At 48.0% G+C, this 285,123-nt stretch overlaps 3 protein-coding genes and 1 pseudogene across 5 annotated transcripts; 2 read left to right on the forward strand and 2 right to left on the reverse strand.

Moving 5' to 3' along the window:
- Positions 1-1,582: 1,582 nt before the first annotated feature.
- On the reverse strand, positions 1,583-8,077 carry RPS24 (ribosomal protein S24). 3 transcript variants are annotated; one of them, XM_065894144.1, is made up of 7 exons: positions 8,036-8,075; positions 6,436-6,501; positions 6,137-6,346; positions 4,480-4,590; positions 4,351-4,353; positions 2,031-2,052; positions 1,583-1,668 (listed from the first exon to the last, which is right to left on the reverse strand). In XM_065894144.1, exons 1-6 carry the CDS (start codon positions 8,036-8,038, stop codon positions 2,050-2,052), a joined length of 396 nt encoding a protein of 131 aa, XP_065750216.1. In that variant the 5' UTR covers positions 8,039-8,075; the 3' UTR covers positions 1,583-1,668; positions 2,031-2,049. The 3 variants fall into 3 exon arrangements, with proteins under 3 accessions (XP_065750216.1, XP_065750217.1, XP_065750215.1); XM_065894145.1 differs by lacking the exon at positions 4,351-4,353 and having other exon boundaries at positions 8,036-8,077; XM_065894143.1 differs by lacking the exons at positions 2,031-2,052; positions 4,351-4,353 and having other exon boundaries at positions 8,036-8,074.
- Positions 8,078-9,911: 1,834 nt separating this feature from the next.
- Positions 9,912-58,309, forward strand: POLR3A (RNA polymerase III subunit A). Its single transcript, XM_065893757.1, has 31 exons — positions 9,912-10,060; positions 13,051-13,186; positions 13,454-13,591; positions 14,349-14,520; positions 14,654-14,808; positions 18,655-18,894; positions 19,209-19,371; positions 19,548-19,684; positions 20,811-20,914; positions 21,732-21,873; positions 24,342-24,482; positions 25,320-25,389; positions 25,789-25,916; positions 26,112-26,250; positions 27,814-27,978; positions 30,687-30,859; positions 38,591-38,702; positions 39,941-40,059; positions 41,604-41,741; positions 43,561-43,731; positions 44,650-44,763; positions 49,406-49,492; positions 49,579-49,661; positions 50,571-50,741; positions 51,857-51,950; positions 52,145-52,237; positions 52,883-53,047; positions 53,551-53,715; positions 53,892-54,023; positions 55,636-55,768; positions 57,645-58,309. Exons 1-31 carry the CDS (start codon positions 10,017-10,019, stop codon positions 57,791-57,793), a joined length of 4,173 nt encoding a protein of 1,390 aa, XP_065749829.1. The 5' UTR covers positions 9,912-10,016; the 3' UTR covers positions 57,794-58,309.
- Positions 58,310-94,668: 36,359 nt separating this feature from the next.
- On the forward strand, positions 94,669-213,210 carry DLG5 (discs large MAGUK scaffold protein 5). Its single transcript, XM_065894206.1, has 32 exons — positions 94,669-94,972; positions 140,177-140,245; positions 152,575-152,737; positions 154,539-154,682; positions 155,322-155,505; positions 173,903-174,162; positions 175,389-175,701; positions 179,534-179,718; positions 181,382-181,507; positions 183,886-184,018; positions 184,245-184,372; positions 185,369-185,544; positions 185,895-185,998; positions 187,656-187,748; positions 189,124-190,143; positions 191,006-191,129; positions 191,469-191,613; positions 192,918-193,030; positions 193,682-193,771; positions 194,015-194,165; positions 197,110-197,272; positions 197,448-197,581; positions 198,276-198,422; positions 199,815-199,998; positions 200,588-200,736; positions 201,643-201,813; positions 202,723-202,919; positions 208,873-209,016; positions 209,279-209,406; positions 210,688-210,797; positions 211,507-211,616; positions 213,107-213,210. The coding sequence occupies exons 1-32, from the start codon at positions 94,669-94,671 to the stop codon at positions 213,208-213,210; spliced, it is 5,766 nt and encodes a 1,921-aa protein (XP_065750278.1).
- A 19,476-nt stretch (positions 213,211-232,686) lies between these two features.
- On the reverse strand, positions 232,687-263,281 carry LOC136136043 (E3 ubiquitin-protein ligase RBBP6-like; annotated as a pseudogene).
- Positions 263,282-285,123: the final 21,842 nt, after the last annotated feature.

Raw genomic sequence — 285,123 nt, forward strand, 5'->3', positions numbered from 1 at the left:
CATGGCCGCTGAGCCTGCGCGTCCGGAGCCAGTGCTCCGCAACGGGGAGAGGCCACAACAGTGAGAGGCCCGCGTACTGGTAAAAAAAAAAAAAAAAAAAAAATGCCACTCACCTCAAATCCCTTAGGGATTCCACACCACCCATTAGCCATTTTGGTGGAAACAGAAGTGTGCAGACCTAAATCCCCCACTCCTCCAAACTCTTCCTATACAAGTAGACCATCTAATCTTATTTCTTGGTCCTATTAAGGGAACACAAAGCAGATTCCCTAGCAAGGGAACCCACAAGGCCATGGTTTCCACAAACCCAAGTATGCAGCCTCAGCAGAGCCACAAACGGAACTACACCCACCCCGCCCTCTGCACCCTGGGCCAGCAGGTTCAGGCCCCTCACTTACCTGGTCACATCCCTGCCCTCCCAGGCTATAGCTCCTTCTTCAAGTCAAGGCCTCTCACCATGCTCTCTGCAAGATATCCAACCACTCCTTTCTACAACCCTCACATGCCTTCTGCTATCATGATTCTTGCTTTTTCCTGGTTCCCCTTTCAACCCAACCAGCCAAGCAGTCCTCTACTGCTTCCTGAGTTTTCTCTGAAGCTTTCCATCCACTGACACAGTTCTCAATAGCATTTATAAGCCTGACTCCTACATGGACCCACTTAAGGTAGAAACCAATCACACACCAACCTCAGGGAAGAATGACATCCAAAACCCACGAGCCATTAATGCCTCTTCTGTCCCCTAACACCCAAGCTCTCCTACTCATGTTTCTTATCCTCTCAAATGGCACCCCAACCCCCCAGCAACCTTCAAACAACCCCCTCCTCAAATCCCCCAACCCCACACAACTGACCAATAACCCACATTTCAGGTTCTCAACCTTGACGCCTAAAAAAGCCAGTGTGAGAATAAGCACCTGGCAAAGCAGCAGCAGCACTAGATAACCCTCCATGCCTCGTAAACCCACGCAGTCAGACTCACCAAGCAATCACACACTACACACACACTCACCACTCCAGAGCCTGTTTCAAATTCCCACCCACAACAAACCACTCATTTATCACCTAAGCACAAGCCCGCAACCCACAAATAGCAATTTTGACAGACCCTGTTTACTTCAGGATAAATGATGAGAATGTAATGTAGTAACTTAACTTCTATCAAGGCCAGCAAATTTTTTTCCGTAACAAAGACTAAGTGGGGTTCTAGTAAAACCAAAAAGGAATTCAGGTTTCAAGAGTCTCTTTCAGGGACTGACCAACTATAATACCAAGTATTAACATGGGCACCAGACTGGCCCCACATGCTCCCACGCCGCCAGTACTCTATGCCCTGACATCTAATACCAAGTATTAACATGAGCACACCAGACTGGCCCCACATGCTCCCACGCCGCCAGTTCTCTACGCCCTGACATCTCTGTGCCATTAAAGGGAAGGACAAGCACCACCCCAACAGAGCAAGTTTTCACTGAATGCTTAATGGAACATGTGAACTTGGGCAGCACTCTAAATCTGTTAAACAGCAAACCAATTTTACAGCACTCCCAGTAAACTTCAAATATATTCCAAACGACCAGATATGTAAAAAGTCTTAGTTTATTAACTCTCTCATGAAAAATCTGCACAATCACCACAGACACAGTCACTGCAGAGTCTTTATTCCTTCTGTGAATTAAAGAAAAAGAAAAATTTAGTTAGCAACTGCCTTTAAAAATTAAAGTTCAAAGTCTTCAACAAACCCCAAAATTAATGACACTCATGCAGAACGAACATTAGTAACCTAGACCATATTAAGTTTGTGTGATCTTAAAACAATGTAAGCATCAAGATATAAAACTCACAAACATTCAAGTTAGGGATGAGACAAAAAACAAGTTTTGACAACAAAACCATGTCACTGCTAGTTTTTAAGGGGCACAACTCTTGAGAGCATTTGTAAATATACTTCTAAATCATTTCACATGCTCTATTTTTAATGACTGTCAACCAAGGAGTCTAGCAATCTAAACGAAAAGCTTGAATTATACCTGTTGTCCAATCTCCAGCTCACTGAATCAGTGGCAGGGAAGGGGGAAAGGAGGGAAGAGGGAAAAGAAACATTTCATTAATAGTCCCTTTTCAAACTCCTAAATAATCTGCATGCAATCAGATACCTTAATGACTATTTTGTTCTTTGCAGTTGTATAAAGAGCACTCCCTAGACACACTCACTGATTTTATTCCACCCAATATTGAGAACAGCCTGCCTGATTACTATGGTTCGTAGGCTGCCACTGCCTACTTACACATGAAGGCGCCCCTGCTTTGCTCAGCAACACCGTGCTGGGCACGCTAGCACCAACAACAGACCTGAGAATCATCGCAGACTGAAGTCTAATTTAACCACAAGGGGAGAGCTCTAAATGATCAAGCAAGTCTTTTAAAACCTGTCTCAGTTCAGTACTTTAAAAGCCACCATTCACAATCAACACAAGTAGTGCGAATTAGTATTTAAAAAGGCAGAACTCAGCTGATGTAAAAAAAATTCAATTGCTCTTCAAACATGAGACTATTCCGTAATTTAAAACAACTCTATTATACCCGAAAGGTGCAACTCCAACGTCTGGATTCCAACATATAAGTTCAAAGGACATTACTATGCCTTTTTTTATTTGAGCCAAAGAATACACGTGCTCATTTATGCATTCCTTTTCCAGCCGCTTTTCAGAGCAGTGCTAGTGAAATGCACTAGTGCAACCTGAAGCAGGAATAGTGATAGCTCAGGTCCCCACAGGGCTAAACTCTGCACGTCACCGCTGAGCACTAACACACGTGACTCAAAGGCTGAATGAAGAAAACAGTGTGTAAAAAATTCTTCAGATCTAGATCAGAACACAAATATTGACTGTTTTTCAACTTCTGGAACTTCTGTCAACAAGTATACTAAGCCTCACAAAGAGGGAGCAGTTATTCTAACTAAGCAGCAAGCAGTTCCTCTGGCAGTCCATTACAACTCCATGGCACCCGGAAGTCAATGGGATTACAGCCCAGAGCAGGCACACCACGTTTACTGCCTGGTCTGGCGGGGAGTCACGGTGAGAGGAAGCATGTCGGTGAGAGGAAGCATGTCAAGCGGTGACCACCACTGTTTCAAAAACTTACTAGTCCCAACCCACTCTCAGCCCACTTTACATGTTACCGGTTTAGGCTGCTCAGATGAGCAGAAGTATTTAAGTACCTGTGGGAAAAGCGTATTTATCAAAGGCTTTGATGTGAATATTCAATTATCTTGGAAATTTTCCAATTAAAAAAAAGGGCATCAGGTGGAAAGCTGGAGATCAACTAATAAAAAGCAATGGGACAGTAAAGGAGACAGTAAAAGGCAGCTTTCGGTGTGTGCTCCCGGGACAGAGGCTTTGCCAGATTTTCCGGACCAGTTTATCACCAAAGCTGCCAGAGAATCGACCAATCTCCAGAGTCCCCAAGGGAAAGACTGCTCATGACTGGATGAGTGAATCCTTCCCAAGCCCTGTGTTAAGTAAAGCCATTTCCTGGGTATGTGGTACTCTGGAACACAGCATTTCCCAAGTGCCAGTTAAAAGCGGCTACCTTCCTCCACTGGGGCACTTCACAACTTAACATGCATTTTTGAGTTTCCAAAATAAACATCATTTGAAGTTTTTCTCCTTTGCCCATAATATACTATTTTAAACCGTAGCAGTGGTGTTATAATAGACTATACTACGAAACTCTCTTCCGAAAGCCAACATGCAAAGCATCAAAGCAAACTTAGTGAAGGTGATGCATCCCCACACCGTGCTCACAATCTCAGTACCTGCTAGACACTTCATTTCTGATGAACAAGAATTCCAAGAAAGTAGAGGAAAAAGGCAAAAAAAAAAAAAAAAGTTCACAGAACACTTGATTATTTGTTAATTTAACAACCCAACACCTTAATTCCATTCAACTACTTACAATTAGCTAGCAAAGCTGGTAAAAAGCTCATCATTAAAATCACTTAAGTCCTGACTAACTGGAGAGGAAAGCAATGGAGAACTGTGCTACCTCTCCAGCATGCCAGGAAAACATGGGCCACATTGATTGAGCTGCTTCTTCAATCAGTTGTCAATTTTAAGAAAATAAGTCTTGGGAAACTAGATCCGCTCCCCCTTTAACAATCTTTGTAATTAGCAGTAAAATGCAAACTTTCCTGATAGGACTTGCAAGGCACCCACCAGGATCACTCTACCGATCACTGAACCGATGTGGCCCCATGTTGTGCTAATCTGTGAGCTAACAAGGGGTGGGCAAAGCTACTCTACTGAGGTGTTAAGATACTACATTACGTGGCTTCTCAAAACAGGTTACCTTCTGTAATCCAGAAGAAGTCGGAAAAGAAGAAACATTAAGAAAGGTTATTAAGAAAACAATACCCCACCTTTCTACAAACTAAAAACCTGGAATTGACATTTCTGTATTTCCCTTGATAAACTATACCTTTTTGCCAGCACCAACATTGGCCTTTGCAGTCCCCCTGACTTTCTTCATTCTGTTCTTGCGTTCCTTTCGCTGTTTTCTCGAGGTCTTTTTCTTCTCATACAGGCCATGCTGAAAAAGAAAGGAATATATATACGTATACACGTAGGTGACTTGCAAACATCAACATCGTTACATACTAATCCGGTAGGGAAAGTTGACCAGGCTGGAGCTCAAGAAATACAGCTTCAGAAGTCAAAACTCTTCAAGTACATTTAACAATACTTGTTTGTGCTAGAACAGAAACAGTCATTAAACTGAGATAGCATGAACAGAAAACAACACAGGAAAAGTGTGCACTCAACGCTCCGTGCATGGTGTTATGGTTCGGAGCCTACAGTTCGCTAGGTCTCCACATTTTCAGGGTCTCTTCCATTTCAACTCCCTGTTTCCTACTCATAGCTGACAGAAGAATCTTTCCCAAGAACTCTACACCCCCCCACGGAGACAGCATCCAGCTACTCATCTTCACTCTGCCCACTTCTGCATTTGCTCTTCCTACTGCCTACAGAAATGCTCCCCTATCTTTACAAGGAACTCGGCTTCACTTCACCTCAGCCAGGTCTCCCAGACCACCCAATTAAGAGTGCAGGGCTTCCCTGGTGGCGCAGTGTTTGAGAGTCCGCCTGCCGATGCAGGGGACACAGGCTCATGCCCCGGTCCAGGAAGCTCCCACATGCCGCGGAGCGGCTGGGCCCGTGAGCCATGGCCGCTGAGCCTGCACGTCCGGAGCCTGTGCTCCACAACAGGAGAGGCCACAACAGTGAGAGGCCCGTGTACCGCAAAAAAAAAAAAAAAAAAGAGGGCAGCATCTATCTACCACATACCTATTCAGTGGAAAGATTTTACCTAATAGCAAGGAGGAAAAAAAGTTAAAAGGGGGCAGACACAAAAACTATTTCAAAGTAACAATTCATTTGCTCATTCACAATTTAGTATATAAGCTAGGGAGTTTGCCCAGTCTACTGCTGTACAGTTGAGCCCTGAACAACTGCACAAATATGGGTGCCAACCCTCAACACAGCTGAATATCTGATTATACCTTATAGCTGGCCCTCCACATCCACACTTCCCTTCGCATCTGTGCAGTCAACCAACCTCGGATCACTGTAATACAGATTTTACTACTGAAAAAAATCTGCGCGTAAGTGGACCTTCATAATTCTAACCCGTGTTGTTCAACGGTCAACTGTAGGTCATTGTGTAGTGCTTGGTACTCAGGAAGTGATCCGAAAGCTTTCATGGCTCCTGACAACCTATGAAGTTAAGCCCAAACTCAGATGTTTGGGAATAAAGATTTCACTTAATTTGGGGCCAACCTACCTTTCTAAACTCATCCCCCTACCTACTTCCAGTTCCTACCTCTAGGAGCACTGCTTTACCTGCTCTTCTAGACCCAGCTCAAATGTCACCTCCTCAAATCCTGCAGACCCCATTCTGAACTCCTGTTCAGAACTACCTGTGCATTTATCAAAGAACCTTTTCTCTCAACCCCTTAAGAGTTCTTTAGTATGTTGTCCCCCTGCAGACTGCTTGCTTTTGCTCACTCCACTGCACGCACAACACAACGTTACTGAAAAAATGTCTTTAGCAGCTGTTGAACAGATAGGACACCTACTCTTGCAAGCCTGTGTTTGGGCTCATTCTTCTTTGCGTAATCCAAGGAATCGTAAATCATGCCAAAGCCAGTTGTCTTGCCACCACCAAAATGGGTTCGGAATCCGAACACAAAGATGACATCTGGTGTGGTCTTGTACATTTTGGCTAGTTTTTCCCGAATTTCTGTCTTAGGTACTGTTGCCTTCCCAGGATGAAGGACATCGATGACCTAAAAAGATTACCAAGTTTAGTGTTTATTATAATGAAATACATCTTCGAAACTGAATAACAACCAACCTTTGACGTACCCTTCCTTACCATTTGTTTCCGCTGAAGTAGTCGGTTGGTCATGAACTTCCTTGTGCGGATAGTTACTGTGTCGTTCTGAAAACATAACAACACTCATTAACAAAACTATTCAACCTTTTCTTGACCCGCTGTGATTTTCCAAGAGCTAGAATTGCAATGTCCAAATCAGTAGACCCTGTGGCTATCCATCTGTGGATAATTAAAAGTAAACAACATTTAAAACGCAATTCCTCAGCTGCAGTAACCACATTTCAAATATTCAGGAGTCACATGGGTTAGTGGCAAAAAAGCTTCAATAAAAGAAAAAAAAATGCACAAATTCCCATCTCCTCCTAAGCCACTTAGCACAGTGCCTAACTCACAGGTCACCCCATCACAAAAACAGCATCAAGAAAACACTCAACAGCCACATTCTGAATCTGTCAGGATTTTAAGTCTGGAAACACCTTACTTCTCTTCATTACAGAAATCACTCTGCAGCAAGGTTTCTCAAACCTCTGGTATTTTGGTTCAGCTACTTCTGTGCTGTGGGGACTGTCCAGTGCATTCCAGACCGTGGAGCAGCATCTTTAACCTCTAACCACTTGATGCCGGTAGCACCTGCGCTTCCCAGTTGTGACCAAGAATGTATCCAGATTTTGTCAACTGTCCCCTCACAGGCAAAAAATCACCCCCAGTTAAAGCCTACTTCTCTGGAGTAAAGCTGTGACTCTATAAATGTTATGGTCACGGCACCCTGTTTATTGCATCCTGCACAGATGTGACAAGCATTGCACCACCTCCTTGTAAACTACCCTTCTTGAATGACCAACGCTACACCTCACAAAAAAAACTGTACCCCCTTCTGAATGGCCCCGTTGCTCTTTTACACTATGAGTGACTACCAAGGAATGTGGGCATTCAACGTGCTTACACTGACTATAATAATTCACCAAAAAAAGAGCTCTCATAGTAGATTGACTAATTTTCGACTGCAGTATGAAAAACCACACCACACTAAGTTCACTTCAACAATATTCAATTCTTGAAAGTAAGGGTCAAGGGAAAAACAGCTCGCAGATAGAATGGGGTTAAAAACAGGTGAACCTTCTAATGAGCTAATCATGACATGGCAAGCCTTAAAGTGGCTCCTCTTCCCGGGGCCTGTTTCCCCCCCTGTGAAACAAGAGGATCCATTCAGCTGACAATATTCTAGCTTACACGTGGGAACGGTTTCAGTCGTCGCAACACGCCCGGGCACTGCCGACACCCTCTTCTCCTCCTGGGCTGCCTTCACCGGCGAACCGCCTACCCCAAATTAAGCGTTCAAGTGCGATGTGTCTCTCCTCACCCTACCCCACCCCACCCTCTAGACTCCACGAAGCCGACAAACGCAGCAGCCGCTCCCGCAGTCCCCATTCCGAGGACTCCGAAGCCCGGCATTTCTGGGTCGACAGCACAGCCCGGACTCCCCGCCGGCGGCTCCCCGGCCCTCGGCAACCGACCTCCGTCAGACACGGCCAGGGAAGAGCAATCGGGCTTCGGGCGGCCGTAGTGCTAACGGCGGGACCAGGGGACGGAGGATTGCCCAGATACACATTGGATGATCCCTGGATCCGCAAAGACTCACCATAATGGCGGCTGATCTTCAAGCAGCCAGGAAGGAAAAGAGAACTATCTTCCGCCGGCCAATCATATCAACGCTCACGGAAGGACCCCGGGAGACGCCGGCGTGGGGGCGTGGCCAGACCGCGAGGCTGACCGCGCTAATGCCTGATTGAAAGTGTATAAGACCTGGTTTCTTCGCTCTTTCGCCACACCCCCGGAACGTGAACGGCCAATCCGGGGGGGGGAACAGTTTGGGCCGACCAGGTTTACGCAAGCACGTGTTCCACTTCAATTCATTATCTTGAACCGTCTCTACTTAAAATTCCGGTAAACCGGTTTAAAGTTAATTCCCCTCCAACCGCGTTAGAGGTTGGTGAAGCTCGAAGGCGTCCTTGGAGGTCCTCTCGACGAGCCTCCTCATTTTACTGCTAGGGAAACTACAGAAACCCGGACTCAAACTTTTATTTCAAGTACGCAAAACTGACCGTTTTAATTTATTGCTATTTAATTAATTGATTTTTTTTGAGCTTAGAGAATCTGATTTTCTAATTAAAAATAAAACATTCTTTAATTTGTCTTTTTCTGAAAAATCTTAATCCCCACAAAAGTGAGCTTTTAATAAGTATCTGCTTGATGGAGAAATTTGTTAGTTTACAGTGAGACATACGTGTAACAATAAAGAACATAAGCATGCAGGTTCAGAGACCGACAAATCAGGTTGCAGGCTTTTGAGAGCGCTGCTATGTGTCTGTTACTTTCTGAGTACTTTTACCCTTATTTTGCCATTTAACCTTCCCACCAACTCTAAGAATTAGGGTACATATTACTTATCCCTTTTATAGATGGGGAAACTATGACAGCACGAGGTTAAGGAACTTTCCCAAGGTCGCTCAACTTTAAGCAGTAGTGCCTAAACACCCATGGATACTGTGGTTCCAGAATCTTTGTTTTTAACTTCTAGATAATGAAAATCACTCACCAAATCTTCAAAGATATATTAACTGCTGAAATAGAAAAATCTGGTTTGCTTTGCTTTCTGTCTGTGACATATGTTTTACTAGTGGGGATCCATAAAGTCTGAAGACAGCATCCCTTAAAATTCAAAAGTGTTGAACCACTTTATTGGTTTCTGTTTAGAGTTTCTCACAAATAGTAAAGAAGTAAGTTTCAGGTTCTGTAGCCCTGAGTCCTATGGTGGAATGGTTTTCTCTCTAGTATCATGCGCTAAGATGTCACACTAGGATCACCTCCCACAGGGTGTGAGGTGTGAGATAAGAAATTTATTTCCTCAGTACATGAATAATCGCTTCCTATTCTCCCTTCATCTTGTTTCCCTAGCTCAGCATGGCTCACTTTTCACACTAAACTCACAGATTTTCATCTTCTGTTTTTGTAATCAATAATATAAGTTTAATTCTTCTTCTTTTTCAAAATAACTTTGTGAACTGGAGGTGCATGCATGGCCGTGTTTTCTGCCCTGTTTACTTCCTTTCTAGATAATCTAGATGAAGTCCTCTGTTCCTTGGGCAGGTTCATTTTAGCCTCCACCTTTCCTTAAATAATTAGAGGCTCTTAATTAAGATGGTATTGATGTTGGTAAGACGATTTTCCATTGTATGCAATTTTTGGCTCTCTGGTTTTCTAAAAGTTTTGAGGCAGGGGGTTGTAGTTTCTTTGCAGGTGTCAGGTGACAAGAAGAAATGGACCGGAAACGGGACTTTGAAAATACCATGAAGGTTTCGGTACAGTTTCAAGGAGGTGCCGCCAGATGGCAGTGTAGAGAGAAGGCGAAAAGCGGCGTGTTCGGAGCCTCTCTTAACAGACAGAAGCGCCGGCGAGTAGCGGAAGCGGAGATGGGCACGTGGGGCGAGCTACGGTGGCCGAAAAAATGCCGGGGAGGTGTTAGCAACCAGTCAAGAATTAGTCCCGGGCGGGTGCTGTGAGCATCGTATTTCTAATCTAGCTCAAAGAGTCTCGAGGAGGGAGCCCCGGCAGCCGTCACCATGGTGAAGGAGCAGTTCCGGGAGACGGATGTGGCCAAGAAAATGTAAGATGGAGCAAAACTCCCCGAAGAGCAGAGAAATTAGGGGCAGAGGGGTCCGAGGTCAGGGAAGGGTCAGAGGTGAGGTCGGTTGGAAGGGAAGGGCCAGGAATCAGTGGGAGGTGTGGGCACAGCTCAGGAGTATCAGGTTAGATTAATGGATATTGATCGGGCAGAGGGTTTTCACGACCTGGGGAACCCAGGCCAGGGGTGGTTCCTTGGGCGGAGAAGGGGGAATGTGGTGGGAACCTGGGGGATGTGGTGGGAACTTTGGCGATCCGTGCACCATGGGCCGAAGGTCGAGTTCTCCTGAGGTGAGACGATGATCCCTTTCAGCGAATCTTTGGTCATTGAATGGGAGCAACCTGGGGCGGGGACTCATTTTGCTGCAGAGCACATGACACGGAGGTAGTGTTTGCTGACCAAAAGAATGGAGTTGGCAGCTAGAAAGCTGTATCACAGGCAGATGGATAGCAGTCTCAGAAATGAGGTTATTCTGGACCTTCTTCAGAGCTAATTTAGTAGGCCACAACCTCTCCTTAGACCTTCCAGTAGAGAAACAAATCAATCATTCTTGCAGATGCTTAGTGAGGAAGGTACTGTGTTCTGGCCCCGATGATAGACATGAAGATATGACATGAGTAAGACCTTACCGCCTTGTCTAGCTGGAGAAGGTAGACAAGTCAGCGTTGGATAGGACAAGTGCGAGGACAAGGGTAGGCATAGGGGGTTCTGACAGCACAGGTGGGCAAGGAGTTCAGGCAGAACAGCCTTCTTCCAGGAGCTTACAGGAGGGAGAAAGTTAGTGATGAGAAGGAAGCAGATTTGAAGCTTTGTTTCAGAGCCATCTTGCAGGCAGTGAGGAGTCTTTTTTTTTCTCTTTAATTGAAGTATAGTTGATTTACAATGTTGTGTTAGTTTCAGGTGTACAGCACAATGATTCAATTATATATATATATTCTCTTTTAGATTCTTTTCCCTTATTGGCTATTACAAAATGTTGAGTATAGTTCCCTGTTATACAGGGAATATACTGCCAATATATATACTGTTATAGTTCCCTGTTATACAGGGAATATACTGCCAATATATAGCAGTTCCCTGCTATACAGTAGGTTCTTGTTGGTTATCTATATGGTTATCTATTTTATATATAGAATGTGTATACTTTAATCTCAAACTCCTAATTTATCCCTTCCCTCCCCCCTTTCCCTTTGGGAACCATAAGTTTGTTTTCCATGTCTGTGGGTCTATTTCTGTTTTGTTTTTTAAATATATTTATTTATTTATTTATTTTTGGCTGCATTGGGTCTTTGTTGCTGCACGAGGACTTTCCCTAGTTGCGTCCAGCAGGGGCTACTCTGTTGCGGTACACGGGCTTCTCATGTTGCGGAGCACGGGCTCAAGGTGCACAAGCTTCAGTAGTTTTAGCACGCGGGCTCAGTAGTTGTGGCTCACGGGCTCTAGGCGCGCGGGCTTCAGTAGTTGTGGCTCGCGGGCTCTGGAGCACAGGCTCAGTAGTTGTGGCGCACGGGCTTAGTTGCTCCGCGGCATGTGGGATCTTCCCGGGCCAGGGCTCAAACCTGTGTCCCCTGCATTGGCAGGCGGATTCTTAACCAATCCCCACCAGGAAAGTCCTATTTCTATTTGGTAAATAAGTTTATTTGTATCTTTTTCTTCCCCCACATATAAGCAGTATCATGTGATATTTGTCTTTCTCTGTCTGGCTTACTTCACTTAGGATAATCTCTAGATCCATCCGTGTTGCTGCAAATGGTATTATTTCTTTCTTTTTTATGGCTAGTATTTCACTGTGGGTGTGTTTGTGTGTGTGTATATATATATATATATATATCTGTATATATCTGTATATATCTACAGCACATCTTTATCTTTCATCTGTTTCATCTGTTGATGGACATTTAGGTTGCTTCTATGTCTTGGCTATTGTAAATAGTGCTGCAATGAACATTGGGGTGCATGTAGCTTTTCAAATTATAGTTTTCTCCGGATATATGCCCAGGAGTGGGATGGCAGGATCATATGTAGCTCTATTTTTACTTTTTAAAGGAACTTCCATACTGTTCTCTATAGTGGCTGTACCAATTTACATTCCCACCAACAGTGTAGGAGGGTTCCTTTTTCTCCACACCCTCTCCGGCATTTATTATTTGTAGACTTTTTGATGATGGCCATTCTCTCAGTTTGAGGGGTGTGAAATTGACAGGATTGGTAGGGATGGGTAAGGGAGAAATGCGATTGACACACAGAATTTCTTGGTTGGGCAATCTTACAGCTGACTCCCTCTTATTCAGAATTCAGCGGAAATGTCAATTTTCCAGACTTTCTGGCCACACGACATGGTCTCCTCAGACTCTCCTCTACCACTTCACGTCATTTTCCTTCCCTGCATCTATTCAGTTTTGTGTATCTATTTGTTTATTCTCTGTCTTGCCCTCCCTGAAATTGAGCCCCATGTTGGCAGGGAATTCCCTGTCTTATCTAATCTGTATCCTCAGCCCCTGAGGATGGTGCCTGGCACATCATACGTAAACCCCCAGTTTTTTTTGGAAAATGAACAAGGAACAGATTTGGGAGAGAAAGTTCCAGGCTTTGTTTTAGATGTGCTGAGTTTGAGGTGCCTGTTAACTGTCCAGAAGAAGTATCTGTATGGTCTCCAGCTGAGCGGAGATAGCTGGCCTGCAGATAGAGATTAGACAGACACTACTCAGAAAGAATGTGTAGAATGAAAAAAGTTTGAGGGTTGTAACCCTAGGTGGGGAGAGATGCCAATATTCAACAGAAGGCAGTAAAAGAGACCACAAAACAAACTTAAGAGGGAACGAGTCAGCAGGATGAAGTGACATTTAATAATGAGAGAGCAGAGCCTATAGGGATTTGGAAGGGTAAGGTTGCTTATGGTGGGTCATATGCATAAATGCTATTTTTGGTAAGTGGTTTTGATGTAACTGTTCCCCTATCCCTTTCCATTCCAGAAGCCACATCTGTTTTGGAATGAAGTCAGCTGAGGAGATGCGCCAGCAGGCTCACATCCAGGTTGTGAGTAAGAACCTGTATAGCCAGGACAACAACCATGCCCCACTGCTATATGGGGTGCTTGATCACAGGATGGTAAGACCCCTGCCCTTCCTGGTTCCATGTGTTTTGACTTGCTGATGAAACTGGTGACTTACCAAAGAGGAAGAAGCAAGGGCTTCCTTCCACCTCCCCCATTCCCCTGCGCCTCTCAGGGACTCCAGCCTCCTTTGGTCAGGCGGATGTGAATACCCTGCAGTTTCCCAGGTGATTCTGACTCTGAGTCCCCTGGTCACCTGTGAGGACTGGTCCCACTTTCCTGTCCACTGGTCTCCATTGATTATGGTGTGCTTTTATCCACAGGGTACGAGTGAGAAGGACCGTCCTTGTGAAACCTGTGGGAAGAACTTGGCTGACTGTCTGGGCCACTATGGGTACATTGACTTGGAATTGCCATGTTTTCATGTGGGGTACTTCCGAGCAGTCATAGGCATCTTACAGGTAAGCATGTATGTGTTCATCTCCAAGGTATAAACCTGGGAGTTATTGATCTAGGGACATTAGAGTGAGCTTGGGAATGATGAGTGGTGGGAGATACATGTAGAGAACATTTTTATACTAAAAACAATATTTCGTCTTGTAATAAGTTAAATTGCTTAAAAATTCTTTTTCCTTGGTTTTCCTTGAGTAGGTGGTAGATAGGCATTGTAAAAAATATTAGTAATTCAAGCAGTACAGAACAGCACAAAAAAGAAAAAATAGGGCTTCCCTGGTGGCGCAGTGGTTGAGAGTCCGCCTGCCGATGAAGGGGACACGGGTTCGTGCCCCGGTCTGGGAAGATCCCACATGCCGCGGAGCGGCTGGGCCCGTGAGCCATGGCCGCTGAGCCTGCGCGTCCGGAGCCTGTCCTCCGCAACGGGAGAGGCCACAACAGTGAGAGGCCCGCGTAACGCATAAAAAAAAAAAAAAAAAAAGAAAAAATAGTTAACAAAAACGCCACCAGCTGGCTCTGACTATGGCCAGCATTCTGGTGAACATGGGCTGCCTTTGCGTGTCTTCATGTAGATCTGTACATTGTAGCTAAGTGTCCTGGGCAAGGGGGGGGGGTGGCTTTTTTAAAAAAGAAGAGACTTAGAAAAAAATCTATTACTGGCCAAAGCTCAGGAGATCATATCAAAAAAGTTTGTTTTAAAGGAATTGAAAGAAAAGACTGTCATCCTCTCTTATCCTTTTACCTGTTTTGTTTAATTTTAAAAAGATGATCTGTAAAACCTGCTGCCACATCATGCTGTCCCAGGAGGAGAAGAAGCAGTTTCTGGATTATCTGAAGAGGCCCGGCCTGACTTACCTCCAGAAGCGAGGGCTGAAGAAGAAAATCTCTGATAAATGCCGGAAGAAGAACACGTGCCATCATTGTGGCGCCTTTAATGGTGAGTGGATGCACCTCTCATCTTTCATTGTGGTGGCAGTTTCTGTAACTGCATTTCCTAGACCGCAGCCTCAGACCAGCCTAACCAAGAACCTGATTTTTCCAACCGTCGTAAAATAAATTAACTCTTACAGGTACTGTAAAGAAATGTGGGTTACTGAAGATAATCCATGAGAAATACAAGACCAACAAGAAAGTGGTGGATCCTATCGTGTCAAATTTCCTTCAGTCCTTCGAAACCGCCATCGAGCATAACAAAGAAGTAGAGCCTCTACTGGGGAGGGCACAGGTGAGCCTTGGGCGGCAGCGTCACCCAAGATAACGGTGAGCGGTGGAGGGAGAATCCTAGCCAAGGCCATCGGAGCATAGCCTGTGCTGTAGGAAGGACGAACAGCTGAGTCTGCCTTCCAGAGGGCATCCCACTCTTGGGGAATGTGGAGCCATTGAGATTTGAGCAGAGAAGGGACGTGAATTAATAACGAAATTTTAGACGAGCCTGACTGCTCATCAAAAGACACCATTACAAAAATGAAAAAGCAGGTCACACAGTGGGAGCAAATAGTCACACTTCATTTGTCTGTTAAAGGACTCTCATGTCCAGAATATAGGACACATCCGGAACCTGTGCTCCACAGTGAGAGAGGCCACAACAGTGAGAGGCCCGCGTACTGCAGAATATAGGACACAGTTCTTATAAATCAGTAAGGGGGGGAACCCGAATTTTTTTTTTTAATTTAATTTTATTTATTTATTTTTGGCTGCACCACACAGCCTACAGGATCTTAGTTCCCTGACCAGGGATTGAACCCGTTCCTCCTGCAGTGGAAGGGCGGAGTCTTAACCACTGGACCGCCAGGGAAGTCCCAGAAAACCCCGATTTTTGAAAGCAGAAGCAAGACTTGAATTGGCACTTCACAAGAGGTTATATTCAAATGGCCAATCAGTAGATGAAAAGTTCAATGTTGTCACTCATCAGGGAAATACTAGTTAAAACTACACACACACACATACCCTTTCAGCAAAATTAAAATGTAAAACAACTGAAAACCGAGTGCTGGCGAGGATCTGAAGCAGCTGGCTCTCCTACGTTGATGGTGGCCGTGTGAAATGTTTCCACCACTCCAAACAACAGTTTGGCAACTCCTTATAAAATAAGACCCACACTCACCCTGTGATCCAGCAGCTTTACTCTTAGGTGTATACCCAAGAGACATGAGTACATATGTCCACAGAAATATTTGTACAAGTATGTTCATTACAGCTTTATTAATAAAAGCCAGAATTCGAAACAGCCCGGATGCCTGTCAACAGGAGAATGTAGAAATTGTCCCAGATCTACACAATGGGATAATATCCCGAAATGAAAGAAATGAGCTGACACACACAGCCTGGCTGAGTCTCAGGATCCTGCTGAGAGGAGGCAGCTTTATACAAGAGCGTACAAAGCGTATGATTCCATTTAGATCAAGTCTAAGAACAGGCAAGACTGATCTGGGGTAAGGGCTTAGTACTGACTGGGAAAGGGGATATGAGGGTATTTTCTGGAGGGAGGGACATATTCTTTATTTGATTTGAATGGTGGTATATGTGTACCAGTGTATACATGTAAAGATTTATCAATCTCTTTAAGATTTGTGCAATTTTCTGTATTTAAATTATGCCTTGATTTGGGGGGTGGGGATGCAAAAAGAAAACAGATCCTGAACCTGGGTAGTGATAGTGGAGCCAGGGGCAGAGTCATCGTATGCAGTCAGAATGGACAGGAATTGATGAACAGCCACTGTAGCGCTGGGTGTGAGAGAGTGGTCAGAGGCGAGCGGGTGCCCAAGCGCAAGCATCTGGAAACATGGTAGTTCTTCTGGAAATGGGGGAGGGCATCAGCAGTGCATTCCAGTGGAGATGTCTTCAAGGCAGTTAGAACTAAGCTCCTGCAGAGGAAGTGAAGGTGCAGGCTGAGAAAGTGGATCTTGTCCTTCTACTGTCATGATTGTAGATGAATTCTACCTTCCAGGCTGATGGCTGTGTAGAAAGCAGTCAGAAGCCTGGCTGGCAGCCTTGTCAGTGAGCCTGAGGGGTGCCCCAGCTCTCTGGGGTGTGGCCTTACTTGCAGCCTCCCCTGCTGCTCCGAGATCAACCTGCCTGACATCCACTACCACTTTCCCCTGCCAGCTCTCTGCCTGGACCCCTGTGGCCACTGTCCTTACTTGCTGGGGACTGCTTCTCTGCTCCACACATTCTGCAATAGAATTCTCCACTGGGGCCTGGGAGGCATCTTGTTTGGAAAAGTCTCCAAGTGACTAGGCCTAAATGGCTGGGCCCAGGAGGTGACCCCCTCCCACTTAGGAGTCACTTGTCTCACACGTCTAGATTGCCTCTCAGGGTGTCCCCCACTGCCACCATCTCCCTGTCCGCCCCAGCTCACCTGACCCAGGCGACACCTTAGACATGGTTTAGGGTGGTGGTTAAGAGCTTTGGCTTTGGGGTCAGACAGACCTGAGATTAGAGCCCAGCTCTGCCGCTTATTTATTCTGTGACCTTAGACATGCGACCCAACCTGGACTTGACAAAAACTCCGGACTCCATCCCCAGAAGACTAACATATATCCATTCCCAATTTTAATACAAATCCAGGGGGTGGTGGACCTGCAGATAAGAGTCTCTCCCTAGATGGCATCATCCCTGCAGACTGAGTGTTAGGCTGCCCTGGCTGATGTCCTTCTAGCCGTGTCATCTCGCCACCACCCGAGGCAGCCACGCTGCATTGCTAGAGAACTCAAGCTGTTAGGGTATTCCGCCGTGTACAAAGCTGAGCCCTGCTCTACCGTCCATCAGTCCCTGACTTCTGCTTCCTGGCATGTAACGATAAGTCAGCCGCCTCTTCCACGTGCCTCTTGGGATGCAGTTGTTCTGTCACTCTCAGGTAGCTGCTCTTGCTGAGAACTGGTTTCCAGGCTCCTGCCTTCCTTGCCCTCCTGGACAGCCTCCAGCTCCATGACGTTCTCATCTAGGACTGACTGTGGTACTGCAGGTGACATCTGGCCTTCATGCCGTTCTAGAATTCTATTAGTTTTATACTTCCTCCCTGATTTCTTCTGGTGGCAGCGAGGTGCCCATCACTGGGAGGCAGGGGTGCTGAGGAGGGCCATTCTTCTCTGGACAGGGACCCAGACTGGAAAACCTCTGGAGGGATTCCTAGAAGAACCCAGCTGCACTGCCATCTCCTCCAGGGCGGGACCACAGAAACTTTTCATTGGCAGTGTTCTAAGAGCAGTGGCTGGCCGTTCAAACGTTTCTTTCTTAACTTTGTTCCCCTTCTCATTAAGTTATCGCATAGCAAATGCTGCTTATAACATACAGTCTCAGTCAAAACCTTTGATCCCAAGAAAATTTAATAACCAGCAACAACACAATCTGACCATTCTCAGCTGTGATGTTTGAATATCTGATAATTTACATAGTTCTTATGAGTAAGTTGTTAGAGCCTAGCACTTCTATTAAGTGAAGTTAATACAAAGACAATATAAGTTCACTACAGAAAGTTTAAATGTAAAAAAAGAAGCAAAAAGATGATAATTCCACTCATCTAAAGACAGCCCTGTTCACACCTTGGTAAATTCTTCCATTTCCTCTTTTCTGTATAGATGTACATTTTCCCCCAGATTAGACCACATCATAGACATACTTATCTCATTTACCAATATTTTGTGAACACCTTTCATGGCAGTAGCCACATTTCCGTAGCTTCTTTTTTGTTTTTAATAGCTTCATAGTTTTCCATGTATGGATGTACCATGATTTTATTGACTCAGTCACCTGTCAGGCTGTTTCCAGCTTTTCACCATTAAGAACAGCTTTAGTGAACATCCTTGTAGCTGAATCTTTCTGTTAATTTCTAAAATCATACCCTTTGGAATAATTACGAGGAGTGGAATTTTTGGCTTAAATTATTGGAATAAAAGGCATGAACATTTTTAGGGCCCTTGCAACGTAGCATGTTATCAGAAGTCTCTGTCATCATTTGTGCATATTATCATTTAAGTGGCAGATAGGTTAGAGGACATGCAGAAGTAAACCTTTGCCTAAGCTGTGGAAAACTAACATGTATCTCCATTCCTTCCTTCCCTCCTTTCCATAGGAAAACTTGAATCCCTTAGTAGTTCTGAATTTATTTAAACGAATCCCAGCTGAAGATGTCCCTCTACTTCTGATGAATCCAGAAGCTGGAAAGCCCTCCGATTTGATTCTCACACGACTTTTAGTGCCTCCTCTGTGTATTAGACCCTCTGTCGTGAGTGATTTGAAGTCTGGCACCAATGAAGATGATCTGACGATGAAATTGACAGAAATCATTTTCCTAAATGATGTCATTAAAAAGGTCAGTGGGGCTTCCCTGGTGGCGCAGTGGTTGAGAGTCCGCCTGCCGATGCAGGGGACGCAGGTTTGTGCCCCGGTCCGGGAGGATCCCACATGCCGGGAGCGGCTGGGGCCCGTGGGCCATGGCCGCTGGGCCTGCACGTCCGGAGCCTGTGCTCCGCAATGGCAGAGGCCGCAACAGTGAGAGGCCCGCGTACCGCCAAAAAAAAAAAAAAAAAAAGGTCAGTGCTTCCCATTAGCATGAAAACAGAATTGTCTGATGGAGAAAGTCAAATGGACCAGGCTTGTTTCTGTTTATCCTCTGCTTATTCTTAGCATCGGATATCAGGAGCTAAGACCCAGATGATCATGGAAGACTGGGATTTCCTGCAGCTGCAGTGCGCCCTCTACATTAACAGTGAGCTCTCAGGCATTCCCCTCAACATGGCGCCCAAGAAATGGACCAGAGGGTTCGTCCAGCGCCTGAAGGGAAAACAGGGTACGTGTCCAAAGATGTGTGCGGGAGACGGTCTACTGCCTTTGTTTCATTTTGGGGAACGTATGTCCCGCTTATCTAGTTGGAGGTCACGGACTCTCCTTGGGCTTTCTGGTCACATTGCCCCCAACAGCACACGTTGTACCTTGGAGGCCTGTGATATATTTTTATTTATTTAGGTCGATTTAGAGGCAATCTCTCAGGAAAAAGAGTGGATTTTTCTGGCAGAACAGTCATCTCACCTGACCCCAACCTCCGAATTGATGAGGTAGCTGTGCCAGTTCACGTGGCCAAAATTCTAACTTTTCCTGAGAAGGTAAGTACATTGAGTTGCTCAATATTTTGTCTGAATCCAGTCTTTTGTGTCATGTTCTGAGATTCCAAACAACAGACAGTGGAAAATCCCCAGTAACCCACCCGGCCCACAGTTTGGCATGTGTGTTTATCTTTCCAGTTTGCTTCATACATACGTCACCATGTGTAATATCTACAACACGTACAGCCACAGTTGTGTCTGCCTTTATGTATATATACTCAGATATACATTGAACAGGCAAGTCTGCAACTTTTTTTTTTCCAAATAATATCATCTTTAACATCCGTCTTAGTTCATATCTCAGGTGTTAAAGTAACTTATGATAAACACAACACCAGTTAATTTTCTTGGGATAGTTATTATTTTTAGAACATTAGAATCAGTGAATCAAAGACTTTGAATATTTTAAGGCTATTGATGCATAACCAGAAAGGCTGTACTGCTTTACACTCAGTTCATATTCATCATGAGTGTAAACTGGTATTTACTTAGTAATAAATACTTAGTATTTATTTTTTAACCGAGGTGTAGATAATCGAAAGGCCTGGTAACAGGAGGATATTGCCCTTGGCTTTGCCCTTGAGAGTCATAATTAGCCCAAACCACAGAGGCCTCTGGTTAAGCTTGTGTAGAAAGTGTCCTCGGTAGAGTTACTAATGATCCAGAGTTTCCTTCTCTGAAGTGGTGTCCCATGAGACTGTTGTCCAAGAGGCTACAGGACATGGCCGTACAGACCAGGGCCTATGGTGCTGGTGTCACAACTTTTAAACCTTAGAAGCCCATGGAATATCATTGCAGATGAAGCTGCACCTGTTTTTAGGATTACAGAATGCTGGAAGGTCCCTATAGATCATTCCAGTCCACTCTTTGAACCACTAGGGAAACCAAAGGCCGGTAAAGGCCTTGGCCCTTTCACCCAGCAAGTGAGTGACCAAGTTCAGACTTGAACCTGGTGCCATCCCGTTGTTGTCCTTACACTCAAGACCCTGGCAGCGGGGTGCCTGCAGGTGCCTCTCTTTCTCCTAGGACAAGATAAGGAAAGTAAAGACTGAGATCCAGTTCAGTATAGTGTGCTAGCTTCTAGAATTAACAGTGTCTCATTCTGCTTTATATTGTGGTCCACCAGGTGAACAAGGCAAACATCAACTTTTTGAGGAAGCTGGTTCGAAATGGCCCTGAAGTTCACCCAGGAGCCAATTTCATTCAGCAGAGACACATGCAAATGAAAAGGTAATGCTTTCCCAATCTGGTTGGGTGTAACTGTCTTCTCATGACCAAGCTTACTGTCACCATACTTAGCACAGAATGCACTCCAAAGTGCAATTGTTGTGATATTGTAGTACGTGGAAAATATCTATTTAAACTGCAGTGAGCCTAGGTACATTGCTCGTTTGCTCTGCTTGGCTTGTTGAATGTACGTACAGTGTTCATTTATTCCATAGCATTTAATGTTATTGGATCTAGAAAGACAGAATGCATTGGGATATGAAAGCAGATCATTGTCTATGTCACCTGGGCGCCCTGGGGTTACCTCAGTGCGCTCATGACCCAGGAGACATGCATTTTGCCCGTTCTGGCTTTTCACAGCGAGATGAGCTGATCACCAGTGCCTTTTTATCTCATGAGTTCAAACATATCACCAGGGCCGTGTAGGAGAAGCTGGTTTATTACTCTATTTCTGTGATTCCAAGACATGCTTTTATCATATCTTAACGTTTCTAAAATTAAGATAGATCTTACAAGCAGTTTGTTGTAGTTTAGGGAATTCCCTGTGGGTCCAGTGATTAGGGCTCAGCGCTTTCACTACTGGGGGCCAGGGTTTGATCCCTGGTCAGGGAACTAAGATCCCACGAGCCATGCGGCTCAGCCAAAAAATAAAATAAAATAAAATTTTATTGTTGTTGTTGTAGTTTAATTAATGGCATATGGAGGCACCTTAAATACAATGAAATGTGATCATTTTAGAGACTGAATCCTGATATGAAGAGGGAGAAACTTGCTGAGGAAACTTTGTTCTCACAGATTATGTCTATTATTGTATGTTAAGGTTTTTGAAATATGGAAACAGAGAAAAGATGGCTCAGGAGCTCAAGTATGGGGACATTGTGGAGAGACACCTCATAGATGGAGACGTGGTTCTGTTCAATCGGCAGCCTTCACTGCACAAATTGAGCATTATGGCACATCTGGTGAGCATGAGACTGGTTTTTATTTCTGTTGGGTGGAACTTTGCTGTGTGTGCCATGCTAAATTCCAGACTTCTAAAATTTAAATTGCCAGTAATCTCAAATTTTCATAACTTTTGGTTTTCCTCTTCTCTCGTTTTTTAGTTTGAGTGAAACTCTTAAATTTCAAACTTCCCTTCAATGTTTTTAATAGTTGTAACATACTGTTCATACAACAGTAAAACAGGAACTAATTGAAAATTAGTGTGAAAGTGACTACCGTGATTTCACTTGCAAACAACATATATACATATATGTGTGTGCACAAAGTTATGTAAAATAGATATGGCAGAAAATTGACTTGATTTAAAATAGCATATTAACTAAGGAACTAAAATGCTTACAGGATTTCTCTTTGCAGTAGTCCTCCAACTAAGACCTTGAACCATATTTTTTGGGGTGGTTTACTTTTTGCAACAGCAGCAGTTCCTTTTATGGAGATTTAAAATGGAAACAAGATGCAACTTTAATTTGTTAAATATTCATAAATTCTCCTGTCTGCAAAGCCATTAAATCCCTGAGCATTTGCAAACAGTGTTTAAACAGGCTCCTAAGGTAGTGTTTTTCTAGATTCCTTTTTTTAGTAGTTTGTGAAAACATTACATCAATCTTTTTGCTCAGTGGTGGAAATACCAAAGATGCAGTTTATGATTATGGAATTATGATTATTGAGATCTAGGAGGCAAACAGAAGCCTTCCGTTTCTGGAAACTTTTGCTTGGCTTTGGGGCATTTTAACATAGAAATATTTTTGTTTGAAAATTTTCAAATATATACAAAAATAGAAAGAGTACTGTGATGAACTCACAGTCCCATCCTCTATAGTCAGTAATTTTCAAGATTTCGCCACACTAGTTTTCTCTCTCTTTTTTCTTTGTGAACCCAGATGCCATGTCTTTTTTCCATGTGTATTCAGTTTACTTCTGCAAGACACATGTATTTATAGTGCCAGTGTGACACCTCACAAAATGAAGTCATTCCTTGGTGTTGTCTAGTACCCTGTCCATATTCAGATTTCCCCAAGTGTCTCAAAATCTTTGTGCAACTAGTTTGTTCAAATCAAGATGCAAAGTCTATACATTACGTTTAGTTGATACATGTCTGAAGCCTCTATTGATCTGGTAATGTCCCACCTCCTTCTTTTAATTTCAGTGTCATTGTTGAAAAAAAACAGGTCATTTGTCCTGAAGAATGTCACGTGTTCTCTGTTTGTCTGCCTTTGTGTGGTGTAAGGGTTCCTTCATGCTTCATTTTATTTCTGTAAACTGGAAATTAGCTCTCAAAGGATGATCAGATTCAGGTTCAACTTTTTGGCCAAAATAACTTATAGATGGTGCTGGCTACTTCCTCTTGCCATATTTCAGGAGGCACATGTTATCTGGCTGGCCCACTTTAGTTATGCTGAGGTTAGGGATTCAGATGCTTCAGCCTGGTGCCTCTCTTGAAATGTCCCTTATTAGCCTTTTCTCTAATGATCTCTTCCATTTATGGTCATTGCCTACATTATTTCATTGGGTCACAAAATGGTGATTTTCTAATTTAACATTCCTTTCACATTTAATACCTACCACTCTTGTAATTAATAATTTTTCCTTGTTAATTAGGGCTATTTACTTACCCAAAAAATAGAATTCATAAAGGAAAGGCAGAATAAGCGTCTAATTCTTTTTCCTTTTTCGTCAGTTTAGGGCATAAAACTTCGGTGCTCAGTTTCTTCCAACTAGGTTGGTTTGGGGGTTTTGTTTGTTTTGGCTTTCCTTTTTTTCAGTGTCATCATGAGTTTTTATTTAGTCAGTGTGTTTTGTTCGATTTCTGCCATTAACCTTTTAATAGCAAATTGTGACATCATTGGCCAGTGGGAACCCCTTTCTCATGGCTTCTGTGTTTATGTTTGCCTCATAGTATTAAAGCAAATTCATTGTGTTGTTTTGATCTAATAAAGCTACTTGAATGAGACCACAAGTGACATGTTACTTGCCAGAACATACTAGAAATTTACTTCCTTAATGTAAAATGTCCAGTTCTCCAGGAAACCATTTTTTTATGTTGAAACTAAGAAGATTTTATTTTATTTTTTAATTTTATTTGAATTTTATTTTATTTATTTTTTTATACAGTAGGTTCTTATTAGTTATCCATTTTATACATATTAGTGTATACATGTCAATCCCAATCTCCCAGTTCATCACACAACCACCACCCACCCCCGCCACTTTCCCCCCTTGGTGTCCATACAGTGTCCATAAGTCAGAAAGAGAAAAACAAATATCGTATATTAACGCATCTATGTGGAACCTAGAAAAATGGTACAGATGAACCGGTTTGCAGGGCAGAAATAGAGACACAGATGTAGAGAACAAACGTATGGGCACCAAGAAGGTTTTAGATAAATGACTTAAGTCCTTCTCCTGGTTTGTTTTTTGTATTCCACAGGCCAGGGTCAAACCCCACCGCACCTTCAGATTTAATGAGTGTGTCTGTACACCCTACAACGCAGATTTTGATGGTGATGAAATGAACCTTCATCTTCCTCAAACAGAGGAAGCTAAAGCAGAAGCCCTTGTTCTCATGGGGGTATGTACGGTGGTACAGCCCAGCTTCTGAGGAAAAGCGCCTTAAAAGGAGGGAAAGGGGAACCTGTCCTGTTTGCAAACACCCCGCAGTATATAAGGGAGTTAGTTTCTCTGATAGGTGGGGAGTTGAGCAGAGTGGGTGTCTTCTGACCTGTAATGTGGGTTCCTAGGAGAGTAGATACACATGAGCGCCAGTTATGAAAGGGTAAGACAAGGGTATAGCAGAAACTTGACTGTTGGCTCTCATGGTCAGTTACACCTCAGTTAAAAGATTTGAGCAAACGCACTTTGATGCACAGAACCTTCTCTAAATTGGTTAATAATGCACTGAACAAGTAGCACCCATTTTTGCCACTGTGGGCACTCATTACATTTTAATTAAAATCCAGTTGTTCAGACTTAATGTCTGACGCAAGAGAAATTCGACAGTTCTGCCATCTTTGTAGAGTGTGGAATTGACTGACTTCAGACATAACACAGTGCTACTCATCATTCATTCACACAAGTAAATTTCCTTTGGAGGAGAGCATTTGTTAATTACAATAACATCTTATACCCGAAGTGTTCTTTATAGAAACTCAGAACTACTTCATGCAGTATTTGAGTGCGGGAACCTCTGAGGTCAGTCTCGCTGGTAATTTTTCTCTCCCCTTGACAGATTAAGGGATGGAAGTTAGTGACAAAGCTGCGGTTAAGGACCCTAGCTTCCAGTGCTCAGCCTCTTCTTCCTGCTACTCTTCATTTTTTCACAACAGTTCAGAGTCTTTGTGGTGCAGGTCTTTGGGGCTGCATCATGCATCCAAGGATGGCTAACTTACTGGGTTCCTTTTTCCTTCAGACTAAAGCAAATCTTGTAACCCCAAGGAATGGAGAACCACTAATTGCTGCTATTCAGGATTTTCTGACAGGTGGGTTGGTGGAGTTCACTTGAAAGGAGACTTTGGAACACGAGGATTCTCATTCACCGTGTTCACGTGTCCACTTGAAAAGCTGTTTAATTGCCTGTGTTTAATTCTGTTGTTTGTTTACTAAGTGTGATTGTGAACCTACTTGAGATGTTTTGCATTAGTTGGTTATTTAGTGAACTCCTGCCATACACAGGACATTTTTATTTTCTAAGTGCTGGGGCCGTGGCGGCCAGTAAAACAAAGTCGCTTTCCCTGTGGAGGTTGGATTCTAGTTGGAGGAGAAAGCCAAGAAGCAGCTGTGTTTTACTTTTACCTCACTCTTTTAGTAATAGTCCACGTTTATTTTAAAATTGAAACCTTATGGTTTTTCTCACAATTTCATTGCTTTTCTTTCCTCAGGTGCCTATCTCCTCACTCTTAAGGACACTTTCTTTGACCGAGCCAAGGCTTGCCAGATCATTGCTTCAATACTGGTGGGCAAGGATGAGAAAATTAAAGTTCGCCTCCCACCCCCTACAATATTAAAGGTTTGTGCAGGAGCTGTGTGTGTACGCACACAGGGGTGTGTGTGTGTGTGGCTGTATGGACGCACCAGTGGCCTTAGTGTACGCATGCTGCTGCCCAGTTGGTGTGTGACCACTGTACCATCTTGCCTCATTTGCATGAAGGGTGGTTGAGACCAGGCTCAGCCCTCCGATGCTCTGGCTTCTTTCCTCCTTCAGCCTGTCACCCTGTGGACGGGAAAGCAGATCTTCAGCGTCATCCTCAGACCCAGCGATGACAATCCAGTGAGGGCCAACCTCCGAACCAAGGGCAAGCAGTACTGTGGCAAAGGAGAAGACCTCTGCGTCAATGATTCCTGTGAGTTAAAGCAATGGGGTGGGGCCGGGGGTCAAGAAAGCAAGTGGCCAACAGTTACCTTCGCTTAGCCTGCAAATCCCAAGTTTCTCTATAGCCTTAGGCAGGAACTTTGTTCTTCAGGGAAATGCAGGTGGTGTTTCTCTAAAAGGTAGAGATCGTGTAGACACATGACCAACCCAAGGATTAGAATGTTCTTCTCGTTTTTTGTCTCAGTTGAGACTCTTTTCTACCAATTAATGCAAATTCTTTTCTCTTCCTTTTTTTGTTGTGTTTTTTTTGCCGTACAAAGATCTCAGTATTTAAGGCATTTAATTTACTATTTTATATCCAAAATCATGTTCATTGCCTAAAAGTGTGACTAAAAAGTATAACTGAAGAGGCTAATTTTTTTAACCTGCCTCACCTGGTCAATGGATGTTTTGATAACATGAAGATCAGGTGTAACAGTGAGAGGATTTATTTATTTACTTACTTATTTATTTTTTAATATCTTTATTGGAGTATAATTGCTTTACAATGTGTTAGTTTCTACTGTACAACAAAGTGAATCAGCTGAATGTATACATGTATCCCCATAGCTCCTCCCTCTTGAGCCTCCCTCCCGCCCTCCCTATCCCATCCCTCTAGGTGGTCACAAAGCACTGAGCTGACCTCCCTGTGCTATGCGGCTGCTTCCCATTAGCTATCCATTTCACGTTGGGTAGTGTATATATGTCCATGCTACTCTCACAGTGAGAGGATTTAAATGCGAGCCATCTGAGTCCCCTAGACTGATTCAGCCCAAAGTGTGGTCCACACACCAATGCCATTCAGGCAGCATTTACTTTCTGGGTCCCAGGCTGCTAACAGGCAGTTCCCCAGCAGGCTGCTTTGAGTAGCACTGATTTAGAATGGGTTTTGCTAGCAAGGCCTAGTGACGAGAAGTGGATCTGCAGAGCTCTGTGCTAAAGAACTGAACCGCAGAGTCTCTGAAGGTCAAGGGTTTTCTGCTGTCTCACGATGAAGAATAAATGTTTTGAAGGGCACTGATTTTTTTCCCCAGGTTTATAACCATTCTTCTGAAAATATACTCTCTGGTCTTTAACGTATTTTGGCTTCTTGTTTTAGATTATGTTTTGTCTGTTTCTAGATACAAATTTCATTTTGTTGTTTAGGCTTTTCATGATGGTGCCACTGTTAGTCTTCAGTGTCTTAGGTAAATACCAAAGTGCTTTATAAACAGCACTTCGTTGTACATGATTGAGTTGATGCTCAAAACATCCCCATGACATCAAGATGGCAAGAGCTTGATACTGTCATCCACAGTTCACAGATAAGGACAATGAGTGTCAACGCGTACCTTTCAGAGTTAGGACTATAGGGTAACTAACTAGACCTTTCATGCTTTTCAGAAGTTCCCAGATTTCTCTTTTTTTCCCTCAAAAAAAAATTTCTTTAAGAGCCTATCTATTTGTTCTGCTTTAACTTTTAATGCGAGGACACATTTTCTCAACTGCCTCAAATTCCTTTTGGAATGAGGCAAAGTAATAATCGTGTCAGTCCATGATCGTTGTTTCCTTGCAGACGTCACTATCCAGAACAGCGAACTGATGACTGGCAGCATGGACAAAGGAACGCTGGGATCAGGATCCAAGAACAATATTTTTTACATTTTGCTGCGAGACTGGGGGCAGAATGAAGCTGCCGATGCGATGTCACGGCTCGCCAGGCTGGCCCCTGTCTACCTGTGTGAGTATCTCAGCATCCTCGTTTTATTGCTAGACGTTATTGGTGTTTCGGGGGTTTCTTTTACTGTTTCATACCCCTGCCCCACACACATACACACACACAAAGAAAAGGATACTTATTCCAGGCTAAACTATTTATGCTTTGCTTAATGAAATTAACTTGATACTGACTAGTTTGGTTGCAGATTTGAATTTGCTTTTCAGTTCTCTTCTCAAAAGCTACAGTAGCTCCCTAACGCCCATCAGATAGGATTGTTACATAAAGGGCCCTTCTTGGGCTGCTTCCAAGGTACCTGTGCAAGACTATCACCCTCTGGGTCTTCCACGGTTCAGCCCTACAGGGTTACTCAGTATTTCTCTACGATCCTTGCACTATCCTATTACCTTTGCTTGCTTATGCTTTGAACATACCACAGGCCAGGAGATTTTTTGCATGCCCCAAAACATCTTTAGTCTACTCTTATACTTGACTCTTTGGCTGGGTATAGAATTCTAGACTGAAGATTATTTTCCCTGAGAATTTTGAAGGGATTGCTCTACTCTGTTCTAGCTTTAAGGGTTGCTGTGAAGTGTATTTCCGTTCTTATTCCCAAATTTTTGTATTTGAATTGTCTTTTTTTTTTTAACTGAAGCAATAGTGGATTTACAACGTTGTGCCAGTCTCTGCTGTACAGCACAGTGACTCAGTTCTACACATACATCTATTTTTTTAACATTCTTTTTCATTATGCTTTATCACAGGATATTAAATATAGTTCCCTGTGCTAGACACATTAGGACCTTGTTGTTTATCCTGAATTGTCTTTTTATTCTGGAAGCTTTGAGACTCTTTGTTTCTGACATTCTGAAAGTTCACAATGACACAACCTTGCGATGGGTCTGTTATCACTCATTGCGCTGAGCACTGTATAAGCTCTCTTAATCTGCAACTTGTGTCCTTCAGTTCTGGATATTTTCTTGTACTTTTTCTGATCATTTTCTCCCTTTGACTTTCTCTGTTCTTTCTTTTTTGAATTTCTGTTCATTGTCTACTAGAGTTTTTGGACTGATTCTCTGATTTTCCCTGTTGTCCATTTCTTTGTTTCTGGATTCAATTTTATTTTAACAACTGTATTGATTTTTAAAAGTTTTTTCACTATCATATATTTAATTTCCAACCCAACCGTTGTTCTTATTTGCCAGTAGTTCTTTTTTTTTTTTTTTTTTTGGCTGCATTGGGTCTTCATTGCTGCCCATGGACTTTCTCTACTTGTGGCGAGCAGGGGCTACTCTTCGTTGCGGTGAACGGGCTTCTCATTGCAGTGGCTTCTCTTGTAGTGGAGCACGGGCTCTAGGCTCATGGGCTTCAGTAGTTGTGGCACGAGGGCTTAGTAGTTGTGACTCACAGGCTCTAGAGCACAGGCTCAGTAGTTGTGGCGCACAGGCTTAGTTGCTCTGCAGCGTGTGGGATCTTCCCGGACCAGGGCTTGAACCTGTGTCCCCTGCATTGGCAGGTGGATTCTTAACCACTGCGCCACCAGGGAAGTCCCTTGCTGGTAGTTCTTTTCTTTTTCTTTCCTTCTTTTAATTTTTTTTTTTTTTTTTTAAGACTTCCTATTCTTGATCCCCAAATACACCTTCTCTATCACTCCATCTCCCACAGGCGTAAGGATCTGGGGCCTGTTTCTTGTAGGCAGACCTCAGAGACATTGCAGGTTCAGTTCCAGACCACCACGATAAAGCAAATACCACAATGAAGCAAGTCACATGAACTGTTTGGTTTCCCAGTGGTTACAAAAGTTGTTTACGCTATACTATAGTCTGTTAAGTGTACAATAGTATTGTATCTTAAAAAACAATGTACCTACCTTAATTACAGATGCTTTATTGCTAAAAAATGCTAATCATTTGAGCCTTCAGTCAGTCATAGTAGTCATCGTACAGATCACCATAAAAAATGTAATAATAATGAAAAGTTTGAAATATTATGAGCACTACCGAAATTTGACACAGAGACACAAAGTAAGCAGATGCTGTTGGAAAAATTGTGCTTTTAGACTTGTTCAGCACAAGGTCGCCACAAACCTTCAATTTTTTAAAAACCACAATACCTGTGAAGCACGATAAAGCAAGGTATGCCTGTGCAGACTTTCCACTGGGTTTCCCTGTTTGCAGCACCTATGTTACCTCCCACAGAGCCTGAGGATTTTGTTTCTGAGACTTTCCAGACTCGTGGCCCTCCTTTCTGCAGCCACTTCTACACATCCCCTTCCCCACCCTACTAAGCCAGTAACCTCTCCTAGGCAGATATTAGGATTAGGATTACTGTACAGTTCCATCAAAGGTGGAGTTTACATTTGTTTCTCAGTCTCTGTATTTCGGAATAATAATTTCTGAAAGAGAGAATCGGGGCAGAAAGGTCTCCGCGACGCTGAGAACCAGCAGTCAGGTGGCCCGCTTTCCATAGCTGGCTCTCTCAGGCGCTCTTTACTATTTAGGGGCTGTCTGCTTTACCGTGTAGTTCGTTGGGACATCCCTGTAGGTTGTGAGGTCTCAGAGGAGTTAGTGAGTCTTAGTCATTGTTGCCTAACTCCCTAGAGACTGATGCAGGAACATTTTGTTTAATTGGGTTGTAACAAGTTCTCTGAAGGAATAAACTTGTTTCTGTGCAGCAGGTTGACTAACATCCGTGGCTCTCTCTTCCCGCTCTCCTGGGCAACTATTCTGCAGCTAACCGTGGATTCTCAATTGGGATTGGTGACGTCACACCTGGCCAAGGCCTGCTGAAGGCCAAGTATGAGTTGCTGAATGCTGGCTACAAAAAATGTGATGAGTACATTGAAGCCCTGAACACAGGCAAGCTGCAGCAGCAGCCTGGCTGCACTGCTGAGGAGACCCTGGAGGTGAGTCTGGCTCTTCTGGTCAGTTTAGCCACTTCATCACTGGGTGGCGCTGTAGGCCCTGAAGAGAAGGAGCAGAGGTGAGTGGGAAGGAAAGGCAGTGGCTTTAGCCCATCTCCATGCTGTGCAGCTTGTGTGTGTTCTAAAGCGGGGAGGGCCTCCCGTTAGATCCGTCGCATCTCTTCCAGCTTTCATATTCTAGGTGGTGGAAACACGGCCGCCTGTTCATTTGGCCACATGGTGCTGCTCTTGCTCCAGCATCGCACTTGGGCCCCTTCTGTACCTGATACTTCAGTGCTTCTGCCCTTCCTGTTTCCAGCATCCTATGGCTAGAGACTGACACCACAGCTCCTTGAATGGATGGTCTTTGAAAGAGACATGGATAATTCCTGTCTGAGGGTCACATACCAGTGTGCTGCCCTCTCACATTTGGAGCGAGGTTAGCTGAGAACTGGACCAGCACATGTTACAGTCACAGTTGCCTGAGAGTCCTGCATATTCTCTGAAGCAGCCTGGCTCAGCAGTCTGCCTGCACCAGGGTTTTGCCTGGCTCTCTTCTGCCTCCCCAGTAGCCTGGGGCTCAGAGCTTTAACTCATCTAAGCAGAGAAGAAAGGTTTTTTGAACAGTAAGAAATTTTCTGATGAAATGAACTTTTTAAAGCAGACAGAAAGCAGCGTTGTGTGAGGTGTTCACAGTTAACTCATTCTTTTTGTTTTTTTTTTTAATTTTTATTAGAGTATAGTTGATTAACAGTGTTGTGTCAGTTTCAGGTGTACAGCAAAGTGAATCAGTTATATATATATAAATATCTCCACCCTTCTTCAGATTATTCTCCTATGTAGGCCACTACAGAGTATTGAGTAGTTCCCTGTGCTATACAGTTGATCCTTATTAGTTATCTATTTTATACATATATTTAGCTCATTCTTTTTTTTTCTTTTAAATTCATTTTATTAGTTATCTGTTTTATAAAAATTAGTGTATACATGTCAATCCCAATCTCCCAATTCATCCCACCTCCACCGCTCCCCACACTGCTTTCCCCCCTTGGTGTCCATACGTTTGTTCTCTGCATCTGTGTCTCTTATTTCTGTCTTGCAAACTGGTTCATCTGTACCATCTTTCTAGATTCCACATATATGCATTAACATACGATATTTTTCTCTTTCTGACTTACTTCACACTGTATTACAGTCTCTGGGTCCATCCATGTCTCTACAAAAGACCCAATTTCATTCCTTTTAATGGCTGAGTAATATTCCATTATATATATATGTACCACATTTTTTTTAACATCTTTATTAGAGTATAATTGCTTTACAGTGGTGTGTTAGTTTCTGCTTTATAACAAATTGAATCAGCTGTATGTATACATATATCCCCATATCCCCTCCCTGTTTCATCTCTCTCCCACCCTCCCTAACCCACCCCTCTAGGTGGTCACAAAGCCCCAAGCTGATCTCCCTGTGCTATGCGGCTGCTTCCCACTAGCTATTGGTTTTACATTTGGTAGTGTATATATATACATGCCACTCTCTCACTTTGTCCTAGCTCACCCTTCCCCCTCCCCATGTCCTCAAGTCCATTCTCGACTAGGTCTGCATCTTTATTCCCGTCCTGCCCCTAGGTTTTTCATGACCATTTTTTTTTTTAGATTCCATATATATGTGTTAGCATACGATATTTGTTTTTCTCTTTCTGACTTACTTCACTCTGTATGACAGTCTCTAGGTCCAGCCACGTCTCTACAAATGACCAAATTTCTTTCCTTTTTATGGCTGAGTAATATTCCATTGTATATATGTACCACATCTTCTTTATCCATTCATCTGTCAGTGGACATTTAGGTTGCTTCCATGACCTGGCTAAGTAGTGCTGCAGTGAACATTGGGGTGCATGTGTCTTTTTTTTTTTTTTTTTTTTTTTTTTTTTTTTTTTTTTTTATGCATGTGTCTTTTTGAATTATCGTTTTCTCAGGGTATATGCCCAGTAGTGGGATTGCTGGGTCATATGGTAATTCTATTTTTAGTTTTTTGAGGAACCTCCATACTGTTCTCCATAGTGGCTGTATCAATTTACAATCCCATCAACAGTGCAAGAGGGTTCCCTTTTCTCTACACCCTCTCCAGCATTTGTTGTTTGTAGATTTTTTGATGATGGCCATTCTGACTAGTGTGAGGTGATACCTCATTGTAGTTTTGATTTGCATTCCTCTAATAATTAGTGATGTTGAGCAGCTTTTCATGTGCCTCTTGGCCATCTGTATGTCTTCTTCGGAGAAATGTCTATTTAGGTCTTCTGCCCATTTTTTGATTGGGTTGTTTGTTTTCTTAATATTGAGCTGCATGAGCTGCTCATATATTTTGGAGATTAATCCTTTGTCACCTGCTTTGTTTGCAAATATTTTCTTCCATTCTGAGGGTTGTCTTTTAGTCTTGTTTATGGTTTCCTTCGCTGTACAGAAGCTTTTAAGTTTCATTAGGTCCCATTTGTTTGTTTTTGTTTTTATTTCCATTACTCTAGGGGGTGGGTCAAAAAAGATCTTGCTGTGATTTATGTCATAGAGTGTTCTTCTTACGTGTTCCTCTAAGAGTTTTATAGTGTCTGCTCTTACATTTAGGTCTTTAATCCATTCTGAGTTTATTTTTGTGTATGATGTTAGAGAGTGTTCCTTTTTTTAAAAAAATTTATTTATTTATTTATTTTTGGCTGCATTGGGTCCTTGTTGCTGTGCGCACGCTTTCTTGAGTTGCATCGAGCAGGGGCTACTCTTCGTTGTGGTGCATGGGCTTCTCATTGCAATGGCTTCTCTTGTTGTGGAGCACGGTCTCTAGGCACACGGGCTTCAGTAGTTGCAGCAAAGTAGTTGTGGCTCGCGGGCTCTAGAGCACAGGCTCGGTAGTTGTGGCGCACGGGCTTAGTTGCTCTGCGGCATGTGGGATCTTCCCAGACCATATATTAACCCCATGTCTCCTGCATTGGCAGGCAGATTCTTTTTTTGTTTGTTGGTTGGTTTTTTTGTGGTATGCGGGCCTCTCACTGTTGTGGCCTCTACCGTTGCGGAGCACAGGCTCCGGACACGCAGGCTCAGCGGCCATGGCTCACGGGCCCAGCCGCTCCGCGGCATGTGGGATCCTCCCGGACCGGGGCACAAACCCACGTGCCCTACATCGGCAGGCGGACTCTCAACCACTGTGCCACCAGGGGAGCCCCTGGCAGGCAGATTCTTAACCACTGTGCCACCAGAGAAGTCCTAGGGAGTGTTCTAATTTCATTCTTTTACATGTAGCTGTCCAGTTTTCCCAGCACCACTTATTGAAGAGGCTGTCTTTTCTCTATTGTATATCCTTGCCTCCTTTGTCATAGATTGGTTGACCATAGGTGCATGGGTTTATCTCTAGGCTTTCTATCCTGTTTCATTGATCTGTATTTCTGTTTTTTGCCAGTACCATATCGTCTTGATTACTGTAACTTTGTAGTATAGTCTGAAGTCAGAGAGTCGGATTCTTCCAGCTCTGTTTTTTTCCCTCAAGACTGCTTTGGCTATTCGGGGTCTTTTGTGTCTCCATACAAATTTTAAGATTTTTTGTTCTAGTTCTGTAAAATGCCATTGGTAATTTGATAGGGATTGCATTGACTCTGTGGATTGCTTTGGGTAGTACAGTGATTTTCACAATATTGATTCTTCCAATCCAAGAACATGGTATATCTTTCCATCTTTTTGTGTCATCTTTGATTTCTTTCATCAGTGTCTTATAGTTTTCTGAGTACAGGTCTTTTACCTCCTTAGGTAGGTTTATTCCTAGGTATTTTATTCTTTTTGTTGCAATGGTGAATGTGATTGTTTCCTTAATTTCCCTTTTTGATCTTTTGTTGTTAGTGTATAGGAATGCAAGGGATTTCTGTGCATTAATTTTGTATCCTACTTTACCAAATTCATTGATTAGCTCTAGCCATTTTCCCGTGACATCTTTAGGATTCTGTATGTATAGTATCATGTCATCTGCAACCAGTGACAGTTTTATTTCTTCTTTTCCAATTTGTATTCCTTTTATTTCTTTTTCTACTCTGATTACCGTGGCTAGGACTTCCAAAACTATGTTGAAAAATAGTGGCGAAAGTGGACATCCTTCTCTTGTTCCTGATCTTAGAGGAAATGCTTTCAGTTTTTCGCCATTGAGAATGATGTCTGCTGTGGGTTTGTCACACATGGCCTTTATTATGTTAAGGTAGGTTCCCTCTATGCCCTGGAGAGTTTTTATCATAAATGGGTGTTGAATTTTGTCAAAAGCTTTTTCTGCATCTATTGATATGATCATATGGTTTTTATCCTTCAACTTGCTAATATGGTGTATCACATTGATTGTTTTGCGTATATTGAAGAATCCTTGCATCCCTGGGGTAAATCCCACCTGATCGTGGTGTATGATCCTTTTAATATGTTTTTGGGTACTGTTTGCTAGTATTTTGTTGAGGATTTTTGCATCTATATTCATCAGTGATATTGGTCTGTAATTTTCTTTTTTTGTAGTATCTTTGTCTGGTTTTGGTATCAGCGTGATGGTGGCCTCATAGAATGAGTTTGGGAGTGTTCCTTCCTCTGCAATTCTTTGGAAGAGTTTGAGAAGGATGGGTGTTAGCTCTTCTCTAAATGTTTGATAGAATTCACCTGTGAAGCCGTCTGGTCCTGGACTTTTGCTTGTTGGAAGATTTTTAATCACAGTTTCAATTTCATTACTTGTGATTGGTCTGTTCATATTTTCGATTTCTTCCTGGTTCAGTCTTGGAAGGTTATACCTTTCTAAGAATTTGTCCGTTTCTTCCAGGTTGTCCATTTTATTGGCATAGAGTTGCTTGTAGTGGTCTCTTAGGATGCTTTGTATTTCAGCGGTGTCTGTTGTAACTTCTCCTTTTTCATTTCTAATTTTATTGATTTGAGTCCTCCCCCTCTTTTTCTTGATGAGTCTGGCTAAAGGTTTATCAATTTTGTTTATCTTCTCAAAGAACCAGCTTTTAGTTTTACTGATCTTTGCTATTGTTTTCTTTGTTTCTATGTCATTTATTTCTGCTCCGATCTTTATGATTCTTTTCCTTCTGCTAACTTTGGGTTTTGTTTGTTCTTCTTTCTCTATTTCCTTCAGGTGTAAGGTTAGATTGTTTTTTTGAGATTCTTGTTTCTTGAGGTAGGCTTGTATTGCTATAAACTTCCCTCTTAGAACCGCTTTTGCTGCATCCCATAGGTTTTGGGTTGTCGTGTTTTCCTTGTCATTTGTCTCTGAGTGTTTTTTTAATTCCTCTTTGATTTTTTTCAGTGATCTCTTGGTCATTTAGTAGCGTATTGTTTAGCCTCATGTGTTTGTGTTTTTTATGTTTTTGTCCCTGTAATTTATTTCTAATCTCATAGCGTTGTGGTCAGAAAAGATGCTTGATATGATTTCAATTTTCTTAAACTTGCCGAGGCTTGATTTGTGACCCAAGATGTGATCTATCCTGGAGAATGTTCTGTGTGCACTTGAGAAGAAAGTGTATTCTGCTGTTTTCAGAGGGAATGTCCTATAAATATCAATTAAATCTGTCTGGTTTCTTGTATCATTTAAAGCTTGTGTTTCCTTAGTTTTCTGTCCATTGGTGCAAGTAAGGTGTTAAAGTCCCCCACTATTACGGTGTTACTGTCAATTTCCTCTTTTATAGCTGTTAGCATTTGCCTTATGTATTGAGGTGCTCCTCTGTTGGGTGCGTATATATTTATAATTGTTATGTCTTCTTTTTTGATTGATCCCTTGATCATTATGTAGTGTCCTTCCTTGTCTCTTGTAACATTCTTCATTTTAAAGTCTATTTTATCTGATATGAGTATTGCTACTCCAGCTTTCTTTTGATTTCCATTTGCATGGAATATCTTTTTCCATCCCCTCACTTTCAGTGAGTTTTTGTGTCCATTCAGTGAGCCTGTGTCTTTTGGTTGGAGCATTTAATCCATTCACATTTAAGGTAATTATCAATATGTATGTTCCTGTTACTGTTTTCTTAATTGTTTTGGGTTTGTTTTTGTAGGTCCTTTTCTTCTCTTGTGTTTCCCACTTAGAGAAGTTCCTTTAGCATTTGTTGTAGAGCTGGTTGGTGGTGCTGAATTCTCTTAGCTTTTGCTTGTCTGTAAAGCTTTTGATTTCTCAGTTGAATCTGAATGAGATCTTTGCCGGGTAGAATAATCTTGGTTGTAGGTTCTTCCCTTTCATCACTTTAAGTATATCGTGCCGCTCCCTTCCGGCTTGTAGAGTTTCTGCTGAGAAATCAGCTGTTAACCTTATGGGAGTTCCCTTGTATATTTGTCATTTTTCCCTTGTTGCTTTCAATAATTTTTCTTTGTCTTTAATTTTTGTCAGTTTGATTCCTATGTGTCTCAGCATGTTTCTGCTTGGGTTTATCCTGCCTAGGACTCGCTGCGCTTCCTGGACTTGGATGGCTATTTCCTTTCCCATGTTAGGGAATTTTTCAACTGTAATCTCTTCAAATATTTTCTTGGGTCCTTTCTTTCTCTCTTCTCCTTATGGGACCCCTATAATGTGAATGTTGGTGCATTTAATGTTGTCCCAGAGGTCTCTTAGGCTGTCTTCATTTCTTTTCATTCTTTACTCTGCTCCTCGGCAATTATTTCTACCATTTTGTCTTTCATTTCATTTATTCATTCTTCTGCCTCAGTTATTCTGCTATTGATTCCTTCTAGTTTATTTTTCATTTCAGTTATTGTATTGTTTATCTCTGTTTGTTTGTTCTTTAATTCTTCTAGGTCTTTGTTAAACATTTCTTGCATCTTTTCGATCTTTGCCTCCATTCTTTTTCCGAAGTCCTGGATCATCTTCACTATCATTCTGAATTCTTTTTCTGATAGGTTGTCTATCTCCACTTCATTTAGTTGTTTTTCTGGGCTTTTATCTTGTTCCTTCATTTGGTACATAGTCCTCTGCCTTTTCATTTTGTCTGTCTTTCTGTGAAAGTCATTTTTGTTCCACAGGCTGCAGGATTGTAGTTCTTGCTTCTGCTGTCTGCCCTCTGGTGGATGGCATTTAGCTCATTCTTAATCTCACTAACTCTTAAAGAAAAACAGAGAGAGAGAGAAATGGGTGTTTCTCACATAGAAAATTACTTGAGGCCTCAGCTGTACTCATTTTTAATGGAAGCATGACTCCTAACTGCTTCAGCATTGTAAGTTGTGAGTTGAGAGATGACAATCTGGGTGAGCTCATGGAGTAGAATATTCCTATAGAGTCACCCCACAACATACTTAACTGGTGGTAATTCAGGTGTGTTCTTAGCAGAGACAAATTTTACAAATAGCACAAGCAATTCTCTTTTACTACATATTACATAATTTGTTATAAAGTATAAGATACTATACTTGTTTAGACACAGTATACACATGCATGAGTATGTACAGTAACTTATATATGGATACATTGCCGTATAGGGTACTGTACCCAAAGCCAAGCAAGCACATTGTACTTTATTGGACGTTTAAAGAATTTCCCAAGGATTGTTTTTTCCTTACACACCGATTATGGCAGCCTGTGGAAGATGTCAGTCTGTAGAGACAGGGCATCTTGGTCTTCTAAGGCTCTGAAACCTTTTATCTGCTGGAAATCTGACATCTTGCTGAAATTCTTCACATTTCCTTAAACGTCTCATTGAACTTCGGTAATCACAGAGCCACCACGCATCTCCCTTTCTCCTGCCAGGCTTTGATCCTGAAGGAGCTGTCCGTGATCCGCGACCACGCGGGCAGCGCCTGCCTCCGGGAGCTGGATAAGAGCAACAGCCCCCTCACCATGGCTCTGTGTGGCTCTAAAGGTGAGTGCCCCCCTCCGGCCGCTGCTGTCACTGCGCTGCATGTGGGCTGGCTGGTTGTGTTCTAGGAAATGCAAGTCAGAACTTCAGGCCTGGCAATTCCCTGACGGTCCAGTGGTTAGGACTCTAGGCTTTCACTGCCAGGGCCCGGGTTCAATCCCTGGTCAGGGAACTAAGATCCCACAAGCTGCGCTTCAAAAAAAACAAACTTCAGGCCTTTTGTTTATAAAGGCCTGAAGTTTTTTAAATAATACATAGAGAAAGAGACTTAATTATTTGCATTTTTAGAAGTCCAACTCCTTTGGAGAAACATTGGTCATGTGTGTGGGTTTCTGAGTTTGAGGGTGCTTTGAGTAAACTTGACGTTATTTTTTTAAAAAAAGAAAGAAAAGCTGCGGATTTTTAAAATAATATGTTTGGGGCTTCCCTGGTGGCGCAGTGGTTGAGAGTCCGCCTGCCGATGCAGGGGACACGGGTTCGTGCCCCGGTCTGGGAGGATCCCACGTGCCGCGGAGCGGCTGGGCCCGTGAGCCATGGCTGCTGAGCCTGCGCGTCCGGAGCCTGTGCTCCACAACGTGAGAGGCCACAGCAGTGAGAGGCCCACATACCGCAAAAACAAAAACAAAAAAAAAAAAAAAAAAAAAAAAAAAAAATAATATGTTTGATGACAATTAAAAACACTTAAGTGTCATAGTTAGCCATAACCTGAAAGCTTTAGGTTTCATGATACTGCACTCAAATTCAGAACCTCCTGCTTTTCCTGTTTCTGTAAATTTTTGACAGAATAAAGTCCAGTCTCTTTCACCTTGCTGCCTTTCACCCCATATTCTCCTACTCCCTGCTCCTGGTACATACCCCACACTCCTATCCTGTGTCTTTGCTTCCCACTCTCCCACCCACTTTGGAATTCCTCCCCCACGTCTTCTATGTCTAAGTCATAATGTCCTCCAGGTGTCCAGCTGGTTGCCGCTGCCTTCTGGAAAACTCCCCTGGAAGTCTTTCCTCCAGCCCCAAAGTGCTCATTTGCCCCTGAGCAGCTCTAGCCCTGCTCGGCTTTTCTTGTGTTACTGATAGCTCTACCCTGTGTTGCTCTAGTTCTGACTTTTACTGTCCCTAGACTATGAACTTGTTGAGGATAGGGGGCTGTGCCACGTATTCCTGTTTTATCCCACAGATCTGCTTGCGCTTCATTTAATGTCATTTTGGTAAATGAATGTTACATTCCTGACCTGCTTCCCCAGGTTCCTTCATTAACATATCACAGATGATTGCCTGTGTGGGACAGCAAGCCATCAGTGGCTCTCGAGTGCCAGATGGCTTTGAAAACAGGTCCTTGCCTCACTTTGAAAAACACTCAAAGGTAAGCAGTAGCGGATGAGGCAGAACTTTGAAGGACAACCTTCAGCAGTGCAGAAGAGAGTCACAGAAGCTCTGGAGCTGCCAACCAAGGGGCCCCTGGAGCTGGTGTATAAGGGTTGCGGCCCCTCGGGGTTATTCCCTCTGCAACCCAAACTTGAGTCCTGTAGAAGGAGCCTTGTTAAGCTCAGAGCTGTATAACTTGAGTTTGGACCAAGAGGGTGGATTTCAGATTCCCATCCAACTTACCTTAAGTGTTCAAAATGTGTAGTTATCATACATGTGCATTCAACCTGTATGCTCACTTGGGGGGCACTTACATAAAAGTATAAGGATTTTTAAACAGTGAACACGTAAAACGACCAGGAAATTCCAGGTTTTCCTCTCTGGAATTCTTAAACTCTGCTTGTAAATGACTTCTGGGTTCCATTGGCCCTCGTGGTCTAGACACTAGCGTCAGCAGAGCACAACTTAGAGCAGATTTGGTCACTTAGTAAATTCTGGATGGAGTCAGCTGTTATTCGCACTGAAGCAGAGATGCCCCAGCTGTACCTTCCCCAGTGGAACTGTAGGATTTCTGTCCAGCCCCTCCTGGGGAGATAGGACTACTGTACTGAGAATGGACAGATACTCTCTGTATCAGGCGGCCTCAGGAACAACTCAGGTTCTCTGCCCAAGATCAGAAGTCACTAGGGGTCAGGCAACCAGCTGGTCACTGGAGTGGTACCTGACTATGCTCATCTGGCTCATAGTCAAAGCCTGACCAATTAGGAAGAAATACCAGGGATATCCAGTGCTAGCCTTGGGAGTAGATGGTACCTGCCTAGAAATGCCAGCTGCCCCTTAAATGAAATAGGGAAGCAGGAGGTTAGCCTGTTCATCTGAGTTGTCCTCCAAGGAACACAGACCTATCCAGATCAAAGGCCATTTGGTATTTCATATGGTGTTTTATATGTGTGTGTTTCTTTTACAGGTTTTTTTTGAGAGACATTTCATTTGTCGTAATATTCACCCATTTAAAGTGTAGAGTCCAACAGCTTAGTACGTTCACAGAGTCGTGTGATGATCATCACAGTCTAACTTTAGAATATTTTCAGCAGCCCCACAATGAATCCCCGTAAACATTAGCAGCACACGGTTATGTTTTGGAGGTGGACAGGTCTGGCCCACAGGAAGGGTGTCTTGGGAGGAGTTGTTTTCCAGGGGAGGCGCAAGCTGTCACAGTCAGCAGGTTGCCCTCTGAGCCGAGGTTGGTAACTGCCTCCCTGGTCTAGGGGTAGCAGCCCAAGCTTTGGTTTCTCTCTCACGAGCCACCTGGCTGCCAGTGGCACCAGCACCAACCCTGGCTGGGGCCTCACCCTCCTTGTCTCTGGTAAGGATGGTCTGGGCTAAATTGTTTCTCCTTTAGGAAAGGACGTAAAACATGAGAGTGCATTGGCTGCGTATCTGTAACCTGAAGTTGAGGCATTTTCTGATTTGAATGGGCTTTGGAATTGTGGACCTTGAACTTTTTTGTTCGATTTTTCTTTTTTTCCTTCGTCTCTTTAGCTCCCAGCTGCCAAAGGCTTTGTGGCTAACAGCTTTTATTCAGGTTTGACACCAACCGAGTTTTTCTTCCACACGATGGCTGGCCGGGAAGGTCTGGTTGACACAGCCGTGAAGACAGCTGAAACAGGATACATGCAGGTAACCTGAAGAAATGTAGGCCATTAGCAGTGAATCAGGATGGGGTCTGCAGATCTTGACTGCCGAGTGCTTGCTTATTCTGTACCTGAGCTCTAATTTATCCAGTCTTGGTATTTAAAAGGAAAAATTGAGAGATGTATGGTACCCTAGAAATAAACAACATACAAAGGTAGTATGTTCCAGATCACACAATGTCCTTCGAATGATGAAGGCCAGGCCGGAACCACATGTACCAAAGCATTGCTGGAGGAGAGCTTGGACCCAAGTGCATCCCGGGGCACGTCATCGAACCTCACTGAGCCTCTGATTCCTAATACACGGAGGTGGGGTGACAGTACCTACCTGGTGATTACAAATTGAGAGGGCTCTCCTTCTCACTGTGCAACTATTTATATAACCCATTATTAATATCACTCCAAGGGACTCCAAGAACCTATTCCAGTGCCCGCAGGAGGCTTGGACACACTTGGAGGGCTGGCTTTTTCTCCATTGTATGTACAGGTGGAAGATAGTAGTCTCCGGGGACAGGGCTGAGCTAGACACTCCTCTATGCCTGTGCTTCTCAGACTGCCGCAGAAGTACCCCTGATGGCAGAGGAGTGAAAACACATCCTACCTTGTTCTTCCATAAGACCACAAGGAAAGGATTTCTCTCCAGTGTCTAATTCTCATTTCTACTCTGTACTCCATAACCTGTGTTTGTTTGTTTTTAATTTTTTGATGTATTTATCTACTTACAACACATGATGAGGTTAACAATCCAAGTTGCTAGGCCATGAACTGCTGTGGCTTTGTGTCCCTTTTCTCCCTACCGTGGATTGAGAAGCACGGCCCTTTGCATACTGGGAAACCAGGACTGATAAACCAGAGATGCGAATGAGTGAGCCAGAGCACACAAGGCTGATGAGGGCGAAATGGACCCGAGTCGGTACACACCTATTTCCATAACCTCGTCTGGACCTCCTGTAGCATCACTGATAACTGCTTCCCTTTTAATCATCTTTTGATGGGAAATTGCCCTTTAGCTTTGGAGTGTGCTGCTTTTGTCAGAAACCTAACAGCTTGTGAAATGCTTTTACCACTCTTGCCCGAATGTCTGTTGACTTTATTTTTTGTCTTTACCTTTTTTGAAGTGGAGAGTATGGCTTTCCCAGAGCAATGTGTTAGCCTAGAACAAATTAGTTGTGGCATGAGGGATTTTTGTTTTGAAGTTGCCTGGAGCAAGATCTCTCTCTTTTTAGCTCCCTGAGCCTCCATCACATTGCTGGCTGGAGTGTTCTGCTGGTGGGAGGTTCTTCTCCCTAAGCAGACTTGAGAAATCACTGCTGCCTGCTGGTTCAAAAGCAATGCCATTCCTGTTCTCTCTTCTTCCCCCTCTGTCCCAGAAGGTGGCCTGCACCTGATCCTCTGTAATTCATATTGAAGTCTACAGGGGTCCTGGATTAAGTTGTGTTTAGAAATGCAAAGCAATTGCATTAATTTATACCTTAGGGAGACGGAGAGGGAAGGGAAGCAACCTAGGAAAACAGTGTTTGCAGAGTCCTTCGGGAGTGATGGGGTTTAAATTGCATGTATTCTAAAACACTGAAGTCCTGGAGGCTGGAGCATATTCTAAATCCCACTGCACAGGCTAATGAGGCCCTTGTGGGCCTGTTCTTGCAGTCAGGGGACTCTTCTTAAGGGATTTCTAATAAAATGTTTTTATGTGATTAAAGCGCTGGTAACCTTGAAACTCAGAGTTGCAAATCTCAACCTCTCTATGCGTGACTAGTCTTCTCAAAGCAGCTGAGCTTTTGTCTCCTCTCCTCCTTTTACTTTAGAGGAGGCTCGTAAAGTCCCTTGAAGATCTTTGCTCACAGTATGATTTGACAGTCCGAAGCTCTACGGGCGATATCATCCAGTTCATTTACGGGGGAGATGGCTTAGATCCTGCAGCCATGGAGGGAAAAGATGAACCCTTGGAGTTTAAAAGAGTTCTGGACAACATCAAAGTAAGATTTAGCATCATATCTGTCAGTGTTTTCAAGGCCAGTTCTTTAGAATGGAGGTGCCCTTTGGCATAGCACACAGTTAATGCTGTCATATCTACCCAACCACTGAGTTAATATTTTTCTTTTTGTGTTCCTTTGCATAATTTCCCCCAAGTATTAAAGGAAAAATAGTTTCTCAATTTCAAAGTCTAGTTATTGGTAGTAATCAAATGCCAATAGAAGAGGGCTTTGTCTTCTTGTCTGTATCTAGTAAAGTGTAATAGAGATGGTGTTAAAGCCATGGGTGTGGAGAAGCAGGCACATTTCACACACTTTAACTGGGGGTATAATTTAGAACAATCTTTTTGAGAGATAGCTGGACAACACTGATCTGAATTTAAATGTGGGTGCCTTTGGCCAACATTTAAATTCCACTTATAGGAATTTGCCCTACAAAAATGATCTAAATGTGCCAAGAATGTTCTTCCAGAATTGTTTATAGCAGACACAGACCATCAGTGGAGGACAGGTCAAAAAATAATACAGACTACTCCGTCCATTAGGGTGATGTGCAACCATTAAAATTTTAGGGGAAACCCCATGAGCTTGGAGGTGGGGGAATATTTTCACTCTTGAAATTTTGGGCTCTTTTTAAAAAACAACAATTTGTGATTTTAGTGCAAATCTGGGGTGGGGTGAAGGTTGGGGAGAAATGGCATGAAACCCACTGAATAGCCCACAAGCCTTTGTATAAGATGGAGTATCAGTTTATCCCGTTTCCACCTTCATATTAAAGGTAGAGTCTACAGTTTGTTTTGAAAGAAAAAAAACATCACAGGTTGCTAAAAGCTCACTCTGAGTGAGGTTGTTTTGTCTCTTGTAAATCCCTTCCTCCACTACTGACCCCCACGTCACTCTTATTTCCTTTTGATACTCAAGGCCGTCTTTCCGTGCCAGAGCGAGCCTGCTCTCAGTAAGAATGAGCTGCTCCTGACCGCTGAGTCCATCACGAAGAAGAATGAGTTTCTCTGCTGCCAGGACAGCTTCCTGCAGGTGAGCTCCGTGGGGCCATGCACCCGGCTCTGCTGTCACCAAGGAATTGTTCGCCAAGTGCCAGCAGTGCAGTTTATAAGCTGGGAGCGTGTTTATTTAAGAGTGTTTCTTGTTAAAAAATTTAAGACTGGCCCAGGCAGAGTCTCAGCAGTCAACATAAAGAATTTATCTCATGTCTTTGTAAGTTTGTCTTTTGCGCAAGTGTTTCCCTGGTAGAAGAAAAACGCTTTAGTTAGAGAACTGATTTTTTTTGACCCTGTCCCTGTCAGCCCCCTGCAACCCGCTTTTTCATCCTGTGGCCGCCTCCTTCCTCGGCTGTTCTGAATCTCAGCCATTTGCAATAATAGTAGCGTTGTTTCAATACCATTTATTGTGTCTCATACAATAAATGATGTCATAGCATTTACTTAATACCATTATCAGTTTAAATTGTTTTTTTTTTTCTTACTGTAATGGGTTAGAAATGCACAGAGTCAGCCTCTTCCGTTTTCTTCCAGGGACCTGTTCCCTTGACATCCTCTTAAGGTTTTTTCGGTTCATTTTTATTTCACTGACCTGCGCCTTCCTGTTTATAATCATGGTTATGATCAAAAGCAGCGTGGCCAAAACAAAAAGCAAAAGGATACAGGAATCAATACCTGGTTCCCTTTGTGTACTGATTGGTGATTCAAATATAGCACAAATGTGTCCCTTGAAGGATATCAAAAATAAAAATAGTAAAAAACGTAAATAAGAATGTTTTAGTTAAAAGCGCTTCACTCCGTTCTTTAACAGGACAAGATGTGAAAAGGTGAAAAAGAGACTCTTCCAAATCTTAATATATTTAAAATTAAGAGTCTGGCTAGGCTGAGTGCCTTTGTTTTGGTTTTGTTTCTTCACAGCTTTTCTTTTTTTTTTTTTTTCTTAAGTAACAAATGAGAAGTGTGATTTGATTTTTCTTCACAATTATATTTACTTTTTTATGTTTCTTTTTCTCCTTGAAGACCTTAACTGAGACAGGCTATGAGAAATATGACGAGGTAACGTGCTTACGTGCTGTGGCTGCCGAGCGCGGAGGAGTAGTTCTGCTGCACCCCAGCTGTCCGCCAGGCCCGGGGACCGCAGACTTCTGTCCCGGTTCTGTCCGCCAGGCCCGGGGACCGCAGATTTCTGTCCCGGTTCTGTCCGCCAGGCCCGGGGACCGCAGATTTCTGTCCCGGTTCTGGCAAACAGGGCTTCCCTGTTCATCACCTTGGACTGGTCCTTTCTTGTCTTAGACGTGGTTTGACGGTAACCCCCTGACCAGCAGCACTTGTGGGTTCAGTGAGCACTTGTTCAGCCGTCCCCTTGTGCTGTACGCCCCACAGATCACAGGGACACAGAGGTGATTGAACATGTCCTCGCCCTCCGGTGGCTCACAATCCGGGCTCAGATTTGCCAAGAGGGTCCGAAATCCACTGGCCAGAGCAGATTTTTCTGAGCTGCTGAAATGTTGTCTGGCCATGGCCCGTGTCAGAGCCGAGGAGACAGAGGCAGCTCCTGGGTGGTGCTGAGCCCTGGCCCTGCCAGAGGCCGACAGCTGTGCTCACAGCCGCACTGTGGACTGAGTGTGAGAGGTAGCTGCTGGTCAGTTGTGTGATTAACTGCCTGCCAGCTGCCGTGTTCTGAGTTCCCTTAGTATGCATGGGTTGGTCCAGCTGAATTCTTAGTAGCTTATTTCAGTTTTCATTTCCAAAAAGTGAGCTTTTCTCCTTTTAACCTAACTTCCAGAATATCTGCCCTAACTCTTGTGTAAGGGAAGTCATTCCTTTCAGCAAAGCCACCAGAAGCATGTCCACATGGGTGGCAGCTGAAAACTGTCCTTTCCAGCACCTGAGCTGGGGAATGGTTTGAGGTGTGTGCTCTTAACTGCTCACGTGTGCGGAGTTTCTCAGATGAAAACCCCCTTGTCTGCTTGGCCCTGGGCTCTGGCATTCGAACGGCAACATCTGGTTAGCCTGTGCCTTGAACACCTGGCAATCGAATGGCAACATCTGGTTCAAGAGGGCTTTCAGAAGTTCGCCCTAAAGGACACAACGTAGGCTCAGGGAGGACATCACGCATTTAAAGGAGGTTCTTAATACTGAATAATACAGGGGAAAAATTAAGTGGAAGTGGGTATTATCGCTTTTGAAGATTCACAGTTTTAGGCAGAGCCACACCAGGAGAGATTGTCCCACTGCTCTCTCCAGCTCTAATTTCCACCTGTGGTTTGTAATAACTAACTGTATCTGAAAACGTGGCCTCAAACCTGTAATTAATAAGTAAGCCTGGAGAGTTTCTCTTTAAAGAGTCTCTTGAGAATTTTCAAGTTCTTGTAAATTAGTAAAAGTCCTTTCTTAAATAAAAGTCTTTTCTGCCTAGAATGATGGCTGAGCGGCATGGTAACCCTCCACGTATTTCCACGCTTTGTCAATGAGGAGAGTTGACCAACAAGGACAGTCATGGGCAACCTGTGTTCATGAGCAAGGGGCAGCCAAGATGTGGTGGATTCCACCCACGTAGCCCCCTGATCACCTGGGCTCCTAGCAGACAGACTGAAATGCCCAGTGGGCAAAGATGACATTGCAGAAAACCCCTGCCCTGAGAGCAGACTGTGGAGAAGGCATTTGACTTTGCAGAGGGGCCTCTTGTCTTGACCAAGCCCCTGACCTTATTCAGCCCGAGTGGCCTCTGCTCTAGAGCAATGCGGCCAGTGCCCTGCCGCCCCACAGGGAGAGCTTGCCAGGCTGGGCAGCAGCTGACTAAGAAGAGCTTGTGGACATGGACCATGTGGACCTCAGAAGTTTTAGTGGTTTGCTTTCAGAAAAGATAGTAACTAGAAATTGCTCGTTGGTCTAGGGAAGGCTAAAGAGATTTATTTTTGCAGTGTTAGGATAAAACCTGGCTAGTTAAGTGTTAAGCTCTGTGTAGGTGCCTTATGGCAGCAGTCCCCAACCTTTTCAGCACCAGGGAGCAGTTTCGTGGAAGACAGTTTTTCCATGGACGGGGGTGGGGAGGTTCAGGCAGTAATGCGAGCCATGGGGAGCAGCAGATGAAGCTTCGCTCGCCTGCCCGCCCGCCGCTCACCTCCTGCTGTGCGGCCCGGTTCCTAACAGGCCGGGGACTGGTAGCGGTACGTGGCCCAAGGGTTGGGGACCCCTGCATTAGAGGATTTTGTTTTTGCAAAAGTGGGCTTCTGTTCAGTCTGCTTTTTGAAACATTTGTTTCAGACAAAACTTGTGATGTTTTCAACTATGTGATATAGATTGAGCAGACTCTGGGCAGGCGTGCTGGTCTTCCTGGGGCCCCTCAGCCGGCCTCGGAATCAAGAATCAAGACCTCGTGAGGCTTTGCAGCCACTACAGCATGCATCCAGTCCTCAGGCCCGCCTACTGGTCCCTCTGGGTGTGTGGATCCGCCCTCAGCCTGCCGCGCGGAGCAGCTGGATGCCTGTAGTTGGCCAGAGTGCCCTCACAATTTGTCCAAAACCATTGAGGGGAATTATATTCCCTGGAGGGCTGCTGAGGGGAAGTGCAGTGTGTCCACCCTTTCCCATATTCTCAAAAATGCCCCTGGATCAAAGCAGAGCGGCTGGTGAGCAGCCTCAGAAGGACACTGCTACTGCACGGGGTGTGCCATTAGCTCACCTGAGAAGTGCTCTAAGAGTCAGTCCCACGGTGCTGACCCCCTGGCAGCAGGACATGGATGGGTGTGGTCCATTAAAGCGTACCACACCCTCCGTGAGAACTCCCCGAGAGGAGATGCTAGCTGATCCTGGTTCTAGGAGTGACCTTGAGGCTGGGTTTATGTCACAGGCACACTATAAATTGTAAAGCAGATGGGTTTTCCCTTAGAGCAGTTTCCAGAAAACTTAGGCCTGTCGTCTCTAGCCGTGCCCTATGGATCCTCCACGTGATGTACTTTTCACCTTTTTCTTGCTCCATTTTGTCATCGCGTCCGGGGGTGTAGAGTGCTGTTCTTAAATACAATGGGAACAGCAGATATGCCGATGTTTCATTTCCAGCTTTGAGAGTGGTTTCCTGGAGACTTACAAAGTTCTGACTGTGTGGGGGAAGGGAGCGTGATGGGGGACCAGTGCAGAGCTGGGGGTCAGAGACAAAGCTGGGACTTGGGAGTGTTTCCTTTGAAATGAAGGCAAGTGTTTGAAATGTACATAGTGTCTACAAAACCATACTTCGTAGTGTTTAAATTGACCAGAACAACTGCAGAAGAAACCTCAAAAAGTTATCAGTCTAGAGACTAAAAGTGCAAGTGGTTCAATTGTACTCACTCTGGGCTGTGTGAATGTGGGCAGCAGGGTGTGCCAGGGGAGAGAAGAGAAGGCGGCAAGTGGGAAGGGCTCTCCTGCCTTCACTCTATACATGTGAAGCATCATCAGAGTAAAAAGGCCTTAGAAACACTAAACCAATGAACGATGTGTCTGGGGCGTGGATGGTGTGTCGTGTTCCTTGGAAAAACATTTTGTAATAGAACCTGTGTCCATTTCGTACCCTTTACAGTGTCACGTTTAGCTGCCACTAAAATAGGACGGACTCGTCACGTTACTGAAGTTTACAAAACGAATCATGTAATCCAAATTGCTGAGAAATATGTATCTGATGTTTGTTGTGTAATCTTTCAGGAGATAAAAAAATTCGTTAAGGAGGTTTCTGAGAAGATCAAGAAAACCCGAGATAAATATGGCATCAACGATAACGGCACAACAGAGGTAACGGCCCTCCCAGATCTGTCAGGACATGGAGGTATTTTCCATTGCTGCCAGCCCTGACTCATACTTGGCTTTTTTCCTTCCAGCCCCGGGTGCTGTACCAGTTGGACCGGATCACCCCCACCCAAATAGAAAAGTTTCTGGAGACGTGTAGGGACAAGTACATGAGGTAAGGATGCTAACTGTCTTAGACTGCCAGGCGGTCACGTGGGTCTCTTGTATGCTTCCTGTTTCCCCAGGAAACAAAATCCTGCGCCCACACCGCTTACTAGTCAGTGGGTAGACAGGCTGGGTGCTCCAAGATGTGGAAATAACGGCAAAGAAATTTCCGACTGCCCTCTCCCCACAGAGAAATGACTGCCCTCTCCCCACAGAGAAACTACCGATATGCTTGGCAATTGCCCGCTGCTCTGTCCACCTTCAGTACCATTTGTCAGCAGAGCTCTTAGATCATCTCCAGTCATCCCGCGCTGACCACCGGTAGCCACACAGTATTCACTGTCATCATCGGACCCCTCCGAGCATCACATCCCCTCATCTGCACCTGTAACTGATTTGTGCCAGGTTCTTCCTCTATCACAAGCCTAGCCTGGGTCCTTGCCAATTCCTTCCTGGCCCTGATGGCATCTGTATTTTTTCTGTTGAAAGGAGATAATCGGAAGCCTCCCCAGCAGTTTTTGGTTTTGTCTTTTTTAGCCCCTTTTTTTTTACCCCCCTTGCATCGTGAGGCTTGCAGGATCTTACTTCCAGTTCCCCAACCAGGGATTGAACCTGGGCCCACCCGGGACCTGGCAGTGAAAGTTTGGAGTCCTAACCACTGGACTGCCAGGGAATTCCCTGGTTTTGTCTTTTTAATTGAAGTGTAGTTGATCTACAGCACTGTGCAAGTTCCAGGTGCACAACATAGCGATTCGATATTTCTATATTTTGCAAAAGGATCACCACGATAAGCCTAGTTACCATCTGCCACCATACAAAGATGTTACATCATTATTGTCTGTATTTCCCACGCTGTACATTTCATCCCCGTCTCCTTAGCAATTTTACTGGACTCTTCATCCCTACCTTGTCCTTTCAGGGCACAGATGGAGCCAGGTTCTGCCGTGGGCGCACTCTGTGCCCAGAGCATTGGCGAGCCGGGCACCCAGATGACCCTGAAGACTTTCCACTTCGCAGGCGTGGCCTCCATGAACATCACCCTGGGTGTGCCCCGCATCAAAGAGATCATCAATGCTTCCAAGGCCATCAGGTGCCCGCATCCGTGTCCCTCTTGTTCTCACACTCATCTGTCGTGATCCTTGAGAAACAGTGTTTCTCTTGGGGGGGGTGTGTGTGTGTGTGTGTGTGAGTGAGAGAGAGAGAGAGAGAGAGAAAGAGAGATGCTAGCGGGCAGTTTCTCAAACTCCGGAGTGAGGCGTGCTTGTGTTAATCATATCTTGCCTTTTATAAAACCCAAACTGGAAAAAAATAAGTCCAAACGGGATAGAGTCAGAATTGATGCAATGGTTCTTTATGGCCACAAGTCACATGAAAGAGAGAAACCTAAAAAAAAAATGCCTGGAAAACTTGGAACGATGTGTCAGTGTAGATTTCATCCTTTTGATGTCATTATTCCCAGCCTCACTAGGCCTGATTAACGTGTCTACCACTTGAGCTATGGTCATATTCTGTGACACACTCCCTGTCCGCCCACACCCCCGCCCTGGTGATTTCATGATAGGATTTGTGGGTGATGTGAGACTAGGAAGGATAGAAATACCTTATAGTGCGTTCAGTGACAAAATCACCTTTCACCTCTGATCCAAGTCTAACGAAATGACAATATAACATTAAATGAAAGAAAGCTGTACTAGGTTCTAGAACAGCACCTGTAGACGTCCAGGGTGGTAGGAGTTCTGCCTGCCTCCTCTAGGTTGGTCAGATCTCCCAGGAATGTGCGTTCGGGGGATGCCGTCCAGGACAGCGAGGATGGAAGCTCCTAGCTGGTGGTTGGAGGAGGTGGAGGTGTCCTGAAGAGGAGATTGTAGGGGTGGCAGTGGAAGTGGAGGAAGCTGCAGTACACGAAGGGTCAGTTTACTCAGGGAACAGAACTGAAATAACTACTCATTAGGACCAAAGAGGAAAAGGTAGGTTCGCTTGGCCAGGAAGAATGTTCTGAAAGTCACTCAGTGACTGATCGATTGGGCTGCCTCATGAGCACGTGTATGTGGAGCCCTCAGTGGCGTGCCTGACTCCAGTAAACGCTCAGTAAATTGCGGTTGCTGTTAACATTACAACCGCAAGTGGTACCCGGGCTTAACAGAGCGGTATTCTTCAAACAGCCTCATTCCTTGTGCTGTCATCATTTGCCCTTACTTCCCATAGCACTCCAATCATCACAGCACAGCTGGACAAGGACGACGATGCAGATTACGCTCGCCTCGTGAAAGGGAGAATTGAGAAAACCCTCTTGGGAGAGGTAAGAAGAAATCCCTCTTAATAATAAGAAAACTAAACCAGCAGCGTCGCCAGTAAGCGTAAGAACCACTTGTAGTGGATTTACTAGTCAGTGTGTCCACACTGCTCTGTATCCTTAAAAACATAGAGTGAGCCTTGTATGCTCTGAGGGAAGGGGAAGTGACTGATGGACATTCTGATCTTTTGACACCACAGATTTCAGAGTATATTGAAGAAGTGTTTCTTCCTGACGATTGCTTTATTCTCGTCAAGCTCTCCCTGGAACGGATCAGACTTCTGAGGCTGGAAGTGAGTCACGTAATTAAATGCGTGGAGGAAGTCATCCTCTTTTAGCCCCAAGATAGGCGCTGATAAACTAGGTCAAGAGCTATGCAAGGCACAGGAAACCCTGCAGAGGCTTTCACTCAGTGTCTGTTCTGTGAGTCTGTTGTACCTTCATGTTTTCTCTCTACGCCTGACCCCAGCACAGACGTTGCCACCCAGGGACACACAGGAAATTAGTGGAGGTTTTGTGCAGGCCGTAATACCCATTTGCTGTGATAATAGCATTACAGCATCTGGAAGGACTGTAGTGCCAGCTGTGTCTTACTCACCTGTGGGCTCCCAGCACAGTACCTTGCTGGCTCAGGAGATGTTTTTGGATGAGTGGATTGACCTGGCTTAATTATCGTTGGTGTTTATGTACAGGTAGCAATGGCAAAAAAAGGGTTGGGGGGGTGGGGATCTACTCTTTAATGAATAAGGCAGAGGTATACATTACGGTACATAAATACACAGTATATCTCCAGTATTAAAATATCATGGTGTGGAGAGAGATGGGGTAAAAATGACTGAAAAGGCTTAGAGGGGCAACGATGTAAAAAGACCAAGAAGCACTGGAACCGCAGCCTCCAAACCCTGCTAGTAATGTCCTGGGCGTGCGGTCCCTCGCAGGTGAACGCTGAGACGGTGAGGTATTCCATCTGCATGTCCAAGCTCCGCGTGAAGCCTGGCGACGTGGCCGTGCATGGTGAGGCTGTGGTGTGTGTCACCCCCCGAGAGAACAGCAAGAGCTCCATGTATTACGTGCTGCAGTTTCTGAAAGAGGATCTCCCCAAGGTGAGACACAGGTCACCTCTCCAGGACCGCATCTGACCTAATACCTGGAGATGCATAAAGGGAGGAACCGCGCTTACCTCTAACCTGAAGAGTCAGGTGTCAGGAAGCCACAAGGGCGTTGTCACTGCTGAGACTGAGGGTGGCGCCCTGTTTCTTCGTTTCTTTGCTACACCCCTAAGGAGTCAGGCAGGTTCCGGTTTCCTTCTTAGCACTGCCTCACCAGCTCTGCCTGTTCGGTTTCTCTTTGTTCTTTCATAAAACTGGTGGTGGAAGGGGGCATGGTCCCCTGAGCTTCTGCTTCCCCCCAACCACTAGAGCAGCACTCAGGCACTCCCAAGTTTGGCATGTTGCTGACAATCACCACTGAAAATGAGGTGATCAAGGTCACAAACCCAGGCCATGACGTTCCCAGTTCTCACAGCCACTGTGGTTTCCCAGGCTCCTGGGTGGGTGGGGGCCGCAGGCACTGCGGGGTCTGGAGCCTTATCTGTCTGTGCGTCCAGGTGGTGGTGCAGGGCATCCCGGAGGTGTCCCGAGCTGTCATCCACATCGACGAGCAGAGCGGAAAGGAGAAGTACAAGCTCCTGGTGGAGGGTGATAACCTGCGGGCAGTCATGGCCACCCACGGTGTGAAGGGCACCCGAACTACCTCTAACAACACATATGAGGTACTGCTTACGGCCAGGGGCACCTTGCAGTCGTCCCGTCTCCCTCCTGGCACGCTCCTCCGACCCTGCCGTTTGCTCTTGGTCTGCACTCCCATCTCTGGGGAAGGGCACGGGGTGCCGGGAGCTGCAGGGTAGAGGAGGGCATGGCTGCCTCTGCTCATCCTAGCCCTCCGCAGGTGGAGAAAACCCTGGGCATCGAAGCTGCCCGGACGACTATCATCAACGAAATCCAGTACACGATGGTCAACCATGGCATGAGCATCGACCGGCGGCATGTAATGCTGCTCTCCGACCTCATGACCTACAAGGTTCGTGGGGGCCTGGCAGCCAGGCGTCGCAAACCCAGTTTCAGGAGCACAAAGCTTGTAGGACACATAGCGTGCCCAACTGTGATGACCACCGTTACCCCAAGACCGAAGTACAGTGGTCAGGTCTGGGTGAACTGGTAAAATTCCAGCGTGAAAATTTCAACCTCATGGCAAGAGGCAGAGCATGGTTTTTGTCCTTTTTAGAAATTTTATCCTAAAAGAAAACTAGCCATTGCCAAAAGCCCAAGGATTCCATGGCAAACTGAGGTTTATTCCCTGTTAAACCCATTCATCACACTTCTTCTGTAGCCATTTCCAGGTTAAAGAACAAGTTAACATAACCTGAGGGGGGAGCTAAGGTTGGTATTTTTGGCCATGCTGGGTCGTCGTTGCTGAGCGCAGCTTTCTCTAGTTGCGGCGAGTGCGGGCTACTCTTCATTGTGGTGTGCGGGCTTCTCATTGCGATGGCTTCTCTTGTTGGGGAGCACGGGCTCTAGGCGTGCAGGCTTCAGTAGTTGTGGCACGTGGGCTCAGTAGTTGTGGCTCACGGGCTTAGTTGCTCCGCGGCATGTGGGATCTTCCCGGACCAGGGCTTGAACCCATGTCCCCTACATTGGCAAGCGGATTCTTAACCACTGCACCACCAGGGAGGTCCCGAGCATGTCATTTCTGTTCTGACTTTTTTCTAACATTATAAATGTTTTCCATGTTGTTACAGTTTTATAAATACACTTTTTTAATGATGGCATAAATACCTTTAAATGAAAGCACCTAAATTTACATAACTCTTTTTCTACCTTGAGGCTTTTAAATTATTTGAGTTTTGAGTTCTTTGAACCATAAGAAACATCTTCAGAAGTACTCTAACTTTTTTTTTTTTTTTTTTTTTTTTTTTTGCGGTACACTGTTGTGGCCTCTCCTGTTGCGGAGCACAGGCTCTGGACGTGCAGGCTCAGCGACCATGGCTCACGGGCCTAGCCGCTCTGTGGCATGTGGGATCTTCCCGGACCAGGGCACTAACCTGTGTCCCCTGCATTGGCAGGCGAACTCTCAACCACTGCGCCACCAGGGAAGCGCAGAAGTACTCTAACTTTTAAAAGTTAGATTTTTAATTTTACTTTTCAGGGATTTTTTTTTTTTTTTGACCATGCCATGCAGCTTGCAGGATCTTAGTTCCCCAACCAGGGAATGAACCCAGACCCTCAGCAGTGAAAGCGCAGAGTCCTAACCACTGGACCGCCAGGGAATTCCCTACTTTTCAGTTCTTTTATTAATTAATTTTTATTGGAGTATAGTTGATTTACAGTGTTGTGTTAGTTTCTGCTGTACAGCAAAGTGAGTCAGTTATACACACACATATATCCACTCTTTACTTCTCAGTTCTTAATTCTTTGCTCCAGTGGCACCCGGCTGTGAGTGTAGGGATCTGTGTTGTCAGTGGCTGATGGCCTCAGAGGGACACAGGTGGGACACACAGCTGTTAGGATCCTGTTTAAACCTGAGATTGTGACTTGCGGCTCTGCTGATTTTTGCGGCTTCTGTTGAGGGAAGGCGGGGCGTGCGTTTTGTGAGTGGCACGAGTACCACTCTGGCTCTCTCTCCCGCGGTGCAGGGTGAAGTCCTGGGCATTACTAGGTTTGGCCTGGCCAAGATGAAGGAGAGCGTGCTGATGCTGGCCTCCTTTGAGAAGACAGCCGACCACCTCTTTGACGCCGCCTACTTCGGGCAGAAGGACTCCGTGTGTGGTAGGTTTGGTGTTCGTAGCAGCCTCCCCAGAGGCCTTTGTTGATGCAGCTTAGACCGTGGCCGGGGCTTCTCAGGAGGTGGAGAAACTGAGCAGGCAGAGCTTTTACTTAAGAATAAAGTCACAGATCATGGAGTTGGAACTGACCTATCTTTTATCTCCAAAGCCTGACTGTGGCAGCCTGCATCCCTCACATTTTTAGAAGACTTCTCTGTCAGTACAGGGAAAAGGTCGCCGCTGGGCATGTAGGGATTTTCTAGTCCTCAGAATTACAGTCGGCCACTCCGATCCTGCGCCAGGCACCCGCTGTCCTGACTTCCTGAGCGAGGCAGCCAGCACGCCTGTGCCGGGTACCTTGTATGGCGTCTCGGCACATCATTGAGGCGCAGGTATCGAACCCTTTCTCGGTGAGAAGACCGAGAGAACTGACGCGCTTGTGGTGAGCGTCTTGCCCTGCGCTAGCCTCCTCTCCCACCACACAGCGCCTCTCTGACGGGCCTGGGGGAGAGAGAGCCCGAGGGGCGGCTGTCACAGCAGACCCCTGCCCACCCACAGTGCCCACTTTGCTCTAGCCTTTCTCCTGCCGCAGCAAGACCCTGTGGCCTGAGGTGGGAGTTTGTGAGGGCCTGGGGCTCCAACAGTGACGCCAGGCCTGGCCTTCGTCCCCGCCGCCAGAGCTCTGCTTCCTAGTGGCCATTTCCCCTCTCACCTCCTTGTGTGGATTGGCCACCCAAGAGGATGGTCAGGTGGGGCCCCAGTCGGTATATGCCTATTGTTTGCTCCTGAGATTAACTCTTTCTTTCCCAAGGGTCACAGGTTGCAAATAGAGAGAAAGAGAAATTACATAATTCTTTAAGATAATGAAAGGTAAAAAGAAAGAAAAGGGAGCAGAGATTGGGGCCGGAGAAGGGCAAGGCCAAGGTAAAAATAAGAGCGAGTCCGCTTGACAGCAGGGCTAAGACCCAGCTCCCCAGCTCTACCACCAGGACGCTGGGCCTGGTCTTTGCTGCTGCCCTGCTGTGGCCCCGCCCACCGCCCCTTCTCCACCACTGACCCCTCTGGGCACCTAGTGTGGTCACCCTACCCCAACTTTGAAATCTCCTGGTCCTTTAAATGTTGTAACTCAGTGTCAGCCCTTACTACGTGTTGGTTTTTAGTTTGGTTGTTTACCTCTCTGGTGCCCTGATGGCACAAAGCCCAGAACATACCGGGTACACACTTGCTTATTGTAAAACCAGAAGCCTGACGCAGAGCCCAACATTTAGATCTTAAAAATCTGAAAAGGAGCGTGGAGAGCCTGCACTGTCACCTAACTCCTGTCACTCTGCGAGGGCCCTGCCTTCTGAGTGTCTCTTATTCAGGCTGTGGCCCCCGAGGTTGGGGTTCTGTTAAGCCGCCCTGACCCCTGGGCACAGGGAACAAGTCTCTGCTGCTGTCTCCAGAGGGATTGGCATCTGCTTACTATGATCCCATTTGCTTGTCTCCTGGGCCCTAAGTTAAGGAAGTGCTGGGTGGCAAACTTGGGCTTTCCTGAGTGTCATTCAGTATATCCTTGCTGTCTGAGTGTAGCGCTCATGAAGGTGAGGCCCACACGGTGCCTTTGGCTCAGATGGAGAGACCTCTGAGCCAGCAGTGGGGCTGTGAGCGGGCACTGCCCTTCGCTGGAATTGCCCCAACCAAGCGTCCAGGAGCGCCATGCCATGCCTTCAGCGTCTATAGATGAGGCGTGAAGCGAGCAGCCTGGATTCAATCCGTCGATGTGTAGTGGGTCTGGGACTCCAAGCCCAGTTTCTGACTCCCAAGTCAGTAGTCTCTCTGTCCTGAAAACCTACCCGTGTGTCGAGAAGCCCTCTAACATCCTTTCTGGTTGGTTTCAGGGGTGTCTGAATGCATCATCATGGGGATCCCCATGAACATTGGCACCGGGCTCTTCAAGCTGCTCCACAAGGCTGACAGGGACCCAAGCCCTCCCAGGAGGCCCCTGATCTTCGACACAAACGAATTCCACATCCCCCTTGTCACATAGTCCAGGGAAGAGGGGATCGTTCCTGACCTCGGCTCCTTGTCGTCTGGGAAGGGGCTGGAGGCCAGCAGCTGACTCGTGAGCTTTGTGCTCCCCAGGACCGAGGCCCTGCCATCCCCACCGTGCTGGCAGTCAGAGAAGCCCCGGCATCCTAGGAGCAACTCACCCAGTGACCCAGACCACAGCACAGTGCTTGCTGGGGAGAACCGGGATTTGTCTGTTTGTTTGAAACCTAATTGATCTAGGGACAGCTCAGCACCTCCTGCCCACTCCACCTCCCTGGACTTGAGGATCCCCCAGTCCAGAATCTTTGCTTGTTCCCACCTCACCTGTCCCTCTGTCCACTCAGAGAGGTGTCCCACCCCGACCGGGAGCCAGGTCTAAGCCCCAGGGCCAGGACACATTCTCAGTTCTTCCGTTCCCCAGTCATGCTGCAATCTCCAAGTGTGACATACTAATGTAAATATTGTTACTATTATTTATTTGTCCACTTTGAAGAATTTGGAGTTTTTATTGTTATTTTGGTTTTCCTTTTGAAACCAAGAAGCTATAGAAACCAAGAAAGCCAGCTTTGAAGCGTCACTGGAAAAACTGGTTAAGCAAATGGGACCGTGTAGGATTTGTAACTGAGCTGAAACTGTCATGAGGCCACGCTGCTCTGAAACATCTTTTGCAGACCTCCCAGCTACCCTCTTTTTGTCTACTTCCGACCCCCACAGTTGGGGCTCAACCTCATGACAAGAGGCAAACCCATCCTTCATGGCCTGGAGACGCCTCGCTGGAGTGCGGGGCCTGCTGAGGTGGGTGCTGTTGTGTACACAGAGATGAAGAGTGAGGCTGGTCCAGACCCACACACCACCTGGGCAGCATCCACACCCTCCTGCGGAATCTGCATGTGTGCCCTCCCACCTGCGGCCGAAGAGCACGCAGCTCAGTTGCAGAGCTGGGTGCCTAGAAAGTGTCCCAGGGGAGTGGCGGGAGAGGGTCCTCCCAGAGGGTGCAAGCAGACACCAGCTCTCGGGGCTGACATAGTCACCCAGACGGGAAGGGCGAAGGCCTGCACAGGGGTGGGTGCAAGCTAGGGTTGGGGACTCAGCCCAGGTGGCACAGCAGGCTCCTCAAAGAGGAGATCTGTGACAATAGAAAGCACACGTCAGGCTATGAGGAGAGAACCACCAGGGCATCCTGGGAAAACCTATGTTTAACTGCCTGCTTGGGCTTCTGCCAGTGACTGCACCATCACTGGTGGGTTTTACGAGGCTTATGAGGGGGTTTTGTGCAACATAGGAAAGAAATGTGTGTAGCTTGTCTTCAGAGAGCACAGGGTTTTGCTTCTTCTGGAGACGGTGGTTCTTTGTGCTGAATTTGCTCCTGGGGATTGGCCCAGGGCCACGGAGAAGGAACTGCGGCAGCTGCAGATCTCCTCCCTCTGGAGAACGCTGCATGGATCCTGTCCTCCTTCCTTCCCTGCCCAGAGCCAAGTTTTATCGCTCTGGCTCTTCCTTCCCTCCCATGAGGCCTTGGAAAACCAAGGCTGCTTGGTTGGAAGTGAGATGATAGTGAAAAGTGGGGCTTTGACCCAGCTTTCTGGCTCCGTGCACTTGAGAAGGAAGGTCTGCTTCTGAAATGACAGCCTGTTCATCTCCGTGTATCAAGCCACTGGAAGAAACAGCAGCACAAACCAAAGAGATGGGCATCTGTTGAGCAAGAAGATGGTTTGGATGATTAAAGAGATGGATGTGGTAAAAGAAAAAGTAGGGGAGAGTCAAAGAATTCAAGCAGTATAATGTACCTACCTTCTTTGGTCGTTCCCTAGTCGACTCCCCGGGTTCTGAGTTAACGCCACTAAGGCACTTGGCGTAACCCTTGGTTCTTGGGTCTGTGTGTGGGATGAGTGCTTTCCCTCCCATACTGACGTGATTTTGAGTTAGGAATTCCTGACCTGAGTGACTTTTCGGCAATGCTCAGGCTTAAATTCTGTTAAAATTAGTTTGACCCCCACGCCCATGAGCTTAACCTACAGACTTCTCTTAGGGTGCCAGTGATGTGGAAAAAGGCCATTTTTCATATTCAGCCCCCCACACACACATCTCTGAACTAAGGTGGCCTGGTTGAAGACGAAGTGTTGAGTCTATTAACACACTCAGGGTTGCGCCATGAAGCCTCACCACGGACTCTGCTTCTCTCACCCAACCTGCCAAGAGCCACAGAGCCACATGACTGGCTTCCTGAAAACTCACCTGGGAAGTAAGCCACAGGCCTGATCAGATCCAGGACTGCTGGAATCCACGCAAGGGCCAGGGAGGGTAGAATTGGGTGGCGGGAGGGAACACCGATGCCCACCTTGCTCTGTTTGACACGTACGTGAAGTGGGGGGGAGGGACCATGGCATCCATGTGCTGCTGTGAGTAATAAAGGCGGTACTGGGACTTCCCTGGCCGTCCAGTGGTTAGGACTGCGCTTTCCATTGCAGGGGGCAAGGGTTCCATCCCTGGTCGGGGAACTAAGATCCCGCATGCCACCCGTTGTGGGTGGCCAAAAAAAATTTTTTTAATAAAAAAATAAAGGCAGCACCACCAGGAGCCGCCTCCTGCCTTGGCGAGCACTCCCTGACTCCCTGCATGAGACCTGTAATTGCAGTGGCTGCAGGCCCGGGGTCAGGTTCAGGCCAGCACGGGGTTCTGGGAAGGGGCACACCCCCAGTGAGGAGTGAGATACCCTTGTGGTGCTGCCAGCCCTGCTGGGCCCATAGGCAACGCTGACCAGTAAACCCTACTCCAGGTTCCCCACCATGCATCCCAGGGGTGGGAGTTAAAATTGTCCCTAATGTGACCATCTGCCCTGCCCTGGCCTCGGGCTTTGTGCAGGCACCGAACTCAAACACCAGATAGCAGTGTGTTCTTGAGAGTGAGCTCAGTAGAAGGTTAGGGTTTTATTCTGGCCTGTTTGGAAGAAATAAGAAAAACACATTTAAATTCCATCTCATCCATTAACAGACACATGTTTCTGACTGGTGATCTGTCCAGTTCTTGACCCTTTTTCCATCCTACGTAACGGGGGATCGAAATAGCGATTGACTCAGTTACAGTCCCCACCCCCTACCCCCCCCCCCCCATTCTCCCTGCTTTGTTCAGGCCTTTGGGGGCGGAAGAGACATTCTGGAGTCTCAGAGTCTGTGTCAGAGTTAAATAAATTACAGTGCTGTGTTTCTATTTCAGGGTTTATCCATTTGTATTCACATTGATTCATGTCTGATTGAATCTGACACTATGGAATGATTATTTTTCTTGAATTTTTGTTGTCTCTTGGCAGAACTCTCTTTTTCTACCAAAACTCAAAAGGAGAAAACTTGTTATACAAAAAAGTGTTAGCAGTTCATCCCTGTGGGTTGTGAAACAGGGTGACTGGGATACATGTGAGCTGTAACTCCCAAGATAATTAATGTTCCCGCCACAAGCCAGCCTCTAGAGGTAAGCAGTGAGCACCCAGCGCCCCCCGCCTGCAGTGTAGCTAATTCAAACCCAGTGGGACGCAGCAAAGTGTCCCCCACACCCGTGGCCTGAAGATGCCACCTGGCCAGGATCAGGTGTCTAGCTTAACTGTTCTTTCATTCATTCGACTAGTAAAGGCCTGCTATGTCCAGAGTCTTGTCATAGGTACAGCAGTAGACAAAACAGGTAAATCTGATACTAATGCGTCTAAAAAGAATTCAGCAGAAGGGGGTGGAGCAAACTTGATAAAAATGTGTCCAGCACAGGGTAGGGTTAAAGCTGCAAAATTCCATATGACCTAGCAACCCCACTACTGGGCATATATCTAGGGAAAACCGTAGTTCAAAATGATACATGCTCCCCAATGTCCATTGCAGCACTATTTACAATAGCCAGGACATGGAAACAACCTAAATGTCCATCAAGAGATGAATGGATAAAGAAAATGGGGTGCCTATACACAATGGAATATTACTCAGCCATAAAAATGAACGCAATTGTGCAATTTGCAGAGACGTGGATGGACCTAGAGACTGTCACACAGAGTGAAGTAAGAAAAATCTCGTATATTAATGCATATATATGCGAAATCTAGAAAAATGGTAAAGATCTTATTTGCAAAGCAGAAACAGATGTAGAGAAGGGGGTGTGGGATGAATTGGGAGATTGGGATTGACATATATACACTTGATAACTACGTATAAAATAGATAACTAATGAGAATCTACTGTATAACACAGGGAACTCTACTCGATGCTCTGTGGTGACCTAAATGGGAAGGAAATCCAAAAAAGAGGATATAGATATAGATATAGATACAGATATAGATATATGGCTGATTCACTTTGCTGTACAGCAGAAACTGACACAGCAGTGTAAAGTGACTATACTCCAATTTAAAAAAAAAATTTTTTTTTTAATGCAGAATTGAGGGCCTGGCTCCTTTGGGCAGGCTCAGTACATCAGGCCTCACCAGGGCGGAGAATGGTCCCTCTGAGCCAGCCCAGCCCTCAGGTTCCAACCCTTTCATATCGGCCCTCCATGCCCCATCTGGCCTTCCCTTGGGCCTGGTTTTTGGAGGGTGTGCCCTGAGCAGAGGATGTGAGCCTGTAGTTACTGGGAAAGGATGCAGCTATCCTTATCCCACCCCCAACATAGAGTTAATAAGTGGATATTATGCTTTTGTTCTGTGCCAGGTGGTGTCCTGAGCCCTCAGAGAAGGCCCCTGCATGCATGGGTTTTACCATCTGATCAGGTTGTCAGGGTCGTCTTGTGGTTAAGAGCCTGGGTTCAGACTGTCGGAATTCAAATCAAAATTTCCCCTTTTTATCTGGTGGCCTTGGGCTAATGACTTAACCTCTTTGCCTCATTCATTTATAAGATAGAAATGCCATTTATTGGTACCTAACTGATAGGGTCACTGTGAGTTTCAACATGATTATGCATATAAGGTCTTAGTACAGTACCTGGCACAGAATACATGCTCACTAAGTACGTTTGCAATTATGGTGACTATCACTATTTTTACTGAAAAATATGATTTGCGAATTCACAAGTAAAACCCAGTCCTCTGACCCTTTTTAATTCACTCAGACGGAGCTGTCTTTTGCGGCCTGGGAAATAGGGTCTCCCTAGACATAACTCCTGCCTCACTCTCTGCTCAGTCAGACCCCAGGAAGTATTTCACACGAGGGACAGAGAAGGCGAGGGAAGGGGACAGACGTTTGGCCGTCATGTGGCTGAGGGCTTGAACATTTGCATTTAGGCCATGAAGTAAATGTGATCTCATTTGAAGGGTCGTGGGTGGTAAGACCAGAATAACTCAGACTTTTTATACAGAGATGTGGATATTGACATTTATTTACATAGGTGTATTGTATAACAGGGTGTCCCTCTCTTTAAAAGAGAGGTTGCCATTGAAAAATCATCAGCAAGGAATATATTAAGAAATCGGTAATAATGGCCACCTCTGGGGATAGAAACCGGAAGACTGAAGGGTAGAGGCATGAGGGACTTACTTTCCACTCCTTTCTAATGTTGTACTTAGGTACTTAGGTATTGCCTTTTTTATTATTTTTTTTAATCAATATCTGATGGTAAAGGAATCAAGTCATCTCAGAGCAGACTTTGTTCTGGAAAGTGATGAGTGTCCTGTCCTGAAAATAGCTGAGTGATCCCTTCCAGTGATATAAACATAAATCAAGTAGGCACCAGATATTCAGGGAGGAGGACATTGTTATCAGGATAAGTTGACAGAAAAAGTCTAAGTTAACACAGCCTTGGGACTTCTCTGGCGGTCTGGTGGTTAAGACTCTGCATTTCCACTGCAGGGGGTCGGGTTCCATCCCTAGTCAGGGAACTGAGATCCCACATGCTGTGAGGTGCGGCCAAAAAACAAAAAAAAGTTAACACTGCCTTAAATACCTAGGATTTTCTTTTCTGACATAAAAAGACCAGAGAGGGCGTTCCAGGATTGATAAAGCAGTTTCACAAAGCTGTGGGGGACCCAGGCCCCTCCCAACCTCCCCTTCCCAAGCCCTAGGATACGGCCCAGCCCTCATTCCTCATGGTCCAAGGTGGCTGCTTGAGCACCAGGCGTTAGAGCCAGAAGAAAAGGGGAAAGAAGCGTAGCACTTCCCTTGAAGGAAAGTTCCCAGAAGTTAACTTGGCATTTCTGTTTACATCCCCTCAGCTGGAACTAGACAAACCGAGTTCCCAAGGAGGCTGGAAGATGGTCTTTGGGTTCTGGGTGGCCATGTAGGGGCTTCTGTTAGCAAAAAGCATGGAGAGGAGCAGAAGTGGGCAACAATTGTGTCTGCCTGTGGAGTATCAGGACTTTTTTGTTTTTGTTTTTGTTTTTTACTTGACAAAAGTTGGGAAATTTCCCTAAACCCCTCAGAACTGGAATGTTGCTGGGGGGTGCAACCATGGAACCTCTTCCTCTTCAAAAGGGACTGAGACACCCCACCCCCACCCCCCCTGCGCCGACCCTTCACTCTCCCCTTTCTTTTCCCTTTCTTGCAAATTTTATGCCTGAGTTTTTGTTGTTTAATAATCTGACATTTAAGGGACTTCCCTGGTGGTCCCGTAGCTAAGACTGCACTCCCAATGCAGGGGGCCTAGGTTCGATTCTTGGTCAGGGAACTAGTCCCACGTGCCGCAACTAAGAGTTCACATGCCGCAACTAAAGATCCTGCACGTGGCAACAAAAATCCCATGTGCTGCAACTAACTGGGGCAACCAAATAAATAAATATTAAAAAAAAAAAATCTGACATTTAAATTAGATCACATTCCTTAGCAGACTGTTCAAAATGTCTCTAGACTGATGGAAAATGTAACGGTCAAGCGTTCATTCAATAAATAACACTGTTTATTGCTCACCTACTATGCCCTGGCTCCAGTACCAGGTGCAGGGTATTGAGTGGTAAACACTTCCATGACTCCTTTCCTTACGGAATTAATGTAGTCACATCACTATCCAGCAGAAATATAATAGAAACCACATATGTAAGTTAAAATTTTCTAGTATGCACATTTTTTTAATTGTGAACTTAATTTTAATAATCTACATAATTCAACATATCCACAATATTTCAACATGCAATCGATATACAAATTATGAATGGGGCTTCCCTGGCACAGTGGTTGAGAGTCCGCCTGCCGATGCAGGGAACGTGGGTTCGGGCCCCGGTCCGGGAGGATCCCACATGCCGCAGAGCAGCTGGGCCCGTGAGCCATGGCCGCTGAGCCTGTGCGTCCGGAACCTGTGCTCCGCAGCGGGAGAGGCCACAGCAGTGAGAGGCCTGCGTACCGCAAAAAAATGAATGAGGTATTTTACACTCTTCATACTAAGTTTTCAAAATCCAGTGTATGTTTTACTCTTAACAGCACATCTCAAGTTTCAAGTTCTCAGAGCCCATATGTGGTTAGGGGATACTGTATTCAGATTGAAAAGCAGTCTGGATGAGACAGTAAACAAATGGACAATTACAAACCGCGCTAAGAATCGAGACAGCTGCAGTGATGGCGAAGGAAGAGGAGGCCTCTGTGAGCAGTGACAAAGCGGATTCCTGAAGGATGAGCAGAGCAAGGCTATGAGCGTTTCCATGCAGAGGGGCCAGTGCGCAGGAAGGCCTATGGAAGGAGGGAGCCTGGCCCCCCAAGGGCCGCCAGTGGGAGACCAGCCACTTCATCTCCAGGAGCTCTGACCTGGGGTCTGAGCCGAGGCCAGGCCCCAGAGAGTGCCCACGGCCTCCTGTCCCTCCTGAAGCTGCCCACTCAGCTCCTCTACTCACTGTCCGAAGAACTTGCAGTGAATACTTCTTGAGGCTTAAACTGGCCTGAAATCATCTTCTGTTGCCTCTGAACCTGGCCCCAAACCCAAGGCCTATTTTTTTTTTTTTTTTTGCCTCACCACACAGCTTATGGGATCTTAGTTCCCCGACCAGGAATTGAACCCGTGCCCTCAGCAGTGAAAGCAGAGTCCTATTGACTGGACCGCCAGGGAATTGTTCCCAAGGCCTATTTAAAGGTGGATAATCTACACTCAGAGAAGTCAGAGAGAGGCTAGTGTAGAAAGACTCATCTCACCGCCTCCTTAGGAAGCTTGTTGGCACAGAGTAACACTTGGTATGCACTCTGTACACTGTGTGCCTTGGACCTGTGCTTCCAAACTCCTCCATTTCCTTGAGGAGGGGAAGCCAGGAGTGAGAAGAATCACGCCACTGCGCCCTTCCGTCTGCACCACCGCTGAAGAACGAGCCGTCACATACCACTTGAGGTTGACATTGGAAATAAAATAAACCGGACTCCCCAGATAGACTCCACCAGTCTCCCAGGTGCTCAAGACAAGTGGTTTTTTCATCTTTCTGTAAAACAGTACTCAGGGTAGGTATGAATTTGCAGGTTTGCCGATAAATCCATTGGTCCAGCAGAAATACTCCTGGACTCTCCAAGACTCAAGCTGTAGTCCTCACTCTGCCTGCCATTAGCAGCACTGCCTTAGGCACGCTGCTTCCTCCTTTTGGTCTCAGTTTCCCAGTCTGTAAAATGGACATTAAACCCTCAGCCATGCCTGTCTGCTTTAATGCATCTTCTGAGGCATCCAGGAAACTGGAAGACTAAACTGTTAGCTGTGCTGCCAGAACACATGGAAGGAGCCGGTCACAACTGATGGAGCCTCCAGTCTTCACCACTTCTTCTCAAACCTCATTCTTAGTCCCTTGGGAGAATTGTCCCAAGACCGCTGTCCCAAGAGCTGGACCCCAGGAGCCCCATCCCTTGTGGCGGTGCATGCCACCGCTTATCCTGGCACTCCCTAGCCCCTTTCCCTAACCCTGCGCTTAAACCACCGTTTAGCCTACAGAGTTAATTATTTTGCTAATTATATCTCCCCCAGTAGAATGTAAGCTCCAGAAGGACAGGTATTTTTGTTTGTTTTATTCGCTGCTATAACCCCAATGCTTAGCACAGTACCTGGCATGTAGTAGGTGCTTTAAAAATACTGTGGTTTTTTGTTGTTCTTTCCGTGCCGCTCAGCATGTGGGATCTTAGTTCCCCAACCAGGGCTAGAACCTGTGCCCCCAGTAGTGGAACTGCAGAGTCCTAACCACTGGACCACCAGGGAATTCCCTAAAAATATTCTTTGAATAAATGGGGTGGATTCAATCTGAAATTCCCTTTCAGTAGAGTCAGGGAGTGAGGGCCTTGGAGCCCAGCAGGCGTGGACTTGTATCCCTGCTCTGTCACTTTCCAGCTTCCTCGCAGCTGCTCCTCGTCCTGAGCCCCCAGTCCCGTTAAGCATCTCCTGCTTGCTGCAGGATCTATTCAGGGACTGCAGGAGCCTGACTGCTGCTTGTCCTTGCACCACTTCCCAAAGGCTCAAGTCCACCTTTGCCGAGGGAAGCCCCCTCGTAGCGCTAGAACCAAGGGCGAGGGGCCCGGACCACCGCCTCCTCCCCTCCTCCCATTTCTGCCTGCAGGCCTGGGCCCCAAGCCTGGCCCCAAACATAAGAGCCGGAGCCAAATGCTTCTAGCATATACCACCGTGGGTGATTTATTTAAGGGTCTCCAAATAATCACTTAAGTGTCACCATGGCAACCAGAAGAGTTGCCATGGAGATTGGAGCAGGAAACGTCCCCATGGAGACCCCTGGGAGACTCTCTAGGAAATCATTACCAGGTGGATGGGGCTTGGGAAAGGGGAGCTGGACAAATAAGGGAGCCCCACAGTTCTGTGTGCTGGCAGGAGAAGGGTGGGGGGGGTGAAGGGCCAGGGTGGGAAAGACCAGCTTAAAAAGGCAAGTTAATGATCTCCACCGACTCTAAGGGACCCGTGTGGTAAATAACTTCTATTGTATGCGCAGAATATATCTGAAAGAAAAGACAGGAAACTAGTAAAAGTGGTGGCTCCCGAGAAGGGGGTGGAGGAGAGAGATTTTTCACTGTATGCTCTTTTGTATATTATTTGAATTTCTTTTATTATAGGTATGTAGATATTAAATATTCCAAAATTAGGGACTTCCCTGGTGGCGCACTGGTTAAGATCCGCCTGCCAATGCAGGAGACATGGGTTCAAGCCCTCGTCCTGGAAAATCCCACATGCCGCAGAGGAATTAAGCCCGTGCACCACAACTACTGAGCCTGCACTCTAGAGCCCACGAGCCACAATTACTGAGCCCGTGCGCCTAGAGCCCATGCTCCACAACAAAAAGAAGCCACCGCAGTGAGAAGCCCGTGCTTCACAATGAAGAGTAGCCCCCGCTCGCCGCAACTAGAGAGAAAGCCTGCACGCAGCAACAAAGACCCAACACAGCCAAAAATAAATTAATTAATTAACAAAAAATAATGATAAAAGTTTGGTAATGATGTATAATAAAGTTAATCTCAAAAAAAATAAAAGTTCTCATCACAAGAAAAAAAATTGTAATGATGTAAGGTGATGGATGTTATCGAAACTTACTTTAAAAAAAAATTCCAAAATTAAATAAGTTATTTACAGAGCATTTACTATGTTAAATATTTTATATCCTCAAAACAACTCCATAAAGTAGGTACTATCCCCATTACATAGATGGGGAAACTGTGGTTCAGAAAGTGGCCCACAGTCACACAGATCAGTGGGAATCAAACCCAGGGCTCTCCAGCACCCCTAAGCAAGTCTGGATTCTCTGATCTGCCACTGACAGGCTGAGCACCTTTAGGTAACTGTCACCCCTCTGGACCTCACTTTCCTCACCTATAAAATAGCTTGGCACTTTGGACTGGATGAAGGCAAACGTGCTGCTACCTCTGGTATCCTGTGACCATAGCTCTTTAGAAGGATTTCTAAGTGCTCTTATCACAGCCTGTCTCTTCCTTTTCCTCTCCCTCACCCCACTCTCTAATCCCACCCACAACAGTGGATCTTCAGGGTTTTGAAGGAAACACATAAAGAACTCAGAATGTCAAGCCAGAAGGACTTGGGTTTTTTTTTTATTTTTTAAAATGTATTTACTTTTTTTGGCTGTGCTACACAGTGTGGGGGATCTTAGTTCCCCGACCAGGGACTGAACCCACACCCGCTACAGTGGAAGTGCGGTGTCTTAACCACTGGACCACCAGGGAAATCCCCAGAAGGACTTTTTTTTTTTTTTTTTACATCTTTATTGGAGTATAATTGCTTTACATTGGTGTCCCAGAAGGACTTTTGAAGAACCTCTAGATCCTGTCTTAGCAAAGGAGGAGGGTGTGACTCAAGAGAAGGAAGGCGAGCCACCAGGAAAATGCAAACCCAAACTGTGAAATCCCTCCGCACAGCCATTAAGATGACTACAGTCAAAAAGACGAAGGGTAACAAGTGTTTGTGAAGCTGAGAAATTGGAACCTTCATACACTGCTGGTGGGGAAATTGGAAACTTCATACACAGCTGTGTCTTAGCTTGAGCTGCTACAAGAAAAACCCACAGGCTGTATGGCTTAGGCAACAGACATTCATTTCTCACAGTTCTGGACACTGAGAAGTCCTAGATCAAGGTGCTAGCATATTCAGTTCCTCATAAGGGTCGTCATGCTGATTTGCAGACAACCAACCACCTTCTTGCCGAGTCCTCACATGGTGGAGAGAGGAAGCTCTGGTGTCTATTCCTCTTCTTAAAAGGACACTAATCCCATCATGGGGGCACCACCCTCATGATCTCATCTAAACCTAATTATGTCCCAAAGGCCCCACCTTCTAATATGTTAAGGCTTCGACATATGAATTGTGGGGGGCAGGCAAACATTCAGTCCATAACAAGCCACTTTGGAAAACAAGTCTGGTAGTTGCTCAAAAGGTTAAACATAGGTTTACCACATGACCCAGCAATTCCACACCTAGGTATATCCCCAAGAGAATTCAAAAATATTTTAACACAAAAACTTGTACATGAATGTTCATGGCAGCATTATCCGTAATAGACAAAAAGTGGAAAGAACCCAGATGTCCATCAGTGGATGAACAGATAAACAAAATGTGACATACTCATAGTGGAGTATTATTCTGCCACAAAAAAGAATGAAGTACTGACACATGGTACAATGTGGATGATCCTCAAAAACATTACACTACGTGAAAGAAGCCTCTCACAAAGGATCACACGTGACCACATATTAAATGATTCTATTTATATGAAATGTCCAGAATAGGGAAATCTATAAAGACAGAAAGTAAATCAGTGGTTGCCTAGGGCTGAGGGGATAGGAAGGTTGGATGGTGACTGCTAATGGGTATGAGGTTTCTTTTTGGGGTGATGAAAATATTCTAAAATCGATTGTGGTTATAGATGCACAAGTCTGAGTATTCTAAAAGTCACTTCATTGTATACTTTAAATGAGTAAATTGTAAGGTGTGTGAATAATATCTCAATAAAGCTGTTTTAAAGAAGAGAGTGAGATGGACTTCCCTGGCAGTCCAGTGGTTAGGACTCGGCGCTTTCACTGCTATGGCCCCGGGTTCAATCCCTGGTCGGGGAGCTAAGATCCGGCAAGCTGCGTGGCACAGCTAAATAATAAATTAATTAAATAAAAGAGAGTGAGAAGGAAATTACTACCCCAAGGTCACACAGCCTTAGTGGCCACTCTAGGATCTGCCTCCTGGCCAGCGTCCTCTCACCCCTTCTGCTCTGTATAAGAGGGGCCAGCAGGGCTGCTTCTGGAATGAGCAGGTGCAAAGTACTGGGGGCTTCATACTGTGCCCTCCTACCCTTGCCCGCCAGCCACAGCAGCATTCTTTTTTTTTTATTAAAATATAATTGACTTACAATGTATTCGTTTCAGGTGTACAACCTAATGATTCTATATTTTTATACATTATGAAATGATCACAATAAGTCTAATTACCATCTGTCAGCATCAGAGTAGCAGTCTTTAATAAATTGGACAGCCTCAAGATTTCATTTGGAGAAAGAGTTCCACAGCCAAAAGGAAAAAAAGTAAAATTTCACAACCATCAATGAGAGAAGGTATTAAGGAGGGAAGGCAAAGTGATTAAGACCCTGGGCATCAGCCTTGTAGGAACCATCTCTTCTTATTCTGATGCTTTGACATCTTGGGGCCTATGCTGACCCTGAAGAGACTGTGCTTCTCAGGAGCAGCCAATTCCGACAGATAGTAAAGGGCTCTCCAGTGAGTACACCTTCTATGTGCAAACTAGTCAATCCAGAGCCCATACACCAACCATCCTCTTTATCAAGACCTTACAAACTCTCACACTCTAGCTGATTATTTCCCTGTCCTAATCATCCCAGAGCCAGGTATCAGACAACTAGGGGTGGCCCTATGCCCCAGAGCCCACTGAAATTATTCAAACTAGTCAGTCCTATGCCTGTATATTTGTCTCACCTGTGTTTCCTGCAGAAACCACAATAAAGGCTCTTGCCCATGTTCCCTCCCCCATCCTGCCTCCTGACTGACTGACCCTGGTGCTGCCTGGCGTGACCCTGCATGGTGTGGCCCCTCCTCTTAGGAACTGTGAGTAACATACTATCTTTTCTTTCTTTTTTTTTTTAATTGAGGTTTAACTGACATATAACATTATATTAGTTTCAGGTGTACAACATAATGATTCAATACTTGTATACAGTCTGCCCTCTGTATCCAAGGGTTCAGCAACCATGGATTCAACCAACCATGGATCAAAAATATTCACACACAAAAAAATTCCAGAAAGGTCCAAAGAACAGGACTTGAATTTGCTGCACCAGCAATTATTTACATTGCATTTACATTGTATTTACGACTATTTACATGACATTTACATTGTATTAGGTATTATAAGTAATCTACAGATGATTTAAAGTATACGGGAGGGGCTTCCCTGGTGGTCCAGTGGTTAAGAATCCGCCTGCCAATGCAGGGGACACAGGTTCGAGCCTCAGTCCTGGAAGATCCCACATGCCGAGGAGCAACTAAGCCCGTGCACCACAACTCCTGAGCCTGTGCTCTAGAGCCCGCGAGCCACAACTACTGAGCCACGTGCCACAACTACTGAAGCCTGCCTGCCTAGAGCCCACGCTCGGCAACAAGGGAAGCCACCGCAATGAGAAGTCTGTGCATGGCAACGGAGAGCAGCCCCCGCTCACCACAGCTAGAGAAAGCCCGTGCACAGCAACGAAAACGCAACGCAGCCAAAAAAATAAATAAATAAATAAAATTTTTAAATAAATAAACAAATAATAAAGTATACAGGAGGATATGGGTAGGTTATATGCAAATGCTATGCCATTTTATATAAGGGGCTTGAGCATCCGTGGATTTAGGTATCCTCAGGGGTCCTGGAACCAATCCCCAGGAAATATTGAGGGATGACTGTGTATGCAAAATGATCACCACAATAAGTCTGGTTAACATCTGTCACCATACATAGTTACCAAAAAAAAATGTTTTTCTCGTGATGAGGACTATTAAGGTCTACTCCCTTAGCAACTTTTTTTTTTTTTGGCCACGCTGCGCAGCTTGTGAGATCTTAATTCCCTGACCAGGGATCAAACCCGAACCCCCGGCAATGGAATCGTGGAGTCCTAACCACTGGACCGCCGGGGAATTCCCTCTTAGCAACTTTTAAGTATGCAATGCAGTATTATGAAGAATAGTCACCATGCTGTACATGTACTATCTTTTCAATGACAGTCGTCTCCTGATCTGCTGGCCTCATCATACCTAAATAAAGTCTACATTTTAAAGCCAGCCTCATTCTGCTCTAAGCTTGCCTTGGCTCCCTATGACCTCAGGCAAACTCCTTCACCTCCATGCCTCACTTTCCTCATCCATAAACCCAGCTTACCCAGTTACCCACTGTACCTGCCTCAGGGCCCCCATATATAATTGTGTTGTATATATAATTGGCTGTGGTTCGCACAAGGGGGCCATGCCGAAGACCCAAGTGGACACTTGCATCTAGACCCTGCTCTGCTTGCCGAGCTATGGATCTGCCAGGAAGAATGAGCATCTAGACCTAATTTGTAAAAAGGCCCAAATGGGTCAGCAGTGGTCCTTCTCCACCTTGCAGGACTGCCGTCAGTACTAAAAGAGGTAAGAGCTGTGAAGCACCTAGCACCTAGTACAGCACCTAGCACTCCAAAAATAGTGTCACTGTGGTCTCTGGAAGGCAGGAGGGGGCTCCTAGGTACTGTGACAACATCAAGGAAGGCGTCCATTCTTTTTTCTTTTAGGGGTTGAGGGCTGTAGGTGTACCTCAAGTTGACTTTATTTAAGTCTCAAAGGAAGATGACCTGAGTTGACACCCAGGCTATGAATTAACGGATATTTGTATGATCACATTCATAGCAGCTTTATTCACAATAGCCAAAAGGTGGAAGGAACCCAAGTGCCCACTGATGGATGAATGGATAAAGATGTGGTGTATCTATACAATGGAATACTGCTCATCCATAAAAAGAATGAAATCTTGCCATTTGCAGCAACATAGATGGACCCAGAGGGTATTATGCTAAGTGAAATAATTCAAAGAAAGACAAATACTGTATGATTTCACTTACACGTGGAATCTAAAAACAGGGACTCCCTTGGTGGTCCAGTGGTTAAGACTCGGTGCTCCCAATGCAGGGGGCCCAAGTTTGATCCCTGGTCAGGGAACTAGTTCCCGAATGCCACAACTAAAGATCCGGCATGCTGCAATGAAGATCCCATGTGCTGCAACTAAGACCAGGTGCAGCACAATAAATAAATAAATATTAAAGAAATAAAAACAGAAACAAATGTAACAAAACAGAAATGGAGTCATAGATACAGAAAACAAATAGGTGGTTGCCAGAGGAGAGGGGGGTTGGGGGAGGAGAGAAAAAGGTGAGGGAAATGAAGAGGGACAAATTTCCAGTTACACAATAAATGAGTCACGGGTATGAAGTGTACAGTGTAGGGAATACAGTCGATAACAATGTTATAACTTTGTATAGTGACAGAGGACAACTAGACATCATGGTGATCATTTTGAAATGCATGGAAATATGGAATCGCTATGTTGTATACCAAGAACTAACATAGTGTTGTAGGTCAATTATGCTTCAAAAACAAACAAACAGGGCTTCCCTGGTGGCGCAGTGGTTGAGAGTCCGCCTGCTGATGCAGGGGACGCGGGTTCGTGCCCCGGTCCGGGAAGATCCCACCTGCCGCGGAGCGGCTGGGCCCGTGAGCCATGGCCGCTGAGCCTGCGCGTCCGGAGCCTGTGCTCCACAACGGGAGAGACCACAACAGTGAGAGGCCCGCGTACCGCAAAAAACAAACAAACAACAAACTCATAGAGAAAGAGATAAGACTTGTGGTTATCAGAGGCAGAGGGTGGGGGAAAGAGAATTGGATGAAGGTGGTCAAAAGTTACAAACTTCCAGTTATAAGATAAATAAGTACTAAGGATGTCATGTACAACATGATAAAGATAATTAACACTGCTGTATGTTATGTATGAAAGTTGTTAAGAGTAAATCCTGAGTTCTCATTACAAGGAAAATAATTTCTATTTCTTTAATTTTGTGTCTATATGAGATGATGGACGTTTACTAAACTTACGGAGGAAATCATTTCATCATGTGTGAACCATTTCATCAGGTCAAATCATTATTCTGTACACCTTAAACTTATACAGTGTTGTGTGTCCATTAAATCAATAAAGCTGGAGAAAAAAGAGAGAGAAAGGAAATTCTGACATACGCCTCAACAGGGATGAACATTGAGAACATTATGCTAAGTGAAATAAGCCAGTTGCAATAAGACAAATACTGTATGATTTCTGCTTATAGGATGTACCTAGAGCAGTCAAATTCATAGAGACAGAAAGTACAATTACGGTAGTCAGGGCTTGAGGGGAGGGGGAAATGAGGAATTATTGTCTAATGGATGCAGAGTTTCAGTTTTGCAAGATGAAAGAGTTCTGGAGATCGACTGCACAACAACGCCAATGTATGGAATGCCACTGAACTGTACCCTTAAAGGTGGCTAAAATGGTAAATTTATGTTATGTATATTTTTTCACAATTTTTTTTAAGGCACAGCCAAGTTGTACTTCCCAACAAATCCATGCACATGGTAGTGATTACTGTTCCCCATCTTGTCCTATAGCAAAACTGCTCAAGGCAGTGGGAAGTGATCTTTAAAGTGTTTCTCCACTGGTGAGGTCACGACCCTTGTTTAGACTCCCTTGGGACTGGTGGGCTAGCACTGTCTGTGACGTGGGTGGGACACTTTGCTCCCCTGCCCACAGCCACTATAACACTTTTATTTTTGTTTTTCTGTTTTGTTTTGGGTTTTTTTTTAAGATTTAATTTTGTTTATTTTTGGCTGTATTGGGTCTTCGTTGCTGCACGTGGGCTTTCTCTAGTTGCAGCGAGCAGGGGCTACTCCACATTGCAGTGCACGGTCTTCCCATTGCGGTGGCTTCTCTTGTCTCGGAGCACAGGCTCTAGGTGCGCGGGCTTCAGTAGTTGTGGCACCTGGCTTAGTTGCTCCGCGGCATGTGGGATCTTGCCGGACCAGGGATCAAACCCATGTCCCCTGCATTGGCAGGTGGATTCTTATCCACTGCACCACCAGGGAAGTCCCTATTACACTTTAATTACCCCCCCACACACACACCCTTGTATGTAGGTGCATTTGCTAATAGGACAGGAGAAAATATCTATTTTAATTCGGAGTTCTTTGTCTTCTCCTGAGGCTCAACGTTTTGTTGACCATTTGTTTTCACTTTTCACAAGTTGCCTGTTCTTAACACATGAGATTAACCAGGAGAGCAGGTGGGACCACTTTGTTTCCTAGTCCCATTGGCGTTTCAAACTTCATTGCCCTTGTTTTGATAACTTGCTTTGCCTTAAACCTGAATAAATCAGGTTTATTCATCAGAGTTCCTGGTAACAAGAAATAGAAACCAAATCCTGCTAATGATGTGGAAAAGTTTTGTTTTGTTTTGTTTTTGGAAACATATCAGGCAGCTCACAGAATCATCACGAAGGCTGGAAACCCACAATGAGAAAATTGTGGCAAAGCCCAAGGGCGAATGGCAGCAGAGAGCCAGTTGGGTCTGATTAGGATCCGAGGCGCTGTGCCAGTGGGTCTGGTGCTTCCTTAGTCCCTGCTGCCAAAATAAGGAGGGCATGCAGGAGCATGCAGTTGGTCATGACAGCCACCAGGGACCAGGGGACAGGGATAGTGAGGGTCTGTAAGTCCTGTCCTCAGGAATGGGAGGCAAGGAGAAGCCTTCACTCAATGGAGGAAGGGGGGATTTAGATGCTGGGCTGTCCAAAAGGTGATGCCCACCAAGTACTTAACAGGGTACAAAGCATCTTCATGTCCATAAAAATAATGGTCAGTGGTCACCATTTTCTTGAGCTTTGCTATGTAGGGAGCACCCTGCTGAACCTGTTAAATGCTATGTCTGTTAACTCTTACAATGGTCGTCTGAGGTTGGTATCACTCTCGCTGTTTCATAAATGAAAAAAACCAAGTTCTAGGAAAAAACAGAAAAAAGAGAAAATGGAGTGGAGGAAATGATCAAATAAATACTTGAAGAAAGCTTTCCAAAACTGAGGGACATGCACTTCCAAATTAAAAGGGCCCATTGAGCACCTGACATAATGGATGAAAATAAACGACCCATATTAAGACAAATCATTATAATTCAGAACATGGAAGACAAAGAGATCTCACCAAAGGGAGAGGGATTAGGTCAGGAATTAAAATGGCTTGAATGTCTCAACAGAAGCAGTGGAAGTAAGACACTTAAGCAATGCTTTTAAAATTCTGCAGGAATATTACCCACAACTTGGGACTTCCCTGGCGATCCATTGGTTGAAACTCTGTGCTTCTACTGCAGGGGGCACAGGTTTGATCCCTGGTCGGGGAACTAGGATCCCACATGCTGAGTGGCAAGGCCAAAAGAAAAAAAAAAAGAAAGAAAATTACCCACAACTTAAAATTTTATATCCAACGAAACTATCAAGTAAGTTTGAAAGTTAAAAAAAAAAGTTTATGTCACTTAAATGATCTTTGATCAAAAAAATTTTTTTCATGTACTTTAGAGGCTACTGGAGGATGTGTTTCACCAAAATAAGTTTGTAAACCAAGCAAAAGGCTGAAAACAGGAAAGAGGAATCTGACTCAGGAGAGCAGTGTAGAGAATCCCCCAGGATGTTGGTGAAGGGAGATTGCCAGATTAAAAACAATACAACAGGCCTAGAGGGCACCCAGCCTAAATCCAATTAGGTCAGGAAGCTCCAGGAGAGATTGCTTCAAGAAAATGAAATTGGAAGAACATCATCGAAAGGTATTGAGGGGAGATTTCAACAACTGGAAGAGTTTGGCATTGAGTACGAAGAATACTAAGTGAATTGGGGTGAGGGGGCATGGTTATTAACTCCAGGGAAAATAAAAACTTATGCATGAAAAGAAGAAATCATAGTACATCCCGTAGCTTATAGTGTAAACACATGGGAATAGTGTTTACCTGGAGGTAATAATGTAAACACTGACTGCTGCTCTAACCAAATTATTATATCGTTATATTGGGAGGATGGGGGCCAGGAGGGTGAGTGGGTTGTTGGAGTGGGGAAGACGATAATAAATAGTCCCTGAAACTGAAAAATCGTGAAGTAGTAATAAAACAATATTATCTAGGAAATTATGGCAGATGCTCAAAGAATGAGCCATAAAAATTGAAGGGGGAGGGCTTCCCTGGTGGCGCAGTGGTTGAGAGTCCGCCTGCCGATGCAGGGGACACGGGTTCGTGCCCCGGTACGGGAAGATCCCACATGCCGCGGAGCAGCTGGGCCCGTGAGCCATGGCCGCTGAGCCTGCGCGTCCGGAGGCTGTGCTCCACAACGGGAGAGGCCACAACAGTGAGAGGCCCGCGTACCGTGAAAAAAAAAATAAATAAAATTGAAAGGGGAGAGCTCTGATGAGGGAGAGATTTTCATAAATTTTGCACCACTATTTGACTCTTTGAGCTATGTGAATGAATAACTTTAATAAAACTTAAAACTGTGCCCTGATTTCTATCTTAGGATGTACAAGCTGAGGCAGGCAGACACAGGAAGCAATGGTAAAGAGATACAGACGAAGAATCCGGGATCCTAAAAGAAAACTTTAGCTGTAGACAGGGAAGGAAAGAGTACATACAGGTAAAAGGAACAGCAGTACTTCCAGAAACAAGCAGGCTCTGGCTAATATTGTGACCTCTGCAGACTCATCCAGCAAACTGGCACACAGAAGGTGACCTTTGAACTTGACCTTCCAGGAGGCAGCCTTGTTCTCCAGGGCAGGTAGCACGGGATGGAGGTCCCTGGAACGCAAAGCAGCCATGTCCCCACCCTTCCCTCTGCTCCTCTTCATCCTCTCCTCCTTCCTCCACCAGCCCCTGCTCAGGCCCCTCAGGAATCCTGCCTGGAGGTGACAACTTTGTGCTCAGACTTGCAGAGATCAAACTGGCTGAAGGGATTAGGGTGCTCCTCAGAGCCAGCAGACAAACCTGGCTTTGCTTTTGCGTCCCACTCCCGCCCCCCACATCCTCTGTCCCCAGTCATGGTCATGTTTGCAGTATCTAGGCAGACAGCTCAGCTGACCCACCTGTGCAGCTTCCCCAGACATTCCTCACCCAGACAGTGGTGCCAGGAGTGAACCTGCAGAGAAAGGGAAGGTATTAGGGGAGAATTAAGGTGAGGAAGTGACTCCGTCCAGCATAAGCCTGCAGGCATCCGGAGAGCTCTCTCAAGGCACTGTGGCCGCTTGCTTCAGCCTTCAAGTCGGCCTGGGAGTGTTGCTGAAATGTGACTCTCCCTGCCCCACTGAGCACTGAGGGTGGGAGGGGAAAGTTGGCTGCGCTCCTGTTCCCTTCCTCCACCCCCAGAGCAGGGGAGGGGGTGGGGTGGGGATGGGCTTGGGGGTCCTTGGATTTTGCATGCTGCATGCCCGCGAGTTTCTTTCTCCTGGATCTGTTTGCTTTATGCAGAGTGGAGCCAGGTTGGAGAGGTGACCCTACGGAGGGGCTGCACCTCCCCCGCCCTCAAGGAGCTGCCCACCAAGGGGACCAAGGGTGGGCCTTTGGGGCTTGGTAGGCAGGAACCATCTCCTTGTGGCTCAGAGGAGAGCCCCAGGGAGTGTTCTGTAGAGAGTGCACGTGTCTTGAAGTCAATTCAAATTCAGGTTCTTGACCTTCGTCAAGACACTGGTATACTAGAGACTGTTTCCTCATCAAACAAACCCTGGTAGCCAAGACGACCCCATTAGTTTGTGGTGAAGTCACTCATTCATTCACTCCACAAACACTCTGATATGCCAGAATCTGTGCTCATTTAGCAAGAATTTAAAAAATAAACCACCTCACACCCATTAGAATGGCTCCCGTTTAAAAGAAATGTCAATTGACCCTTGAACAACGTGGGTTTGAACCGTGCGGGTCCACTTATATGCAAAAATTTTCAATGGTAAATACTACAGTTACTACACGGTCCATGGTTGGTTGAATCCAAGGATGCAGAGGAACCCGGGGTATGGAGGGCTGACTATAAATTACACAAGGATTAACCCTGTGTTATTCAAGAGTCATTCTACTTCAATTAAAAATTATGAAAAGAAAAACCCAGAAAATAACACGTGTTGGCAAGGATGTGGAAATGTGGGAACCCTCGTTCACTGTTGGTGGGGATGGAAAATGATGCAGCCACTGTGGAAAACAGTATCAGCGTTCCTCAAAATATTACACAGAGAATTACCCTATGATCCAGCAATTCTGCTTCTGGGTATATGCCCCAAAGAATTGAAAGCAGGATCTCAAAGAGATATTTGTACCCCCATGTTCAAAGCAACATTATTCACAATAACCAAGAGGTGGAAACAACCCAAGTGTCCATCAACAGATGACTGGATAAACAAAAGTGGTAAATACATACAGCAGAATATTATCCAGCTGTATAAAGAAGGCAATCCTGTCACATGCTACACCATGGATGAACCATGAGGACATTACACTGAGTGAAATAAGCCAATTACAAAGGGACAAATATGGTATGATTCCACTTACATGATGTAGTGTTCCTGGAGTAGTCAAATTCACAGAGACAGAATGTAGAATGGTGGTTGCCAGGGGCTGAGGGAAGAGGGGATTGGGAAGCTGTTCCTTAATGGGTGCAGTTTCAGTTTTGCAAGATGAAAAGAGTTCTGGAGATTGATTGCACACCAATGTGAATATACTTAACACTACGGAACTGTATACTTAATAATGATTAAGATGATAATTTTTGTTATGAACGTTTTAAGCACAATTAAAATAATAATTTTATTTTTTAATTTTAGAAAAGAGACACAATTCCTCCACTAACATACTCAGATCTAGCTGGGTAGAGGGACAGGAGCACAGCCACACAACATAACACCTGGCACGTAACAGGCGCCCAGAGACAATTTGTTGAATACTTGGTAGAAAGTGCTGTAAACAAGAATGAACGTATTATAGGGAAGCACACAGGAAGGAGCATTTCATTTTGCTTGGGGTGGGGAGGGGTGGGTTACGGAGGAAAGGACATTTGAGCTGTATTCTCAAATACTAGGTTTGACCAGACCAGAGAATTCTGGTTATCACATCAGTTTTAGGACTTCGGGGAAATTCCCTTTGAGCCTCAGTTTCCTCATGTGTAAAAAGGCAAAAATACCAACACTGTAAGGGTGCAGTGAGGATTAAATGAGAGAATGTATGTCAATAGACTAACGGTAACTGGCACATAACGCACACTCATTTAATGGTAACCTTTAGTATCACTGTTTTTATTGTTCTTATCATCATTATTGCCATTATTATATTTTGGCCATGTTGGACAATGGTTGTAAGTTAACGCTAAAAAGGTAGGTCAGGGTCAGATTATGAAGAGCCAAATAATCTGACGATTATTTGGGATGAGCCAAAAGTTCGGTCATATTTTTCTATCCATTAGAAGCCTTGGAAGACTTTCGAGGCAGAGATTTTCTGGGATGTTAAAAATGGATTTGCTTGCAGTTAAGTTTACATATTTACCTTACTTACCTAGGTTGGATGTGTGGGCTTCTAGGCCACCCCATCTGGGTTTCAACGCACTGTTTACTTGTCAAGGGGCTTTAAGTACCAGTTAATTAGGAGACGTCTGGGAGAAAAGCTCTAGCCTTAAAAAATCAGGAGGAGAGGACCCAGAGAGGAGAATGGCAAAATTCTAACTAGAGAAAAAAACGTACTTTGAAACTGACCATGTGGGCATTACAGTTTCCTAAATGAACAGATAGTATAACTTGCAATGTCTAAGAAAGTGGCCTTGTTAAATATGTATTTTACTCTCCAATATTTTGTGTTGGGGCTTATGTCCGTGTGTGTATGTTTGTGTGGTGAGGGAATTAGGCAGATCTGCTTAGAAGTGCTCTTCTGAGCAAGGCCAGTCTATGGCAGAGATTGTCCTACAAATCCATTCTCTCTTCGTCCTTAATGATGGAACCCACAGCTTTCAGCTGGGCATATGGGCACCAAGAATAAAGACTATATATTTCCTAGTATCACTTGCAGTTAATTGTGTCCATGAGATTAAGTCTGGCCATTGGGAAATAAGAGGAAGTGGCTTGTGTGAATTTCTGAAAGTGTGTTCAAAGAAAAGGGGTGAAACTTTCTTTTCCTTTCCTCCTTTTTGTTGGCTAGAATCTAGATGTAATGGCTGGAACTCAAGCAGCCGTCTGGGAGTTTAAGCAGCTCAAGCCCTGTGCAGAGGAGAGTGAAAGACGATGGAAGGAACCTACACCGTGGAGCACTACACCAGCCTGGTTAGCTGACTAGGGGTCTTCATTTATGTGGGAGAGGAATGCACTTCTATCCTGTTTAACCCACTGTTATTTTGGGGTTTCTGTCACTCACAGCAAAGCATAATCGTAAGTGTCATAGTAGCCAATAAACCTTGGGTTTATTCCCTTCAGTGGCCTCTGAACCATTTTTTGCCTTCAGCGTCCCCCAAACTCTCAGCCTGATGAAGCCAGGGAAGTTCAACTGGTGTTACAGGTCTGTTTTAAAGAGACTACCCTGGCCCACTGAGTGGAATGAGCTCCAGATGGGAATGCCTACACTTAGGTGCAACCATTTCAGAAAACAGGCATCACCTGGTAACGTCAAAAATCACATACACCGTGACTCAGCAATTCCTCTTAAATATATTAAAGAGATTTGCGCATGCATGCCATAGTACTGTAGGAGTTACATACAGCAGCGTTGTTAGTATCACCAAAGACTGGACACAATCCTACTGACCATCAACACAAGAATAGCCAAGTAAATGGGGAGGGGGGGTGTTTCTACTTTTTTTTTTTTTTTTTTCCAGTACGTGGGCCTCTCACTGTGTGGCCTCTCCCGTTGCAGAGCACAGGCTCCGGACGCGCAGGCTCAGCGGCCATGGCTCACGGGCCCAGCCGCTCCACGGCGTGTGGGATCTTCCCGTACCGGGGCACGAACCCGTGTCCCCTGAATCGGCAGGCGGACTCTCAACCACTGCGCCACCAGGGAAGCCCCTGGGGGGGGGGTGTTTATACAATAGAATGGACTACATAGCAGTGAGGAGGAATGAACTACCACCGCAAGCAACAGCACAGGCAAAACTCCAAAAAATCATGTTGCACAAAAGGAGCACGCCACAGAAGAAAATGTGCAGGTGTAGAAAACTCAAAACCAGGTAACTCTAGACTATGTGTTGTCCAGTGGTATATGCATTCATGGCTCAGCTATAAAGAAAAGCAAGAAACTGGTTCACACCAGATTCAGGACAGAGGTTGGAGGAGGGGAAGAGGCGGTACGGGGGGTGATGGTGGGGAACACAGGAGGCTCCTGGGGTTCTGGCAAGGTTCTATTTCATAATTACCCTGGGGAGCTGGAGAGTGGGTGACGATGCGGGTGTTTGCTTTGGAATTATTAAAACTGTACACAATGCGTGTTCTGCTGTCTTCTGAATGCGGGAGAGACAGGAAGGGAGGAAGAGTTAAGGCTCTGTTTTGACAGTGCAGGGGAGAGAGGATGAATGCCTTTCCCCCTCTTCCTTCCCCGTCAGCAATAATGACTCATTCCACCACCATTTAGCACTTACTCCATTCTGCTTGAATTACTGTTAGCTGTTAACACGTCTGTCTCCCTCTGTCATTAATTTATTCATTCAGTTGACAATTACTGAAAGTCTCCAAAGTGTCAGCAGGAGGGAGGGGTGACAGGAGGGAGTTAACCAATAAAAATGAGCAAACCCGGCTTCTTTCCTCCCCGCAGCTTGGAGACTTTTCAGGGAGACAGACAAATCTCCAACAGCGTGGCCTCATTTGGTCCCGTGCCTTCGGGGTCTGGGTTCTGATAGAAGTGGCAGCACTGGAGCTGAGGGGGGTGACTATCTGAGGGCCAGAGGGGCCTGCCTGCAGCTCTGCAGGCTCTCTGCCCGCCCAGCACAGCAGCGAGGTGCTCAGGGAGTGTCGGCTGGGGCCGGCATGCTAGTCAGCGGGCAACACAAGTGGCGACGACTACCCCTAGGAAGGGACTTCAGAGAGTCCTGAGTCTGGGTTCACTGTTTCTCAGACTACAGATGAGATTCACCTGGGGTGGGGTTAAAAATTCAGCACTTCTGCCCTGGAGGGCCTGGCCTTGCAGGTTCTGGGTGGGGTCCCAGGAAACTGGATATCAAACTCACTTCTCTGGTGTCACATGTACTGCGTAGTGAAATGTACATTCTTCTCTCTTTTGAATGTAAGACGTGTTTCCTCATTTGGGAGGCCCTGAAGTGATTGGTGGGGTGATTAGCAGGGCAGCCTCGTCATTCCCAGAAAAGCGCTAGACCTGAGGTGGACAGGGTCTTCATTTCTGTCCTCCTGGTATTTCTCTTGGGTTAACAAATGTTTATGGAGCCAAAATTAATAAATGAGAGAGAACCCAGCATTTCTCTGAAATGTAAATGAATCTTGCTCCCAACTTTGGAACACCCCAAAGATTCTTCTGTGAGCATCTGTGTCCATCTGAAAACATTCAGAGGCAGTACAGCAAGGTGGTGCAGAGTTTACCTCCAGACCTGGGCCCTCATTGCTGCTCTCGTACTTGGTACTTGTGCGACCTTGGGCACATCATTTGACTGCTCCGTGACTCAGTTTCCCCATTTGTGGTACATACTTCAGAGGGTTGTTCTGAGGATTAATACAGTCCATACAGAATGGTAACTATTATTACTATTGTGTTTTTCTGGCTTTTGTCTTGCGGTGAGAAGGTGGGGCTAGCCTCGGGTGGAGCCAACCTCAGGAAAGAAGGAATTCATCTGGAGCCAGCTGGCCTCCCGGAATAAAACAGGCTCTTGGAGAGGCTGGGTGGGGCACCCTGAAACCTAGGAGGAAAAACTCCCTGCAGAGGGCAGAGCTGTGTGTACAGGCCACGACTAGCCTTCCCTAGTTGGGAAGCTTCTGTGGCTCCTGGTAACTCACTACTGGGTGGCTTTTTGCCCTCTTTAGGCAGCTTCAGTTTCACCATAGGTATAAGCTGACACCTGTGGGGTTCCTGAACGGGCTCACGTGCTTGCTGTTGGAGTCTGGAAGTCAGAGGGGAGAAACTGAAGACCGAGACTGGTTTCTCAGAGACCTCCAGAGGAGAGGGCTTTGGGTAAGCAGGCACTTTTCCCACCTGGGCTTCGGGTTCTTCCCTTGAGAACAGTGAAGGAACTGGACGTGTTGATGCACACACATATGCACAGAACAAGAGGTGAGTGGGTTATGTGGCTGCTGAATTGAGATGAGAGGTGACCCAGGGAGTGGGGGCCTTATCAGGAGGCTTCCCCACTATCTAAGGCAGTTTCCTCCCAAAAGATTCATGCCCCAAATTAGTATCCTATTTTTACAAGTAAGAAAACAGAGTCACAAAGCAATTCAATAATTAGGAGTTGTGGAAACACATGAAGATAACTCAAATGAGAATAAGCAAATGCTATCTACTCTGAGTTTGATGTAACAAGTGAGTCGGCCACCATTGCTTGCTTTTGGTGTGTAGAGAAGGGGTAAAATTTTATAGTGGAAAAAGGGGAAGACTTCAGGTATGCTCTGATTGGAGGCTGTTGGCATGGGGTGGATTAACTAGAAGTAGACATCCTACATGATTGGTTAGGGGGGCATATTTGGCTTGCTCCAGTTGGTCCTAAGTTGTAACTAGATGCAGAATTAGGGAAGCTGTCAGTTATTAAGTCCTGGCTGTTTGAGGCCCATTGCTACAGGGGTTGTTGTTTAGTTTCTGCAGACGGATTGGCTGGTTTTCTAAACTGGTTGCTTCAGATTGTGGGTCAGAGTTCTATTTTTATATATGGTTTGGCCATTGTCCATTTGTATATTCGGTCTCTCAGAGGTCTCCATGGCCTTGCACTTAAGCAGCTACCTGTGCCGTGACCTGTTGCCACCAGTGCAGGAACACGTTGTGTGACTATGCCTGCCTAAACAAGGCCGCCTATGGAGGGCTTTCCCACCAAGGAACAACTCATAAAACTGCACAGAGCTGGTGGTTCCCAGCTGGAAACTGAAGGCCAGTGTTCCATCCCTTCTAACATGCTGTTTCTGGCATGGGTTCATTCTCACCACCTCCAGGAGTCTTACCGGGCCATGGGTCCATTTGCATCTGATTTACATGTGTCTGCAGACAGGACAGCTGTTGATTTCTAGCTTATTCTGCAGCAGCTGGATTTCATTCCTCTGAAGGCAAGGTAGTTTTTTTAAAAATAATTTTATTGAAGTATAGTTGATTATGTTGTGTTTAATTTCCTCTGTACAGCAAAGTGATTCAGTTACATATATTCTTTTTCATGTTCTTTTCCATTATGGTTTATCACAGGATTTTTGTTTTGTTTTCTTTTTTTTTTTTTTAAATAAATTATTTTTGGCTGTATTGGGTCTTTGTTGCTGCGCGCCGGCTTTCTGTAGTTGCAGCGAGCGGGGGCTACTCTTCGTTGCAGTGAGCGGGCCTCTCATTACGGTGGCTTCTCTTGTTGCGAAGCATGGGCTCTGGGTGAACTGGCTTCAGTAGTTGTGGCTTCAGTAGTTGTGGCTCACGGGCTCGAGCGCAGGCTCAGTAGTTGTGGTGCATGGGCTTAGTTGCTCTGCGGCATGTGGAATCTTCCTGGAGCAGGGTTCGAACCCGTGTCCCCTGCATTGGCATGCGGATTCTTTTTTTTTTTAATTATTTATTATTTATTTTTGGCTGCATTGGGTCTTTGTTGCTGCGCGTGGGCTTTCCCTAGTTGTGGCGAACAGTGGCTACTCTTCTTTGCGGTGCGCAGGCTTCTCATTGTGGTGGCTTCTCGTTGCGGAGCATGGGCTCTAGGTGTGCGGGCTTCAGTAATTGTGGCACATGGGCTCAGTAGTTGTGGCTCACGGGCTCCAGAGCACACGCAGGCTCAGTATTTGTGGTGCACGGGCTTAGTCGCTCCACAGCATGTGGGATCTTCCTGGACCAGGGCTCAAACCCGTGTCCCCTGCATTGGCAGGCGGATTCCTAACCACTGCACCACTAGGGAAGTCCCTATCACAGGATATTGAATATAGTTTCCTGTTCTATACAGTAGGACCTTGTTGTTTATCCATCCTATATATAATAGTTTGCATCTGCTAATCCCAAACTCCCAACTTCCCTCCCCTTGGCAACCACAAGTCTGTTTTCTATGTCTGTGAGTCTCTTTCTGTTTCGTAGATATGTTCATCTGTATTGTATTTTAGGTTCCATACATGAGTGATGGTATTTGTCTTTCTCTTTATGACTTACTTCACTTAGTATGATAATCGCTAGGTCTACCCATGTTGCTGCAAATAGCATCACTTCATTCTTTTTTATGGCTGAGTAATATTCCATTGTATATATGTACCACATCTTCTTTATCCATTCATCTGTCAATGGACATTTAGGTTGTTTCCATGTCTTGGCTATTGTAAATAGTGCTGCTATGAATATAGGGGTGCATGTATCTTTTTGAATTATAGTTTTGTCTGAGTATATGCCCAGGAGTAGGATTGATGGATCATATGGCAACTCTATTTTTATTTTTCTGAGGAACCTCCATACTGTTTTCCATAGTGGCTGCACCAACTTACATTCCCACCAACAGTGTAGGCTACTGTGTTGGCTATTGTAAACAGTGCTGCTATGAACATAGGGGTGCATGTATTTTTTTGAATTATACTTTTGTCTGGGTATATGCCCAGGAGTGGGATTGCAGGATCATATGGAAACTCTATTTTCAGTTTTTTGAGGACCCTCTATACTGTTTTTCATAGTGGTTATACCAATTTACATGCTGGCAGGGGTGGTTTTGATGCACTGTCAAAAGCTCTTCTGAGGCTTCTCAGCCACTCTCTGACCCTAGAGGTTCTCTCTCCTGCAAGATGGCAGACACACACAGCTAGGAGGGCTAGGAGGGGCCTTAGGTCCCTCGTCTGTAACACAGAGCTGATCGTAGTACTCACTGCCCATAGGTGTAATGTAGAGGAATTGGGGACTGCAGGAGAAGCCTTCAGTATAGTGCCTGGTGTGTACTTAGCACTCAGAAAAGGGGAACAGTCATAGTTTTCTCTTTGACTGGGGTTGTAGTAACCCCAGAGACACTGGGCCTCTCAGACTACAGTCTCTGGTCTAGACCAGAAAGATGGAGGTGCTCCATTAGGGAGTTCTGAGTGTGACGCTGGGCACCAGGAGCAGATGGGCTCCTTTCTAAGGTTCTTAAATGTTTTGAATCTCTGATCTCACTCAGAATTTTGCCCTCTTCTGGTACTCTGGGCAAGCTTTATCACTAAGTATGAGCCTCTCTCAGATGTCTTATTTTAAAGTCTTAGGGCATGGGACTTCCCTGGTGGCACAGTGGTTAAGAATCCGCCTGCCAATGCAGGGGACACGGGTTCGATCCCTGGTCCAGGAAGACCCCACATGCCGCGGAACAACTAAGCCAGTGCGCCACAACTACTGAGCCTGTGCTCTAGAGCCCGCATGTCACAACTACTGAGCCCGCGTGCCACAACTACTAAAGCCCACACGCCTAGAGCCCATGCTCTGCAACAAGAGAAGCCACCACAATGAGAATCCCACGCATCGCAACGAAGAGTAGCCCCCGCTCACGGAAACTAGAGAAAGCCTGCATATAGCAACGAAGACCCAACACAGCCAAAAATAAAAATAAATAAATACATTTAGTAAAAAAAAAAAAAAAATCTTAGGGCACTTGCCTCTGAGCTATTCCTGAACTAAGAACAAAAACAGTCTGGATGAAAAACGTCTTCATTATTTGAGAAGCTACCAAGAGCCAAGCTTAAGCCGATTTTTTCTAAACAGGTGTAGCTCATTTCATTGTCATAGCGTCCTAAAGAGTTGTGTGATGGGCTTCCCTGGTGGCGCAGTGGTTGAGAGTCTGCCTTCCGATGCAGGCGACGCGGGTTCGTGCCCCGGTCCAGGAGGATCCCACATGCCCGCGGAGCGGCTGGGCCCGTGAGCCATGGCCGCTGAGCCTGTGCGTCCGGAGCCTGTGCTCTGCAGCCGGAGAGGCCACAACAGTGAGAGGCCCGCGTACAGCAAAAAAAAAAAAAAAAAAAAAAAAGAGTTGTGTGAAAAGTGGCATTTTCACAAACATTTCCATTTTCAGCATCCTGGGGCAGTTCATTCTTTTAAGGAACTCTCTAAGGAAATCCTTTTAAATGTCACATCTCGGATGTTGGGCCACTTGCAATTTCCAGGGTGCAACAGGGAAAGGATCCTAGGAAGGCTTGCTTCTCCACTCACACACATCCAAGTGTCCTCACAGACACCCACACTCGTGCTGAAACAGCCCTACTCCTGCCCACAACACCCTCACCCTTGTGCATGTGTGCACACGCAAGCTCTCGTGTGCACACACTCACTCTTGAAGGCAATCTTGTTTGCCGCCAAAGGAGCCACACACGGGGAGCAGACACCGGGATCTGTTTCTTCTCCAGGGAGCAGCTGCTGCTTAAAGCCCAGGGTCAAGACGTAAAGCCCAGGGTCAAGAGGCCCCTGGGGCCCCAGCTCACTCAGCCTGCAGAGGAGGCCCAGTTTCTAGGTATTTTCCTTTGAAAGCTTTCCCTCCAATTGCTGATGGAGAACTGGGTTCTGTTTTCCAAAGATACCATAAATGATTACTCCCAAAGCAAGTCCTGGCGGAGGAGTAGGTTTCCATCGGTTCATACAACAGGGTTTTTTGGGTGCCTATCACATGGCAGGCACTCTGGCAGGAACTGGGGGTTCAACAATGAACAGTTGATATTGTTTCTGTCCCTGAAGAGCTCATAGTCTTTGGGGATCTTTAGTCTTCTACTGCTGCCATAATAACATTTCCACAAACTTAGAGCTTTAAAACAACCTGCATTTAAGATCTCACAGCTCTGTAGTTCTGAGGTCCAGATGGCTGGACTGGTTTTCCCCACTCAGGGTCTTGCCAGGGTAAAATCAAGGTGTCGGCCATCTGGGCTCTAATCGGGAGGCTGTGGAAGAATCCAGGCTGGTTCAGATTGTTGGCAGAATCCAGTTCCTTGCTGTTGCAGGACTGCAGTCCCTTTTACTTTGCTAGCTGTTGGCTGGGGACTGCCTTTTGCTCCTTAGACCTTCTCTCTGCCCCCTTTGCATGTGGACTCCTACATCTCAGCTGGCAGTGGCATGTCAAATCCTTCTTGTGCTTGGATATCTCTCCAACTTCCCCTTCTATTGCCTCCAGGCTGAGAAAATCCTCTGCTTTGAACCGTTTGTGTGATTAGATTGGGCCCACCTGGATAATCTAGGCGGCGATCCCCATTTCAAAGTCTGTAACTCTAATCACATCTGCGCAGTCCCTTTAGCCGTGTAACATAACACATTTCATATTCAGAGCTTCTGGGGACTAGGGCATGGACATCCTTGCGAGGGTGCATTCTGTGTACCAAAGGGATAGAGAGAAGTAAACTGGCAACTGTAGGAATACACACTGATAAATGTTAATAAAGGGGAGGTAAAACGTTGCAGTGATAGCTAGGAGCAGAGGTATCTAGCCCTTTTGAGAGGAGGTCAGGAAGGCATGTCTGGCTTCCTAAAGCAGGTAGTTGAAATGTGAAGTTGAAATGTGAAGAATGGGCTCTGTATCAAAGGGTTAAGGCTTCCGGCAGGATTGTGCTTGCAGAAACTGGGAGGGGGCCATGACCTCCCTCAAGGCTACACTAAGCTGGGGAAAGTATTTCTGAGCAGAGGCATCTTCAGTTGGGTCTGGTGGGCCAAGCTTGTAGCAGGGCAGGGCAAGGCAGGAAAGGGTGGGGGTCCTGCTGCTTAGCCCCCCAGGGGTAGAGGCTTTGCCTGGAGCTCCCAGGCTGTCCCCCACGTGCAGGTGTGAACCTCTCTCACGTTGCTTCTGATGCTGGTCCTTTTTCAGATGCTCTCGTTCCCCATCTTTCCATTTTTAGCAGATATTTTTGTGAAGTAGGGCTTCAGTGCAAAACTCTTTTGTTCATTCATTCATTCATTATGTTTGCTTCTTAATTAAACAGTATCTGTTGAGCACCTACCACATGCCAGGCGTTGTGGGAAGGGAATACAGCAGAGAACAACATAGAAGGGGCCCCTGCCCTTACCTGTCGTCTGAATACAAGTGAAATAGAAGTCTTTCAGCTGGAGCCCGCACCATTCTTTCAGGAGCCTAGAAACATCTGTCGAAAACCAGTTGCTACATGCTACGGGGAGTCTTTCCTCTCAGATGGATGAGACAGTGGAAGCCAAAAGAACAGTGACACCTGCCATTGATAGAGCACTAACTCCTCTGATATTATTCTTGATGATAATATCCCTATTTTACAGACAAGGAAACAGACACAGAAAGGTTTACCCAACGTTACCCAGCTGATAAGGGGCAAAGCTGTTATTTAAATGAGGCATTCTGACTGCAGCAGTTGCTCAAGCACTACATTACGAGGTTTATATGCCTGCCACATACTGGGCATTGAGCGAGGGCTTTGTATAAATCCTGTCACTGAATCCTCCTAGTAACCCCACCAAAGGGTGATGTTTATTCCCAGTGTTGAGATGCAGAAATGGAGGCTCAGAATAGTTAAGTAACTAGCCCAGGGATACCTAGGGAGTGAGTGTCAGCATTGGGATCTGAGCTCATGTCTGTCCTGCTCCAAAGTGATTACCCTTTAAAAGGGAGGGAGTGTGGGTGGAGAAGAGGGGTGAAGAGCCACTGTGGAGAGGAAGGAGCCAGTGGGGGAGAGAGAAGATGTTCTCAGGGTGGGGTGAAGCAGAGCAGGGTGGAAGACGCTGGAGGAGGTGTGAGGGAAAGGCCTTGGGCTGGCAACAGGAGGTTTAAGGGAGGGGAAAGCAGTTTTCTAGGGGGAGTTGTTTTCAGAAGGCAGATTGCAAAGCACCAACCACGGGCTATGAGGTCCATGCGCATCTGGAGGTTCTGGTGCCAGGCACTGGTTCTTTCCTGAGGACGTGAGAGAGGGAAGGGGGCCTTTGAGAATGGGGAGATGCAGGCCTGTTTTTTGGCAAAGGGGAAGGAGGCCATGTGTGCAAAGATTCTATCCATAGGACGGAGGACTGTTCTGAAGGTGGAGAGGTGCTCTTTCTCTAAGATCAGAAGGAGGAAGGGTATATAAATCTACAGAGAAATTCTTAGGCAGTAGAAGAGTGAGGTGACAGGGTGATTTGTAAAATGGGGACACCCGTCTTTGTCCATTGTGATGAGACTGTATTAGTTTCCTGGGGCTGCCATAACAAATTACCACAAACTGGGGCAGCTTAAAATGACAGAAACCTACTAGCTCACAGTTCTGGAGGCTGGAAGTCAGAAATTAGGGTGTTGGCAGAATTGGTTCCTTCTGGGAGGCTCTGAGGGAGAGTCTCTTCCAGGCCTCTTTCCCCAGCTTCTGGAGGTTGCTGGCAGTCCTTGGCGTTTCCTGGCTTGTAGATGCATCATTCCAACTTCTGTGCCTGTCTTCACATGGTAGTCTCCCCTGTGTGTGTGTCTGTGTCCAAATTCCCCTCTTTTGTAAGAACACCAGATGTTGGATTAGGGCCCACCTAATCCAATATGACCTTGTTTTAATTTGATTGCATCTGCAAAGAACTTATTTCCAAATCAGGTCACGTTCACAGGTGCTGGGAGTCAGGGCTTGAACGTATCTTTTGGCAGGGACACAATTCAACGTAGAACAGGGCACAAAGGAGATAGTATGAGAAAAGGTGCCCTGAAGGATATAAAATGGTACAGAAACACAAGGTCATATCAAGGTCACTGGCTAAAGGGCACTTAAGGTCGAATATGTTTATAAAGTAAACAATTTCCTCCAGAATTTATGTTTTGCATAAAACCCCAGAGTTTCCAATAAAGGGTTTGCTGAAAGTAGTCATCTATCAATGTGCAGCCCCTGAGAGAAAGCACTCTTAGCAAATGGACTTCCTCACTGCTTCCCAGGAAGGCTTCCCTGGGCAAAACATCCATGCTCCCCAACACTCTTTTAGGGGTCACTGGGAGATGCCGCGTTCCTCCTGCCCTCTCCTATCTCAGGCACCATTTGGACCTAGGAGTTAGTCACAATTTGTTCTAACTACAAACCAAATTAGTCTCCAACTTCTCTTCCGTTCCACCTTCCTCCCACCCCTAGATTTCTAGTGAATCCAGTTAAGAACAGAGGTCCAAGTGCGTACTGAAGAGTGGATGCTTTTGTAGGTGATTTAGGATGTAGGGGAACAGGTGGCCAGAAGGGGGAACCATCTCTCAGGGGCAGGACTGGGAGGGACAGCAAGGGAGCCTATCTAGACCCCTGGCCCTGTGCAATAGCCAGCCTTCCCCTCCCCTAGAACCTCACTCAGCCATAGAAGCCCAGACTACCTAAGCAGGGAGATCTCTGAAAAAAGTTGAGTTCCACCATTTTGGAGTCCATTTTGGGTCATGGAGGCCTTAAAGAATTTGACTAAAGCTATGGACTTCCATCCCAGAAAAATACATACATGTCTACAGAAAAGTGCAGATAATTTCAAAAGCTTCACTGACACCCTCGAGCTTATTCATAACCCCTGGTGGAATACACTCTCCCCACCCTATTTTCCTGAGGAGAAAACTGAGAACAGCCAGGGTAATTGATTTGTTCCCACATTGTGTAGCTATTTAAAGGGAAATCCAAACTGAAGTGCAAACTGCTACTTTTGTTCTAACCACTATATATAGAGTTTGTTTCCACTAAATAAAAAAAAGACTCCTCCCCTTACAGAAGCAGACTCCAAGAAAACTGCTTTGGGGGGAGGACTGGAAGTTGTGGGGTGGGAGTGACAGCAGAAAAAGCACCTGTGGTCCCCAGTGTTTGTAACTGAGCATCATTCAATGGGACACAGACATTTGCAATGGCCTTGGGATTTCCACTCCACACTGGCGAGGTGGGGTTATTGGGAGTCATCAGCTGGGATTCCAGCTTTTAAGGACCTCCTCCTGCAGTCAGGAGGTAAGTGGTTATGTGTCCACAACGGGCTACAATGGAAGGCAGGAGGCATTCTTGGACTTGGAGCCCAACTGTAGATCCTCACTGAGGGTATCAGGGGAGCAAGCCCATTGATTTACCTTCTCCTGAGACTAGAATCTGGGATGACATCTAGGGAGGAGAGCACTTCTCTTGCCAAAAAGATGAACTGGCTCCACTGCAGACCCCACTGGCTCTCTTCCTCCGCCAGTAACACATCCCCTCCCCCTCTCCCCAACATCCAAGCCTCTTTAGACACTGGGAACCAACCCATCTAAAATGGGGGTGAGGGGAAAGATCCTGATTAATCGAGTCTCGGGATTATACAGGGACATTTTCTATATAATAGCTCCTTGGAGTGGGGAAATCTCAGATTTGGGGGAGGTCTAAATTTGGAGATGGCCAAGTTTAGGGGACGTCCTCTCTATTGTCTCCAGGCCTGATTTTGGAGTTCTCAGATTAGAAGACCCTGGATGGGGGCGGGGCAGGGTTTTGTTTGAGAGGGTCTCCAATAGCTCGGGGTCTGGCCGTGTGCCTGGCCGAGGGTGCTGGGGTGTGGGCTGCTTCCCGCGAGGCCCCTGACTCCGAATCCCCCACCGCCGGTTCCGCCTGGGCCTCGGAGACCCGGAGAGCCAGCGCGCGCGATGTCCCCGCCTCCGAGGCGGGCCCGGGGCGGGGAGGTGGGGACCCCTCCCCTTCGCCCATCCCCTCGGGGCCGGCCGCCCGGGCGCTTGAAAGGCCGGCCGGGGGGAAGGGAGGGGAGAGAGAGGAGGGCGGAGGGACAGACCGGCGGCGGCGACACCGGGGCGCGGGCAAGGCGGAGCTGGCGGCGGCCGCGGGGCCCCAGTGAGCCGAGCCGGGGCGAGGCGGCTCCCGAGCCGTCGGGGGGCCTGGCGAAGACGGGCGGGCCACTTTCCTTTCCGAGTTGTAATCGTGTTCGGGGGGCGGCGCCGGCGTTTCGGGGAGAGTTTTCTCGCGGGGCGGGCGGGGGAGCGGCGCGCGCCGAGGGGGAGGGGAGGGGGAGCATGCCCGGCTGGAGCCGGGCCTCGGGGCGCGCCCCGGCCGCCGTCCCCACCTCCGCCTCCTCCTTCTCCTCCTCCGTCTCCTCCTCCTCCTCTTCTTCCAGTCCCGCCGCCGCCGCAGCCAACATGGCTGCGCTACTGAGCCCGGGAGGCGGCCGCTGCTGAGCGCCGCTCGCCGCCCGGGCCCCCAGCCCGCCCAGGCCCCGGCCCATGGCCCCCGCGGCCTCGCGGCCCCCGGCGCTCTAGGGCTGCCGCCACCGCTCTCCGCCCCGAGGCGCCCGGGGCCCGTCGCCACCCGCCTGCCTGCCCGCCCGCCTGCGCGCCCGCCGGCCTCCGGGAGTCCGGTAGCCGTCCGGCGGGGCGGGGCGGCCGCCACCATGGAGCCCCAGCGCCGGGAGCTGCTCGCCCAGTGTCAGCAGAGCCTGGCCCAGGCCATGACAGAGGTGGAGGCGGTGCTCGGGCTGCTCGAGGCCGCAGGAGCGCTGAGCCCCGGCGAGCGGCGGCAGCTGGACGAGGAGGCGGGAGGCGCTAAGGCGGAGCTGCTGCTCAAGCTGCTCCTGGCCAAGGAGCGGGACCACTTCCAGGACCTGCGGGCGGCGCTGGAGAAGACGCAGCCTCACCTGCTGCCCATTCTCTACCTGAACGGCGTCGTCGGGCCGCCGCAGCCCGCCGAGGGCGCCGGTGAGTGTGAGACCCCCACCCGGCCTCTCGGATCCGCCTTCCACGACTTCTCTCTCCGGTTCTCCGAGGGGGAAGTCGCGAGGGCCATTCATCTACCTGGCGCCTGCCGCGAGGAGAACCTTCCTTCCTTCAGCCTGCCTGGGGAGGGCCCGATGCGCGGACCCCCACTTCACACCTCCTCCCCCAATCCCACCCTTGCTGTGAACAATGCCCCGCACTGCAGGCCTTGATCCTCCAGGTACCGCGGCAGCGGGGCCCTCCCGAGACCGCCAGGTCTAGCCGCGGGGCGATCTCGGAGGGATGTTCGTCAGTCCCTTTTCTAAGACTCTTAACCATCCACCAGTCCTTTGAGAGCCTCTGCTAGCCTTCAATCAGTGATAAGGTATAGAAGAACAGAACCTGGGCTCAGGGCCGGTACTTCTGAATTTTGGTCCCTGGCACCCCGTTTCAGGACCACTGGTGCCTTTTCACTTTTTGATTTTCTCAGCTCCCTCTGCCCAAAGCTCAGTCTGTTTGTTCGCCCAGGCTTGTGGTTGATTATGCACAATGCCTGCTAGGTTTCTTTGGAAACTGTGGGCCGGGAAAAGTTGGGGAAGTTGCATTGCACCATGGGAAAATCCTGGTAGTAGCTGCTGGGGCTCAGTTCCCTCCCTAAGGGTGCCGAACTGCCTGAGGAGGGAAGGCTGGTGACGGGTTCCCTTGGGTGTTGGTGATGGATTTGTGAGTATTCGTGTGTGTGTGTGTGTGTGTGTGGGGAGGTACTGCTGGGAGTTTGTGGCAAGTGGTAGGCTTGGTGTGGCCTGGTTGGGGAGTGTGGAAAGCCAGGCTTTTAGACAAGGAAGCTGAAGAAGAAGGCATAGGACTGAGGAAGGAAGAGCCAGCATTTATTGGGCACCTACTGTCGTGGCAGGCACTCTGCTGTATCACGTTCGTTTACCACTCTCTGCGCTATTATTCCTACTTTGCCAGAGAGAAAACTCCAGCTTGGAGTGGTTAAATTGCTCAAAGTATTGGGCACCAGGAGTTTTCAATTATGACCCATTGTTTTATTTAACCCATTTGGAACCAGGAAGCAACAAGTGCTGCTTTTCTATGTCTTGTCCGTGTTTTAAAAGTGAACAGAGAGGGCTGATGAACTGCCTTTAACAACTTGTAGGCTACAGGCTGATGAAACGTGTTTATTGGGCCGTTAAAAGCCTCACTTATTAAGGAGATGATTTTATAAGCTCTTCCTGGTAACAGCTCCATTGGATATTGGCCACCTTTTTTTGGTAGTGAAGGCAACTGGCATACAGAGAGACTAAGCTGCTGGCCACACAGCATATCATTTCATTGATGGGCCTTCTGTCTCCACTTTGGGTTTCTGACTCTTCAGCATTTCTGTTCCTCAGACCTACGCTGTCCCCCAGTTATGATCGTGTCTGAGTTGCTGGGCAGCCCAGTCCTCTCCTGGGATGATGCTAAGAGCTGTCAGATGTGGCCTTGAGGATAAGGTCAGAGGGAAATCTCTTCGGGGTAACTTTTTTTTCTTCTTAGTTGCCTTTTTGTCTACCTAGCTCTCTGTGCTTGAAGGAGGAGGTTGATCAAGGAAGCGCAGAAGTTGAGTGCAAACTTAAGTCTTCAATGGGATGTGTTTGAATCAGCGCTAGCTTTAATCTCTGGAATAGATAGATGAATTGCCATTAATTAGGTCCCTCCCTTTTCCATGCTTGGTAGAGAAGGTGGGGCCTCACAGAGCTGAAGTTCTGGAAGCTGGTCCTGACATCTAAGGAAAAGATGAAATAGGGTTTGGATTTTATCCTCAAGGGCAGGATTTCAAACCCTAGTTTTACCACAATGCAGAGCTGTGTAGGTTTCCAAGGGAAGTTAAGTTCATTTTAGTTAATACTTTAGGAAAAAAGTAGGATAGCATTTGGTCTGGCAAGATGCCATGTACAGCTTCTGGGGATGAGGGGGTGACACGGTGTGCAAGGGAACCACAGAGCGTTGGGATCTTTTAAAGGATGAATTACTGTGCAGTGGTTGCCAGCTTTTTTTCTGTTAGCCAGGGAGCCCCTTTTATGGCACAAAGCTCAGTGACTAAAAGGACTGCTCAGGTTGAAGGAATGGAAGCACCCGTTTCATCCCCGAGGAGCCGAAGTCAGGGAAACTCAGCCCTGTGTCCTGGTCTTTGCTCTCCCAGCAGGTTCCACTCCGCACACAGGTGCACACCTCTGCCTGTAAGTCAGACTTAGTGCAAGCATCTTGTGGGAGCCCCAGAGAGGAACCGGTTGGCTTCCTAAGGATCCGTAGTCTCAAGGGGAGGCCCCTTTGTCACTGTTTCTACATCGGAGGTGCTGCCATCACCCAGTTAGGGGCTTCTTTGATGGATCCCACATCCCGTGTGGGCCCCTGGTCTAGAATGCCCGTCCATGGCTGGCACTTGTGTGCTGTGGGAGTTGGTGCTGCACGCAGATGATGTCTGGCCGCTCCCCACATGGGGCCTGGAATGGGGAGGAAACTGGCCTAGGTGGTACGGGGCAGTAAGCAAACCAAGCTCATCTGTTCTGCTCAGGCTCAGTTAGAGCCCCGGACGTTTACAACTCACCGTGCTCAGGCCTGGGGTGTGAAGGTGAGTAAGAAGACACAGTTGTTTTATTCTGGGGGCAGGGGGACTTCTCTACCAGAATTGATAGTACATTGCTATTGAGCCTTTCTATCTTATTGCATACTTGAATATCTCACTTAGTTCTGTGGCACCTCGTGCCTTTTCTGCGTGACGCTGGGTTCCATTCCCGCCATCTGTGAGGTCTGAGGACAGGCCAGGAGCTGCAGGGCAGAAAGGAGCCTGGAGTCAGGTGAATTGCAGTGCTCCTGATTCCATGTTGGGGGTGGTTTTTCCTCTTACCTGGTTTGGCCCTCCCATTACAGTTTTAGGCCGTGTCCTGCATTGGGGAACTCTGGAATTTTGTAGCCTTTCCTTGTCCCAATACATGCATCTGTAGGGAAGGAGTGAGCCGCTTTGTCCCCACTGGTGGTAGAGAGAGGAGAGAACTGTTCTCCTCTGACTGGCTCAGGTCTCTCGAGTTTCTTCCATGGTAGTACCAGGATCTTGTTTGTTCACTCGGAACCCACGAGGTCCTTTGTTTTTTCTCTTTGATTCAGTTGCTGACATCTGGGTTTTCTCACTTGCAGCTCCTCAACCGCCTGCCCCTGGAGTGAGGGGCCCCTTCCTGGCGCTGAGCCTCAGCGTCCTCATCTGTGAGATGGGGCTGGGGGTGCTGCATGGCCTGTCTCAGCCACTGGGAGGCAAAATGAGATTGGGGAGGACTGAGGTGCCTGGTCCTGTTCTTGGTGCACGTGGGGCCGGGGTGCATAGGATGTAATTCCAGCCTGCAGCTTGCTGCCTAGTTGGGGGAATGGGACACTCAGGAGAGTGACATTATGAGACAGATCAATTGAGTGATACAAATACAAACAGGCTTTTTTCCTCCTTTTGAAGCTCTACTACATGCTTTCCGCAAATACTCTCATCCACCCCTAGTGGCTCTAATTACCATCTAAGTGTGGAGGGCTCCCCAAACTTTTCACAACAGGCCTCTCTCGTGGAGCAGAAGTGGCAGAACATGGTGACTGCTGGTGGCACTCTCTACTGTGTGCTCAGAGCTGAATTTCTCCTCCTCGTCCCCTCCGTGCCTCCTCTTTAGTTTCCTGGAGAGCTGGCTGACTTGGCTTCGCTACAGTTAAGAGGATGGAGACAGTAGTGTTTGCTGGAGAAGCCAAGGAAGGCTTCGAGGAGGGACTGGGGCTTGAGCTGGGTGTTGAAGGGGTACTCTGCGTGTGCAGAGGAAAAGGAGGATGTTCTGGGTGGGAGACGCAAGAACAAACTCCTAGCTATGAGAGGAGCAGTGTGTTTTCAGGTTGCAGAAATTAGACCAGCCTGAGTGAGCAGGGCATTGGCTCTGGGTGGGTGGAGATGCAGAGGTAATCTGAAGGACCATGATGGCTAGGCGGAGCAAGGGGTTTATACACCACCTGGGGCTGAACTTGTCAGAAGTTAAAGCTGGAGGAATTTTTAAAAAAGAATAACCCCAGGCGTTTCCAGTGGGATGAGTGCAGTTGGCTGCTGATTGTCAGGTGTGGATTATCTATTATTCATTAGAGGTTACCTGGGCCTTTTGTTCTCTCCCCACTCTCTTCAGGTACCAGCCACCTTTTCTTCATCCACTCTGTCCTTGATGGTCATAAGTAAAAGCTCCAGCCATTGTGGTTTTTCTTTTGGTTCTGTTAATTGTGTTGAGAAGTAAGTAGTGGAGGAACTTGAAAGTGATGGTTGAAAAGAGGTTTCTGAGAGAAAGGCAGATTTTGTTTATCCCTCTGTGTATTTGTTCAGGCACCCGTATTGCAGGTGACAGATACTTAGCTCAAACTGTATTAGTCAGAAAAGAGAAATTTATTGTATAATATTCCAAAACCTTGGGATGAATTGGAGTAACTGGCCTTGGGATGATTGATCCTGAATGCCGCGGGCTTTTCCCGTGGGCCTGGAACATGACCTCAGGCCCCTCTTGGCTTCATCTCCACAGCCCCTGACCAGAGAATAAAGGGAGCCGTATCCAGTAAACCAGGCAGAAGAATCTCACGGGAGGATTCTGATTGGCCTGACTAGGGTCACATGTCTGTGTGAGACCCAGTCACCGTGGCTGGGGCTAAAGGACTAAGACTGGCCCAGCAGTGGACCCAACCAATAGGGTCGGGTGATTGGCAGCTCGTACCAGTACCATGTGGTTCTTTAGAATGGGGAGAAGCAGTTCTCCAAAAAAAGAAGAGCAGAAAGGATGTCATGCAGGTAAAGCAGCAGGTGAATGTCCAGGATGTGGTCTCATCTTTGTGTGATGATGCAATTAGCAGATGAGGTCATTGCTGGAGGGGGGTGGTTGGAGGTTGTCAGATTTCACTAGGTTTTAGACCTTGAGCAAGGCATTTAACCTTTCTGAACTTATCTCCCTCTCTACAAAATAATGAAAACAGTAACTACTTCACTGTGCTATTTGACAATGCATGGTGGGAGAAAAGGAGCATTTATTAGTGTGGTGGGTAATGCAGCCTGGAGCCAGCCTTAGGACCAGAAGCCTGGGATCCTCCTGATCTGAGGGTTACGGGAGAGCTCCTGGTAAACTGTGCTGAACAGATGTCAGGGTTGCTTTTACTGTGGCTGTGGGTCATCAAGAGTAGAATGTAGTCTCCATGAGCCAAATTCGCTGTTGTATTCCCGATGCCTAGAATAGAGCCTGCCCCAACATGGGCGTTCAGTAAATTTCTGTTGGATGGATGAGTAGTCAGCTGTGTGGCGAATGAGTGATGTGTCCCTGCATAAGTCCAGATTCTCTTCAGAAATAAGTGCAGATTCTTAAGTGGTGACTTCACAGTGACAGAAGGCTGTGGGAGTGCAGGAAGGCTAGGGTGAGTTCCAGCGGCACTCACGGATGTCCCCACCCACAGCATGTCTGTGATGGAAGCAGGTGGTGTGACATTGGTGTCTGAAGTCTCCATGGTCACCCCTCAGGTACCAGCATTGTGGGACTGGCTGCCAGGAGCCATGCGGAGCGACCACACTGCCTGTGTAGGATTGGAGAGCCCTTCGCTTTTTGCACTTAGAATTTGAAAGTCAGCTTGGTGTCCTCGAAAGAGTTTTGGATGGGGATCTGCTCCTAACTGTACAACATCTTGACCTTGGATGAGCCTCTTAACTACCTGGGGCTTGTTTTTTTCCACGTAGAAGGCTGGAAGAAGTAAAGCTGGAAGAAGTTCAGTGTTGACTGAGGACTTCCTCAGTCCTGTAGGGTTCTCAGTACTTGCAGGGTGGCCTTAGGTCCAAGGAAGCTTGGTGATGGGGTTGGAGTAGATTTCTAAGACGTTTCTTCCAGGTCTCTACCATGATTACTATTTTTTAAAAAGAATTAACTAATTTATTTTGGGCTGCATTGGGTCTTCGTTGCTACGTGTGGGCTTTCTCTAGTTGCGGCGAGCGGGGGCTACTCTTTGTTGCGGTGCACGGGCTTCTCATTGCGGTGGCTTCTCTTGTTGCGGAGCATGGGCTCTAGGCGCACGGGCTCAGTAGTTGTGGCTCGTGGGCTCTAGAGTGCAGGCTCAGTAGTTGTGGCACACGGGTTTAGTTGCTCTGCGGCATGTGGGATCTTCCCAGAGCAGGGCTCGAACCCGTGTCCCCTGCATTGGTAGGCGGATTCTTAACCACTGCGCCACCAGGGAAGTCATGATTACTAATTTTTGATTTAGTGTTAGTGTTAAGTGATTTTCGTACTCTGGCTTTCTATTTCCTGAAAAAGAGAGCAACGTAGGAGTTGTCTTAATTTTTTGTTCCACCTCATTCCAACCACCTGTACATTCTGCAGGCCATTTCAAGGGGGTTCTTTATTAATTTCCTGTAACCTTGGGAAGATGTGAGCCACGGAAATAGTGGGCATAAAGCAAGAGGACTGAACTCCCTATCAGTCTGTGCAGTAGGGATGCCGAACATGTTCAGCAGAGAAGAATTTTAAATGGGATTGAGTTGGGGAGATATTGCATTTTTTTTCACCTTTTCCCTGGGGCAGATTGCATATCTCTGAATTGTGTGTCTGTTGATCTTTTTGAGACAGAGTTCCACGAAAGTGCTACAGAAATATTTTAAATTAAACAGATGTTTGGAGTGTTCCATGTTGGCCGTCCAGTTCTAAACCCTTGGTGGGTAATTGTGAGGTGACTGTTGACCTTGATGCTGGTTTTTTTAATACCGTGGTAAAATATACATAGCATAACATTTACCATTTGAACCATATTTTTCTATTTTTTTAGTTGTGGTAAAATATGCATAACATAAAATTACTGTTGTATTTATTTTTAAGTGGACAGTTCAGTGGTATTAAGTACATTCACATTGTTGTGCAACCGTCCCTACTATCCATCTCTAGAACTTTTTCTTTTTTTTTTGGCTACGCTGGGTCTTCGTTGCTGCCCTTGGGCTTTCTCTAGTTGCGGTGAGCAGGGGCTGCTCTTCGTTGCAGTGCGCGGGCTTCTCATTGCGGTGGCCTCTACTGTTGGGGAGCACAGAGCCCAGAGCGCATGGGCTTCAGTAGTTGTGGCTCGCAGGCTCTAGAGCTCAGGCTCGGTAGTTGTGGCGCACATGGGCTTAGCTGTTCTGTGGCATGTGGGATCTTCCCGGACCAGGGATCGAACCCGTGTCCCCTGCACTGGCAGGCGGATTCTTAACCACTGGACCACCAGGGAAGTCCCTCTAGAACTTTTTCATCTTTCAAACCTGAAACTCTACCAATTAAACAATAACTCTCCATTCTCCCCTCCCCCTAGCCCCTAGCAACCACCATTCTACTTTCTGTCTCTGTGAATTTGACTGCTCTAGGTATCGCATATAAAAATGGAGTCATATAGTATTTGTTATTTTGTGACTGGCTTGTCTTCACTCGGCATAATGTCTTTATGGTTCATCCATGTTATATAACATGTGTCAAAATTTCCTTCCTTTATTTAAAAATTTTTAATTGTAGTAAAGAACACAAAATATAAAATTCACCATCTTAACCATTTTAACTGTACAGTTTAGTAGTGCTAAGTATATTCACATTGTTGTGTAAGAGGTCTCCAGAGCTTTTTCATCTTGCAAAACCAAAACTCTGTCTCCATTAAACAATAACTCCTCATTCCTCCCTCCCCCACCTCTGGGAACCACCATTCTCCTTTCTGTTTCTATGAATTTGTTTACTTTAGATGTCCCGTATAAGTGCAATCACAGAGTAGTTGTCTTCTTGTGACTGACTTATTTCACTTAGGGTAATGTCCTCAAGGTTTATCCGTGTTGCGGCATGTGACAGGATTTCTTTCCTTTTTAAGGCTGAATAATATTCCAGTGTATGTATGTACCACATTTTGTTTATCCACTCATCCACCGGTATACTTTTGGGTTCCTTTCATCTCCTGGCTATTGTGAATAAAACTGCTATGAACATTGGTGCAGAAATATCTCTTTGAGGCCCTACTTTCAGTTCTTTTGATTATATATCCAGGAGTAGAATTATGGATCATGTGGTAATTCTGTGTTTATTTTTTGAGGAATTTCCATACTGTTTGCTTTGAGTTTTAATTAAGGAAATCCCTACTGTCCACAGCACCTTGACTCAGGGGTGAGTGGCCTGGCTGGAGTCCTAGTTCAACATTTTATTGTTTTCTTCTAAAAGTTGTATATTTTTCCCCCAGACTCATTTTGGAAAGCCTTAGCACAATTCCTTTGGACCAGAAATAAAGATTTTAGTTTCAGTAGTCATCTGTGACTCTTTTGAGGGCAGAAGTTGTTGACCATAGAATCCCAGCAGCATTCATATCTGGCAGCCAGGGGGTGTTCACACATTTTCTTCATGTTTGCAGTAGTACTAGTATCTCCATCCCCAAAGGCCTCCAAGTATGTTAGTTATTTCCGCTTTGTAGACACTTGCTCCTTACCCCATTCAGGGTTGGTTTGGTTACATAGACTTGAATCCAGGGTTAACTGGCTATCAAGATTTTCTTTAGCAAAACCTAGATCAGCATTTCCCAAGGAAATATCTTCTAAACAGTAGTTTGGTGGGATGTCAATGGTGTTATTTGTAAAAAGGTTCTCTGGTCAAGTACATTTGAGCAGTGTTGGTTTGAGCAGGTCACACAGGCTCCTTTACTGGGAGCCTCTCAAGCACCAGTAAGCCAGTGTGCTTTGGGACTTTACTGGAGGGGTTCACTATGCAGCGTTTCCCAAACTGATTTGACCACAAAACCCTTTTTCACTGAGCATCTTGCAACATTAGTGTTCTGAGAGGTGCACTCTTGGAAAACTTCAGCATTAGTGCAGGGAACTGGAACATCAATGTATACCATCCTTTTTCGAATTTTCCCCCAGCTCTTTCATTCAAGGAACCAAAACGTTAAACGTTCCCATTCTTTTGAATTCTGATACCAGCTGAAATGGGCATATGTGATTCTGGGGCTAGTAGATTTTTTTGGATATGTTGACAATTCAGATGTGTAGTGGATTCTGGGACCAGTAGATTTTTTCGGTGTGTGATCTTGCACAAGATGTTTGACCTCTCTGGGCCTCAGTTTCCCCAGTGTGGCTTAACAAGAATGAAGTCTTGTTCGTGATGGTTATTCTTTGAGATGGTTAAACCTCTTGTGGTCTTCTCTAGAGCTGGGCTTTGGTCCATAGTTGGGGTTTCCAGGGGCACCTTGGAAGGATGTATAGAGACCTGTTCAGGGGTTTGGTGACTGCGTGTCCAGGACAGGTTAGCTCTTGGGCAGACCTTTTCTGAGCCCTGGGGAGTTGTTGGGCTGGAGAGCTAGAAGATGGCCTGGAGAGTGATAAGTTATTTCTGGGAAGATAGGTGATACAGATGAATGACCTGGGTGGCCTGAGCATCATTGGTGTGTTTGGAGTCCAGGAGTAAGGACACAGAGAGCTGAGTGTCATGAACCCAGACTTGGGGACCCCCACAAGTTTAAATCTTGGCTCTTTAATCTTAGTCTATGTGACTGTAACAAGGCACTTAACCTCTCTGGGTTTTCTTTTTCGTTATCTATAAAAGGGCTAATATTCTCCTCCTAGGGCTTTGGTGAGGATCGAGGTGATTTATGTGAGGCGAGGGCAAGCTGTTGCTGCTGCTTCTGCTCTTGGGGGTAGCCTGCCCTTGAGTAGAGAGCCAATCTCCTTGCCCTTGGAATCAGGAGGTGTCACAGGGTACAGAGAGATGCTCAAGGGGGAGTCGAGAGTGGGCATGGACCAGGAAGCCCACATTCCTGAGGCTGCTCAGAACACACTTTCACAGTTTTCGGGTCCTGGAGCCTGCCATTAAGGAGGGCACTGCCATGAGCTACGAGGAGTTCCGCTCCAAAAGGACCTTGGGAAGAGTTATTTTAAAGGAAAGGAGACTTTAGAGGGGCTTGGATGCTTGTTTTCTGATGGACGTGGGCAGGTGATGAGACCTGATTCTTTCTGACCCCAGAGAGACGACTGGTAGAAGATACTGGGAGGTAGAATTGAGCTCAAGATAAGGAAGAGGCCTTCCCTGGTGGCGCAGTGGTTAAGAATCCGCCTGCCACTGCAGGGGACACGGGTTCGAGCCCTAGTCTGGGAAATTCCCACCTGCCGCGGAGCAGCTAAGCCCATGCACCACCACTACCGAGCCTGCGCTCTAGAGCCCGCGAGCCACAACTACCGAAGCCCGCGCGCCTAGAGCCCGTGCTCCGCAACAGGAGAGGCCACCGCAGTGAGAAGCCCACGCACCACGAGAGTAGCCTCCGCTCGCTGCAACTAGAGAAAGCCGCGCGCAGCAACAAAGACCCTACGCAGCCAAAAATAAATAATAAATAAATAAATATATATATTTAAAAAAAGATAAGGAAGAACCTTTCTTCCTTCCTCCCTGCCTTAATTTTATACTATATATTATAAAAAATTTAAACATATGCAGAGATGGAGAGGATAATATAATGAATACCCAGCTCTCCTAATAACTTCTGTTTTCTGTAATTTTTTTTTTTTAGTTATTTGTTTATTTTTGGCTGTGTTGGGTCTTCGTTGCTGCACGAGCTTTCTCTAGTCGTGGCAAGCGGGACCTAGTCTTCATTGCGGTGCACGGGCTTCTCATTGCCGTGGCTTCTCTTGTTGCGGAGCACGGGCTCTAGGCACACAGGCTTCAGCAGTTGTGACACGCAGGCTCAGGAGTTGTGGCTCGCGGGCTGTAGAGCGCAGGCTCAGTAGTTGTGGCGCACGGGCTTAGTTGCTCTGTGGCATGTGGGATTTTCCTGGACCACAGCTCGAACCCATGTCCCCTGCATTAGCAGGCAGATTCTTAACCACTGCACCACCAGGAAAGTCCCATTTTCTGTAATATTTTGAAACAAATCCCAGACAGCCTATCACTTCCTCCATAAATACTTGAGGAGGTATCTCTAAGAGATAAGGCCTTTAGAAAAAAAATATAACCAGAAGACCAGTTTTACACCCAACAATCTTTTTTTTTTAACATCTTTATTGGAATATAATTGCTTTACAATGTTGTGTTAGTTTCTGCTGTATAACAAAGTGAATCAGCTATACATATATCCCCATATCCCCTGCCTCTTGCCTCTCCCTCCCACCCTTCCTATCCCAACAACCAACAATATTAATAATTTCTTAATGTCATCTCATATCCAGTTGATACTCAGTTTTCCTTGTTGCAGAACTGCCTCTTTATAGATGGTTTGTTCAAATCAGGATTTTCATAAGGTCCACACGTTGCCTTTAGTTGATGCTCCTTTCTGAGTCTCTTTTAGAATCCCCAGCAGCCCCCCCTTCCCTGGGCCTTTTGTTTAAGGTAGAACTTGTTTTAATGGTCTGTGCCATCCAGCTATGGAGTGGACTGTTGTAGGTGGTGACGTCCCTTCCCCGAGAGCCCACATAGATGGTGGGTGAGCATGGGATGGTTACGTTAGAGAATGGGTTGTGGAGTCTGATCGTAAACCCCTTTAGCCTCAGTTTTCTCACAGGGCTGTTGGGAACAATTAAATGAAGTAACATGTGAAATGTAACTGTTCTTTATGAGTTAAATTTTTTAATTTTTGCCTTTTTTTTTTTTTTTTTTAAGCTGTAGGATGCTTTTCATTAACTGGACTCTTACATGAAAGCCAGATATATAAGATAGACAGGTGCTGTGGTGAACAGGTATGGAGGCCTGGAGCTTGCCCTTTTCCCCATGGACTCCTTGAGGTGCCTCCGCACAGTTCCCTCGGATTCTCCAGAGTTCTGTGGAACAGGGTTTGAAAACCAGTGTGCTTGGATGCTTTTGTTTTAAGATGCTCTCCATGAAGAGGGAGGTGAAGAGCTACCCAAAGCCTCACCTTCCTTTGCCTGAGCTGAGCTGGGTTGGTGAGTCACAGCTGGACCCAGAGGCTGCTGCCAGTGGCAGCTGTGCTTCCACCAGATACTCTTGTCTTTGTCTGCTTCCTCTGTTTACCTTTGTAGGTTTCCTTTCAGGATGAACCATGCTGTCAAAAATGACAAGTGACCACAGTGCAGCTAATAAAAAAAAACCGCTCTCTGCTACGCAAGACAAGCGATTGGGAAGGAGCAGAGTGAAATCCCATCAGATGGGGTCAGGTGGGAAGTGGTTACCTTTTCTGAAAACTTCTTCTATTTTTTTTTTTTTTTTTTAATACTATCACTGACTGGCCCTACCCCTACATTCCGTAAGAGAATTGTTAGTTGTTGTTGCATAAATAAGCCCCTTCTGATATGCAGCCTGCAGGTGGGATTTGTGGAGCTGCCTGTGTGGGAAGCCAGCAGAGATGATCGCTTGTGACTCTGAGCTGCAGCCTTGGTGGCCGTCTCAAGCCAGGGTGTGTTTTTTCTACCCACAGTGTTTTTCTAGGTATGGCCTGTCTCTCCCAGGTGGCTCTCAGGCCTCTCTCTGAGTCAGCTTCAGGTTACTTGTCTGGATGGTAACCGTCAGACTCCTTAAGATGGCCTGGGACTCCCAAACGAATATTCTTGTATATCATTTTGACCACTGCAAATCTGCTGTCCAAATGTGGTGAAAAATCTGTCCAGCCAATAGTGAGTGATGGGATAACAAACACATGGGAAGAAACTTAATTATCTTTATATTCTGATGTAAGAAGTCATACTTTAGAGAAGTATAATGACCTTTTCAATACTCAGGATAACCTCCATTCGTCTTGCTCAAGGTAACCTCACTTTCTTCTCATCTGGCCAGAATTTTCGTTTCCTGTTTATGTTTCTTAAGCAGCTTAAGATTGTCGAGTATCGCGGCTGGAAGGGATCTGAGAGACCACTTTGCCCAGACTGCTGATTTTATAAATGAGAAATAGCAGAGTCCAAAGACACAAAGGGACTCCACCGGGCTCTCATAGCATGCCTCGGTGCAGCTGGACGCAGGATCCAGGTCTCTTCCCAGGCCGGGGCTCCTTCCAAGGCATCTCGACCAGCCACAGGCTGGGCGGGGAGTCTCAGGAGCCTTGACTGGTTTTTTCTGATCCAGGCCTGGCTTTGCAGGCACCAGCCTTTCCAGCATGTAACAGGGCGTCGCAGTTCATGGAGTTGTGCTGCAGCTCTCCTTCCTGACCATTGAGAAAACATCTTTTATCAGACCATGCAGTTGTTATTTATGTTCCACAAATGGGCAGACTAGGCCAAGAGAGGTTTGTCCCCTTGCTCAGGGCCTCCAGCTGCTGAGAGGCTGGGCAGGCTTTGGAGTCTTGGTCAGTTTCTTTATAGAATCTGCATTTGTTCTGTATCCTGGGCCATCCTGTGAAGGTCCCCAGTGATATTTCTGTGTCCTGAGCCTTGGACACCCCTCCTCTTCTTTGTGACAGGGTTCATTCATTGAGCAGACATGTTCTGAGCACCTGTCACACAGGGGGTACTCTCTGAATGCAAACATAGGACGTGACATCTAAATTTAGTGCTGAGTCAGAGAATGGGTGTGATGTTGGCAGGAGGTACCTCCTTGTCTCATTCTTTTTATGACACAGCAAAAACTTCTAGGGCTGACTGTGTGGTTTCTTACTGCTTAGTCACGGGACAGAGTTCAAAAAGCAAAATGACGCCACTGAGCCTCTTGCCCCAGAGGAAAAAACCTTTAATAAAGATAAGAGGGTAAAGGCCCTGTGGACACTGAGCCGGCCACCCCCATGGCCAGCCTCGGTGGGAACTGGATCCAGGAAAAAGCAAGAGAATAACAAACCGAAAATGTGCTGGCTCTGGGTCCTTCTCCTGGAAAAAATATAGCTGAACCTGAAGCAGCTTAGAATTTCGGGCCCGTGTGTGAGAGTTTATTATATACGACCGTCTCCTCCGTAAGATGTTAGGGAAAAACCCGAATGAGCTTTTTGGCCAATCCAACATTAGGACTTCCCATGTGAAAATTCAGCAGAGGTGGTCACTGTCTTCTTGCATGAGATCACTCAGCCTTTAGGGTGGAGACCGGGCTGAGTCGGGTCCAAGTTTTATCTGTCCAACTGCCTGTCCGTCTGCCCATCCATCATCCATCCAGTGTGAACTGGTCAGGGCTCCGACCAGGCGCTGCTGAGTGCTGAGCACGCAGAGGTGAGAAAGACATTAGCCTCGCTCACGAGCGACGCCACAGTCCCGTGCTGGACGCCCCGACTTGGATTTGCTCTTTTCGATGGAAGGTATATCCTATTCTTCCTCAGAGGTTTTCGTTTCTGGTTGTGCTCCCTATTCCGGAGCTTTTAGAAATGCTGGAAAGTCATCAGCTTAGCTTATTGACCTGCTTCTCCTCACCTTCCATTTTGTGGTTTATAGCAGACGACAAGTGTATTTGCAGAAACCTGTAAGATTCTCAAAACAGTGACAAAGAAGATGGCTCCTGCCCACCAGGAGTTTATTGTCTCATTGGAAAGCCCAAGCCCGAGGGAGCAGGTGTCCAGCAGAACAGGTCATGGAGCACAGAGGGGGCCGCCTAAAGATCAGTGCGCTGTGAGCTGGGTGAGGGTGGGCGCTGGACAGGGACAAGGAGGAAGGCCGGCCTGATGAGACAGCGTGCAGAGCAGGGGCAGGAGGCTTGGGAGAAAATCCATTCTGTGAATAGTGGGTCTTCACAGGAATTTGGGGCTTCTGTTTAGGGCGTGTACTCAGCAGGCCCTGAGTAGGCACGGGGCAAGCCTGGCTGTTGCGTCCAGTCATTCTCCCTGCATCGGTTCTCTGTGAGGTTGCTTGAGCCCGAGCCTGCCTAGAGGAATAGGCGGGGTTGGCATGGGCTGGAGGGTGGTCGGTAGAATGTGGGAGAGGGCACTGTGGCCAGAGGAGGGTGGGGTAAGGGGGTGTAGACCGACTAGCCTTCTTGGAATCCCTAGAGGTGCCTCGTTGGCTTTCTGTGAGCCCTTAGATGGATTGAAAGGCCTTCTTTTTTCTCCTAAGTTTCAAGTCTGAGAATTACAGCTGGGGTGTTTAGAAATCAGAGTCCCTGAGTCCTCCAGGGAACTTGAAACCCGTTCCCATCTGCTGGCCTTCTCTTTGGGGAGGAGAAGGGAGCGGTTGAGGAGTGAGGTGGCTGAGGAGAAATAAGTGACCATTGCCCTCTAGCTGTGTCCCCGTGGCCACCTCACATAGCGTCACCAAGCCTTATCCTTCGCTCTCTGATGGGACCTGTGACGCCACTGCCTTCCGAGCTGGTGTGAAAGTAGGTGGATGGTCCCATGCACGTAGATCGCTGTGCACTGCGCAGATGGTAGGTGTTTTTATCGCACAGGATACCTGGTCTGTTATTTTTGTATTTCCTCATTTGACCTCAGCAACCCTTTGGGGGTCCTTACTCCACCTTACAGTGAGGGAGCAGGTGGGGAGGGGTCAGGTCACTCAGGAATCTGCTTAGTCGAGTGGTTAAGAGCCTGTGTCCGAGTCAAGAACTGGGTTCAAATCTTGGATCTGCTACTTACTGTGACCGTGGGCAAGTCACTCTCCGTCTCTGTGCCTTGGTTTCCTCATCTGTGAAATGAGAATAGTAGTAAGACCTTGTCTTGTAAGGGTTAAAGGAGTTGCTAGTTTTGCAGTGCTGAGAGCAGTCCCTGGCACCCAGTGAGCACTGTGGGAGCGTCGGCTGATATTTGTATTGTTATTACAATGAAGCGCCACCTTACGCTGTGCCTTCCAGGGCAGGTTGGTTGGTTTGTTCCCCGCTCTGTCCCACACTCGGTGTGGTCTACAAACCAGTGCTGGTCTGCAGACTCTTGGCTCCTGATCCGTGATGAAGTTAGCACAGAGATTGGAATCAGCGTTTAGCAATCTTTAGAGCAATTTGACCTTGCTGGGACGCATTGAACAGGTAAAGACTGCTTCAGGTGCTGTCAGATCACATGGGGTGTCACATGTGGTATGAGCTGTGCATAATAGTCCTTGGTGGTGGCACTGTGTGATTGCACATAAAGAAGTGAAGTCGGCTGAGAGCCCATCGCTGCCCATTCCTGAGCAGTCGGCTTCCTTGGGAGGCTCCTCCACTGACCACAGCAGGCGGGATCCAGGGCATTTTGCAAGGTGGTGCGTGGTGTTTGTGCTCTAGCAGTCTGTGACAGCTCCAGGGAGTGAGGTTTCCCAGTGGAGATTTTTATTAATGAGCAATTGTTTCCATCAGCGCTACTGACGCTTACCGTGGCAAATGCCTTTCTCGCTGCTCTCCTAGGAGGCATGGTTCTGGCAGGTTTGGTAAGAATCCACAGTGAACCCTCTCCTTTCCCACCTCCTAGGCTGGCAGAAACTAGAAAGCTAGATGATGTCCGTGGACAGCGGGGTGTGGGGATGTGGGAACTCACCCCTGCTGGTGCAGCCGTCCTGGAGCCTCTGGCAGGGCAGCCGCCAAGCCCTGACCCTGCAGCCCCTCTCCTGAGTGTGAATGCCCCAGGCTCCCTCACAAGTTCCCGGAGGGAGGTGAAGGTTCACTGCAGTGCTCCGTGGGTGGCATCCATCCCTGGGAGAGCTGACAGTGCAGTGGTTCCAAGTGACTGATGAGACACACACATGGCAATGGGTTGGAGCTTAAAGCATGGTGCTCCTTGAAAAAGTAAGAAGTAGAGTGAGATGGATACTGCGGCGCTATTATGTAAATTAACAATACAAAACAGTGCCCATTTTTCAAGAACACACAAGAAAAGATAGACAAAACAATGGTCGCCTAAGTGCCTGGGGGAGTAGAATTGGAAGGGAAATGGGAATAAAAGGAAATAAGTAAGAGAGGGAGGAAAGAAGCATCACTTTTCTGTGGGCTGCTGTCCTCGAGGGAAGGGGCTTTTGCCTGCTCCCGATGGCCGGCTTCTGGTGGTGTGGCGTCTGTGTGTCTTGGCTGAGCTAACAACCTCAGGTAGATTGCTCACCTGCCAAAAATGCTCTTGGTGAAGAGTTGCCCATGCCATCGCGGGGCTGTCGCAGTCACCAGCGGGGGAGGGCCCGCTGTAGTGCGTGGAACAGCTGACTCAGTAGGGATGTTTGTAATACTCATCTAGGTGATTGTCGGGGGGTGACCAGCACTCTGTTTAAACATGGCATTGGGAATACGCGTCAGCAGTGCTTGCCAAAACCCACATTGACATCTTGGCTGTAGTGGGAAGATACGGGTAGTCACCCTTTAAGTCAGTTGATTAGAAAAATAGCTCTGTTGTGTGTATTTATTGAACTTTTGATGTCTTGTGCTGCAAGAGAGATGGGGATTTTAGCTTCAGGAAGGTAGAGTCGTGCTCAGACTAAGGAGCAACTTTTTAATTGCCAGCAACCACTGCTTTAGGACAGGAAATGAGCTCCTGACGGCTGGAAGTATTCAAGCAGAACCTCGGGCGTGGCAGGGAAGGTGTTCCTTTTGTCACGTTCATGGTTGAACTAGATGCCACCTGCAATCCTTCCTCCTCCAGTTGAACTGGGCTTCATGCTTTAGGTCTGATGCCAGTAATTAAAACAAAATGATTGCTTGGTTTTAACATGTAATTCGCCATGCTTATGGTAGAGAATTTTAAAAATGCAGGCAATCAAAAGAATAAGTTGCAGGTGCTTTTACTAACGGGAGGTTACTACCATAAAGCTTTTTTTTTAAAGAGTGAACAAAGGAATCACTTTTGATGGGTGTACAGTATTGCCATATCAAGATGTGTGTCACCAGTTCCCCTCGATTGGAGATTTAGAAATGTCCCACTTTTCAGTATAAGTCATGTCGCTGTGAGGATCTGTGTACTTCTTCATCTCCTCGGGATAAATACCTGGAAGTGGGGCTACTGGGTCAAAGGGTATGGACGATTTTAAGGCTGGTGTTACAAATGGGCAGGCAGATGGCTTTGATTCTGAGTCACTCCTAGGTCTCTCCAGGTGTAGTTTTTGGATCCTTGTCTTCAGAATCCCCTGGGAAGCTTCTGAGAAGTGAAGACTCCCCACCCCCTCCCTAGGTCTCCTGAAACAGAACCTGGGTGTGGGCTGGTCTTCTCCGCAGTTTTACCAGCAGCAGCCGGAAGAGCCTTCAGCTCGGTGCCTGGTGCTTCCTCAGGGTCCGAGCCTGCCCGGGGAAGGGAAGCAGAGGAGCTTGTCTGTTCTGCCTCACTTGAGGGAGAGCTGTGATGTACTTGCGGGTCAGGGGGGCAGCAGAGTGGGGAGAGAGCTGTGTAGGGACCTACCTCTAGGTGCCGTTTTCCTTGTCTGTGAAGTGGGAGTCTCAGTGGTTGTTTTTTTTTTAATTTATTTTTTGGCGGTGTTGGGTCTTCGTTGCTGCGCCTGGGCTTTCTCTAGTTGTGGTGAGCGGGGGCTACTCTTCATTGTGGTGTGCGGGCCCCCCATTGCGGTGGCTTCCCCCGTTGCGGAGCACGGGCTTCTAGGCACGCAGGCTTCAGTAGTTGCAGCACGTGGGCTTCAGCAGTTGTGGCTCGCGGGCTGTAGAGCGCAGCCTCAGTAGTTGTGGCACATGGGCTTAGTTGCTCCGCGGCGTGTGGGATCTTCCCGGACCAGGGATTGAACCCGTGTCCTCTGCATCGGCAGGCGGATCCTTAACCACTGCGCCACCAGGGAAGTCCCGACTCAGTGGTTTTGATGAGCTGAAAGTCTTCTGTCTATGACTACGTATGTGAGTGTTTCTCTCGCTGACGTCACAAGGTGAGAAGGAACTCGCAGGGCCGGGCTGGGTCTGGGAAGGGAGCTCTGGGAAAAGTGGGTCAGGACGGAGAGCTCATCTTTCCTTCTCTTCCCCACGGCGACCCAGGGCTGATAAACTGTTGGAGCGGGGTGCTGTTGGCCGAGGCCCCCTCCAGGCCCAGGCGTCTTTCTGTCCAGGTCAGCAAGAGGCGCTGCTTCTGCCCCCGGATTGCTGCTTCCTGTGTGTAGGAGTGAGCCCTGTGTGGGGCTCCCTGCCAGTGTGGGGGCGTGGAGAAGGCCCAGATGTCCCTCCTCAGCACTGTGGCTCCCAGAAGTCACCGATGCTGCCTTTTGCCACAACTTCACCGTTTGGATGCGCTACTTCCTAATGGTGGAGTTGGTAGTCCCGATGAACTTGCTCGGGTGTACCCACCCGAGGATGAGCTCTTTGCCAGGTGTAACCTCCAGGAGGCTACTCTAGGTGGGCTGTTTACCAGTTGTCCCTGCAAAGGTCAGGGCTCTGACTGTCCTCTGTTTCCTGGTCTGTAAGTCTAGAAGGGACATCATTCGTTCACGTATTCAAGCAAACACACTGAGCTGTGGTGGTATCAAGATGAGTGATGTACGTTAGCGAGCAGACAGCAGCGCTGCTGGCTTGGGGACTGGTAAGTCATGCTCTAATGTGGGTAGAGACAAAGTGCCTGGGAAGCACGTCCAAGGAAGGGATTGGTTTTGTCTCATGGAAGGGGGAGCTGGGCTGAGGGTTGGTCTCACGGAGGAGGAAACTTGAGGGCTTTGTGGGTTGAGTAGAAGTCGTCAGGTGATGGGTAGGTAAGTTCCAGGCAGGGGGAGAGAAGCCTGAGGAAGAGCAGCGAGGCAGGAGGCGAGCGTGCTGGGTGACTGTGGGCCCTGTGGTGGCTGGATGATGGTGTGGTCAGGGAGGGACTGGAGCAGAAGAGCAGGAGAATGAAGCAGGAGCTGGGCCATGGACCTGGCCTCCAGGTCTGCTTTTGATGCTTCTGAGCCACGTGGCCTAGGCGAGGCTTAATGTTTTGGAACCTCGCCTTCCTCCCCTGTGAGATGCAGTAATACGACCAGCCTTAGAGGAGGGAGTTTTTAAGAGGTGTAATACATATAAAGTATGTAGCTGAGACCTTGGCACAGAATCGGGTACTCAACAAGCGCTGAGTACCTGATTTCCTTCTTTTCAATGCTGGGGTGAGGCTTTTTGACTTGATCCTAATAGGCCGAAGGGAGCTATGGAAGGTTGTAGAGCATGGAATTGACAAGATTATATCTGTTTGCTCAGGTGTCTGTGTGTTTTTAAGGCAACTTTGGTGATCTGGTGGGGATACTTTTGGGGGTCTGTGGTGGTGAGGCTAGAGACTTGGGCCAAGACTAGGAGGGGTGAGAAGAATCCTCCCTGTCATGGTCTGTTTCCTGCTGCATTTCTTGTGTGCTGGCTCCACTGGGCTGCTAGGATGGCCTGCCTGAGCTCTGGGCAGAGGTTTTGGGGGAGGGGCTAGGGTTTGAAATGTGTCCCCTGAGACAGCTACCCCTAAGGGAGGCTGTAGAACTGGACACTTGCCAAGCGCAAGTCTGGTCTTGAGAAAGTGGGCTGAGTGTCAGGAGAGGGACGGAGCCTGGGCCAGGACAGAGCTTGTGGAAACAGGCCTGCTACAGCAGTGTGGTAGATGGTAGGGATTGCTGATGTTTATTGGCCGCTTACAGTGTGTGCCAGGGAGCTTACATGGGTGTCTCATGGGTCATCCCAGCAACCCGAAGGTGAGGGGTTTTTATTTTCCCCATTTTACAGATGAGGGGACTGAGGCCCAGAGAGGGCAAGCTACTTGCCCAGAGTCCCAGCTGATGAGTCAGGATTTCACTTCTGGTGATTGGGATCCAGAGGGCACACCCACTGAGCTGCGGTGGGAAATGGGAGCAGCCTTTGGGGCCGCTAGATTTGTGTGGTGTTTTGGCTGACAGTTCCTGGTGGCAGATTTCAGTTGCCCACAAGGAAGAGCACTGCGCACGGAGAGCCGGTCCGCGATGGGACGGCTGCCTTAGGAGGTGGTGCGCCCGAGGCTGGGAGGGCCTGCAGGGCTACCTGTCAGGTGCTGCCGGAGCTGGAGGAGACGCGCTATGTGCCACCCGGCCCGGCCGGCCTTGAGACTTGGCTGGTGCCCAGCGCCCCACATCTTCTTCCGTCACACCCCCGGGAGCTGCGGTTTTGAACTGGGGCTGGAGGTGCGGGTGGGATTTGGATGTTCGCAGAGGCAGGCGCCGAGACAGCCCCTGGCGTGGAGGCGGGGACAAGCCCACTGCGTCTCAGAGAATGTTGCTTCTGTATCCTGGGTGACTGCAGGGGCCTCGGACATCAGCCCTGGAGGTGGGCACGTAACTGCCGTCTGGCCCACGCGTCGTCAGAGTGCGCGGCGTGGAGCAGGCCGGCGCTCACTTGCCTCGCTCATCTGCCTGGCATGCTGTGCTTGCCCAGGGCCACAGAATTCCTCTCGCCCAGAATTCCAGGCAGCCTGCCACAGCCAGTTGAGCTGTTCCTGAGCTACAAATCTCTTTGCCACATCTGGGTAGAAGGAAGATCCTAGGGTTGCTGCCTATTCCTGGCATGATGCCAGCCTGCCCGGTGACTTGGGGCCAGTGACTTCCCTTCTCAGGTCTTTGCGTTTGGTGATTCTGCCCGGCATGGCAGCTTTCTCCACGTCCTCAGCTGCTGCCTCGCCCTCCTAGGCGTGCACTGGCCTGTCAGGAGCCAGGCCTCGGTGGGGCAGGGGCCTGCGCTTCCTGGGGATCACAGGGCAAGTCCCAGCCTGAAGGGACAGACCGGGGCCAGTCTCATGACTCGTGTGCCCTCAGAAGCTGCTCCTTTGCTGGTGCCAGATGGTGTCATCCGGGGGTTGGATTAAAAGGTAACTCTGTTGGCAGGAAGAGCGGCCCTTTCCTGGCTTTAGTAAGCAGGCCGGTGGTGGGCTCTGCGCAGGTCTCCTAGCCCCCGCTCCTGGGTGCCTCTGCCTCTCCTCTCGCTCCCCTCCGGTCCTCTTTCTCCCCCTGCCGGGACAGCCCTCCTCAGATGCGCCTGCACCTCCGTCTCCCTCACTTTGTCGCCAGCCTCCCCTCTCTGGACAGGTTTCAGGATCTTAACGAGCAATTCAGCAGAGTTTGCTTTGCCTTTTCTTCCCCGTCTCTGACAACAGGTCACTCCCCGGCGTGGAAGTGTGGTGGGGCAGGGGGAGATCAGGAGACCGAGCCCAGGCCTTTGGGGAGGTCAAGTGGATGTGGGGAGTGCAGGGCCACCTTGGCCGAAGCGTGGGGGCCGGCTGTGAGCCGTGTGTCTTTTAGAACTGATGGAGGGGCCGTTCTGGTGCCTCGAGGAGACGCGAGTCCCGGGAAGAAGGTGCTGTTTTGAAGCTGGCGGGGTCATGGGTGTTTTGGGGGTTGGGGGTGGCGGTCCCACACTCCTGGACCTGCGTAGGCAATCACAGGACTTTCGAGGACCTCTGGGGAACCCCAGAGGGCTGTACTATCTGTGGGTAATGGAGATGGGGGGAGAGCCCTGCCTGAAAGTTCTACCACCATCAGCTGACCCAGAGGCAAGGGGTTCAGAATATTTTGGTAGAATATTTCTCAGACTTCGTCCCCATGTCTCCCTATCTTTGGACAGGCCCTCGTTTTGGGAATCACATACTTAAAAAAAAAAAAAAGTTCCTTCTACTGTTAAGAAATGGTACAGTAGACTTTCTCCTTTATTATTCTTTATTTGCCTAAAGTATTAGTTTATTAAGAGACAAAAAATCCTTTTAGAGTATTTTCCCCCTTGGGTAGAATTACAGCATTATATATGCCCACATACAGCATTACTCACCTATTTTTAAATCAGCAGCTAAATAGCAATCATTCAGAAAAATTATTTAGGCAGTGGGATTATGAGCCATTTTATTTTTCTTCAAGCTTTTCTGTTTTAAACAAATTTCAAATGGGACTATTTTTTTTTCTGATATTCTGTTTTGTAAATGTTCAGGTGTACAAAAAAGTTGAAAGGTTAGTACAGTAAACATTTGTGTGGTCTTCACCTAGTTTCACCACTGAGTAACAGCCTGGCATATTTGTTTTCTTTTCATTGTCACTCCATATTTAATTCACAAAATATTTTTCCTGATTCATTTGGAAAAAGTGGTGGATATTGGAATACTTCCCCCCTCAACACTGAAGCGTGCATCACCTGTGAACCAGAACATGCCCCTACATAACTCACCACCATTATCACACCCAAGAATTCACTGCTGATACAGGAACATTATCTAAGAGGCAGTGCATTTCAGTCTCCCTGATTGTCCTACATATACTTTTTTTTTTTTTTTTTTTTTTTAAACGGTACGCGGGCCTCTCACTGTTGTGGCCTCTCCCGTTGCGGAGCACAGGCTCCGGACGCGCAGGCTCAGTGGCCGTGGCTCACGGGCCTAGCTGCTCTGCAGCACGTGGGATCTTCCCGGACCGGGGCACGAACCCGCATCCCCTGCATCAGCAGGCGGACTCTCAACCACTGCGCCACCAGGGAAGCCCCTACATATACTTTTTATAGATTTTTAAATTCTAATAGACATGTGTTTGGTTGTTATGCTAATGCTCTTTAAAAAAAAAACCTTGGATTATAAGCTTGATTATCAGCGACTGTCAAACCTTTGTTAGAACACATTGTTATAATATAGACGAGTGTACACACGCTATGATTGATATCCCTTAGGCAATCTTGGAGTTCTTTTATCTTGGGAGGGGCTTGGGAGATCTGTTCTTTTCTCTTTACAGAATCTGGTCTGAACAGTTGAGAGACCTTTCCGGTGTCCCAGTGTGGAGGTCTGCATATGTGTTCTGAAGTTCTTTGGTTTATGAAATCTGACACGTCCAAGTCTGGACATTTTAAACTGTCCTGCTAAATTCTTCTAAGTACCCAGGGCTCAAATGTACCGTTGCCTGGGGTGTTGTAGGTAATTCGACATAAAACAGAAAAACCAGAGGCATCTTGTACAGAGCTCAAAACCCCCCGTGGGGTCACTGGCGTCCTTAGCTCTGGGCACCCTCAGAAGGGCTGACTGCTGCAGTGGGGCTGCTGAGGACCAAAGCCCAGCCAGCGGAGAGGAAGGAGGAGAGGTGTGAGCAGTGGGAGGCGAAGGGCAGGGGGAGGTGCCGCAGGGGCCAGTGCAGTTCTGCCCCGTGGAGCCAGGCCGCTCAGCTGGCCCTGGGGTCTGTTGGCTGAGGGCCTGCCTGTACCTCCCGTGGGAAGCAGCTCTGTATTGGGAATGAGCCCTGGAATGGAGCTGGTCAGACTGGCTTTCATCCAGCTGCAGGACTGGCTCATTACTTCCCGTCCCTGAACCCCTCGCCCACTCGTGGGGTTGGAGTGAGGAACCAAGAAGAGAGGTCTGGCGAGTGCTTTGAAATTGTAGAGCAAGCAGGTGGCCCAGCCCTCAAGGTCGTCCGTCTGGGGGGTTGGCAGGCTTCTCACCACTGGGACTGTCAGATTGGCACGAGGCAGGCTGGCTCTGGGGTGGGCAAGCTCCGGATGGGGAGGGTGAAAGGAAAGGTGATGTTCCCAAGGAGGAAGGTTGCATTGTGGGCCCACAGGGAGGGCTTCTTGGATGAGGTCAGGCTTGAGTCCTACTGGATGGGCAGGGCAGAGAACAGGCACAGCACAGGTCAGGGAGCAGAAGAGTCTGGGGCCGCTCTGGCCAGTAGGGGTTCCCTGATCCAAAGGGGATCTCCCATAACAGACCGGCAGTGAGAGGGCTGCTTCAGTTCTGCGTGTTTGGAGGAAAGTGTGACTTAGAATACTGAGTTGTTCTTCCTACCCTATCTCAAAAAAACAAAAACAAAAACTTTATCCTTTGCTGACAGTAAAGCATGTACATTCATGTGGAATATTCAGTTAATGAAGAAGAAAAAAGAAAAGCACACAAAAAATCCCAGAGGCAACCCTATTAACATTGTGCTGGGGGAAGATGGAGCTTTTCTTGTATGCCAAGTATTGTGCCAGATGTTATCTCATTTCATCCTCACAAAAACCCTGGGAGGTGGGTACTTTTATTATCGTTCTTTTATGGGTGAGGCAAGCAAGGCACAGAGAGGTTAAGGAAGGTGCCCTGAGTCACACAGAATGTGCATGAGCTCAGATTCCCAGCAGGCAGGCGGGCTCCAGAGCTCATACGGGTAACGCCTCTGGGATACTGATCGCCCTCGCAGATATCTGACGCGTCTGTATGCACACAGAGGCTAGCATTCAGCCTCTGAGTGGGTGATAGAGACCCCAGCCGCTGGGCAGTTGGTACGGATAGACATGGCGGTCCTGCACATCTTCTTCCCCACAGCTCCCTGTATGAAAGCCGCAGTCAGTGGCCTGGGGTTTAGAAACAGGTTTTGTCTACTTGCTCTGGTTACCTGCGGGATAGAGAGGTCAGCCCATCTGTGGGAGGGACCCAAGATAGCCATGTTGGGAAGAGGAGACAGTGGGGAGTGGAGGACGGGATGTCCCAGCTCAGGTCCAGGGGGGCAGGTGGGGCCTGAAACTGCCCTCCCACTCCCTCCATCTGCCGTTAACCATGTTTCCTCCAGGGAGAATCGGAAAACTAGGTAATGGTGTCTGTAGTGACTTCTAGGCCATAGGCTATGGGTATTTTTTGATTATTTCTTACTTGGTCATCTGGGCTGCCCTGGGACTTCTGTCCAAGGCATGGAACAGTCTACAGCTGATGCTTCCCTGTGGCATTCAGGGACTGGCTGTGGACTTAGCAGGTCACAGACAGGAGTTGCTGCCCAGCTAGATATGGGATTGGCGGGTGTTGCTGTCTGAGGGGCAGGCACTCCTGGAACCCCTTCTTGCCCCCGCCCTGGCCCGGGGTAGTTATCAGAGCCCTAGCGAGCACCTGGGTTTTCAGGGGGCACTGCAAGAGCTGGCACGGCCTCTCGGGACCTTGTTTTCCCATCTGTACAGCGGGGCTGATGGTGTCTGTTCTCGCTGGGGAGAATAAGTGGGCTGGTGGCTGAGGGAGATGTGGGTTATTGGGGATCTCTGTTCCACTCGTGTGTTGTATTCAGTCTCTTCTTGCTCAGATACTGGCAGGTAGGCAAGGTGAGGTTTCTTTATTCTCCAGCTGTTAAGGGCAGAAACCGAGGTTCAGAGAGGGCAGCTCACGTGGTCACGTGGCCTGCACGCCTGTGTCAGAGGCAGGGCTGAAAACAGGTCTGACCCCCAGGCCAGTATCCTAACCTGGCAGCGTACGGCATATGGGTCTTGCCATTCTCGTGTTCCTTCACGCAGTTATGCAGCACCTACTGCATTCACTCTGAGAAAGGAGCAGGAAGGTGGCGGCGACACAGGAAGCTAGGGCTCTAGACTCAGCTTTGTTTGCCCTGACTGTGTGGCTTCAGGATGTCTCTGTGGGTCGTTTGTTTGTTCAGCAGTTGTTTATTGAGTACGTATGGTTGCCAGGCCCTGTGAGAGGTGCTGGAATTACAGAGGTGAGAGAGGTAACACCATGGTCTCAGGGAGCTCACAGTGGGGTGTGGGAGGTGGCTTGTAAACAGCTAGTGCTAATGCAGTGCACAGGTGCAGTGTCCAAGTGGAGCATGGTGGGGCTCTACGAGCTCAGAGCTAGGCAGTCCTGACCCTGCTGGAGCCTCGGTCTCCTCATCTGTCAAATGGGTGTGTTGGATTACTTGATCTTTGGGCTTCCCTTGTGTCTTTTTTTTTTTTTAATTGAAGTATAGTTGATTTACAGTGTTGTTAGTTTCTGGTGTACAGCAGTGATTCGGTTATACATATATATATTTTTCATGTTCTTTTTCATTATAGGTTAATACAAGATACTGAATATAGTTCCCTGTGTTATATAGTAGCACCTTATTGTTTATCAGCCTTCTGTCTTTTACATTCTGTGATTCTTCATGAAAACAGTGTTATCTTGAGGGCTAAAACACCCCTAGCGTCAACCGAAATTTTATGTTTAAAGTGGTCCCCGGTCAGACGGAGAGGGAGGAGTCTGTTGTGTTCTATATCTGTCTTTTCACAAATGATTATTCATTCTCTGATGTGTCAGATACGTTTGTATGGCCTGGGAGTGCTTTTCTCACAAGTTGGCTTGGCTTATGGCTGTGTGCCAGTGCCAGCAGGCTTCTTATGGGTCACGGGGTAGGGGGTGGATTGAGGGCACGTGTCAGATGTGCTCCTGCAGATCTGAGCCAGTACTGAGTGTGAGTCCATTAGCTTGGCGGGGGTGGGGTGGGGTGTGTCGCTTCCCTGAGGAAGTGGCTGCCATCCCTGTTCCCTAAGGCCACGTCTGGCCTGCGGGTGAGTCCCGTGCTTGTGGGCATCACAAATACGGACTGTGAAAGCCGGGTAAAGTGGTAAAGTGGTCACCGCGGGCCCTAGCCACCCAGCCAGGCTGCAGAAAGGGGCGGGGCTGGAGCCAGGTCTGAAGGAGGGGCAGGGAGCGGGTGGGGAAGGCTGGAGAGGGCCTGTCCACAAGTCCCCCTTTCCGGGCCTCATGGGCAAGGTTGTACAGGCAGTGAGTGGCAGAGCCGGGATGACTCGTGAATCAGTGTCCTGCATCTTAAAGCTCTGCAGGGAGTGAGCTGTTCAGCAAACCCGTGTGTCATTAAGATGCTGCATTTTAAGGACTTTTTTCATGGTGTCCTGTGGAGTGCTGTGTAGTGGGGACGGGAGGGGAGTGTGGGTGTCGGGCATGATCTGGGGTGGATTGCAGCTCCGTGCTCTGTCCTGTGTGTGAGCGTGGTGGTGGTGGGGAAGGAAGGAAGGGAGAAAGGTGAGCCCCTCACATATGGACGAATCGCCCGAGGTGGCAGACAGCCCTAGACCCTCACCTCCTTTCCTCCTCCTGTGAGTCCCTGCTGTGTAACAGGCCCCACTGCGCACTGCTGCAGGGAATGCAGAGATAAATAAAAGCCTCTTCCTTGGGGAGAGTGCACAGTGAAAATGCAGGACCCCTGGCTCGTAAATCATCAACAGATTTAAGATGACAACAGCAGAGCATGAGGCCACACTCAGGGCCTCGTGACTGCGCAAGCCATGCACCTGTGATGGCCAGCCCTGGGCCCCAGTCTCACAGGTACAGCCAGGCCTGCTAGATGTTGGTTAGAACCATAAGGAGGTATAAGCAGGCTGATAGCAGAACAGGTAGTTTCCAGGTGGAGGGATCTGGGAAGGCTCCTTGGAGAGGTCCCACTTAAAGCTGGGCCTGGAGAGATGGCTAGGACCTTGGTAGAGGTGGTGGTGATGGTGGAAGTGGGAACGTGTGGGCATAGGCAGGGAGTGATGAGTACATGGCCCATTAGCCTGGCCGGAGGCCTGCATGGTGGAGAGAGCAATGGGAGGGGGGTGCAGACAGGCTGGGCCTTGCCCTTGAGGAAGACCCTTGAATGCCAGCCTCAAGGCAGGCTTTCTTCTGTAGCCAGGGATTCCTGGGAGCTTGGAGATGGTGCAGAGCTGGGCCCTGGGAAATGCTCTCGGGAGGTGGTGCTCACTGGTTTTCCAGTAGCTCGGAATGACTCTGATGTTAAGACACTTGACATTTGTTATTCACTTAATCCTCCCGAACCATTGTGGGTGAGGAAGCGAGGTACAGAGAGGTATTAGGTACCTCCTCCATAGTGGCAGGTGGCAGAGCTGGGACCCTGGAGACTCGAGGTGAGTTGGGAGGTGGAAGAAGCAGTTGAGCTGGGAGAGGTGTCCCCAGGATGGTGGCAGTAGCAAGAAGTGACTGGTGAGGGGTTGTGGAGGTAGGTCAGGTGGACATGGGCACCTGAGTGGGTCTCATAGTCAAGAGTGTCCACCAGCCGAAGACATCTGTAGTCCCGGTGGGTGGCCATCCTGCTGCAGCTCAGTGTCAGCAGTGATGGGAGCACCCCACTCTAAGAAGCTGCTTGCCTTTTCTATGGGTAAATCCAGCCACTTTGTACCTTTTGGTGTTTTGGCCGTAAACGGTCTCTGAGTTTTCCCTTTTTCTCATCATCACTGTTTGGCCATGTAAAGATGGTAGTCTGTTCCTCCAGACCTTGTACTGTTTCCTTCATGCAACTCTTGGTTCTTTCCCACCTCCCTCATTTGTTGTGGTTTTCTGCCAAATACCGTGGTTCAGGTATGGTTAGAACAGCCAAGATAGATGGAACCGACTTTCAGCGTGTCTAGTGGATGCTATTGGGTTTTGGATTTTCCTGCACTTTTAAGATGTTCATTATCTTTGGCCCCCACCCACTGGCGGTCAGTAGTGCCCCTCCCCATCGTATGTCCACTGAACCATGTTCCCAGATTTACAAACACCTCCTTGGAGGGCTGTCTTCCTGTATCCTGTGCTCTAAGACCTCATGTGACAAGTTCTAAATGCCTTGTGACCACCTTTCTTCTCCCGCCCCCCACCCCCCAGGGTCAGAGGAAACAATGCTTAGTTTCTGTCCCTCCATTTTTCTAGAGGGACAGAAACGGAGATGAATTAGCCTGCAGCTGACCCTGCCTGACCCCTTCCTGGGTCTGCAAGCCGAATCCTACACAGTCTCCCAGCCTGGTAGGTGACCTGCCAGAACTTGGTAACTCAACACTACCTTGCTAATTGTCTGCTGAGGTCAGAGCAGCCCTTGTCATCACCCATCCACCAGAACCACAGTCCGCGACTGGGCCAACTGGTTGAGCCACTGTTCTGGGCACTCATGGGAAACAAGTGGCCTTTGTGGTGAGCCAGTGGACAGAGTGGCCATCAGCATGGGGGAGGTGGCTGCACACGCAGGCTACAGGGCTGGGCGGGGCCCTGAGCTGGGAGGCCTACAACAGGCTCCAGTTTTCTTTTTGCAGTACGCGGGCCTCTCACTGTTGTGGCCTCTCCCGTTGCGGAGCACAGGCTCAGCGGCCATGGCTCTCGGGCCCAGCCGCTCCGCGGCATGTGGGATCTTCCCGGACCGGGGCACGAACCCGTGTCCCCTGCATCAGCAGGCGGACTCTCAACCACTGCGCCACCAGGGAAGCCCGGCTCCAGTTTTCTTGATGGTGCAGGGAGCGGAGTTGCAGGGACTGCTTCTCTCCCTTTCTGGTTGCTGTTAAAGGCAGTGTTTCCTGGTGTTTTTATCGTGCCTGTATCAAGAGCCTTCACTGATTCTTCTGACTGGCCTAGGCCCAGGCCCAGGAGGTCATGATCCTTGAGGGGTTGTGATCCTTCTTCTTGGCTAGGTTTTCATCCTGTCTCCTTGAGATGCAAACACAGAGGGGAAACGAGACTTTGGAAGATTGAAATATTTCAATTTTGGCAATTCTTCCTCAGTTATCTTGAGGGAATCTCTCCATCACTCCCCACCAAACACAAACCCCAAACACACATCTCAGAGGAACTTGGTCAGTATTAGGTGACTTGGTTTAATGAGGTTTAGTGCATCAAACTTGAGAGGAAGATGATTTAGTAACAGGGGCTGGAATGGTTCTTACAGATGTCCTCGCCTCAGAATTTCATCTGCTTGAAGCGCACCGATGGTGTAAAGGTGGATTTGGGCACAAGCCTGTCGTTTGAGAGTATTTAAGGAGGCTCTAGTGAATGATCTTAGAATGAAAAAGCCACTGGCTCTTTAAAGTCGTTCCAGAAGAATCAGAATCGTTAACTAAGACTGTGTCCAACAGCTTGGCCCATGAGTATTAGTAATACTTTTAACCCATTCATCTGATCCTATTCATACGGGAGTATGGGAACTGTGCTTTCACTGTTGGCATAGGGGCCCTCCACTGCAATTTCTTTTTTCTTTTGCATATTCTGTCATGTCATTTCCCTCTCCACGACCTTGTAGATCATCTGGAGGGAAACTGCTAACACTGACTGGGGCATCCACGCAGGAGCTGCAGAAGCGGGGAGCTCTCTTCCCACGTGGACCCAGCCCTGTCATTTGTCTGTGATTGACAACCAGGGGCAGAGCAAAGAGGCTCTTGCTGCATTGCACCTCCTGGTAATTCAGTTGGCTCTTCCTGCACTTTGTATTTGCTCTGTTCTCTGGTGCCCCCGACAGCCCTCCCCACCCGCCTCTCTCATCTTTGATGTTGTTGCCATGGACAAAAAGCTTGGAAAATGAAAGAACAGGTTGTAGACCCAGAATGTTTGCCCCCAAGGAAAGCGCATGTTTGCACAAAATCCTGTCTGACAGTTTCCATTTAAACTAAGAAGTTGGGGGCCCAGCAGGTCCTTGGAAATATGAAAATTGGCACTTTGTTGGGCTGCATGCTGATGGTAGCTCTGTATCTGAGCTCCATCTGTCACTGGAGATTCGCATTTTTCAGATGAAAATCGCTGGCTGGCCACAGGCGACCTCGCCGCTGCTGTAAGCGTGCGTGCTGCGTGTCGCTTCGGAGCCTGCTTGTCTGCCCCTCAAGGTCTCCTCTTTGTTTTTCTGAAATGTGATGAAACGGAACATGCCTTTAAAAATAGATATTTTCTGGAGATGGTCTGACTGGGATTATTGGCCGTGGCGGTCTTATTTCTGCCCCATGAGTCCCTTATCTCATCTTGGCTGATGGGACGCTGGCAAGGGCTGCTTGCATTTTTTTTTTTCTTTTTATTCTTAATTGTGTTTCCAAAGATATCCCTTTTGATCATTTATTTATTTGTGCACAGGCGAATGAATTCTATAGAATTCATTAACTGTTAACTTTTTAAGAATTTTTTTCCTGAGTATCAAAGCAGTACTCGTTTAAAAAAGAAAAAGAAAGAAAAGATTCCAAAAGTATTCATGGTAGAAAGTGGAGTTCCCTTAAGTATCTGCTGGAGGCCTGAGGGTGGGGAGGAAGGCGATGGTCTCATACAGTGGTCCTCCGGAGGGGCAGGGACACTCGGATCATACTGGGGCTGCTGAATGGGTGGGGGACAGGCAGAGGGAACAGGGTTTGGCTTAAAGGCAGCTCAGGGGTACTTAAAGGTCTCAGAGGGCTCAGAGGTCGGTACATCTGGTTTCAAGTCTAGCTGAATAATCTAGGGCTAGTTCCTTCATCTTTCTGAGCTTCAGGGTCCTTGTCTGTAAATTGAGACTGATAGCAGTACCTCTTTCCTGGAGTGCTGTGAATTTTAAGTAGGATAGCATATTCATTTGACGGTTTTCCACGGCTCTCACTGTGGATGATGTCTGTATTGGAAAGGGCTGTACAGAGCCTGGCACGGTAGCAACTGGATTAGTGTGGTAGGGCTGCCGTAACAAAGTACCACAGACTGGGGGGCTCAACTGACAGCCATCTATTGTCTCACAGTCCTGGAGGCTAGAAGTCCCTGATCAAGGTGTCGGCAGGGTTGGTTTCTCCTGAGACCTGTCTCTCTCCTTGGTTTGTAGATGGCTGTCTTCTCTCTGTATCCTCACAGGGTCTCTGTGTGTGTGTGTGCCTGTCTGTGTCCAAATTTGCTCTTCTTAGAAGGATTAGGGCCCACCCTACTGACCTCATATTAATTTATTAATTACCTCTTTGAAGACCCTTTCTCCAAATACAGTCACATGCTGAGATTCTGGGGGGTTGGGACTTCGACATGTGAATTTTGGAGAGGACACAGTTCAGTCCTTCACAGCAATTATCTCTATTATGCACGGTTCTGTAGTGATGAGGGGCCCTGAAGCTGGCCTTGGCACTGTCTTCAGCTTGCCACGTGACCTGGCTCGGCGTGTCTCCTCTGGACATCTGCAGAACATCAAGGCTGGGCGGTATAGGGGCCCCGTAAGCTCTGAGGAGTCTGGAGTGTAACTGAAAACGGGGATCCAGTACTTACTCTTCAAGCTTTAACTAAGCATGGGCCTTGTGCACGGCAGGTACAGTGATGCCGGTGCCGGGGTTTCCTGTGGACGGGAGGACACTGGGCGTGTGCGCTGTCAGGGCTACCTGCAGATGGCCAGTGCTCCAGGAGCTGGTGCGCTTTGCTTTCGTTTGCTACACTCTGTGGTTAGGGATGTGGATTTTCTTTTTTCTCCTTGCACAAAATAGTGAAATATCTTCTCTTGTTATGAAGATCAACTTTCTCTTCTGAGGAATGCCTGTGTGTGAAAGATAACCCACATTTGTGCATTTGAAATTCTTCTCTGATCGTCTCCCGCATTTCCCGGGGCTGACTGGGGACAATTTGAAGACAATGTGTGACCAGATTTTGCCTGAGATGGGGTGTGAGGGAGAGCTCTTGTTTCTGCATTTGAGGAAAGAGTGGCCGTGGGCCCGTTTTCTGAGCGGTGGAGTAGACGACTGGTTATGCACTCAAGCTTAAGGTAAGTGTGAGCACTGGATTTGCTGAAAGAATAGGTGTGAAACTGGAACATGGTGGACGGCTTTGTTGTGGGGGGTTTAGTGAGAAGGATGCTGGCGATGTTTCGTCTTCATTTGGTGGGGTAGGGTGGCTGGCAAAAGGAACACTCACTGCTTGAGTGTGTTGGTGCAGTGGGTCTGTTGCCCAAGGCCCTCCCCCCTGCTCTGGGTGTGACAGCATTTGATACCTGAGAGGATTTCTGCAGGTGAGTGCGTGCAGCTGTCCTTTCTGTAAAACACTGTAAAAGGCGCCTGTGGTTCCAGGAATGGACTCTTTTTCACCGGCTTCTGAAGGTCACCTTTTCAAAATCCACAAAAGCATTGTGTAAATAAGGTTGAACCTTCTGGTGATGTCACCTTATCTAAGAGGAAGGGTGCATAAAAGTGTCCCAGGGCTCTTCTTGGTTGGGAAAATTATCTGCTTGGGACTGGGCCTCTGAGAGCCTCCCCGAAGGGCCAAACTCTTCTTTACACTGTCTTTCTCAGGGCCTCAGAAGAATAGATGGGAAGAGATCATTGTCCTTTTATTTTTCGTGAGGGCCCTTCCGGTCCTGCCTGTTTAAAGAATGTTAGAGAAACCGGTTTGGGTTTTAGAGTTAGTTCTGATCGGTAATCAGTTACAGTAAGCTTGCCAAGGGCTGGGCGCTGTGAAATAGTGCTTCTGTCGGTGGGCTGGCCCTCAGGAGCCACCCAGACCAGGAGTGATGCATGCCTCCTCATCTTGCCCTCAGCACACATCGCTGGTCCATCCTGGGCTCCCTTCCTAGTGAGCACAGGTGTGGCCTCACACTCCTTAAACACAGCCGGCAGTTGTCACTAGACATAGCAGTCCATTCATGCTGAGCCTCTCTCCTTTCCTGGTCTAATCCAAGCCCTGCAATTCTGGTGGAGAAACCACAGCCAATCAATGGCCTTACTTAATTAGCAGAGCATCACTGACTTTTGCCTTCTGTGTCCTGTTGCAGCATCTGGTGTGGCAGAACAGCCCCTCTGACCACTCTCTACCCCATTGCCTTCTAGAAGACTTAATTCTCTTATTCCTCCTGTTTCCCTGAGTGGGCTTTGTGTGTCTCTTGCTGAAATTCGTATTCCTTCTCCTGTCCTCACAGGTCGCACGTCCTAGGATTTTGTCCTGTATATGCTTAGAGCAATACTTACTGCGTGGGTGCTGTTCAGGAAGTCCTAGATCTGGCCCTCCCCTTCCCCTCACCTTTTTCTTACCCCTGGGCTTCACATTGCCAGTGAGCCGCTCTGGGCTTGTCACTCACATCCTCCAGGCTCTGTGGGGTGAAGTCCCAAGTGGACTGGGTTAGCCTGAACCTTGCTCCCTAGCTCCAGACTCCAGTTTCCGACCGTCAGCAGGCCACCTGCCCAGAGATACCCTTTAGCACCTTCAGCCTGAGCCTCAGCAGTGTCTTCTAATTTCTCTTCACCAGCCTTCTTCAGTTCTGCACCTCCTTAACTGCAGTACCTCCCGCACACCCCAACCCAGCATCCTCCTCCTGTCCTCCCCACCCCTGCTGTCTCTTGTGTCACCGCTCAGCTTGCACCCCTGACCACTGGTTCAGGGGAGCCCTTGTGGGAGCATCCCAACTGTTTTCTTTACTTCCACGTCTTCCCTCTTTCCACCTTTCCTGTTCACATGCTGGAGACAGTTTCCTGAAGCTCATGCCTGCTCTCTTACTCCTGTGCTCAAAAATCCCAGGCATTTCTGAGTCCCAGGGCTGAGGAGCTGGGGCTTTACTTGATCAAAGTCGTTGTAGGATTGTGTGAAGCTCGGTGAGGTTTGGATCACTCTGAAGGCCCAAAGATTTTGGATTACTTTAATGGCGAGAGGGAGGGAGATAAAGCCCTTGCCTCTCCCCGCACTGCCCCACTGTTGGTTTTTTTTTTCCCTCCCAATTGTTTTTTGTGGTAAAATAAACATAAAATTTACCATCTTAACTTTTTTTTTTTAGTCCTGCCACATGGTTTGTGGGATCTTAGGGACCAGGGATTGAACCCGGGATCGGCAGTGAAAAAACTGAGTCCTAACCACTGGACCGCCAGGGAAGTCCCAATCTTAACCATTTTGAGTATACAGTTCAGTGGTTTTAAAAACATTCACAGTGTGCTACCATCACCACCATCCATCTCCAGAACTCTTTTCATCTTGCAAAACTGAAACTATACCCATTAAATGGTAACTCCCCATGTCCCCTCCCCACCCCAGCTTCTGGCAACCACTCTTCTACTTTCTCTCTCTAGGATTTTGTCTGCTCTAAGTACGTCATGTCAATGGAATCGAACAGTTTTTGTGTCTCTGTGACTGGCTTATTTCACTTAACATAATGTCTTCAGAATTCATCCACGTTATAGATACACTTCCAAATTTCCTACCGTTTTAAGGCTGAATAATATTGTATGTAGATATCACATTTTGCTTATCTTTTCATCTATCAATGGACAGCTGTGTTACTTACACATTTTAGATATTGTGAATGATGCTGCTAAGAACATGGGTATAGGATTATCTCTTGGAGACCCTCCTTTCAGTTTCTTGGGGTATATGCCCCGAAGTGGATGTATTGGATCATATAGTAATACTGTTTTTGATTTTTTGAGAAACTGCCATGCTAGTTTCCACAGTGGCTGTACCATTTTACATTCCCACCAGTAGTGCCCAAGGGTGCCAATTTTTCCACGTCCTCACCAACACTTAACTATTTTCTGGCTTTTTGACAGTAGCCATCCTGAGTGGTATGAGGTAGCATCTTGTGTTTTGTTTTTTTTTTAAATTTATTTATTTTATTTTTGGCTGCATTGGGTCTTCATTGCTGTGCGTGGGCTTTCTCTAGTTGTGGAGAGCAGAGGGCTACTTTTTGTTGTGGTGCACGGGCTTCTCGTTGTGGAGCACGGGCTCAGTAGTTGTGGCACATGGGCTCAGTAGTTGTGGCACAAGGGCTTAGTTGCTCTGCGGCATGTGGGGTCTTCCCGGACCAGGGCTCGAACCCATGTCCCCTGCATTGGCAGGCGGATTCTTAACCACTGCGCCACCAGGGAAGCCCCTTATTGTGGTTTTGATTTGTATTTCCCTAATGACTAGTGATACTGAGCATCTTTTCAGTTGCTTATTGGCTCTTTGTATATCTTCTCTGGAGAAGCCTCTCAAGTCATGCCTATTTGTGAATCAGTTTTTTTTCCTTGTTGAGTTTTAGGAGTTCTCTATACTGATGTTAATTTCTTATCAGATATGCAATTTGCAAATATTTTCTCTGATTCTGTGGGTTGCCTTTTTACTCTGTTGACAGTGTCTTTCCATGCACAAATTTAACAATTTTCATGAAGTCCAGTATGTCTGTTTTTTCTTTGGTTGCTGTGTCTCTGGTGTCATATCCAAGAAATCATTGCCAAATTCAATGTCGAAGCTTTGCCCTGTATTTTCTTCTAAGAGTTCTATAGTTTTATTTTTTTAATTAATTCATTCATTCATTTTGGGCTGCGTTGGGTCTCTGTTGCTGCGCGCCGGCTTTCTCTGGTTGCGGCACGCGGGCTTCTCATTGCGGTGGCTTCTCTTGTTGCGGAGCACAAGCTCTAGGCACGCAGGCTTCAGTTGTTGTGGCTCGCAGGCTCTAGAGAGCAGGCTCAGTAGCTGTGGTGCACGGGCTTAGTTGCTCTGCGGAATCTTCCCGGACCAGGGATCGAACCCGTGTCCCCTGCATTGGCAGGCGGATTCTTAACCACTGTGCCACCAGGGAAGTCCAGTTCTGTAGTTATAGCTTTTATCTTTAAGACTTTGATTCCTTTTGAGTTAATTTTTGTATGTGGTGTTAGATAAGTGTCCAAATTCATCCTTTTGCATGTGGATATCTGGTTTTCCCAGCATAATTTCTTGAAAAGACTGTTCTTTCCTCATTGGATAGTCTTAGCACCTGTCAAAAATGATTTGGCCATTATGCAAAGGTTTGTTTCTGGGCTCTCTGTTCTGTTCCTTTGGTCTTATGTCTGCCTTTAAGCCAGTACCACACTATTTTGATTAGTGCAGCTTTGTCACCAATCAGGAAGTATGAGTCCTCCAGCTTTATTCTTCTTTTCCAAGATGGTTTTGGCTATTTGGAGTTCCTTAGTATGTGGCCAGACGAGGGAGAGCCCAGGCCCATCCAGTTTCTGATCCCATGCCCTTTCACTGTACAGTCACTTTGTACCTCCCACCCCTTGGCAGGGGTCTTAGTAGGTTTAAACTCGGCACGGATATTGGGGCGGGGGAGGTAAGCGGTTCTTTGTGACCTCAGAGTCCTGGGGACACAGACTGAGTTGCCTTGGTGGTGAGTAATAGTCAAGACACCACACAGACCATGTAAGGGGGCGGTGCTGCTGCTGTTGAGGGAAGAGGGGGCAGAACAGCAGCTCATTGCTGATGAAGACAAGACCTCTCCTTTGCAGTGGCCCTCTTTGGCCTTTGTGGACTGAATGTCCCCGTCCTGTCCAGCCTGGGGTGTCACGTCCTCGCCTACTTTCCGGTCTGACCCCGGGGCCTTTGCACTTGCTGTTTTTCTACCTGGAACAGTCCTCCTCCAGCACTTTGCTTCCTCCACACTCCTTCAGGTCTCTCTTCACATGTGGCCTACCAGAGAGACCTCCCCTGGCCCTTGTAGCACAGTAGCCACCTCTCCACCCCGCCCCACTCACCCTGCATTTTACTCGGCTCTAGTGTTCTTCACAGCACTTAACTACCTGATGCATTTTGCATTTGTGTATTGGTTTATTTCTCTCCCACCTGCACTCCTCTGAGCTCCGTGAGGGCAGGGACTCTGTCTTGTTCTCTGCTGCATCCCTAGTTTGTTCACTAAGCATTTGGTGGCGGAATGGGCTTTGTGTTCCCAGGGCAGACATGCCTACCAAGGAGTGGTGTCTTGTGCAGAGCGCTGTCAACTTCATCTTTCTTGAAGGGCTGACCCATGCCCATGTTATGTGCAGGTGGCGATGAGGGTCGTGAGAGGGTTGGGGCGTGGCCTGGTGTTATCCCAGCACACAGTGAGCACTCTGGCTTGTTCTGTTTGAATCAGAGAACAAGAGACCCGGAAGAGAGGTGGGCTGGCTTGGAATTGGCCGTGGCCAGGCAGAATGGTGGAAGGGGAGGGGAGGCCTCCCTATCCTGAGTGGAAGAAAACAAAGGCATAGCAAGGCTGGATTCAGGTATTGGGCAGGGACGCTCACGGTTGAGGGTCAGATAAGAAGAACAAGAGCTAGCGTTTATGGAGCACTTGTCCATGTGCCTGGCTCGGTCCTCATTCAGTCCTCAAAGCCCATCCTTCCTATTTCATAAACCAGGAAATGAGGCGCAGAAAGTGGAAGCAACTTGCTTAAGGTCACGCAGCTGTTGGTGGCAGGCCTGAGCCCAGGTGGTGTGGCCCAGAGCCTGCACTGGTACCAACACCTGTGATGGCGGAGGGCCGCACACGCTGCTTGCTCACAGTCCGTGCAAGGAGGAGGTAGCCTTTTCTCCCTTTACTGAGTCATGGAGAGGGAGTCCAGATGGAGAGCAGGAGGGAGCCAGTCTGTCGTGACTCCTGGTGCTGGTCAGAAGTTTACTCCAGGGCACATGTGCCCACCGGGGGATGTCTGGCTGCAGGATTAATGGAAGCTTGGCTGCCTGTGCTGCTCTGTTTCCTGTCCCATCTCGGTGTGTCCTCTTTGCTGCTGTGCTTGCGTCATGAGCTCTCATGAGGGTAGCAGGGCAGTGACACTGCGGTCGGTCCCTCCTGCACTGCCATCTGTTTTGGGGGTGCCTGTCAGGTGTGGCTGTGTTCATTGACGATGAACATGTCCCCCTACATCATTGCATATTAGTAGGAGACTCTTGAAGTCTGTCCCAGTCTCCTCCCCCGCTTCTAGGGCATAAATGACGGCCGCCCAGCCTCCCTCACGTGGATCCCTACAGACCCTGCTTCGGGCCACCTCCTGGGCCTTCTAGGGCAGGTGACAACTGTCCCCCAGCCTGGCCAGGAGGCATCAGCCTCCCTGTGCATGTCAGGGGGAGGATGCTTTCCCACCCCGAGGCGGGCGTGTCAGCTGCTTGAAGCAGGACTTCCTTGATTGATGCGGCAGGCTTCGTGGCTGCTCCATTCCAGGGCCATGGAATTTCACCCCCTGCTTCCTGAAGTATGGGGGGCTTGTCAGCTTCCAGCTGTGGGTCTCAGTGTCCACAGTCTGGGGCCATGTTGTTAAAGGGGAGGAAGCTGAGGCCCTAGGGAGGGGCATGGCTGCACTGAACCGTGATTCTGTAAGAGGGCTTCCCAGCAGCCAAAGGAGCCACCCTCCCAGCACCTCCCGAGATCCTCAGAAGCCGGGGAGGTGAGCTCAGCAAATAGCACTTTTCACCCTCTTGCCTCCTTCTCGTGTCTGTGGCTCACGGAGTCGAGTGCCTCTGTACCCAGCACGGTCATGGGCGTTCGGGTGGGCAGGAGGTAGCAGCATGTGTCAGGGCCATAACGCCATGGCTCACCCCTCTTTCTTTCTTCCCACTTTTAGTCCCCAAGCCCCACTCAGCTCACAGTGTCTGTTGAGCGTCTCGGTGTGGGGAGGAGCACGGGGAGGGGGAAAGCCTATGCTGGGGGCTCCAGGTTGGGAGGCTCTGGGCAGGGGTGGCCCTGCTCTAATACTTCTCACTTGCACAGGTGGATGGGTTCTGCCTACGTCTCCTCCAGGCTGATCTGGCTTCTTGGTGCTTGTCCAAGTCCACCATCCTCCAGGGCCAGCTCCAGGCCCCTTCCTCCGTGAAGTCCCCCCAGACTGCTAGACCTTTAGAGCTGGGCAGCAGTGTTGTGTATAGGGTTCAGGAGCACAGGCTTTGGGCTAGACTGCCTGGGTTTGTATCCTGTTCGCCCCCTTAGTGGCTCTACCATGACCTTAAGCAAGTTACTTAATTTTTCTAACCCTTAGTTTCCTCCTCTGCACAACCGGCGTAATGACAACCTCAGGGTTGGTGTGGGAATTAACTGAGACAACATATGCAGAGTCTAGTACATCCTGGCACTTAGTAGGGCTCAGTGCCTATTAGCTGCTGCTATTATTATTTCTGGTATTGTTGTTGTTAGTGCCACACGGTCTAGCAGTTTGTCATCGTGGACTATGCAGCCTCGTCACTCTGGTGGACAGCTTTCTGAAAGACAGCTTTCAATTTGGGTAACCAAAGGATTGAGGACGGCAGTGTTGGAAGGTCTGGTTTGACTGTAGGAGCAGCAGCTAACACTTTGAGCACTGGCCGTGTCAGGTGCTGTGGCAAGCCCTTTTCGTATTAACTCGGTTGATCCTCCGTGGGGTTAGTACTCCTATTGTCCCATTTTGCAGATAAGCATGTGGAGGCAGGGAGAGGCTGAGTGACTTACCCGAGGGTACACAGCTGCTAAGTGGCAGAGTTGAGAGTTGAACCCAGGCAGGCTGGCAACCTGTTAGTATTCTAGTCACTGCTGCCTCGATTTGCAGGCGAGGGCCATGGGCTCAGAGAGGGGAAGGGACTTCCACAGAGTCTCACAGCAGGTCAGTAGCCTCCTGAGCCGCTGGCTTGTCTTCTTTATACGGCTCGCAGGGCTCAGCCACGTGCCAGGACCCCGATGGACACGTGTGGGTACTAGAGTGACTGGGCACCCTCAGCCGTCCGAGGGTGGTCAGCTCTGAGCTGGAGGATGGTTCCAGGGTGGGACAGGTGGCCTGGTGGTGACTGCTCGCCCCCCCTCCCCCACTGCCCAGGCAGCACCTCCCTGCTCAGTCTCTCACAGTCCCCAGGGAAGAGCGGCTTGCTTCTCCCTCCTTCCCCGGTGCTCGCGGGAGGTGCATGTCCTCCCAGCGTCCAGAGCTGTCTCAGGGCAGCGCCACGGGCTGGAGCACAGAGAGGACTCTGCGTGCTGGCTGGAGGCTGGAACAAGCCCCTTAAGCGTCGCGGTTTCATGGGGAGGAAGTGTGAGTCACTGGGGCCTTTACAAGCCCCAGGTGAATGGAGGAGTGTGTTAGGGGCCCCGCAGCCACGGGATGCGGCCTTGGAGGGCTGGGCGTTCTGTTATCGCTTGGGTGATTTTACTGGAAGTTCTTTGAAGTGGTCTCCATGACCCAGTGGGGCTGAGTCACCGAGTAAACACAATTAGCAGGGGGTGGCCTTTTGGGAACAACACAGACAATGCTTGTGGCCCAGGCCAGTCCCAGAGAGTCTGCCAGCTCTCTCCCAGGGCTTCTGCCACGACTTCCATGCACATGCCACCTGCTGGCTCGGGTCAGCCTTGGTATCTTGCTTTCAGTCCCTGCTGTGGGCTTGTTGGAAATGCAGAGTCTCAGGCCCCACCCTAATCTGCCTAGTCAGAACCTGCCCCTTGACCGGGGCCTCAGGTTATTGCTGTGGTAGAGAACCCCCTGTATCATCACTCTGCTTCACATGGCCATGAAAACCTGGGCTCCTGCTCTGCTCTCTTTTTCTTTTTCTTTTTTTTTTTTTTTTAAATATTTATTTATTTGGCTGTGCTGGGTCTTAGTTGCAGTGTGCGGGATCTTTTTGTTGAGGCATGCGGGACCTAGTTCCCTGACAGGGATCGAACCCGGGCCCCTTGCATCAGGAGTGTGGAGTCTTAACCACTGGACCACCAGGGAAGTCCCTCTGCCCTCATTTTCTGGAAACGTTTCCCAATCATATGACTTTCTCCGGGTCCTCTCTGGACCTCTGCACAGGCTTGTCTGAGTTTGTGGTGACGGTCCTGAGTGGCAGTGCCCTGCTGCCCTGTGGGGCTCGGGGGGAGGCAGTGGGAGCAGAGGAGGTCGGCCCTCGTTCACCCAGACCTCTGTGTGTGTGATGTGCGGGGTGCGCATTAGGGCCCGGGTCGGGGTGCAGGTGCCTTCAGGGGAGCTCCCACGTGGTCAAGGGTGAGGGGCTGTGCGGGGCAGGAGAGCGTGCGCAGTGAGATGGGACCTCTGTCAGGCTCCAGATTGGATTGTGAAATCCCAGGGGTAGATGACGACCGTCCCACCTCTCAGAAGCCATCGCTTTGAAAGGATACTGCGTGACTTCAGAGGAAAGCGACTCCTTTTGCTTTTTCCCGACAGTCCTGACCACACAGGCTTTTTAAGACAACAATAGCTGCAGAGACAAAGCATAACCAAGACAGCGTCGTCTTCGGGGCTTTTTCCCCCCCGAATGACGTCTAAGGCCCTGGGAACATCGTAGAAACTGGGCCTTGTCCAATTTTAACCGTTCCCTGGCACCGCTTCCCCCCTCTGGCTCCCAGGAGCCCTGCCAGCTGACTCGGGGGAGGTGATGCCCAGAGATGCCGATAGAGATGTCACACCGCCCCCGGGTCAGGCCCAGAGCCCTGTCAGGATGTGGGGGACAGGGAAGGGGACCAGCGCGTGTCAGTTGGCCAGTTGACTCCTCCCAGCCAGGGGGGAGGTGGGAGGAGAGAGAGAAGGGTGTCTGCCAAGTTTAATTAACAGTGGAAACTTGCCAACGGGGGAGGAGAGAGATGATTTGAAGGGGAGGGGCGGTTTACTGGAAGATGGGGCGCTGCTGATGCCAGTAGCGAGAAAGAGGCGAGGCGTTGTGCAGGGAGCATCCGCCAGAGTGCTGGCTGTGGTGTCGCCAGCAGGGCTTGGCTGAGCTCACATCTCAGAGGTGTGAGTAGGACAGTGTATTTGTGCCCGCTTTCAAAAACAATCCACCGACACACCAGCCGGCTAGCCTTCCTTGCCCTCACATAACAACAATGAAAAATTATTAAGAAAACGGCTGTTGAGTTTAGAACATAGGCATTGTGTTACATTCTTGTGTTCTGGAGACACCGATGGATTGGCTGAATTGCACCTGACTTTACTTCATGGATCTTTATGCAGTGCTTAATGTTCATGATACGGGAAGAGAGATGCTTTGAGAAGTCTGTGATGCTCATGGTTGAGACAAAAACGCAGAGATGTGGAAGGGGCAGCAAGATGAGTGGATTGAACTTAAATACAGGCGATATCTCACTGAACACTGCTTACTTAGTTTTTAGTAGGATCAAGGACTTTCAGGGCTGCACGGGGTTTTCTGGTTCCGTCTCCTTTCAGGTGACGTGCAGGTGCCACCTCTGATATCTCTGCCAGGTGTGCGTGGAGTGAATGCATATGTCGTGGGAGCCCCCCGCCACCCAGGTCTTCTCAGACCAAGGCAGCACTGACCGTTAGGCCCCCTTCCTGACCTGCACCCACCAGCTGTGTCAGGGCTGCTGCCGTAGGCCAGTCGAACAAGTTGCATCCCTTTGGACGGTCCTGCCCACTCCCCGAGCCTTCCTCTTCCATCCCAGAGGTTCTTGGAAAATGTGATAATGAGGCCACTGGCCATTCCTGGCCACTGTCCCACTTCTTGCCATTACCGAAGTCCCTTTTTCTGGTTTTCTTTTTTCTCCTCTCACCTTTCATCTCTCTGCCTGTCTGGTGGGTACACCAGCTAGCTCCCCTGCATGCCGACTCTTATGCCAGGGCTGTGTGTTTCCCTCACCTCTGTGTGGTCTTCATCTTTCCCCCGACACCTTCCCCTTCCCTTCGGGGTCTCCCCTGTCCCCTGGTGCACTGCTCCCTCCCCCCGTCCATGAGTTTCCCTCCTCCTCTCCCTCTCCCCTGCTTACCCCATCTCTTTATCTCTTTTCTTTCTTTTTTTCCTTCTGAGGGTGTGCAGGTGTAGGGTAGCTAGTCAAGAGTTGACATCGGAGAGAACCCCTTAAATTTGACCCCGCATTTCTGGTCCTGGAGCCCAAGGTCTCATTAGTTCTCGGCTGCTTTCTGACACCAAAGCCCTAAGTCTCATTCAAAGGCTTTATTGCAAAAATCTCATCTCTGGCTCACTCACTCTGCCCAGTACACACACATCTTCATTGTACAGTTCTTTCGGTTCTAAGAGCAAAACATTGCCTTCTTCCCATTGTCTTGTTTTATTTGACCCACCATCTCTGCATGTTGTGCTTTTTCTGACTCCCATTCAGCCTCTGGGTTGGGGTTCGCCTGCCCTCTTAACTTCTGTGTCATCTGTAGTCTTGATAAGCAAAGCACAGCTTTGTTTCCATTAATCATGGAAAATGTAATCTCTGAAATGGGACAGGGGAAAGGACCTTGTGAGCCATCTGGTTGAACCCCTTCATGTTACAGACTGAGAAACAGAGATCCAGAAAACTGAGGCCACTGGCCAGCTACTCGCACGTGGACGAGAACTGCACTCAGAGCTGGGTTTCTTGACCCAGAGGTTTTTCCTGATGCCGGGCAGGAAAGATCCTGGCTTTGAAGCTATTTGAATGCAAACCAAACTGGTGGTTGTGTGGCTGCCACCAGGAGTTAATAACAAGTGTCAACACCTCCCCCCCCAAAACAAAACAAAATGAAACATGGGGCTTCCCTGGTGGCGCAGTGGTTAAGAATCCTCCTGCCAATGCAGGGAACACGGGTTTGATCCCTGGTCCGGGAAGATCCCACATGCCACGGAGCAACAAAGCCCGCGCGCCATTACTACTGGAGCCCGCGCGCCTAGAGCCCGTGCTCTGCAACAAGAGAAGCCACCGCAATGAGAAGCCCACACACCATAACGAAGAGTAGCCCCCACTCGCTGCAACTAGAGAAAGCCTGCACACAGCAGTGAAGACCCAACACAGCCAAAAATAAATAAATAAATATGTAAAAACAAAAAACAAAACATGTTACTCCCTAGCTTTGGTGACAGTGTGATTGCTTATAATTCTATCAGTAACTTTTAATAAGGGAGCAGCCACTGACTAAATTATTAAGGACTGAGCTTGAATACAGTTAAGAACCTAAGAGCAGAACAGCTAGGCACAAGGAACGAAGAGTTCACAGATGTTTAACTTAGGCTCTGTTACCCTCTATATGGAAGCCAGAATCACACTGATACAAATCTGTAGGAAATCCCCAGCCCCCTTGTTGCCCTGGGGCATGTTGCTCCCTTGCTGAGCCCTTCCCCAGATGTCCCAATAAGAAGCCAGCTGGCTGACTCCAAGCTCCCCTCTGCCCGTGCGTAGATCAGTCGGAGGGGGGGCCCGAAGGTGAGGCGGAAGCACCAAACACTAGGCCCTGCTGACAGCACCTCCCCTGCCCAGCCTGTGGTTCTGATGTCTGGTACCCCAGGTGGTGCTGCTTCTCAGCCTGGCGCCGACTGAAGTCATGTGGTCTGACAGTGGTTTGGGGCATAAGATGAGAAATCCCTTTGGGGTTGGTAACAAATGGCCTCTCTTTCTGTCTCCAGGCTCCACGTACAGTGTCTTGTCCATCATGCCCTCAGACTCGGAGAGCAGCAGCTCCCTCAGCAGTGTGGGTGAGTACCACCTTCCTGGGCACCCCTCCTTCCTGGAGGACACCGGCCGGTCGGGGGTCTGGTTATGAGCTGGGGTGGCACTGGGTGCATGGGGTGGGAAAGTTGGCCCACACCTGTCAGATCATTCATGGAGTCATCTTCTGTTGGTTCCATTCACATTTCCTCTCATCAGCACGTCCTCTTAATGGAGGAGGGCAGAACGCTGTTCCTGGTGTTAGGAGGGAGGTGCATGACACAGAGGCACCTGTGTCACCATGTTTTCACTTTGTCAGGGCACAGCGCTTCTCAGAGAGCCCTTTGCCTCCGACCCCCAGGCCTCGTAGTACACAGTGACCACTATCCAAGAGACTGGCCCCTTTGGGGGCTGTTGTTTGTGAGCAGGACTGGCCCACTGGGAGTGTTGTCTTGGGCACAGGAGTGGCCAGTCCATGCCGAATTCGGTGTGTCTCTGGATGTGGGTCCCAGGAGCCCATAGAGGGAGGCTGGCCCTGCTGTCACTTCACTGAAGACGTCCCAGAGGAAGGTTGTCATAGTCTCCCAGTCTTCCCGCGCCTCTGTGGCCCATCTTCTGTGTCACATGCCCTCTATTTAATGCCCTAGTGTAGCTCTGTGTCCTGGTTTGACCTTGATGGATGGGTACACCTTCAGTGGTGTGGTGAGTCCTGGAGTTTTTGAGTTGGAAGGGCTCACAGAGGTCATCTGGTCCAATTCTTTCTGTTTCCTCCAGTAGACAGATGGGGAAATGGACACTCAGAGAAGGTAAGTCTCGTGCCTGAGCTTCTAGAACCTGCCCGAGCTTCTAGAACCTGCCCAGGGCAGTCCTCTTATGTGTTAAGTTGACTCATACGGAACACCTCCAGGGGGCCAGAAGTGGGCTTGCGATATAGCGGTGAATAGGCAGACCTGGTCCCTGTGCTCATGGATCTTAGGGTCTCCTGGGGAGACAGTCAGATGAGTAGATACAGTAAGTGAGGTCAGAGTGGTGAGAGGGGTATCAGTAGGGGGCACTGTATTTGTTTTCTAGGGCTGCCCTAGCAAAGTGCCATAAACTGAGTGACTTACGCAATAGAGATTTATTCTCTCACAATTCTGGAGGCCAGAGTCTAAGATCATTGTGCCCTGAAGGCAACCAGGAACGGGTCTTTTCCAGGCCTCTTCTCCTTCTGTTTGTGTGCCGGCAATCTCTGATGTTCCTTGGCTTGTAGATGCATCACCCCAGTCTCTGCCTTCATTTTCACATGGTGTTCTCTCTGTGTGTGTCTCCAAATTTCCTTTTTTAAACAGGACACCATTCACATTGGTTTAGGGGCCCGCCCTACTCCAGTATGACCTCATCTTAACTTGATCATCTCTAAAGACCGAATTTCCAAATAAGGTCACATTCACATTTACTGGGGATTAGGACTTCATCGTCTGTTTTGTGGGGCACAATTCAGCCCCTCACAGGTCCCCTCGTCCCGTCTAGGGTTCAGGGAGGACTCTGCTTGGGACCACAGTTCACTTTGTCCTGCCTGCTTGGGTTGGTGAGACACAGGGATTGAATGATGGGGCTGCTGGGATTTTGAACACGGGGCTGGCTTTCAGGAAGTGCATGGGCCGGGCAGGCAGTCAGGATGTGTGGAATGGTAATGTGGGGTTTTGTAAAATGGAGCTGGTTGAGCTCTGAGGGCACCTACCTGTCTTGGCCTCACCCTTTTCCGGCTCCATATTCTGCTTGGGAGCGAGGTACAATGATCTGATATCTGACAACTCATTCACATTGACCCTTCAAGGCTTAAAGTGTTAACTTTCCTAGGAGCATTTGCATTTTAAAAGGAGATTCTAGAGAAAGATAATTGTTTAAACCACAGCAAGTATTGGTAATGGTGGAATTTCAGGCCTGAGTAAGAAGGTATTTTTTTGTGCAGCTGGACCTTCATATACTTTGGAAGAGCATCATGTCAGTGACCCACCCTTTGGCCCTTGGGATGGAGGGGTCACCAGTGTCCCCGGATACTTGTTGGCAGGCAGGCTGCGAGCAGAGCTCTACTGTACTTCACTGTCTGGGCCCCTGTCTTGGATGCTCAAAGACCTGGTTGCATCCCTTCAGGTCAAAACCTCTCCAGTTCACCGGTAGCCAAGTTTTCCTTCTCTTGCTTTTCTGTGTAGAGTTGACGTTGACCTTGGGATGGGTAGCCCCATTTTTCTGCAGGCTGACTTGAATGTCCCCGTGGCTGTATTGGCCAGAAGGCCTTTGGCTGCAGCAGTAGGGAATACCTACTCATACTGCCTTAGACAGCAGAGGAATGTGTGATCTCACATGGTAACTGTGCTGAGGGTGGGCTGAGTACATCGGGTGTGGCTTTGCGGGCCTCTGTGTGGTGTCTTCCCTTGGGCTGATGGCAGGGGTCAGCCATCACATCTAGACCTGACAGTGTCCAGGGCTACAGTGTTCGTGGTGGGAGCCTCTAGCCACACGTGGCTATTTAAATTCCAGTGAATTAACGTGAAATAAAATTTAAATCACTAGTTTCAGTAGTTACACTAGCCACATTTCAAGTGTTCTGTAGCAGGGGTCCCCAACACCCAGGCCACGGACCCGTACCAGTCCGCGGCCTGTTAGGAGCCGGGCCACACAGCAGGAGGTGAGTGGTGAGCCAGTGAGCGAAGCTTCATCTGTATTTACAGCCGCTCCCCAACACTCGCATAACCACCTGAGCTCCGCCTCCTGTCAGATCAGCGGTGGCATTAGATTCTCATAGGAGCGCGAACCCTACTGTGAACTGTGCACCTGCGGGATCTAGGTTGTGCGCTCCTTATGAGAATCTAATGCCTGATGATCTGAGATGGAGCTGAGGCGGTGATGCTAGTGCTGGGGAGCGGCTGCAAATACAGATTATCGTTAGCAGAGAGGTTTGACTGCACAGAGGCCAAAATAAATCAATTGCTTGCAGACTCATATCAAAACCCTAGGGCTTCCCTGGTGGCGCAGTGGTTGAGAGGCCGCCTGCCGATGCAGGGGACGCGGGTTCGTGCCCCGGTCCGGGAAGATCCCACATGCCGTGGAGCGGCTGGGCCCGTGAGCCATGACAGCTGAGCCTGCGCGTCCGGAGCCTGTGCTCTGTAGCGGGAGAGGCCACAACGGTGAGAGGCCCGCGTATCGCAAAAAAAATAAATAAATAAAAATAAAAAAATAAAACCCTATCAGTGGGTCTTCCCTGGTGGCGCAGTGGTTAAGAATCCGCCTGCCAGTGCAGGGTACAGGGGTTCGAGCCCTGGTCCGGGAAGATCCCATATGCCACGGAGCAACTAAGTCCGTGTGCCACAACTACCTAGTCTATGCAACACAACTACTGAAACCTGCGCACCTAGAACCCATGCTCCGCAACAAGAGAAGCCACTGCAGTGAGAAGCCCGCACACCACAACGAAGAGCAGCTCCCGCTCGCCGCAACTAGAGAAAGCCCACGCACAGCAACAAACACCCAACACAGCCATAAATAAATAAACAAAACAAAACAAAACCAAAAAACCTCTCAGTGAGTGGCAAGTGAAAACAGGTTCAGGGCTCCCACTGATCCTGCATTATGGTGAGTTGTATAATTACTTCATTATATATTACAGTGTAATAATAATAGAAATAAAGTGCACAAGAAATGTCATGAGCTTGAATCATCCCCGAAACCATCTCCCGCCCCCTGCCGCCGCCGGTCCGTGGAAAAATTGTCCTCCCCTAGGCCGGTCCCTGGTGCCAAAAAGGTTGGGGACCACGGTTCTGTAGCACCTGTGGCTAGTGGCTACCATATTGGACCGATCAGATAAAAGAACAACTCCATCATCACAAATGGTCCAGAGGATGAAGGAGGCTGTCTCCTCTCGTGTCTCCTGATGAGCAAAGAAGCCTTCCCCAGCAGGTCCTCAGCACAGTCCCTGTCACTTGTCTGTGCCCAAACCATGGCTCATGCAGTGCGGTCCCTGGACCAGCAGCACCCAGGTACTTGATAGAAATGTAGGATTCCAGGCTCCAGAAGCTCTGAGGATGGGGCTCAGCATCCATTTTAACAGCCTTCCTGGTGGGAGATGAGTTGACCTAACCTAGTCCCCGGCAAAAGCACGGGAATGTCTGTGGCTGGCTTGGACCAGCCCCTTGGAGTGGAATGAATGGAGGTTCATCCATGGCCCACTGCAGCACCTCCTGGAGGAATCCCTCCTGGCTCAGCCTCACCTAGTCACGGGCAGAACACTTCTTTTCCTGGCCATCTCGGGCACACCCCCCGACCGAGGGGCTGGTGAGTCAGATGGAGACCGGCTGTTTCTGTTTGTTAGGTCTTTCTCCATGAACCTAAGGAAAGGCAAGGTCTTATAATAAAAACATCACCTCCACTTTCCCACTTACGTCTCCCTGACCAAGAACGTTTGGGCAAAGAACAGCAAGTTATATTTAGCATAAGAGAAAATTGGTAGGTGGAGCCTTGGGTATGGTATTTTCTCTGCAACAGCTGGTACCTGGTTGCCCCTCCCCTCTTCCCAGCTGGCATTAGGTCCTCAGGTGGTCCGCCCATTTCACCTCTTCAGCCTGACCCTCCTAACAACAGACCAACAGCCTTAAAGCTTGCTGTGTCTTTCCAGGCAATTTTCATCAGCCAAGCACGTGTGGCGGTTTTGAGGCTTCCCCCCACCCCGTGTGGCCTGTTATTTGAGTAACCTGCCTGTGGGTAGGCCCCATGGATCTGCCCAGGGGATGCACACTCATTCAGGCAGTCGATGTTTTTTTCTTCCCCCGTTCATCCTGATCTAATTGCTCAGGTACCTTTTTTTTTTCTCAACTTGGATAACTGGGGAAGTTTTAAGAAGAGGAGACATTCTTGGGCAGCATTTATAAAATGAGCCTTAAATTTCGTGCAGATTGAAGTAACAGGAGAGCTTTCTCATTAAGGAGAGAGATCTGGTTTTGTTAGCAGAAGGATCTGGAGGGCTTCCTTCCTATCCCAGCAAAGATTCCTTGAAAGTACAGCTTCTAGTTGATAGAGGATGGTGGGGTGAATGAGCATGGAGGCAAGGCTGCACCCTGACCCCTTGTCCTCTGACCCTTCCTTCTCTGATCCTTTTGGATCCGGGGCCTGTTTTCTCTCAGTGCATCAGATGGACGGGAGCACCTTGTCATCTTGGAGCCCGTGCTCGGCACTCATAGAGATCACAGGGGGGCCTGGCTCCAGGCCTTACAGGCTAACCAGGTGTCTTAGTCTGTCCAGGCTGCTATCACAGAACACCACAGATTTGGCAGTTCAGAAACAACACACATTGATTTCTCACAGTTCTGGAAGCTTGGAATTCCAAGATCAAGGCAGCGTCGGTGTCTTGGGGGGCCCGCTTCCTGGTTCATAGATGGTGCCTTCCCGTTGTAACGTCACATGGCAGGAGGGGGAAGAGCTCTCTAGGGTCCCTGTTAGAAGGCCACTGATCCCATTCACGTGGGCTCCACCTTCATGACCTGATCACCTCCCAGAGGCCCCACCTCCTAATTCCACACGGGGTGGGGGGGTAGGACCTCAACATAGGAATTTGGTGGGGTACACCAACATTCAGACCAGAGCACCAGAGAGAGTAGCGACTGGCCGTTTTGCCTTTTGTAAAACAAGGAGACAGAGGGGAAGGAGCAGCTCTTTCTAACGAGGGGCGTCACAGGAAGCTTCAGGGAGGAGGTGGCCCTCGAGTGGGGTCTTCCAGGAATGGCGCTCTGGATGTAGGAGCAGCCTGGAAGCAACAGGCCATCGTCACCTGTCTTGGTTTGGGTTTCGGCAAACTGACCCTGAGTCAAGGATTCGAGAGCAAGTAGCTTATCTGGAAGGAGATCTGGGAGCTGGGCAAGGCTGCAGCTGCTGCGCTGGAGTCTAACCTCCTTCCAGTCCAAGTCCAGGAGGAGCCCCGCTGCAGTCCTGTGCTGACCAAGTAGGGCATCCCCTGGGCATCAATGGGCGATGCTTTCAAATGTAGTGGGTATTGGACAGCCGAGAAAACAAGGGATTGGTAAGCCACTCTGGCCAGACAGTGCGACTTTGGTCCAGACCAGAGGTTCTCAAACTTTATCAGGCATCAGACTCACCTGGAGGGGAGCGCTGGCTTCTCCCCCAGGGTTCCTGATCCGGTAGGTCTGGGTGGGGCCTGACCTGTGCATTTCTAACAAACAAGGTCTCCAGTGAAGCTAAGGTGCTTTTGGAAGCACTGCTTCAGGACGTGGGATTGTGTCTCTCCCCGATGGCTCTGGCTCTTCTGGGCTGGAGGTGAGGATGGCTTGGTTTTGCTTGCTGTGGCCTGTGATGACCATGGTCTGCTGTTTTGCTTCTCTCCTGACAGCCAGGGCCTGGAGGAGGCCAGGAAGTTTACCTGGGCGTCCCTGCTCCACCCACCTGACCACTTTGGGCCAGTGCCCATTTTCTCCTTGGCCTCTGGTACCACGGGCCCACAGGGCTCTGAAGCAGAGCTGTGACCTCTCTAGCTGTAAATAAGACTTGGTGGGGGAGTGGCCTTCAGGGTCAGCTGGAGTGTGGTGTGACAAGGGGGCTAAGGACAAAGGGCCTTACAGCCAAGACTACCGAGCTGCCGGGCTCTGGCTGAGCCTCAGTGGTCTACAGAGAAGGCTGCACTTGCATCGGCCAGGGTGTCCGGGAGGAGGAGCCAGGACTCGTGATGGCGAAGGGGCTCTGCTCCCCTTGGCTGCAGTGTTCTTACACCAAGGCCCGGAGGAGTGAGAGCTCTGTCCAAACTCCAGGGCCTGTGCCGGCTCTCCTGGCATCTTCCAGCACTCGTTTTGGGGCCATTTTAGTCCAGTCCAAATCCCTTAACCCCGGAATCCCATCCTGAATATAAAAATGAATAAAAGAAACTCTTTCTTTTCTTAAGTTTTCCTTTTTATTAACTAATTAATTAATTAGTTTATTTATTTATGGCTGTGCTGCATGGCTTGTGGGATTTCAGTTCCCCGACCAGGGATTGAACCCAGGCCACAGCAGTGAAAGTGCTGAATCCTAACCACTAGACCGCCAGGGAACTCCCCTGCCTTCTTTTCAAGTGGGTTCCAGATTTGGGAAGGGGAAGGAGTGAAGTGGGGGGAGAGTGGACAGTTTTGCATTTGAGTCCCAAAGAACAACTGCACAGAGATAGAATTTGAGGCTTCTGTGGACAGCTCACTTGACGTTAGTTTTGATTTTGCTTGTTCTTGAAAAGGTTTACTGTAAACACAGTGGCTGGTCGGGGGTGACAAGCCACACCTCTTCGTTGGTTGCGCCTGTCCTGGGTCACTTCAGTTTAGGGCACCACAGTGTTGTTGTTTTTTATTTTTTTTAACTTCAGATTTTTTTAAAAGTCATGTTCCGTGAGGTACGATTTACGTACAGTAACATTTATCCTTTTTGGTGTATAGTTTGATGAGTTTTGATGAGCACATTGGTTATTTAACCACTTCCACAATTAAGGTATAGAACAAATCCTCCACCCTGAAGAATTCCCTTCTGTGACTTTGTAGTCAGCCTTTCTTCCCTCTACCCCCAGGCCCTGGCAACCACGGATCTCTCTTCTGCGTCTGTAGTTTTGCCTTTTCCCAAATGTCGTGTAAATGGAAACATATGGCGTGTGGCCTTTTGAGTCTGGTTTCTTGCACTCAGCACAGTGCATTCGCGAGTCCCTGTTCCCCTTGCCCTCGTGTGTACCAGTAGTTTGTATGATAGTGCTTTTTTGTTGCTGAGAAGTATTCCGTTATATGAATATAACACTGTCGTTTATCCATTCGACAGCTGCTATAAACAGTTGTGTGCTAGCTTTTGTGTGAATGTAAATTTTCATTTCTTTTGTGTAAATATCCAGGAGTGGGATTACTGGGTAGTATGGTAAGTGCATGTTTAACTTTATAAAAGACTGTCAAAGTGTTTTCTGCAGTGGCTATATGATTTCATATTCCCACCAGCAGTGTTTGAGAATTCCAGTTTCTCTGCATCCTTGCCAGCATTTGGTGTTGTCACTTTTTTTTTAACTTTAGGTCTTCTGGTAGTGATAAAGGGACTTGGCAGTTGTCTTCAAATACTTGCATGTCTGTTGTTTAGAAGAAGAATTACAGTTGTACCTTGTGGCCTTTGTTTTTTTTTTTTTGGTTTTTTTTTTGGGCTGCGTCGGGTCTTCGTTGCTGCGCTCAGGCTTTCTCTAGTTGCAGGCTTTCTCTAGTTGCAGTGAGCGGGGGCTACTCTTCGTTGCAGTGTGTGGGCTTCTCATTGCGGTGGCTTCTCATTGTGGAGCACGGGCTCTAGGCACGTGGGCTTCACTAGTTGCAGCACATGGGCTCAGTAGTTGTGGCTCGCAGGTTCAGTAGTTGTGGTGCACGGGCTTAGTTGCTTTGCGGCCTGTGGGATGTTCTGGGATCAGGGATTGAACCCGTGTCCCCTGCTTCGGCAGGCGGATTCTCAACCACTGCACCACCAGGCAAGTCCCTACCTCATGATCTTGGGTGGGTAGGTAGATCTAGGGTCAGTGGGAGAAATACAGATTTTAACTCAGTACGTAGAATAATTATCTGGGGAGAGATTAGATGGGCTTTGCTGTGAAGCAGTGAGCTCCCTCCCTGTGCAGGAGTTCAGACGATCTTCGTAGCTATTTAGGGGATTCTGGCAACCATTTTCTTAAAAGGACTGCATCATCTTCAAAATGTTTTTCAACCCTGCGAGGCAAGTGAAACTTTATGTTTAATTGAATGGATATGGAGAGGGTTTTCTGCAACACTTGCTGTTGTTTTGGAACTTCCTGGCTTAGCACATCTTGGGATTTTTCTTGAGGGCCACCTGCGGCCCTCCTCTGCCCTCCGCCCTCCACCCTCCTTATTGTGAAAGGACAGGGGTATCCAGGCAGCAGTTTCCCTAAGTCAACCTGCTCTGTGATGGATTCACAGGCCTGGACGGCCTCACTTTTTGTGTGTTTCATGTATGCTCAAGCCTTTGGGGCAGGGGAAGGGAAACAGGAGGCCACTCCTGTCGGGAGGCCGGGCAGGGTAGTGGACGAGGCCCTGGGTCTGGAGGTGAAGCTGGATTTGCGTGGGTATCCTCCGGTTTCCCAGCTGTGCAGTTTTGCTAGACGTCAGTTTCTCACTCGGTGATCACAGCACGTATCTGGGAGGGTACTGTGGGTCTTAATGAAGTGAGAACCCAGGTGCGTTTAGCACAGAACCCAGCGCGTAGGCTGTGCTCAGCAAATGACAGCGCTCACGTCCCTGTGTGTGTGATCGGCTGCCCCCAGGTCCAGCCAGCTGCAGAGCCAGTGGCCTCGTCCTGCTGGAGACAGACAGGAGGCGGTGGCTGTATGTCGTGACAGGTCTGATGACCCCTACTTCTGTCCTGCTGCTGCTTCTCTGTCCAGCCTCCGCAAAAGCCAAGGGCTACATCTTTCTGTTGCTTCATTTTTAAAATGGGGTGGAAATTCTTTATCTCCCTGGAGGCAGATTGCTGGGCCTGGTGGTGCTTTTCAGTTCTGAAATTGAGATCTGATGTTTCTCTGATACTTACTGAACTTGACCACAGGTCAAGTCATTCTCAAGGCATGGTCTGGTGTCCCTGAGGTCCTTTCATGGAGCCAGTGAGGTCAGAACTGTTTTCATAACGATCCTGAGATGACACTTGCTTTTTGCACTCTCGTCCTCACACAGACTCCGCTGTAGAGTGGAGTTTCTTACAGGTTCCATCCACGGTGTGTGATGTTGGACGGATGTGAGACTCTGGCTGTCTTTATTAGGCCCGATGTCAAACAGCATTACGCAGATGCAAAGCCATGCCATTCTTTTCGCTGTGTTTTTTGTTTTGCGGTAGAGAGTGCAGTTAATTTTTCATGAAAAGCCTTAATGTGAATATGTAACGGGTTTGGTTATTTTAAAATCAGTAAATATTTTAAAATACCTTTTTAGTTTTAATTTCTAATCTGCTAGATATTGTTAGATATAACCCCTATGAGCAAAAGCTCTTTGGAGTCCTCAGTCATTTTTAAGAGTGTATAGAGGCCCTAAAATCAAACCATTTGAGAACTTTTAGGTTGAGGCCTCGGGCACTGGGGTCGGGCAGAAGGCACTCCATACGCCATGCTGTCATTTACTGGCTTGGTGACCTGGACCCATTATTTAAGCTTGAGAAGGTTTTGTTTGCTGATCTGTAAAATGGGAATAGCAGCAGTATCTTCCTTAAGGGGATGGAATGGGATAATGTATGAAAAGCATCTCATAGACCGCCAGGCATGGAGTGAGTGCCACTCATGGTTGTCTTTGGGAGGCCGCAAGGCACAGCAGCAGAGAGCACGTGCTCCGAATCCGGGTGCCTGGGCTCTCGTCCAGGGCACCACTTGCTGTCTGCGGAAGTTTAAGTTGATTCCTTAAGCTTGCTGCGCCTCAGTATTCTCACCTGTAAAATGGAGATGATAATATTCTTACCACCTCTGGGATCGTTGGGAAGGTTAAATTAATGCCTGGGGCATCTGTGTTGTGTGCTGTTGTGTGGTTGGTTGTGACTGTTTACATTGAAATCCTTCTTTTCCGGGTGCTTGTTGGGTCTGTTCATGCCACTGTCTTGGGTTTGTCAGTCCTCCAGAGATCATGTCCCCCCCGCCCGGCCCCCCCAGGGGCTGGTTAGATGCCGAGTTTTAGTTGTAGGCCTCTCCAGAAGGGGGTGTCAGGCACGTGTCCAGAGGAAGCCCCACATGTCAGACAGCCGGGTAAGTTAGTGCAAATCAGATGGCCTTCGTAGAACTAGAGCGCATAGAAGTGCCTTCATTTGCCAAAGAGGAAGACGTTACACAGCCGCACAGAGCTGTAACCAGCCTGTTTTCCAAAACTCCTGGGGGGGGCAGGGGTAAGGATCCAGGGTCTTTGGGGAAAGGCGAGGGAAGGCTTCTCAGGCTGTGGACTAGAACCCATGGAGGGAGGGAGATGCTCGGGGGAAATGGTGATCCTGGGCCTCAGCTTAAAGAACATTTTGGCCGCAGAGGTCTGGCCTGAGCACAAGAATCCTGGTTGTTACGGAGGTGCTGGCTTTAAAATAACGTGTTTCGAGGGGTACTGGATTCAGTGGTCGGCATACCGACATTGGATAACACTGAGCTGGGGAGCTCGAGTCTCCTGCCTCAGACCATGGTCTAGCTTGTCACCCACAGTGTCGAAATCTCCATCCTCCCTGCCACTCCTGGAAGATGCAAGGCCACATCTGAGTGCCTGTCTTGGGGGACACTCGGTTTGCACAAGAAAATCAGCCAACAGCGGTCTGCTGGGGGGCAGCGGTCAGGATGACACAGAGTCAGAAGACATTCGTCTTGCCTTTTACACGTTACAGGGCTACTGGGGAGACAGATACTGTGTCCCTGGGGTGAGTCCGCCTCTGGATCACATCCATAAACTGGGATGACTTCTGTGGGTTACTCTGACCCCACTGAGGATCTCTGAGGGTTAGAGGGCTCAGGGGAACACATGGACGGAGTTAACAATAAAAGCACCATGGATTTGTCTCTTTTTCTGGGACATTTGAGTGAGGTGCATACTTCCTAGAAGCAGATTGGGATCTCGTCAGAGGTGCTGGTGGTGGCCACTGTTCCTTGGTAATAGCATAAGGCATGCGATTCCCTTCAGGACATGTCTAGTCCTAGGGACAAATGACAAGGGCCTGGTGTGGGCTGGGCAGTCAGAGGTCCTGGGACTTACCTGCACCCCATCCCACTCACCTTGGCCGTGGGCGGCTCTCCCTGTAGCTCCTCCAAGCTGCACACCTGGGCTGGTTGAGCAGGTGCTTTAGGCAGTCGGGCGGCTTGGAAGAGGGAACTGTGTGGAGTGTCCAGCCCTGATCAGGGGAAGACGGGACACAGCCCTTGGGCCCAGCTTTGGAGCTGGCTCCCTCTGTCCTCTGCCAGCTTCTCTGGGAAGCTATAACTGTGTCTTCCTCTTCAGGCCGTGCCTTCCACCTTGCTCAGGCTGGCCTCTCTGTGCCCAGGGGTGGGTGACAGCTGGTGTTAGCAGAGCAGGCAAGGATGCAAAGATCAGGGCCAAAACAGTTCCATCCTGGAGGTGCCAAAGCTAGGTTGGAGGGAGAGAGGGGGACCTCACTCAGGGTCCTCAGCCAGGGCCCAGGTAGTGGATGCTGGAGCCAGACCGCCTGGGCTCTGGTCCCAGCTGTGCCTCTTACACTCTGACTTGGCGGTGTCCTCTGGGAAAGGGGGATGTAACAGGACCCACCTGGTAGGGTGGTCGTGAGGAGCGAATGCAAGCTGAGAGCCCAGAACAGCGCCTGGCTGCTGGTGGGAGCCGTGTGAACACGAGTTCTCTTTGTCACCTTCCTCCTGCAGGCACCACCGGGAAGGCGCCGTCCCCACCGCCGCTGCTCACTGACCGGCAAGTGAATGAGAAGGTGGAGAACCTCTCCATTCAGCTGCGGCTGATGACCCGGGAGAGGAATGAGCTGCGGAAGCGCCTGGCCTTCGCCACCCATGGGACCACCTTCGACAAGAGGTGGTGACCGTGCCCCTCCCCCGCCGGCCCGATGGACAGGGTCACCACCCCCTGCCCCAAGGCGTACCCTTAGCTCCTGAGAGCCCTGCTGCCTGCCCGAGTGTCCTTCCCGCCACCCACCCGTGTAGGCCTGGATGTGGGGAGCGGGGCGGAGGCTTGTTATGCTTCCTCCAGTTCAAAATCGGAGTCTATGGCCTGAATCACACAGCTTGGGGATTGAGAAGTGTGCGTGGGTGTGTCCATCCTACACTTGGCTCCCGGCACTGGTGTGCTCTTGTTTGCATGTGTGTGCGCGCGCGCGTGTGTGTGTACCGGCCTCACCGCCTTTCTACTGGCCTTGCCGATGGTCATTTGGTGGGTGGTCTGGGTAGCAGCTGGAGGCTCCTGGTCCCACTTTGGTGCCTCCTCCCTGGTTGGTTGGATGGCCCTGACCTTGTCACCATCCCTTTCCCAGGCCTCTCTGCCTTCCAGCCCTGGAGACAATATGCTTCTCTCTCTGTCCCCTGTTTGCTGCTGTGTGCAGCCGCTGCCCTAATAGAGATAGTCAGTCACCCTGTTGCTGAGCCTTTGACTGCTCTGTCCATGGGCAAGGGCACTGCTGTCTCCTGGATACCCCGGCCTACTTCATTGTTGAGTGGATCTTTATGTGGTTTGTAAACATGTTAGTTGTTTCCTGCCACGTGTGTGTTTTAGAAAGGGTTGGTCCCACCTGGCTTTTTTGTTATTTTGAAGAAAACCTTTGACCACTTCTTTTGTTGGGATTGAGAGGTAGATACCAGGGAAGGGTTGTGGAGGTGCTGGCAGGGGTTCCGAGGGGAGCAGCAGCAGGGCTGGTTTAAGCTTTCCTTCAGGAGCATCGGGGGTGTGCGCCTCATCCTGGGGAGGATTTTTCTGGGGTGATGTCAGGGCTCAAAGCCTGCTCCTAGAGGTCGCTTTTATGAGGATGTGTCTCTCAGACAGCTCGAGGGCAGGGCAAGTGAAGACGGTGTGCAAGTGTGTGTCGTCCACATCTGCTTTCATGCCACCGAGGCAGAGTAGTGGCTGCACAGAGATTGGCCCTTTACAGGGAAAGGTTTCTGATGCCTGCTCTAGGGCAGGGGTTCCCAGGCTTGAGCTCGCACCAGGGTCACCTGCAGGGCTTGTTAGAGCACAGATGGCTGGCCATTCCGCCCTCCCTCCTGAGCGTCCGATTTCGGAGGTTGGGGGCTGGCCTGAGAATTTGCATTTCTAACAAGTTTCCATGTGACTACAGTGCTTGCAGGTCTGGGGACTCCTGGTCCTGGCCACTTTTCTCAATCTTGGCTGCACGTCGGAATCCCTTGGGGAGCTGAAAAATCCCCATGTCTGAGTCCTACCCTCAGGGATGCTGACGTAATTGGTCTGGGCCTTGTCTATTCGTTATGTACCCAAGATTGAGAATCATCGCTCTAAGGAGAGGAGGAGCTTCATCCCAGGGACTGCTGAGCCCCCTGTGCGTGCAGGCCTGGCGTGTGGCGTCCGGGGGGCTCCCAGAGCACAGGAGCACCTTGCCAGCTCTCCCGGCCCATGCAGGGAGTTCAGCAATCAAGGCCCTCCGTCCTGGGGATCCGGATTCTGTTGGTCTGGCTGCGGCCAGGACACCTGGGCTTAGCAGGCACTTGGGGGGCGGCAGAGGGGGCCTTGGTGTTGGTGGTATGCAGGAGACCAGTGTTCGGGAACTGCTGGGCTGGAGTGACCTAGGACGTGGCTTCCCAGGGAAAGACATTCTTGTCATTGTGATCCCGGGGCCAGTGTTCACTGGGCTGTTTGCCATCTGGGCCAGGCCCTACCACAGGCTGAATCCGGACTACGAGAGGCTGAAGATCCAGTGTGTGCGGGCCATGTCAGACCTGCAGAGCCTGCAGAACCAGCACACCAACGCCCTGAAGAGGTGTGAGGAGGTGGCCAAGGAGACCGACTTCTACCAGTGAGTGGGGCCTGCCTGGCCAGGGTTCCCAGCGTGCAGGGAACCGCTGCCTCTTGCCAGTCTTCAGTTCTGGACCTGGAGCCTGGGGTTATGGTCCCATCCTGCCTCTGCCACATAGCAAGCGGTGGGCCTTAAGCACGTGCGTTTGTGGCTTTGGGCCTCAGTTTTCCATACCATCCATTGCCAGCTTCAGAAGCACGGTTGGTAGGAAAGTGGTCGAATGTGTGAGACAGTAGGCCAGGCAGATCACTGTGGACCTCTGGGTCCCTGCTGGGGCTCTACTGCCACAGGAGAGGCAGATGGGGCATGTTCCCCTTTGGTCTCCTGGTGCCCCTCTGAGGGCATTTGCCTGGCCACCTGCTGACATTTGCCAGGCCTCAGCACTTGGAGGTGCCAGGTCAATGCCAGGTAGGGGCTTATCTCCTTTCCTTGGCCTTCACATGTGTGCCACTGTGGTGTCAGGCTCTTAAAAAATTAGTTTGGGTCTTTCTGGCATGTGGCTGACAGCAGGCTTTGGCCTGCCTCTGCACGCTGCTGACCTGTCTGGTGTGTTGGGGGTACTAGGACCTGGAGGGGGTGCTGGTGCCTCGGGTGGGAGTTGGAGGCTGGCTGGGCTCACTGTGCCGTGTGGGATTTCAGCACGCTCCACAGCCGGCTCCTGAGCGACCAGACCCAGCTGAAGGATGATGTGGACATGCTGAGGCGGGAGAACGGACAGCTGCTACGGGAACGTAACCTGCTCCAGCAGTCATGGGAGGACATGAAGCGGCTCCACGAGGAGGACCAGAAGGAGATCGGTGACCTCCGGGCCCAGCAGCAGCAGGTAGAACCGGGCTGGGCGGTGGGGGGGTGGACCAGACCCAGGTCAGGCATTCACCCACTCATCATTCATTTACCAACCCCCCCCCCCAACACACACACCTACCATCTCATCTACCCACCCGCCCACCCACCTACCCACGCACCTACTTACCTACCTACCGTCTACCTGCCTACCACCCGCCATCCATCCATGTATCTCTCCCCTTATCCACCTACTCATCTGCCACCCATCCATTCCCCCACCCACTGTCCATCTACCTGCTGACCCACGCACACCCATCTTATCCACCACTGTGTGTCCATGTGATTACTTAGCAAGTATTTTTGGTGTCAGCCTCTTGTGAGGCATCGGGCCATCTGTGAGCAAACACTCAACCCTTGTTTTCCTGGACTCTGCAATCCAAGGGGGGATACAGATGTTAATCAAATAACCACACACATTTTGTATTGTTATGAATATCGCAAGGGCTACCAAGGAGGAGGTTCTATGTGGTATGTATGCTGTGTCACAGGAATTCGACTTAGTCTGGGAGCTTTGGGCATCTGTAGCTTCTTTCCTTTGTATGGATTGTGTGAGATTACAGATGGAAAGAAACTTGCAAATGTTAAAATTCTGTGCAAATACAAGATGGTAACAGTTACCATCGTTATTCTGGGGTGAGAGTATGTCCTGCTGCCCTTGCTGCTCTCTGCGTTCGAAGTTAGTTTCTTCACTTTGCTCAGCTCTTGTTTCACGTTGACAGCAGTGCATGAGGAGCAGGCCAGTCAGAACACCGCTTCCTGCGAATGATGTAGGCCAGTGCCTCTTCTCTCGTAGCTTATGGTCTGGAACTGCCTGGGCTGCCCAGGGACGTGGCAGGGACTGATGATGCTCTGTGTCCATAGATGGTTGGACGTTTGGGGTTGGAAGACAGTCCCAGGCAGAGGCAGAGTGTCCTGCTAGCATTGCAGCATGGGTCCGACTAAGCAGAGCCCCTTCCCCATCAGAAACATTTACGGTTCCCCAGTTAAAGCAGGACCATTGGGGCTTGATTGACACAAAGCCAGTATATAACAATCTGAACTCATCTGGTAATTTAGCGTGACGTTGCCTTTGTTGCTTTTGTTTTCATTTACAGTTAACATTTTTTAAATTGTGAGATTATTGCAAACTTACAGAAGAGTTGCAAATACAGTACAAAGAATTTTTCTCCTGTATCACTCAAGAATAAGTTGCCAACCTGGTGCCCCATCACCCCTGAACATTGTGTACTTCTTGCAAACAGGGATATTCTCCTGTATAACAGTGACAGTGACACATCAGGAATTAACGTTGATATGTACTACTGTCTAATCGTCAGACCCGGGTCAAGTTTTGCCAGTTGTCTCAATAATTTCTTTAATAGGAAAAGGATCCCATTCAGAATAACGCACTGCATTTAGTTGTCCAGTCTCTTTGGTCTCCTTCAGTCTGGAAAGTTCCTCAGGCTGTGACCTGCATGACCTTGATGTTTTGGAAGATTACAGGCTAGTTATTTTCTAGGTTGTCCCTCAACCTGGATTTGTTGGATCCCCATGGTTGGGTGAGTTTTTGCATCTTAGGCAGGAATGTCACAGAAGTGATGCTGCCTTTTTCTCATTGCATCCCGTTGATTGAGACTTGGCTGGATACGACTTATTACTAATGATGTTGATCATTTGACTAAGGTGGTGTCTCTAGCCGCCTTCTCCAGTGTAGTGATACTTGTTTTCCCTTTATACACCCCCATACATACACACACACTCATGGTTTCCTGTTTTACACTGTGGCCATGGGGAGCCCCTTCAAGCTTGCTTGTCTGTCTTTTTGACATGTCCCCTCATTTTTTGAGCACTTTCTTGATTTCTGGCATAAGAAGATGTTCCAGGTTCATTTTCTAACTTCCCTGCCCTAGTCCTGGAAATCAAACATTTCTCCTAGGAGTCCTCATTCCTTTTAGTGGAAAATGGTATTTAGAAGCATGATCTGAGTCCTGGGTCTAGTTGATGTGCTCATTGCTCCTGGGTGTAATCGCTCCAGGCCCTCTCAGTGGACAGAATAAGGAATATCTGAGTACACCGCCACCGCTCCCCAGCCCCCCGCCACCACACACACTCACTCATACCTGTTTCCATGTGTCTCTCTCCCTCTTCCTAATATATTTATACCTTCAATATGTAATCTGTGTATTGGAAACCATGAGTTCACACTGACATTTCCAGTTCCAGTCCAGTACTACAATATAACAGGGTTCATTCTTGTTTTCTTCCTTTCCATTTTTGTAACTGCATTTCCTAGTAGTGAGAAACCTGGTTCTGATTATTCTTAATCTCTTTACTTGGTCGGTCTCCCGGGAGTACCTGCCTGACTTTCCCTCTGCCGCCTCCCTCCCACGCCATCCCCGCTTCTGACCCGTTGTGGGATCCCCATGCGCCTATGCAGGGCCCCTCCTCATCCCATGCAGGCTCCAGTGGCCACTCTGGGGCACCCCTTGCCCAATGGAGCCTCCTGCCCTACTCTGCCTTACCAAATGGCTGTAAGGTTAAATAGTTCAAAACGGGGAAGGGCAGCCCTTTCTTCATGTTTTTATACTACTTTTGAAATTGCAAAATTAATATGCGTTTTGTGAAGATGGGAGTAGAATAGGACGTGCTCTCACTCCGTCTTGCGAGAACACCAGAATCACAACTAACTGCTGAACAGTCATCGACAGGAAGACACTGGAAATCACCAAAAAAGATAGCCCACATCCAAAGACAAAGGAGAAGCCACAATGAGACCGTAGGAGGGGTGCAGTCACAATAAAATCAAATCCTGTAACTGCTGGGTGGGTGACTCACAAACTGGAGAACACTTATAGCACAGAAGTCCACCCACTGGAGTGAAGGTTCTGAGCCCCACATCAGGCTTCCGAACCTGGGGGTATGGCAATGGGAGGAGGAATTCCTAGAGAATCAGACTTTGAAGGCTAGCGGGATTTGATTGCAGGAGTTAGATAGGACTGGGGAAAACAGAGACTCTGCTCTCGGAGGTCACACACAAAGTAGTGTGTGCATCGGGACCCAGGGGAAGGAGCAGTGACCCCAGGGGAGACTGAACCAGACCTACCTGCTAGTGTTGGAGGGTCTCCTGCAGAGGCGGTGGGGGTGGGGGATGGCTCTGTCTCACCATGAGGACAAGGACACTGGCAGCAGAACTTCTGGGAAGTTTTCCTTGGCCTGAGCCCTCCCAGAGTCCGCCATTAACCCCACCAGAGAGCCCAGGTAGGCGCCAGTGTTGGGTCGCCTCAGGCCAAACAACCAACAGGGAGGGAACCCAGCCCCACCCATCAGCAGTCAAGGAGATTAAAGTTTTACTGAGCTCTGTCCACTAGAGCCACACCCAGCTCTACCCACCACCAGTCCCTCCCATCAAGCCTCTTAGAAAGCCTCATCCACCAGAGGGAAGACAGCAGAAGCAAGAGGAGCTACAATCCTGCAGCCCGTGGAACACAAATCACATTCACAGAAAGACAGACAAGATGAAAAGGCAGAGGGCTATGTACCAGATGAAGGAACAAGATAAAACCCCAGAAAAACAACAAATGAAGTGGAGATAGGCAACCTTCCAGAAAAACAATTCAGAATAATGCTAGTGAAGATGATCCAGGACCTCGGAAAAAGAATGGAGGCAAAGATCAAGAAGATGCAAGAAATGTTTAGCAGGGCTTCCCTGGTGGTGCAGTGGTTGAGAGTCCGCCTGCTGATGCAGGGGACACGGGTTCGTGCCCCGGTCCGGGAAGATCCCACATGCCACGGAGCGGCTGGGCCCATGAGCCATGGCCGCTGAGCCTGCGCGTCCGGAGCCTGTGCTCCGCAACGGGACAGGCCACAGAGGTGAGAGGCCCGTGTACCGCAAAAAAAAAAAAAAAAAGAAAAAAAAAAAAGAAATGTTTAACAAAGACCTAGAAGAATTAAAGAACAAACAAACAGAGATGAACAGTACAATAACTGAAATGAAAACTACACTAGGAGGAATCAATAGCAGAATAACTGAGGCAGAAGAACATATAAGTGACCTGGAAGACAGAATGGTGGAATTCACTGTTGCGAAACAGAATAAAGAAAAAAGAATGAAGAGAAATGAAGACAGCCTAAGAGACGTCTGGGACAACATTAATTGCACCAACATTCGCATTATAGGGGTCCCAGCAGGAGAAGAGAGAGAGAAAGGACCCGAGAAAATATTTGAAGAGATTATAGTCGAAAACTTCCCTAACATGGGAAAGGAAATTGCCACCCAAGTCTAGGAAGCACAGAGAGTCCCATACAGGATAAACCCAAGGAGAAACACGCCGAGACACATAGTAATCAAATTGGCAAAAGTTAAAGACAAAAATTATTGAAAGCAGCAAGGGAGAAACGGTAAACAACATACAAGGGAACTCCTATAAGGTTAACAGCTGATTTCTCAGCAGAAACTGTACAAGCCAGAAGGGAGTGGCACCATATACTTAAAGTGATGAAAGGGAAGAACCTACAACCAAGATTACTCTACCTGGCAAGGATCTCATTCAGATTTGATGGAGAAATCAAAAGCTTTACAGACAAGCAAAAGCTAAGAGAATTCAGCACCACCAGACCAGTTCTACAACAAATGCTGAAGGAACTTCTCTAAGTGGGAAACACAAGAGAAGAAAAGGACCTACAAAAACAAACCCAAAACAATTAAGAAAATGGTCATAGGAACATAACATGTCAATAATTACCTTAAACGTGAATGGGTTAAATGCTCCCACCAAAAGACATAGGCTCGCTGAATGGATACAAAAACAAGACCCATATATATGCTGTCTACAAGAGACCCACTTCAGACCTAGGGACACATACAGACTGAAAGTGAGGGGCTGGAAAAAGATATTCCATGCAAATGGAAACCAGAAGAAAGCTGAAGTAGCAATACTCATATCAGATAAAATAGACTTTAAAATAAAGACTGTTACAAGAGACAAGGAAGGACACTACAATAATGATCAAGGGATCAATCCAAGAAGAAGATGTAACAATTAGAAGTATATATGCACCCAACATAGGAGCACCTCAATACATAAGGCAAGAGCTAACAGCTATAAAAGAGGAAATCGACAGTAACACAGTACTAGTGGGGGACTTTAACACCTCACTTACATCAGTGGACAGATCATCCAAACAGAAAATTAATAAGGAAACACAAGCTTTAAATGACACAATAGACCAGATAGATTTAATTGATATTTATAGGATATTCCATCCAAAAACAGCAGATTACACTTTCTTCTCAAGTGCCCAGGGAACATTCTCCAGGATAGATCACATCTTGGGTCACAAATCAAGCCTGAGTAAATTTAAGAAAATTGAAATCATATCAAGCATCTTTTCTGACCACAATGCTATGGGATTAGAAATGAATTACAGGGGAAAAAAACCGTAAAGAAACACAAACACATGGAGGCGAAACAATACATTACTAAATAAACAGTAGATCACTGAAGAAATCAAAGAGGAAATCAAAAAATACATAGAGACAAATGACAAAACATGACAATCCAAAACTTACGGGATGCAGCAAAAGCAGTTCTAAGAGGGAAGTTTATAGCTATACAAGCCTACCTCAAGAAACAAGAAAAATCTCAATCTAACCTTACACCTAAAGGAACTAGAGAAAGAAGAACAAACAAAACCCAAAGTTAGCAGAAGGAAAGAAATCATAAAGATCAGAGCAGAAATAAGTGAAACAGAAAGAAAGGAAACAGTAGCAAAGATCAATAAAACTAAAAGCTGGTTCTGTGAGAAGGTAAACAAAATTGATAAACCTTTAGCCAGACTCATCAAGAAACAGAGGGAGAGGACTCAAATCAATAAAATTAGAAATGAAAAAAAAGTTATAACAGACATTGCAGAAATACAGAGCATCCTAAGAGACTACTACAGGCAACTCTATGCCAATAAAATGGACAATCTGGAAGAAATGGACAAATTCTTAGGAAGGTATAACTTTCCATGACTGAACCAGGAAGAAATAGAAAATATGAACAGACCAATCACAAGTAATGAAATTGAAACTGATTAAAAATCTTCCAAGAAACAAAAGTCCAGGACCAGGTGGCTTCACAGGTGAATTCTATCAAACATTTAGAGAAGAGCTAACACCCATCCTTCTCAAACTCTTCCAAAGAATTGCAGAGGAAGGAGCACTCCCAAGCTCATTCTGTGAGGCCACCATCACCCTGATACCCAAACCAGACAAAGATACTACAAAAAAAGAAAATTACAGACCAATATCACTGATGAATATAGATAAAAAAATCCTCAACAAACTATTAGCAAACAGAATCCTACAGTACATTAAAAGGATCATACACCATGATGAAGTGGGATTTACCCCAGGGATGCAAGGATTCTTCAGTATATGCAAATCAATCAATGTGATACACCATATTAACAAACTGAAGGATAAGAACCATATGATCATCTCAATAGATGCAGAAAAAGCTTTTGACAAAATTCAACACCCATTTTATGATAAAAACTCTCCAGAAAGGGGGCACAGAGGGAACCTACCTCAACATAATAAAGGCCATATATGACAAACCCACAGCCAACGTCGTCGTCAGTGGTGAAAAACTGAAACCATTTCCTCTAAGATCAGGAACAAGAGAAGGACGTCCACTCTCGCCACTGTTATTCAACATAGTTTTGGAAGTCCTAGCCATGGCACTCAGAGAAGAAGAAAAAGAAATAAAAGTGATACAAGTGGGAAAAGAAGAAGTAAAACTGTTTGCAGATGACATGATACTATACATACAGAATCCTAAAGATGCTACCAGAAAACTACTAGAGCTAATCAATGAATTTGGTAAAGTTGCAGGATACAAAATTAATGCACAGAAATCTCTTGCATTCCTGTATACAAAATGATGAAAAATCTGTAAGCGAAATTAAGGAAACACTCCCATTTACCATTGCAACAAAAAGAATAAAATACCTAGGAATAAACCTACTTAGGCAGGCAAAAGACCTTTATGCAGAAAACTCTGAGACACTGATGGAAGAAATTAAAGATGATACCAACAGATGGAGAGATACACTGTGTTCTTGGATTGGAAGAATCAATATTGTGCAAATGACTATCCTACCCAAAGCAATCTTACAGATTCAGTGCAACCTCTATCAAATTACCAATGACATTTTTGACAGAACTAGAACAAAAAATCTTAAAATTTGTATGGAGACACAAAAGACCCCGAATAGCCAAAGCAGTCTTGAGGGAAAAAAGCAGAGCGGGAGGAATCAGACTCCCTGACTTCAGACTATACTACAAAGCTACAGTAATCAAGACGATGTGGTACTGGCACAAAAACAGAAATACAGATCAATGGAACAGGATAGAAAGCCCCAGAGGTAAACCCAGGCACCTATGGTCAACTAATCTATTGACAAAGGAGGCAAAGATATACAATGGAGAAAAGGCAGCCTCTTCAGTAAGTGATGCTGGGAAAACTGGACAGATACATGTAAAAGAATGGAATTAGAATACTCCCTAACACCATACACAGAAATAAATGCAAAATGGATTAGAGACCTAAATGTAAGACCGGACACTATAAAAAAAAACTCTTAGAGGAAAACATAGGAAGAACACCCTTTGACATAAATCACAGCAATATCTTTTTTGATCCACCTCCTAGAGTAATGGAAATGATAACAAAAATAAACAAATGGGACCAAATGAAACTTAAAAACTTTTGCACAGCAAAGGAAACCATAAACAAGACGAAAAGACACCCCTCAGAATGGGGGAAACGATTTGCAAATGAAGCAATGGACAAGGGATTAATCTCCAAAATATATATAAAAAGCTCTTGCAGCTCAATTTTAAAAAAACCAAACAACCCAATCCAAAAATGGGCAGAAGACCTAAATAGACATTTCTCCAAAGAAGACATACACATGGCCAAGAAACACATGAAAAGCTACTCAACATCACTAATTATTAGAGAAATGTAAATCGAAACTACAATGAGGTATCACCTCACACAGGTCAGAATGGCCATCATCAAAAAATCTACAAACAACAAATGCTGGAGAGGGTGTGGAGAAAAGGCAACCCTCTTGTACTGTTGGTGGGAATGTAAATTGATACAGCCCCTATGGAGAACAGTATGGAGGTTCCTTAAAGAACTAAAAGTAGAATTTCCATATGACCCAGCAATCCCACTACTGGGCATATATCTGGAGAAAACCATAATTCAAAGAGACACACGCACCCCAATGTTCATTGCAGTACTGTTTACAATAGCCAGGTCATGGAAGCAACCTAAATGCCCATCAACAGACCAATGGATAAAGAAGATGTGGTACATATATACAATGGAATATTATTCAGCCAGAAAAAGGAACGGAATTGGGTCATTTGTAGAGATGTGGGTGGATCTAGAGACTGTCATACAGAGTGAAGTAAGTCAGAAAGAGCAAAACAAATGTCGTATATTAACGCATATATGTGGAACCTAGAAAAATGGTACAGTTGAACCGGTTCATCACAATGTTTGGCAGAAATTGAGACACAGATGTAGAGAACAAACGTATGGACACCAAGGGGGGAAAGCGGCAGCAGGTGGGGGTGGTGGTGTGATGAATTGGGCGATTGGGATCGATATGTATACACTGATGTGTATAAAATGGCTGACTAATAAGAACGTGCTGTATAAAGAAAGAAAATTCAAAAATTCAATAAAATTTTGCATTTTGTAACACAATAAAAGAATCAAGCAATAGAGACATTTAAAAAATAAAAGAATTCTTCGTGTAGTCTCACTCCACGGAAATGACTAACCATAGCTATGTTACTTTGAAAAGCTTGAGATTTATATCTGTACACATAGAACCCTTTATATCTTGTTAACGTATTTGAGAAAATGGAATCGCGCCGTTCCTTTTGTTGCTAACATTTTCTGCTGAATATGTCACGTGCATCCTTCTATTTCAATACAGATCCTCCTTCCGTGTTTTTAACGGCTGCAGAGTATTGAGTTACATAGGAGCATCATCGTTGATTTAACCGGTCTCCTATTGACTGACCCTTGGACTAGTTTCAGTATTTTCCCATTATAAACTATGTTCTGTTGAAAAATGTGTTTCTGTGCCTTATTTTGTTTCTCTGATATTTCTTGAAGTCTTATGTGGAGTACACAGTCCAGGCTCCGTGCAGGCCGCTAAGCTGGATATACTTGGAGATATACCTGGCGTCTTGTCCACGAGCCCTCTGATGAGGGGGCTTGGTTGTGTGGGGGAAGTCTGGTGGTGGGTGTGGGTAGGCCTGGCCCAGCAGTGGTAACGGGAAGGTTCCTGGAAGGGGAGGTGAGTGCAGGCCAGGGCAGCAGGAGTCCAGCTGGGACAGAAAGCCCCGCCGCACAGCAGGCGTGTCCGCAGCCTACCTTGCTGCACCATCTCAGAGAAGCAACTCTCACCCTCCACCTTCCTCTCCTCCGCCCTTTAACCTTCCGGCCCTGGAGGGGGCGGGGCGGGGCGGTGCTCTGGGAGCATTGCTTGAAGGATGAAGTGAGGCCCCAAGGAGAAGGTGCTGGACCCGCATTTCTTCTGGGGGCGGTGGGAATGGTCTGCGGTTAGACAGTGGCAGTTGCCGCACAGCTTTGTGGATTCACGACCTTGTGAATATTCCAAAACCCATAGAATTGTGCACTTTAAAGGGTGAATTATATGGTATGTGATTTATATCTCAAAATAAAAGGCTCCAGTTACCACTTGGTCATAAAAAACCAAAAACATGCCCTCTTGAGGCATGATGTTTTATTGCCTCCCATTCTCTGACTTCCCTCAGGACCCAAACAGCTTGTATGCGCATCCAGGCCAAGATGATGGCCTCCTGTCCCCCGCTTCCCGTCCCCTCCACAAGTGACCTGGGAAGGCTTTCTCCCAGATGCTTCCATCTCACATCACTCCTCTTCTCCTTTTCCTATAGCGCTGACCCTTGGGTGGGTAGTTGATTACAGTGGTCAGTGACTTTCCCCGGTTCTCTTCAGCTGGACCAGTGCCCCTTAGCAAGTGGCCTGGGGGCCACCTCAGGGCCCCCCCCACCAGGAGAGGAGGGCCCAGTGTCTCGGGTGGAGGTGAGGGGTGAGGGGTGTGTCTGAGCTGCCAGGCCACCTGCTCTCCCCAGCCAGTGCCTTAGCATTTTCACCAGGTCTGGGACGGGTGCTGGGCTGTGAAAAGCTCAGGTCTTGGATAGGCCAACAGCCGAGAAAGCAGGGCACATGGGGGTGGCCACAGGTCTCCTCCCTGCAGGCCCTGGGGCCAAAGGTTGACCTCACTGGACAAGGCCGGTTTTGTTGCCTGGTTCCTCCCACGCCTTGTTAACTTGAAGAGGCCCTTGCGGGGGTAAATGGTGCTGTTTGACTTGCATGTTTGCTTGAGGGATTTGTGGGCTCCCAGCCTTCTACATGATTTATCTCGGAGGAAATGAGGCAGCTGTGTGGGAGGGCACTGTGGGCCTGGGGCCCGGGACCTCTCCCTCTCGAGAGCAGCAGACAGGTGGTTTTTCTCATGTGTTTGCATGCGTGCGAGCATGCGTGCGTGCGTGTATGTGTGTGTGTGTGTGCGTGTGGCCAGGGGGAGCATGGTATGGCAATTCCATCTCCAGGGGACCGCAGTCAGAATGCACCATCTGGATGCCCAAGTGTTCCAGGGCGGAGATGGCCAAGCCTTGGTGGGGCAGCAACGTAGAGGGTAGTTTTGCATCTCCTTACTTTACAATAATGCATATTCTTTGGTTAAAGAACAAAAAACTTCAACAACAGTGAAGTCACCCACCCCCACCTCAGCCCTGGTGTCACTCCCTGGAGGTGACTGACCTCTCTGAACCGCTTGGGATATTTCCTTGTGGACATTTGCTATGTCATACTTAACACACAAAGTTTTGTTTTTATTTTCTGCCACCTGCCTTTTTTTTTTTTTAACTGTGCAGTATATCATGGGTCTCCTTGTATTTTCTGTAAATTTGGAGCATACAACAAGATATTTCATAGTTTAGCTGTCAGTAATTTATTAACCCCATTCTGTGTGTGTTGGGAATCTCGGTAGTGTCTGCACTTTTTCCCGTTACAAATTACTTTTTGATGGGCACCCTTACATATGTCCTTATGTTCCTTTGTGCATGTTTTTCTGAAGTTTGTTTCTTAAAAGGTACAATTGCCAGGTTCAGAGCAATGCTTTTCTTTTTTTAAAAAAATAGGTTCTGCCAATTTATTGGGGAAACTTAAGGCTCCAGGAAAGTTCCCTCTCCTCCTTCTGGCCTTGTCACCTGTCTTTAAATATACTCTTTTCTTTGGTGATTCATGAAAGTTAACTTCTTTTCTCAGATAACCCAAGAAAGGGGTTTCTTAGTCTTCAAAGAGCTTGGCTGTCAGAGAAGCCCAGAGTGTTTCTGACCAGTGTGGAACAGGATATAAGGACAGCTGTGTTCTTGGCCTCCCTGAGGGGAGCAGCTCAGGCTGTGGCTGTCTTGGTGTGTGGATGGGACCAAACCCTGGGTTTGTGCCTCCCCTGGGTCACTTTCACCCCCTCCTCGCAGGCCGGAGGAGAGTCATCTCTAAAGGCTGCTGCCTGCGTGAGCTGAGAAGTTTATCACCTTCTTCATTTTAGAATTCTGAGCCAGATTTAACTATTCTGTCTCTCAGTACTGTTAGCCTTAGCTGGGAAGCTAAACGTTTGACTGTTAGTGTGTGTGCACCTGTCTACCAAGAACATAATCGTGTAATAGTAAAAAGGAAAAATTGTAGACTGATAGGGTAGTTTTTCAAATCCTCTGGAGTTAACTGTGACTGCGGTTTTCCCAGATTTCTTCAGAGGATTTTGATTGCATTAGCACAGGCATGATTCTCAGCCCTGCTTGTAGAGAAAAGTTGAGAAGTGTTAGGGGCCCCATGAGCCTCTGAATATCCGGGTGCTGTCGTATGGGAAAGAGACTGTTCTTGTGACTCCAGGGCTACGACGAGAGGTTAGGAGTTGAGGAAAATGGGTAGCTCATAAAAAGCAAGGCCTTCTCATGCAGAGCTTTCACCTGTGGCATGGGCCGCTGAGACAGCACAGGGTATCAGTCTGATCTCCCTAGGGTCGTCTCTTCTGATCCCGGATCCTACTGCGTTAGCAGGGCTGGGTTGGGCATCAGAAAGGATCCCAACCTTTCTGATTTTGTTTCTGGGTTTGTTCTGGGATTTCCTCTGATTGACCCTGTCTCACTGGAAAATTGTGAACCATCCTGGCAGCAGATTCACTCTGCCCTCAGGTGCCTCTGGATTGTCATACAGACCCCATCCAGGCACCTCACGGTTGGGGCATTTGGGGGCTACTTCCCAGTGAAGAGAGGCCAAACTGCAGTGTTGACTGTTGTGGACCAGTGCACGTGGTCACTGGTCCACAACTGGGCCAGTGCCCAGAACAGGGTTTTTCTTTGCATTGTTTCAAGGCAGTCTTTAAAATTAGGTTTTATTTTATTAATATGTGGGGTGATATTTAATTTATATTTTATTAAATTTTTTTAAAAATTGAAGTATAACTGACATGTAACATTGTATTAGTTTCAGGTGTACTATATTACGATTTGATATTTGTATACATTGTGAAATGATCACCACAGTAAGTCCAGTTAATATACATCAACTTACATAGTTACACATTTTTTTTCTTGTGATGAGAACTAATTTGTTTCTTGTTCTTCTTTTTTCTTCTTCTTCTTTTTTTAAATATTTATTTATTTATTTGGCTGCGCCGGGCCGGGTTTTAGTTGCGCCATGCGGGATCAAACCCAGGCCCTCCTGAACTGGGAGCATGGAGTCTTAACCCCTGGACCACCAGGGAAGTCCCAGAGCTAGTTTGTTCCTTGAATGAAGCTTGGAAGGCTGGACAACTGTGGGAGTGCATTTGGCTGTCTACTCAGGCCTGCCACCTTGTGGGAAACTCTGGGAATGGCAGCAGTGCTTTTGTTCTGTAGTAAACCACAGAACAAAAGAGCCCCTCTTTTGGAGCCTTGGGCTTCTCACCTGGCTTGGAGATGTTTAGAGAATAAAACATTTGGAGTGATTTTTAATTGGAATGTTTGAGGTACTGCCCACAAGACAGGGCAGTCTGGTCTAGAAGCTGGTTCTTTTCCAGATGTGACCCTGAAGGCAGGAGAGCTCTCCACTGGCGCTGTGTGTCCTGGGCATGTGTGGGCACATCCTTGTGGGATGCCCTTCTCATCTTTCAGTGGTGGGCACTGTGTCAGCTGATGTCCTTGCTGTCCTCCAACCCTCATTGTCTGCACCTGGACAAATTCAGGGGTCCTCAGTTTGTACTGCACTTGGGGACCCAGTTCTCCTTTGTCTAGTAATTTATGGAAAAGAATAATGTTGTATCTCTATCTTGCAACATATACAAAAATATATTCCAGTAGTTTAAATAAATAGTTTAAAGATTTAAGTGTGAAAAGTAAAACTAACACTTTTTAGAAAAACTAATGAGAGAGAGTATCCTCATGATCTCAAGGTAGGAAGGAAAGAATTTCTTAAGTAAAACAACCAAACCACAAACCATAAAGGAAATGATTGATAGATTTTACCACATTAAAACGTGAAATTTTAGTAACAAAGGGCACTCAAGAAGATTTAAAAGCCACATACTGGGAAAAGATATTTGTAATGAATATAACTGGAAAAGGATCAGTACCTGGAATTTAGAAATAAGTTCTGCAGAAAGAAAGGAAGGGAGAGGAAGGGGGAGTGGGGGGAGGAAGGAGGAAAGGAAAATGAAGGATATGGACAGGCAATTCATAGAAGAGAAAGTGTGTGTAGTCAATAAACATAAGGAGAGTTGCTCTGTCTTTCTAGTAATCAGGAAAGCAAGTTTTTAAAAAAAGAGATCTTATTTTTTGTCCATGAGACTGGCAGTACTGAAAAAAGAAATCTGATTGTTTCACGATAGCCAAGAGGTGGAAACATCCCAAGTATCCTTTGATGAATGAATGGATAAGCAAAATGCAGTACATATATACGATGGAATATTTTTCATCTTCAAGAAGGAAGGAAATTCTGTCGCATACTGCAGCCTGGATGAACCTTGAGGACATTATGCTAAATGAAGTCAAGTCAGTCACAAAAAGATACATACTGTAGGATTCCTTTTATATGATTCTATTTATAAGTACTGTATATACCTCTAGAGTAGTTGGATTCAACGTAGGAGGAAACAAAGTAGGAGGCTGGCTGCCAGGGGCTGGGGGAGGGGGAACAGCTAATTGTTTAGTGGGGACAGAGTTTCAGTTTTGCAAGATGAAAAAGTTCTGGAAGTTGGTTGCACAACAATGTGAGTATACAAAACGCTACAGAAATGTATACTTCAGAGGTTGAAGGAGGCTAAGATGGTTTTGTGATATGTGTATTTTATCACAAGTAAAAACTAAAAGAAGAACCTGACTGTATGAAACCTTGGTGAGGATGCGTTGACGACAGTAACTTTCAGAACTCCTGCCCACAGGTGGTGGGATATAAATTGGGATAGCCACCCTGGAGAGCAATTTGCTATCGTCCGATCAGCGGGGAAAAGTCCGTATTCTGATCCTTAAGCTCTACTTCAAGGTGTCCACCCTAGAGGAGGATCTCACCGGTGTGGGAGAGGAGACGTGTACAGGGTTCACAAGAGTGTCATTTATAACAGCAAAAAAAATGGAGATGATGTAAACATCTATCCATCAGACTGAGAATGTGTGATGCAGGCATAGACAACAGACTTGTGGTTGCTAAGGGGGAGGGGTGGATTGGGAGTTTGGGACTAGCAGATGCAAACTATTATATATAGAATGGATAAACAACAAGGTCCTACTGTATAGCACAGGGAACTATATTCAATATCCTGTGATAAACCATAAAGGAAAACAGTATGAAAAAGAATATATGTGTATGGCTGAATCACTCTGTTGTATAGCAGAAATTAACAGAATGTTGTAAATCAACTAGACTTCAATTTGAAAAGATCTATCTACAATACAAAATAGATAACCAACAAGGATCTACTGTATAGCACAGAGAACTATACTCAATATCTTATAATAAATAAGCTATAATGGGAAATAATCTAAAAAAGATATATATATATATATATATATACGTGTGTAAAACTGAATCACTTTGCTGTACACCTGAAACTAACTCAACATTGTAAATCAAATATATGTCAATAAGATTTTTTTTTAAATCTAAAAAAAAAAAACCCGTGTGATGTACTCCTACAGTGAAGCACTCCCTGCACCACTGACCACACCTCAAAAGCAGCGTTGACTAGAAGGAAGCACAGGGAACACCATTAGGAACTTTCATGAGCACAGCAGTAGTATAGGTAAAATATTGTGCATGGTGATGGTTGACAGCAAATTTAGGAGAGCAATTGTGGAGGGGAGGAGAGGGGTACTAGATAAGAGAAGGGTGTACTGGGGGCTTTGGCTAAGCACCTGTACTATTTTATATCTTTGGAAAGCAATTTGAGACGTGCGACAAGGTAGAGTCGGCCCTCTATATCCGTGGGTTCCACATCTGAGGATTCAACCAACCAGGGACTGGGGGAAAAAAAAAATTCCAGAAAGTTTGAAAGAGCAAACCTTGAATTTGCCTTGCTGACAGCTATATTTACATAGCATTTTTGTTGTGTTGGGTATTATAAGTAATCTAGAGATGATTTAAAGTATAGGGAGGATGTGCGTAGTTCGTATGTAAATACTACACCATGTTATATGAGGGATGTGAGCATTCATGGATTTTGGTATCTGTGGGGAGTCCTGGAGCCAGTCCTTAAGATGAGAGCTAAGTGGTGGGTACTTAAAATTCTGTTACCTTATTTGCTGTGCTTTGCTGTATGTTTGGAAGATACTGCATTGTGTCTTTAAGAAGACTTTAAATGATCGAGTGAGGCTAAGTCAGTGGTTTTCTGACTATTTCTCAGCATGCAGTCCTGATCTGCAACAGTGACGCATTTTTATAAAATGGTGAAGATTTTAACCGCCCGAGGAAGCTGTGTACCACTTTTTAAAGTGAGTTTTGTAGTTTGGTGTCCTTGTAAGATTTCCTTTGAAGGAAGGACTTTTGCTTTAAAAAAAAGAAAGAAAGAAAAGGAAAAAGACTAAAAGCCCTGAATGAGCTGATTTCTGAGATTCCCTTTTTCCCCATTAATCTATAGTCCTAGGAGCTAATGTCTCAGAGGAATGAACTCACTTTCCTTGCCTCTAAAAGATTCTGACATTTGAATTAGCTCTTTCCTGTTAATCGTATTTATTGAGGGCTCACCCTCCCTCCACAGGGAATATTCAGTAGTTCCAGGTTCTGGTTCTCTGGGCTGCAAAGATCTTCTGATAACTCAGGGTCCATGTTGGATGAGCCAGGTGATTCCTGGACTGTCGGACCTGGAACGGTTAAGCAAGCCTTTCTGGCTCAGTCGTGTCATGGGGTGGGAGGGCTGCGGGGGTGCTCAGGAGGTACGAGCCCTCAGCCCAAGGGCTCAGATCCCCAGAGGTGCTTAGCAGAAGTCAGCCGGCCCTGACCACCTCTTAACACATCTTGTGTTTTGTTCTGTAGAGCAGCACCCTGAGTGAGCGTTAGTACCCCCTGTAATTCAGAGTAGAAAGCTCTCTTGCTTAAACCCTCCCATGGTTCCCATCTCACTCAGGATACAGTCTTTGCTGTGAGCCTTGAAACTGTGCCGACTTCTCTGGCCTTTTTATTTTTAAAATCTGCACTCTTAACCTTATACTTTTTTTTTTTTTTTTTTCGGTATGCGGGCCTCTCACTGTTGTGGCCTCTCCCGTTGCGGAGCACAGGCTCCGGACGCACAGGCTCAGCGGCCATGGCTCACGGGCCCAGCCGCTCCGCGGCACGTGGGATCTTCCCGGACCGGGGCACGAACCCGTGTCCCATGCATCGGCAGGCGGACTCTCAACCACTGCGCCACCAGGGAAGCCTTAACCTTATACTTTTTAAAAAGTATCTATTTATTTATTAATTTGGTTGTGCCAGGTCTTAGTTGCGGCAGGTGGGCTCCTTAGTTGCGGCATGCGTGTGGGATCTAATTCCCTGACCAGCGATTGAACCCGGGCTGCCTGCATTGGGAGCGCGGAGACTTAACCACTGCTTTCTGGCCATTTTTTTGAATCCACTTCTCCTTGTTCACTGGGTTCCAGTCACTCCTCCCTGCCCTCCTGTTTGTGCCTAGGACATGGCTGGTGATTCCTGCCTCAAGACCTTCGCACTTGCTCACTCCTCTGCCTCATGTGCTCTTGGCTGCTGGTCTTCATTTGCACCCAGGCTCAGAAGTCACCTTCTTAGAAAGACCTCCTCAGGCTATGGACTCTCTCACAAGCTACTCTGCTGCCCAGAAGTCTCTCTCCAGCTCGTTATCCTGTTTTATTTTTTATTTCCTTGACAGCCCGTATGCTCTCCAGTTATTTTATTTGAGAACTGATCTCTATCTACCGACCTCTGTCTCTGTGTGTTTGTATCGGCCCATCAGGATAAGAGGTCCACAGGCCACAGTCATTGTGTCTGTTCAGCATCACCAGCATTTAGAACAGGGCTAGAATATATTAGGTACTTGTGTCAGGGATCCTCAGCATCACCCTCAGGTTTGGTGATTTGCTAGAAGGACTCACAGGACTTAGCGTATAATCCTACTCACAGCTAAAATTTATTTCAGCAAAAGGACACAAAGCAAAATCAGCAAAGGGAAGAGGTGCATGGTGTGAAGTCCAGAGGAAATCAGGTGCTAGGTTCCAAGAGTCCTCCCGCTGTGGAGTCTCACAGGACAGACTTAGTTCCCCCAGTACCGAATCGTGACAACACGTGTGAAATGTAGCCAGGGAAGCCCATGAGATGCTCTCTGCCCGGGGTTTTTACTGGGAGCTGGCCACGTAGGAACCCCCTGCTTAGTGTGCTCTGAAATTTCAGATTCCCAGAAGAAAGCAGGTGCTGAGCCGAAAACACGCTGTTCATCCAGTCCAGGCATGGGGAGCCCTTCCTGTCACTCGGGAAAGTTTTATATCATCCAGGGAGCTGCTTACTGTTCACGTTCCCGGACGCCAGCTAAGGGTCAACCTGCAAGCAGGCCTTTCTAAGGATGGAAGTCTCAGGCCTGCTATGGTGACTCTTTCCTGTACACTACTTAAGAAATGTTTGTGAACGAATGAATCAACTCAGCGGGGCCTGTGGAATCAGACCTCAAGACCCCTGAAGGCCAGAGGGTGTGACCTCCCCTCCCTTGTCAACAGTCTTTCCCCCAGACAGACGGAGGCGAGTTTGTCCTTCCTCCTGCCCTCAGACCTTTGGTAATCGTGACTCTGTGGTCCCCAGGTGTTGAAGCACAACGGGTCATCAGAAATTCTCAACAAGCTGTATGACACGGCCATGGACAAGCTGGAGGTGGTTAAGAAGGACTATGACGCCCTGCGGAAGAGATATAGCGAGAAAGTCGCCGTCCACAGCTCGGACCTGAGCCGCCTGGAGCAGCTAGAGGAGGAGAACCAGCGCCTTCTGAAGCAGACAGAGATGCTGACCCAGCAGAGGGACACGGCCATCCAGCTGCAGCACCAGTGCGCCCTCTCCCTGAGGAGGTAGGAGCCTAGGCCGTCAAGGAGGGGAGCGAGCGAGCTGGCCTGTCTCTTGCACTCAGAGAATGGCCAGAGGGCCAAAGCATCCTCTCTGCCAGGGGCCACTCTCCTCTGTGGGCTTGTGGTTACCTATCTGCAAGGCTCTCCGCTACTTTCTGGGGGGTAAAAAAAAAAAAAGCAATTGAACTTTTTCAATCAAAAATTACTTACATCCAGGAAACATTTTCCTGACACTGTCTTGGCACTTGTGCTCCTTCCTTTCTTCCATCTGAGCGACTCGGGCGTGTTCTGACCGTCCTGTTTCTCAGGTCACCCCACAAGCCTCTCCCCTCTGTGTCAGTCACCCACCTGGCAGATAGGAAAGTTAATTGTCCTAGGCATTGTTCTTCTAAAGTTGCACTTTCTATTAAGGTAGATAATCTGTAGGGATGTGACCCCTGCCCTGCAACAGTGTTTCTTAAGGTACGTTCCTGCAGAATACCTGTTCTCTGGGGTGCTTATCAGGTTTATATGAAAAGCGTTCTCTGGCTTTAAAAGGGTTTGGGAATTGCCGGGTTGCACACAAACAGGTGTCTGTGCTGCAGAACTTCTCAGAACCTTTACTCCGATACTGTGCGCTAGAATCTCCCAAGAGGGAACAGAATGCAGTGTTTTTCCCAAACGTCAGTCATCAGAGAGCACACTTTTTTTAAATGGAGCTCTGTGCAGGATTGGTTTCTAAGGAACCCACACTCAGAAATGCTGCTCTAGAGCTGCAAATTTGCAGGGCCGCCTGCATGGCAGGTGCTTCCTGGCCTGGAAGGACCGAGCGGTGCTCTCACGCTAACCTGGAGGCGTTGGGCCAGGCACCTGTGTCTTGAGGCCTTATCCCCTGTATCTGTAAAATGAGGTGCTCAGACTCAACGATTGTTCAGGCCACTTTTGTCTTTCATAGGCTGTGATTCTAGCTTTGTTTTGTTCTTATTTTTAAAGGTAACGTAGCCTGACTGTGGAAGAAATAACACTGTTATTTCCAGTAGAGCAGAGGGCATGAAATTCTCAGTCCATCTTCCAGTATTTGTAAAAGGCTGAGAAAAATTCCCGGTCCAGGGGTCCTGGTCCTTCATCACTTTTCTCTCTTGGGGGTGTGGAGAATGACCGCGTTCAAAACTTCACGCTCGACTGTCCGGCGCGGCAGAGCTGGCTGGGCAGGTCCCCATGCCCTCGTCCTGGCTGCCTCTCTCCGCCAGGTTCGAGGCCATCCACCACGAGCTGAACAAGGCCACGGCCCAGAACAAGGACCTGCAGTGGGAGATGGAGCTGCTGCAGTCGGAGCTGACGGAGTTGAGGACCACACAGGCGAAAACCGCCAAGGAGTCAGAGAAGTACAAGGAGGAGCGGGATGCGGTGTACAGCGAGTACAAGCTCATCATGAGCGAGCGCGACCAGGTCATCTCCGAGCTGGACAAGCTGCAGACCGAGGTGGAGCTGGCCGAGTCCAAGCTCAAGAGCAGCACGTCTGAGAAGCAGGCGGCCAGCGAGGAGATGGAGGTGCTGCGACAGGTAGGAAGGTGGCGAGGGAAAGAGGGCTGTGACGCCCACGTGTCCAGAGGAGCAGGGAGCAGCCTTCAGCCTGCTGCTGCCTGGGCTATTGGATGCCTCCTGGGTAACTGCTGAGCTCACACTCGGTGCCCAGCTCTGTTCGGGCTGCAGGGGACACAGGTGAGGTTCAGCTGAGGTCCTGGGTGTCCGGAGCTGACAGCTGATGTGATGGTAGATCAGTCTCTTGCTGGAAGTCAGCTCAAGGGCTTGCTCCTTAAGAAGCGAGATCCCAGGGCCACGTTCCCAAAGCCATGGGTACCTTTGGCCTTGTGAGTCCAGAAGGGCACACTCAGTGTTCCTTCACCCCAACATCTGAGGAGTCTGCTCTTTAGAGGGGCGGTCTGGGCTCCTGGGAAGCTGTTCTACTAGGTTGAGCCCAGTAGAGGCACTGAGCTTGACTCCCGAGTGATCGGTAGGGATTCTCTGCATCTTTCCAACCTGAGCAGCCAGGCCTCATCAGTGACGCTGCTTTCCCACAAGAGCAGGTGTGCCCTGCTGGGGCTTGGACAGGCCTGTGGACTCCCCTCTTTGAGACCGCCTTCCCATTCGGTTAGTTTGTGTGTGGCTCTGTTTCGAGCTGCTGAACTTGATCAGAGCAGACTTTCTTCCCATCGGGATAGTTCTCTGTTCATACCTCTCCGTTCTGCTTGGTGCAGGTCAGTTAGAATGAAGGCCTTATCACTGGCCTGTGAGAAGTGAAAAGCAAGGTGTTAAAGGTCAGGCAGCTTAGTAAGGGACGGTGTGTGTGTGTGGATTGTTGAAGCTAGGGCCCTCTGGACCGAGCATGAGGCAGAGCTGATGCCCGAGGGGCGGCCAGGGCCTCGTGGGCCTCTCTGCGGACTGTGATGCTGCCTGATGCCCAGGCCGTGCTGGGGACTGTGTTTGGAGAGTGGACCTCCTCAGCCATGTGACCTCTTACCGCTCCTAGCTCTCTGGGCCTCAGTCTCCTTACCTACAAACTGGAGACGCTGACAGCATCCGCTTCACCGTGTGGTCATGCTGATCAGGTGGTTTAACCTTGAAAACACACTTAGGATAATATCTGCATAAAGTAGGAATGATTTGTGTCTTTATTATCAGGACTATTTGTATGCCCATCTGAGCCTTACTACCCCATTAGGATCAGGGTGCATCCTATAAGGTTGTTTTCATGGGCAAAAATGGGCCAAACAGCAATAATTTCCTACAAAGAGAGTGAGACTTCTCCAGACCATCAAGGCGAAAGCCATTGTGAAAAGGAGTATTTCCTTTGATGCAATTTTATAAGACTGGAATGAAGGAATTCTTAATGAGCAAATATAATGCGTTAGGACTTGGTAATTGCCCTGGAGAAAATGTCACCTCACTTTCACATTCTGGTTTGAGAGCTTAATTGTTGGGGAAAATGTTGATACCAAATAAGGAAAACAAAATGATGAAGAATAAAACATTAAAAATGCCTGAGTCGGTCAGTAAGCTAAAAAGTCGAGGACAGTGTGTTAAACCCGTAGAAGGTGGTGAGCCTGTGATAAGCCAGCAGCCCCCTGGAGGGGGGTGAGATGATGGATGCCCCCCAGGGAGCAAGGGGGGCAAAGAGCAATCGTGCTCTTTGTAGGAATGTGGAAGCACAGAGGAGGAGGAAGACCCCCGACTGCCCCGTGGTGCTAGATCTGGTGGCCTGTGTCACCCCCCTCCCATTGGCTCATGTGTGCCTCCCGCCTGGAGCCCGGTTCCCAGGCCTTGGCAGGGGGGCCCTGGCAGCGTGTGAAGTCTGCCTGTCAGCTGAGGCAGGAGTCTTCTCTGGGCACCCATCCCAGTCAGCAGGCAAGAGAGGACAGCCCCAGGCCCCCACCCCTGCAGCTTCCAGAACTGAAACCCTCGGCTTCTTATTTTTTTTTTTTCCCCCCCTATTTTTTATTTCTAGAGGAAACTCTACCAACATCAAAGCACCTCTGGCCAATATCATCTGCTGATATCATCAGCAAATCGCACTAATATAATTCCTGAATTCCAAGATGTACTTTCTCCGCCAATGCACACACATTTCAACATTTCTGAAACTGGTTGATACCTTCTACCTGACTGGTACATTCCATGTGGTCGCTCTTTTTCCTTTTTTTTTTTTTTTCCTCGGCTCCTTCTTGAGTTTATCTGGCTTCTGGGCCACGACCACTCCCCGCCTGGCCAGAGTAGGCCAGGTCTGTGACCTGGGCCATCCCGACTCTGAGGTGTGGGCAGGAGGGTCTTATCTCCCCGTGGCCTGCGAGACCCCTGGGGATTGATCCCGCCCCTCTCCAGCAGCCACTTCTTGGTGGCGGTGGTGGTGGTGGTGGGTTTGGCTGAGGTGGGCCTTCAGCCAGGCTAGCTTCCTGGTCTCAGAACTGTCCTCGTTCCGCTCAGCCGGGGCGGTGGTTCTTTTTCCCTCTGACCCCTGATGGCTTCCTACACTGTCCTCCCTTCTCTCTGTACCTCGCTCTTTATTTACCCTCTTTTCTCTGCCACTGCCCTCCCTCTCCCTGCTGTCTTCTCCAGAGTGGGTTGTGCAAAGAGAGGGCAGTCGTCGGGGGGGGGGGGGCCTGTCAGGGTCTTTGCCTCACTCTGGATACCAGGTCAGCTGTGACCCCTCTCTCCCCTGCTTCCCACCTTTCCGAGTGGGCACATCTAGGGGCTTCCTTCACAAGGGCCGGTGTCCAGACTCTGACCATGGGCAGGCCAAGTCCACTGAAGGTTCGCCGGCGTCAGGAGGACATGGTTACCGTCCGGGGCGGCTGGTCCCCCACAGGGAAGCTGTGGGGCGCTGCTGCGTGTCACAGAGGTCCTTCCAGATACTAGGTCGCTTCCCAAGACAGACCCTCTGACAGAGCTGTTGTCCCCTAGAAAGCCCAGCTTGGTCGCTTGGACGGGCCGGTCTTTCTGCTGCCCCTGAATGCACTTGCATCTCCTATGCCCAGTCCTGCTTGGGGAGCTGAATTTGCTAGAAAGTGGGGGAGCTCTGTGCGAGGGAGGAAGTACTGCGAGAGGTGGAGGATGAGCAGAGGCGCGTTCTCGTGTTGCGTGTATTTTGCTTCTTCAGAAAGCCTTTGAGCCGGACCAGGAGTTACTCTTGCAGTAGATGCTCACTTTGTCATTTGTTACATTCTTCATTTTTCTGAGGATTATAGAGGCACAGAGGGAGCTTTCTGTATGGGCACTTCAAAGAGTTTGATTTGCAATTTTAATGGAGCATGTAATGCTTTGGGGGGGGTCCAGGTGCAAATCCTTTAGATCTCAGCTTTTTAAAGGAACTGAAACACATAGGACTTCACCAGCAAACGTAGTAGTGTGTTTTCAGATTGAGGAATAACTCCATATGCTGGAGTGTAAAAACTGTATTGGAGACGCAGCGGGTGGGGAGCATGGTGACCAGTGCTGCACCCTTCACTGCAGTGGGGCCTCGTGTCACGTTCGTCACGAGAGCTCTTTAGGGACATGTAGTGGGCTCTTGGCAAAACGTATACCACGTGAGTGGCAGGGCAGGGTCTGGCAGGAGCCCTCCAGGGGGCATTCCACCTGGGCCCCTGGTCCTGGCTCTGTGTGGCGCTATGAGAGTTTGGGCGGACCCTAATATAGCATCGCTAGGGGTCTGAACGTGGCTGTGAAACACGTAGTCATGGGGGGTGGGGGGCGGTGTCGGGACGGGCTCTGGCTGAGACCCCAGTGTTTCCCTCCGTCCAGCTCCCGAGAGTCCAGCCCCGGCTCCTATACCAGTCGGAGGGCACTTCTGGGCCAGAAGGCCTGGTAACCTTCCCCTCTGCCTGCCCCTCACCCCCGCCAGATCAAAGACACGGTGACAATGGACGCGGGGAGAGCCAACAAGGAGGCTGAAATCCTTCGAAAGCAGTGCAAGGCTCTGTGCCAGGAGCTGAAGGAAGCCCTCCAGGAGGCGGATGTGGCCAAGTGCCGGCGGGACTGGGCCTTCCAGGAGCGGGACAAGATCGTGGCGGAGCGGGACAGCATCCGGTATGGGGCTCCCCGGGGCCGCATGGGCTCGGGTCTCCCCGTGGTGCCCTGGGTCTGTGGGAGGGTCGGAGTCATAACCACTTCCTTCCAGGTAAGGTGGGCGTGACCTGGGTCGTCCCTCCTCACCCTAGGTGATGCCCCAGCTTTGCCTCATAGTGAGAATTTTAGCATTTTCCATCATGTCTCGACTTCCCATTTCCCTTCACCCTAGAGGTCCGAGGACGTGCTGTGTCCACAGCATGGACCCCCGTAAAGTGGTATAAGGCCAGGCTTTTTTCATAGGGGGTTTCTGTTGCAACTGACATTTCAAAAATGTGTTCTTTCAGCCAGTATTCATTGGGCGCCTACTGTGTGCCAGGATCTTAGGTCCCTTGAGCAAGGAGACCCTGGGAGAGAAACAGCCTTCGAGGCTCCTGGGCACGTGTGATGCCCATGAGGGGCCGGCACCGCGGGGGCTACAGGCAGCTTCGTGGGACAGGGTGGTCGGGGGGAGGGAGGTGCGTGAACAGTGAGTTCGTGGGGGCATGCAGGGAACTGGGGGGCGGGTAGGGAGGTCTCCGCAGAAAGCATGGTGTTCGTGCTGGAACTAAAGCTCGAGTGGCATTTTTCCAGGTGGAGAAGGGGGGATGGGTGTTGCAACCTGAGGGCCCATCGTGAACAAAGGTGTATGGTGAGCTCAGGGCAGAGCTGGGACTGGTTGTGGCATGAGTGGGGTGCGCACTTGGTGAGTCACAGGAGAAGCGGCTGGCAGGGCTCCTGAGGGCAGGTGGTGAGGGCCTGTGAAGGGGAGCCCAGGAGTGTAGACTTGGCCCTTGGCCTGGAATAAAGCCAGGAGAGGCCCTGCTGCTGCTGGTGGTGGTGGTGATGGTGATGATGATGGCGATAAGTGAGGACTTGGTCATTGAGGGTTTCTGCAAGATCCCTTGTGGCCGTTTGGAGAGACTGATGTCCACCTGGGCTGGTCAGGAGATGAAGGTTCCGGATTGGAGGAGATTTGGGGCCAAGGAGAAGTGGGGACCAGCCCTCAGGGTCCATCGAGTGGCAGGATGCCGTTCTGGAGGTGGCACAGAGCACAGCACAGACTCTCCTGCTGCCTGGTCACCTGTCCCCACTACCTCTCTGAGTGACTGAGCTGATCCTGGGAGCCCAGAGGCCACACGTCTGTTAGTAGAGAGCTGTTAAGCCTGCACTTCCCACCTGCACAGGGCTCCGGGCTGCAGAGATGCCTAAGACATGATTTCTGTCCAAGTGGGGGGCTCAGTCTAGTTGTAGGGTGGAGGGCATCTCTAGAAAAGCCTGCACGTGGGTAGTGGTGCAGTGTCTGGCCGGTGCTGGAGCACAGGGGCTTGCCAGGTGGGCTGCGCGGGTGGGAGCGTGGTCGTTAACCCCAGGCACACTGAGGCTGAACCTGTGGGATGGACACTGGACGTTCAGAAGCGGATGCTCGTTGCCTGGTAACCGTGGGGGTGTCTCCTCTGCCAGGTCCCCAGTGTCCCTCTGTCTCTGTGTGGGATTGGCCTGGGTGGCCTTGCCTCCAGACTCTCAAGCGCTCCATCTGTGCATCTGGGGTGTTCGGGAGCACGGGCTGCCGGCCTCACTGCAAGCCGTGAGTCCTCTGTCCCCTGCCCCTCACAGTGACCTAGCCCTCTGCCCCCTCTGCCAGGACGCTCTGTGACAACCTGAGGCGGGAGCGGGACCGGGCGGTGAGCGAACTGGCTGAGGCCCTGCGCAGCCTGGATGACACTCGCAAACAGAAGAACGACGTCAGCCGGGAGCTGAAGGAGCTCAAGTACGCTGGGGTGGGCGCCTGCTGGGGTGCGCTGGCGCCCGGGAGCACGGTGTCCGCTTCTGTCAGGACAAGGCAGCCCCGTGAGCAGGCCCGGCAGTCTGTCCCTTCACTCTGCCTTACTCGGTCAGTCCGTAAAATGTGTCCGAGTGTTGCCTCTCTGTTGAGAGTTAATTAGAAATCCTTAGATCAGCACAGAGCGTGGCAGCGGCCCTTTGGTGCGTGAGTCGGGGTCGGCAGGCACTGTGTGCCAAGGCTCATCGGAAGGAAGGTCCCTGCCCCGGGCGGTCCACTGGGGGACAGGCAGGCATGTGTTGTCCATTCATTCCCTCCCTCCCTCCCTCATTCATTCGGCAACTCAGCAAGGACTTGCCAGGTGCCTGCTGCGTGGGGGCCAGGCCCCGGGGGAGGCACAAGCCGCCGGGTCCCTGCCCTGTGGGGCTCACAATACACGGAGACAGACCAAAGGCAGGGCCATCCGAGAGACCAGCATGCAGTCAAACAGAATGATGACAGATTCTGATGCAGCGTTTTTGAAGGCGGTTGTGACTACCGCTCAGCAGTCTGTGCTGTTTGGGGTGTCAGACAGCATCCCCTCAGTTACAGCGCTGCTCCCAGGGGTGTTACTTCAGACTTGGTGGCCCCTAGCAGTGTACTGAAAATACAGGGATCCAAGCTGAAGAAGAGAAATCGGCAGATGCCAATCGTCAGTGCAGTCCAGAGCCAGACCGGGTAGTTGAGAAGCAGTGGCTGTCCGCCTGCTCGTGAGGCTTCCTGAACCGATAGGGTGGTTGGAAGCTGGTGAGCGTGCAAGCCTCGCACAGCCGAGGGACGTCTTCCGGAAGTGGGTGACAGCTTCCCCTTCTTCCCCGTTCAACAGAACCTCCTAACGTAAGGCAAACAGCGTCATTTACTCCGGGAAAACCCAGAAGCCCTGGGGCTTGAGCACTCTAAGAAAATCCCGGGGGTCAAGCGGCAAAGGGACAGATTCTCTCCAGGCACCCAGTTAGGGTCTAGCAGGTGGTGGAATGAAATTAAGGCAAAGCCTGGAGCCTCGGGGGCTTGAGCACGGGAGGAGGTTTTGCACGTTAATTGAGCTGGAGTTGCCTGGAACTTCTAAGAAATGTCAAGTTCCGTTTGTTTGTTCATTCAGCGCATTTGTATTTGCACCTTCTCTGAGCTAAGTTCTCTAACCAGTGGGATGCAGGTGAGGGAGTCCTTGCCGCTGCCCAGGAAACCCCCGTCTGTAGAAGCAACAGATGTATGTGCCTAGTGGGTGAGAGGTGAGCCGTGTGTGGTGAGCATGAAGTGCAGAGCTGCTTCTCTGTCGGGGAAGAAAGCTTGGAGAAGGACTACCCGTGGGCTGCGTGGCCTCCTAGAGCCGGCCACACATTCTTGAGCACAGTTCAGGCAAAGGTGTGGACATGGGAGCGTGTCCAGTTGAGCAGGAAACAGCAGTAGTGAGGGGTGTGGCAGGAACCCACTGGGCAGTGCTGAGGAATTGGAGAGGTCATCTGGGCCCAGGTTCTAGGAAGAAGGATGTTACTGGGGCATGTTAACAGGTTTCTGAGTCTTTTTTCGTCCTCCTCACTGGATCTTTCTGAGAACTAAAGCTTTTTATTTTGATCGAATCTGATTTGCTGATTTTTATTTTTTTTACTTTTAACGGATTGTGTTATGTCTAAGAACCCTTAATCCAGTCCTAGATCTCAAAGATTTTTCTCCTATACTTGCCTTCTAGAAGTTTTTTAGTTTTATATTTAAATCTGTGATAGGTCTTGCGTTAATTTTTATATAAGGTATGGGGTTTAGGTTGAGAGTCTGTTGCCAGGATGTCCGCTTGCTCCAGCATCATTCGTTGAAGGCCATCCTTCCTCTACTGAACTACTTCTGCACCTTTTGTACTCTGTGGGGCTGTTTCTGGGTCCTCTGTTCTGTTCCGTTGATCCATGTGTCTGTCTTCCTGGCAGTTCCACACGGTCCTGATTTCTGTAGCCGTATAATAAGTCTTGAGATCAAGTAGAGTGATTTCTCCCATTTTATTCTTCATTTTCAAAATGGGTTTAGCTGTTCTAATTCCTTTGCCTTTCTGTGTATATTTTAGAATAGTCTTATCCCTGCCTACAGAAAGTCTTGCTGGCATTTCTGTAAGAATTGCATTAAACCCCTAGATAAATTAGGGGCAATTTTCTGAGACTTAAAAAAAACAAAAACAAAAAAACTATGAAAACTCACTGGTACCCAAGAAGCCTTGGGTTTATGAGGCAGCTGGTGTGAAGTATGAGGGAGGAGGGGAATGGTCCACCTCATTTCCGAGTGGACTTTGGTGGGATGCTTTGCCTCCCAGAGGGCCGTTGCCATGGCTCTCTCTTTGTTCACAGGGAACAGATGGAATCCCAGTTGGAAAAGGAGGCCCGGTTCCGGCAGCTGATGGCCCACAGCTCCCACGACTCAGCCATTGACACAGACTCCATGGAGTGGGAAACAGAAGTCGTGGAGTTTGAAAGGGAGACGGTAAACCGCCCTTGTGTCTTCTCTCCCCAGCTCTCCTCAACGTGACGGCTTTGGATGGGGGAGGGAAAGGATGGCCCTCTTGCAGGGCCCCCCAGCTTCATGGCTGCCAGTTGGGAGGTCAGCTTTTTCTCCCAGGGTGTGGATGCATCCTTTCCCTGCACTTGTCCAAGCCCCATGCAGTAGCAGCTTGGTCTCCTGTGTTACCCGGCCGCTTTTCTTTTGCCAGGAGGATATTGACTTGAAGGCACTTGGTTTCGATATGGCAGAGGGTGTGAATGAGCCTTGTTTGCCGGGGGACTGTGGCATATTTGTCACTAAAGTGGACAAAGGAAGCATTGCTGATGGCCGCTTACGGTGAGTGTAGAGGGCTCCGGGCTCTGGAGGGAAGGTGACAGTTCCCCTCTGACCTAATGCAGAGGACCTGGAGAGCCAGGTGGCATTTAAATGAACGCATCCCAGGACCTGGGGGCCTCACAGAGGCTGTTGAGGCTTTCAGGCTTAACTGCTAACATTGTTCTTAAAGGCTGCTCGGACTCCGAATCGCCTCTGAATCTGACCTTTCTCCCATCACCAGGTGCTGCCTTTTGCTTCTCTGTGTAGTAAGGGGCTCAGGTGAAGTGTGTGAGAGTCTGGAATGTGCATTGCCTGCTCATCCCATGAAATAGTGATGATAATAATTAGCACCTACATAGTGCTTGGTATTTGCTAAGTTTAAGTACTTCATATAATTCATTAGTCTTTACAATCCCATGAGGTAGGTGCTTCTGTTGCCCCCATTTTACAAATGAGGGCACTGAGGCCCAGAGGGACTACGTCATGCCGCTAGTAAGTGGTAGAGCTAGGGTTTGAAACCAGGCTCCAACCCTTGCCAGCTTAACCACTCCACCTTCCTAGAAGAGGAAAGCTTTCTCTTTTTTTCTTTCTTTCTTTTTTTTTTAAAATAAATTTATTTATTTGTTTGTTTTTATTTTTGGCTGTGCTGGGTCTTCGTTGCTGCGCGCGGGCTTTCTCTAGTTGCCGTGAGCGGGGGCTACTCTTCGTTGCGGAGCACGGGCTCTAGGCGCGCGGGCTTCAGCAGTTGTGGCACGTGGGCTCAGTAGTTGTGGCGCACGGGCTTAGTTGCTCCGCGGCATGTGGGATCTTCCCGGACCAGGGCTCGAACCCGTGTCCCCTGCATTGGCAGGCGGATTCGTAACCACCGTGTACCAGGGAAGCCCCGAGGAAACCTTTCTGAATGTGTTTGTGAGGTACCTGCTTTCTGGTGTTCTGCTCCCCGAATGGGAGCAACAGGGGCCGGCCCCCTGGTCCCAAGGCCTCCGCTGGCAGTGACCTGGCTGTCCCCCTCCTCAGGGTCAATGACTGGCTGTTGAGAATCAACGACGTGGACCTCATCAATAAGGACAAGAAGCAGGCCATGAAGGCGCTCCTCAACGGGGAGGGGGCCATCAACATGGTCGTGCGTCGGAGGAAGTCCCTGGGCGGGAAGGTGGTCACACCACTGCACATCAACCTGAGCGGGCATAAAGGTAGGGGCTGGGGAGGTGGGCAGGGCACCCTTTTCTCGTACAGAGAGATCGCATGTGTTTTCGGGCACCCCTCATTCCCAGAACTAGGCGTTGATGTGGTTTCAGTGCAGCCCATGTGCTTCCCGCTAGGGGGACGTCTGGGTCCTGGGTCTTGCTTGTCTCTGATTGTTTGATTCGCCAGACCAGACCTGACCAGGTCCCTGGGTGGTGTGACCTGGGCGAGGTGCTGGGATGGACAAGTCGCAGTCTGCCAACATCCTTTTTAAAAGTTTATCTCGTAAAGACAAGATGAGACAACCAGAGGGCCGTGCAACCCGGGCAGGGGTTAACCGGGGACCTCTGGTTTGCAGACAGCGGCATCAGCCTGGAGAATGGAGTGTACGCTGCCGCCGTGGTGCCCGGAAGCCCGGCTGCCAGAGAGGGGTCCCTTGCCGTGGGAGACAGGATCGTGGCTGTAAGTGTCAGGGAACCTTCCTCTGGTTCTGGACTCCCCATCTCCCAGTTCCCATCCTGAGGGCAACTACTTTTAACAATTCGTTGTGTTTTCTCCCCCAAACGTTCAAAACTTATATCTCCCACTTTTTTTTTTTTTTAACTTAGATGTGATCATAGTATATACTGTGCTGCTGCTAACCTTGCTTTCTGTTTTTAACAGCGTGCCTTGAGGTTCTTCCAGATTCACATCTTTAGATCTGAGTCATTTCAGTAACTGCATGTTCCTTAGTGGCCTTTGGGCCGGTCTCCTGATGGACAGTCAGGACATTTTTTGCCATTGTAATAGTGCTTCATGGCCACTGCTGTGTCCCGCCATGGGATAGAGTCCCGGCTGGGGGAATCGCTGGATCAGAGGGCATAAGCATTCAACACGTGATGTGATTCCCTCCTTGTGCTTCCGAGAAGTCCCACCTGCCGTGTTTGGGGGAGCTCGTTACTTCACATCTTTGCCAGTGTTTTTCAGATTTGGGGGCGAGCTAGAGTTTGAAAGCAATATGGCCATTACAAAAAACTCTTAAGATGTGGGGAAGTTATAAAGAAAAACAAAACCAACCAAATTAATCTACCACCCCAAGATAATCACTCTGAATATATATATTTTTTAACTTTCAATTTTGAAATAATTACAGAAATAATTATAATTCAGTTATAATGTTAAACAATATTAAAAAATGAAGTGGCAAAGATAGTACAGAAAGGTCCTACGTACCCATCATCCGGTTACCATCTAATGGTTACATCTTACGTAACTATGAAATCTGTTATCACATTTTAGGATAAAAAAAAATCAAGATACAGAGCTGTCCACCACCACAAAGATCTCCCTCGTGTCACCCCTTTCTGTTAACCCCCGCAGTCCTAAGCATGCCCCCTCCCCGCCATCATAAGCCCTGGCAACTAATTTGTTCTCCAGCTCTATAAGTCTGTCATTTGGAGGATATTGTATAAGTAGAGTCTACAGTACTTGCCCGTTTGAGATGGCCTTTTCCACCTGGCTTCGTGCTGTGAGCTCCATCACGTGGTTGGATGTGCTGATGCTGTGGTCCTTCTCGAAGCCGGGTAGGACTCCATGGTATGGGTGCACCCCAGTCTCACCGTTCACCTATTGCACATACACTTTTAAAGAGGACTGGAACGTGTCTGAGAGGGGTGCGGACAGAGACTCAGGCGTGAGGGGCTGTAGGAGTCTTTGTGATGATACTTCATGTCACGTGGGTCCAGCCTCCCACATCATGATCTCGTTTTCAGTCTCCTCGCGCCCCTGGGGGGGCGTCCGTGTTTGTTTTCCTTTTTGCTCTTGAAAGAATTCTGAGCCGTGGTCCAGCATCACGCAGCAGGAAGCAGCGTGTCCGGGATGTCCCTCTGGGACCCGTGGTGTTCTGGTCCCAGTCAGTCAAAGTCACTTCCCCAGAGTGCTTTTAAGGCTGTGTGTTTCATTTGCCTCAGAAGCCCCATAACTGGACCTTGAGGGCCTTACCTGGGGAGGGGCTTTCTCTCCTTTGCCAGCTCCAGATGGGGGCACCTTACAGAACAAGGCCCACTGTCCAGCGTGCGTCAGCAGCTAGGCAGAACGCCTATCCTGGTGGTGGGCCTGACGGGCTCTCTGTTGGCCCTAGATCAATGGCATTGCACTGGACAACAAGTCTCTGAATGAGTGTGAATCTCTGCTGCGGAGCTGCCAGGACTCCCTGACCCTCTCCCTCCTGAAGGTAAGGGCCCCCGCCCTGCACTGGCTCTGCTCTCGCCCTCTTTGGGGCAGGCAGAGCCCCAGCTCCTTGTGCCCAAGCCACTTCTCCACATCATTGGGATCCTTGGAAAAAAGGTCTTGATTTATAAGTGCAAGGTATGCATGAACCCTGACTGGATCCTGGTTTCAAAACCAAAACCCAAAACCCAAAACCCAGAAGCAAAAAAACCTAGCTATGAAGGACACTTTGGAGGTGGGGGGTACATTTGGATCTGGACTGGATAATTAGATGATCTTAGGGAATTGTTACTTTTCCTGGGTATAATGATGGTATTGGGGTTATACAGGAGAATGGCCTTATTTGGGAGAAATGCATGCTAAAGCTGTTCGGGTGAAACGTCATAATATTTGTAACTTATTTTCGAATGTTCTGCAGTATAAATAGATACAGACAATTGGGCAGAATATTGTTGAATCTAAATGGGTTTAAGGGCGTTTATTGTACTTCTTATCAGCTTTTCTAAGAAGGTTGGAAAAAGGCTCATCTACTTCATTAAGAGATGTTTTTAAAAATTATTTTAAAATTAATAGACTTTTGGGGGAACAGATTTAGGTTTACAGAAAAGTTGAGTTAGTACAGAGAGTTCTCATATCTTCTGCTCTGTAATATTGATGAGCCAATATTAATACATTAGTATTAACTAAAGTCTGTAGTTAACGTGAGGATTCACTCTTGGGGTTGTACATTCTACGGGTTTAGACAAATGTATAATGACGTGTATCCGCCATTACAGTATCCTGCAGAGTGATTTCAGTGCCCTGAAGATCCTCTGGGCTTCACCTGTTCATCCCTCCCTCCCCATCAACCCCCGGCAACCACTGATCTTTTGACTGTCTCTGTAGTTTTGCCTTTTCCAGAATGTCATATAGCTGGACTCGCATAGTATGCAGCCTTTTCAGATTGGCTTCTTTCACTTAGTACTGTGCATTTAAGGTTCCTGCATGTCTTTTCATGGCTTGATACGTTGTCTCTTTTTATCACTGAACAGTATTCCATTGTCTAGGTGTACCGTAAGATGCCTTTAACAGTGAATTTTTTATAATTACATTTAATAATTTTTAAAAATAGGCAGGACACAGTGCAGGTGATTTCAGAAAGTGCTCAAAGTCAAGGGAACTTTGTGTCTTTCCTGTGGGTTCCCAGTGGCCTGGCTGTGAGCAAGCCTCACCTGTTGGCGAGGTGTACATGCCTGCACGTCTGTCCATCTGTCCAACTTTGGGGTGTGTATGGCCCATTCCTGACCATCGCTCTACCTCCAGGGATGTTTTTCGGTGGCAGCTCCAGGTCGTGCGGTCTCACCGGCTCTCTTCCTCACTCCTCTGCAACCCCTACTTAGGTGTTCCCTCAGAGCGCGTCGTGGAGCGGCCAGAACATCTTTGAAAACATCAAGGACTCTGATAAGATGCTGAGCTTCCGAGCCCATGGCCCAGAGGTCCAGGCTCAGAATAAACGGAATTTGATGCAACACAACAGCTCCACGCAGACGGACATCTTCTGCGCCGACAGGCGGGACGACAGGAGGGAGTCTGGGCCCCCAGGAGGCAGCAGCTCCTTCCTGCACAAGCCGTTCCCCGGGGGAACCTTCCCCGTCTCCCCCCAGGCCTGTCCCAGCGCCTCCGAGCGTAGCCTGAGCCCCTTCCGCTCGGACGCCTCGGGGGAGCGTGGCTCTGGGCCGGTGGACGTGCGTAGTCGGCGGCCACTGCTGCCCTTCGAGACTGAGGTGGGCCCCTGTGGGGAGGCAGAGGCCCGCCTGGACAAGGCAGAGCCCGAGAATGCCAACAGCGGCGGGACCTGGCCCAAGGCTGTGCTCAGCTCCACGGCAGGACCCGAGAAGCTCTCCGTTTACAAGAAGCCAAAGCAAAGAAAGTCTATCTTTGACCCAAACACTTTCAAACGCCCCCAGACGCCCCCCAAAATAGACTACCTGCTCCCAGGCCCTGGGCCTGCTTACTCCCCCCTGCCCTCCAAGAGGGTGGGACCTCTGACGCCCCCAAAACCTCCCAGGAGGGGTGACTCCATTAAGTTCCAGCACAAACTGGAAACCAGTTCTGAGTCAGAGGCCACTCTAGTGGGCAGCTCCCCATCCACCAGCCCCCCGAGTGCCCTGCCCCCCGACATGGACCCCGGGGAGCCCATGCACGCCTCACCCCCTCGCAAGGCCAGGGTCCGCATTGCTTCCAGTTACTACCCTGAAGGGGATGGGGACTCCTCCTACCTGCCGGCCAAGAAGTCCTGTGACGAGGACCTCACCTCCCAGAAGATGGATGAGCTGGGGCAGAAGCGCCGCCGGCCAAAGTCTGCTCCCAGCTTTCGGCCCAAGCTCGCTCCAGTAGTGATCTCTGCTCAGTTCCTGGAGGTAGAACTCAGCCCTGGAGTGGGTCAGGGTGAGGTGGAGGTGGGGCGGGCCACACAGGGATCTGTGCCCGCCCGCACTGGCATCCCCCAGCTCAGGCTTAGCCCTGGCTCCTTTGCCTCTGCTCTCAGCACCTGCACGCGCTGGGGGGGGGTGGGGGGGGGTGGGGGGTGGGGGGGTGGGGGTGGGGGGTGGGGATGGCAGGTGAGTGCCGGCAGGAAGCAGTCTCCCTTTAGGAGATTAGAAAGTAGCCTGGGGTGTGCATGATAGCGGTAATATGACACCAAGAGGGCAATGCTTTCTTGGGTGTGGGGTTTGATTTGCTTATTGAGCAAGAAGCTTTTGAACTTGTATTGCAATAAACCCAAGTGGCAAGGACCCGCCTCAAAGGGTTTAGGGAGTCAAGATAGCACGTGTGAATCTGTTAGCCGGCAGCAGGACAGGCCGGCTTGTTTTTGTGGGTGCTGTGGTCATTTCCAGAAGGGAGAGATTGCTGTGAGCAGGAGAACAAATCCGTGTTACTTTCAGCAGACACGGAGCTTCACACGGCTGGGCAGGTTGTGTGGAGTTGCTACATACGTGTGCCCGATGCACCCATGTGTTCCACCCTCTCTACACACAAGAGCTGTTTATTCGAAAGAACAGATTCTTTCTGTGTGGTTTTCTTCCAAAGTATTTTTGAAGGAAGTTCTTCTCTTGCAGATGTGTAAGGCAACGTGAATGAATAAACGAGTTAACGACCTCTCCCAAATGTCACGTCATGTGTCTGAGTGGGAGAAGCTAGGTCGTGAGGGATAGAAATCGCTTGCAAATGCCTGTGTGTTTCCCTGTTTCCAGCCACTGCCTCTTGCCTTTGGTTCTGCAGGAGCAGAAGAGTGTCCTGGCCAGTGGAGAGCTCTCCCCAGATCTCCAGGAGTGGTCCCCTTACTCGCCAGGGCATTCCAGCCGGCACAGCAACCCCCCCTTCTACCCCAGCAGGGCGTCTGTGGGTGAGCTGGCAGGGCAGGGCAGGGCAGGGCCGGGCCGGGGAGGAGGGTCGATGCGGGCTCCCAGGGCCGCCCAGTCCCAGGGAGAGTGGAGACTGTCATTTCAGGGAGCTGCTGTGTGTCCTCAAAGATCTAGCCACTGCTGACCTGTCTGGAGTGTTCAGTCTTCTATCAGTGACATCTTTTAGCTTTTCAGAGTGCTTTCTCCCCATAGCAGCCTGGGAAATGGGAAGCACTGAAGAGGGTTCTCCTGCCTTACAGGTGGAGCAGGGCCAGAAGCTTGCATAGATCTGGGGCTGGCTGGATGCTTTGGGGCCACTGTCTCACCCTGCCCATTTGCAGGCACTGTTCCCCGCAGTATGACCCCGAGCACCACTGTGAGCTCCGTCCTGAGGAACCCCATCTACACCGTGCGCAGCCACAGGGTCGGCCCTTGCAGCTCTCCGCCTGTCCCCAGAGAGGCTGGCCCCCAGGGTTTGCATCCCAGGTATGTGAAGCCACCTGTGCTTCCCTGTACCCCAGCCATCCAAGCCCACCTGGGCATAAGGCCACTGTGTATAGAGGGGTTCCCTTGCCTAGCTGGGAAGAGGCCGGGTAGAGCAGCGCTGGGGCCCCGGGGAAAGGAAACTTTAAGGTCGCTCTCTTTATTTACCAGCGTGGAGCTTGAAAAGGTATTTGTACGACGATGGTAGAGAAGGCAGCTGATAGCTGAGTGCTCACATGCCAGGTACTGTCCTCAGACCTTTATAAGCATCATCTCACTTGGTCACCAGAGCCACCCTACTATTACTGTCTCTGGTTGATAGATGAGGAACTGAGCCTTAAGAAAATGAATGGATTGGCTCAAGGTCACTCATTCATTCGATGACTTGACAGGTTTTAATAGAGCACAGACTACATGCCGTGGACTGCTACAGTTCTAGAGGGCTACAGTGAAAAATTAGGTAGACAAACTTCATCTCCTGTGGCATTTGTGTTCAAGGGGCTGGGGCCGAGGCGGGGAGTGGGGAATGACCAAAAAAGAGAACAGAGTGATACCAGATGGTGCTGAATGGTCCTAAAGACCCTAAAGTGTTGACAGGCTAGGCTGTGACTCGGAAGAGGGTGGCAAGTTATATTGGGCGGTGGAGAGGGCCCCGTGCAGGGGGATGCTGCCGTGACCAGAAGGCTGAGAAGAGGCCAGCTGTACACGACTTGGGGGAGGAGCCTCCAGGAAGGAGGGCTGTAGGTGCTACAGCCCGGGCCTCTGAGAATGGTGCAGTGGGCTCCAGGGACAGAGTAGGGGAGCTTGGCAGAGAGACGGTGAGTCAGGAGGAAGGCCCGCGCCATAGGGCACAAACCCCGAGTTTGGGTTTTATTTTGACTACAGTGAAGACCACTGGAAGGCTCTAAGCAGGCAAGAGATGTGGTCTCACAGCTAGAAGAGGTCATCATTGGGCCTGAATGCGGGCCAGCCTGACGTGGGCGACGCGGGCTCCCTGCCCTCAGCTCTCCCGTTTCCAGGGACGGGCTCTTCTAGGGAGAGCCTCGGTGCCGTCCTGCCCCTCCCTGCCCGCCCAGGATGCAGAGCCTCTGTTCGTCCCTGCAGAAAGCCCTCTGTCCCAGTGAGCTTGGTCCTGGCCTGGCGCTTGCAGGGCCCTCTGAGCGTGGCTGCGGGCAGTCACCGTCCTCGACTGACTGGGAGCCGCTTCTGGGCCTCCCTGAGCTGGCAGAGGGCCTCAGGGTGGCCAGCCACTTGTTACCCTGACCTGGTCCTTCTCCCGAGCCCCTCACTTGTCTGCTTTTCGACAGTGTCCAGCACCAGGGCCGCCTGAGCCTGGATCTGAGCCCCAGGGCCTGCAGCGACTGCTCTGAGATGAGAGCCTCCCATGGGTGCAACTCCCTGCCCTCCAGCGCCCGCCTCGGTAACTGAGCCACTGGGGCCTTCTCGCCAGAGCAGGCACCAGCCTTTCTTCATCTCCACCCTCATCCTCATGCCCAGACCTCCTGGCGGCCCACACACACAGCCCCTCTCCCGTCTGGGGGCCGAGGCCGGCTCCACACTGCACCCAGAGCCCTTTCCTGTGGCCTTCCTGCAGCTTCCCACAGTGGCCGTGTAGTTGTTCTGGTGACCCCTGGCCCAGGAGCCTTGCTCCCTGACCCTGAGGTCATTCTGGGGGATGTCGTGTTGCCGATCACTTACGGAAAACGCACCCCAGAGTCGAGGCTAGCAGTTGTCTCAAAGAGACTCTGGTGGAGCTGCTTCCGGCGTTGTGGACACGAGGCCGGCAGTCGCGCCTGTCGCGTGGGGTGCTGTCTCTGTTCGGGGCTGGAAGCGAGACTTGTGGGATGCTGTTCTGAAGCAGCCTAGCCCTGCACGGTTTATTCACGTACTGGGGCTAGGCCTCTGCTTTCCCTGACTGTTCCATGTTGAGACCCCCTCGCGGATAAATGGCAGGGCCCACTTTCATTCTGTCATAACCGTGTATGTTTCCTGACTACTAGGATGGTGGTGAGGGAGTGAGGGGCGCTGTTGAATTGCAGGCCTAAAGTTTTGTCCCCTTGTGGAACCACAGGGTCTTCGAGCAACTTGCAGTTTAAGGCAGAACGCATTAAAATCCCATCAACGCCAAGATATCCGCGGTCTGTCGTGGGCTCTGACAGAGGTGAGAACTTCTCAGTGACCCTTCCCCCTGCTGACCCCCTCCGTCCTCAGGGTGGGGTGTCTGGGCACCGCTCACAGTTCGCTCCCTGTCTCAGCCATCAGTCATGCTGGCGGGGCCAGGACCCGGGCCCTGGCGGGAGATGCAGGGGGGAGTGCGAGGCACGAGGCACCTGCACGCATGGCCGTGCGTCCGGGCTGCAGGAGCGGAGGTGCAGGCCCGGCCCTCACCCACCCCTCTCGGCAGGCTCGCTGTCCCACTCGGAGTGCAGCACTCCCCCGCAGTCTCCTCTGAACGTCGAAGGCCTGTCCTCCTGTAGCCCATCCCAGACCTCAGCCGCCACATTGCCCAGGATTGCCGTCAACCCCGCGGCCCTCGGGGAGCGCAGAAAGGACAGGTGAGTGGGCACAGGGGAGGATGGCGCGCTGCTGTAGCGGGCCAGCGCTCGGCCGCGCCCTCGGCCCCGGGCGTGGTGCGGTTTGGGGAGTTCCGACAGAGTTGACCTCCGGCGAGGCTGCAGGCGTTTGGGTCGCCTAGCATCCCCTGGTGTCTCGCTCCAGGACGTCACGAGGAGGTCCTGTGGACACGTGATGCAGGAGGAGGGGCGCACGTGGATGGCCAGTTGGAGGAGCAGGGTGAGCTCCTTCCACTGAGTGCCCACGGGAGGAGGGGGGCTCCAGCTCGTGATGCTGGGGACGACCTGACAGTGACCGTGATGGAGTGATGCCGCTCACTGCTTCCCAGGCCCTTGCTTAAGCACGTTCCACGTAATAAGTTGTGAAATCCTCACATAACCCTGTGATCAGCGGCATCATCATCGGCCCCATTTTAAAGATGAGGAAACTGAGGCCAGAAAGTTGGAGTGGTCTGTCTGTGGTCACATGGTTAGTGACTGGCCTATACTAATGAGAATCAGGACTCTTTTTTTTTTTTTTTTTTTTAAATTTTTGGCTGCGCCACGTGACATACAGGATCTTAGTTCCCCAACCAGGAATCAGACCCCTGCCCCCTGCAGTAGAAGAGTGGAGTCTTAACCACTGGACCACCAGGGAAGTCCCAGGACTCCTTCTTATCCTTTTCTTTTTGGCCCCAGAACACAGCTGTATCGCTTGCTCCCTCCCCCTGCCCCCCAAGCTTTTTATTGTGAGATAAAATACACATAGGAAAAGAGTGTGTGAAGCATACATGTACAGCTTAGCCATTTATTGGTTCGTTTTGAAATGCAGGCCGATCTCAGCTGTCAGTCCAGACGTGCCTCCTCTCAGGGCTGGTCCCTTCCTGCACAAGCTCTGCACGTTCCTCATCCACCGCTGGTGTTCTTCAGAGTGGGATTTACCAGATCGTATCTATATATTTAAAGGGTTCTGTCTAGATCCTAGTGGGAGATTGGATTAAACTTGAACTTACCTTTATCTAATCACTTAGAATCTAGGACTAGAGCTACTCTCCTCCACTTACATCCAGAAAGCTGAGGGCCCTTGTAGCTGCAAGCCATGGGAGAGACGCTGCTGGGTGGGCCCATAGTTAAGAAAATCTCATTTACGATCTGAACCTGTTAAGACAGCACACCTAGCAAGTGTATACTGGAGAACAGAGTGTACCCATAACCGCCAAGGCACCTGGGCCCCCAGGGGAGTCAGCACAGTTCACGTGGACGTGTTCATGATGGCCTCACCTGCATCGTGCAGACAGGAGCACAAACCGGCCCTGGGGGTGTGAGGTTTTACTGAACCCCCCAGCTTAGGTCACTGAGAGAACAAGACTTTCCCCCCACTGAAGGGGGCTCCTTAGAAGCAGAAGGGACCTTATCACATGCGGTTCAGACATCCCCTTAGCTTTCTCTGCGGTGCACAGAGAACCGGTGTGTGTGTGTGTGAGCGAGTGTGTGTGACAGTGTCGGTGATTCCTGCCTTCACAGCGCTTAGGTGACATAAACTTTAACATGTGTGACCTGACTGAAGAATGGGTTACTTACTAAAAATAGTCCCTCTTTTCCTCAGTCTCGAGTTAACTATCATTATAGAAAACTGGGAAAACTAGAAAAGTAGAAAGAAAAAAAGTCACATAATCTCATCAACCCGAGGTTCAGTTGCTGTTGTTTCACCTTCTGAGGTGTGTGTGTATGTATATATACAGTTTAAATACATGCTTTATTTATGTTGTTTTACATACATAAACTTCCTCCTTAATCTGTTTGTAGTGTTAAGTATACTTTATGAACTTCTTTTACAAAGCAGCCTTATTGTTCTGACAAAACTCTTCTGCATATTATAAAAATTTTAAATCATTCGGGAGATTAAAAAGTACGGGTTCCCTCCCAAAGGGCCCCCCTCTGCCTGCCTGCCCTTCAGCACGTGGACCACCCCCCCACCCCCCCACCCCCCCACCCCTCCCCTACATGTGCTCTGGAGGAGGGAGCCCTCGGGGGTGGCGCTCTGCTTGTCCCCTCCCCTGGCCTTTGGCTGCAGTCTTGTCCTGAAGAGGAGCTCGGGCAGCATGCAGCGGGGGGCCTGGCAGCTCGGGGTCACTTAACTGTCTGTCTGTCTGTCTGTCACGTTCCAGGCGTCTGTGGTTGTCTTCCTCCTCCGATCACCCCCGCTCTGCTTTCTAACCTTTTGCACCTTCCAGATGCCTCCACCACCACAGATCCCTCCTGAGACTGCCTGTGGCTGCCAGGCCCAGGTCCTCCTCCCTGAGGAGCGTGAGGTTGGCCCGACAGGAGGTCCCCACCCCAGCCCCCCCTGCGCCCCTTATCCCCCGCGGTGCGGTGGGCGGCTCCCCGGGGCCAGTGGGTGCATGGTGCCGCCTTGCTCCCAGCCTCCCCGCTCCCTTTTTAGTGCCTCCGGTTTGCAGCAGCTTAATCTCATGATCATTTTGCATCCTCTGTGTCCTGGTAAATATAAAAACTGATATTTAATGTTGCCCCTTCTTGGGTGAATATCACCCCAGAAAGCAGTCCTTTTGCCCCAAGGGCGTCTTGAGACCCCACTGGAGGTTTGTACGTTGCACATTGCGAGGCCACTCCTCTCCTGTTAGGGAAACCTGCGTGCCTTTTCCCCGCGGATATCAGTGTTTATAGTTCACACAGACCCTTCTTGGTGTCTTTGGGACTGGGTGCTTCTGTGTCCATCCGCGGGTGGGGGGTCGTGTCTGTATTGCATGCGGTTGTGTATCACCGTCGTACAAAGGTGGACTTCATCGTGTTCCCATCCAGCTGTGTCACCATAGGAGCGTCTGTGCTCCCTGGCCCTTTCTGCGTAGTGATTGCATGCCTGACCTCAGATCTTCCCCAGACCTTTCCTTTGAGCCTGAGTCCCCAAAACTGTTGGCTCTCTTCCAAGGCCCTACGTGGAGGAGCCACGCCATGTGAAGCTGCAGAAGGGCTCGGAGCCGCTGGGCATCTCCATCGTGAGCGGGGAGAAGGGCGGTGTCTATGTCTCCAAGGTGACTGGGGGGAGCATCGCTCACCAGGCCGGCCTTGAGTACGGGGACCAGTTACTTGAGGTGAGCGGGAGCTGCCGTCCTCTCCCTCCTCTCCTCCCCTCCCCTCCCCTCCCCTCCCCTCCCCTCCCCTCCCCTCCCCTCCCCTCCCCTCCCCTCCCCAGTGCCCAGGCCCTCCTCCACGCCCTCCTCCACGCCCTCCTCTCCCATCACTGAGCCCGCTCCCGGTGTCTCCTAGTTCAATGGCATAAACCTGCGGAGCGCCACGGAGCAGCAGGCCCGCCTCATCATCGGGCAGCAGTGCGACACCATCACCATCCTGGCCCAGTACAACCCACACATGCACCAGCTGAGCGGCCACTCCCGGTCCAGGTGAGGCCCTGGCCTCCTAGGGGGCACGGGGGCCGCAGGAAGAGAGACGGGTGCGGCGGGTGCGTGGCTCGCTGTGGGGAGACCTGCGTGCCAGCTGCAAATTCTGGGGATTCCGCTGCCATGAGAGAGGAATCGACCAGCCCTGGGTTTTGGAGAAGGGACGTATGGAGGGATGGTTTTCCCTCCTGAAATAGGGTGTGGAAACAGGTGGCTGGGTCCCGCGTGCAGCAGGGAGCCCCGGCATGGGTATGTGGAGCAGGCAGGAGCTGCGGCCCCGGGCGGACGCTCCCACAGAGTGGTCTGGCCCCGCTCCACGAGCAGACACTGGACACCTGCCCCCGTCTGCCTCTGTGCTGTGGGTGGCAGGACAGGTGAGGAAAGGGTGAGACGTGCCCCTGCCGTGCAGCGCCTGTGAAGGGAAGGGCTGAAATGCACATGCAGAGGAAAAGAGAACAGTGAATTCATGGGTCCCCAGGCTGACCCCTTTGCAGAGGGTCCCCGAGTTGAGGACAGGCAGATCCTGCAGCTGGGTGACCGAGTCCAGGCTCCTGAGGCGCCTGCTCTCCTCAGGGTTCGGGTCACAGAGCTGCGTGACCTGGTCCTTGTTCACGTCCCAGACCCGGTCACCACCAGAGATGGGGTGGCTCCGGCCGGCTGCATGCTACTCCTCACTCTTCCTGTCCTCTGTCCCCAGCTCCCACCTGGACCCTGTCAGTCCCCACTCCACTCTCCAGGGCAGCGGTGCCACCACCCCGGAGCATCCCTCTGTCATTGACCCACTGATGGAGCAGGACGAGGGCCCTGGCACACCCCCGGCCAAGCAGAGCACCCCCAGCTCCAGGTCAGCAGATGCATGCCATGAGCCTTCCATCCGTGCGCCTTGGCTGAGTGGGGTGGGTCCGGGGGGTCATTGTTGGGGCCCAAACACATCCTCTGAGGGACGTGGGTCCCAGCGCCGCCCTGCACTGCAGACGGCACACCGGCTTGTCAGGATTTGGGGTGGGGAGCACGCCAGTTCTTTTTTCCTCCCTCCGTCCTGCCCTCTCTCCCGTTTTTTCTCTCGTTTTCTCACTGACTCATTCTTAGCTCTGCCTTTTTTCTTTCTCTCCTCCTTTTCTCACTCACTTGTTTTCTGGTTCTGTCCTTAGACAGAATCCCACGGTCATCCCCCAGCCAGGCCCCAGGTTCTGGCCATCAACAGCAGTGTTGCCCCCAAGGAGCTCTAGGTTTGAGGGTGGCAGCCCAGTGTCCAGGCATGTGCAGCATGGCCAGAGTGCTGGGAGGGGCGCCAGGGGCCACGATGGGTCAGTCATGAGGAGCATGGCAGGGCAGTGACGGCTAAGCCACAGCTCATCACAGGATGAGGAGGGGTTAGCCGTGCAAAGGGCGAGCGTGAAGAGATGTCCGGAGGAGGGAGCGGCATTAGTGTGGGCAGGAGCTGGCGGGGGAGGTGGGGGAGGGTCACACAGGCTGGGTCCTGAGGCAGTCACTCTTCAGTCTTGGACAGAGCCCTTTCTCGGGTACGACTTTAATGGACTGTTCACAGAAGCTTGAGGCTGGAAGCTGGGACATCTTCAGGGCTTTCCTACTTGTGACCGTTCACTGTGCCCATTATGGCTACACTTACCTGCAGCAAAATTTTCGTCACCGGCTGGCTCCCCTGCTGAGGTCCTGCTCATTCGGTTCCGTTGCTGTCCCGTCTCCTTCACTCAGTTTGTTTGCCAGCCTTTCAGTGTCCCTGTGCTGTGAGTTCCTTGATGGCAAGGGGCCCTGCTTCTTGGTTTAGTGCCCTCTGGGCCATAGAAGCGGCTCAGTAAACATTTGCTGGATGAGTTGTGCCCTGGATGGTGAGCCTGGCTCTGCAGTTCTCTGCAGGAGAATAGAGTTAGGAAAACAAGTGCAGTCCACGTGGGCAAGACATAGCCCATGGTGTGTGATGGACAGCTGGGCTGGAAGGCAGGGGTGTTGATTTCCACTCTGTTCCCAAGTGGCTTTGTGACCCGGGGTCATGTGTTCACCTCTACCAAACCTCAGCATCCTGCCTACAAACCGGGTCACTAGAACTAGAGGCTGTGTCGGCCCGCCTCCCGGCTCCTATGGTTCTGAGAGCTCGTGAGACCGTGGCGGGGGGCGGGCAGCAGAAAACGGTTAGGGCGTCACCACTGTTTCATCTTTCTCATGTCTTCCTCCCTCCCTGTGCACAATTGAAGAGCTTCATTTTCCCCCCCATAAGGATGGTGGGAGATGCCACCAAGAAGACCCCAGAACCACGAGTTGTTCTCATTAAGAAGTCCCAGCTGGAGCTTGGCGTGCACTTATGTGGTGGGAACCTGCATGGGGTGTTCGTGGCCGAGGTGGAGGACGACAGTCCTGCCAAGGGCCCCGACGGCCTCGTGCCTGGGGACCTCATCCTTGAGGTGAGTTCTGCGCCCTCTGAGCAGCAGCCGGGCTGCTCTCCGCCCACACGTCGGGCTTGCCGCCGTCTCAGTTGGCACAGGAGGTGGAGGAGCACAGCCTCTGCTGGCGACCGCTGTGTGTGGGTGTTGGATGCTGCCCAGACCCCTGCTGGGTAGATCATGGGGAAGCAGGCAGGGGGGCCCTGGCTTGGGCACTGGTGTCCGGAGGGGAGATGCTCTGCTGTTGTCAGTGGGAGGACTCAAGACTGGTCTGATGGCGAGGGCCATCTCCCGCTCATTGGGTCTCCTGTTGGGTGGGGGAGGTGGGTCGTAGGTACTCAAAGATAGCAAGGAGCATAAGCGAGGTGAAGGGCTGTGTTTCCAATAAGCCTTACTTGCGGGGGGACTAGAACAGGGTTTCTCCTGGGAGCAGCTGTTGAGGGTAGAGCAGACACTCGACAGAGGACTCAGCCTTACCTGCGGAGGTGGGGCAGATGGATGCCCAGTGAACGGGATGCTGAGTCTCACCCTTACCCTACACCTGGCCTCTCGCGGGTGCCCAAGATGCCCAGCTTCTGCCCTCTGACCCCAGTCCTCCGTCTCTGGGTAGTACGGTGGTCTGGACGTGCGCAACAAGACGGTGGAGGAGGTCTATGTGGAGATGCTGAAGCCCAAGGACAGCGTCCGCCTGAAGGTGCAGTACCGCCCTGAGGAGTTCACCAAGGTCAAGGGCCTGCCTGGCGACAGCTTCTATATCAGGTACCAGTGGCCAGGGTTGCCGGGGACTTGGGCCTAGGGGAGGGGCTTTCGGTGAAGGCTGTTCCCTGTGAATGTCCCCGTGTTTCTTGCCCCCAGAGGGTGGGGCCGTGAGCATTATTACTTGGGCCCCAAATTGGAAGCTCACGACGAGATGCTTATGACTTAGAAAAACCCTCGAAAGCTCCCAGGGCCAGATGGGCTCCCTCTTTAGGGTTTAGGGCCTGGTGGGGAAGTTTGAGACCACAGAGCCTCACTTTCCTGTGGGCTAGGCTCCTCTCCCGGACTCCTCTGACCCAGGTCTGCAGATCCTTCTGCAGCGTGTGTGGGTGTCAAGGCATCCACGGTACCCCGAAGTACTATATGCAGTGTGTGTCTGAGGCAGGCATCGGGCGTTTTCTGGGAGGTGCTCAGCTTTCTTCATGTCCCCTAAGATCTGAGGCCACACGAGAATGGAAAGCACTGATCGACCGTGTACCGTGAGGTCGGGGTGGGGGGGTCCCTGTCTCTAGGGAACCCCTCCTCCGTTGAGGATGGCATGTTTCCCTTCTGGGAAGTTTCTAGTCTGTAGGAACCGTCAGCCTTGACTCAGGGGAGGGACGCAAATGGGAAAGGCCCATCTGGAATGGAGATAACAGCCTTGGTCCTTGGCAAGAAGTCTTTTATGTGATGGGCATGAGGCAGCCCTTGTCTCCAGGGAGCCTGGTCTCGGGGGAGGACAGGGCAGTCTCTGTCCTGTCATGTAGAGCCTGGGCTCCCCTCTTTGGGAACCACTGCGAGGCTGGGGAGAGGCTGGTCCTGATCAGCCTCTGCGGTCTGGGGGAAGTTCAGAGCAGGAGAGCGGCTCTAGGAGAATGGCTGCAAAGGGTGGCCAGCGGCCTGACCTGCCCTCTCCATTGCCCGGTCCAGGGCCCTCTATGAGCGGCTGGCAGAGGTGGAGCATGAGCTGAGCTTTAAGAAAGATGACATCCTCTACGTGGATGACACCTTGCCCCAGGGCTCATTTGGGTCCTGGACGGCCTGGCAGCTGGATGAGAATGCCCAGAAGATCCAGCGCGGGCAGATTCCCAGCAAATACGTGTGAGTGTTCGCGAGTCTGGGCCTGGGGCTGGGGCGGGCGGCACCTGTGGGGATGCCCCGTGGGATGCGGGCTGGGGCTCGTGGGGGTTTATACTGATGCTCGTATCAGCTTCTGGTCTGTACGTTTTCCCACGATTGCTTGTCCGAAAAGCAGTTTTGGTCCTAGTGTAGGTCAGTGCTGTACTTAAGTCAGTGCTGTACAGAAGCACAGGGGCAACTTAGGGGACAGCACTCTTTTGTTTTTAACAGGTTTGTTGAGACACAATTCACATACCATACAATTTACCCAAAGTGTACAGTTCACTGGCTTTTAGTATTTTCACAGATGTGCAACCATCACCGTAGTCAATTTGAGAACATTTTCGTCACCTCAGGCAGAAGCCCCGTTAGCTGCCCCGCCTTGTCTTTCTGTCTGCCCTGCCCCCTCCTGTCAACCCTGAGCGACCACTGATCGTTCTGTCTCTGTAGACTTCCCTGTCTGGACTTTCACGTGAATGGAGTCATATAGCACATGGTCTTTTTTGACTGGCTTCTTATCCTTGGCATGATGTTTTTCAAGGTTCTTCCTGTGTTACAGTGTCTATCTGTGCTTCGTTCCTCTTGGTGGCAGGAGGCATAACTTGTAGTGGTCACGCGTGAAGGCTGTCTTAGCAGCTCCTTCTGACCCTCGTCTGACTCTAGGAGGTGGCCCTGTATTCTGAGAGCTTGCCCAGCACTGGTGTGTGTGTATCACCCTCACAGCAGTGGCACCATGGCGTCCTCAGTAGCGTGGGTGGTGAAGCGGCCAGGAAACCTGTAGAGAATGTGGGAGGAGCCTGGAGTCCCAGCTGTGGCTCTCCTCGTGGCTGGGCATGCGGGGAGGTGATGGTCCCTGGGCCCTCCGCAGCACTGCTGAACTCTTGTCCACAGGATGGACCAAGAATTCTCCCGGAGGCTCAGCATGTCTGAAGTCAAGGATGACAACACCACCGCAAAGACGCTCTCGGCGGCTGCACGCAGGTCCTTCTTTCGGAGGAAACATAAGCATAAACGCAGCGGGTCCAAAGATGGGAGAGACCTCCTTGCCTTGGACACCTTTTCCAACGACTCCATTCCACTCTTTGAAGGCAAGTGGCTGGGCTGGCTTTCTCCAGCAGGCTCGCAGGATGAGGTGTGCTGTTGACCACAGGAGCCTCACCACAGTAACTTAAACAAGATAGAAGTTTGCTTTGCTTTCACACGTAACTGATCCAGGGATGTGTGTCTGGGTTGGGATGGCGGTGCTACTGTCTTCAGAGTGTCTACCACCTGTAGGGTGTGGCTTCCATCCTCAAGGTCTTCCCATGGTCATTGCAGCTTCTGCCATCACGTCCACGTTCAGGCAGCAGGGAGGAGGAAGGGGCACGGCAAAAGTGTGCCTCTTTAAACAGCTTACCTGGAAACCCCACCCTTGGTCTCCCACTTATTCCTCATTGGCCGCTCAGTCTGCGAGGGAGGCTGAGAAGGCAGGACTTTCACTGGTGACCTGCTGGCTTCAGTAATGCAGGTTCTGTTAGTAAGGAATAAAGAAAAGATGGGTACTGGGTGTGCAAAATGCAGTCTCTGCCCAGTGCATTGCTTCCAGTTTGTTTTTAGGTTATTACTGGCTGCTTGCTGGTGACCAAGGGCCACTGTGCAGATCTTTGGCCGTGTTTGGCCTTACTCCTGTGTGTGTCCATTCTTTTTTTCTTATTTTTTTTTGGCCGTGTTGGGTCTTCGTTGCTGCACGCAAGCTTTCTCTAGTTGCGGCGCGCGGGCTTCTCACAGCGGTGGCCTCTCTTGTTGCGGAGCACGGGCTCTAGGCGTGCGGGCTTCAGTAGTTGTGGTGCGTGGGCTCAGTAGTTGTGGCTTACGGGCTCTTGAGCACAGGCTTGGTAGTTGTGGCGCACGGGCTTAGTTGCTCCGTGGCATGTGGGACCTTCCCGGTCCAGGGATCTGACCCGCGTCCCCTGCATTGGCAGGCGGATACTTAACCACGGCGCCACCAGGGAAGTCCCCTCCTGTGTCCATTCTTCCAAGATCCTCCCAGGGCCAGGTGCTGACCCAGTCCTGGAGTTGCGTATTAGGCAGCATCAGACATCATTCGGCAGATTGCCCGGTGGAAGGGTTCATTTGTCCTGTGAAGCAGGAGCCTCCTGTGAATGCTGCTCCGAGGACCCCCGTGTGTGTCCACTGTCCTAGAAGGTGTGTCCTCCCTGCTAGCAGGGTGTGGAGGTGGCAGTGGGCCTCAGAAGGTGGGACAGCTGGTTTCCTCCTCCTCTCCTTCCTTATTTATTGTTTCAGTTAGGGCCTTAGTCACAGTGAGTTGAGTGAGTCCCACCTTTGTTCATGGCCCGCAGGTCACTGTCAGTGAGGACAGGGGTTGGCAAGCCATAGCCTATGGGTCAAGTCTGGCTGTTTTTATATGGCCTTCGAGCTAAGAGTGGGTTTTTACATTTTTAAATGTAAAATAGACTCTTCACCTTTTGGCAGTAATAGCTGCTTGATTCTCCCTTCCTTTTTCTTCTGTAGATACCATCTCTGGTGTATCTGGTGTATGTCTAGTGGATGTCTTTGGGAAACAGCCATATGTCTAGCCTTCCTTTCAGTTCTTCAGTGGGTTATTTTTTCTTTTCTTTCATTAATGTATTTTGAAGTGGTCTTTAAATTGTTATTTCTAAATTGTTATATCTTACTGTTAAGTTGACTCTTTTATCATTATGTCCTTCTTTATGTCTAGAAATGTTTCTGGCCTTAAAGTCTATTTTGTTTAAGTATTATTAACACATCAGTTTTCTTTTGGTTAAGTGTTTGCATAGTTTGTCTTTTTCCATCCTTTTATACTTTTCTGTAGCTTTATATTTATGTGGCTCTGTAGGCAGCATGTAGGGTTTTTTCAACCCACTGTGATACTTCATCTTTTTTCATTTTATTGAGATATAATATATGTATAGAAAAGCGCACATACATCTACAGAAAAGTGTACATCCTGAGGCGTTTTCACAATTTGAACACACCTGTGACAATCTTGCTTGTTTAATCAGAGTGTTTAATCACTGATTAAATCATGACTGATATATTTACCGTCTTCCAGTTTGTTTTCTGTTGTCCTGCCTGTTTTATGTTCCCTTCACTTCCTTTTCTTCCTTTTGGATTAATCAAGCATTTTTATTATTCTGTCCCCCCATCTGTTAGTTTTTAGTTAATCATTTTGTTTTACTCTTTGGTGGTGGGAGGGGGTAGATTCCAGCAACCCTCATGATATATATCTCTGACCTACTGCTAACATGAATCGTTGCTTTGACCGCTTCTCTATTAATTCTAAAACATCAGAGCACTGTGACGACTTCTTTACCTCCCCCCCACCTTTTGCATTATCATTTTCATTTTACATATATTTTAAATCCAACAGTGTTACTGATTTGCATGTCAGTTATTCACTTATATTTATCCTCTCCATTATTCTTCATTCCTTCCTGCAGTTCTCTTTCCTTCTGATCTTTTCTTTCAGCTGAACACTCCCTTCAGCATTTCTTTTTTTTCCATCTTAATTGAGATATAACTGGCACATAATATTGTGTGAGTTTAAGGTGTACAGGATGATAATTTGATAGGTGTATATGTTGAAAACGGTTTACCACAATAAGGTTAGTTTAACACATCCTTTACCTCATATAACTACCATTTTCTTGATGTTATGGTGACCTTCAGCATTTCTTGTAATGCAGGTTTGTTGGTGACAAATTCTCTAATTTTTTGTTTTTTTTGGTCTATTTTCCCATCATTGTGGAGATTTTTCACTGGATATAGAATTTTAGATTGGTAGATATTTTACTTACGCATTTTAAAGATATAATTCATTGTCTTCTGGCTTTCATTGTGTATCTGTTTCCTGGGGCTGCTGTAACAAATGTCACAAGCTTTGTGGTCAGCACAGCATACATTTATTCTCTCACAGTTCTGGAAGCCAGAAGTCCAAAATCAGTACCACTGGGCCAAGATCAAGGTGCTGGCAGGTCCACACTCCCGTGGAGGCTCTAGGGGGGAATCCGTTAGGTCCGTTGGTCTGTAGTGTTGTTCAAGCGCTGTTTCCTTATTGATCTTCTGTCTGGTTGTACTATCCATAACTGAAAGTGGGGTATTGAAGTCCCCTACTAATACTGTGTTGGTGTCTGTCTCTCCCTTCAGTTTCATCAGTGTTCACTTCACTTATTTGGGAAGTCTGCTGTTGGGTGCATATATGTTTATGATCGTTGTATCTGTCTGGAGAAGTGACCCTTTTATCATGCTATAATGTCCTTCTTTGTCTCTTGTGACAGTTTTTGTCTTAAAATCTATTTTGTCTGATACAGCTGTGGTCACCCCTGCTCTCTTTAGGTGCCTGTTTGCATGAATTATTTTTTTTCCTATCCTTTCACTTTTAGCCTATGAATGACCTTAGAGCTTAGGTGATTCTCTTGTAGACAGCATATAGTTGGATCTTTTTTATTTATGCATTCAGCCAATCTACGTCATTTAATTGGGACATTTAATCCATTTATATTTAAAGTAATTACTGATATGGAAGGACTTACTATTGCCATTTTGTTAGTTGTTTTCTGTATGTCTTGTTGCTTTTTTGTCTATCTTTTCCTCCTTGGCTGCCGCCTTCTGTATTTCATTGATTTTTAAAAAATTTTTATAGTGACATGTTTTGATTCCCTTCTCATTTCCCTTTGTGTATATTTTATAGATATTTTATTTTTGGTTACCACTGCAGTTACATAAAACATCTTAAGGTTATAACAATTCATTGTAAACTGATGGTAGCTTAATTTCAATCCTATATAAAAACTCTACTTTACATCTCTGGGATCCCGACCCCCCCACCCCCTTTATGTTATGGATGATACCAATTACATCCTTTTTACATTATGTGAACATTAGTGTAGTTTTATTATTACCTTTATGCTTGTGGTTTTAATATCTATACCAGTTTTAAAAGCAGTTTTCATAACTACATTAGGTTACTTCCAGATTGTCTATTTGTCTGTATATTTACCCTTCCCAGGGAGTTTTTTATTTTCTCTGGACCTCTGACTCTTGTTGGATTTAGTGCTTGCGAGATGCTCTGTAGCCCCCGATGATTCTGTAACTATGAGGACTTCCGACAGAGCAGATTATTCGGGGAGGAAAAGGAATCTTCTAAATTGGTGCCCCTCAGTGTGGAATGTTAATAATCATTAGGGGAGAAGATGATTCTGTTCAAGTTAAGTTGAAGACATAGTGACTTAGTGTCCGTACACAGGGAAATGGATAAATAGGTGCAGGGCATCCATCCCGTAGGGTGTTCAGAAGGAGTTAGGGAGATCAATGTGCATCACCAGGGATGCGGTTCGGAAGCATAAGACTGAGTAGAAGAGGGAGTTGCGGAATGTTGCATGTGTCCTGTATTTTTGCATGTATCATGATACAAAATGTATCTTGTCATTTTTGTTGAGCACGTGGACATACATAACATAGTTTCTAGGTGTTCTGAGCCTGTAAAAGTCAACATGTGAGAATGACACCTGGAAGAGGATGTACTTTATATCCTTATAACCAACTATGACGGTGGTTATGAGGAAACTGTTGATGACCAGGACTGGAGAAGAGGTGTTGGAGAGGATGCCTGGCTTTATCTGTAATGTTCAAAGTTTTAAAAGAGGGGGTGTTTTTATCTCTTCCTGGAGGAAGTTCTTTGCCCTGGGACTCCACAGAGCCTTCAGTCACAAGTATGCGGGGGTCTTGGACAGTGAATGTGATCACCAAACCCTCCCCCTGCTTTAATAACGGATCACCTGGTCACCAGGTTGAGAAATGCTGTATAGGAAGCGATATAGACGTGCCTGGATAATCATCAGACCAAAAAAATATGTGCGCTTCTGCCTGTGAGCTCGGCATTTGTGGAGCTGAGGCTGCACCGAGCACCCCCCTGTGTGTTCACCTCTAAAGCTCTGCCATCTGGTCCGTCTTCCTTCATCTCCTAGTCACGGGCCTTCCGGGCCGGACCTCTCGTTGACCCTTCCTCACAAGCCCACCTCAGGCGACCCGTCTCCCCTCAGCTCTGGCCCTCCTCATCGCCACTCCCTTCTTGTCCCGATGCCTGGAGCTGGCAGGCAACTCTTGTATGGTTGTCTTGTCTCTTACCTGTTGCTGTCGGTGAGCCTGGTTAGAGCATGAGCTCTGCAGTGGCAGGGACTGTGCTTTCTACTCTTTTTAAAAGTGTTTCCGAGATGCCGGCACAGCGTTGGTACAGGGGAGGTGCCAAGAAGATATTTGCTTGCTGATTTTTAGGCGGTCACTTCCTGCAAGGATTTTTTTTATTCATTTGGTGGAAGGGGAGGTTTTTACTACATCTATCAACTAGGATATTGGTTTGACTGCTGTAACTGAGACCAGACAACAAAGGCTGAAGTGTGATAAGAAGCTTATTTCCCTGCCACATAAAAGTCTGAGCTGGTGGGGGGAATCCCTGGGAGGCAGCTCTGTTCTGGGGATCATAAGGGAGCCAGGTCCCTTCTGTCCTGTGGCTCTGTCATTTCCTGAGGGTTGTTCTCATCTGCAGGATCAGAGCTGGCTCACTGCACCCGGTCCTGTCCATTTCAGCTCATGGGAAGGGGGAGAGTTTGCTCACCCCACGGGGCAGGCCTGGGTCACATGACCACACCTACCTCAGGGGAGGTTGCCTCTCTAGAGAGCAGAGAATATATACTAGGGGTGAGGAGAGGGCGCATTGGACACACACGGAAGCATTTGAGCGGGATGAAGTGCTGCAGTGTCTTGGGTGTCCGTGGAGCAGGGACACTGTGCTGGACTCCAGGAGCGGCCGGGCCCCGGTGTGCCCGGGGTATGGGACTCTCAGTGCTACAACTGGGCAAGTCCCAGACAAACCAGGGTAGCTGGCTCCGGATTTGTGGAGTGAAGGAGGTGGGCCTTCCTGGGGTAAAAGCAAGGTCAGGGGAGCCGTGGGTCCCCAGCCCCTCCCCTTCCTCCCTCTGCTCCAGGTGGGTGTCCGTGACACTGCTCCCCTCTCTCCCTCAGATTCGGTAAGCCTTGCCTATCAGCGGGTCCAGAAGGTGGACTGCACTTCCCTGAGGCCCGTCTTGATCCTGGGGCCTTTACTGGATGTGGTGAAGGAAATGCTCGTGAATGAGGTGCCCGGCAAGTTCTGCAGATGCCCCCTTGGTAAGGGATGCCCACGTGCCTGCTGGGCTGTGTCTGTCCCTGTGTTTGTGTTCATCCCCCTGTTCCCGGGCATGGATCCCAGGATGTTTCAGAGTCCCCTGGACTTGGCTCAGATCAGTGTGCAGCCTCTGGTTCTTTGTCCAGGAGCGAGGGCAGCAGGGCTGGGTTCCTAAAGTCTCTTCTGCGCAGCGTTCTTCCTGGCCCGTGCAGTGACGGCTCATGGTGCCAGGGCATTCCTGATTCCTGTGTCTGTGCTTTGCAGAGGTGATGAAGGCCTCCCAGCAGGCCATCGAGCGGGGCGTCAAAGACTGCCTGTTTGTCGACTATAAGCGGAGGAGTGGCCACTTTGACGTGACCACAGTGGCTTCCATAAAGGAGATCACAGAAAAGGTACCTGTTGCTTCAGACCAAGGGATGGGGGCGCCTCTCTGAGTCCGGGGTTCGGACCCCAGTGTGTGTCCGGGCTCTGTACCTTTGCACATCTGCCCTGCATGTCTCTCGGACCTTCATGAGCTCGCCTGTGTCCCGTTAGTCTGAGTTAACCTACAGGGGGCTGGCCCCCGTTGCTTCTTGTGCTTCCGCTTTCGTGAGTAGGAAGCTAGTCCTGGGCAAAAGTCGCCCTGTGCGTGTGTCACCTCTCCCTCTCTGAGGGGCTCTGACGACAGCTTTGAACTCTAGGAAAGGCCCCTCGCAGGGCTTTCTACAACAGGGTCTCAGAATGCCTCTGCTGAGCTTGTGTGCTGAGCTGGTGTGCCTTATTCTCGGGACAGGGGCACGGCTTCCATCAGGGCCACGACCCTGCAAGGATAAGAGCCGTTGCCATGGGCCTTTAGGCTTGTGAACACGCCGGGGTCTGTTTGCCAGGTAGTATGAGGGGAAGAGGGGAAATCTTTTGGAAAAGCATCGCTCACAAGTCTGAGGATGTAGGCGCTTTCTGGGCTGCATCCTTCCTGGGCGGTCAGTTTACCCCGCCAGGCTTTGGATCCCTCCTGTTACGTGAGGGAGTTGACTTCTTACAGCTGTCAGCGCAGACTGCCCAGTTAAAGTGGACGAGCTCCAGTCAGGGGTGCCCCAGGACGTCAGGAAGCCTGCCAAAGGGTGGACCCCCTCAGTGGAGCTTTCAGGGTGCCCGTGGCCTGCCTTTGGCTCGTACTCTGCCTGGAGGCTCAGGGGATCCATGGGATGCATTTCAATCACAGCCATGCAAAGACCCACACTCGCCCCTCCCCTGCTTCAGCCCCCCCACCGAGTCTCCGCATCTTCTTTTGCCCAGACTGGCAGGAGTAAGGTTTCTGAGGCCAGGTCGGGTAGCGCTTTAGGAAGCGCTTTCCTATATCTGGGTGAAGGCAGGAAAGGGAGTTTGGAGTGGGGTCGTCCAGACCCCGCTCGGCCCTGGTTCCCAGCCTGGACCATCACCACAGCTGACGGCTTGTGGGGAGAGATTTTCCCAGATGAGGTTTCCCCTCTGTGTATCGTGTGTGGTCTTAACGAAAGACTGGTTTTGCTGCCTCGTTCGTTGGTAGAACCTTGTATGTTCACTTACAGGGCAAGGCAGGGCAGTGTCAGGGGAGGGGTGGGGCCCATCGGTAGCAGAGGAAGGCTGGAGTGTCCAGTGCTCCCGAGGCCCCGGCCACGCACCTGCCCAGGTGTTCACTCTCTCCCTCCCCCCAGAACCGGCACTGTCTCCTGGACGTCGCCCCCCACGCCATTGAGCGGCTACACCACATGCACATCTACCCCATCGTCATCTTCATCCACTACAAGAGCGCCAAACACATCAAGTAGGTGACAGGCTCCTCGGGGGCTTGGCTTGGGGCCTTGCTGGGGAGGCGCTGCTGGCTCAAAGCTGTGGGGCGGGGGGGCCCCTTGGCCTTGAAATAGGCATCCCATGTAGGAGCGGCCTTCCCCCTCGAGCCCCCATCTCACACTGAGCCAGGCATGTGAACCCAGTACAGCCCTCCCTCCACACCACTCTCCGCGCTGTTTGGATGCTGCCGCCGCTCCCTGAGTAGGTCCAGCTTTTCTGTCTCCCCTCCTGACTCCCAGCCCCTTTCCCCTTCTCCTGCCTCTCAGCTGGGCACTCACAGCAGCACAGGAACCGGGTGGCCTGGCCTGGGTCCAGCTCTGCCAGGAGCTGCCTCATGATGCGGATGGGCCTTTGCTCCCACTGGGCTTGAGTTTCTGTGCGGGTTGGGCTAACGGCTTGCCAAGGCCCTCCTCCACTTTGCCTTTCTGTGCTTCCGGGCTTCTGATACCTGCACTCGGGCGCCAGCTGAGGTGTGTGGTCTCTGTGTGCACACACTGGGGTTCCCACCTTGCCCCTCTCTGCCCGGAGCTCCCCGTGGAGCCTGCAGGCTGTGCTTTACCAGGGGAGCCCACGGGGTCCCTGTGATGGTGGAGACGCCTGTTACTCTGGGCAGAGAAGCAAAGAGGAGGGAGGGCTGGGGGGGAGGTGAGAAGCTCAGCCTGGTTCTCTGGATGTCCCAACAGGGAGCAGAGAGACCCCATCTACCTGAAGGACAAGGTGACTCAGAGGCATTCCAAAGAGCAGTTTGAGACGGCTCAGAAGATTGAGCAGGAGTACAGCAGGTTCTTCACAGGTAGGTGTGCGTCAGGCCTGCAGAGGAGGAGCAGGCGGCGGGGACGGATGCAGGCTTCCCAAGGACGTCCTTCCTAGAAGTGGTGACAGCCCGCACTTCCGGGGCGCCCGGTGGATGCCGTCACAGTGAGCACTTTCGTCACAGCTGGTCTGATGGCAGGCCCAGGGCAGCTTCAGGAAGTTGCAGGTCCAAAGGTAAAGTCCACTAATTCTGGCCTTGGGTCACAGTCTGGCCCTGTGTGGCGGCTGCACAGGCGCCCTGTAGCACAGCTCCAGCGTTCCCTGGGCGGGTAGCACGGCGGTGGTGGCCGTGACCATCTGTCCCCAGTGCCTTCCAGGTCAGGCCAGTTTTGCAGTGAAGTTTGAAGATAAGCTGCAGCTTCACTCTCTCTGGTCTTGGAAACAAAGCAAACCAGAAGAAGCAGGGTTCCAGCTGACCAACTGCCATTTCACTTGGTGACTTTCAACCTCTTCCATGAAATCAGTCATTTGTAGGAGGCATAATAACACCGTGGCCACAGAGGGGTGGAGACAGTGATTTTAATGAACTTGTGGAGAGTGTTATGATCTAGTTCGGTGCTTCTCATGCAACATTTGGCCTCAAAACCCAGCCTTGGTGCTTCTGTCTACGTATGTGTCATGTGTGTTTGTGTTTTAATTTCCAGTCCATTACAGGCCAGTTTTTCAGTCAGATACATTAACAGTTACTAGAGAAGAGAACATTAAAAACTCCAAAACTTAACAAAATAAAAGCCTTGACTTTTTGTAAGATTCAACAGATGTAAAATTACTCTGTCACATTTCCATAGCAGTTTCTAAACCCTCGCTGTCCATTTCTGTGGCAAGCAGCCAGCGCTCGGCGCTGTTCCGTGGATCCCGCAGAGAGCCCTGGTCTAGTGTCTGCCGGGCTGTGGTGCTGAAAGCCTGCAGAGCAGGCCTGAGCCAGAGCTGGAGACATTCCATCATCTTTGCTGGGAATCTTCTCTGGGCCATGGGATGCCCAGCTTCCGAGACCCAACCTTGTCACCTGTAGAATCCTGCTGCCGATTGGACCATCACAACACAGCCCAGACTGCCTTCCAGTGTGCTGGGACTCCCCATTGCATGACTAGGCAAAGCAGCCCAGAGCATCATTGCAGTGGGGCCTGGCAATTCATGTGTGTGGTCAGATCCTGTCAGCCCTGTTACAGGGACCAGGGCAGCCTGGCAAAATGGGACACCAGCTTTCATTTGAGCGTAAAATTTTAACATCCTATGGAACAGTTGCTGAGAGGGATAGGTAAAAAGCCGAAGTGATTTGCACTCAACTCTTTATTTTTTCTTTTCCAATTTCTCACTGATGGAAGAGAGTGAGAGGCGGGAGTGGGGCAGGAGGGCCAGGTAGCTCAAAACAGGCAGAACACCAGGAAGAGTAAAAGATGTGTTTATTTGCCTTCACCCTGGGGTCTTCCTCTGGGCCAATGACGTGTGTGTTTGGGGGCTCTCTTGCAGGGGTCGTCCAGGGAGGAGCCCTGTCGAGCATTTGCGCTCAGATCTTGGCAATGGTCAATCAAGAGCAAAATAAAGTCCTGTGGATCCCAGCCAGCCCTCTCTAGAACTCGGTGCTGGGGACAGCTGCAGCTTGGCCGCCGGCGTGACTGCCTGGCTCAGCTCTCTTTAGCGACTAAAGATAGACGTCTCTGTATATAAACGTGAAGGGGAAGGATCCATGAAGCAGGACTCCAGAAGCACCTCCTTTGTAGACAGAGGGCCGCAGACTCTATTCCTCTCACTCGTGCGCTGTAAGACAGAAGACTCTGTAGAGGGGCTCGACACCAACCTTTCTCGTAGCCAGCTCATCAGAGATGCTGCAAAGAGAACCTTTCAGATCACAAGTTTACAAGCCTTTTCTAAGTATTTGGTTGTTTATGTTTACTTGAACGGCTCCATGTTGTCGCTGCCCAGCCCCTGCCCTTTTCCTCACTGTCGCTTTGGTGTTGGTTTTGTGCCTGTTTTCAGCGAGACGACTCTGGAACCTCGCTGGGGGCCGCTTTGCTTTGGGAGGTTCTTGTCAGTGGGACCAGAGCTTTGACAGACTTCATGCTCCTTGGTGGCACCTCTCCTGGAAGGACCTGCGAGTGCTGATGGTTCGACCATCGGCGGGCGCGGAACCAGTGCCTTTGTGGGGCAGACTCTCCGGCGGCAGTGTATTCCCCTCCTGCACAGAGGAGGGCGACTTGGGCCCGTCTCGCGGACGTGTCCCTCAGACTTTGTCTCCTGCCCTCTGCGTCCTCTTCTCGTCCACCTGCATCCATGATTCCAGCGTTCTCTCTGGTCCTCGGAGCTTCATGGGTTCACTGTGACGCAGCCGGTTCCAGGCAGGGTGTTAGGCTGGGGCTGATGCATGCCACTGGGTCTCTTTAGGTTCTGTGAATAGTGACAGCCTTTACCAGTGCAGATTTTGCAGGGTAATTCCTAAGCGCTCTAGAGTGGGGCGGGCACATCAGCTCTACTTGATATAAAAACATTCATGTTTCAGACTTTGAGCAGAGAACCCTTACAGAAGCTTAAGGATTAGTGCAGTCACTGTCAAAACTCAAAAAAAGAGAAACCGGGATCTATCTAGTCTTGGCTCTAGCGCTTACAGCATGAGCAGTGCTCCACGGGGATGGCTTTGTTTGGGGTTTGTGTGTTTTTGGTTTTTTTTTGTTTTTTTTTTTTAACCGCTTCTGACGCTGGATGTTTCTGGCTGAAGGTTTGATCTGGTTCCTCCTTAAACTGTGCGTCCTCTTAATAATAGGTACTGTACGGGGCTCCGGGTAAGTGTCACTGGGGTAGGACCTCTATTTTAATACTGTTCCTAACATTTCATTTTACTAGCAAGAAATCGCTGATTTCATTTTATTCTTTGTAATTCTAGACACTAGATTATAGTTTAGCCATAGTGACATTTTTTTAAAAAAGGGATATATTTTCTTGCACAGTTGTTGGAAAAGAGACACGTTTCAGTCCTCAGTGCTGCCCTTCGTTTCACAGGTACACGCGTTCTGGCTCAGACAACTGGGACCCCCTGCAGGCTGTCGAGGGGTCTCACTGGCGCCCTGCGGGGCTGCTGCTCTGGGCGGCGGGGGTGGGACGGTGATGGTACAGTGTGCACAGGTACTGTTCGGACAGACTGGGATTTTCTGTACTAAAACCTTCCTTTGTATCGAAAGTTAAACAGACTTTAGTACAATAAATAAAGGTCAATTTCTGTAACTTGTTGTGGTGAGGAGACCTGCATTCATTGAGTTTCCACCTTTCCCTGCCTCCTGCCCTCTCTTTGTTGCTAAATTTGAGGCAGCCTTCCTCCCCCGCGGCAGGTGGCTGGAATTGGCCGCCACGTGAGGTTCTCGCCAGCTCTCACGATGGTCAGGAGCCCCTCTTACCTGTGGCCTCAGCCCCTCTGACTCCCTCCTTCTCTCCCATGTGTCCCTCTATCCAGCAGAGCTGTGGGTAGTGCTTGCGGCCCGGCAGCTGATTTGTGCAAGATTCACATGCTGCCCTGGGGGCTCCCATTCAGATATGCAGGTTTGGGCTGGGCCCAGAGAAGCCAAGGGGGTTTGAAGGACGCCAGTGTCCCCTCGTGTTCTCAGTCGAGTCCCTGTCTGCCAGGGGGTGAGGCCCAGACCGGGCCCCCGGGGTGAAGAAGGCCGAGCCTGGCCCAGGGGCTGTAGTGCGAGACCACCCACGGCTCTCCTGGGTAGCCACTTTGGGCCTGAAAGTCTGTTCCAGGGTGGCAGGGAGGCTGGGAGAATTGGCCAGGAGGCCAGGGCTGCCTCTCTAGCGCCCCGAGACCCAGGTCAGAGCAGAGCCCTCTTCCTCTGCTCTGTTTGCTCGGAGGAGCTTGAGGGCAGACTCTCGTGGAAAAGCCTCACGCTGCGCCAGAGGCTGGGCCAGCAGGGGCCGACTCAGCGCCAGTGCCTCCCTGGTCATGGCCCACGGGTGCAGCTCCACTGTGGACCCTGCAGTCTCACCTGCAGGTCCCTCTGGCCTTGCCTGCAGCCACAGGAGTTGCCGAGCTGCGTCGGACTGTGGCCGTGGAGAGGAGGGGAGGGCCTGTGCAGCCGGCCGGGTCCCAAGCCCGCCGCTCCTCGGCCTGCGTGAAGCCAGCCACAGGGTCGCCTACATCTTCTTGACAAACTCAGCACTGACCTTGGGGGAGGAGGGCATGTGCCGCGGCCTGGATCCTGTGACCCACCCAACAAATGCTCGTTTGAGGAAATGGTTTCTTTTAAAAGAGGTCCATGACGATGCCAAAGCCATAGCAGCTCACACTTGTTGCATTATGAGTGATTTTTATTTTCTTCTTTAGACTTTTCTGTACTTTCCAAGTTTTCTACGGGCAACTTGGTTTTCTTTTACAATTGCAGGGTAAAACCGCTACGCCTCTTCAAACGGAGGGCAGTTAGGTCGCTGAGCTCATAGACTGCTTGTTTCTGGATGCGCTGAGGCCTTGCAGGGCTGCCCCTGGGACACCGCTGAGTGGCACTGGGTTGGCGCGGGTGTGCAGTTGTGTGTCTCTAAACCGTGCAGAGCCCAGGCAGGGGCTGAAGGCGCGCAGCCTTTGCCCCCAGTTGGCGTCTGTCTTACACAGACTCAGATCCTTCTGGAAAGGCACAGCTGACTTTCAACTCCAGCCTTGAGGCCTTGGACAGATCTCGCCTGGGCCTCCAAAGACAGTGCAGACGAGATGACCTCTGAGGCCCCCTCCCATGCTGACACCTGAGTTACGGGCGCGGAGTGGGACTTCCCTCCTGGCCTTGCAGAGCCTGAGCAAAACCCCAGCTCTGGGAGCCTCGTCACACGTGACTTTCTGAGACTGGAGGAGTCCTTGACACCTAATGCGTAGGAGCAGAAGCCGAAGGGGTCTGGACCGGGAGCACTGGCCCAAAGTCCTGGGCCTCTCTGGCTGGAACAAGGCTCTGAGGCTGACCAAAGTGGCTGGACAACTGGAGTTTGGGGCTGGGAAGCTGAGCTGCCGCCCCTCTAGGGGTTGACAGGGCAGAGGGCCACCCTGGTCACGGATGCCAAGGACGGACGGAGAGAAATAACGAGGAATTGCTGGGTGGGGTGCAGAGCAAGCATGATCTCACAGCTGGGAGTGTGGCCGGCATGGGGGCGATCGTCTTCTTGCAGGGGATGGGGCTCTGAGGCCCAAGCCCGGACCGCCGGGCCTTCTCCCCTGCACCTTTCTGCTGCTCTTCTCCCTGTGGCTTTCCTGGACCTTATTTCAATCATGCATGCTCTTTTTTTCATGTGCTCATACCTTCCAGAATGTAGTCTCTGGCTTCTTGATGGTGTTCCCCTTCAGTTCTCCTTGCTATTATGAGTTTGTATCTTTTTTTTCAACCGTGAAATGTGTCAAACATACAAAAGAGCATATACAGTATAAATATACGGTCTAAAGAATAATAAAATGGACAGCACGTCCACTGTTAAGGAACACTACCACTACTGTAGAAGCCATCTTAACACCCAACAGTAGCTGAATTCTCCACCTTTTCCCCCAAAGTGAGCACTGTACTGACTTGTGGTTTAGTGATTTCCTTGCTTTTTTCTATTTTCACCCCCAGTGGAGGTGTTTTGAAACAATGTCGTGTGTGGTTTTGAAAACACTGGGCCTCGAGCACACACTGAGCTGTGAGGGCACAGGGCAGCACTGCCACTGTTTGATGACATTCGCCAGACAATATAATGGGCTCTCTGGGGCAGGGCGAGCCTCCGCTTCCCTGGGAACTTTGAAGAGCCCTTTCCCCTTGGGGAAGTCAGTGAGCAGGGACTTGAATGAGTCCTGGGGCGTGTGGCCGTGCTGTGTCTGGCAGAAATATGGTCAGAGGGCGTGGACCGCTGACAGCAGTTTTCAGGCTCACCACAGCCATCCTCTGGATTTCAGCAGTAAGCCAAAGCTGAGCACGTCTGTGGGAGGAAATGCTGGTTCCTCTTGCTGATCTGGAGAGCAGGAAGGTCTCCAGCTCATGTCGATAAAAGCCTAGGAGAAATAAGACCCGGGGTCGGGATCACCTTAACGTTCTGTTCTTAGCTGAGCCCTATGAAACGAGCAGAGACTGGTGCTAACAGCTCTGGACATTTCTGTCTTGAGTCCCTGCTCCAGACCAGACTTCTTATCCTCTTGGTCTGGTGCCAGCCCTCATCCTGGTACCTCCTCTACTTTCCTGAGAATTTCCTGGGAGTTTTCTTGATTTCTTTCTTTGACTTTCCTCTCCTCTCTTTTGATGGATCTCCTGTTTCTTGTGCTGCTTGTGAGGAGAAAGGATTAACCCCTGATCCGAATTCTTTCTTCAGAGGAAGATGACTCCATTTACCTTCTCTTAGGATTGTTTTCTAGAGAAGTTCTGGATTAAGAAAAAGGCAAGGTCTGTATCCACCATGGTCTGATTGGTGCATCTGGGGTGGGAGGCCTGAGGGTCAAAGTAAACTAACAGATAAACTTGCTGTCGGGTTTCCTCCTCGTCCTCCCTCCTATCTGGAGCTTCCGTTATTTATATGTTGCGCACCCTGGACAGAGTCCCTCAATTTCTGACCTCCTATTGGCATCATTTTGTCATTTTGCTCTTTTTCGGAGGGGATTCACTCAGCTTTATCTTTCGAGCCTTTCTGTTGAGTTGTTCAGCTTTTGCTATCCAGTTTTTAATTCCCAAGAACTCTTTCTGAATGTCATTTTTTTATATCATTCTATGCTTGTTTCTTGGATATAATATCTTCTCACACCTGAAGACAGATATTTTTTCTTCTCACGTAATTCTAATTCCTCCAAGGTTTAAGGTTTTTTTTTATTTGCTGGTGGCTTATTTATTTATTTTGTGGTCTGGGGGATACCAGGACTGGGGATACCTTGTCTTGTATATTAGCGCTTTAACCTCAGGTATCAGGTAATCCTTTTGTGTCAGCTAATGATTAATCATGGGCATTTAATTTAATGGTCCAGAACAAATGGGGAGGTGTGTAGTCTGAGTTTCTCTAGAGTGGCCTGGTTGGGCTGCTCACTGGGGAATCCTAGTGATGGTCTCCTTAGGTCTGTCTTCCGATTCCCCACAGGAGTCCTTCCACTCCTGATGGGATGGGTTGGCCTGGCAGCATCCCTGAGCCCACTGGGGAGGAAGGCAGGGAGACTCTTTGCATTCAGGATTCAGTATGGCAGCATCCAGTCCCTTAGTCCTTTTCTCTTCAGTATGGTACCAGTTCTCTGATCTGTGCCTGGTGTCCCTAGTCCGACAGGAATCCTCTCTTACATTCTCCAGGCAAAAAAACCTCCCGGCTTCTTCAGCGTTGAGGGCAATGCGGTAGCCTTGTAGCTTGGATTGAATCATGCCTGCCCAGATTATCCAGGGTGCTCCCTTACTCTCTTTTTTTAAATTTATTTATTTTTTGGCTGTGTTGGGTCTTCGTTGCTGTGCACACGGGCTTTCTCTAGTTGTGGCGAGCGGGGCTACTCTTCGTTGCAGTGTGCAGGCTTTTCATTGCAGTGGCTTCTCTTGTTGCGGAGCACGGGCTCTAGGCACACGGGCTTCAGTAGTTGTGGCATGCGGGCTCAGTAGTTGTGGCTCGTGGGCTCTAGAGCGCAAGCTCAGTAGTTGTGGCACACAGGCTTAGTTGCTCCGCGGCATGTGGGATCTTCCCGGACCAGGGCTGCAACCCATGTCCCTTGCATTGCCAGGCGGACTCTTTTTTTTTTTTTTTAAAGAAGATGTTGGGCGTAGAGTTTATTAATTAATTAATTTTTGCTGTGTTGGGTCTTCGTTTCTGTGCGAGGGCTTTGTCTAGTTGTGGCAAGCGGGGGTCACTCTTCATCGCGGTGCACAGGCCTCTCACTGTCGCGGCCCCTCTTGCTGCGGAGCACAGGCTCCAGACGCGCAGGCTCAGTAGTTGTGGCTCACAGGCCCAGTTGCTCCGCGGTATGTGGGATCCTCCCAGGCCAGGGCTCGAACCCATGTCCCCTGCATTGGCAGGCAGATTCTCAACCACTGCACCACCAGGGAAGCCCCCGGGCGGATTCTTAATCACTGCGCCACCAGGGAAGCCCAGCCCTTACTCTTAATGTTGACTGATCCGGGGCTTTAATCACATCTGCAAAATGCCTTCACGGTAACACACACAGCTCAGTGTTTAACTGAATAACAGGACTGTGGCCTTGTCAAACTGACACATCAAAAGAACTGTCCCAGTGGGTTTACCGATAACTTACCTAACCAGTTCCCAACAAATGGGCATTCAGATTAAGTTTACTGTTGTTGTGTTTGTATATAGACTCACTTAACTTGATAGAAGCTTCTGTGTTGGGTTTATGGCTTACAGATAGGACATCAGGGCTTTGGGCAAGTTACAGGAGATTGCCTCAGCCCTTTCTTTTTGCCACGTTGCCTTTGGGATAAAAGCAGACTTGTGCTTAGTCTGGAGATGATCTTAGCTTCTCACAGATGCTACCTGCTCTGAGGAAGTTAACCATCTAAGAAGCTGCTTTATGCCTACTTATGTCAAAGATGGACAGAGATGCCCTGAGGACTAAGCGACTGTGGGACTAAGAAGAGGGGCTGGCCGGCCCAGACGCCCACATGCAGACTCGACTGGAGGGTTCTGTGGGGCCAGGCTGCCCCCGAGCACGTCATGGGGTGTGGCTGGCATCTGCCCTGCATCTCAGGACACACAATGAGAATGAACAGAATCAAACAAAACCTGCTTTGAGCCCAGCAACGGTGTGTGCTGGTGTTGGTTCTGCATGGAAATAAAAATGATAAATCTAAACTTGCAAGACATTTTGCTAGAAATGACAGTGGCTATTTTTGACCCACAGCTTATTTTTATTAAGATTATCTGCTAATAATTAGAGTGAAGCTAATATATGTTTAATTGGAGCATTTTACAAGTTTACATTTTCCTCGAAGGACAGTAAGTTGTTTTTACATTTTTGTGTTTGAAATACGTTAAATACTTCTGATAACATTTTATAATTTCTAAACAACTCCCTTGTTCCTAAAGACCAGCGTATTTTTTAAAGTTAGCTTTTGTGACATCCTGTGTCACCTCTTGTTTCTGTGTGTTGCAGGGTCTAGACTAAGCGAGTGACTCTCTAGGATGCTGCTGCTTGAGGTCATCTTCGTTTATGGGAAGTACAGTTGTTTAAAACCAAAAATCTCAGAGTTGAATCTGAAAGGCGTGTGTCTGTACACGAAGGTCCTTGTTTCAGGTCACAGCCCAGGTAATTGGCCCTTAAAAATGCAGAACATGGGATGGAAGCCCATCAGAAGAGCTTCTCTGGGTCCCTCGCAGGCTGCACACTCGTTTCCCCTACAGTCCAAGGTTGAGGGCCCAGGGATTGGGGAACTCTAGACTATTGGCCTCCGTGCCAGAGCAGTGCTTCATCCTTCAGTCCTGTAATAGCAGGCTTGACCTCCTATGGGTTATATGGGCTATATGACGCTCTTGACGCTGCTGGTATCCCCAAGAGGTCAGGCATTACTGCTTACCATCCGACGACCCAGTCAGCAAGAGGCGGAGCGACAGCCTTAGCGTCTCATGCCCGTCTCTGGGGTCCCCCATTTTAGCCGCGGCTCGCGCCGGTCTCTGGAGCTCTTTGAAGCAGCATTCTTAATCCCCTCTCCGTGCGCACCAGGAAACAGAGGGAAGAAAAAGTCTCTTGCCTCTTCGGCAGGTCCAGACTTTCCCCCGGACTCCTTCCCGGCTAGCCGTGGCGCACTAACCCGCTGCAGGTTGTGTTCATGCCGCCAACCCCAGTCCTCTCCCTGCGCTCCGACTGAAGCCCGAGCCTCAACTCCCAGTCCCGCCCGCCCCGGCGGGGAAGCAGACAAGCCTCTCAGGCTGGTGAGTGCCGGTCGGCCCTGATCCTCTGTGCTGGAATCTCTCCGGTTTGCCCTCCGCACCCCTGTTGCTCTGCTCTCCTCCGCGGCTGCGAAGCTTCCCACCTCCGCCACCCGCAGTCTCCGCCTGCGAAGGGGCTTCCTAGTGTGTGGACACTTTTCCTCCTTCACAGCTCCCTCCCGCTGGTGCAGGACCCGTCCCTATCCTTTTGCCTCTGTTTATTCTTTTTTCTTTTGCCCTACCCAGGTACGTGGGGAGTTTCTTGCCTTTTGGGAGGTCTGAGGTGTTCTGCCAGCGTTCAGTAGGTGTTCTGTAGGAGTTGTTCCACATGTAGCTGTATTTCTGGTGTATCTGTGGGGAGGAAGGTGATCTCTGCGTCTTACTCTTCCGCCATCTTCCCGGAAGTTCCTGTGCTCCTTATGAGGCCAGGTGCGGGCTCCCTATCACTTGTCAGTCCTTCCACCCCTCGACAAAGATAAGTGTAGGAGAGGTGAGATCCTTGGTAAGGGCAAGTGAGTCTCTCTGATCTCTAGGTATCCAGTCAGAAGCTCTCCTAGTTGTACGGCACAGCCATGGGCAACTAGATGGATGAAGAGCTAAGATGTCCTGAGGAAGCAGTAATAATAGCAATGAAGGCAGTTATGTGGGCCTTATCATGTGCCAGGTACTTCCCTAAGTAGTTCATATGTATTCATTTCCAACCCTATTTGGTAGGTACTATTATCCCCATTTACAGATGAGGAAACTGAGGCACACGGAAGCTGAGAAACTTGCTTAAGGTCATACACTGACCAGTGGCAGTGCCAGAGTCTGTGTTCTTAACTTCTCTTTTGGAACACCTGCCAGGCAATTGAGAAGGTGGTCATTCCCAACCCAGACCTGGGTGCCTGGGCCAGGCCCGGGAGGAGGTCCCGAGAAGTCGGTGGTTGTGCTAATCCAGCAAAGGACAAAGCTTGGCCAAGGGAAGTGGGAGCCAGAGGAAACAGCAACCAAGCAGGAGCGGGAGGCTGTCCTCAAACTCAGCTGGTCCTGCTCCAAAGTCATGCTTAACTGTGGGGCATGTGATCCCCCGGGGCAGTTCTCTGCTGGCTGGCTGATGCCATGGCTGGAGGCCTGAGATAGCCAGCCTTGCCAATGTCCACTTCCAACACGGAAGCAGGCTCGGCATTGGTCATTAGGGAAGGGCCAGAGAGGCTGTGACCCCATGCCCTGGTCATTGTGGCCCAATCTGCGGACAGAAGTATCTGTTCAGTTAGGACAGTGACACCAGTACTTAAAATGTCATCTCACGAGAGGACCTCAGCTTTTGAAACTTGCCAAGCTTGATGGCCTCTTCCCTCCCACTCCTCTGGCCCTCGCCCCCCGTGGACAATTAGGAAGTAGAGGTGATCCATTTCCAGAGTGGACACCATTGACTGTGAAAAAGGTAGGCTCCTTAAAATTCCTTTTAAGGAATTATTTTCAAGAAATTCTTTTTTTAAGAATTTAACTAGAAGGGACTGCTAGAAATATACCGTCAGTTACCTAGTGGAGTATATGTATTTTTCAAATGTTTTATCAACAAAGCTGCAATTTTCAGGTGACCTGCTACTGCTGTGTGTAGGTAGGAGCCCAAGTTAGGATCTTTGCTTGGGGGAAAACCTCCCAAGAAGCCCCTCTTAGCTGTGTCCATGTGAGGTCAGTGGCAGCCTTGCCTCCGAGTGTATAAAAGGTCTCGAACAAAACTTCCAAGCTTCCAGGGACCAGGTGGTTCAATATGCATTCCTCTGGGGAGGCAAGTTACTTGGATTTGCCCTTAGCCTTAAGCCTCTGCAGCAGAAAGTCACTGTGAAGAAAGGCTCTCCAGGGAGATGATGTCATGGTGAGGGCTCTGGCTGGCCCCAAGGACAAGCTGAGGACACGACAGAGCCGCTGAGGGTACATGGGATCTTGGTATCTGCTTGTGACCTTGGTGGAGATCTGAACCGTCAGGAACACCATCTTATTTGTGGGCAAGAGAGTGTCTTACTGTTCGGGGTCAGTGGTCAGAGGCAACAGTGTATAGAAGCAGCAGAAGTCATGGAAGCTAAAAATGGCAGCTGATTCCTGATTCTCGCCCCCAGGAAGCTGGGGAAAACAGGCTGAGCAACCTCGGGATTCGTGGGCGACTTTAGGGTGATAGTTGGAAGAGATCCTGGGCAGACCTACAATCTGGAAAGCAAAAGGTCAGGCGTAGGTCTACATAAAAATGCTACAATAAGATGTACTGCCACCCTGGTTTCATAGAGCAAGCCAAATGCTCACACAGAGATAAGAGATAGGTTCCCCGAGTCCCTGGGTTATCCTCTGAAGACTTTGCACGGTTCAGCCCTACAGCAAACCCTGATGATGAATCCTAAGACTTTTTAGGGAGACATGATGCTGGGCTTCAAACATCTGAAGGACCATTAGAACCGGGCCCAAGGAGAGAAGTTCCCAGAGGGAGAGGAGGAGAGGAGATTTCTGCTCAGTGTGGGGAAGAGCTTCCCGGCCACCACACCTGTTTCATGGTGCAGTGCAGCGCTGAGACCCCAGGCCGGGTGATAGCTGGCCTGTGAATCAGCTAGGCCACGTGTTCCCAATACTGCCGGCCTCACCCTGGGCCCATTCCTGGCTGGGTTTTCAGGTTGCCACTCCCAACCTATACACAAAAGTAGTCTGGGGAATCACAACAGCTCCAGACCCCATTCCCCAGATGTTCCTCCATGACTCCTTTCAGGTGGAAGGACCCCATGTCCAGGATGACATGGGACCCTTCTGTCTGCTCTCTGGGCTCCCCAGTCCCCAGGGCAGGACTGCTTCCATCAAAGGAAACCCAAGATGAGGCAGACTTCAAATTCTCTCCTGCATTGACTCTTGGGAATGCATGTTTGGGTCCCTGAAGATAAACCCTGTTGGGAGAGGCTGAGAACACAGCCTAGGATGACCAGTTAGTGCCTACTTCTTAAAAATGACTTAAAGAAGTCTTAATGACACTCCTTGGAAGTAAGAGAAAAGCAGCAAAGAGGATTGTTGGTATGTTTCCACCTGAGGCTGCCTTCTAGAGAGAGACTCAAAGAATGACTGACACCTGCTGTCTTGGCTGCCTTAATAAGCCTGACTAAACTACTTGTATGAAATTAGTGGGAATTCTGACCTAGCTTAAGGTATGTATATTGAGTAAATCATTTGAATTTTCTCTTTTGTATGAAGCATTGGAATATTGCTGAAAACAGACATCCCTTGTAGATGCCAGAACTTATTCCTTCTTTCACGCCAAGGGAGTTGGTGTTAAAAAGGGTTCTGCCTCTGAATCACTGTGACCTTGATAAAGTCACCCCAGTTCTTTGGGTCTCGGTTTTCCCATCTGTAAAAATAGAGTTTGGGGAAAGGGAACATGGAAGACTCCCCCTAAGTGAGCAGTCAGCCTCGTGAGGAGTCCTTGACGATGTGGAGTCTGGGGAGGAGCCCGTCGCCAAACTGATGCCGATTGCCCACCGGCTCAGGGGCTGCTCGCCCTTCGGATAGGGTGGCTGGCACTCTGTGTGATGGTAGTGATGCCTGTTGGCCTGGACTGAGATGGGTTGAGTTGGGGTCATGGAGAAAGTCGCTCGGCGTTGAGCTGGGTCTCAGAATACGGTCTGCCTGTAGCAGCTGCACTCTGACTAGGGCTGGGCCTCCCTCCTGCATCCCTTGTGCTTGGCTCCAGAGCCTTAGAGCAGAGCTGGCACTCCACTCTCTCCCTTCCCAAGGCCTTATTGCAGTAGGAGCGAGTCTTCCACTTCACTGGCTAATTTCCTCCTAAGGTCCAGTGGGCTGAATGAGAGTCTGATTATGACTCCTACACTTTTTCACGACTTAAGGCACAATTTTGTGAAAATAAAAGCACTTCCCTGCCCAAGTTATACTGACTGGCAAAAAATTATTTCTGATCCATGATACATTTTGAGTTAAACATTACCCCTCTGAACTTATAACAATATGGCTTGAGTGAGCTTCAATTTCTGATTCTTTTTGAAATTGGATTTTTTTTAAATCACAGAGATAATATATGCTTACTGTGGAGCATTCAAATAACACAAAAGAGTATAGTGTGAAGAAGCAAAGCCTCCCTTTGTTTCCAGAACCTTCCAGGACGGCTGGGCCCGTAAGCCATGGCCGCTGAGCCTGCGCGTCCGGAGCCTGTGCTCCGCAACGGGAGAGGCTGCAACAGTGAGAGGCCCGCGTACCGCAAAAAAAAAAAAAAGCTTTTATCAGAACGCCGATATAAAAATTATATGTGCCTCTGATATAGAAAAAAGGAGAAATTGTCATTTAATGGGGTTTTTGTGACATTGCCATTCCATGTCCTAAAGCGCTATGTGATGCTCTTACCATCCCTCTTGATGTCTCCTCTGTACCCCCTGCTGGTTAAGTGCAGAGCCTCCAGGTCTCATTCTCTGATGGCCCGGACCCCGCCTGGAACACCTGTCCCTTCACACTATTTCCAGAGCACCTCACCCCTTATCTCTGTGATGGCTAGTGACGGTTCAGATCTGTTTGAATTTTTTTATACCATTACTTTAATTAAAAAAAAAAAGCTTAGGATCCCTAGTTTATATAATAGTTGAGAATATTTAACAACACCTCATTTGTATAAAGATTCTTTTACCTAGCAACCTCAGTTGTCTGAAACAGTCAAAAAAAGGAAAAGGAAAAAAGCAGTGAAAACAGATGCCAAAAGCCCATGCACTAAACTTCATGACACTGCATTAAAAAATCCCACACCCTTCTAGGCAGAAGTGTGTTTGAAATAGGCCTTGACCTGTGGGCATAGCATCTAGTAAAATGACAGGAAATGAGAAGAAGTGTCTGGGGGTGACTGTCAGAAGCCCAGCTCTCTAGACTGTTCCATCTCTTAGACAGCCTGTCTTCACGCTGGGCTGGGTGGACCGGGTTGTTATTTATCGCCTAAATCCACATTGCCTCTTTCATCCAGAGACCCACTCAGCCCTGGTTGATGGTGCAGATTTGAATTAGAGAATCCTTCCTTGTCATGTCCCACCCTCCCCGGTTCCTAACTGGCCCTTCCAAGTGCCGGTCAGTGCTCTTATTCATTGAACACCTGCATGTGCTGGGCACAGGGGAACAAAGGTGAATAAGACATGGTCCCTGTCCCGAGGAGCTCGCAGCCTTGTGGGGAGAGATGCCTGAGTGCCGTGGTAGAGCTCTGTTGAGGATTGTTCCAATTCAGGGATTTTCCAGCTGTCCTGTTTATGCTGGACATGGGACAAGGGCCCTAGGGCCATGATGGCTCCTACAGGCAGGATCCTTGAGTGCTTCTGGGCAGAGGTTCTGTCACAAGATGAGTGATAAGCAGGAGATGGGGTGGGCAGCTCCTGGAACCAAGGGCCTGTGAGGCAGTGGGCAAGTGTTGTAGCCCATCTCTGCAGAGAGAGCCCCTCCTTGCCAGCATTATTTGAGGTGCTGGGGGCCATGGTAGTTGAAAGAATACAGAAATGGGGCAGGATGATGGATTGCTTGTCCGGGGAAAGGGATTCCTGTGAGTTGGGTGAGTTTTGGTCAAATATAATGAGCCATTAAGAATAGTAAGAACTCGAGAAGAAGAGCCCAAGGGCCCATGCTTAACCCCAACAGACATTCTCTACAGAAAGATGAGATCTAATTTCTTGCTCAAAAATGTGCCCGTGCCCTTTGGCAGAGATTGGCTGTGGGGTTTGGAACACATAGCCATACGCATACCACTCCTACAAAGCAGGAAGGTAGTTTAGATGCCAGCATTTGGGGTTGACTCTTGGGGTTTTGTTTTCGGTTTCTTTTGGTTGGCAAACAATATTCTTTTTTTTTTTTTTTTTTGGCTGCGTTGGGTCTTCGTTGCTGCGTGCGGGCTTTCTGTAGTTGGGGCGAGCGCGGGCTACTCTTCATTGCGATGCCACGGGCTTCTCATTGCGGTGGCTTCTCTTGTTGCAGAGCACGGGCTCTAGGCGCGCGGGCTCCAGTAGTTGTGGCGTGTGGGCTCAGCAGTGGTGGCTTGCGGGTTCTAGAGCGCAGGCTCAGTAGTTGTGGAGCACGGGCTTAGTTGCTCTGCGGCATGTGGGATCTTCCTGGACCAGGGCTTGACCCTTTGTCCCCTGCATCGGCAGGTGGGTTCTTAACCACTGCGCCACCAGGTAAGGCTGGCAAACAATATTCTAAGGACAAAGAATTGGAATGGCTGTAAGGAAAGGTTTTCTAATAGAAATGTTTGAAAATGGTGCAGGATTCCTTGAGAGGTACTGAGCTTTCTATCCCTGTAGGGATTTAGGTGTAGTCAAACAGTGGATGGGAAGAGTAGGGCAATTAATAAGTTTGAGCTTCCCCACCAAACTTAGATCTAAAATTAAAATCCTATATACAGCCTTGAGAGGACACTCTAATTTCCCTACTGTTAGAAAGGATTCCTTTTCAGGATTAAGCATGGGAAGCAAACACATTGTTGAGATAATAAAGGATTCTCTACCTGACATGCAGGAGACTTCTTGTTCTAGGAGTTACTTCCTAAAATAACCAACTTGGAATATTTGTTCCTCTAGTAAAGTATTATCCTTATCAAATAATATTTATAAATAAAAAGTGCTGTGCTTGCTGTTACATAGAAAGGAATATCTGCCTTCTAGAAGCTTGTGTTTTGAAACAAACTTTTTTGAAGACTGGAAATGTTTTCTCTTTTTTTGCAAATTCAAATGTGTACCAGAAAGCTACTTTTGGACTTGGGCTTCTGAGAGACTGAGCGTGTGGCCCTCACCCCGGTGAGGGTTCTCTCTTCTCCTTCTCCTACCTGCCTGCCTTGAACGTGGACTACAGAGCTGGGAAACTGAAGGTTACACTGGGCTGGGGGAGCGGGTGTCACTCCATTGCTTCTGGATGGACCTTTCTCTGTTGCCTGGGTAACGCATCATCCAGCTGACATTTTGATGGAGCACCGAACTATGCCAGCCTCTCTTCCGAGCACTCAGGAGGCAAGGGCCCTGGCTTTACGATCCTGGAAGCTGTCTGAGGCTGGTGATGCCAGAGGGTCCATCACCATACACAGAGTCGTGGTGGACACTTAGCCAATCCATGGCATTTTTCTCTTGAGGTTGGGGAAGAGTATCTTCAGATAAAACTTCAGTTTAGTTTGCCTAATCAGGAGATTAGGAGGAATGCAGAAAACAACCAGATGCCTAGTTGAATGCATCTGCTTTTCTCCTCTAGGTCTGAGACATGTATCAGGAGCTGAATAGGGCCTCAACCCAGATCCAAGTCTTGGGGCAGGATATGGAGCTACTGACATTTGTATAAAAGGACCTGAGATCCAATCTGGGCAAGACCCATCGAAGAGAAGGAGAAATTGTAAGGGAAAGGGGGTTGTCTTTTGAGAGTGGAGTTCAGATATCCCTGGCAATGCCCCTGCACCCTAAAGAGTGAGTGGAATAGCATCAGCCAGCAGAGGTCTGGATACCATTGTGAACAGCAACGTCTGTGAGACTGAAATCCATAGAGAGAGGAAGGAGAATTTAAGATGGGTAGATGGGACGTCTTCGGGCAGAGGGGGCTTTTAGCTTTCTTTTGCTTTGTACAAGAAAGTCACTTGAGGCACTCAATGAACCTTCACTGAGGGGAGTCGAGGCAACCAGCTTTGTGCTCGGGTGGAAAGAGCTAGGATACAAAGATGAACAAGGTGAAGTCTCTGCCCGAGCGCATTGGTGAGGCAGGCATTACAAAACATGGAAAAATGGCTACACTCGAGCCCTGTGAGAGAGAAACTTGCAGAGAAAGCCTAGCAAAGCCTCACATTTAAGCTCAAACTTAAACACAGTCAAATTGGCCAGGCAGAGTGGGGATGGGCCAGTGGAACAGCTGGTACACAGATCTGTTCTCATGGAGGAGCAAGGTGCCTTGAAGAATTATGTCTAGAGAGCTGGAACCAAGGGCCCAGGAGAGAGGGGAAGAGAGGGATAGACATAGGGACAAGATTTGGAAGTGCATTCCATAGGCTATCATTTGGAAAACTACTGCAGTTTTAAAATGAGCATGGCAGGATCAGATTTTTTGGGGGGGCGTGTCTTCCCAATGGATTAGAGATGAGTGACGCTGGGTCAGAGGGAGGAACTAGTTAGGAAGCTACTGGTAAGACAAGAATAAATTGAGTGTTCCTAATGATGACACCTCGGTGATGAATCTATTTAGAAATGCAATGTCTTATGGATTCGGGGTGGCTGGCAAACTTTTTCTTCCTTCCCTGTGGTTTCCTGGCAGTTCTAACTTTCTGACCTTTTTCCTTCCCTTATTTTCTCTTAGTTTTTCCTGATACATAAGCGTTAAAAACAAAGATTTTCGGGCTTCCCTGGTGGCGCAGTGGTTGGGGGTCCGCCTGCCAATGCGGGGGGCACGGGTTCGTGCCCCGGTCCGGGGGGATCCCGCGTGCCGCGGGGCAGCTGGGCCCGTGGGCCGTGGCTGCTGGGCCTGCGCGTCTGGAGCCTGTGTTCCGCGGTGGGAGAGGCCACGGTGGTGAGAGGCCTGCAGAGGAAAGGAAAAAAGAAAAAAAGGGGGGGAAAAAACCCCCAAAAAACCAAAGAATTTTCCTCTGAGAAATCCTGCTTTCAACCCATTTAAATATATAGTGATTCTACTCTCAGAGTAGCTGCTCATTATAGTCTTGAGGAGAGACTTTTAGACTTCTGTTTTTTTGTCATGTATCTTGTTTTAGTGTTGTTAAGACTTCAATTATTTATGACTAGGTCTGTAATTATAGCCTCAAAAGATTGTTGCATTTTGGAATTTGTGATTTTCTGTGGTCTGATATTTAGTTCTTGAGTCCTTTTTAACAGTATTGCGTGCATATGGTCAAAACCCAAACATTCTGAAGAACATCCGGTTCAGATATGCCTCCCTTGCTCACTCGGGACTCAGCCCCCAGTCCTGTCCCCTTCCCCAGAGGCCGCCATGTCTCAATGAGAACTGCTTATGTTTCCAGGGAATTCTTCAAGAGAGAGTACATGCAGATGTGTGCCCGAATTCCTTGGTTACCTAACTGGTGTTTTTGTTTGTTTCGGTTCCTGATGTCTATCCTGCCTTCACACCTGAGTGGGCCCTCTGGGCCCCGGGCTCCAGGAGGTCAGACAAAGGCAAACTCCTTCTTGGGAGATAGGAAATGGTGGTTGGAAGAGGTCAGGTAGACTTCCCAGCTAAAGTGTGTTTGAAATAGGCCTTGACCTGTGGGCATAGCATCTAGTAAAATGACAGGAAATGAGAAGAAGTGTCTGGGGGTGACTGTCAGAAGCCCAGCTCTCTAGACTGTTCCATCTCTTAGACAGCCTGTCTTCACGCTGGGCTGGGTGGACCGGGTTGTTATTTATCGCCTAAATCCACATTGCCTCTTCCATCCAGAGACCCACTCAGCTCTGGTTGATGGTGCAGATTTGGATTAGAGGATCCTTCCTTGTCATGTCCCACCCTCCCCGGTTCCTAACTGGCCCTTCCAAGTGCCAGTCAGTGCTCTTTTTCATTGAACACCTGCATGTGCTGGGCACAGGGGAACAAAGGTGAATAAGACATGGTCCCTGTCCAGAGGAGCTCGCAGCCTTGTGGGGAGAGAGGCCTGCCACGCAGCTATGCATGGATGCCTGAGTGCCGTGGTAGAGCTCTGTTGAGGATTGTTCCAATTCAGGGATTTTCCAGCTGTCCTGTTTATGCTGGACATGGGACAAGGGCCCTAGGGCCACGATGGCTCCTACAGGCAGGATCCCTGAGTGCTTCTGGGCAGAGGTTCTGTCACAAGATGAGTGACAAGCAGGAGATAGGCAGTGGGCAAGTGTTGTAGCCCATCTCTGCAGAGAGAGCTCCTCCTTGCCAGCATTATTTGAGCTGGTGGGGGCCATGGTAGTTGAAAGAAGGTAGAAATGGGGCAAGGTGGTGAATTGCTTGTCTGAGGAAAGGGATTCCTGTGAGTTGAGTGAATTTTGGTCAAAGACACCCCTTCGAGACAGGTCATTCTGCTGTGATGCCCTAGTCGGTGCGGTGGGGGGGGGGGGGGTGTCTCCCAAGGGCTCACCGGCCTTATTGGTTTGTGTCTTTTCTTCTCTTTTTAAAAGTCACTTTTGGGACCCCAAAGGACAAGGACCATCAAAAGGGGACACTGACTGTGATGACAGAAAATTACTTCCATCTGACTGAGCCAGTTTTAGAAGTTTCCACAGGGAAGCTGGATGACAAATGAGACACGTGAGAAGGGTTTGCTGCATCAACAGTGAGGCTGGGCGGGAGGGGTAGTGAGGGGAGGGCAGTGCAGGTAGAAAGGCCAGGAGGGCCAGGGCGTTGATGGGGTCAGGAAGGAGCCCAGCTTTAAGGATGGTGGGACAAAAGCATGTAGAAGGGAGAAAGTGGGATAATTAACGGTGACAGACAGAAATGTGGCGTTTTCCCTAGGAGTCGAAGAATTTCACGGTGATGAGTGAGGGGACTTATACAATCACATTTGTGTTTCAGAAAAGCTCATGCCAGTTAGAGCTAATGTTTGTCTGTTTCAGAACTCAAAATGCTCCTTCCTGGAACTCCCTGCTTCCTCCCTTCTCTTCCTGGCCTCCATATCTGTAAACATTGTTTTGAAAGGCTACACACAGTGTGCTGTTTGGGCTCAAGGGGTCAAGTCCAGCGGCAGGAGAAACATCACTTCAGAGACTCCACAGGAGACAAGGTATGATAGTAACAGAAGAGACGGGGTCCGTGGTGCCCCTTCAAGGTTGGGGTGGCAGCCGGGGCAGGCACTCTGCCATTAGCATTTGGAGTGGGAAGAGGCCTTGAACCTGAGCTGATACCGCCTAACTGCATTTCAACTCCTTCAGGCTGTCACTTTCTAGAGGCCCTGTGCTCTGGGCTTCGCTCTCCAAGCACATAGCATCATCAGCTCAGTCATGGCAAAAACCTTCATGGAAACCACAGTGGATCAGGGTGGGAAAAGGCTGCATGGGAAAAACAGTTGGTATCATAGGGTAACTTGTAGCTGACAAGTGTGGGGAGAAAACATAAGCCAAGGGGTGGGGACCTGTGAGCCCTGAGAAGGGGTACTGCCATCAGTGCCATGCCCATTTCGGGGTCTCGGTGGCTGTGGGTAGAGGGTTCAGAGCCTGCCCCATCTCAGGGCTCTCTCTTCTCCTCCTGGCTGCCTTGAACGTGGGCTTGCAGAGTCGGGGATTTGTAGGTTATGCTGGGCCGGGGGAGCGGCTGTCACTCCATTGCCTCTGGACGGACCCTGCTGTGTTGTCGCCCAGGTCATACATCCTCCAGGTGGCTTTCTGATGGAGCGCTGACAGTGTGCCAGGGTCTTTTCTAAGAGCTGAAGATACAAGGGCCCATGAATCAGACACGAGCCTGCCCTTGAGTCGCTGACAGCTCCCTGATGATCCCAATGCCAGGAGGATTCATCACCCTCACACAGAGAGTCATGGGGAACGCTCAGCCTCTGTCGAGACCTGAATGTGCACTTCATTTAGAGATGAGCTCCCAGCAACAACAGGCCTTTTACAGAGCATCACTGTCATCTTCTGTAAGCTTGAGATTGCAGACAAATGTATATGTTATTTCTGGAATCACTCAGTGTAGTTAAAATGATGCATGGGAATTAGCAAGGATTTAGTGGTTACTCTCAGGGAGGGAGGGAATAGACTAGAGGAGGGGCACACAGTTCTTAATTCTGCTGCATAACAGGAGCAGTTGGTACCCCACAGCAGGGGCATCTTGTAGCTGAAAAAAGTGGGGGAAGGTATAAGCCAAGGGGTAGATTGTTTCTTTCAGTGTATTACCGCCTGGGCTATGAGCTCATCTTTAACAGGGCTTTATCTGTGGGATCCTTGTGAGGCCTAGCTTGTGGGTGGGTCCTGTACAGAGAGATTTCATTTGCTTCTGCCGGGTAACCTAGGGACATCATCGGTTCAGTGTCAATTTTTTGAGTTCCCCAAATATGAGGGGAGTGTGTATTTCAACTCCAAAGTCTGAGTCCTAGACCTTGGTTAAGAATTCTCTGGGGACTGTCTTCCCGTGTGAACTTTTCTAATTTCCCCTTTATCTGAGAGTAAGTATTGCTTTTCGAGAGTCCCAATTTTCTGTGTCTGTGTGAGGAGGGTCTTGGTCCCAGCACACCCTGGCAAGGCCAGAGGCTCTGTCTCCTCTCCCTGCATGGGCACTGAAGGTCAAGCTTCCTAAAACACAGCCCTTCCTACCACATTCTCCCACCTTAGGCAGCTACGTACGGCAGCTGCTTATGGTCAGCGCTCTGGAATTCTGTTCCCTTGGTGATCCAGCCCCTGGGGGTGTTTCCCTTACCTTCTTGCACGCTCAGCTATGCATTAAAATTAAGTTTTCTAAATTACACCCAACATTTTCTAGGTGTTTTGTTACAGAAAGCTCTTCTGGTTATCGTGTTTGCCCTCACGTCAGAATAGAAGCCTCATGGGCACCGGCATCTTACTTTAAAAAAAAAAAAAAGATCTGAACCATAAGAGTAAAATAGTTGGGTCTGCTAGAGTTAGGTAGGGGTGTGTGGGCATTCATACTCAGTATTTTTCAGTTTGTTAAAACATTTCCTACTCAGTAAACAAAGGGATCCTACTTCATATCGAAGGCCCCTTTCTGTTTCCAATTAGGAAGAGCTTTAAGTCTGTGAGCAAGTTTCCCCCTGCAGCAGGAACGGTAGGATTCTTTGGTGTGAGCAGTGTTTCAAGGCTCAGGACAAGAAGCTTGGCTTTGTGGATACAGGGCAATAGAAGTTACAGGCAAAGTCGCTGGTACCTTAGCCCCTTATCTCTGGCTGAAGGCATGGGAGCTGATTCAGCACGCATCACCGGGTATACATTCAACTGTCCAAGAAGTAACCAGCTCTTCTTGTCATATGGGCCATCTCTCCATCAATATGGGGTATGACCACTTGGGGAAATGACGGCAAAGCCTCATCCTACTCGCAGCCTCAGCATCAGATTGTACCCTGGTGGCCAGGTGGGAATAAGTGGGAAAATTAATTTGATTGCTACTTCCTTCCTTCTTCTGATCCCTCCTGTCTTCACTTTATTCAGGGCAGGTAAATAAAACTCCTAAAGAGACTAAAGGTATCCAAGGAGACACAGAGTCAGGATAGTGAGATGTGGCATCTCTGGGAATACTACCATCTCTCAGGTATGTTTGGGAGGTCTTCAGTGAATCGTTTTTTTTTCTTAAAACTGTGAGGACACACTGCTTGACTAGCAATTAAGAGGAAAATCAAGCCCTGTTGATTTCAGATTGCCCTCTAAAGTGGCTACTTTTAAATGTATGTGTTATACACATTCACATAAAAAGTTCAGGAAAGGGTATCGTGAACCAAGGAAATTGAAACACATACTTCAGTGATAGAAGTTAAACAAAAAAACCATGTAGAAGATCATCTCTATTCATTTTAAATCACTGCAAAAACAGCTCTGGTGAGCTCACTGCTAAGAAAACGTCTTCAAGGTTGAATTTGGGAGTTTCAATTCACTTAAATATCTTGGAATTGTTGCCCATTCCTCCTGGGACCTTGTTGCTCCTGTCTGCCCACCTCTGGTCCTCGTTACCCCTTCTTCGTTTCCCATGTTTTCTTCTCGGTGAAGCCTTTCCAGACAGAGGGAGCTTCATGTGGAAAGTCAGGAGAGCTTCCCTGTGGTCTCACGTCACCTTCCTAGGGGACGTCTTCTGTATTTTAACACAGCTGCCATTGGGAAGACTGTTTCCTCCTCCTGGTAGCTGAGGTTTTGGGGTTGAAGACGATTTCCCAAATATCAGGTTGCTTTCTAGCAGATGGCAATTGGCAGTTATCTCTTAGGGCCAGGTCTGCCCTCCCCCTCCTTCCATTCCACTGAAGCCAGCCCCTCAAATCACTTAGGACTCAGATCCAGTCCCACCTTCTCCAGGGTCCAGGAGCGTTGCCCCCAGCTGTGCCTCCTCTCATAGGGATTTCACCATTCTGAGAAGTGGCATCGCTTTTATTGTCTGCACCACTCATTTTACTCAAGGGACCCTTGACCGAAGGACAGTTGTGGCCTCTGGGAACAGTGTTCTCTTCAGACAAGTCTGCCATTTGGGGAGGAACATGAGTAGAGTGGAGGAGAAGTAAGGGGATATCCACATGACAGCGAGTCACTCGAGCAGAATACTTTCTAGAGAACAACACAGTGACAAATGTCACAGCCAGCCCCCCACCTGCACCTCCGGGTTGCTCATTTGTAGACACAACAGACCCTGCCTTACTCAACTAGTTTCACCTCTGTCTCTTCTCTCTTGAGATCCTGAATTTAATTCTTCAGAGGGAGGGAACACTTTCATCTTTTACATTCCTTTGACACCTAACACAGGGTTGGGTGTGCCAGAGGTTACCAACAAATGCGTCCTGAATGAATGAATCAATGAATGAATGAATGAGAGCTCTGAGTACCAACGGAGACCTATATTCCTCAATTCCCAGGCATCAGGTGACCATCTCAACATCCATAGTTTTTTTTTTAATCACCTCAAATCCAGGATGTCTCAAATTCTCCTCTTCTGTTTTTCTCCTTCGAATCTGCCCTCCTTCCTTTCCCAGAAGAACCCTGAATAATTTTGGAATGCTTCCTCTCTTGGTACCTAAATCACCAAAACGCATCGAGTTGATTATTTTCTTCTGCTTCCATACAGCCACAGCCTAGGTTCAGGCTCTTATCATGCAAGCCTGGACTCTTGTAAAAAGGTTTCGGTTTCATTGCCTTGTACAATTCAACTGGGCTAATCTTCCTAAAACATTTCTTTATTCAAGTCACTCAACCACATTTAAAAAATAAAAACATTGACGGCTCCCATAACCAGTGAAATACCATTCAGATGCCTTAGCCTGCACTCAAGGCCTCCCCAGTCTGACTAGCTGGTTCCTAGCGTCTCTCTCTCTACCTGTACTTCGCAGAAGTTCCTGTCTGGCTGCACTGGTTTGCTCACTGGCTCCCCCAGCAGGTTTCTGGCATTCTTACATCTCTTTCTTACATCTCATCCTGCCACACCGCCCTTTTTGTTGGGTCTTTCCAAAGGCTGCCCGGTCAAGGCTCAGCAAATTCAGGTCCCATCTCTTTAACCCCTTTAGCGCCAGCCACTTGCTAAGACCACAGGCTATTTACCCTTGAAGTTTTTGAAGCTTAACCTTCAGGACCCCACACTCCCAAGCTCTGGGCCTTATTTTATATTTGTAATCTTACGTTTTCTTAGAGAAGATCTCCCAATTTTATAAACTTCCAGCCTCCACCAAACCCACACCCATCTCTGCTCCTGACCATGGGAAACTCATTTGCTGTGTAACTGATCACAGCAAATGATTAACTGTGGGGCTGAGTTTGCTTACAAGTGTCTTGTTACAATAGGACTGGAACTTCTGGAAGCTCAGAGCTCACAGTCTCCTATTTCTTCTACTTCCCTTTGGATCAAAGCCCCAAGAGTGTGTTGACATGTATTTTGTGCAAAATTTAAGAGCTCCTGGATGGAGCAGAGACATGGACGATTTTGCCCTTGGCAACAAGGGACATATTGTTGGGAAGATTAAGTACACATGATTATGAGAGGAGGAGGGAAGGTAAGTACCATAAGAGAACTACACACAGCGCACTCCTGGGCCTGGTGTTGTACCTGCAGTATCCCCACATCCCAGCAGGGCATCCTGGATATGCTGGGTGGGGGCAGATCAGCAGCCAGGCCTCAAGACTGACAGTAAGGTAGTCGGGGGAGGCTGAGCTTCTTCCTGGTGCTGGGCCCGCCACCCTCCAACCCTGGACCCCTCCACAGTAGCTCATGAGGTCCTGTGTCCCTGGCCTTGCCAGCCAGCTCCTTCCTGGCTTCCCCAGCAACTCGTGGTCGAGGTCAAAGTGTTTCCCAGGCTAACTTGCCAATGTGCCAGGCTTTTAGGAGAGCACTTACTGCTTTTGCTTTTGTTTCTCAATCCCATTCTGTGCCCGTGCATCGATTTGAGTTTGTAAAATCAGTGAAACCAAAACACCAAATCTCTACAGTTTTCGTTGGACAGACAGAAAAAGGGGAGAGAACTTGGGGAGAGGCCCTACGTGTGTGGGGTTTTGAAGTTAAGCTTCATTAGCTTCAAGGCTGTAGCCTCTAGTCAGCCTCGTTCTTCCTCCTGAGCTAAACTGTTCCTCATTTTCCTTGATTTGAAACCCCTCACTATCTTCTCTTTGAAGAGTTCCCTTTGCTACAGATGCTGAATCCCCATTTCAAGTGGAAAGAAATATAAGGAGAAGCTGTGGCTTGCTGTCTTGCTTGGGAGTCAGGAAATCAGTTTCCTTTCCTGAAAAATTGGTACTTAGGCTGCCTTCTACTAGGGAAGTGGAAGAGTCTGATGTCACCCATCACCTCCTTTCTCTGCTTGCACTGCCAAGAAGCTCAGAGCTGCATTTTGTGCACAGTTAGTTAACTCCAGTCCCCTGAGGCTAATTCTTTGGGATTTTACTTCTCAACTCCCTCTCTACCACCTGGCTCCCCCGGCACTGCCCCCCCCCCATTTTGTGTTAACAGGCTTTGGTTCTGTTATATTTTAATAGGTTTATATAGGTCAGTTTGAAGCTTTTGCTGAACCCTTATTTCACCATTCCCCGTGCCTTTTCATCTACTCCCTTTATGAGAAACCTGGGCCCACCCCCAGCTGGGGACCCATGGTGGCATAGCTTTCTTCCCTTCAGGACTGAGAAGGTGAGAAGGGTTTTCTCCTCAGCAGTGGCTTCTCATGGTGGCTCCTTCCATGCCTGACAGCAGCTCCGAGGCCTTCTTCCGACCCAGCTTCTGTAAAACAGCTTTAGGAGGCTTTTGCGTTTGTAGGACCCATGTTAGGCCCTGGCTCCCTAAACCCTTGAAAAGACTGCCTGTTTCCCTTTCTCCCCATCTCCCAGCCTCTTTCCTGCCATGAGGGGGAGAACAGCACCGTGAGGGCTTCTTTGTAAGCTCTTCTTCCTTGCCTTCCTCTCTCTACCGGTGACTTGGGCCTGGGAGGCGGGGCCAGTCTCAGCAGGCCTGGTTGCCCTGGCAACATGGGTGGGGCTAAAGCCTACCAATGGATGAGAGTTATTCAAAAACTTTCAGTTGGTCCGCACCGGTTAGAAAGGTTGCCAGGGCAGCACCTCTAACTGCATTTCACAGATGAGGGGCGTGGCTTGATCAGAGTCATTCAAGCTGGGATTAAAATATAGAGAGTGTATCACACTATCTGCCATGATAGCTCCAGTATCACCTCCTGCTGTAAATTGGAAATGCCAGGCCTGAGTAAATCTCAGATTTGCGCTTACCAGATGGCCAAACATGGCCTTATTCTGATCCAGGAGAAAAATCTAATGCCACAGTCCACTTAGGGCAAGTCTTCCAAAGTGTGGACTTGAGGTTGCCTGAGTCAGAATTATCTAGAATGCTTGTTTCAAATGTCAAGTCCCAGGCCCCCTATCTACTCCTGGGGGTGGGCCTGGGAAAATGAGTTTTTAAACAATCCTCCCAGGTGACTGCTGTTTTGAGGACCACAGATTTGGGAGATGATATATCTGCATATATAGATATGCAGGGATGAGCAGAAGATTATAATATTTACAGTTACTTTTTAAAGATCAATTTTATTGAGGTCTGATTTACATACAGTAAAATATGACTATTTAAAATGTACAGTTTGAAGGGCTTTGACAGACGTTTACACTTTTGTAACCATCATCACAATCCAGATAGAGGACTTTTCCCTCGTTCAGTCATTCCCCACCATTCACCCCCAGCCCTAGACCCACTGATCTGCTCTCCGGTCCAACAAATTAGCTTTACCCTTTCTAGAGCTTCCTATAAGTAGAATTATGCAGTGTGTCCTCTTTTGTGTCTGACTTCTTTTTTTTTTTTTTTTTTTTTTGCGGTACGCGGGCCTCTCACTGTTGTGGCCTCTCCTGTTGCGGAGCACAGGCTCCGGACGCGCAGGCTCAGCGGCCACGGCTCACGTGCCCAGCCGCTCCGCGGCACGTGGGATCTTCCCGGACCGGAGCACGAACCCGCGTCCCCTGCATCGGCAGGCAGACTCTCAACCACTGTGCCACCCGGGAAGCCCGTGTCTGACTTCTTTGCTTAGCGTGATGTTTTTGAGATTCATTCATGTTGTTGAATTTGTCAATAGTTTGTTCCTTTTTATGGCTGAGTGATAGTCCATTGTTTGGATATACAAGACTCTGTTTATACATTCACTTGATTTGGTTTGGGTTGTTTCCAAATATTGGCTATTATGAATAAAGTTGTTATAACCATTCTGCAATCCATCCAAAGTTAATTTTTGTGTATGGTATGAGGAAAGGATTGAGTTTCCCTTTTTTTCCCCTCAGCTAGTAAAGGTGTATAGTTGTTCCTGCACCATTTATTGAAAAGACTCTCCTTTCCACCATTGAAAGTCAATTGACCATATTTGAATGGAGTCCATTTCTGAACTTTATGTTCCGTCAATCACATGGCTTACCCTTAAGCCAATCCCCCACATTGTTTTTTGTTTTTTTTTTAATAATTTATTTATTTTTGGCTGCGTTGGGCCTTGGTTGCTGCGTGCATGCTTTCTCTAGTTGGGGCGAGCAGGGGCAACTCTTCGTTGTGGTGCGCGGGCTTCTCATGACAGTGGTTTCTCTTGTTGCGGAGCACGGGCTCTAGGCGCACGCGCTGGCTCAGTAGTTGTGGCACGTGGGCTCAGTTGCTCCGCAGCATGTGGGATCTTCCCGGACCAGGGCTTGAACCTGTGTCCCCTGCATTGGCAGGCGGATTCTTAACCACTGCGCCACCAGGGAAGTCCACCCCCACCCCCACATTGTTGATTACTGTAGCTTTATAATAAAACTTAAAATCAGGTACTGTGAGTCCTTCAAATTCTATTTTAGATTGTTTGCATCTAAAGAATTTGATTCCTTTTAGGTTCTTTGCATTTCCATGTAAATTTTAGAGTCAGTTTATCAATTTCTACAAAAAGGCTGCTGAGATGTTGATAGGGATTACATTGAATCTGTAGATCAATTTGGGGAAAATTGACATTTGGTAATATCAAGTCTTTTAATCCATAAATATGGTATATCTATTTATTCAAGTCTTTTTAAATTTTAGGATTGCTTTGTAGGTTTTCAATGTGCAAATCTTGCGTATATAGTTTTGGCTGTTCTTATATCATTTTCCAGTTGTTTGTTGCTGGTATGTAGTATATGGAAATACTATTGATTTTTGTTTATTGACCTTGTATCCTGTGACCTTGCTAAACCCTTATTAATTCCAGTAGCTTTGTGATATTTTGAGACCAATGAAATATCTCCTTTTTATCATACTTTTAGCATCCATTGAAAGTTTTTGCCAGCAATAATTATTACCATGGTATTTCCCAAATGATTTTCTATTTTCATTTCTTCTACATGTATAAATTGGAATTTTACTGAAAGGAAGAGCTAGCCCTTCTCCTTCATGTATTCATTATAACAGTGTGGACTCATGGATATTTATTTCATTCTATGGGTTATAATCCATTATTACTATTATATTTTGTTATTTAAAATATCCCTGACCTGACCTTTGGGTGCTCCTTTAATTTGCCTCCTGACAACTTGACATGGTCCCATAATGTATGTGATTTGGATTTTTCTTTTCACTAACTGATTTTCCCCCTGGTTATGGGTAGCACTTTCTTTCTTATTCATATGCCTAATTTTTTATTGTGTATGACATTTTAAATCTTGTGTTTAGTAGTGCTTTATTTTGTTGCATTACTTTAAGGAGTGTTTGGTTTTGTTGTAGCAGGCAGTTAAGATGGTTCATATCAATCCTTTTCAAGCTTATTCTTTAAGTTTTAAAGGACAGGTCTAGATTTTCCTGTACTGTAAGGTTATTTTAGCCACACTATTAGGACATGACACTTATGTGATTTCTACTAAATCCCCTATGTATTCAACAAAGTTCCTCCACCTATTGTAGGAGTTAAAATGATTCCCAGCCTTGTGTGAGGTCTGAGAATTGTTTGGCTTAGAGCTCCCTGGAAAATTGTCTTTCCTTGTTAGTTGTTTTCTACCAACCTTATTGAGTTTTATCCTATGCATGCTCAGATTTATACTCAGCCAAAGATTTAGACTCCTCTGCAGATTTTTGGAGCTCTTTCTCTGCAAAGCTCTCTCCTCTCCAGGTCTCTGCCGTGCAAATCCTAACTGCTTCAGCCTCTCCATGTAGTAAAAGCTCATTATGGTCTTAATTTGCATTTCTTTGATGGCTAATGATGTTCAACATCTTTTTATGTGCTTATTTGTCATCTTTATATGTTCTTTGCTGCAACATTTCTTCATGTCTTTTGCCCATTTTCTAATGGGATTATTTGGCTTTTTTATTGTTGAACTTTGAGCATTCTTTATATATTTAGAGATGAGTCCTTTGTCAGACATGTGATTTACAAAAATTTCTCCCAGTCTATAGCTTGTCTTTTCATCCCTTTATCAAAAGTTTTTCATTTTGTTAAGTCTTGTTTATCAATTTTTTTCTTTTGTGAATTGTCATGTCTAAGGACTCTTTTTTGGTGTTATGTCTAAGAAGTCTTCACCAAGCTCCAAGTGCTGAAGATTTTCTTCTGTTTTCTTCTAGAAGTCTTATAGTCTTACATTTAAATCTATAACCCATTTTGAGTTACTTTGCACGTAAGATGTGAGGTTTAGGTCAAGGTTCATTTTTTTTTCCTATGGGTGTCTTTTAGTTGCTCCAGCACCATTTGTTGAAAAGACCATCCTTCCTGCATTAGATTGCTTTGACATTGAAAAAAATCATGTGGCTGTGCTTGTATGGAGTTATTTCTGGGAGCTCTATTCTGTTCCATTGATCTTTGTGTCTGTTACTCCAACAATATCACACAGTCTTGATTACTGAGCTATGTAATCAGTCTTGAAATTGGGCAGAGTTATTTCTCCCACTTTATTCATCATTTCCAAAACTGTTTTAGCCATTCTAATTCCTTGGCCTTTCCATATACATTTTGGAATAACTTGTCTATATCTGAAAAAAATCTTCCTGAGATCTGGATAGGAATTTCTGTCTATCTATCTATCTATCTCAACACTGTGTTGAGTGTACTAATCCATGAACATGCTATGTCTATTTATTTAGAACATTCTTAATTTTTTTCATCAGAATTTTCTGTTTTATATTCAGTCCTGTATGTTTGTTATATTGACACTCAAGTATTTATTTATTTATTTATTTTTTTGCGGTACGCGGGCCTCTCACTGTTGTGGCCTCTCCCGTTGCAGAGCACAGGCTCCGGACGCACAGGCTCAGTGGCCATGGCTCACAGGCCCAGCCGCTCTGCGACATTTGGAATCTTCCCGGACCAGGGCACGAACCCGTGTCCCCTGCATCGGCAGGCGGACTCTCAACCACTGCGCCACCAGGGAAGCCCTACAATTGATTTTTATAAGTTGAACTTGTATCTTACAATCTTACTATTAGCTCTAGGAGATGGGTGTTGCTTTTTGTTGGTTTTGTTTTGGTATATTCCCTAGGTTTTCTATGTAGATTATTATGTCATCTGCAGATGGTACAGTCTTATGTTTTGCTTTCTGATCTTTATGCCTTTTATTTCCTTATCATATGTTATTTAAGCACTGGCTAGAACTTTCAACACCATGTTGACTAGCAGTGATCAGAGCAGAATCCTTGTCTTGTTCCTGATCTTAGGGGGGACACGTTTGATCTGTCACCATTATGATGGTAGCTATAGGGTATTTTTTATAGATGTTCGGTTTTTCAGCTTTATTATGGTATAATCTCAAATTAAAATTGTATATATTTAAAGTGCATGATGTGATGATTTGATATACTTTGTGAAATGGTTACCACAATCAAGTCAACACAACCATTACCTCATATGGTTACCTTTGTTGCTGTTGTGACAATGCTAAAAGTTTACTCTCTTAGCAGATTTTAAGTACACAATGTAGTGTTGTTAAATGTATTCACCATGCTGTACCATGCTCAGATCCCTAGAGTTTATTCATCGTATAATGGCAGGCTTGTATTCTTTGACCAGCATCTTTCCATCTGCCCCTGGTAACCACTATTCTACTCTGTTTTTATGAGTGCAACTTTTTTTTAAAGTTTTCATGTATAAGAGAAATCATATGGTATTTGTCTTTCTCTGTCTTACTTATTTCACTTAGCATAGTGCCATTGAGGTTCATCCATGTTGCCGCAAATGGCAATATTTCATTCCTTTTTTATGGCTGAGTAATTTTCCGTTGTATATGTTATACCACAATTTCTTTATTCACTTATCCATCGATGGACACTTAGGTTGTTTGCATGTCTTGGCTATTGTAAATAAGGCTGCAAAGAACATGGGGCACGTACATCTTTTCAAGTTAGTGTTTTTTTCTCTTTGGATAAATACCCAGAAGTGGAATTGCTGGATTATATGGTAGTAATTCTATTTTAAATTTTTTGAGGAAACTCCATACTGTGTTTCATAGTGGCTGCAGCAGTTTACCTTCCCACCAACAATACTCAGGGTTCCCTTTTCTCCACATCCTCACCAACACTTATTTCGTGTCTTTTTGATGATAACCATTCTGACAGGGGTGAGGTGTTATCTCATTGTGGTTTGGATTTCCCTCATAATTAATGTTGTTCAGCATCTTTTCATGTATTTGTTGGCCATCTGTGTCTTTTTTGGAAGAAAGTCTATTCAGATCTTCTGCCCATTTTAAAATCAGATTGTTTTTTATGACTGAATTGTATGAGTTCTTTATATATTTTAGATATTAGCTTCGTATCAGATATATGATTTGCAAATATTTTCTCCCATTCAGTAGGTTGCCTTTTCATTTTATTGATGGTTTCCTTTGCTGTGAAGAAGCATTTTAGCTTGATGTAGTCCTACTTGTTTATTTTTGCATTTATTGCTCATGCTTTTGGTGTGACATCCAAAATATCATTGCCAAGACCATTGTCAAGGAGCTTTGTCCTTATGTTTTCTTCTAGGAGTTTTGTGGTTTCAGTATTATGTTTAAATCTTTAATCCATTTTGAATTAATTCTTGTGAGTAATGTAAGATAGGGATCCAGTTTTATTCTTCGGCATGTGGTTATCCAGTTTTCCCAATGTCATTTATTGAAGAGCTTCTCCTTTCCCCATTGAGTATTCTTGGCTCTCTTGTCAAATATTAGTTGACCATATATGTAAGGGTTTATTTCTGAGCTCTTGACTTTGTTCCATTTGTCTTTGTATCTATTGTGATGCCGGTGCCACACTGTTTTGATTACTATAGCTTTGTAATATAGTTTGAAATTAGAAAGTGTGTTGTTCTTTTTCCTCAAGATATTTTGGTTATTTGTGGCCTTTTGTGAGTCCACACAAATTTTTGGATTTTTTTCCATTTCTGTGAAAAATGGCATTGAAATTTTGTTAGGGGTTACATAAATCTATAGATGGCTTTAGGTAGTAGGGAAATTTTAACAATATTAATTCTTCTGATTAATGAACATGGGATACCTTTCCATTTGTTTGTGTCTTCAATTTCTTTCACCAAAGTCTTGTTGTTTTCAGTGTACAAATCTTTTACCTCCTTGATTGAATTTATTCCTATCTTATTGCTTTTGATATGACTATGAATGGGATTGCTTTCTTTATTTCTTTCTCAGATATTTCATTGTTAGTGTACAGAAATGAAACTGATTTCTGTATGTTGATTTTGTATCCTGCAGCTTTACTGGATTCATGTATTCTTTGTCTTTTTTGGTGGGGTCTTTAGGGTTTTTTATAAATAAGATCATATCACCTGCAAACAGAGACAATTTTACCCCCTTCTTTCTGATTTGGATACATTTTATTTCTTTTTCTTGCCTAATTGTTCTGACTAGGACTTCCAGTACTATGTTGACGTGAAGTGGTGATAGTGGGCATCCTTGTCTTGTTCCTGATCTCGGAGGAAAATCTTTCAACTTTTCGCCATTGAGTGTGATGTTAGCTGTGGACTTGTGATATATGGCCTTTATTATGTTGAGGTATGTTCCTTCCATACCCAATTTGTTGAGGGTTTTTATAATGGAAAGATATTGAATATTGTCAGATGCTTTTTCTGCATCTATTGAGATGATCATATGATTTTACGTATTTTATTAGTTGGTGTATCACATTTATTGATTTGCATGTGTTGAGCCATCCTTGCATCCCAGGGATAAATCCAGCTTGATCATGGAGTATGATCCTTTTAATGTGCTATTGAATTTGATTTGTCAATATTTTGTTGAGAACTTTTGTACCTATATTTATCAGGGATGTTGGTCTCTAGTTTTTTTTTTTCTTGTAGTATCCTTATATGGCTTGGTATCAGATTTCATTCTGGCTTCATAAAATGAGTTTGGGAGTGTTCCCTTCTATTCAGTTTTCTTGGAAGAGTTTGAGAAGCATTGGCATTAATTTTTCTTCAAACGTTTGGTAGAATTTGCCAGTGAAACCATCTGGTCCTGGGCTTTTCTTTGTTGGGAGGTTTGTGATTACTGATTAGATCTTCTAACTCATCATTGGTCTGTTCATATATTCTGTTTCTTCATTATTCACCCTTAGAAGGTTGCATATTTCTGGAAAGTATTCCACCTTTCTAGGTTTTCCAATTCATTGGTATATAATTGTTCATAGTAGTCTTAGGATCATTAGTATTTCCATGGTACCAGTTGTAATGTCTCCTGTTTCATTTCTGATTTTATTTATGTGCATCTTTTCTCTCTTTTTTCTTAGTCTAGCTAAAGGTTTGTTAATTTTATCATTTCCAAAAAAAAAAAGCAGCACCCCAGTTCTTTATTAAGAAGTTCCCCTTGGACTTCCCTGGCGCTCCAGTGGTTAAGACTCCCGTGCAGGGGGCACGGGTTCGATCCCTGGTTGGGGAACTGAGATCCTACATGCTGCAGGGCATGGCCAGAAAGAAAAGAAAGGGCTCAATAAATGTTAGCTGTTACTATTTTTTAAAAAAAGAAGTTCCGGGCTTCCCTGGTGGCGCAGTGGTTGAGAGTCTGCCTGCCGATGCAGGGGGCGCAGGTTCGTGCCCCGGTCCAGGAAGAGCCCACATGCTGCGGAGTGGCTAGGCCCGTGAGCCATGGCCGCTGAGCCTGCGCGTCCAGAGCCTGTGCTCTGCAACGGGAGAGGCCACAACAGTGAGAGGCCCGTGTACTGCAAAAAAAAAAAAAAAAAATGTTCCCCTCTATTCTTAGTATTCTGAGAGTTTTTATCATGAATGAGTATTGAATTTTGTCAAATGCTTTTTCTGCATCAGTAGATGTGATCATATAGTTTTTCTTCTTTAGCCTGTCAATATGGTAGATTGCATTGACTTTCAAATATTGAGCCAGCTTTGCATCCCTGGAATAAACCCTACTTGGTCATGGTGTATAATTTTTTTAACATATTATTGAATTCCCTTTGTTCATATTTTGTTAAGGATTTTTGAAGGATATTGATCTTTTTTTTGGCAATGTGTTTGTTTTGTTTTGGCATCAGAATAATACTAACTTGATAAAATGAAGCTGGATCTTGAAGAGCTATATGCACCCCTCTATTCATTGTAGTATTATTTACAATAGCCAAGATATGGAAACAAACTAAATGTCCATTGTTGGATGAATGGATAAAAAAATTATATTTATATATACAATGGAATATTATTCAGCTGTAAAAAAGAAATCCTGCCATTTGCAACAACGTGGATCAGCCTGGAGGATGTTATGCTAAATGAAATCATCCAGACACAAAAAGACAAATATTGCATGATCTCATTTATATGTGGATTTTAAGAAAGTAGAACTAATAGAAGTAGAATGATAGTTGCCAGGGACTGGGGGCTTAAGAAAATGGGGAGATGTTGGTCAGAGGATACAGACTTTCAGTTATGAGATGAAATAAGTTCTGAGGATCTAATGTACAGCACGGTGACCATAGTTAACAATACTCCATTGTATACTTGAAATATGCTAAAAGAGTAGATCTTAAGTGTTCTTACCCCCCACACACACCAAAGGTAACTATGTAAGGTGATGGGTGTGTTAATTAAATTGGTTGTGGTAATCATTTCACTGTGTATGCATTTATCAAATTATCATGTTGTACACTTTGAATATATACAATTTTTATTTGTCAATTATACCTTAGTAAAGCTGGAAAAAATGAATTGGCAAGTTTCCTCATCTCTTTTCTGGAAGAGATTGTGTAGAACTGGTGTTAGTTCTTAAGTGTTTGGCAGAATTCAGTGGTGAAGCCATCTGTGCCTGGAAATTTGTTTTTGGGAGTTTTAAAATTATGAGTTCAATTTCCTTAATAGTTACAGGGCTATTCAAATTATCTGTACTGTATTGGGTGACTTGTGGTAGTTTGTGCTTTTCGAGGAATTGGTCCATTTCATCTAAGTTGTCAAATTCATGTGTGTAGAGTTGTTTGTAGTATTTCCTTATTATTTTTTGATGTCTGCTGAGTCTGTAGTGATACCGTCTGTTTCATTCCTGATATGGATAATATATGTCTTCTCTCTTTTTTTCTTTGTCGGTATTGCTAGAAGTTTGTTGATTTTATTGAGCTTTTCAAAGAGCCAGATTTTGTGTCATTGATTTTCTATGTTTTTGTTTTCAATTTCATTTATTTCTGCTATTATTATTATTATTTTCTTCCTTCTGCTTGCGTTTGGTTTAGTTTGCTCTTCTATTTTTAGTTTCTTATTATGGGACATTAAGCTATTGATTTGAGGCTTTTCCTAAATGTAAACATTTTATTTAGTGCTATAAATGTTTCTATCAGCACTACTTCAGCTGCGTCACACAAATTTGGGTTATATTGTATTTCCACTGTCATTCAGTCTAGTGTTCATCCTTTGGGCCAAGGGTCAGTAAACCTCAGTATAGGGACAGATAGTAAATACCTTAGGGTTTGTGGGACTATGATCTATGTCACTCCTACTCGTCTTTTTCTTTTCCTTATAACATTTAAAAAAAAAAAAACTTATTTTTTAGAGCAGTTTTAGGCTCACAGCAAAGTTGAGAGAAGGGTACAGAGATTTCCCATATACTTCCTGCCCCCACATTATCAACATCCCTGACCAGAGTGGTACATTTGCTACAATTGGTGGACCCACACTGACACATCATTATCATTCAGAGTTCATAGTTTACATGAGGGTTCAGTCTTGGCTTTGTATATTCTATGGGCTTGGACAAATGTATAATGATGTGTATTATAGTATTATACAGAGTAGTTTCACTGCCTTAAAAATCCCCTGTGCTCTACCTACTCTTCGCTCCCTCCCCTCAACCCTGGCAACCATGAATATTTTTATTGTCTCCATAGCATTGCTTCTTCCAGAATGTCGTATAGTTAGAATCATATAGTACGTAGCCTTTTCAGATTGGCTTCTTTCACTTGGTAATATATGTTTAAGATACGTCTTTGTCTTTTCGCAGCTTGATAGTCCATTTCTTTTTGGCTCTGAGTGACATTCAGTTTTCACATATACCAGACAGTTTATTTGTCCAGGTACTCAGGGGTAACTTGGTTGCTTCCAGGTTTTAGCAATTATGAATAACGTTTCTATAAACATCTGTGGGCAGGTTTTTGTGTGGACACAAGTATTCAGTTCCTTTCAGTAGGAACATAATTGCTGGATCATATGGTAAAAGTATAATTAGTTTTGTTAGGAACTGCCAAACTGTCTTCCAAGGTGTCTGTCTCATCATTCTACGTTCCCAGCAGCAGTGAATGAGAGTTCCTGTTGCTCCACATCCTCACCAGTATTTGGTGTTGTCAGTGTTCTTGATTTTGGCCATTCTAATAAGTGTATAACGTTTTAAAACTGTAAAACAATTCTAACTTGCACACTATACAAAAACTGGCTTGTGGAGCTATAGTTTGCCAGCCTCTGCTTTAGACCCCTTTCCCACCATTCACTTCCTGAGTATGTCTATAGCCTAGAATGCTACATGTCCTGGCTGCGCTTTTCCACTACTACTACTACTACTACTACTACTACAACACACACACACACACACATACACACACACACACACACACACACACACACACACACAGTTAATGCCTTACTTCTTCCAATTTCTCTACAACTTTCTCTTTTTCCAGGACTCATTTCAATTCTTACCACAACTTTCATGAAATTTGTTCTGTCTGATTCATTCTACACCTGACTCTCTTTCAGAAAACTTACTGCATATAATTTTGCTAACATTATTTTATGCTCAGTGCATACTGCCATGATTTACCACTTTACTGTTCCAGGTATCTTAATTTATTCCTGCAACTAGATTGTAGGTGCCTGGAGAGCTAAGATTTGTCTTAGCAACTGCAATGATAACAATGCTTTGTTTTAAGACAACCCTTTCTGGTTTATAAAGTGTTCTTGTGGCCTTTTTCTTTTTAGTTCATCACGAGAACCTTATGAAGCAGTCTGGGCAAGGAATTTTATCTCGAGTTGACAAATGAAGAAACTAAGGCTCCGACAGTTGACATTGTCCAAGGCTCATGACTGGTAAATGACAGATGTAGAGTCCAGTGTTAGCCACTTGCTGCGCCAGCACCCTGACACCCAGCAGTGGACAGGCACCCGAGTACCCCTGGCCCAGCCTGTTGAACGAATGCCTGATGCTGAGAGTCTTTGCCCATTTCCCTGGCGGTGTCGTCGAGTCCCCCGCATCCATGCCTCTGCTTCCTCCGCGCTTCCCCTGCTCTGTTTTCTGCTGCTGTTATTTTAGGGAGAATTTGGGCTGTCACCCTCTAGGAAGAGATTCTCAAAGTAGGAACCTCGATCCTTTTATATTTGGAAAATTTTTCTCCAGAGAAAGAGGATTCAGCCTGAAGTGTGCTCATTACCAGGAACTGTTCTTGGCTAGAAGAAGGCCACATTCCAGGGGAAGCCTTATGCCCCAGGGCTGTTTTACAGCTGCCCCGAGGAGAGACCTTCCCCACTGTCACCATGTCCTCCATGGGAGCATGAGGGTGGGGGGCTGGGCCTGTTGGGCTGTGGCACAGGAAACTGCCTCTTTCATAGTGTGGTCTCTGCGTTAACAGAGGAGATGTTGGTGGAAAAACTAGGGATGGGGTTTTCACAGCGTCAGCAAGCAATTTGGCCAACACGGGAGTGAAGGCAGGTCTGATCACCTCTGCTCTGCAGCAAAGACCCTGTACCTGTCCCCACAGTGAGCCCAAATGCCTTACACTTAGAAGAAGGTCTTCAGCTTGCGCCTGGGGTTTCAGAATGACCATTTTCCCTCTGGACGCCCGAAGCCCAGGCCTGGACCTGCCTGGTGAGGGGCCAGCGGCCTTGCTCTTTCCATGCAGGCGTGGCTCCCATAGGCTTGCCCACCTCCACCCCAACCCCGGAGCCAGAGGACAGCCTGGGCAAGATGACCGGCCCTGCTGGCCGTAATTCCAGCTCCCAAAGGTAGGACTTTAAAAGGAGAAGCTTGGGGAGTTCCCTGATGGTCCAGTGGTTAGGACTCGGCACTTTCACTGCCACGGCCCTGGATTCAGTCCCCTGTTGGGGAACTAGGATCCCACAAGCTGCGTGGCGTGGCCAAAAAAAATAAAAGGAGAAGCTTGTCTGGACTCAGGCAAGGAGGCCTACCTTTCAGTTAGGCCAGTGGAACATGGGGGGAAATAATGTACAGCACTTCCAGGCCTGGCCCTAAAAGTTCTCGCCAGATCCTTGGCTTTCATCTCTCCTGTGAGAGGGAGTCTGGGACAGGGGAGCCACACTGTAGAAGCGGCTGGGCCCTGAGTCACCGCTGGGTCAAGCGCTGCCCCACGAGCTGCGCAGCCTGCATGGACCTGCATGTGACTGGGAAATAAACTCATTGCGTGAGCTGCTGAGAGGTTCAGGGTTTGTTTTCTGGAATGACCTAGCCTATTCTGACCAATAAAGCTAGAAGACTAGGCTTGGTGCCTTCATACTCAGACACAATGCCCTAAATCATATTCCAACGCTGCTGCCGTGGAGATATCGATGCTACCGCTGCCAGCGTAGATACACTGACTTACATGACCGTCACTGTGACACCAACCAGTGGACACTGTGGATGGAGCCTCTGCTGGGCCGCGTCTGGAGAGCGGGGGCTGCCCCCCACCTGCTCGAGTAGTGGAGTCTGCACAGCCTAGATGATTATGATGTGGTAGTCCTGCCCTCAAAGGGCTAACTGTCCAGTTGGAGGAGTGAGAACTCATAAAAGGCCACCGTAACAGAAAAGGAGGTGGTGAGTCTGTGAGAGAAGAGAGATGCTGGACTCTGATTCCTGCAAAGAGAGAAGCTTTTAGGTCAGGATGAGTGACATATGTGCTCTTGGGTTTCTGGGATATTGTCTAAATCTGTGTCAAATTAAGTCACTATCTTCTGTAATTTAAGAACCTAAGGAAAAATATTGAAGATAAAAATGGGCACAGGAATTATATTTATTAACAACAACAGAAAGTCCCTACAACCCCAAACTCAGTGTATGTATAGATAGGGATGTACACACTTCACCCCGCTCTCTAAGTTCATTGTTAACTTCCTCCCCTTCCGGACAGCCTTATTTGGCAGAGTGAAGTGAAAGGCAACTTTATTTGTTGTTGTGACTCATGACATTTTTTCAGGTCTTTTATTAATGAACCCAAAGTACTACTCTTTTTCTATCAGTACTTTCATTAATGACACAATAACAACAACATCCGCAGTGGCTCTACTAACATTCTTGATCATCACTTATTGCGCTCAGTGTCTGTTAAGAGTTCTGAAAAAAAAATGCCATGGTGTTAAAATGCTCTTTCAGACAGGTTTAATGGCTAAGACGGAGGGCTGTTAACATTGACTTCCCCACACATGTTCTTGTTTTTTCGTACCCACTAATCATTCATTCTGAGGTCTATTTCCCTGGTTAATAACATAAAACATTGCATTCATTAGTAACCATTTAAAATATAATCCCTGACACAGTTATCACCGTATCAATTTCATACTTTTGTAATATGCTTGTGTTCCCAAGTCTTCCTGGGTCCCTTGAAGGCTGCTATTCTGCAGATCTTAATAAAGCACAGCAAAAGGTTGGAAACCAATTTTATGGAGCCGAAATAAATTATGGTACATCTCCCAGCGGAATACTACATATATGTAGAAAATAGTGACGGGATGGTTCATGTTCTGATACGGAATGATCTCCAAGATATATTAAGAAAGAGCCAAGCACAGAACAGAGTATAGAGAATGCTCCGATTTTTGGTGTAAAGGAGGTGTTAGAACATGTGTTAGCTTGCAAAAGCATGAAATACCTCTGGGTGGATGTATACAAGAATGAGGAAACCTTTATTGCCTGTTGGGGCAGGGGGAAATTGTGTGGCTGAGAGGCTGGGTTGAGGGGGAGAATTTTCAAAGTATCTGCTTTGTTTTTACACCCTAAATACTTCAATGTGTATTTGCTAAGTGTGAGACCTTCTCTTACGTAACCACCGTGCAACAATAAAAATCTGGAAATTTAGCATGAATATACTATCATCCAATCCACAGTCCATATTTTGGTAATTTCAGCTGTCTCAATAATGACTTAATAGCCATTTTTTCCCGAGTCTAAGACTCAACTCAGGAGTATATGTTGCATTTAATGTCCTTTAACGTGTATTTTAGTTTCCTTTAATTTGGAGGGCTTCCTATGCCATTCTTTTTTGTCAACAGCAGCAGTGATTAAAGCCTCTTTAAGCAGCTTCTCAGGAATGCTGAGACATTGTCTAGATGGAGGCAAGTGGGAGCTAGAACAGCAGAGCCTGAGGGATGGCTCTCAGCTTCAGCCTAGTTTGTGGCCTAATATGTGGAACCCTTTTGAGGACTCCTTGGAATCGTGGAGTTGTTCTGGAGAGGGTGAGAATATGCTCCTGGTGCACAGGGATGGGTGAGTGGGCTTCAGTCCTCATAAATTGGGTCCAAGTGGAAATTTAACCTTATTTTGAGGGCACAGGCTGGTGAGGCTAGGTGACATTCAGATTACATTCTTAGGTAAATTTATAAAGGGAGGTTGTCTATACTTTTCATTAGAATATTTTTTAGGCTTTTTATTATGTGACATTTTAAACACATATAAAAGCAGAGAAAACAGTTTAATGAACCCCCATGTACGTACTCATCACCTGGCTTCGACAATTATCCTTCTTCCATTGAGCTCTCCTTCTACTTTTTTCCCATGAAAAATCTTAAGTAAAATCCCCCATACGTCTTATCTTTTTACCTTCAAATACTTCAGAATATATTTCCAACAGATAAAGGATTCTTTCAAAACAGGACATGCTACCACTTCATTATCACATCTAGTGAATTAATAATATTGTCTTAATAAAATCTAGTATCAATGCACATTCCATTTACAATCTGTCATGGATGTCTTTTTGCAGTTGGTTTATTTGTACTGAGATCTGAATAAGAAGCCATTCTGATGTGGTCCTAAAGGGCAGCAGTGGAGGACAATACTCCCACTGGGTAGAACTTCACCCAGTGCAACTGGCTACTCATTTGCCTGAAATTAGAGGTGACCAGAGGTATGGATCTACTTTGATTCATGGGCAGTGGCTAATGGTTTGGCTGGCTGGTCAGGGACTTGGAAAGGACACAGTTAAATGATCACAGTGGGGAGGTTCTGGGGAAAAGGTGTGTGAATCGATATCTTTGAACGACCACAGAATGTGAAGGTCTGTGTCCCCGTAGTCACCTAAGAGTAATTATGCAAGAGAAATATTTTGATAATCAGGTGGATAAAATCATCTGTTCTCTGGATGTTAGTTAGTCTGTTTCCCCAGCAGCCTCTGTCCTTACAAAGGCCTCATGATCAAAGTGGCCAAGGCAGCAGTGATGGAGACTGTGCACAGGCTCCACAACATGGACTGTCCACCTCCTAGAGTCTCTGTCTACAGTCACTGCTGAGAGGCCAACCCGCCAACAGCAAAGACCAACACTGAGCCCCCAACATAGCACCATTCTTCGGGACAATCAGTGAGCAACCTCCTCCATGTAAGGGGTGGTATTTTAATCTCACTGACACAGACACCTACTTTTTTTTTTTTCTTTGTTTTTTTACGGTACGCGGGCCCCTCACTGTTGTGGCCTCTCCAGTTGCAGAGCACAGGCTCCCAACGCGCAGGCCCAGCGGCCATGGCTCACGGGCCCAGCCGCTCCGCGGCATGTGGGATCTTCCCGGACCGGGGCACAAACCGGCGTCCCCCGCATCGGCAGGTGGACTCCCAACCACTGCACCACCAGGGAAGCCCCAGACACCTACTTTTGATATAGATTTGCTTTTCCTGCCTGCAATATTTTTTTCCCAAACTGGTATCCATGCACTGACAAAATACCTTATTCACCAAGATGTTATTCCACCTTGCATTACTTGTGACCGAGGAACTCGTTTTACAGCCAATGAAGTACAGCACTGAGCTCGCGTTCATGGAAGTCACTGGTCTACCGCATCGTCTTGATTACCGTAGCTTTATAGGAAGACTTGAAAATCTAGGAAGACTTGAAAATCAGGTAGTGTAAGTCCTCCTACTTTGTTCTTCCCTTAAATAGTTTTCTGGCTATTCTAGATTCTTTGCATTTTCTTATAACTTTTAAAATAAGCTTGTCAATTTCTACCAAAAAAACCCTGCTGGGATTTGAATGGGATTATGTTGAATCTGTAGGTGAATTTTGAGCGAACCGACATCTTAACAATACTGAGTCTTCCAACCCATGCACGTGGCATAGCCCTCTATTTATTTGTCTTCTTTACTTTCTCTTAGCAATGTTTTGCAGTTTTTTGGTATACAAGGTCTTGTGCACCCATTCTGTTAAATTCATTCCTAATTATTGTATGGTTTGTGATGCTACTGTGGCTTCGGGCTGGGCTTCCAGAAGGGCTATGACTTCCACTTGGACTGATGCGGGGGCGGCTTTGACTCTGGCTCCTGGCCGACTGCCACCTTGTCCAGGCTCTTTTGCTTCCTCCAGCACTTTATTGTTCGGTTCCTTAGACAAGTGTCCTCTTCTCTTACAGATGTGTTACTTTCGCCATCGCCTTCTTTATAGTCTGGTTCAATAGCAGCTTCATCAGTTTCTCTAGTTAAGTCGGAGGAAGGTCAAGAGGAGTGGCTTAGCTGGGGTTTAGGCTGGATAGCATTCCTGCCAATTTGCCCATTAATCTGTACATTTTCAATCTGTGTCTGGTGGGTTAAGAATATGTATTATGTAATGTATTGCTACTTGATTCTTTGTCGTTCCTTGCTTCTAAGATGTGCTTCTCATGATCCTTATAAGGATCTTTATCTACAGATTTTGTCTCTTCACTTGAGCGTTTAGTGTCATAAGTGGCTTGTGATCATAAATTTTTAAATTTTTATTTATTTTTTTTTGTTTGTGGTACGCAGGCCTCTCACTGCTGTGGCCTCTCCCGTTGTGGAGCACAGGCTCCGGACGCGCAGGCTCAGTGGCCATGGCTCACGGGCCCAGCCGCTCCACGGCATGTGGGATCTTCCTGGACTGGGGCATGAACCCGCGTCCCCTGAATCGGCAGGTGGACTCTCAACCACTGCGCCACCACTGCGCCACCAGGGAAGCCTGTGATCGTGAATTTTTTTGTCTTCTGTGGGAATAGAAATACTTTTCTGGGGAATGTTCTATTCTTTTTTAGGCAACTCTTTCTCCTCCCTCAGCTTATTTTTCTGTTGACATGCAGGAGCTATAGGGTTTTGTTTTTTTTTAATAGATTGAGAAAGTTTCCTTCTATTCCAATATTTTGCTGAGAGTGATTTTTTAAATCATAAGCAGTTGTTTAATTTTGTTAAGTTTTGTTCATGTCTCTGTTGGTAATCATGTCTTTTATTCTGTTAATTTCTCTTTTATTCTGTTAATTTTTCTCTTTCATTCTGTTTTTCTCCTTTATTCTGTTATTCTGTTTTATTCTGTTAATTACACTGATTTTTTTTTTTTTTCAAATGTTAAGCCAACTCTGGATTCCTGAGATAAACCCCACTAAGTCACATGTAGTATCCTTGTTATATTTTGCTGGATTCAATTTGCTAATGTTTTGTTAAGGATTTATGGTCATGTGAGATATTAGCCTGGAGTTTACTTTTCTTATAATAACTTTTTTTCTTATCAGGATAATGTTGGCATCATAAAATGGATGTGGGAAGTACTCCCTTCACCTCTTTTATGAAAGTGATAGTGTAAGATTGGTGTTATTTCCTTAAATGTTTGATAGATTTCACCAGGGAAGCTATCTGGGCTATTTTTTTCTTTTCCTTTTTCAAAAGAATTCAATTTTTTTGTAGACAAAGTATCATTTAGATGATCTCTCTTAAGTCAGTTTTTATAATTTGCCCCTTTGAAGGAATAGGTAATTTCATTATGTTGATGAATTTGGGGGGCATAAATTTGTTTATATTATTCATTTTTATCATGCTAATGTTTGTAGGACCTGTAGTTTTGACTCCTCTTTAACTTCTGATTTTGGGTTTTTCCTTGGTAAGTCTAGAGGTTTATCAATTTTATCACTTTTTTTTTTTTTTTTTTTTTTTTTTTTTTTGCGGTACGCGGGCCTCTCACTGTTGTGGTCTCTCCCACTGCAGAGCGCAGGCTCCGGATGTGCAGGCTCAGCGGCCATGGCTTACGGGCCCAGCCGCTCTGCGGCAAGTGGGATCCTCCCGGACCGGGGCAGAAACCCATGTCCCCTGCATAGGCAGGCGGACTCTCAACCACTGCGCCACCAGGGAAACCCTATCACATTTTTTAAAGACAGCTTTTGGTTTAATTGGTTTATGCTACTGATTGTGGATTTTCTATTTCATTATTCTTATTCTTGCCTTCGTTTTCTACTTTATTTATTTTGGGCTTAAGCTGCTCATTCCTTTCTACTTTCTTACTATGGAAGCGTAGATGATTGCTTTTAGACCTTCTTCCTTCTAAGCACTGCTTCACCTATTCTACAACTTCTTTTTCTTTTGCTGTCCTACTTGTGTCTCTTCCTGGGAGGGCACTAAGGAATTTCAAAACCTGAGCAGCTGTAGCCCCCTCCATTGTGTCTCTTCATCAGATGTTAAAAAGGGTTTTGTGACCATAAAGTTTTGGACTATTTAAAACCAATTGAGTGTGGATTTTTAGGTAATTTCTTACTGAATCTACCAATTGTATCCTTCTACATAATAAGACCTAGAGCAGTTGACTGACTGTTCTGGAGGAAGAAGGTTTGTGTTTCAGATTTTGTCTTCTCTCTCCTGCATCAGAAAAGTTGTTGCTAAAAAGGGCCTCTCATATCAGCCTCCTTTTTCTCTTCTAGTTTTCTTCATGTGAAATAGCATAAACTCTAGCTGTACCCAAGTTTTTTGGTGTGCATTAAGGAAACTATCTCTTCATACTCATGAGTTTTGTTAGAGAAGTGGGCTTCTGGATTTGGTTCCAATTCAGCAGGATTAAGAAGTGGACATATATTGAAATGAGGATAAAGGGCATTTTAAATGATATCAGAAATCCTATTTGGTGAAATAAGGGCAAATTAGTTTCTACTCCATTTCCCCCACATCCCATTTTAAAACAGGTGGCCTTTTAAAGACAGATGTTTTTGTGGCAATGGGCATTTGATACATTAGACTTCCTGGACTTGCTCAGCTGGGATACAAACCTCACCAAGTGACCTGGGGGTGTTTCCCCTGAGTCAATTTAGCAATTAAATATGGAGAGGAAATGGATAATCTTATAGTCTACAGATGTCAGAGGCTTCCTTCTCACCCTTTCTCTCTGTATTTTCAGTTTATAAGTCTTTCTGAAAAACGTTTGGGCTTCCATTTCCAGGATATAGAAATTTGCAAGAGATCATTACTCTCTTTGTGACAATGCAAGTAATCTGGATGAACTGCAAAGTCTTAGTTGTTAAAAATCCACCAGAATTTAAAATGAACTAAATTCCAGAGTGGAAAGAGCCCTTGCTGGGAGAGTGAGACATGAGGCTGCTTTCATCAAAGCAGTATGACGGATAGAAGAGCAGACCTACCGTAGACAGGGGATTTTTGAATGTGCATTGAGAAACTAGCTGAACAAGCTAAAATTTCCATGAGCTGGCATGATGTATTAAAATCCCACCCCCAAACTTAGATGCTAAATGGCATCTATCTGCCAGTTCTTATCTGTAGGGCTTCACTAACTGCATGACCGTGGCCTGGTAAAGGTGAGGGACAGGAAATGAGGGTGGACAGAGATTTCTTTTGGAGCCCTCACCTATTGTTTCCTTCTAAGTCTTCACTGAGTACAAAACAACAGCAGGAACAGGAAGGAAGATAGGGGGAAAACCCCTCAAGGCACACATACCCACCAATTCTTTACCAGTGAGCACAGTCGAAGGTAGAAGACATGTGAAAAAGCAGGAAGATGTGACCCATAATCAAGAGGAAAAAATAGCCAATTGCAACAGAACCAGGAATGACCCAGATGTTGGAATCAGCAGACAAAATCTTTAAGTATTATAACTGTGTTGAAGTATTTACTGGAAAAGATGGGCAAAATGAATGAAAAAATGGGAAGTTTCCACAGAGAATCTGAAGCCCTATAAAAGAATGAAATGGAAATTCTAGAACTGAAATGAAAATTTTAATTGAAGGTCTTGCCATCAGACTAGATACAGCAGAAGAAAAGATCAGAAACTTGAAGACAGGTTAATAAAATTTATCCAAACTAATGCATAAGAAGAGAAAAAGTAAATTGAATTAAATTTTAAGTTACAGCAGAGTTTCAGAGAACAATAGGACAACATAAAACACTACAGTATATACATATTTGGAGTCCTTCAAAGAGAGAAGAGAGAAAACGGGGCAGAGTGAATATCTGAAGGGATTGTGCTTGAGAATTTTTAAAAATTAATGAGAAATACTAATATATTAATTTGCAGATTTTAGAAGCCCATGAACACCCAAGTAGAATAAATATAAGGAGGGACTTCCCCGGTGGCTCAGTGGTTAAGAATCTGCCTGCCAATGCAGGGGACACAGGTCCAGGAAGATCCCATGTGCCACGGAGCAACTCAGCCTGTGCACCACAACTACTGAGTCTGTGCTCTAGAACCCACGAGCCACAGCTACTGAGCCCTCACGCCACAACTACTGAGCCCACGTGCCTAGAGCCCATGCTCCACAACAAGAGAAGCCACCGTAAGGAGAAGCCCGTGCATGGCAACGAAGAGTAACCCCCGCTCAGCCGCAACTAGAGAAAGCCCACGCGCAGCAACGAAGACCCAACGCAGCCAAAAATAAAATTAATTAATTAATTAAAAAAAAAAAGTATAAGGAAAACCACACCAAGGCTCATCATAGTCAAACTGCTGAAAACCAAAATTAAAGAGAATATCTTAAGCACAGTCAGAGAAAAAGAACACATACATTTAAGAATCCAAAAATAAGAATGATGGCTGACATCTAATAAAAAAAAAGTAGAATCCAGAAGACATTGGAATGGCTTTTTAAAATGCTGAAAGAAAAAAATCATTCAAAACGCATACTTCAAAAATGAGAAAACAGGGCTTCCCTGGTGGTGCAGTAGTTGAGAGTCCGCCTGCTGATGCAGGGGACACGGGTTCGTGCCCCGGTGCAGGAAGATCCCACATGCCATGGAGGGGCTGGGCCCGTGAGCCATGGCCACTGAGCCTGCGCGTCCAGAGCCTGTGCTCCGCAACCGGAGAGGCCACAGCAGTGAGAGGCCTACGTACCGCAAAAAAAAAAAAAAAAAAAGAAACAAAATGAAAAAACAGTTAAAGACATTTTCCCACATAAAAAAGCTGAGAGAACTTGGCTGTAGTAGACTTTTATTACAAGAAATCATGAAGTTCTCAGGCTAAAGGGAAATGATTTTTACAGGAAGCACAATTTTCCCTCATTATTATGGTATGATTAGCATCTTTGCATATACTTATTTGTCTGGACTGCTGGATATTTTCCTAGGATTTATACTCTAAAGTGGAATTACTAAGGACAAAGAATATGATTAGAAATGTTATGTTACAACAACAGGAACTACTAGTAAGCTGATCTATCTCTTTGCCAATTTTTCCTCAGTACAGTCAGGGCTAATGTCAGTCTGAACTCACTGTGCGTTATAAGTTTAAGGAAGCTTATAATTGCAAATAAAGTGTATCCGTCTTATTTCCTTTACCACTTCAGAAAAGTCTTCAACTTAGCAGGCAGGTACAGACAACACTTTAAGACGATGGTCCTCGACTCCCTTTGCACATCAGCATTGCCTATTTCATAGGAATATGATTAATTCTTAATACATGAATGTTTTAATGTGAATTAATATGAGTTCAGTTTAATATGAATCCTCAGGGACAGTCATGGGCATCTATATATCTATATTTTAAAAAATTCTCAGCTGGGCTTCCCTGGTGGCGCAGTGGTTGGGAATTCACCTGCCGATGCAGGGGACACGGGTTCATGCCCCGGTCCGGGAAGATCCCACATACTGCGGAGAGGCTGGGTCCGTGAGCCATGGCCGCAGAGCCTGCGCGTCCGGAGCTTGTGCTCCACAACGGGAGAGGCCACAACAGTGAGAGGCCCGCATACCGCAAAAAAAAAAAATTCTCAGCTAATTCCAATGTGTAGCCAGGCTTAAAGGACCACTGTTCTAAAATTTTAAAATGTTTGGTCAGTGTCTAGTAGCCAATGAATTTTAGCTGTTGACCTGTTAAGTACCTTTGATCTTTGCTTTCTTAGGACTTGGATTTACTTCTGATCATGGTTATACTTCAAAACTAGGGTTGATGGATAAACTATAAGATGCTCAGTTCAATTTGAATTTCAAATAAACAGCCAATAATTTTTTAGAGAAAGTAAGTCCCATGTATTGCAGGTGACATGCTTATCCTAAAAATTATTGGTTGTTTATCTGAAATTCAAATTTAACTGGATATTTTATATTTTTATTTGCTAGATCTGGCTGCACTTATCATAGTTATACTTCAGGATAAAACCTGATTTTCTGTGGCATTCCCCTGCTCTTACCGAGGACTGGTGTTGGGACTCTCTGTTTTCTGAAGAGGTTTGTGTTTATAATAAGTTTTAGCTTCAGATTCTCTCTGCCCAGGACAGAAAACTACATTCATCAGCCTTCTGAAATCAGTCCACAAAGAAACTTTCAACACACTCCATGAGGTCTTGGTGGCCCCTTGGCTTGTCCTAATGTCTGTTGTGGGAAGCTTTTACTTGGTGGAGGAGAGGGTTCCTAATGGCCATAAGGTATGCAATCCCCTCTTTAGACACAGAGAAAGAATCTTCTAGCACTTCTGCCTGCCAGTGAACAGAACATGTGCTATGGAGTAGGCTTTTGTTCAGACAGCAGTCCCCGGAACCCGTTAGCTATGAGTAGGTAAGGGGAGCTGATGCCCATTACCCCAGGAAAAGGGTACAACAGGGCATGTTGTTTGTTTTGCTTTGTTTTTGAGTGTGTGTGTGCGTGTTTAGAAAATGCTTCTTTTCCCTCTAGTAGTAAATCGCAGAGGGGGTAGACCAAATTGTACAAGCTGCCCCGGGGTAGGCGGGGGGTGGTGGGGCTCCTGTGTGTAGGGTATTTAGACCTTAAGTTCAGTGGCTCCCTGAAACTTGAAGTTAGGGGGAGCTGGTGAGGTCAAATGACACGGCCCTGCCCACGGCATTCTGGTAGGGAAGAACCCCAAGGGATCCAAAAAGAGACCAACCAGAAAGGAAAGGGGAGTCTGGAAGCCCTGTTGGATTCAGAGGCCCCCACCCCCAGAGTGATTTGATGAATGATAGCTAAGTGCGTGGCTGAGAACTACAGAAGTGAAGTCTCAGAGCCAGTAAGAGCATGCCACCAGCGGACCCAACCTTGTAGGATTGACTTTCAATAGCGACACCTTGTGGCGGCCTCTAGCAATGACAGCAGAGAGCTGAGCTTTTTTCCTTGTCCACCTAAGTGCCAGGAAGCAGCACCCAAGGGGTAGGATTCTTAGTGCAGGGGAGGAGGGAGGGCTCCAGAGGGAGAGCCTGGACTTCCGGTAGAGAAGGGTAGGCGGGTGCTTAGGCAGTTATGGCCGGTGGTATACTGGGTCCACATCCTAGTTCTGCCTCTGTGAGGAGTTGGCCAGTTACTGCATCTCTTTCTGCCACAGTTTCTTTATCCGCAGAACGAGGATGATAATAGTACCTGTCTCCTGAGGTTGCTTTGAGGGTTAAATGAGTTAGTGCATTTAACTAATGCTAGAATAGTGCCTGGCACGTCGTGAGTGCTCAGGAAATTGTGCAGGCTGATGATATTGTTGTTAGGAGAGATACAAAGAGATGAGCTGACGCCGTAACAAGCTCAGAGGCAGAAGCCTTGATCCTCGCTTCGCAGATGATGCAGCTGACGCTCAGAGAACGAAAGTGACTTGTTCAAGAGCCTGTCGCATGATTTGATGGAACTCTGGTCCTCTGACCTGACCTGTGTTTCCTGAAAGCTTGAAATTACCTACCCTAAACACCAGGTCTCTGTGATTCTTCAGGCATGATTGGAGTCAGATCCAAAGCTATTTTAATGGCAAATGAACCTGAAGCTGAAGTGAACCACACAGAAGAAAAAAAGCCCCGTTTATATCACCTCTGATTTTTTTTTTCCTTGATCCATTGTTTCTATTCCATCTTCAGTGCTTCTGCCTTAGTGTAACCCTCCTCTCTCACCTGGACGCTGTAGTCATCTCCTAACTGGTTTTCCTCCTCCTGGCCCTTCTCCCCTCCACACATCCAGAAGGGTGGTCTTTCTAAACTGTACGCCCCTCTCGAGGCTTCCAGTGTCTGCTCACCTCCTCTGAGACTGTCCAGACTGTTGAATTGTGTGCAATGACACCCCAGTCTCCTCAGCTTCTTTTCCTGCCGCTGTCGCAAGAGCAGGTTCTCCTTCTTTCTGTAACCAAAGCATTTGGACCCTTCTGCAGTACCACTCACTGTGTTACATTTTCACTGTTGTTTGCACTCAGTGCTTCCAGGAGCCTGCGAATTCATTGATGGCAGAGATCATATCTTATCTGCTGGTGTCCCTCAGTGACGGGCACGGCACCAGGTTAGGAAGTGTTGATGAACGGGACACATCACCCGTGGGCTCATTTAGGATACAGAGGTGGCCACTCCATGAGTTTAGGGTCAAATGCAACTCTTCAGTACATCATGAGTAGTATGAAAAGGTTGGGAAGAAAATAAGTGACCCTTATATACTATATTGATGTGCCGATTCTATATATTTTAAGAAACCTAAAACTTTGCAGTTTGGTCTATATAAGAGCTCTCTAGTCAACAAGCAAAACAAACAAAAAATCTATCATTGCCAGAATTTATTGAGGTACTTGGTGGTGATATCAGCAACAGTTCAAGTTGGAAAGCTTAGGCAGGTCCCGAATGGCAGTGAGAAGCCAGAACCCTGGGGTACTCTGAGGGTTTCTCTGGGCATGCTGGGGTGCCCACAGCAACCCGGCACGTCTGCTAACCAGACTACCTGGCTTCAATCCAAGCTTAGTTGCACCGGCTGTGTGACTTTGGACAACGTCCTCAGCCTCTCTGCGACACTTTACTTAGCTATAAAATGGGGATAATAATAGCACCCCTCATAGTGTTATTGTGAGGTGTTAATATCTACAAAGTTCTCAGAACAATGTCTGGCAAGTAGTAAGCGCTACACACGTTAGCTCTTATCACTGCCAACCCGGGAAGCTCAGTGCTGTTTTTCTGAAAACTGGGTACCGTAAGATCAGACCTGTCCCCTGAGTAGACTAGTTCATGAGTAAATGTGCCCCCTTTTCTGTGTCTGTCCCTTGCCTCACCACCTTTGCTTCTCGTCGTGTAGCTGAGAGTGCTTTGGGTTTTAAGACAGGAGGGGACCCTGGTTGTCGCCTATCAACTGTGTGAACTTGAGCAGTTCTTTCGTCTCTTGGGGCCCAGGGTCCTCTGTTAAATGAGATGGCTGGACTAAGGTGATTGCTAAGGATCTTCCAGCTTGGGATTCTTTGATGCTTCAGCTCTTCCCCCCACTGCTGCCTCAGAGCTGACCATTCATCAACCCCTTAAAGAGAGTGGCAGGGGGGCCCCCCCATCTGCTGTGGCCGAGGGAGCCTCAAGAGCGCCAGGCTCCACATCACACCGTAGAGATGTGATCCCAGATGCTCAGCCTGTGGGTCCTGCCTCCCAATCTGGGTCCTGCTGATGCAGAGGATCCAAGGGTTCCTAATGCGTTAGGTGATGATCACTCCTTGGGTGTCCAGTGTGGGATTAGGGGGATCTCGTCCAGTTGCCAGTTAAGCAACATTTCAGCAAGACTAACGTTGCTTAACTGGTAACTGATGGCAGCCCATACGGGACTGAGACTGGCCTCTTGCTTGACGTGCGCTCCTCAGATGTATAGCACAGGGCTGGGTGCACGGTAAATGTTCACTAAATAGTTTTGAATGATGGTAATAAGCCAGTGGTAGGATGTGGCTGCTGAGAAACCTAATGTCATCTCAGGCCACATTAATAGAAGCATGTTAAGTAAAATGAGGGAGATGATAACCTCACTGTTGCATGCTGTAGAGACCTTATCTGTCGAACTGAGTTTCGTTTTGATTACCCCCTAAGGCTCCATGAGAGCTGGTGCTTGCCTTTTTTGCTACTGTATTGCCAATGAGAGCATTGCACCTGTCAGATACCAGGCTTGCAATAAATCTGTTCCCTGCCGGACAGGGGGAGATCTTGTTCTCCTTCAGGATTGCAAGGAGGGTTGTGGGCCTCATGAAGAGCAGCAGAAGTAACCCACCTACACAGCAAACCCTGAGAATCTTCCCCAAATATCCGAGTAATGCACATCTGTGTTTTCTCCTGCCTAGCTAACATCCATTCCCCCTTTTAGTCACAGTATCCTGACTTTATTTGGGGAATCCCATTGAGGACAACCCTCTGGGGCTAGTTGATTCCGTTGAGTATAGCCTTGGTGGGACCATTTCTCAAGGAGCCCTGGGCTCCCCGTCTCAGAGTGACACACAACTCGGGCTAGGTTTTTCCAGAGTGGTGGCTCTCACAGCATGGATTCCAGACCAGCAGCACCAGCCCTGCTTAGGAGCTTATTAGACATGCAAAATTCTGGAGTCCTACCTCAGAATCAGACACTTTGGGTGTAGAGCCCAGCAATCTGTGTTTTAGCAAGCCCTGCAGGGCGTCCTGATGTTAAAGTGGGTCTTATCGTTATCTGAGGGTTGACTCTTGATTCCACCCAAACGCTGAAATCAGTTGGCACCGTGTTTTCCACTGGTGGGGAGCGGGGTGTAGGGGCTTGGGGGTGTGTGACCCTCAACACACTGCCCAAAGGCAGAAACAGAGACCCAGATGTGGAGGACAAACGTATGGACACCTAGAGGGGAAAGCGGCGGGGGGCGGTGGTGGTGGGATGAACTGGGAGATTGGGATTGACATACATACACTGATGTGGATAAAATGGATGACTAATAAGAACCTGCTGTATAAAAGATAAATTTAAAAAAAGACACTGCCCAGGGGTGTTTGCTCCTAAGATCTCTGGAACCTGTCCTGTCAGGGACTCAAGTCTTCAGATTTTCTTCAGTTCTATGAGCTTCCCCATCACCAAATAAGTTCTTTAATTTCTTTCTTTTTTTAAAAAAAAAATGTGCTTCTAGTTAGCTGGAGTCAATTTCTGTTTCTTAGAATCAAAGAGCCCACTGACACTGGATGGGAAAGATTTGGTCAGATGACTCATGGGTCCCTTCCAGCCTGGCACATGCTGAATGAATGAGTCAATAAATGACGGATTGATGGAACTGAACCAGATCTCCTCAAGTCTGAGCTCCAAGAGAAAGTAAAATTAGGGCGGGGGAAAAAAAAAAAAAGAAGGTGAAGAGTGTGAGTCGGTACAGATTCCAGCCAGAATCAGAAGCGTCTTGCCTAGACCAGGATTTTCAAAAAAGCACTGGGAAACCTGCCCCAGCGAGAGCTTCTTTGTGGACTGGCCGGTGACCTTAGGAAAGTCGTGTAACCTCCCTAGGTCCCGTTTTTCTCTCTCTGAAGGAGAGGATTATACTGTGCTCTTTGCTCATCCCTCTTCTGTAGCTAAATTAAAATGCCTGTGTGACTAAGAGCAGCCTTGGGGAGGCCCACGTGGATGCTGCCTGTTGGGCTGTGAGCGATTTGACGAAGCAGTCTCCATCTTGGTAACCGGGGCCAGATGCTTCAGTGCAGACCCTGCTGACTCATCAACAGCCCCACCTTCCCGAGGGCTGGGCTGGGGTCAGCTCTGAGCTAGTACCATCTGCCTTCCCAGAAGTGCCCTGCTGGGGTGGTGCGGTGGAGTGTAGGCAGGAGGAATAGATATTTAGGGAGAGCACACAGGGGTTCTGAAGGATGGGGAATTTTTGTAGCTGGTGTGAAAATTTATTGGAAGTGAGACTTTTCTAAGGAGAAATTGGATAAATGAGTGTCTACACATGGAATTCAGAAGGGTTGTGAAACTCACATACATTTGGAACAGGAAGTGTTCAAAAGCGCCAGTTCACGATGTATTCATGGCTGTTTGGGGGCCGTCTCGGGCCTGGAGAACCAACCAAAGTCAGGAACCTGACAGCACTGGGGTTTGGAAGGATGGGCTAACAGCTCTCCTATCTTTGTGCCCTTTGGTGCTCCGTCTGCCTCTCTCAGCTTTGCCTCTCTGTCATTCTTCCTGGCCTCCCAGCCTTCTGGTTTCAGCTTCTTGTTTCTGCATGCTGCCTTCTCTGCAAGAACCCATTTTGGTTGCGAATGACTGACACCCAATCATAACAACTTGGGGACACAGAGAGGCTTTATTGGCTCTTGGAATCAAGTCCTAAATTTGAACAACCAAATCTTCCAAAGGGGAGGATGCAGCTAGACTTCAGGAATGGCGGGAACCAGGGCTTGAATCTGTTGGCAGTCTCATCGTTGCTTTTCTCTGTGTGATGGTTTCACTGTCTCTCAACACTGACTAGCTTCTGCCACGTTGTGCGTGGGAGATATGGCTGCCAACAGGGCCCTTGGCTCCTCTTTTGCAGTTCCCACTACTGGAGAGGGGCAGCTTTTACTTTCTGGATCCCAAGTTGAATTAAATAGGAAACTCAATTGACTAAAAATCATAGCTTAAAATCATGACTGTCCTAGCTCTGCCAGTGACCACTGTGTGACCTTGCAAAATTTACTTTGCCTCTCTGAACAGCAGTTTTCTTATCTGAGAAACGGGGATGAACACAGTTCCCAGATCAGAGGCAGTTATCGCCTAGTAGTTGGGAGTAGAGAGGCTCTGGGGCCAGACTGCCCTGCTCCAATCCTAGTTTTCCTACTTAGAAGCAGTGTGACCTTGGGCTGGTCCCTCAACCTCTGGGTGCCCTAGCTTCCTCATCTCTAAATAGAGACAATAATAGCACTTACTCATGGGGATGTTTGAGGATTAAATGAGTTCGTGCACCTAAAGAATGTAGAGTAATGAGTGCATCTCCCAAGCCGTCAGTGCTGCCATCTGTTCCTTGCTGCCTCCCTCCCTAGCTCTTGATGACATTTTAGCAGGGTCTCTCCATGGCTGCTGCTTAAGTGGAATAGACGGTGACTGGTGAGCCATCCTCTCCTCCGCTGGTTGCCACTCTACTCCTTTCTCTGCTACTCAAGAACATGAGTAGGAACCAAGATGTTCTTACAGGAATAAATTTGAATCTCTTCTAATTAACATTTTAAAAGTAATCATTCTTGAGCCTTGGTTCCCTATTATTTTTATTTATTTATTTTTTTTGCGGTACGCGGGCCTCTCACTGTTGTGGCCTCTCCAGTTGCGGAACACAGGCTCCTGACGCGCAGGCTCAGCAGCCATGGCTCACGGGCCCAGCCGCTCCGCGGTATGTGGGATCTTCCCGGACCGGGGCACGAACCCGTGTCCCCTGCATCGGCAGACGGACTCTCAACCACTGCGCCACCCGGGAAGCCCTCCCTATTATTAACGGATTGCTTTTAAGGATGGATTCTGAGCACTGTGTCAAGTGCTCCACATCCATTATTTAATTTAATTGTAACAACAACACAGCAAGGCAGGTGTTCTTAGCTCTCTTTTACAGATTCAGAAAATGCACCTCAGAGAAGAACAGTAACTTGCTAGGCGTCACACGTCTGGCTTAACGGAGAAGCTGAGATTCAAACCTCCTTGTCCAGCTCCAAAGCCCATGCGTATGCTCAGCTCCTGTCTTAGACGCACCTTCTGCTGGAGGCTGAGCCAAGCCCTCCCATCTGCCTGTCTCTCCTCTCTACTCTGAGTCGCAGTCCTTGTTTGCACATAAGCTGATCCTCTGCTGGCTAGGGCTTTGTCTTGTTCACCTTTGCCCTCCTTTGGCCTGACAGCTTTCCCCAACTAGATGATAGACGTTGTGTGCCGTACGTTGTGCCTTCAATCTCCATCCCCCTCACATCCCTCGCAGAGGTCAGGGGGCATGGCAAGGGCTCTGAAAAAGCCCCCCGACTCTGGAGACTTGGGTGGAGGAGGCAGAGGAAAAGGAGCGTGTCAGTCCCGCTCCCCTCCAGGCGATGGCGCCAGTCTGCAGGCCAGGCCTGGTCCCGGAGCCGCTGTCCCTGGCTTGGAGCGGGCAGCACAGCCCCAAGCCTCCTCAGGGTCCCCATCTGGAGAAGCACCAGTTATTGGCATTATCCATGGGATGAGCGGCAAGGAGAGAGACCCAGGGGAGCAGCAAGACAGTAGCATGGAGTGCGACCCTTCGTGAGCCCCGCCCTAAAGTGCAGCGAGGGCTCAGGGCTCCTGCTTTCTTGGGGACAGCCAGGATGGCTGTGCAGCCCCAGCCCTGCAGTACTCGGGGAGCTAGGCCACTCTGGCCTGGGCGTCAGGACTTTTCTAAGCCTGAGATGCTCTGAGCACAGCCTGCACCCTGAACGCAGATAGTAAGAAATAATAACTGAGGCATATCCCAGCCCGGGGCTGGGGATGTGCAGAGGGTGGGATGGGGGGAGGACCCTTGGACCCAGGCCCCCAATCACAAAGGGCCACAGATTAGGCTTGAGACATAACCTCCAAATCAGAGCATGTGTGCGATGAGGGAGCTCCCCTGACAGGGTACATGACAGGCCAAAACAAGTCCAGTTGTTAAATATGAACACTGACGATGGACCATCATTTTTGTAAGGGAGTTATCACAAGTCTTCATGTTTGTGCATGCCAGAGGCCTCAGAATGGAAGAGGCCTGGGCCTCCACCCACCTCTCAGAGCCCAGGGCGCTCAGTGTCCCCTCCCCTGCTTTCGTTCTGCATAGGCAAACCTGAGGCCCTGGGCCCTTGCCCGATTGGTCTTCCCTCACAAGGCAGGAGGGAACTATGTAACTCCAAGGTCCCCTGTATCTCTATTTCCTTAAAAAATAAAATGCAGAACCCTTCTCAGAGATGTGGGGCTTCTGAGAGTCACCTAAGTTAGGACTACTATTCATCCATTCACTCATTCGGGAATGACTGGTCACTGCCATGTGCTAGGCCCCCTGTCAGGGGCTGAACCCGACAGATACTGCTTCAGTGGGATCTGAGGTTTAGTGGGGGAAACAGACAATTGAGAAGGCAATCGCCACATGGTATGAGAAGTGCTCCAATGGGGGAAGTACACGTGGAACATCAAGGAGAGCTTCCTGGAGGAAGAGACACCTAAGGTGAGGGGAAATTAGCCACGCTTGAGAAGTGAGGAGTGGAGTTGGACACAGGACTTCAGAGCCTCCTTGTTTAGCTGGGGCAAGGCCTGCCTCTTTCTCCTCCCTTCTTGGCCACTCTCATTGCAGGGACCCATGACCTGAGATGGCAGGAAGTCTGTTTCCATCTGTCCATGTCACTGCAGTGTCTTGTGCAGAAGGGTCAAGAATCTTATAAAAGCTGTCAGCCCTCTCCACAGGAAACATACATCCCTATGAGTCCACCCCCAACTCGGCGCACACTGCAGGGGTCCACGGTGCACACGCTATGAAGGTAGGAGATAGTAATAGCTACCAGTAATAACAATAGCTACCACTTATCACGCTTGCCATGCCAGCTTGGACTTTCCATACATGAACCATGCACGTGGGTTATATGTGTGAGCCTTTGTGAGCCATCTACATATGGAAGAGCGCGTGGCTACTGAGGGGAGGGGACGAACGCTGTCATGGGCCCCCCAGACCTAGCTGAGCCCCAAAGCAACCTCAGGCCTCCTGTGCAAACCTGGACTGAGTTCATGTCCTCTCTGGTCCTCAGTGTTTGTCAGTGAGGAGGCTGGGCCAGACCACCCCTAAGGGTCTATCCAGCGAAACAGTCTGCAGAGATGCAGAGGTCAGAGAAAAAAAGGAGGAGAGCAAGGTTAGTGATGACGGGGGAAGATGGGGACCTGGTCCAAAATCTGACTCCCTAAGGGACCCAAATCCCACTAATCCTCTTCAGCAATGATTCTCAGCCCCAGGGAGAGTGTGGTCCTTAGTGACAGTGACTCAAAATCACTGAGGGCCTTTTGCAAACGAGCACACTCTCCACCACTCCATGGTAGGGATGCTCCTTCTTGGGGGGTCAGCCGCAGGTATCACAAACAATAAAGGTGGACTCCAGCCCCAGGCTCTGTGAAATCCTGGAAGGACCCTTAAATCTAATCGAAAACCTTGCTGAACACCTTGCCTGCCCAAACCTAGGTCTGGTGACCATTGTTCACTGTTTGCAATGTTATTAATATTCACAAAATGCCCCACAATCCTCCCCACCCCCAATTTCATCTTCCTTCCCTTTGCAATATTTCCCATCTCCTGCCCTTCTCCCCGACCCAAGGCAAGTAAAAATAAGAGCCTTCATTTAACAAGCACCCACTGTGCGCCAGGCACTGTGTTAAGTGCGCATCGTCTCATTGAAGGGCTCTGTGAGGCTGTGTCATCATCATCACGGTAGTCTGAGACACAGGAAGTTTAAGTAGCTGGTCTGAGGTCACACTTAAGGAGTGGCAGAGCCCAGATGCAAAGCCAGGGCTGGAAGACTCTACTGGAGAGATTTCTGTTTGGTTTTTACTGTCCTTTGTGTTGATCTGACATGGCTAGTGTTCTGCTTCTGACTTAAGGTTGGTGGTGATGTCTTCCCCAGGAGACTGGACAGTCCACATTTTGTTCCTCTTGTGCTTGCCCTTCTGCCTAATAAAGCTGGGGGAGCCCAAACGTCCCCAAGAGAACCACAGGCAAGTCAACTGCTTGTAGCCTCCACCTTTGGCTCAGGGCCAGCCCCTCCCAGGCACAGCAGGACTCAGACCTTGGGATGAAGGAGACTGAGAACAGTGGGTGGAAATGGAAGCGTTTCTTCCTGTTGGCATCGTTCCCTGGGTGTGGGGAGGACTGAGGAGGAAAGGTAGGAGGGGAAGGAGTGTGTCCTCCGAGCATCAGACTAGCTCAGCGAGCTTGTCTGTGTCTTCTCTAGGCCCATAATGATGGCCCTGTACCTGTCAGACAAGAGAGAGGCCCAGCGACACCCAGGGAGCAGGTGTTCCTGGGGCCATGGAGTCCTTACCTTCCTTTTGGGGATCCTTCCTATCTTGATCAAGGCTCATCTTTTAGGAAGGGAGTGATAGCCCATTCACGACACAGAAGAAGTGGCAGTCAATGCCCAACAGCTCGCTGCTCCCCAGGGGTGCTGAGGGGCAAGGGGGAGTTGCATTTCAACTCTAAAGGGAATGGCCTCCAGGGGTGGAATATCAAGTGTCAGTGAGTGGCTTGGGGGAGGGTTATCCTGCGGCTGAACGCTCTTGCTGCTGATGTTCTCAAAATATGTTTATTTAGGGCTTCCCTGGTGGCACAGTGGTTGAGAGTCCGCCTGCCGATGCAGGGGACACGGGTTCGTGCCCCGGTCCGGGAAGGTCCCACGTGCTGCAGAGCGGCTGGGCCCGTGAGCCATGGCCGCTGAGCCTACGTGTCCGGAGCCTGTGCTCCGCAACGGGAGAGGCCACAACAGTGAGAGGCCCATGTACCGCAAAAAAAAAAAAAAAATATATATATATATATATATATATATATATGTATATGTATGTGTGTGTGTGTGTGATTATTTAGCTTTTAGGTTTAATTTACAAATGCCTACCTTCAGGCCCATACTCAATGGATTCTCACCAGACTCTCCCAATCTCCTTGATCACTGACTTCTGGTATCCCTGTGCTCTGGAAACCCCTCCCTGGCTCCTCCACGGGTGTCTCCATTAGCAAGTAAGATCCCCATCCAAATCTCCATTGTTGGGGGCTTGGTTCTGGGGGCCACCCAGTCCGAGATCCCAGGCCCAACAGGGACAGAGGGGTGTGACTTGGGGAGACCACGACCACTGCCCTTTTCTGATGTCAGCCCCAAAGCCTTGGTTTCATCCCTAGTAGGTTGTCTGTAGTATGAACCACACCTCCAGGTCATCAGAACACCTTCTGCTTGGCAATCCACACAGGCAGTGTGCTCCAGTGGAAAGAGCACTGAGCTCAGAGTAAGGAAACCTGGGTTTGAGTCTCATCCCTGTCCACCATCTTTCTATCATGTGACCTTGAACAAGTTCTTTTACATTTTGGGCTCTCAGTTTCTGCTCTTGACCCACTTTGAGAGAATCAAATGAGATAATAAAAGTAAAAGTACTTTCAAACTGAATAGGGCTTATGTGGGCTAGGATGCTTTCACTGACCAAGTAAAAGGAAGCAAAATTCAAACTGGCTTACATAATAAAGGAGATATATTGGCTCCTATAATTGGGAAGCCCAAAGACTGGGCGGGTGTTGGCACCATGGCTTCTCTGTGCTTCTCTCAGCTCTGTCCTCCCCCTGGTGCTGGCTTCATCCTGAGGCTCAGACTGAGGTGGCTGCAGGAAGCCTTGTTCTCACTACAGCCACAGATAAAGAGATCCTTGAGGAGGGAAAAGTTTCCCCAAGTCATCCACCACCTGCCCTTGTAGATCCCAGGTCTGAATGGGGTCATGTGCCTGTAATGGTCTCTAGGGAGGCCCCCCAGCAAGTAGCACTCCTTATCTCCATCTGAGTCATTCAAATTTTGATACATAAAACAAAAGAGTGGGACTTCCCTGGTGGTGCAGTGGTTAAGAATCCGCCTGCCAATGCAGGGGACACGGGTTCGAGCCCTGGTCCAGGAAGATCCCACATGCTGCGGAGCAGCTAAGCCCATGCGCCACAACTACTGAGCCTGCGCTCTAGAGCCCATGAGCCACAACTATTGAGCATATGTGCCACAACTACTGAAGCCCACACGCCTAGAGCCTACTCCGTAATGAGAAGCCAATGCAATGAGAAACCCGAGCACTGCAATGAAGAGTAGCCCCTGCTCGACATAACTAGAGAAAGCCTGCGCGCAGCAATGAAGTCCCAACACAGCCATAAATAAATAAACAAATAAATAAATAAAATAAATCATCCTTCTTAAAAAAAAAAGAACAAACAAACAAAAAAACCAAAAGAGTAAAATGCTACCGTTAGTCCTGTATTCTTGGAGGCTATAACCTAGTGTAAGAGCATAGCGGACCTGCTTCCAGAAAGCTGCTGTGCCCTTCGCTGGGATTCCCAGGTCATGGCTGAAGCTCCAGTAGCCATATTGTGGCCTTGAGGGTAGAAGCCACCTTCCAAGGATGGCAGAACAGAAGGACTGAAGGAGCCTGAGCCTCTGATCATTTCAAGGAACTGCCACACCAGCTTGAGCTGTCTGTCTCTGACTTCTTTTATGTAGAAGAATAAAACATTAGTCTATTTAAGCCACTGGGCTTAAAAAACTACGTACCCCTGTGCACATTTTTAAGTTGACATCCAGAATTTTTGATACATTTAAATAGTTGCAAAGGATGTAATTCTGACTTATTGAAACTGTTAACATTCTAAAACTGTCACATCACTTTAAAATGTATTTAAAGACATTAAATTTCATAGTAATCTGATATCATCATCTATTTAAAAATACATGAACAAACTCTATGTGTCTTACAGAATTTCCTTCTAACATATTTTTTATGCTTGAAAGTCTTATAGATTACATCTTGTGTCTCTGCAATAAAAGTAAACACACACACGAATTAAAATTTTTTAATTTCTTGTGATCATATATCTCCAAAGATTGAATATGTGTCCTGGATTGAGCCATATTATAAATTTTTAAATTAATTAATTAATTTATGGCTGCATCGGGTCTTCGTTGCTGTGCACGGGCTTTCTCTAGCTGCGGTGAGCGGGGGGCTACTCGTCGTTGCGGTGCACGGGCTTCTCATTGCGGTGGCTTCTTCTGTTGCAGAGCACAGACTCTAGGTGCGTGGGCTTCAGTAGTTGTTATTACAATATTAATGAATATACAATTGAGCAAAACAGTATTAGTGGGACTTCCCTGGTGGCGCAGTGGTTAAGAATCCGCTTGCCAACGCAAGGGACATGGGTTTGATCCCTGGTCTGGGAAGCTCCCACATGCTGTGGAGCAACTAAGCCCGCGCACCACACTACTGAGCTTGCGTGCCTCAACTAGAGAGCCTGTGTGTCACAAACTGCAGAGCCCATGCGCCCTGAAGCCTGCATGCCACAACCAGAGAGAGAAAACCCGCACACCACAACTAGAGAGAAGCCCACGTGTTGCAAGAAAGATCCCGCATGCCTCAACAAAGATCTCACGTGCCGCAAGTAAGACCTGATGCAGCCAAAAATAAATAAATAAATAATAAGTAAATCTTAATAAAAAGAGGTAAGCACTAGGAAGCTTTGCTCACATAAGCAAGTAAATAGGAATGGACATATTTTATTATAAAGTTGTCATATATATAATTCTTTGAACTTTTTATGAGTTACATGCTTAAAAATCACTTGATATATCATCAAAAACCATTTTTAACATTACGTCAGCTAATGGTTTGACTAAGTCCTCAAGTTTTGTTGAAAGCGAAGAATTAGGAATCATTGATTTGCAAAGGATTTGCAACCCAATCATTAGAGTAATTCATGTTCTCAATTCCTGGGAATTATATCAAAAAGGCTATGTACCAAGACCTATCAAATGACTATAAATTACTGTCTCATTCCTTTACAGAGGGACATTTGTTTAAACTGATATTCACAAAAAGAGCTGGGAAATATCCAAACATAAATTTCAGTTTACCTTTATCATCATAATATTTTTGATGAAATGCTTTTGTCTCCGTGAAAGCTTTAAACATATTTTCATCTAAACCTTGGAAAAAGTTCATCAGATATCCTAGGTGGCAAAGCTAGTTCTCATTGCCAAACCAATTAACCAAGTCAAGTTTACTTATTTTGAAATATGACACACATTCAGAGAAGTTCACTACATAAAACTTTATGGGTCAATAAACAACAAACAAGCAAACACACGTAATTATTGCTCGTTGCCAGCATCCTGGAAGCCCAGCTCATGCTTCTTCCGACTCACACTGCCCTCCTTTTGTCCTAGAGGATTCCACTATCCTGACTTTATGGTAATCATGCTTTTCTTTTTTATAATTTTTCCATGTACATACTCACCCTTGAACAATACAATATTGCTTAATTCTGATTTTTTATAAATAGAACCTTACTGTATGTTTTTTAAAAATGTGTGTCTTAACATTATGTTTGAGAAATTCATGCGTATATTTATATGCAGTGGTGGTCTGCTACATTTTCATTTTGGTATAGTTGTCCATCGTACGAAGTTATCACAATATATTTATCCATTCTGCTGTTAATGAACATTTGAGTAATTTCCATTTGGGGATTACGAGAATCGTGTTTCTATGAATAGGCATTTTGTTCCACCTGGGAATAGAATTGCTGAGTTCTAGCGTGTATGCCTATCTTCAATCACAGTATGTAGTGCCAACCTGTTTTCCAAAGTGGTCGCACCAGAGTTATCCCCCTACCCTCATTATGAGAGTTCCTGTTGCTTCACATCCTCACCCACACGTGGATTCCTTGGTTCAAGCCGTACACATTCGTACATTTTTGTATCTCTTGTATGTTTGTCATTCTTTGTACTTTTGTACTTCTTGTACATTCTGATGGGTATATAGTGATGTCACACAGTGATTTTAATTTGCATCTCTCTGATATTGAATGGGGCTGAGCTCCTCCTGTGAATTTCTTGTTCAAGACTCTTGCCATTTTTCTACTGGAATGTTTGTTTCTTGCCGTTTTGTACGAGTACTTTTTGTATTTTGGATATGATCCCATCATCAGTTGTATGTGTTGCAAAGGTCTTCTCCCTCTCGGTGGTGGTTTGCCTTTCCAACTTTTTTTTTTTTTTTTTTTTTTTTTTTGCGGTACGCGGCCCTCTCACTGTTGCAGCCTCTCCCGTTGCGGAGCACAGGCTCCGGACGCGCAGGCTCAGCGGCCATGGCTCATGCGCCCAGCCGCTCCGCGGCACGAACCTGTGTCCCCTGCATCAGCAGGCGGACTCTCAATCATTGCGCCACTAGGGAAGCCCCTTTCCAACTTTTAAATGGTTGTTTTTGGTGAAAATGTTCTTAATTTAACGGGGTCTGAATAGCGATCTTTCCCTTATTTGTTACTGCTTTTCGTGTCCCGATAAGGAAATTTTCTCCTACACTGGATCCATGAAGAAAGTCTCCCATATTATCTTCTAGAAGCTTTATTGTTTTCTTTTACATTCAGGTATAGAATACACCTGGAGTTGATTTTTGTATGAAGTGTGAAGTAAGTGTTGTTTAACACCCCCCTCCTGTACAGATATCCAATATTCCAGTTTTATTTATCAAAATATTGTCCCTTTCCCACTCTTTTATAGAGCCGCATTTGTTAAATTGTGTGTGTGTGTCTCTGTGTGTATGTGTGTGTGTGTGTGCACATTGCAAGGTATATGGATTCTCTGTTCTATTCTTTGGATCTATTTGTTCAAACCTGTGTCAAAACACTGTTTTAATTACTGTGCTTTTATAACAAATCTTGATGTTAAATAGAGTGTGTTCCCCCAGCTTCTTGAACATCTTGGCTATTGTGTTAATTTAGGTTCTCCAAGAAGGTATTAAAAATTAATAAATAACTTTTATTAAGGGAAATGTTTATATGAGAGAAAATAGGGAGGGAGCTTGCTAAGGTTGGGAGAACTGTCAGACTGTGACACAAGTCTGATTCCAAGTAAAGCGAAGAGAAGATTGGGAGGAATCTTTCTAGGCTACTGTGCAGTCAGAGAAAGTCTTGACCAGGTTATTGGGGATTCCTAGAGCCAAAGGTGTGCCTCAGAAGGGTCCTGTGTCTCCCAAGAACAGGTCTGCTTTGGTATCCCTGAATGCATTCACTGATTGGCTGGGACAAGCCCACTAGAGGTGTGGCCTCAGCACAAACTTGGTGATGAATCTCCAAACAGTAGCTGGGGCCTTTGGTCAATTACTCTCCCTATAGTTGGAGGTCTCTAAGATACAGTCATGACTAATACAGTCTACCCTTGTGGTGGGCAGATCTACTTCTCCAGACAGGTTTAGAAAACAGCTCCTATAAGTTTCCCTATTAAGATTTGATCAAGATTACATTAAATCTGTGGATCAGTTTGGGAAGAATTATCTTTCAAATATAGATCTCCCAATTCATGAACCTGGTATACAGCTTTGTTGATTTGCATCTTCTTGTATTTATCTTTGTAGTGTTTCATCATGTTCTGCAAGGTCTTTTAGTTTGTTAGATTAATTCCTAGATATTTGATTTTTTCCCCTATTTGTTGCTCGTATATACAAATGCAATTGATTCTTGTATATTGATCTTTTATTGAGCAACTTTGCTAACAACTCATTATTAATTCTGACCATTTATTTGCACATTATTTTGGATTTTCTCTATACAATCAAATAATCTGTTCCTAGTTTTTTTAATTTCTTCTCTTTTAATCATTATGCCTCTTATTTCTTCTTCTTGCCTTGTTGCACTGGCTACTTCCTGTACAGTGTTGAATAGAAATGGACATATTTGTCCTGTTCCGAATCTCAAAAGGCCAACTTTCCACATTTTACTAGTAAATTACATTATGTTGTATACTTTTTGTTTACTTCCCCAGATTCATTCTCCACACTTTTCCCTCTGAATTGTGCCCTGGGAGGCAACTTACAGAGAATCAATGGTCTCCACTGCCCTTTCGCTTTAGATTGGTTGTGGCCAATCTAAAGACACTGATGTGAGATAGGGTAGGGAGGGAGGAGAACTGAATTGTGGTATTTATACCCCATACTACCTCACTTCCATGTCATGTAGATTAGGTGTGTCCTACCAAAGGCCACAGCTTAATATCATGTAGCCTTCTCCCTACAGCCACTTTTTCCATTTTATTTATTTATTTATTTATTTTTGCGGTACGTGGGTCTCTCACTGTTGTGGCCTCTCCCGTTGCAGAGCACAGGCTCCAGACGCGCAGGCTCAGCGGCCATGGCTCACGGGCCCAGCCGCTCCGCGGCATGTGGGATCTTCCCAGACCGGGGCACGAACCCATGTCCCCTGAATCGGCAGGCGGACTCTCAACCACTGCGCCACCAGGGAAGCCCCCACTTTTTCCATTTTATAGTAATTGCTCTGTTCTCTTCCCTCTTCAGGTCCTTTCACCCATTTACTAGCCTGGGATGATACATTATCCATTGTTAGTTTGTTTAAATTCTATGCCACCTATGTAAACAGTTACTGTATAAAACACTCTTCAGGACTTCCCTGGCAGTCCAGTGGTTAAGATTCTGTGTTTCCGCTGCAGGGTACACGGGTTCAGTCCCTGGTCAGGGAACTGAGATCCTGCATGCCTCGAGGTGTGGCCAAAAAAAAAACAAAAAAAAAAACACCAACTCTTCAAGTCACCCCATCCGAGGGTGCTGTTTGCTTTCTGCTGGGTGTCCAGAGCAATTGAAGTTTACTGTACATTGTTATGTAGGTTGCCTTTATCAGATAAGGGAGTTTCCTTCTATTTCTTTTTGGCTGAGGTTTTTTTTTTATAATGTGTGAATCGATGTTGGATCTTCTCAAATGCTTCTTATGAATCTATTGAGATAACATGATTTTTATCCTTTTTATTCTTAATGTAGTATATGGCACAATATTAAATCATCTTCGTATTCTTGGAATAAACTCAATGTGGTCATGGTATATTATCCTTTTTATATACTGTTGAAATTAACTTGCTAATATTTTATTAATGAATTTTGCATTAATATAATATTAAATCTCAAGAACAGGATTTGGCCTGTAGTTTTCCTTTCTCATACTGTTTATTGGTCAGTTTTGGTATGAATATTTTATAGGCCTCATAATATGAGTTAGATTATGTTTCTTTTTTTCTAATATCCGGAAAAATGTGTAAAGATCAGTGTTATTTCTTTCTTTTTTAAAATTTTTATTTTGTTGTTGTTGTTTATTTATTTATTTATTGGCCATGCCATGCAGCTTGTGGGATCTTAGTTCCCTGATCAGGGATGGAACCTGGGCCCTCGGCAGTGAAAGCGCGGAGTCATAACCACTGGACCACCAGGGAATTCCCCAGCGTTATTTCTTTTTAAATCGTTAGTTAAACTCTACATGGAAGGCAAATGAACCAGAAAACTAAGCAGTTCAAATGTATTTGCACTTAATAACATAGCCTCAGATAAATAAGTTAAAAATTGACAAAAAGGGAAAAAATGACAGAGACATTACTGTATTTCTCTAATAGATATGGACTTTTAAAGAAAAGCATAGCTGTGAAATCATCATACCCAGCTATACTAACACTAGTTCCTTATTGTCATCTACTACCTTGTCCAATTTAAGCTAATCGTGGTTTGTCTTGGTTTTATCGTCATCTGCCTGAACTTTTCACTTGGTTGGTGAACTAAGTAAGAAGGGGCTACAGTGGGTGCAAACGACCCCTAAGGCTCCATCGTAATACCAGTTGCCTAAATTGGCTAAGGTTCCCCTTCACACGCTGGTCTCAGCCCCTTTTCTTGCCTCTCGACCCTTCACGTGAGTGACACTCCCCCGCAAATGACAACTCTCCTGAGACATGGAAATTCTCACCGGGGGAAGACAGGCGCAGCCCAGCAGGCGTGGGGGAGGAGGAGGACCTGGGAGGATCAGTGGATCTCTCTGCTGGAGACGGGGGCCTCCCTCCACCCCCTCCCCACCCCTAGGAAATCACTGCTCGACCCAGCCTTTCCCAGAGCGTGGACTGAGTGACGCAGATAGTACACAAGATGGTTCTAGATGGGACACAGGCATGGCTCTGATAATAGCGTCTCACAGCGCGAGATAGTTATTCCCCTTTCCACTCTCCTGAGTACTTCTGAACACAATAAGAAGAAAGTCTCGGGCTTCCCTGGTGGCGCAGTGGTTGAGAGTCCGCCTGCCGACGCAGGGGACACGGGTTCGTGCCCCGGCCCGGGAGGATCCCACATGCCGCAGAGCGGCTGGGCCAGTGAGCCATGGCCACTGAGCCTGCGCGTCCGGAGCCTGTGCTCCGCAACGGGAGAGGCCACAACAGTGAGAGGCCCGCGTACCGCAAAAAAAAAAAAAAAAAAAAAAAAGAAAGTCTCATTTGGTGTTTATAAGTTTTCAAAACTGCTCTAACCTTTGTTCATCTCTGTCTCTGACAAAGAGAAAACTGGGCTTCAGGCAGGCAGTGTCTGGTTAATAATATTTAATAAATTGTTTGATTTTCTTTGTGCTTGTTTTTCCAGCTATCTCCTAAGTAGCAGCTAACACCAGCTTACAAGCATTGTCGTGAATTTATCCTCACCAACAACTCTATGAGAGAGGTTCTAGGCCCCCATTTTTCCGTTACAGAAACTGCAGTTCGGAGAATTTTAGTAAATACCCAGAGAGTCACAGGGAGGAAAGGGCCGTGCTTGAATTCAATCCAGAACCCATGTTCTTAGCAGCTACTCCATACCATCTCCTTTGGGACAGTGATGTGGTTCCCTTTAAAAATTTCTCAAGTTAAAGTGAACCAATTTAAATATTAATTCTTAAGGAAAGAGTTAAAAAGTAGAGGTACTAGTTGAATAGGGCAAAAATTGAGACAGAAGTCCTGGGAAGATCCAAGTTTGGGAAACACCAGCTTAGCCCAGGCTCCACCATCCTGTCCCAAGGGCTACAAGTCTCTGGCTCTGGTCTGGGTCACAGCCAGGACTCAGTGCAGAGCTGGCTGGGCTGCAGGGAGAAAGCAGGGGCCCATTCTGGTCCCCATTTAAAAGCTGTTGCAGGGTAGCCCATCCTGGATATGGGCTGGCATATCCTTTTATCTCTTTTGTATTTTTCACCATGAAATTGAATAAGATGATGGGATATGATGTGACCCTATGTGAGAATGTAATACAATAACATGAACCAGGGCTTTTCCTAGCAAACCTAGCCTAATGGTGATTGTGAGGATGAATGACTTAATACACGTCAAGCATTTAGAACAGGGCCTGGCACTACACGTGCACTTAGAAGGATGTTTGGCATGAGGATGGTGAAAGGAGGAGGAGAATGGGCTGAGGGCTGGGGACTAGGGGCTCTCTGGTCCCAGAGGAAGCAAATCCTTAATGAGCTCCTACGGGTGGCAGCTCCACAATTGATCTGTCTGGTGTGTTTCAGGACTTGCTTGGTTTCAGGTGGTTGCAGAGACCTGCAAGGGCCAGCTGGGGAAACGCTGAAACAGTCTGCCCTGGCGCCTGAAGAAGCAGCGTCTGATGGGGCTGCCACGCACCACCAGAGGCAGGATCCCACCTCCAGAGGAGTGGAACATTGATGGGTTCCTGTATCAACATTCATCAGATACCTATCCTGTGTTGAGAGCTACACTAAGCTGGCTGCCGAATCAAGGAGTATGTGTCGTTTCTGGAGATGGGTACCGTCAGGCAGAAGTGGTCTCTTAAAGCTGGAAGAGGGACTTCCCTGGTGGCACAGTGGTTAAAAATCTGCCTGGCAATGCAGGGTTCAACCCCTGGTCTGGGAAGATCCCACATGCCGCAGAGCAACTAAGCCCGTGCGCCACAACTACTAAGCCTGGGCTCTAGAGCTGCGCGCCACAACTATTGAGCCCATGAGCCACAACTACTGAGCCCGTGAGCTACAACTACTGAGCCCACGTGCCACAACTACTGAAGCCCGTGCACCTAGAGCCTGTGCCCCGCAACAAGAGAAGCCACTGCAATGAAAAGCCCACGCACCGCAACGAAGAGTAGCCCCCGCTCGCCACAACTAGAGAAAGCCCGCGCAGCAACGAAGACCCAACGCAACCAAAAATAAAAAGGAAATTAAAACAAAAAAAAAAGGCAGGAAGAGATGGATTCTTCTATACCTCTGAATGAGTCAGCCTAAGACCAAGAGGACGGAATTAGGCAGGAGCCCAGACTGCACAGTAAGACCAGATGCTGGGAGGTGGGATGTGTTTCCATTCACCTGGTGGGCCCTTATCTTCTGCAGAGCTCTGCAGGGTGCCCACAGACCTGCCAGTGGTTCAAGAGCAAGGCCTTGCATAGAATGAACATGGGCATGGCACTTACTAGTTATCTGACTCTGCACAAATCATTTATCCCTCTGGGCCTCAGCTTCCCCATCTGTAAAATGCAGTTTGTTATAGTACCTCCCTTCCAGGGTGGCCGTGTGGACCAGATTAGATAAGGCAGGAAGTGCCTGGCACTGAGCAGGTGATCAATCAGTGACAGAGTTATCTGTTATCAGATCACTGTGATCAGCAGTGTCATCGCTGCTGTACTGAGGGCAGGGCAGGGCTCTAGAGCTTATTGGACAGGTTACCCCAGGACACAGGCTGCTAAAGGACAGAGCCCTATTTTCAAGCCCCAGTGCCCCCTACACTAGGTACTACGTTCCAGGTATGAGGTGATGTCCAGCCTAGGGGTCCTCTGAACTGACCACGAAATGAGGCAAAGAAGTTCAGGACCCAGAGGGTAGCCTGGGACCCCTGTATGCTCAGATAGACAAGGATTTGGTTTGTTTGTTTTATGTCACGCCTATGGACAGAAATGTGGCCAAAGCATTCATTTGGCCGTGGGCAGGGGATTAGTAAACTAATGAAGAGGGACTTTGCACCTTCGTGGCTAAAGCTAATCATACAGGTTTTAAATGAGGTGTTCCTTGAATTTCCATATGTGTGTTAGATGCACAGAGGCTCAGGAAAAAGTCTTTTATAGGGTGAGACCTACACTGACAGTTCAGCATGAGGCTCTGGAATCGCACTGCCTGGGTTCAAATCCTGGCTCCACCACCTACGAGCCAAGCTGGGTGGCTTTCTGGCAGGCATCAGCCTCCTCATGTGTAAGACGGTGATGATAGCGGCGTCTGTTTCACAAGGCTCTTCAATTCAGACGAGGCTTAATTGAGGCCGTGCTGTATAATGCACTTAGCGCAGGGTCTGGCAAACAGGAGCTGCTCCATAACGATAGCTATTACCATATTTAAGACACAGAATCTCACTTAAACTTATAAGGTATTATCTTTGCAGGCCAAATATCAACAACTTGTTCTCTCCGGTTGTGGACATGACTCTTCTCAGTCTGGAGCCCTGGTGTCTAAGCTCCTAGCTGCCCATTACCTTCTGGAACCCAGCCCCTGCCTCTGTGTGTCTGTATATCCCCCAGTCTCCACCCGCTCCCATCCTGCCCCAGGCCCAGTGCTTAGCACAGTGGGGGTCTCCATAATGCCTGCTCTCTAGAGCTGAGTATGCCATCCATCAACTGGGGGAGGTGTTCCAGAGGACCAGCACAGTGACATTGCCTGAATCTGGGGCCAAGGAAAATGAAGCCAAGGAGGACCCTGTCAGATAGACACCTGGCTGTGACTTCAGCAGTGCCCTTTGCTGATTAAAAGTGGTGCTTTCAGGGAACTTTCCAGGCATGTCCCATAATTGATGGCATGCTAATAGCACACAGCAAGACTTAATACAGCTGACATGGGTAGGTCATTTAGTCCCTTCTGACTCAGTTCTCATCTCAAAAAAATAGGAATAAAAAATACCCGCCCCTTTAAGGTTTTGTAAAGACTGTCTCTCTGTCTCTCTCTCTCTGTGTGTCTCTCTCTGTGTGTCTCTGTTTCTCTCTCTGTCTCTGTCTCTCTCTGTCTCTGTCTCTCTGTTTCTCTCTCTCTCTCTGTCTCTGTCTCTGTTTCTCTCTGTCTCTGTATCTCTGTCTCTTTCTGTCTCTCTGTCTTTCTCTGTCTCTGTATCTCTGTCTCTCTCTGTCTCTCTGTCTGTTTCTCTCTCTCTCTCTCTCTGTCTCTCTCTGTTTCTCTCTGTCTCTGTCTCTCTGTCTCTGTTTCTCTTTCTCTCTGTCTCTGTCTCTCTCTCTGTCTCTGTTTCTCTCTGTCTCTGTCTCTGTTTCTCTCTCTCTGTCTCTCTGTGTGTGTGTCTCTCTGTTTCTCTCTCTCTGTCTCTCTCTGTTTCTCTGTCTGTCTCTGTTCTCTCTCTCTGTCTCTCTGTCTCTGTTTCTCTCTCTGTCTCTCTTTGTCTCTCTGTTTCTCTCTTTCTCTCTCTGTCTCTGTTTCTCTCTCTCTCTCTCTCTCTGTTTCTGTCTCTCTCTGTTTCACTGTCTCTCTCTCTGTCTGTCTCTGTCTGTCTCTCTCGCAGCACGCACGTGTGCACACGGTTTACTAGCGATGAAT

The sequence above is a fragment of the Phocoena phocoena genome, chromosome 16 (assembly GCF_963924675.1).
Source record: "Phocoena phocoena chromosome 16, mPhoPho1.1, whole genome shotgun sequence".
NCBI classification, from domain to species: Eukaryota; Metazoa; Chordata; class Mammalia; order Artiodactyla; family Phocoenidae; genus Phocoena; species Phocoena phocoena.

What these genes read in the sequence shown, in the direction of transcription:
- RPS24 (XM_065894143.1), bottom strand. An exon ending in TACTTCAGCGGAAACAAATG is followed by an intron (nt 6,347 to 6,435) that starts GTAAGGAAGGGT and finishes TAATCTTTTTAG; the next exon opens with GTCATCGATGTCCTTCATCC. An exon ending in CCAAACACAGGCTTGCAAGA is followed by an intron (nt 4,591 to 6,136) that starts GTAGGTGTCCTA and finishes TTTCTTTTTCAG; the next exon opens with CATGGCCTGTATGAGAAGAA.
- POLR3A (XM_065893757.1), top strand. Translation starts at nt 10,017, where the DNA reads ATGGTGAAGGAGCAGTTCCGGGAGACGGATGTGGCCAAGAAAAT. An exon ending in GCGCCTGAAGGGAAAACAGG is followed by an intron (nt 19,372 to 19,547) that starts GTACGTGTCCAA and finishes TTATTTATTTAG; the next exon opens with GTCGATTTAGAGGCAATCTC. An exon ending in AGAAAACCCTCTTGGGAGAG is followed by an intron (nt 51,951 to 52,144) that starts GTAAGAAGAAAT and finishes TTGACACCACAG; the next exon opens with ATTTCAGAGTATATTGAAGA.
- DLG5 (XM_065894206.1), top strand. Translation starts at nt 94,669, where the DNA reads ATGGAGCCCCAGCGCCGGGAGCTGCTCGCCCAGTGTCAGCAGAGCCTG. An exon ending in CTGGGGACCTCATCCTTGAG is followed by an intron (nt 199,999 to 200,587) that starts GTGAGTTCTGCG and finishes GTCTCTGGGTAG; the next exon opens with TACGGTGGTCTGGACGTGCG. An exon ending in CAGATTCCCAGCAAATACGT is followed by an intron (nt 201,814 to 202,722) that starts GTGAGTGTTCGC and finishes TCTTGTCCACAG; the next exon opens with GATGGACCAAGAATTCTCCC.